Here is a 277,444-nt window from a genome sequence, read left to right on the forward strand (position 1 = left end):
AAAGAATGATGGAAGAATGTTTGGAAATAATAATTGGTCAATAGTTTAAAGGTTATTTAATTTGTTTATCTCAAATTCATTTGTTTTACAACACTGTAGGTCAGAAAATTATGAGGTTACAGTAAGACTTCTGACGGGGTGTAGCGTTGGATCGCCTCCACGTGGTGCACCCTGGGTAACGCCAAATGATCCATCCTCCCAATCCTAAGGTGTAACACCATCGTGCCAACGGGATGCATGGTACAGGGAGTAAAGTGTATCTGAAGCGATGCCCTAGAGAGATGGCGAACTCTAGGGGAATATAGCCTTGGTGCGGTAAGGGCGCACTGCCGTACTCGACATTTATTTCGACCCTACTCGTGGGAACAATCGTGGAACCAAAGAGAAACATTAAACAAGCGGAGAGGGACTCAGAAATGGGCGACCTCTCCGAAGAAACAAGAATGGAAGCTGCGGGAGCAGCAGACCATATAGAACACACGGACAAGGGAGCTGTGGAAACAGCAGACCATTCCGAGGAGAGAGGTATTGAAGCTGACCAGCTAGAGACAAGCCTCGAGAAACTAAGTCTCGGGACAAAAAAGCTATCTGGGGCTCAAAAACGGAGGCTTAAGAAAGCCGAAAAAATAGCTGCTGGGACGTGGGTTAAAGAGAACCCACATAAGACCAAAGGCCAAAAGGGGAAAAGTGACCAGACCACGGGAGTGAAAAGGACCCGGTCTGACAACTCGACCCCAACAAAAAACCCCAAGGCCAAAAGACCGAAGGGAATTACGAAACAAGCAGCTAACAACGCGACCAGGAGCGGTAATACGCAGACTGGCACAGTTGCTAGCGCTAAAGAGGTAAGGGGCAGTAAAACGCAGACTGGCACTTACGGCGAAGTGACAGACAAACTGAGGATGGCGGTGGTAGACAGACTTCATCCTGAGGTAAAACTGAACCAGGAACAAGCAGAACTGGTTCGAACAAAACTGGAAGAGGCAGTGGATAAGGCACCCGGCGGAAGTCAGAATCCACTGCAGTTCCTAAGAACTACATTCAGCGCGGGGATTCTGTGGATCCACTGCGCGAATGAGCCTACCAAATCTTGGCTGGAGGGGACGGTATGAGAGCTTCGGGATCTCTGGGAGTCGGAGGATTTGAAGTTGATCAAATCCAAGGACTTGAGAAGACCGATTGTGCTTGTGCACGTGCCTGAGACCGGCATAAGCGAAAAAGTGTTCAGGAGCCGCTTGGGCAAGCAGAATGCAGGGCTCAATACGACAGACTGGACACTGAAAAGCCAGAAGGTCGAGGGGCAAGGAGAAATCCTTGCGTACTCGATCGACAAGGTCTCCTTTAGGGCTTTGAAGCAGACCCAACTCAAGGCCTTTTATAGGATGGGAAGGGTAGCATTCAAGATCGTGCGGGAGACAGATGGAGATGACAAAGGTGAGAGTGATCCAAGCCAACCTTCAACACAGTAAGGCAGCTTCGGCAGAACTTGCTGTGGCGATGGAAAGGTTTGATGTTGCTCTCATCCAAGAACCCTGGGTAAACCAGGGTAAAATAAAAGGTCTCTCAGGAATAAGTGGAGAACTGATTTACAGTAGATCCGCTGAAGTACCAAGAACCTGCATAATAGCTAAAAGCAACATTAAGGTACTGCCGTTAACTAATTTCTGTTCTAGGGATCTAACAGCAGTAATACTAAAAGTTACAGAGGGAGGTAGGATGAAGGAGATAATACTCGGATCAGCCTATCTGCCCTATGATGATCCTAACCCACCACCACCAAGGGAATTGGAGGAGCTGATGAGAGACTGCAGAGGCAAAGGATCACAGATAATCATCGGTTGTGACTCCAACTCACATCACATCAGCTGGGGGAGCACCGGAAACAACGAAAGAGGTGAGCACTTACTACAATTTATTATGGAATATAATTTAGACATACTAAATGTAGGCAACAAACCTACCTTTGTGACTGCTAATAGGAAGGAGGTTATCGATATAACGATGGCGACTGCATTTGCAAGCAGCATCGTTAGGAACTGGCATGTGTCTGATGAGGCGAGTTTCTCAGACCACAGACACATATACTTTGAAATAACGGGCTATGAGCACGAAACAGAGACTTATCGAAACCCCAGGAAAACTGATTGGGAAGCGTATCAAGAAGACCTGACATATAGTTTTCGTGGGGCTATAAAGAGGATAAGGAACACAATAGAGCTAGATATGGCTACTGAACAATTTCAGGATATAGTCATAGAAGCATATAAAGATAACTGTCCCGTAACAGTGAGGAGCTCCAACAGGAAAGTGCCCTGGTGGAACAATGAACTTGCTAAAAGAAGGAGAGATGCGAGAAAAGAATTCAATTCTGCCAAGAGATCAGGCGAGTGGAGCGAATATCGCAAAGCTCTGACTGAATATAACAAGGCTCTACGGAAAGCCAAAAGAGAATCATGGAGGAAGCACTGCGAGGAGATAGAACAGACTGCAGTAGTGGCTAGACTCCAAAAGGTTCTCTCGAAAGAACCTAAGAGCAATATCGCCACGCTCCAAATGGAGTCAGGCGATTACACACAGACCAGTGAAGAGACGCTGAGGGAACTCTTCAATGTTCACTTCCCTGGGTCGGTCACCAGAATGATGACACCAGAAGTTCTACAGCAAGAAGGACCAGTTACCATGAAATATGGAAATAGGGGAAGCTGGAGAGCTGCAAAAGAGATGGTGACACCAGACAAAATAAAATGGGCAGTAAGTTCATTTAAACCATATAAATCACCGGGAACGGACGGGATTTATCCTGTACTTTTGCAAAAAGGTACAGAAGCAATGTACAAGCAAATGTGTACAATACTTCGTGCAAGTATTGCGCTGGGGTATGTACCAGTTGCTTGGAGGTCGACAAGGGTAGCATTCATACCTAAGCCTGGTAAGGGTGGACGTATGACTGCGAAGTCCCTTAGACCAATAAGTCTGATATCCTTTGTACTAAAGACATTGGAAAAACTGGTAGATAGACATATTAGGGATGGAATATTGGTTGAAAGACCAATAGAACAAGACCAATATGCATATAGGCCAGGTGTATCAACAGAAACAGCACTGCACCATCTAGTACGGAGGGTGGAGTATGTTCTGGAAAACAAAGAGGTGATGTTGGGAGCCTTTCTCGACATAGAGGGAGCCTTCAACAACACCTCATTCGATGCAATCACAAAGGCTATCCGGCTGAAAGGAGTGGATGAAATAAGCTGCAGGTGGATAGAATGCATGCTTAAAAGCCGCGTGGTATATTCGACACTGATGGGCGAGACCATGTCAGCACGGGTTGCCAGAGGATGCCCACAGGGAGGTGTATTATCTCCGTTAGTGTGGAATCTGGTTATGGACGGACTGATTGGAACGCTCAACAGGAAAAAATATAATGTCCTGGGCTATGCAGATGATTTTGTCATTCTGGCTCAGGGCAAGTTCAATACAACTGTCAGGGATAACATGCAACAGGCCCTGAATGTAGTATCAAAATGGACAAGTGAGGTAGGATTGTCCGTAAGCCCTCACAAATCCAAAATAGTAGCCTTCACCAGAAGGACAAAATTAGAGGGAATAGGACCTGTGAATCTCATGGGGATCTCCCTAAAGGTGGAGAGGGAGGTAAAATATCTCGGAGTCATAATAGACTCAAGGCTTACCTGGAATCAACACCTGGAACGAATAACCAAAAGAGCGATGGCCACTTTAATGGTGACCAGACGCACACATGGCAGAACATGGGGACTTAAACCGGACATGATGTATTGGATATACAACATGATGGTAAAGCCCACAATAACGTATGCAGCATTGGTCTGGTGGCCAAAGGTGCAACAGAGAAATGCTATAGAGAAGTTAGGCAAGATACAAAGGCTTGTCTGTCTCAGCATAACAGGAGCAATGAGAGGCACACCAACTGCAGCAATGGAAGCCTTACTAGACCTTCCTCCCTTACACATCACAGTGAAGGGCGAGGCAAGGATGGGGTTACATAGACTGCAGGGTAATCAAAGCAAAATTGCAGTGGGCAAAGGACACTGCAGCATCAATTATATATGCGGGGATCCAATATGGGAGATGATAACAGACCATTGTATCCCCAAATATAAAATGGAAATACCTTTTCAGGTGGAAATACACTCCAGAGAAGAGGTATGGGAAGATCCTGGCAGACATCTGAAGTATGAGGGCCACACCTGGTATACAGATGGGTCCAAGACAGAAGATGGTTCGGGATCAGGAGTATATAGTGAGGATAGGAACTATAACGGTTCCATCCCACTAGGAGAATATACCTCTGTATTTCAGGCGGAGGTATATGCAATCCTGCACTGTGCACGGATAAACAGATTGAGGACTTATACTAATAAGAGAATCAATATCTGTTCAGACAGCCAAGCGGCCTTGAGGGCTTTAAAGAACCCAAGGATAACCTCAAGGCTTGTATGGGAATGCCGCGAAGAACTTGACACCCTGGCGGAACATAATGAGGTAAAACTCATTTGGGTGCCTGGACATCAAGGGATCGCTGGTAATGAAAAAGCTGACGAACTTGCTAGACGAGGATCAGCAACAGGATACTTCGGTCCAGAACCGGCACTGGGAGTGCCCAAAAGCACAATCAGAGACCGATTAAGAGGCTGGATACGAAGACAGCACAAAGAATACTGGGAAGAAATTCCCACGCAAAAGCATGCGAAGAGATTTATACCTCAGACATGCGCAAAAAGAGCTGAAGAACTGTTCAAAATGAACAGGAATCAGCTCAAAATTATTACAGGATTCTTAACTGGACACTTTCCAGTAAAAGGACACCTACACACGATAGGACTATATAACGGAGATCTCAGCTGCAGACTATGCAATAGAGAGACCGAGACAGTCAGACATTTATTATGCGATTGCGAGGCGCTGGATCGTAAGAGACAAGCAATATATGGAGACTGCAAACCAAGTCCGACAGTGTATGGCACTAACCCAATGGACCTTTACAGGCTAGTAAAGGGCACTGCATTATTGGATTGGGTGTCATGAGAACAAATGGAAGGAAGCACAATAAGCTGAAAAGCTGCAGTGCCACCGGGGTGCATGCACGGACGGCTTCCGGAAAAAAAAAAAAAAAAAAAAAAAAAAAAAGACTTCTGACAGTTTATGGAAGAACATTTGTACTATTGACATAATTAAAAAAATGAGAAAAAGTAATTTTAAACAGTGTAAAATTATTTTGTAAAAACACGATTTTTTGCTTACTTATAAACAATTAGAATAACTTTTTAACCGTTACCCGTAGAAAAATTATTTTTTTTTATATTTGAAAAGACTGAATTTTTATACACATTTAGAAAGAAAAACAATTATCCTAGGACAATTAGGGACGAAGTTAGCCCCCCTTTTTTTTTAATTCACATGTTTTTGCAAAATAGTTTTGCAGTACTTAGAATTATTTTTTGTCATTTTTTAAAATTAAATTAATAGTATAAATCTTCTTCTTTCATAAACTATCCAAAGTATTAGTGTAACTTTTCTGACTTATAGCGTTGCAAAAAAAAATTAATTTGGGATAAACAAATTAAATACCTTTTAAACTATTTGACCAATTGCTCTGAAATTTAGGGTATGATTTAAGCACCAGAAGTCTCAACATTTCGTGTAATAAGAACGTTCTAATTTAATTTTTACATAAGTTATGAATATTTATAAAAACTCAAAATTTATGATTTATTTTGCAATTTTATAAGCAACAAATAAGGATAGACATATTCAGCGAACGCCATATTAAAGTCTTTTATATGATTTATGAGTTTCTTATTCTCAAATTTGTTTAGAATGCTTCACTTTTTAGTAATAGACGAAAAAAGCGAAAATTTACCGTTTTTTGATCTTCATTTGTTTATAACTATGTATATCATCAAAATCGGCTGCAGGAAACATATAGGTTATTATTATAGATGTCCATACCTCTCAAAAAATTTGGTTTCGGCCTGGAGGGGGTTGTGTGAACAACAGGATATTTTTTTCCTTATTTCTCTGAACTAGATCACCGCTGCGCTCGGCAGATTGTTTTTCTGCCGTACATATGTCATTCAAATACATACGGGGAATGTATAATTGGTTGCCTATCGGCTAATATTCCATAGCGTCTTATTACAAGAAAATGGTCAATCTGGGTACGGCTAGCCGAAGCGGGCCATCGCAGTCGGGTGTATGGCTGGCTAGGATCATTAATTTGAAAAGCCTCTTACGCACAGCGCACAGGGATCACTTAACCACTTAACGTATCGGATCGATCGATTCTTTTAAAAACAATGAATAAAATTTATTCTGTATTATCTCACAGATATTTTTTTTATTTCACAGAAACGAATATCATCAACTCTGATTAACTTATATATTTAAAAAATTAATAATGTGTCCATAAATGTGTGGGTCGGCACTGCCGACCCTGACAAGCCGCCACTGATGTGACTTCATTCTATGAGAAATATTTTTTCAATCACAATATCCTGCCGTGAAGTAACCAAACTATGAAGAAATAAGAGGCTAAATGATAAATTCCGCAGGAAACTAGGGCGAACGGCTTGAGTAGTGGAGGAGAAGGTAGGGAGGGGGCGCTGACTCATTTGTTCCTTTTGTTCTTATACTATTTTTCTAAGAAATCGTACAGACTGACAGGTAGTACTAGGTTTGTTCGTAGTACGATCCAATCGATCAGCAACCGTTGCCAACCATCAGACGCATGCGCAGTTAACAGTTAGCGCTGCGCAGTTAACAGTTCGAGTTCGTAGACTACGAACGCGCTTGCGTCTGACGGTTGGCAACGGTTGCTGATCGTTCTACGAACAAACCTACTGTTTTTTCTACCAAACGGCATTCATTAGCGACTCATTCTCATAACATAGGATTTCTATGTGAACAAAAGTATGCATTGTAACGTAATTTTATACGTCCACCATCACTTTTATGGTATTAAGCGATATTTGAATTTTTCAACATATGATTTATAGATTTTATTTAATTGTAATTATTTTTTCGTTTTGGCCCCTGCGAGGCCTAATTCGGAGCCGAGGCCCCTAGGCAACTGCCTACTTTGCCTAATGGTTAATCCGGCACTGATCCGAACCATTGCCCCAAGTTTGAAACACGACAAATTCAATAAACATAAAGATATACTTAGATTTGACAAAATTCGTGCTACATAATTTTTTAGTACCTCGGTAGCTCTAGTCTCAGAGATTTAAGTGGTGGATTCTTATAAGGTGTTATGATATATACTCTTATTAGCTTAAAAAAATTAAAAAGATAGAAAAATCGAAATAAGGATGTGACATAAAAAAATAATAAAAAAATAAAATATTGGGCGCCATTGGTTACCTAAAGGAACCAAAATTTTATACATAAAACAAAGAAAGATAAGTCAAAATAAAACAGAAAACATAGTCCAATAAAAAAATAAACATAATATACAAAATATTATAAAGTAACTTACCTTATTTGCTTTATACTCAAAATTCTATACTCAGTCAATTCTTTAATGTTCTTACGATTCAAGAGAGCAGGAAAGAAATAATAAATTTATATTTTGTAAATCAAACATTATTTATTAAAGAGCAAAAAAAATGAATCTCTGATCTCTCTGTGTTACAATTAGAGATCTAGATTATCAAAATAAAAGAAAATGAAACGAAAAGTTCTATAAACATAAAAATGATACCTTTACAATTATTGTCCTGGCTTCTTCTGGTTGTTGGTTGGTTTGCAAGTCCAAAACGCTATTTCACTACGCGAAGAACACTTCACATTGTTAATAGCTACAGCAACAGTACATTAGGTTATCCATAGTTCATTACAAAAGTTAGTATAGAAAAATTCAGCTTTGTATGCATTCTGCATTCTCGAAAAAACTATTTCGTTCAACTCGAACAAAATTATTAAAAGTTCATTAAACTGGATCAAAATTTACTTTTACTCCAACAAAATTATTAAAAGTTCATTAAACTGGATCAAAATTTACTATTACTCGAACAAAATTATTCAAAGTTCATTAAACTGGATCAAAATTTACTAGCCAGCTTAGTATTCAACTAGGGGGTTGAAACTAGTAACAAAAAAAAATAGAAAAATTATACATCATTCCTGGTTCTGACTGCACAAAAGAAATTTGTTGATACCAAAAGTGGTATGAAATTATATCGATGACTCGCTTAAAAACAGCGAGAAAATCGCCGGAGCTCACGATACACCATCATATACGCCGGGCTGGATCAACTAAGCCGGCTGGGAAACTACATCTTAAAAAAAACTGACTGGAACTCAGAACTAAACTTAACTCGATGGTTGCACTACAGGAACTTAACTGAACATCATGATGGCCCTGATTCTTTCTACCTTCTCAAACTTGGTTCCCACTTTCAGAAAAAAGAAAGTTACTTCCCAATTTAACAGTCATAACCTACTTTGACCAATAGGGATCATACCAAACATTTCCCTACCAATCTGACTGCTAGAAAATTATACTCAAGACCTCCCACTTAAAGCCATGATTTTTCTCCAACCAATTACAATCGCTGTCCTTTTAGTAACCATTTAAGGGTTTCCACGAAATTTACTGCGTTGCAATTTCTGTTGGGTTCCTAGAATTCTATAATTGAGACACTTAGCAATATCTCCTATTCTTATTTTATGGGACACATCCTGTTGCAAAGTAAATAAGTCCTCAGAAACATGTCTCCGAAACCATAAAAGTTCTTTTGTCACTCAACCTACAACAACACCGGTGGCCTATTCCAGGCACTTAAATTTCGAAGAACGGATAGATAAATAAAATTCGTAATATTGTGGGAACGCAGAAATGACAAAACTCACTTCATGCGAAAGATCCTTTAGGAACTGCGATTCTTCGATTCAATATATAGGGTGTAGCGAAAGTGTTACAAATGTAAACTAGATCGAAACTTCAAATAACTTTGGTATTCAGGATAGAGCAAAAAAAATAATACTAGGGGCATACTTAGTTATATTTAGACGGTGATTTCGAGACTGTTTCAAGTTTTGAAGCTACGAGTGTCTCTTCCTCCCTGGACCTCTTCTGTTGTCTATTTTCCCTTGGATGATTAGCTGTAGTATTCTGTATTTTATTGTTCCTCATAACGTGATCCAAGTTTTGAAACTCTCTCTGCTTTATAGTTATTTGTACCTCTTTCTCCTTACCTATCTGGCGTAGTACCTCCTCGTTGGTCACGTGCTCTCTCCAGAATATACGTAATATGGGTCAGTAAGTCCACATTTCGAAGGCCTCTACGTTTTTCATTCATGCTGCGGTCATTGTCCACGCCTCCATTCCATATAACAAAACCGGGAATACGTAACATTTCAGAAGTCGCATATTGAGAGGTAGGATGAGGCTGTTAGAGGTGAAAATTATATTGCGCATATTTTTAAAAAGTTTTGCATATTTGCGTGAATTTTGTGAATATATTATGCACATATTTGTTCTGGTTTCTGCTGCATATATTATTCCTGTCTCTAGTTATGACGTCTAATGCCATTGAGGGCATTAAAGTCAGTTATGTGTGTGTGTGCTATCGGATTTCTTGACTGTGGACTTAATCCATTAGCCGAACTAAAATCTGATGAGGTATCTCTTATACTCTAATTATATTTTTGAATATGAATGACCTATTTGATAATAATGATTTACCAATATAAGTACCTACTTATCTATTTTAATGCTAGCTTTTTTCCATTTTTTTTTATTTTTTATTTATTTTTTTATTTATTTATTTCTTTTTTTTACTAAGGATAATTAACTGGGATACATAAGTGCTCAGGGGTCTTTCAGAGCAAAATCAAACAAGAACAGACCACGGAAAGGAGGGTCAACAAAGTTAACTTATATACAGGGTGTCCCGAAAAGATTGGTCATAAATTATACCACAGATTCTGGGGTCAAAAATAGATCGATTGAACCTCACTTATGTACCTATATACAATAGTGCACACAAAAAAAGTTACACCCATTTGAAGTTACAAAATTAAAATCGATTTTTTTTTCATATATCGAAAACTCTAGAGATTTTTTATTGAAAATGGACATGTGGCATCCCTATGGCAGCAACATCTTAAAAAAAATTGAAGTGAAATTTGTGCACCCCATAAGAATTTTATGGGGGTTTTGTTCCCTTAAACCCCCCAAACTTTTGTGTACGTTCCAATTAAATTATTATTGTGGCACCATTAGTTAAACACGGTGTTTTTAAAACTTTTTTGCCTCCTAGTACTTTTTCGATAAGCCAGTGTTTATCGAGATATTTTGAATATTTGTCGAATCCACCACATATTTGTGTATGGTTAAGTACGATTATAGACCTGTTAATAATCTAAAAGTTTATTTATAATTTACATTTTTAGGTATATTTTGAAAAAGAAGCCGCATCTCGATAAAAGGTGACTTATCAAAAAAAGGCTATAAGAAGCAAAAAAGTTTTAAAAACACTGTTTTTAACTAATGGTACCACAATAATAGTTTAATTGGAACGTACACAAACATTTGGGGGGTTTAAAGGAACAAAATTCCCATAAAATTTTTATGTAAATATATTAAAAAAGAAGCAAAAAAAGAAGAAAATACTAAGAAGCAAAAAAGGTTTAAAAACGTTGTGTTTAACTAATGGTACCACAATAATGAATTAATTGGAACATACACAAAAGTTTGGGGGGTTTAAGGGAACAAAACCCCCATAACATTTTTATGTGGTGGACAAATTTCACTATAATTTTGTTTTAAGATGTTCCTGCTATAATAATGGTACATGTCCATTTTCAATAAAAAATCTCTAATAGTTTTCGATATATTGAAAAATATCGATTTTCATTTTGTAACTTCAAAGGGCTGTAACTTTTTTTATGAGCACATTTGTACTAAGGTAAGTTAGGTTCAATCGAACTAATTTTAACCCCAGAATGAGTGGTATAATTTATGACAAATCTTTTCGAGACACCCTGTATAATATCACAATTTTAGTTTTATATTATTGTGTTTAATTGGGATCTCATAGATACTTTTATCTTTTGTAGCAATCATTGTTTGTAAATTAAAAGGTCTTATGTGTTGTTTAATATGAATTTGATTTATAAAATGTTCTACTTCTTTTTCTTTTAGTTTGCTAAAGTTAGTTGTTAAAATTAAATAAAACAATAAACTAACAATAAATTTTATTGCGATGATTTCTCACAAGAAAAAATAATTTTTTATATACATATAAACATAAATATGAATATATTTTGAGAAAAAAATAAGGTAGTATAACTGAAACCTAATAATTTTCTAAGGATTTTAAAAAATATCTGCTTGACAAGGATACAATTAGGGTAACAACAAACTTAACTGTTTAAAATACTTCAAAAAAAGGAATGGTTTATTATATATATCGTATATACATAGTAGTTTAAAAGGTTTTTGAAGATCTGTCTAAGCAACCAACAATGTTTTACAATACTATATAAAATACAGGCAATACACAGTATCCAAAAAATACTTAATCAGTGAATTTTCTGTTGACGTTGCGTCCGAACAGAGCATTACGGATCTGGGGAATCAATTGTTGTGAGATGAGCTCAAGACGGGCTTCCAGAGTATTGTTGATTTTGATCTTGTTTCTCAAGGCCAACAGTTCGATTCCTCCGGTGGTTTCTTGAGAAAGGTGGCTCTCGTCGTCGATTTTTAGATTTACGTCTTTACCGGTTATGTCCTTGTACTTTTGGGAGACGTTAGGCATGATAGATTTTACCAATTCTCTGTCCTGAGGGCGTACTCTAATGGTGATGTCCTTTTCGAAGAGCTGCAAGAAAAGTTAGGGGTCAAAATTTATTTTTGTTGTACAGTATGCAGCAAGATAAACAGTACTTAAATGAATATCGAAATGTTTTTGATTATTTATATTATACCTATTTAGTATACATGATAATATATCCTTGCAAACATTATTCATGACAAAAAATCTTTCAATTCTAGTCTACAATTCAGGTACGCCATATGTACGCATCAGGTGGCGTTAGGGCTGGTGAATGGCCATCTTCCAAAATGATCGTGCAGTATTTAAAGAGACTTCCTGGCCGTGGAACAGGTTGCCCGGTCTTACTAAAATCATTGTTGATCTTAAGCTTGGACCGTTTTCGCGATCGTTTCCATATGACCGAAAATAGTACTCCACGATAAACAATTTGTATAAACAATTTTTCTGCAAAACTGAGAACAATCCTGAATCTCCTAACATTAACACGGTATTCACATACGTTATAATGACCCTCGGAAATCACTCAGTACGTTTCAGCGCATGACACATATAAATTTGAGGCTTACGCATTTCAGTATTATTCTTTTTGCCCCATACCGTAAAAAATTAAAAGTAGAATAAAGTGCTTGAAATATACATATTACTTTTAACTAATTAAAAAACAGGTAAATCTAAGAGTTTTCATCCTAAACTGAGGAAGAATCCCTGACATGAATCTTTTGTGTAATATGCTTTTAAGGAGTATCTAAAGATTGACTTTGGATAGGTCTAGGTAGATACATCTTCAACTAAAGCTCCTTCAATCTGCTACAGACTTTATATCCAACAAAAGTCGCACAAATGTGTAGAATAGTAGACATTTTGGTTTGGTAGGAACTGCCATATCCTTATTTTTGGTGTAAATTTATTTTTAGAAAAAATATGAGGCTCAGATAGAATATACATATTTGTCATATCTACATAAATAAGAATTTGTTTATCCTAATTGAGTTTATTCAAGTAAGAAGTCCCTATAATAATTTTAGGGAGTGAATACAGTAACAGGAATATCTATACAGTGAATGAATGTGCTAATAACCACCAAAATAACGCAACAGATGGAAAACATAAACATAATTTTGCGATAAAAACCTATAAATTGACATTATATTGATAGTTTCCCACCTTTAGATGTATCGGACGAGGTTAACAACTACCACTGTGACACGTAACAGTTTCAGTTGACGTACTCCTCCAATATGTCTAAAGGTGGGAAACTATCAATATAATCTAAGTTTCTAGGTTTCTATCGCTAAATTTCCCACCGCTACTAGTTTCATCTCGTTTCATTTCACAGCGTATTATGTTTTCCATCTTTTACGTTATTTTGTCGGTTATTAGCGTGCTCATCACTGTATAACTGTTTCAAAAAATATATCATGTCAGTATCATCTGCAGAAATGCATAATTATTAGTAATTTATAAAATATAAAATCAGAAAAATACCAAGGATAATACTTTAAAGGACATTAAAAACCCTCCTTTGAAGTAGCTACTCCAGTTTGAGATTAACAAATGTTTTTTTCATAAGATCTTTACCTTTTTCTTCAAGAATCTGCCTTTTACGTACCAATCTGTTGACCCTGTTCAGGAACATTCATAAACTTTGTTGTAGAGAAGAGAGAGGAGACTACATCCACCTCCTCCAATAAAAATTAATCAAACAGACCAACGAATCATGACAACTGCAATAAATGATAGAACTGGAAAATTTCACCATTATTTGTATGGATTGGAACCTAATTACAGAAAACTAGAGAATAGTATAATAATAGAAAAGGGGGTCATCTTGAGTGTTACAATTGCGAAGTCAACATGACGAAGGAGCCTTGACTAACAACAAAGGGAGGGAAGGTATTAAAAAGTCCAAGTTCTTTACAACCTAACTTAGTTTATGGATGTTCCGATCCAACACTAAGGGTAAGAACAGAACAAGTGGGTCGCGGTCGAAATCTATATAAAACAAACACATTCTAGTGAATGGAAGAGAACAGAGCAGGTAAGTCGCGGTGCGGTGGAGGTTTAGCGCGATGCCATCCAGGAGGTTTACATCGATGCTTTTGAAAATCAAATGAGTTTGTTGTACATGGATGTCTACTGTGTGGCCTACAAGGATGCCTCCCTGTGATTGGTCCGTTCGAAGCCAAGTTGTCATTAACTGCGCTATCTGAGTTGATACTTTTGATAATATAATCTCTTTTTTGTATTCAGTTTATTTTTGAATTTTTAAAGTAATTAAATTCAGTAAATTTGAAGGAGGATCTGATTATTTACAGCTGACATTTCATCACTATCATCACTTGACTGACACAAAATCGCAAAAGCACAGTCTTTTTGTCATTCAAATTTCATTAAACTACTTCACTTGATAGTGGTTCTAGCTCGACTGACAGCGCAGGTGACCTCCTTGCTATGTGCTGTCGACATCGACCGCGACTTAACTAGTGGCATCCACCGTGACCTACACCTACACCTCGACCCACTTGTTCTGTTCTTACCCTAATGAAAATAAATATGAGTTTAGCCTGAAACCTGAGACAATGCTACTCCCAGAAAACATTTATCAATCTCGCCTACACATCCAATACTAGTTACTATTCCATAAAAGCTAGTACCAAATAAATAGCAGCATTATTAACTGATCAATCATTCATTAAACACCAATAATTGAAGGTGTCAGTGCAAAAAGTGGCTAAGTCACATTTTTGTGTTTCTGAGCTAGTTACAATTTTTGACACTTAGCGACTTCTTGCGCTGAAATAATGATTGATTAAAATTTAAACATATGGGATTTTACCCAGCAGGATGCTATTTGTTACAAATCTGACTTCGCCAACTTATAGTACAAATAATTTTATATAGTTGTAGCTACTCAACTCAATTCTAGAAAATATGGACCTAACTACTTTTTGCACTGACCCCTTCAATTATGTCTGGTTCTTACAATAATCTACAAAATTAACCCCTTGGGGTACACCTATATTGGAACTGTGTTTCTCCAATCTGATCCAATGTAGACTGATTTTTAGATCTGATGTGAGTGCCTATATTCATTTCTGAGATACCTGGCTTTCACCCAGGAGGCTTGAGTTATATTCCCGGTATCAGAAATCCTTTTTATTTTTAAAATTGACATTTTATTTGAAAAATAACTGTATTTATAATACTTTTTTTATATTGTGTCCTATAAAGAATAAAAATGTGGTATTATAAAAAGTTATTTTTTATAAAAGTGTAATTATCTGCAATTTGGATCTAGTCGGAACACAAAAACGGAATGAACGTTTGATAGGAGAAGCTACTCAGTCGGATGTCAGCTATTATCGGATCGGGCTTCCCACTGCAGTCTAGGCATTATGCATTAATACCTTGAGTTTGTTTTCAGTCCGACGTCGCCTGATGTTGGATCAGGAGAAATATGGTTCCAATGTAGGTGCAGCCTTATACATTTTAAAAAGCTAACATACAAAATTAGGCCTAAAATAATATTGCCTTACCTGAAACAACCCCTGCAGAATGAGATTCTCAAGAATGCCTGTGTATTCTGTCTATAAATATTAGTACACATGCTTTTTAGTTCTATTGGCACCATGAAGCAAGCAAAATACATTAAAATTAAAGAAGTGAAATAAGCTTTGTGTACCTTTTTGCCTTTTTTGTGAATTTAATTAAATATTTTTTAAATTACTCAAAAACCCATATTACAACATCCTAATTATTAGATTATTGAAGTCATATTAGGTTAAATAAATTCATAATAGATTTGGTTGGATGTGACCGAGTTCTGCCAAAAATTCATTTTTGTTTTCAGTATTGGGTCAAAGTGAGCGTATGGATTAACAGATTACCATAACAGTAAAGGATCAAGCAGATAGGTAGGTAGGTAATTTATTCTTTGATTCGTTATATTCGTGTTTATAATTACAGTAAATATCTATCTTTCAGAAAAAATATTATTTGTAATTCGATTATTTTGTAGTAAACTTGTATGAAGTTACTTATATACAAGAACTATAAATTTTTTGAAGGCAAACACAATTAAAACCAGCAAAATAAAATGTAAGTGTTGTAACGCTAAATGTTTGGCAAGAATATACACTAGTATTGAAGAAGAGGATGTTATGACAGGAGAAAAGGAATCACAATCATCTAGTGATATTACTTTACTAATGCAAATTCTAAATAATAGCCTTAAACGAAAAACTGTGTAGGAAGCTTATTTATTATTAATCCATTAAAAAAGATACAGACTATTTCACTTCTTTTTTTTTTAATGTTCCAAGAGCTGAAAACAAGCAGGCTGCAAAAACTGTACAATGTAAACAGTAAAAATATACAAAAATTCCAAACTTTACAACCTATAAAATATTTTCAGCTCCCTTTAATGCAAAAAAATAAAATAACTATAACTCAAAATTTAAATTTTAGAAATAATTCCCACATTTATTGCTAGACATTCTACTACATCACTACCCAAACATTCAACATATACATCCTAAATTATCAAAATTGATAGCTCACCTGATAGAGCCCTTGGAGGATGAGACTTTCCAGGATTTGTGTATATTTGCCTGAATCTCTGGTTACCTCACCAAGACGTTTGCGAGCATCTTCCAAAACGGCACGTACATGGTCTTCCCTTACTTTCAATACCTTCAATCTTGCCTGGTTCAACATGTTTGATGATTGGCTAGAAACATATTACAATTGAATCAATAATTTTGAAAAGGGATCACCTCCATTCTTTTAAATTATACAGAAGAGGCAAAAAACTTCTTATCTTCAAGACTATTAGGAAAATAACCGTTAATATGTATTTTTTGCTAGAGATGACGCGTTTTCAAAATGGACAAGTATTCACAGATCATGTTGTAGAATGGGAAATTCTAGGAGATGACTCCTTTTCAAATTGAAGTGGTTTGCGGGGTATGATGTGCTTACAGTAATAATATTGAAAGTTGACCCATTTTTTTATGGAATAGACATGTCTATGTGTATTAAATACAAAGTCGACAAAAAGTGGAAATGTCAAAAAAATGGAGATGACCCCTTTTCATAATGACTGCTTCAATTATTATAAGACACATTTTATTTGATAGCTTTAACTTAACATTAACTATTGGATATAGAAAATTGAGTCAATACTCGCAATCTTAAAGTTTGTATATTTTTTTAATAGTTGTTACACAATCATGGGGCAACTGGTTTCGAGCCTTACAATTTCTGCCTCATCTTCAGGCCCAGTACATAAAGTCTTCACAATTACAAACTACAAGTACTCTGGGCTAATTAGCAAAATTCATGGAAAAGTTATTTACCAGCAATTTTATTGCTGGAATCGAATTATAACATCCTAAATATTAATAATATAGGTATGTAAAGTCCGCAGATAGTGTGCTACTTTTTTTATAAACAAAATGGCGCCGACAAATCGTATTTTTTTCAATTATTGCTCTATAACTCCGAAGATTTTAACTTTACAACAAAAACACCCAAATAAAAATTCACCGCAATTAAATTCTACATATGAGATATGTTTTTCACGATTTGCTCCGACGAAAATTTTCCTCGGAAAATGCGGGTTTTCCTAACAAAAACTCTAATTTTCAAATAAAGTTTTAGGTAAGTAATTATTAATCAATAATTAAATAACTTAGTGACATCAAAGCTTTCTTGGTATAGATTGTAATTCCAGAAGCGGGTGAAAATTAAACGAATATTTTAGCAACAATTAAATTGTTAATTAACAATTTACGATCGCAATCATAACCAAAATAATCATGATACATTGATCAAACTTATAAACATGAGATGATTATTTAATATTTTATCGACAAAATTTTTCTTTTTTTTTGCATAATCTTTAAATTAAAAAAAAAATAGTTATAATACGCTGGTCTAATTAGTAAAGTACAAAGAAAGGTTATTTACCAGCAATTTTATTGCTGCAATCGAATTATAAGATCCTATATATTAATATAGGTACTTATGCAAAGTCCGCAGATAGTGTGCTACTTTTTTTATAAACAAAATGGCGCAGACAAATCGTATTTTTTTCAATTATTGCTGTATAACTCCGAAGATTTTAACTTTACACCAAAAACACTCAAATAAAAATTCACGCCAATTTAATTCTACATAGAGGCATGTTTTTCCCGATTTGCTCCGACGAAAATTTTCCTCAGAAAATGTGGGTTTCCCAACAAAATCTCGAATTTTCAAATAAATTTTTTGGGCCAGTAATTATTTCTGAATAATTATATAGCTTGGTGAAATAAAAGCTTTCTTGGTATAGATTATAAATTCAGAAGCCGGTGAAAATGAAACGAATATTTTAGCAACAATTCAATTGTTAATTAACAATTTACAGTCGCAATAACAACCAAAATAATCATGAGACATTGATCAAACTTAGAAAGATTATAAAGGTGTGATGCCTATTTAATATTTCAAAACGGCAAACAGGTGTATGTTTTCAAAAAACTTTTGATAGTGTGTAAAAAATATATTTTATATCAGCTAAGTACTTTCAACACATAACGTGCCATCATCAGAGCTTCGTCCTCTTAAAATACCTTCATAGAAGAGCAATTGCTTAACAACACAACAAAAAACATGAATACTGGGCAAAAGCCACAGATATTGGGTATAATAACCCTTTACAGTGAATAGAATCACATCTAAATTCTTTTATTAATTTATAAAGACAACATGACTGAGTCAGACTATTTTGAGCCCACGTGAACAGCAGATCAGCTGAGGAAGACTGCTGATCTGCTGTTCACGTGGGCTCAAAATGGTCTGACTCAGCCATGTTGTCTTTATAAATTAATAAAAGAATTTAGATGTGATTCTATTCACTGTAAAGGGTTATTATACCCAATATCTGTGGCTTTTGCCCAGTATTCATGTTTTTTGTTGTGTTGTTAAGCAATTGCTCTTCTATGAAGGTATTTTAAGAGGACGAAGCTCTGATGATGGCACGTTATGTGTTGAAAGTACTTAGCTGATATAAAATATATTTTTTACACACTATCAAAAGTTTTTTGAAAACATACACCTGTTTGCCGTTTTGACCTATTTAGAAGTGTGTACAAGTCTTACAGTCTTTTCCAATTTATTTAATATTTTGTCGACAAAATATAAATGTTTAATTTTTTTGCATAATCTTTAAATGTTTAAAAAAAATTGTTATAAACAAATTAACATTTCTCAGAAATTGTTTATTATATTCTAATTTTAAAAAATACTTAAAATGCGTATTTCATAGGTCTTGAAAATGAATGCTTTAAAGAATTTTTCCAACCATTTGCAAAAAAGGTATGAAACAGCAAAGTAAATTTACGATTCTCCGTTGTTTATAATTTGTTTTAATTGTTTCAAAGCTTAAAAGTGAGTCTATGGTACAATCTAATTACGAACAAAGAATGTCAAAAATTAGTGCAATGGTTATATTTTAATCAAAGATTAACAATACTTTTTTTGTAATTTTTAGCTCAAAAGTAGACCTGATACAGAGTCGGAGCTAAAATGTTCACTCGAAGCGACTGACACGCAGCATACATTATTTATTAAAAGTGTACGATGCGCGGCCGGTCGTCGCTCCGAGTGAAAATTTTAGCTACAGTACTGTATTTGTCTACTTTCGCATGTGTAAATTACAAAAAAATATATTTATAATCTTTAATTAAAATATAACTATTAAACTGATAATCGATATTTTTTTGTAAATAATTAGCTTGTATTTTAAACTCACCTCTACGCTTTGAAAGAATTAAAAAAATTTATAAACACCGTAGTAATCGTATGTTTACTTTACTGTTTCATAACTTTTATGGGTGCAAAAAAGTTTTAAAGCATTTATTTTCAAAATATTTGAAATGCGCATTTTAGCTATTTTTTAAAATTATAATATAATCAAAACTTTCTGAGAAACGTTAATTTGTTTATAACTATTTTTTTTAACATTTAAAGATTATGCAAAAAAATAAAAAAATTTATATTTTGTCGACAAAATGTTAAATAGGCATCTCATCTTTATAAGATTTCAAAGTTTGATCAGTGTATCATAATTATTTTGGTTATTATTGCGACCGTAAATTATTAATTAACAATTGAATTGTTGCTAAAATATTCGTTTAATTTTCACCAGCTTCTGGAACTATAATCTAAACCAAGAAGGCTTTTTTGTCACCGAGTTATTTAATTATTGGTAGATAATTACTTATCTAAAACTTTATTTGAAAATTAAAGATTATGTTGGGAAAACCCGCATTTTCTGAGGAAAATTTTCGTCGGAGCCGAACGGGAAAAACACGTCTCTATGCAGAATGTAATGTAAAATGGCCTATTCTCCGATAATCAGATAGATAGATATTTATTCATTTAAATAGGTTACCCTAATATACAATCAATGTAGAGAATAGATATTACAAATAATTTACAAAATCCAATATAACTAAGCAACATCAAATGAAATTGAAACAAACTTTAAATAAATTTTACAACATATGATACCATACAATACCCACCCATAGAGCACCCAGTAGAGCGTTAAACTCATTAAAACCCCTGAATACTAATGAATTCATCGTCATTCTATAATTTGTTTTTGCTATGTAAATATTAAAAATAGAACGGGGGGTTAGACAAGGAGACCCAATGTCACCTAAACTTTTTAATACGGTCTTAGAACATGCTTTCAAGAGTTTGGATTGGATGACAAAGGGAATAAAAATAGATGGAGAATACCTAAACAACTTACGTTTCGCCGATGATATAGTCATAGTAGCTGAGGATCTAGGTATGGCAAGAGAGATGGTACAAGAACTCGTTGTAGCTACAGAAAATGTTGGTTTAAATATAAACATCTCAAAAACAAAAATAATGACAAATTTGGTACCCAACCAGAACATCAGTATTGGTGGGAAGGAAATAGAACTCGTAGATAGATATAAATAACTGGGACATGAAATTACGATTGGCAGGGATAACCAGACTCATGAGCTGAAGAGAAGAATCGGTCTTGGGTGGGCAGCATTTGGAAAACTGAGAGAAACTTTTAAAAGTGAGTTACCCACATGTCTAAAGAGAAAGGTATTCGATCAGTGCGTCCTCCCAGTCTTGACGTACGGATCAGAAACACTTACCTTAACTAAAGCCTCGGCTACCAAACTAAGAGTCACGCAGAGAAGAATGGAGCGGTCAATGATAGGAATAACTCTGCGAGACAAAATCAGAAACGAAGAAATCAGGAGAAGAACAAAGGTGACTGACGTCATCGAGAGGATAGCCAGGTTGAAGTGGAGATGGGCAGGACACGTAGCCAGAATGACAGATGGGCGATGGACGAAGAGGTTATTGGAATGGAGGCCAAGAGAAGACAAGAGAAGCGTCGGTCGACCGCCTACAAGATGGACTGACGACTTAAGAAAGGTATATAAAAACTGGATGAGGGCGGCGCAGGATAGATGGGGTTGGAAACGAGGGGAGGAGGCCTATGTTCAGCAGTGGACTTTTGAGGCTGGATGATGATGTAAATATTCCCCATATTTCTTGTAGAATAATCATGTACATTTTTATTGTACACTATAAACTGCTTAAAGTAATCTGGAGCTACATTATTAAGTATTTCATAAACCAAAATTATTGTATAATAATACAGTTTCTCTTCAATTGTGAACCAATTTAAAACCTGTAGCATATATGATACAGGTGTAAGTCGATTTGTTTTCAATATAATTCTCATGCCACGATTTTGTAGTTTCTGTAGTTGATTGAGTTTATTTAAATTAACCCGGCACCTGCCACGTGGGGTGCTACCAGCACCCCATAACACATTTTTATCAAATATTTGGTATTTCAAGTTTGGTAACCGAGCTGTGCGTCATAGTAGCTTTCTATAATATTATATAGCATATATGTGTTAGTGTCTGAAGTGGTTATTTAGTGTCATTCTGAACTTATAGCTCTAAAGTCGAATTGGGGTGTCATCATCTGGCACTTTCAGTTTTAAATTTTTTTTGTAATTTTGATACAGGTCAAATTTACATTTTTTATTGAAATAACTGATTTAAATTATTAATATAGAATCTATACTCACTCTATACTAGACTCATATCTTAATTTTTTTAGATATTTTATTTGACTTCATTTATTATGGCTTGGTAGTTGCTAATTTGCTTATAACACCTTTTTCATTTTATTTTTTAACTTTTATAACATATTAGTGGCTAATAAGTTAATAAAACTTGTTTATTTATATTCTTTTGTTACTCAACACATTATTTTGTTTTTTAAACAAGTAGATCACAGAAAATTTTTAAGGGGTGCTGTGAGCACCCCACGTGGCAGTTGGCGTCTTGCAAAGCCATGTGGCAGGTGCCGGGTTAAACATATACAATATAGTTGCGCAGTACTCAAAATGTGGCTGAATAATTGAATTAAAAACTGTAATTTTAGCTTGAGTCGATATATTTTGTGATATTCTGCTAAAAAAATATAGTTTTTTCGTTATTTTCCGGACAATATAATCAAAATGATGATCAAAATTCAAACAACTATCAATTTGAAACCCCAAATATTTAACACATCTTACAATACCAATCTTTTCATTTTTTACTTGTAGCAAAATGTTATCGGTATTTAATTGGCTATATTTGGACGGCGTTATGCATAACTCGACCAAGCGCAAAACATAGTTTTGAGATAAATGGCTTCAAAGTTTTTCGTTTATTGGTTGCTTAATGGTAAGTGGATTAATGTCGCTTGGTTTAATTTTGTTTTTCTTAGTAACCGTTAACGTGACAATAACAGGGATTTTTTCCAAGATAGTTTTAGCTATGTGTCACCAGAATCCACTGTTATCTCGATATTAAAGAAATGGCGCTTGGTCGAGTTATGCATAACGCCGTCCATTTGTGTTTTGTTGTAAAGATCATTGCTTGAGTTTTGGAAATATTTAGCCCAGACTAAGCTAAAAATCACAAAAAGACAAAAATATACAGTGATGAGCGTGCTTATAACCAGCAAAATAACGCAAAAGATGGAGAACATAATACATTGCAAAACAAAAAGAGATAAAACTAGTGGAGGTGGAAATTATCGTTATAAACGTAATAATTAACATTACATTATATGTCTTGATTTAAATTAAAATACATACAATAAAGCAAAACAACTGTAGAGTACTGAGCTTAGTAGTCTATAGAGTGTATACTGAGACATTTTGCCATTGGGAGTGGCAAAATGTCTCAGTATACACCCTCTATGTAGTTTGTAATTGTGACGACTTTACTGGGCCTGAAGATAATGCAGAAATTGTAAGCCTCGAAACCGGTTGACTCAATTTCTATATACAATAGTATAACGGACTCACATTGGCAACCCTTTCATCATTTAACATTAACTACTTAAAAGCAAAGACAGAAAGATCCATGGAAAGACAAATGCTGAACATGGAACAAACAGGAAAAGAAACAAATGGATCCATAACAAAACAAAAGTGAGAGTTGTCTCAACCCAAGTAGCAAAGCTTAAATGGAAATTCATCGGACATACCCTAAGGCAGAAGGATTGACAGATGGACTAAGCTGATTACACACTGGAAACTGTGGAACCTATGGACTGAAGGAAGAGGAGGCCTATGTCCAAGGATGGATGTTTAGGGCTAATTAGATAGATAGAGAGCTTTAACTATTCGAAGGCAGAAAATTTGTGTAAGTATAATGAAATCAATAAAGTTACATGACCTTGACCAATAAAATAACATATTTCATGTAAAATACTGTTTTACTGTTGAATTAGCCTTACGATATAAATAAACTAAGAAAACAATCAATTAACCACTAGAATAGGACTCATTAAATAATTGAAACAGATCACATGACAACTATGTATTAAAGAAAATAATTGTCTTGGGAAACTTACATTTTTTTCTGGAGTTCTACTTGCTTCTCTTTTTTCTCGTAGTACTCCATAATCTTGAGCCTCTGTTGTTGGACCAGACGGCCCTTTTCGATGTTGAATTCTTCTTCAGCCTTTGCATCAATTTCCTCGGCCTTTTCATTGGCTTCTTGCTCAATGAAAGCCATCATGTGCTTGATCTACATTTAAAAGAAAAAAGATATGGTTAGGCCCTTTCAGATTATAACATTCTCACCATCAACATAAAACTACTTCCATCAGTAAGCAACCTATATATTTCACTAATGAACAATTCGCGAAATGTTTCATACCTGCTTTTGTACATCTGCGTCGCTGAGAGCCATTTTGAGCCTTTTTCTTTCGACTTAGAGGAAATTAAAGGGATTTAAACAATGTTTTTCCCGACTACGCCCAGCAACTTTCTGAACAATTTGCTCAATAAAAATGGGTGCTCAAAACTGATCATATGATCTGTCAACATGGAAGTCTTATGACATCAATTGTCAGTGCTACAAACTTTAACATCATATCATCAATGGTTTTATACCTATAAAATAATAAACATAAATGAAATAATTGAGTAATTACATTAATAAATTCACAATTATCTAAATCGGGATCATAAAACAAACGTCTTAATAAAAATAATTATTCTATATAAAAAAATATAAACTGGTGAAGTTTTATAAGGTTGGTTAAACTTTTGCAAAAAAAAAATGATTTTTAAAAAGAAGAATTTGACATTTAAAGGTTATGTTGTGTTTAAACAACCGTACATTGTTTTGATAAAAATGGGTGCTAAAACCATGTAATTTTATTCAAAGTACTTAATTTCCACAAAATTAAAATGTGTGAGGCTGTAGCAGGGATCTTAAATGATATTCTGAAAGTTGAAGGTATCGAGGAAGCATTTAGTTGTTTTTTAGTACACAGGCTAAATAATGAGACTGAAAAGGTTACATATTGGCAACAAGAGCTAAATAATGCCTTTCGAAACGCAAGCTCAGAGCAGTTGGATGCAGCTGTAAGACAGTATTTAGGCATAGCCTATGGATGTTCTCAAAATCACTTAAAGTTGTTGATGGAACTCTTAGAAAGTTGTGTCAAAAGTGGAACACTACCTGCTAGAAAAGTTTGTGAATTGATTATTGCTAGTGAGCTTTTGCAACATAATAACTCCCATTTCTGGGTAGAATGTTTCAAACTGATCAAAATAATTATTGATTTGGTTGAGTATAAGGGAGTCCGAGAAATAATGAAAGTAAGTACATATAACCATAGATACAGTAGGAAAAACGAAAGAATACCCATGAACGAACATATAAAACACGCTGTATTTTCCTGTCACCGTGTCACACAAAAAATTGGCCAGCGCAAGTACATGTAATAATTATTGTTACATTTACTTGCACTGGACAATTTTCTTCGTGACACGGTGACAGGGAAATACAGCGTGTTTTATATGTTCGTTCATGGGTATTCTTTCATTTTTCCGACTGTAGATAATCTTTATACACAGTTATTACTTTTAATACTTAAGGAACATTTTCTCCAATAAAGCTAAATGTTTAAACTGCTTCCTTCACATTGTCCATCAATATTGTTCGTCAGCTATAACTTTTTCCATATATCACGATTCATTTTCAAACAAATTAAATCAAAACATAAAGTGAAACGAATGTCGATGTGTATATGCATTTTGTATACTGTACATTATATGTACTACACACATCGGCGTATGTCTCACTTTATATTTTGACTTAAGAGGATGGGTACATATTTTCGGCTGCAATGCTATTCAAATGGGGATTTTTTTTTTCAATCCTGAGAAAACTAATAAGTATTTTTGAAAAATTTAAACGCAGAATGAAAGATTACGTTATTGGCGAGGGCCGAAAGTCCCTGAGAACTTTTATAATGTTTATTTTTATAAGTTACAGGGGTGAAAAACTAAGAGAAAATTTAGTGTGATATTTAATTTAAAATATCTCATTCAAAATAAACTTTTTATTTATTCTAAGGGACTTTCGGCCCTTGGTAATAATATAGTCTTTCATTCTGCGTTTAAATTTTTAAAAAATATTTATTGGTTTTTTCAGGATTGGAAAAAACACAATGTCTGTGGTAATATTTCCAAATCTATCTTGTGTCATACAACGCACTCAGTCGAATAGAATATTGTCAGCATATTGTCAGACAGACAGTGAAAATCAGTGACAATTTTAAATATTTGACATGGCATCGGGAATATTTTGAGTTATTTATTAAATAATATTGATATATAGTGTATTTGATAAATAATTGATTTAAGATGTGAACTTAATAAAAAGTTATTTATTGTGTATTATTTGTGGAAGATCCAAGCAGAGAATACATCAGGATAATATATTCTGTGATCCAAGTATTTTCTTGTTAAAGATGTTCAAAATTGTAAGCGTTCCATAGTAACAATATAGTATTATTAAAAAATCACTTTTCCTCTTTTCTCGATTGAGTATTAGTTTTTGTTGTACATATAAATTATTACAATCACTGAGTACATACTCAGCATGCTCCTACATACATTGGGATTAAATGTTTTAATAAGTTCAGTGAGATGTCGGTGACACATAAGATGCATCTTGACACTATTAAATCGTTTGAATGGAATCTAAAAACGTTTCTAGTTAGACATGCCTTTTATAGTATTGAGGAATTTTTAAATTTTTAATGTGTTTCTTGTAATGTATTTTTCTTAATGTAAAGGACATCGCACACATCTTATGGAAAATATCTCTCTCGTTCCATCCCTCCTTGTGGAGTATTGGGCGCTTATGCGTTTCTTGGCCAAAAGTGTAAGATTGCTGTCTGGCCGGGACAGCGCATCTTCTTTTGTTTTTATTCTCTGGATAAATTGTGAACTAATTCCCTCCACTCTCTTCTATCTTTTGCTCTCTTTTTGACTTCACCCCATCTTAGTCCAATTTTTTTGTGTTCTCTCGTTGTTGTTCTTTTCCAGCTGTTGTCTGGTCTGCCCCTCTTTCTTTTCCCCTCTGGTTGGTATTCAAGTGCTTGTCTTGCTATGCTGCTTTGGTGTTTCCTTAAAGTGTGGCCGATCCATTTCCATTTTTTTTCCTTGACTGTAGTAGATACGTTAGTTTGCTTTGTTCTTTCCCATAGTTCTGTATTAGTTATTTTATTTGGCCAGTATATTTTCAGGATTTTTCTTAGAGATTTGTTTACAAATGTTTGTAGTTTTTTAGTTGTATTTTCGTCCTGTTTCCATGTTTCTGCTCCATAGAGCAGTATACTTTTAATGCAACTGTTAAATATTTTAATTTTTGTTGTTTCCGATATTTCGTTTGTTTGCCAAATTTTATTTAAAGCGTTGAATGCGTGTTGCGCCTTTGTTATTCTCGTCTGTATATCCTTTTTACACCCCCCGCTCCTTTCCATGACAGATCCCAGATATGTGAACTTGTCTACCTCTTCTACTTCTTTACCGTTTATCATTATTTTATTATTTGGATGGTTATTATTTTTTAGAAGTTTAGTTTTTTCTGTGTTTATTCGAAGTCCGATCGTGTCGGAGTACTGTGCCAATTTGTCAATTTTTGCTTGCATATGATTTCGGTGTTCAGTTATAAGGCAGATGTCATCTGCAAATTCGAGATCTTCTAGCTGTTTGAAAAGGTTCCACCTGATGCCTGTTCGATCGTCGATTACTTTCCTCATTACCCAATCTATCATAATAAGAAATAGGGTAGGGGATAGTACACAACCCTGTTTGACTCCACTTTCTATGGATATTTCTTCTGTTACTTCACCTGAATGTTCTAGTTTGGCTTTGTATCCTTCGTAGAAGAGTTTAATAAAGTTTATGATTTTTTGTGGTATCCCATATAATCTAAGGATTTTCCACATCTGTGCCCTATTTACACGGTCAAAGGCCTTTTCGAAGTCGATAAAACTCACATATATATCTTTATTCCATTCATTTGTTTGTTCCAAGATAATTCTAAGGGTGCAAATGTGATCAATAGTGGAATGGTTGGAACGGAAGCCTGCTTGGTTGTTTCTCAGTTTTTTATCTAGTTCCGGCTTCAATCTTTCCAAAATGATTTTGGTCAGCACTTTGGATGTAGCACTTAGTAGTGTTATTGCACGCCAATTGTTGCATTTGCTCAGGTCTCCTTTTTTGGGTATTTTTATAATCAATCCCTCTTTCCACTCCTTTGGCAATTCTTCGTCCGTCCATATTTTATTCAAAAGTGTATGCAGCATCTCTACTGACTGCTCGGTGTCTGCTTTTATTATGTCAATGGGTATATTGTCGATTCCTGCGGCTTTGCCATTTTTTAGTAGTTTTAGGGTGTTTCCAATTTCTTCCATTGTAATTTCTCCAATATTCACTTCTAGCTCTGGTGATTCTACTTCATCTTCTATGATTTGAGTTATTTCATGCTTAGCATATATCTCTTGGAAGTATTCCTTCCATCTTTGTATTATTTCTTTCTCATTTTTTATTCTATTTCCTTGTTTATCCTTTACTTCTCGTATATTTCGTTGTGCTTTTCCTGTTAAGTTTCGTATGACTGTATATTGTGTTCGTAAGTCGTTTTCTTTCGCTGCTTCTTCTGATATATTTAGCATCTCATTTATATAGTTTCTTTTATCTTTTCTGGCTTGTTTTTTTACTTCTGCGTTTTTTGCCTTGTATTTCCTTTCAAGTGCCCTCTCTTCTTCCGATCCTTCCTTTTGTAGAATTTCTTCTTTGATCTTTTTTCTTTCTTCTATCAGTAGTAGAGTGTCTTTGGTAATCCATTTTTTATTTTGTCTTCTTTTTAATCCGATTGTTTCTTTTGCTGTATTCATCATCACTTCTTTAAAATATTTCCATGTTTCTTCGACTGACTCTCCAGTTTGTTGTGATACTGTTCGGTTAATTGCCAGTTTCTCACTGAATTTATTTCTTATACATTCTTGTTTTAGGGCATCAACGTTGTACTTGTTCCTTCTGCTGATTTTTTGGTTTTTATCTCTGGCTAATTTCATTTTTAGTCTCGCTTTGATTAGCATGTGGTCTGATCCCACATCAGCACCTCTTAAGCTCCTGACATCTTGCAGCCAGCTTCTCCATTTATATTCAATTATTATGTGGTCTATTTGATTCTTGTATCTCCCTCCCGGTGATTTCCATGTTTCCTTATGTATCCGCTTATGTTTAAAGATGCTTCCGCCTATTAAAAGTTCATTTTGCTCACAAAATTCGATTAATCGATTTCCATTGTCGTTTCTCTCTCCGATTCCCTCCTTTCCCATCACATGTTCATGTCCTTTATTATCATTTCCTATTTTTGCATTAAAGTCTCCGATTACTATTTTTATATCTCTTCTATATTTATTATTAATCTTATTAAACGTTGTTTGTAGTTGCTCGTAAAATTCTTCCTTCTCATTTTCGTCGTTTTTATTTGTGGGAGCATATACATTTATTACTATTATGTTATAATATCTTGCCTTCAGTCTCGCCCAAATAATCCTTTCTGACACTGGTTCCCACTCTACTAGAGCCTTTCTCCCCTTTTGGGCTAGCAGTATTGCCACTCCCTTTTCGTGTTTGTCATTTACATCCGTATTCCCAGAATATATCATTAGCTGTTGGTCACCTACTCGGGTTGATCCACTACCATTCCATCTTGTTTCGCTTAGTCCGACAATGTCTAATTTGTACTTATCAATCTCTTGGCTTACCTGCTCCAATTTGCCGGTTTCGTGTAGGGTTCTTACATTCCATGCACCTATAAATATGTTCTCTCTTATGTCTATTTCATGTTTATCTTTCGTTTTTGCTCTATTTCTATTTTCGTCCTTGCTCAATTCCTTTTTCTGTGCCTTGTCTGTCGTGATTTGTGCTTTTGTTTGTGTATTTTCATCTTCTGTTAGTTTTTTGGATTTCCCTGGTCTTCTTCTAGCTGGTTGCTGTATTGATTCCATTTGTGTGTTTTTCCATCTATTATTAATTTATTATATTTTATTGTAACACTTTTACCCTTATTAATTTCTTCATTTGCGACTTGTCTTATTTTTTTCTGTGTTTGTAGTTCTTCTTTTGTTATGTCATTATTTATATATACTTTATTGCCTTTTATGTGTTTTAGTTTAGCTTTATTTTGCATGATCTTTTCTTTTTCAAACTTGTTCTGTAGTTTGACCAAACATGTTTTTTCTCCCAGTTTGATAACTTCTTCGATTTGAACATTGATATTCATTTCTTTTTCCATGAAGTTTCCTACAGTTTGTTTCAGTGCATTTCTATCGATTGTATCTATTGGCAAGCCTTGTATTACAACATTATTTACTTTCCTTTCCTTTTCTAGTCTTTGTACACGTATTTTCATATCGTTTAGTTCTTTTTTCATTTCTTCCTTCTCCTTGTGTTTAGTTTGGTTTTCTTGTTTAACTTTCTCCAATTCTGTTTTCAGGTCGTTTAGTTCCTCCCAGTACTTTCTCTGTTCATTCTTTATCTCTTTTACTTCCGTTGTTAAATTTTTTGTTTCTGTGGTTAAGTCATGCATCATTTTAATAATTTGATCGAGCTTATTATCTTCGTTACGGGTTTTGTTAAGCGATCTAGACACTTTTTTACTTTTTTGGAACAATTCTTCCTCTTCTTCTCTGTTCCTCTTTCTATGGTCTTCTGATGTGTCGTCGTCCGAATCCACTTTGTATCTATCCATTATTTTTACCGGTGTTAACAAATTCGAAGCCATTTTTTGTGGCGCAGCGTGCATGTATTACTCACTCCCGTTACTTAATAGTCCAATCGGTGTTTTGTCACTGTTCGGTTTGCGAAAAAGTGCCGAGCCCGCCTCAAAAGCGCGGAGGCTCTTCACCTTATCAAACCTAAATAGTTACTGTTATTTATAGTTCGTTAATTTGCATATGATATTTTTGTTCTTTCCCAATAAATATAAGAAATTGTACACATACAGATTATTTTCACTTACTTATATTCACTCCCGTTACTTAATAGTCCAATCGTTATTTTGTAACAGTTTGGTTTGCGAAAAAGTGGCGAGCCCGCCTCGATGGCTCAAAATCAAGTCACCTTATCAGAACTAATTAGTTTCTGGTTTTTATAGTTCTTTAATTTGCAAGCGATATTTTTGTTCTATTCAATAAATGTAAATATAAGAAATTGTACTTACAAATTATTCTGCTTGTTTTCTTGGCTCACTTTCTGCACAATTTCACTTTGTCACTTTATGGTTTCTTTGGCGCTTTAAAAGCTTTTTAATTATAGCCGTAATAATCACAAAACTTGATAAAAGTTACGAGCACTCATAAACACGTCTTACCAATTCAATTAGAGATGGGGAAATATACATAGTATGGAAAATATAATGTCACTCAAATTCAATAAAATTTATACGAATAGATTCGTTTTAAATTAACGGTCAAATCTTATCATTGCGCCAACTCTTAATTATGATTAATTACGGCGCAAATTGCAATTAAAGTTTATCGAAATCACATTTTTGGAGTCAGTAAAACTATCAGTTACAATCACTATTGCTCTGGGTGCTATTCAAAAGAGCTTAAACCCCGCTGGGCCTAAGCGGATTAGTGAAACTAATCCGCTGATTTATGGAGTACCGACAATTTGGGTATTATAAAATATTTTTTCTCTCTCTAACTTATGTAGGTATCCATTTGATTTCAGATTTATTTATATCAATTTCTGCTCTTATTATTGAAAATATGGAGTTGGCGCAATGATAAGATTTGACCGTTAATTTAAAACGAATCTATTCGTATAAATTTTATTGAATTTGAGTGACATTATATTTTCCATAAGATGTGTGCGATGTCCTTTTAATGTACTAAATTTTTAATGTGTTTACCTTTCTATAACATATAATACTTCTTTGACTAGTCAGATAAATTTATGTAATGTGTATACATTGTATAAAGGACATCGCACACATCTTATGGAAAATATAATGTCACTCAAATTCAATAAAATTTATACCAATAGACTCGTTTTAAATTAACGATCAAATCTTATCATTGCACCAACTCTCTATTTTCAAAAATAAGAGCAGAAATTGATATAAATAAATCTGAAATCAAATGGGTAGGTACATAAGTTAGAGAGAGAAAAAATATATTAAAATACCCAGATTTTCGGTACTCCATAAATCAGCGGATTAGTTTCACTAATCCGCTTAGGCCCAGCGGGATTTAACCTGTTATGAATAGCACTCAGAGCAATAATGATTGTAAACTAACATTTTATGGACTCCAAAAATGTGATTTCAATAAACTTTAATTGCAATTTGCGCCGTAATTAATCATAATTAAGAGTTGGCGCAATGATAAGAATTGATCGTTATATTAAAACGAATCTAATCGTATAAATTTTATTGAATTTGAGTGACATTATATTTTTCATAAGATGTGTGCGATGTCCTTTCTAGACGAATAAATTCTATCTATCATAGTTAGTGAAAAAATTATCACATTTATTAACTGAATTAATAATTTGAAATTATAAAAATAACAGTTATCCAAGAACATTCAAAAGCCGTCTCTTTAAATTAATTATGACATTTTCAAGTAGAATGACATTCTAGTAATGTTTACATATCTTAACCAGTGTGAATTTTACTACACGTAATTTGCTGTGTAAAGACAGAAAAAGTAGGGATACCCATAAAATATTTGCGAATTATGTACCGATGACCTTAATTTGTTTGAAAATGAATCGTGATGCATGAGAAAAATTATAGCAGACGAACAATACCGTCCATCATATCATTATCTGAGCTAGGTTGCTCCCTTCTTCTTCTGACTGGCCTATTTAGTACAGTTATCTTAGCAAGATCACTTTAATCCATCTGCATCTGCATAACATGGTCCACCTATCTTAGGCTTATCTGTTTTGATGGTTTTCGAGATATCTGCTTCACCAACAATTCTATAGAGTTTGAAATTATATCGCCTTCTCTACAGACGCTGTTCTTTAATTCCACCATATATCGTCCCTGCCATTTCCAACAATCGAATGTGAAAAGTGGTACTTTTCAGGAGAGCAAAATAACTCTTTTTTAGAAACTCCTAAATCAGTCCATTGACAAATGGGAACATTTTTATATTTTTTGTATGTAGTGTTTAATCCTTGTTAGATTGATAACAAATTTGAACTGCTTATCATTTTTCTCTTTCCAAAAAAATCACATTCGGTACTTTGCTTTTTGTATTAATCAAATATTTGTTTCGGTCCTATGTTTCAAAGTAGCGAATATATAATAGCGAATAACTGTATAATCAAATAATGAAAATCCGTGAAAATGAAATCATAAACTGCCTCACAAGAATTTCTTGGAAGCGATAATGAAACAAAATTCACACAAATTGTAAACACATGCATTTTGTTCTTCTCAGCAGTTTAGCATTTTCGACAGTTTGGAGATTATAATTGAATAACTGTTGAATAAATTACAACACAAACTAACGAATGTGACACATTCGACATTTAGCATTGTACAAATATACCTTTAGTTATATTTATACAAAACAAAAGTATTTAATACAACCATTTTTGTCAGTTTGCAGTCAACCTTATGGAAAAATGTTCATATTCGATAGTTTAACAGCATATTTCCTGTGCTCCTAATCAACCTACAATAACGAGAATTTGCCACAAGATGTATCACGTATAATGCGAGGACAAGGTATCAAATTTGAAAAACCTGATTTTTTACATTCGATAGTTGGAAATGGTAGGGATGATATGGTCTTCAATCATTTTCTTTAAAAAATTCGTAGTAACTTTTCATTTCAAGTTATCATTGCCCATGTTTCTGATCCATACATGAACACTGGCTGTATTATTTTTTATAAAGTTTTTACTTTGTTGCTCTTGATATAGGTACCTACATATCGCTCTTAGTTGAGGGCCTTAGCCAAAATAACAGTGGTCAGCCATGCATATTCTTTTTCTTATTTCTTTGGATGTGCTGTTTTCGCAGTTTACCAGTGACCCTAAGTAGCAGAATTCTTCCACTGTTTGCATAGTTTGCTGTTGATTTTGCTTGATTTTGTTGGTTCAATTATATCGCACCCTCAGTGCAAAACTGTTGTAAGTAAAAAATTTTATGAAAATGAAGTAATAATGGCATTCGCTTGTAAACATGCATATCTATCCCATGTAAAACTTTAGTAACTTTCAAATGCTCAACCGGCTAAATATCACAACTATCACACCAGCATTAGCACAGTGATAATAGCACGAAAATAATCAAAATTGTCTTTATCTCGAAACTTACTTATTTTGACTTATAAGAGTCTTGCACTGAGGGTGCGATATATTGCTTGTCTACTGTTCTATCCTTTCTTCTTTCATCTGATTTGGGGTTCTTTGAATTCACCCACTATCTTGTTTATTAGCAAAAATATTTTTTCAGGGATGTTGTGAAAAAGCAAAAACCCTCCCATGGTCCTTAAACTCAGGCCTGCAACCACAAACCCAAGCCCTGATGGAAGTAGCACAAAAAATAATGGACAGAGATGCCTGTCTACTGCCGGGATATTTGCTAGTAAATGAGCTACAGAAGGCTTTCCCAGACTGCCCCCATTGGAGACTGTCTGCCCTGTTTTCAGACTATGTAGAAAGTTTTAGAGCTTGTGCCCAAATGGTATCTATTATTGGACAGACTGAAATGCGGCCAGTTGTTGAACATAGCGGGTGTCCTGAGCATCTGGTGAATCCTTGGAAATTGGATCCACAAACCCTAAGATTTGCTGTAAAAGGTAAGTAATGGAGCAAAAATATTGGAACACTTTTTTCATAGTTTAAAATTTTATTTAAGTTTACATAACCATATTATTCATAATATTTAAAACTCCAAAATCAAAATTGTATGATAAATGAAATATTACAAAGGAACTAAACAACATAAATTCGTTGTGTAATTGTGTAAATATTTTTTCAGGAACTTTACCGTACTCCCCAGAACTACTAGAAAAGCAAACTGGCTTGCTGAGGTACGTTTTGGAACAGCCCTATAGCCGTGACATGGTTTGTGGCATGTTGGGTTTAAACAAACAACACAAACAGCATTGCCAAGCCATCGAAGAGCAATTGATTGAGCTAGTGGTATTGGCACTAGAAAAAACAGAGGTTGAAGGTGATGAACAAGCAACCCAAGATCTTTGGCTTCATTTATCCTCACAGCTTATTTACTTTGTGCTATTTCAATTTGCTAGTTTTCCTAGTTTGGTGATGTCCCTGCATTCTAGATTGCAAGGGAGGGATTTGAGAAGAGGTAAGAAATACAACATTCAAAAACAGTAATAATTTCAAATAAAAAAAGTAAAATGAGAGATATTAAAGCCATTTTGTCAAAATTTATCATATGAACGTTGTTGATTTGAATTTTTGTTGAATCCACAAATGTTTGATGTAATTTTGAATATTTAGTGTTTTGATTTACTTATCATTTTAAGGAAATCCGAGCATTATTTATAAGCTCTTGTGATCTGATTTTGCTAGACGATCAGCTCCTCTTTCTGCTAAATTGGTATTTTTTTACATTATTGCACAATTTCAGGCAGAGATCAGCTGATGTGGGTTCTGCTACAGTTCATTTCTGGTTCCATACAACGCAACCCATTGTCCAACTTCCTACCAGTTTTAAGACTATATGAATTGCTCTATCCCGAAGAAGACCAACCTCTAACAGTTCCAGACTACAACCAACCACAGTGCACCCGACAGATGGCCATGACCTGTATCTGGATTCATCTGACTAAAAAAGCTCAAACTGAACAGGCCAATATCACTTGGCCAGTGCCTGCGAAGTTGAGAGCTCACCATGATTTTTTGCAGCATTTGGTTCCTCCTAATAATGCTGCTCTTGCAATGGGAAATGACTACAGGATTGCTTTGTTATGCAATGCCTACTCAACCAATCAGGATTACTTTAGGTGAGTACAGAATTATTTACTGCAATTTTTAGTAATTTTTAGTAAAATAAAATTTGTAGTATCAGGAGGTAGGTAAAGGAAAAGTCAAACAATAAGGAATCCACGTAATTTTCCCCTTGTTGCCGTATTCTAAATTTGAAAAAATATATAGAAAATAATCAGATTTTTTGACATGCCTGACATGTCATTCTTATTAGAGCGAGCATTTCATTGGGTCCAATTAGTGACAAGTTTATATGACGTCATTATTATATTTGGAGAGATTGTAAATGGTAACTGACTTCTGTCATAATATTGGAGGTTAAATATAATGTCAAACAATAGACCATTCCAACATGCTGTCAAGATTATGTCAATATGGCGGCTAGGAGGGAAACATAAATGTTATTCTATCAGTTCTTAATGTGTTTTAGATCATTTTAGTGGCATTTATTTGTAATTTGGTTTTGTACGAGGATTAATTTAACATTTTTACTGGAATAATCGATGATATGATTCATTTCTGTTGTGTTTTGAAGTGTGGAATGTAAAGTAATCCTGATAAAGTTCAATTTTATCGGTTACTTTCAGTGCTTTATTTTAAGCATAAAACCAACTGAACTAAATAAGTTATGATCTGAGAGACATAAACAATGGTCAAATATAACAATAAAGCTATGAAATTTACTATAAAAATGCTAAATAACTAACTACTGCACCTACAAGCAACATCTGTATTGTCTGCCAACAACTTTCGAAAATATTCACTCATCTTTATTTATTCACTGCTTTAAACAAAATCAGTAACAAAATGTTCGCAAAATACAACTCAAAAACTATTAAAGGGGTAAAAAATTTAAAAAACACGTTTAGTTATGGCATGCTCCACTCTGATTGTCTCTGCAAATACACTTATTGGGAGGTGACATAAACGTCAAAGTCTTGAAATGGCCTATTGTTTTCAAATTATATTTTATTTATTTACTTTATTTTAACTACAGCTTATTTTTTAACCCTTTCCCTTCCCTATCCTTGATTGGTAGATTAGGTTCGTAATAGTTTTGTCACAGAATATATAACCACACAGAAGCGAATCTGACTGTCGTTTCCATTACTTTTGTTGGGACCGAAATATTTGACCTTGTGCACCAGTTACAGAATAGAACTTGATGTTCTAAGGAATAGACCATTCCAAATTAGGTAATATTTTTGACAAGTTGTTATTAATTAAATATCAAATATAAAATTTAACTATACAATATAAATAAAATATAAAATAAAACATATATAAATATAAAATTTAACTATAAACAACTGTCACGTCAGTCGCAAAAGTGAGGTTGCACCAGTTACGTTGACACATGAGCATGAAAATTATGTTACCGTTTTCGGCAGGAGTTTGCTTCTGTATGGTTATTTATTCTGTGGTTTTGTTGTATGGTAGGTTTAGTTTGGCATTAATTTTAAGAAATGTTGCTGGCTAAATGGACGCAGCCCCAAAGGCCATAAAGAACAAGAAAAAAAATAAACAAACAAAAATCTTACATAACCCTCTATATTACATCATGACTTTGACATTTATATTACAGATAATTATTAAGGTTTGTTCCAACCAGCGCAGCGGTCAAACCAGTCAGAAACTATCAGCGAATAGTCGATCAGCGCGAGTAGAGGGGATAGCACTGATGACTGTATTATGTTCTCGCACTGACCAACTGTTTGCTGACGATTTCTGACTAGTTTGACTGTTAGTTGGAACAGACCTTTTATTTCACACTCTTAAAGACAAAGAAAAACAGTGTAGCCGGTAGATATTTTGGTAAATATACATATTTTTTTATTCGGCAACAACGCTTTCTTGCTAAACCTATCGGTAGCAAAAAAACTAATAGATATACGAGGAAAAATGTGTTGAATTTGTTTGTCGTCAAGATTGTTATGGTGGGTTATGATGTCATTAAATCTATGTCGTGCATTCTTAATTGTTTGATTTTCAGTTTAGATCGGTATATTCCAAAAAAACAAAAAACTATCATCTATTCTTGATGAAGTATGTAGTTTTGTTATGTCTTTTGTATTATTTAATTTACCCTTACAAATTTTCTTAAATACAGACCAAAAGTTAGATGTATGTAGTAATTTTTCATTTCCAGTAAACCAATGGCTGCCCTTGTTGAAACAATCCAAGGAAGCGCTAAATCGTCTTCTCCACCAACAGCTCCCCTCAGCATGACAGTTTTAGACTCGCTCACTGTTCATTCGAAAATGAGCCTAATCCACAGCATAGTAACACACGTCATCAAGTCATCCCAGGCCAAATCTGGAATGCCGCTTTCCCCAGCTCTAGTAGAAACCTACAGTAGGCTTCTAGTCTACACAGAAATTGAATCTCTGGGAATCAAAGGGTTTCTGAACCAGCTATTACCGCAGGTGTATAAGTTTCATGCTTGGGGAACTTTGTATACTCTACTGGAGATGTTCAGCTACAGGATGCACCATATACATCCCCACTATAGAGTACAGTTGTTGAGTCATCTGCATTCTTTGGCTGCAGTACCGCAGGCTAATCAAACTCAACTTCATTTGTGCGTAGAATCTACAGCTTTGAGGCTAATAACAGGTGAGTTTATAAAAACGTTGTCTAACTGTATTCTGTCTATTCTATAAAACTGTCTTCAGTATTTGCTATCGCCTCTCCCTTCTATTTTGGCAGTCTTTTTCTCTTAAATTTCTTTCCGACATCATCTTGGTTCATCATATTTATCCATGTGCTTGCTGATTTGTCTCGTTTTCGTTTTTCTGTGAGGGTCCATTCTAACAGTTTTTTTGAGATTCTTCTTTCCTCTACTCGTCTTACGTGTCTCTACCGTACTAGCTGTTGTCTTTCCGTCGTCGTTTCTTATGTATTGTAGTCTAACTCTTCTTGCTGACCTCCTCCAAAAATTCTTCTCAGTGGCTAGTACTTTTTGGTTAATTGCCAGACTTCAGCTCCATAGGTTAGTACTGGTTTTAATATTGCGTTGTAAATTCGTTTTTTATTTTCTGCTCTTATATTTTTTTTATTGAAAGACTGATAAATTTTGTACACACTTTACAATGTATTTATTTCTTTGGCTAAGCGCCTTCAACAAAATTGTCATCATCGGAGCTAATGGTAAATAAAAGGTAAAAATACCACTACTTAAGGTTATGTGCATACTATGAAGATGCTCCTGCACATTAGTGATGTTGAAAAAGTAACTATTCGTTACAAAGTACTCGTTACTTACGAATACCGAAAGTAACGATTACTATACAGAGATGCAAATCGTTACTTTGATTACTCTGATTACTTCGTTACATCATACCAATCGTATTAGAGCGAGTAACGACTATTGTATCTACTTTGATTACTCTGATTACTTCGTTACTTCCTATCAATTGTATCAGAGCGAGTAACGACTATTGTATCTACTTTGATTACTTTGATTACTCTGATTACTTCGTACCAATCGTATCAGAGCGAGTAACGACTATTGTATCTACTTTGATTACTCTGATTACTTCGTACTTCGTGAAGGTCGTTATTATATCGGAATAACTAGCTAACAAACTAGCTACCTACTCAGAAATAAGGTTCTCTATATGATTACTGGTACTCAAATACAAAAGTAATCATAGTAATCAAATCATTTTTATTTCTTAAACAGATTGGTGAAGGTCGTTGTTATATCGGAATACGTATACAGACCTAACTACTGAGAAATACGATTCTCGATATGATTACCGGTACTCAAATACAAAAGTAATCATAGTAATCAAAGTAACGAATACTGTAAATGATTACTTTATACAAAATACCTACCTACTGAGAAAAACGATTTTCGATATGATTACCCGTACTCAAATACAAAAGTAATCATAGTAATCAAAGTAACGAATACTGTAAATGATTACTTTATACAAAAGTATCGATTTGTAACGAATACTCGAAAGTAACTATAATCAACATCACTATTGCACATAACCTCAAGTAGTGGTACTGTTTCCTTCTATTGCCTATTAGCTACGATGACGACAATTTTGTCGAAAGCGTTTAGCTCAGGAAACAAATACATTTTACACACTTTGACATACTATTTTTTTACTTTATTGGTTATATTTTTTGGCTACAGTACCGAATTCAGGGCTCCTATCACCTGTATTCACTTAACTATCCTTTCCTTAATATTTTCTTCTTTTCGTCCTGTATGATTTCGTTTGTTTTATTCCCGGACATACATATTAATTGCAGCTTGCAATGGTCTCCTGTTCCAGGTTCAGGTTCTCCCTTTCTTCCCTTTTACATTTATTTCCCAAGAAAATACTCGGCTGATCAATTATATTCATTGTTTCACCAGGTTTAGGTAGTAAAGACGTACAGCCAGAACTATCCCGATTTCTGACAGAACCCAAAGGCATAGTATCCGCAGAATCCGAGGAGCTAAACAGAGCCCTGATCTTAACTCTAGCAAGAGCAACCCACGTCACCGGCACAGACGGTACTTGGTGCCACGAATTGCTAGCCACGATCGCCCAAAGCACCCCACACGCGTGGGCCCCACAGACCTTGGAATGTTTCCCTAGGGCCATGGCCGAATTTTTCACCCAACACGTCGTTCCTAAAGAGAACAAACAACAGTTGAAGAAAGCTGTGGAGGAAGAGAACAGGAAATGGGCTTCTATGAACAACGAGAATGACATAATGGCGCATTTCGGAGTGCCGGGGGCTCCTCCGTTGTTCCTGTGTCTTTTGTGGAGGATGTTGCTCGATACCAATCATATCAGCCCCATCGCTTACAAGTAAGTCTACATTTTTATATAGTTTCATTTCATATTTCATATTTCACAAGTATTATTTTTCTTTTATACACTACGGTTATTTTTTGATTAGATATACGGACTTAAAATGGCAACACTGCTGATTTCCCACTCACTATAATTCAATAGGATATGCTTTATTTTATTATTATAATTTATAGATACGTAAACATGAACAGTCTAGGCAACAGCATAAAGCCATAGAGTATCAATTTTATCTGCAAAATAGATATGGTTATTTCGGTTACTTTTTGAATATTCTTGGACAATTGTTACTTGCTAATTGCTTAAATTATTCATTAATTAAATTAATTGCAAATGTATTCAGTGATTGCAAAAATTTATATACTATGCAATAAAACCTAATAATCGAGAAAAGAGAAAAATAATTGATAAAGTGATTTTAATAATATACTGTTATCTACTTATTGTAAATTGGTCATTTCAGAACTCTTGAGTATAAGCAGGAGGAGTAAACTAAAAAGACAGATTCACACCCAAGAAAGTCACTAGAAAAATCACCAAATACATCTTCTTTTTTGGTTGATCATACAATATTATATTGTACTAATACATCGCTAAAGAGTTCTTAAAACAACTTTTTTTATATAAAAGTAGATTAAAAATTAAAGGAATAACTCAGAAAACACAAAAAATCGCTGATATACTCCTTCTCAGAGGCATCTTTCAGTGCGTCACAGTTTTTCGATTTCTTTCTAACGCATTAAGTTGGAAGTGACAGAAAAAAGGTACGTCCGTGATTAACATCATTTATAACATTTATTCTAGTTGTTGATAGATGGCGCTATAATCGAACAAAAAATTATTTATGTATTATCTATGTGACTATAATCTGTACAATTTATAAAACTATACAAATCAAAGAACATACCTTTTTATAAATGAAATAAACACAATTGATTTGTTTTTATACCAAATTACGATTAGGTACGATTCTGACAACTGTGAGAATTTAACTAAAATGTCATGCTATGATTCTCTACATTCTTAAAATCATATATTACGTCATTAATGACACACTGAAAGACTGAGAAGAACTTTAAATTATAGTCGTATAGATGTGTAATAAGTAAATAATGGGTAAATAGGTACCTAAATCTTTTTTTCTTCCAATTATAGCGCCATCTATCAACAACTGGAATAAATGTTATAAATGTGTATGTATCACGAACGTACCTTTTTTTCTGTCACTTGTGTCACACTGAAAAAAGCCTCTGAGAAGCACCATATAATTTAATTAACCTATGAAATGCCAATAGTGTCAAAATCTCATAAATTCCATTAGTGTCAAAATTTCATAACAGTGGAGTAATCTTACCTGAGGAAGCATTACGGCGCGGTATATTTGAATTACTCTTCCTGGTTTAAAAATGAGATAATTGTATCTGAGATAATTTTGAACAAAAATGTTTATTAGCACTTTTTGTGTAGAATGGACCGTTCTCTTAGAAGCAACGAAATTATGATTACCGAAAATTGAAATATGCCTAAAAACACTGAATTTCAACTTTCACAATACAAACCATCTAAAACTGCTTCATTTTGTTGCACTAGTACGTTTTTCGAAATTACTAAACTTCAGCTACAAATTTCACCCAATGCAGCCTTCGTAGAGAAGCATTTCCCGTGACGTGAGATCGTTTGTAATGTGAAAGTTTAAATTCAGCATTTTGTAGGCATATTTCATATACAGAGTGGGCCACAGAAAAGATTTCACCTCGATATTTGGCCGTATTTATCAGATTTTAAGGAAATAATAAAACAGGTCAATTTTTGATCTAAGGGGACACATTTTTATGGTACACATATCTGTCATTTGTCAACCCCCTCCCTTCCACTTCCCCCATCCCTTATTTTTAAATAGGGAATAGGGGTCGTGTGCTAGCTTATTTAAAAGGTTATTCAATTCTCTATTTAGTAATACAAACATTGACATAATTATTTATACAGTATGTCCAAGAAAAATTATTTTGAATTAAATTAATTGACAAAGAAGAAGAATGTATGTAATTTATTTAACTCAATACATTCTACTGCTGGCAGAAAACAGACAAAAATGTTTATTTGATAAATAATCATTGTTTGTTGCTTAAATTCAATATTCAACCTACCAAGAGACAAATGGGTGGCAGCTTGAACATTGAAATTAAGCGAAAAGCAATGTCTATTTATCAAAAAACATTTTTTCTGTTTTGTTACAGCAGCAGAATGTATTTTGAATTAAATAAATTACATACATTCTTCTTTTTGTGTTAATTAATTTAATTAAAATATTTTTTTCTTGGCACCATATATAAAAAATTATCTTAATGTTGATATTACTGAATAGAGAATTGAATAACATTTTAAATGAGCTAGCACACGACCCCTATTCCCTATTTAAAAATAAGGGGTGGGGGAAGTGGAAGGGAAGGGGTTGACAAATGACAGATGTATGTACCGTAAAAATGTGTCTCCCTTAGATCAAAAATTGACCTGTTTTTTTATTTCCTTAAAATCTAATAAATACTGCCAAATTTCGAAGTGGACTCTTTTGTTTGGCCCACTCTGTATAATCGTATATTTAGATAACTCAGTATCGAAATTTCATGTTATATGTTTTAAAGATTAGGCTCTAACAATGAAAATTCCACAGCGATTGGTCAATACAAGTGATACATTTTATTGATCTCATGAGAATCGTAAAAGAAAGGAACATATCGCACAACGTTTATTTATTTAATAGCTTTATAGAAATTGACCGAATTTGCGACAAAATGCAAAAATTACATATGAAAACTACACTCTTCACCTTCAAAACGCATTGTGGTTTTTGTCGATAGGACCACAGCATAATAAACTAGACCAGCAAGGACACTCCCCGATGCCGCCTTTGAAGTTGAAAAGTACAGAGTCGCCATTTTTCGCGTAGTACATCTCAGTGGTGATGTGATGTGTTCGTTCATCAGTGTTGCCGATGTCACTATATGAAATTATATTAAGCCACTGCTAAAATGATCAGATTTTGCCAAAAATTATGTTAAAATTTTTGATCTTGGTAGTTTCTAAGGGTAATAAAAATACATTAAGAAAAAAGTTATTTTATTCAACTTGTTAATTCAAAAATACTTGTAACAAAATTATATGTAATATTATACTATAATAAAACTACATCTGGAACGCTTTCAAATAAAATTTCCTCATCCTTATCTTGTGAAAATGAAGACTTTATGTGATTAAAATAATTTAACATTTTTTGTCTGTTTGAAAGGAGCAACATTGTTTTACTCCTTCACTTTTGCTAACACTAATTTAATATTTGCTCACAGATCGCATTTAAACGTCGACAGACAACGATATCTAAGAAAACGTGATTTTTTTATTTCTGCATAGGGCTTTTCATCGATTGTCATTTGTTTCGAGCTTCTGTCATGTGTTACATAATATTAATATATCTACGTCATACGTCTTTGGTTTGTATCATTGGTATTAGGGAGTTTTTGTTGCTACGTAACGTACGCATCTCCGTATACGTAAAGCAACTAACGTGTCGTAGAGGATGAATGTTAAAATAGGTAGTTTTTGTAACTGCCTTAACGTAACGTAAAGCAAATCGTAAAGTCACTTTTAAATTTCGTTGACATTCAAAAAAATAAAACAATGTTCACACAATATACAATTAATATACAAATGTAAAAAAAGATAAATGAATAATGAAATTGTATGGTTTTAATTGCTTCTATTTAAATATAAAAATATTATTTTTCCTTAGGTTAAAATTTTTTTATTTTTGTTTATACCTACTTTTTAGTTGTAAATTATTGTATACCTACATCAGAATTCCAGTAGGTATAATGTAAATAGTGTGGTAATATTTATTTGAAAATTTTACTGAAACTAGGTAATTTGTTTATCTAGTTATTAATTGTGGTGATCACTGTATTTCTTAAATTAATACAAGATTTGTTTGTTTTGCTTTATTAATAGACAACTTAAAAACAATAAAATTTTAAATCTATTATGAAGTTCCAATTTCCAATTACAAACAGAATAATTTTACTCAAATAGACTAAACCAATAACCAATATAACCTTAAAATGTTTATAAACGGATAGTACGCTGATGAAATGTTCATTTGGTAGGTAATCGGGCAAGATTCTCGTGTGCATTCGGTGACTTTCGGCTCGATAGGGATGCGTATGAACCTAACGTACCAGCCCGTAACCTTAGGTAATACGTATCGCGATACGGGAGTTCAACCATTAATGCGCAAGCGTATATGTCAAAAAGATGCGTTACGTTTACGTATTTGTGTGCACAAAAACTCCCTATTACCAATAACGTACGACGTAGATATATTATTATTATGTGACACATGACAGAAGCTCGAAACAAATGACTGAATGAAAAGTCCTATTGCTGCAGTATCAGTTATTGCACTAACTTTATTACCCGCAAGAGATTCTTTTTGAATATTTTCTGGAATTTCTGCAAAAGATTAACAATACAATCGCCATTCATCGTCAATATTTTGTGTTATGTCCCAATTATTGACATAATTCCACAGGCATACGTATAAAATTATGTTAAAAAATATTTATTATCAGAATGTCATAAAAGTTAAGTAAATCTGATAATTATGTACAAATCGGCCACACTGTCGATTTTCTACACTGTCTGGTACTACGCGAAAAATGGCCGACGATCTGCGCAGTAACAGTGCGCGAACTTTTCCCGCCTTCTAGTGTGTCACTGCTGTTGTATTTTCTATGCTGTGATAGGACACTATGATCAAAGTGAAACTATGATCATGAAACAGATGGTCACGTTTATAAGCAGGCTTGTTGACGAGGGATGTTGCGGCCGCAGTGCGGGCGGTAATGAGATCGATTAAGCTGTCGTAGTCGTTGTCATCTCCATGCACCTCCATGGCACCTACTCAGTTGGAACGCAAAATCCTATGCTAAAACGTTACAGGGCCGTACCTTTCTATCAGAGTATCCATTCGTTGCTATGATCAAAAGAAATCGAATTTTTACCGACGAGTTGATACACATTTTATTAAAAAAATTGATTTCACGCGCGTACCTGACATTCAAAATCGCCTGTCGCTTCAAGCGTTGTTTATGAGAAACTTTTCATGCTAATAATTTTGTTCAAAATTATCTTATCACAAAATTCTCAGTAGTAATTGCACGAGAGCTCTAAATTGATCGATTTGTTTCCCGAGTGACACTTTGACAGTTTTAATTTCACGACCCGAAGGGGAGTGAAATTATATCAAAGTGTCACGAGGGCAAAAATTCGATAATAATTTTAGAGATCGAGTGCAATTTGCTGCGATTATTTTATGAATAAAACTGTTCAAAACCAAAATTTTATTGTAATTTATTTATGTAAGTACAAATTAGTACAATTAAACACACAGTTGTTATAAATATTTGACGGTTGAAAGTCATCACTTTGATAATTTTTAAAACATTAATTGTCGTTAATGTCACTGAATGTATTTTTTCGTAGCAACGAAGGGCATCTGACGTAATATACTTGACGACGGGATATTATCAAAAATTATCGGGTATAATATCACAAGAGAGTGAGAATAAATTGAAAATAATGCGACAGTTTTTCGAAAATTTGTTGTCTGGCAATAGACACGAGTGATTATTGCCCAATGACAACAAATTTGAGTAAAAATGAAGCATTATTTTCTTATTTATTCTTACTGTCGTGTGATATTCGTAAGATTATTTTTTAATACGTATATTATGGATATTTTTTTTAAATGTGACAGTTGTCAAAATTAGGAAACTGGTTGTCATTAAACAGAAACAATCTACTTGAAAAAATTCTATCGGTAATTTTCTACACTAGATAATTCTCAGTATAATTTTAATCTGATTGGACAGAATTAAACACGTGATCAAATATCTTACTATACGATTGGAAGTTAAAATCATCAAAAAAAAATCAGTTTAATTTTTATTTCTGTAGCTTTCTATTGGTCAGAATCTCCTATGAATGAAATAATCAGTAGTAATTGCACGAGAGCTCTAAAATTATCGATTTGTTTCCCGAGTGACACTTTGACAGTTTTAATTTCACGACCCGAAGGGGAGTGAAATTATGTAAAAGTGGCTCGAGGGCAACAAGTCGATAATAATTTTAGAGATCGAGGGTAATTCGCTGAGATTATTTCATGAATAAAGCTGTCTTTTTAAATCATTTTAACTAATATTTTATTAATATTTTCACCTGAATATTTGCTAAACCTGTTTCTTGGTGTTCTCTGTGACAAGTTGTAAAGCATTAATTGTCATTAATGTCACTGAATGTTCATTTTTGCGTAGTAACGAAGGGCATCTGACGTAATGCTTGACGACGGAATATTATCAAAAATTATCACTGTCGTTTTTATTTCTGTAGCTTTCTACAAAAAGTTGAATATGGTAACTAACAGATTGGGTGACTTTTCAGAATTCTGGAACGAATAGGAGCCAGGGCACTCTCAGCACATCTGCGAAAATTCTGCGACTGCCTTGTATTCGAATTCAGCAACTCTCCAGGAGGCCAGCATGTTAATAAATGTGTAGATACTGTGAACGACATGATTTGGAAATACAACATCGTCACCATCGACCGCTTAGTATTATGTCTAGCTTTGAGAACTCAAGAAGGAAGCGAAGCACAAGTCTGTTCCTTTATTATACAGTTGGTTTTACTGAAAGCTTCTGAATTTAGAACGAGGGTACAGGACTTCGTTAAGGACAATTCTCCGGACCATTGGAATCAGACTAATTGGCACGAGAAGCATTTGGAGTTTCAGAGGAAGTATCCGGAGAAATTTGCTCCTGAGGAACAGAGTGGAGGTTACCATCCTAATTTTGGAAATGTCTGCTTAAGGTATGTTTCCGACCTATGGTTTTATATACATCAAAAACCCTTCTACCATATAATGTTGTACAGTTTAATTTACTTCTTAACACATTTCTTCCATTCTTTGCGTTATCGTATCAACATCCTTGCGTTTGTTCATATCACTTATGTCCAATATATTTCCGATTACTTCATCCCATGTCTGCCTCGGTCTTCTTTTTTGTTTTTCAATCCTCTTTTTTGTTTTTTAATATTTTTGCTTCTCACAGTCTTCTCACTGGTATGGTATCTTTCATCTGCTGTAAATGATCCCGCCAACTCAGCTGTCTCTTATCTAGAAACTCCAGTGTGTATTTTCAGTACGTTCGAAACAATCAATATAATTTAAATTTATAGGTTTCTACCGCTAAATTTCCCACCTCTACAAGTTTCTTCTCTTTTTATCTAACAATTTAATGTTTCCATCTATTGCGTTATTTTGTCGGTTATTAGCGCGCTCATCATTGTATAGGGCTAATAGTTTTATTATGGCTATGGCTTTATAAAACTTTTTTTATTATTTTTAGGTTTCTCCCGGTGTTTGACATTGTTATACATAGGTTTTTAGAAATACCTCAAGTCACAAAGAGCCTGGAAATTCTATTGGAACACCTAGGCTGTTTGTACAAATTTCACGACAGGCCAGTTACTTATTTGTATAATACTCTTCATTATTACGAGTCCAAGCTAAGAGAGAGGCCACCGTTTAAGAAAAAGTAAGTAAATTACAAAATTTAACACAAATCGTTATCTAACAATTAAACACTGAAAACCTTTGTTTTCAATATTTCTACAAATAATATGATATAACTAGACCCAAACCCAGACATCCAAAGTGAAGTTATCCTCCTACACCAAATTGTTCTATATGGTCCACATATGTCCACAATTGCCCAAATAATATAAAAAGTATCAAAAACCTCCACTTTTCACCCTCCGTAACTCTGGAACCGTTGATTTTATAACAATTATGTATCGGACCTTTTTTGTTTTAAATTTTATGTAGAACATTTTTGTATAGAACATTGTTTACACTAAAGCATAGTTTTAGAAATATTGATGAAAAACGTAAAAAAACTACTAAGTTACCGACTTCTCCCCCATCTCCCCTCCCCCCCCCCCAAACCAGACGCTCAAAATGGTGTAACTTTTTACTGAACAATATGTGGACCATATAGAATAATTTGGTGTTGGAGGAAAACTTTTACTTTGGATGTCTGGGTTAGGACTTTTTTTGGACCAATTATGCTATACCACCTCCGTAACTTTGGAACCGTCCATTTTATAAGGATTATTCATAGGGCTTTTTTATTTCAAATTTAATGTAGAACATTTTTGTATCCTACTAAAAATGATTATGAGTTAATGTCATTCCGTACGCACTTCAACTTTTTTGGCCTTACGGTAAAGCCCACACCGACAGACACAAATGTCCGAAAACTTTGACAAAACCTTTGACAAACGAATAGCAGAACAGAAAAGAACTTTCAACAATAGAAAAACAGATTGTACGTACGCATTTCACCTTCTAAATCATATTTCATTCTTTAATGAACAGTTTCAAATTCTTAAGATAACTTTATTAGAATCCATGGAAATTAAATAACTATTTTAATTGGAAAATAAGCCACAATTTAACTTGAAAAAATAATTTTATAACGTTTCGACTTCCACATCGGACGTCGTTGACAAAATACAAAATGTTAATTAATTTTATTTTTAATTAGGTACCGAACTTTATTTACAAAGTATTAAGTATTATTATTATTAATATTTTGACAACGACGTCCAATGTGGAAGTCGAAACGTTAATACAATCATTTTTTTTTTGTAAAATTGTGGCTTATTTCCCAATTAAAATAGTTAATTACAAAAATGCCAGAAAGAAATAGCTTCAGAAGAACATTATGGAAATTAATAAATTAAAAATACAGATATAATTCTGAATGACCAACTTGAGACAAACAGCTCCTCCCCACTCCTCAGTCTATCCAGTTAAAGACTTTAAGGTGCAGACACACAGTAAAATACATCACTTAAGAAAGGCACTCTGCCGAAACAGATGTCATGACACCAAATTTATAATAAATTTTGTGGAAATATTGAAAGCAAAACTTTTTCAGTGTTTTATTGTTAGATAAATTAAACTTCCATCAAGTGACGGTCGAATCCATCAATCCACTATTTTATTTTATAGATTAGTTGCGGCTGTGTTGGGAAGTCTGAAGGAAACTTTATCTGAACCGTATCAGGCATTCTTAAAGACCAATTCCGAGGAAATATGGCTACCGGAACTCGATTACTACATCCAGATGATCAAGAGAGTGGTGGAAGTCATCAACGGTTCAAATTCTAACTCTTCAACTGACTGGAGGTTCAACGAATTCCCCAACGCTGGTGCCCACATCCTGTACACTACCTGCGTTGAACTGATGGCACTTTCTGCTGGACCTAAAGCTATCGCCAACGGATTGCTTGATGTGGTTGCTAAAGGTAAGGCTTAAGGTCGATTTTGCATTATTATATATGTATTGAAACATTTTTTATTGGATCGAACTAAAAATTAGGTTATTTTGTCCAGATCCCACTGAACCACAAACCATACATACTCATAGACGTTTCACGTAAATTGTCAAGGTCAAGACAGCAAATTAGTTACCATTCCAATCCAGAGATGTCGCTGTCAGTCAATTTTCTTGTCATATTTAACAACTGACAGTTGACAATTAAATTAATTTGTTATTTACTTTTTATTTTACAGTTTGTGGTTTAATTATTTTATTATAGTGGTGTTACGTTTTTAATTAGATTTAATCACAATATTAATCAATTGTATTAACCATCCGTTTTTATGAGTAGAATTTTTAGTTTACAATTGATCATCCCGTGTTGTGTTTTTCCACATTTAAAAAAAACAATATAATAGATCCTGAAACAGTTTATTCCAATAGACAAGTGTGTCATCAACATTTCTGGCCTATATATTTTTGGAAGTTTGTAAAAGATTATAAGGTAATATTTATCTAAACAATCATCCTACAAGATTCTTTCAAAAATTTTCATTCAACTCAATATTACACATCAGTGCTTTCACGTGACACATGGCAGTAGTGTTTAGCATTTTGAAAACCAATTGGAATATTTGAAGTTTTCAGTAAAATATTGAATAAAACATTGAATTGTCTTTCTGTTGTTTTAATTTCCTGCGAAATTTCATCAAAAATCCCGCAAGATTTATAAGTGGAAATTCCCACGTAACTAAAATTTGTCAATTTAGTTCCCATTCCAATCAAGAGATGGCGTTAATTCGATCCGAAAGATTAACATGGTCGTGAAACGTCTATAAGTATATATGGTCTGTGCACTGAACCATGATATTGCGGTCGAACGCGATGACAAGTAAGATATGTCATCAATACGACTAACTTCACGCGCTACTTTGATACGAGAATTATAAAAAAATATGCATTGAAATCCAGATCCCGTAATTTTTTGAGCGTTATAAAGTGAGTACAAAGACACACATATTTCTTTTTTTGTAATTACAGCTTTAATTTACCGATATACTCTGCCGATAAGGTAGAGTCGTGTTGAGAAAACCAGGCGTGCCCGTTGGCATGTACTACATGCCTACTGAACTACGTGTCACTGTTTGACACATGAAAGTGCACTGAGGTCGTCGTGGTCGTTTAATCAATCCAATTTGTCTGACAACATTATGTAAAATAGCTATATATTTTTTTCTATTTCTTCTAAAGTGTTCGTATTCGAAAATTGGAATATCTCGGACATATTACACGTGGAGAGAGATACAACTTGTCCCAATTCATTATGCAGGGAAAGATCCAAAGAAAAAGAAGCATAGGGAGACAGAATATCGTGGCTGCGCAACCTGAGAGAATGGTAAGGATGTACATCAAATGAACTTGTCAGATCAGCCGTCGTATGATAATAGCTATGATGGTTGCCGACCTCCGTCACGGAGATGGCACTTGAAGAAGAAGAAGATTCGTATTTGGTAGAATTGAACAAAACATGTTAAACAAGCTACAGTTGAATTTAAAATGGAGTTATACAATAAAGACGTACATACATGATATTATTAATATAATTTCAGTTTTTGTGGACTGTATGAGGTTTCTGGTTTAAGTGGAAATTTATAGAGGGAATTATGATAAACAGACAATATTATAAGTTTATAAAAATCTTACCAAGTCTGTAAGTATAGTCACTGGTCACTGTTCGCGTTTTGATTAAACACATGTGCCGGTACCACTCGCAGATTAAATAGTTCTTGTATGAGCTTTAAATCTTTTCAACGGATCCGCGATTACTTTATGGCGAATTACTGTCTTAGGTCTTAGACTATTGCACAGAGAATAAGAGCGTTTGTTCCACGGTAATGGTACCTAAAAGAAAGGCAAAAAAGAGTTATATTTTTTTATTATTATTATTTTTAACGTTTTTGCTGGTAAACATCTGTCGTTTTTGTCTCTATTACCTTGAATTATTACATTCTGTGCATGTTGTACTAAACTGTTGTCATTGTAGATACGGATACATGTAAGTAGGGAAAACTGTTTGTATCTGTTATTAATAAATAAATATTATGTGTGTTGCGCACGGGAACTAACACAAGAGCGATGTTTTCGCTTTGGCTTATAGCACCAGAGCAGTGGCGGCTCGTGGCCTTAGAGGTAGGGTCGGCAAGGTCTTTTTGTATCCTCATATAGGCATACCATCCAATTAAAAGGCATAAATCATCATAGGAGATTTTTTTGTTTCGTTTACTTGACATTCTCTTTTTCATGGTGTTTCGACAATATGTTTTGATTCTTTTGAGACAAGAGAAATACCGTTCATTTAAAGCAGAAGTTGGTGGTAATAAGAGAATTGATGATCAGTTTGTTGTAATGAATTGCAGTACTTACTGAAAGTTCTTTGGCGAAGGTAACTTTTAAATTTTGAATCGTCAAAGAGATCAAAAATTTGCAAATCTTCTAAACTCGAAAAACGAGTATATATCTGCATAATACATAGTAGGTATCCAAAATTTCAAAATATACTCGTTTTCGAGATATGTATCATGCCTGTGTCTTTTTTGGGGTGGTTCGGAAATATCAAGCGAACCCAAGACGTCACTGCGTATACAGGGTGAGGCAAATAAAGGGCCTATTAGAAATATCTCGAGAACGAAAGGCAACAGAATCATGAAAATTGGAATAAAGGGGTTTTGAAGGATGATCTATTAAATGAAAATATTTTCATCTCTTTGCAACTTCCGGTTATACCGGAAGTTGCTTATAACTTCGTTTTTTTAAATGGGACACCCTGTATATTTTTACATTTTTTATTCTCTTCGATGTCTTCTTTCTTAAAATATGAGGTTTTGTAATATTATACAGAGTATTTTAAAAGATAATTACGTTTTTTTATTAATTTCGTAGCAAAATTAACACCCTGTAGAATTGTAGTAGTTTGACATCTAAAACTCTACTTACGTTCAAATGATTTTTAATATACTCTACTATTGTTAAGAATCATTAGTATAGCTAAATTTTTAATTTTAGTATACAGGGTTGGTCGAAACTCGGAATGAGTATTTTCTGAGTTTTCTTAAATGGAACACCCTGTATTTTAGTATTGTAATGAAAATATATTTTATGGTACTTTTTTATTTCTTAAGCATTCCCTATACCTAACTGCTTTAATTTGTGCTTAATTGTTAATCGCACCAACAATCTTAACTACGTAGGTATTTTGATAGCTAAACCATTATTGGTAATTTTAAGGACCAGTCTGGATTAATATGTATTTATTTCTGAAAAATTATTTGGGATTGAGTATTTTCACGGCCAACCTAATAAAATTTTACGTATTTTTTGTTGCAATTAAAGTTTAGCTTGAATCACCAATAACTCACAAATTAAAGCAGTTGGGTATAGGGAATGCTTAAGAAATAAAAAAGTACTGTAAAATATCATGTCCCTAAAATACAAAAATACAGGGTGTTCCATTTAAGAAAACTCAGGAAATACTGATTCCGAGTTTCGACCAACCCTGTATACTAAAATTAAAAATTTAGCTATACTAATGATTCTTAACAATAGTAGAGTATATTAAAAATCATTTGGACGTAAGTAGAGTTTTAGATGTCAAACTACTACAATTCTACAGGGTGTGAATGTTGCTACGAAATTAATAAAAAAACGTAATTATCTTTTAAAATACCCTGTATAATATTACAAAACCTCATATTTTAAGAAAGAAGACATCGAAGAGAATCCAAAAATGTAAAAATATACAGGGTGTCCCATTTAAAAAAACGAAGTTATAAGCAACTTCCGGTATAACCGGAAGTTGCAAAGAGATGAAAATATTTTCATTTAATAGATCATCCATCCTTCAAAACCCCTTTATTCCAATTTTCATGATTCTATTGCCTTTAGTTCTCGAAATATTTCTAATAGGCCAGTTATCTGCCTCACCCTATATATTGAAATATACTATCATTACGAAAATCTTTGAGATTTTGCACCAGTTTTCTTATTCTATCTTTGAAATAAATAATGTTAGTTGACTGATTTTGAACAACAATGAATATCAAATCGGTTTGGGCAAACACTTTCTTAAAAATATTTAAAAGAGTGTTAAAAGAGTAATCATTTAAGAAAGTTTTCAAACCGATTACTTCACGGATCAAGATATCACATCACAACTTTCAAAAATAAATTAAAAAAACTTCCAAAGGCTGTTCACGAAAATCTGCTACAGTGGAGACTAACCGAGGTTTAAAATTTCATCGCGTCTGACAAACTGTTTGCATTTTTTTTCGAAACAAATTGTTCTAAAACAGTAGTCCGTTTGGGCGAGCTAAACTGGCAAGAAAAGACGATATTCTTAATTTTTTTACATGTATACTGCAAAACTAAATTCATTCTATTCCTATGACAGTGAGCAAATAAAGCTTGTGGTGCAATAGTTTTAACTTTTGCCTGGAGACCGTTCAATTCACCAGACATCACGGCAGCGCCGTCATAAATTTGCCTTACCAATTTATTTTTGATATCAAAAAATTTTAATCTGTTCTTTAAAACACCAAAAACATATTCTGCCTTATAGCTTTTACTCACGTCTGTAAAACCTTAAAACCTCTCATAAATATTACCACGTAACGCCTATCGGACAACAATTGATAATTATTGTAAATGACATGATAATCAGAAGTTTCATCTACTTCTAGCGAAAAGCAAATGGTTTTCTGAATCTCAGATCCAATAACGTTATTCAAAATGTAACTAATTAATTATATTAGTTCATTCTGTACTGTTTCAGACATGCCGCTAAATATTCTAGAACCAGAAAGTACATTCAAAAATCCAAATCGTATTTCTTAAACAATTTTATTAGTTATCTATAGTTGTATGATATAACGATTATACGATATTATATATCTATAAATAAATGATAATTCCTGACAACTTAAAAAATTACAATATCAATTAAACGACGTAAAACGGCGTGATTATTTTTTACAATTTGTGCCGATGCTCCCAAATGAAACCGGCAGATTTAAATATGCCGTACCTGCCGCTTAATGCCTACGGAGAAATATATGTTTGGTTGCTCATCGACTTGTATTTTTCGTTGAGTTTAACGTGTAAATCGTCAAGCTACGGAGGAGCTGGGGTCGGCTGGCCGAACAGTCAGATGAATGGCTTGGATCATTCAGTGTTTGAAAATTGAAAAGTTTCTTATTATTATTCGCAGGGATCACTTAACGCTCGGATTGGTCGAATCCTTTTAAAAACCATGAATAAAATTTAGTCTGTATTATCTGACAGTTTTTTTTATTTCACAGATACAAAAAATGACTTTAATTAAATTGAATATTAAAAAAATCTATAATATCTATAAATGTGTGGGTCGGCACTTCCGAAACTGACCGGCCGCCACTGCACCAGAGAGACCTATTGTCTGTCCCACCTTGACTTTACAGTACACGAACATACGGCAATACAATCCTTATGAGAGTTTTTAGCACGGCGATGCCGATTTTCGTCAAAATAATTTTTAATCGAACATTACCAAGGTCCTAAAAATGTAGGTCCCTAAAAATGTTAAATTAAAACTAACCCGTAACAAGTAAAACAATATTTTTCATTGTTTTTTGTGAGTGATAGTCATTTTCGAAAAGTAATCAGCAATTTTATAATCGAAATGCATAATAACTTTTTTGGTTGAGAATGTTCAACAAAAAGTGGATGCTGTTCTATGGTTGTTAATTTATGTATTGACAGTATAGACAGTTCTGAAGTAATGTCAAGAAAAATATAAAATAGATTGTCAGTCAAGTTTAAGTAAAGTATTATATTGTCCTACAGTTGAGAATAAATAAATTATAATTGTTGATGGCCAGTTAACCTAAATTAAATTATAACAAAGAATATTAAATAAGCTTAAAATTATTACTGATAAAATTGTATTGAGTAACTCATTGCTTATTTGGAAAATTTGGATCCTAATTGCAGTTTATTGTTATTGTTAATGACTGATTTCCAAGATGAAATGAATGTCATTTAAATGTGTTTACACCCTACGACAGTGGCAGTGAAAGTGAGGAAGACGGGGTTATAGAAAGAAGCTAAAATATATAGTTTAAATATATTTTTAATTATTTCTGTAGGTACCTACGTATTTTAGGTTAAACATATTTATGCGCTTAAATACATTATTATATAAATGTTTTATACAAAATTATTTTTATTTTATTTACATAAAGGTATTTTTCGAAAAAAAATGTTTTAGAACCCCTGATAGCCACAAAATGTCAATAATATTAATTCCTAAGTTATTAATAGCTATCCTATACAAAAAAAGTATATTTGCTTAAAACCTGTTTCTGATCAACTTTGGCATCACTGTTAGTCATAGAACCTGTACTGTAAAGTCAAGGTGGGACACACTATAGTATATTGTTTGTTCTCAAAAATGTCCAGCAAAATTGTCTGTTTGGGTAGGGGTGAGATTAAGTAGGAATGACTAGGTATTACTAGTCAGGAGTAGGATATTAGTAAGGTGTGGCTTAAGTAGTAGTTTAAAATTGATCATGAAGATTATTGAAATCATACAGCGAAAAATATGAGGTTATTTTTTGCATGTGAAAAATGAAACAGGAATGATGGGTCAATTAAACTCTCATTTGGTTCAAATAAAATTAATGTTTTTATACTACAATTTATTGTTAAATTTTGTAACTCTGCCTGAGTTAATACTTTCTTTTCTTCTTCTTCTTTTGGCATCATAACCCTGGATGGGTCTTTGCCTGTCTGGCGATATCCTTCCATTCAGATCTCTCTTGGGCTCTTCTCCTCCATTGTTTTATATTCATGGTTTTCAGGTCGTCTTCCAACCATCTCGTCCTGGGCCTTCCCTTTTTCCGCCTTCCACTGTAACATCTTCTTTGCCGTCTTCGTGTCTTCTTGTCGCTGAACAGGTCCCAGCCATGACAGTCTTTGACTTACAATAAAATCTGATCTTACAAATCTGATTTGATCTTACAATAAAATACCCTTCATTCAGTTCATTAACCTCGTCGTTTCTCTTGATTCTCGTGTGCCATCTTCCTGTTGCACCGGGCCATATACTTTTCTCAGTATCTTTCTCTCGAATGTCCTGAGTTGGGCTTCATCTTTTTTCGTCATTACCCAAGTTTCACAACCATAGGTTACAACGGGTCTAATCAAGGTTCTGTAGATAGTCATTTTGGTTCTTTTATCTAGTAATTTCAATGTCATCAATCTTTTATTAGCATAGTATGTACGATTTCCACTGGAAATGCGTGCATTAATTTCGCTAGTTACGGAATTCTTCTGATTGATTTCTGTGCCCAGATATGTGAAGGCATCCATACGTTCAATAGTATAGTTGTCTATTGCTATATTATTTTCATTCTCAGGTGTTCTTTTGATGGTCATGTACGTAGTTTTTGTCTCGTTTATTTTAAGCCCTCTTTTTTTGTGCTTCAGGATCAATTTCCTTCAACGTTTCCATTAGTAAAAAAAAGAATGTGTGTGTACTTTGTACGCACGTAAGAAGTTATACTTCTATTATATGATTATAAACGAAATTAATGTACTTTTTATTTATATTTTATTTAAATATTAAATTAATTTATACTTACTACTTCTCAAACATTTTTATTAAAACAGTGCCAAAAAACACATTAAAAATGCCACAAATGATTTCTGAACATTAATTGTCGGAAAAATTTTTAACTAAATACGTATTTTCTGAAAATAAAATTATATAATAAATATACTGTAGCGTGATTAGTGTAATTACTTCTAATTACAATAAAACTAGCGGTTCGTAATTTATATACGACTTTATTTATATAAGTTACAGACGAATTTATCTTATACACTTTAGCTTAAGACTAAACTCTAATAACAGCGCGCTCCGCTTAAATAGCCAATAGGTCCTGTTCTCGAAATGTCTACATATCCCTCGGCCTAATGAATATTCTGGAGATCTTCACTCACAGCGCCGTCGCTTCTGTGACGTCACGGCTACTGTTATTCCGACGGTTGGAATTCTCCCAAGCCGGGGACTGTTTATTGCGCCGATTCGAAACTCTTTCGTTACACTGCTCCCCTCTTAAGATCTGAGCGTCCCGATCAGCAACTCTAAATGAAGGCCCAGGATGGCGGAATCTACACGACTCTCCAGCTCTGCATACACCCTTCAAGAAGAAATAACAGTCTACTGTCTGTGAAGGGTACGACATCTTCGGGTTCATACAACACACAGTGATTTGTACACCAGTTCCTCTGAAGACCACTTCAAGCATGCTTCTCACAATCTTCCAATCCAGATTTTCTACTGCATGGCCTATTTTTGGTAAAGCCAAATTTTTGATGTCATAATTACACACGATTTTCTTCAAATTAGTTAGAGCACGCCATATGTTCTCGTAGCTTGGCGTGTCCGTATAAGACTTTCTGGTCACCATATACAGCAAAGATCGAGGACCATCTTCCAATCGCAGTACTCTTCCAATTTTAGGCTGCTGATTTCTTAACTCGTCCAGGCGGCCGAACTTTCTATTGAATACGGACGATATTCCTTTAGTCATCTCGAGGTCTTGGGCAACACAGTGGGCCAGAGAGACGTTTTCTGGAACACCAAACAGATCTTGCTGAACTTCTGTGGTCACGCCGAATCTAGCACTCTTTCTCGCTGCGTAATTTGACATAAATTGATTAAAACTTGGCTGTGTGACATCTTTCATCTCCTGTTGGAGGACTCGTGCTTCTTCTGTTTCATTTGAGCCAGCATATGGTGCAAGACGATTTATGTGAATAACTTTTGGTTTACCGTTTGGCAACTTCTTAATTCTATATATTACGTCATTTATTTTCTTCTTAACTTCATATGGACCTTCCCATTGTCTTTGCAGTTTAGGACATAAGCCTCGACGACGTTGCGGATTATAAAGCCAGACAAGATCACCTACTTCGAAGCTTTCATTCTTGCATCGAGAATCATATTGATCTTTCATTCTGTCACTGGCTATCTGGATGTGTTGTCGGGCAAGTTCATGAATGTTGTTCATTCGTAATTTCAGGCGGTCAACGTAGTCTTCGCCTGCAACATGTTCCTCGGAAGGTCCGCAGCCAAACTCTAGGTCGCAGGGCAACCGAACTTCACGACCCAACATCAGGCAGGTTGGTGTTTGACCTGTAGTTTCATTCACGGCCGAGCGGTAGGCCATCAGGAATAAATGAATGTGTTGGTCCCAATCTCGCTGATGTTCAGATACAACTTTGGACAAGTGTTTACCCATCGTTCGGTTCATCCTCTCGACCATTCCATCTGATTGAGGATGCAGGGGTGTTGTTCTGGTCTTATTGGCACCAATCAATTTACAAACGTTTTGGAAAAGAGCTGACTCAAAGTTTCGCCCTTGGTCGGAGTGGATCTCCAAGGGAACACCAAATCGGCTGAAGAATTCTTTAACAAGTACCTCTGCAACGGTAGCAGCTTCTTGATTCGGTAATGCATAGGCCTCGGTCCATTTCGTAAAATAGTCCATGGCTACCAGAATGTATTTATTTCCAGCATCGGTTTCTGGAAATGGACCTGCAATGTCGATAGCTACTCTTTCCATAGGACTTCCAACATTGTACTGTCTCATGGGTGCTCTCTTTTTACCAACCGGACCATTACCGGATGCACACGGTTCACATTTTCGGCACCATCTTCTTACATCATCTTTACAGTTCACCCAATAGAACCGTTCTCGAACCTTTTGCAGTCTTCGTAATACCAAAGTGTCCACCTGATGTACCGTCATGCAACTGACGCAATACTTCTGACACTTTACTTTTAGGTACAATTAACTGAAGCTTAGATTCTGTACCATCATCGTTCTCAAAGGTTCTGTACAGAAGATCATCTTTTAGTACCAGGCAATTCCATTGGCTCCAGTAGGCCTTGACTTCCGGACTACATGCACTAATGTTTTGCCAACTAGGTCTCTCACCTCGACGCATCCAATCCAATACTCTTTTTATACATGGATCGTCTTCTTGGGCTTCTTGTAACTGTTGTGGCTGCCATTGCTCATTAACGACGGTAGTTCGTCTCACAGGGCAAAGCTGTTCATCTAGTTTAAGCCGGTGATTACAACTTTCACTGCATGGCCGTATCGAGGAAGCATCTGTATTTGAACCAACTCTTCCAGCCCTCTTCATGCGTCTCTTCGGCATCGTGTCACGAATCACCCTCCGTACTATTTCCACCAAACGTTCATCTTTTCTCTTATCGCCTTTTTCCACGGTTATTACTCGATTGTTTCGTGAAGCTTGGCTAGCTGCTTCGTGTTCCAAGGCAATAGCAAGTGCTTCATCTAAAACTTTCGGTCTTGCTAGTCGTAAAGCTTTCTGTAGTTCACTATCTTTCAGCCCATTGACAAAGGTATCTACCGCAATTTCTTCTAAAACGCTGTCTGGCACCTCCGGATAAGCCAACCGCACCACACGAGCCACATCTGCTTCAAATTCTTGCAGATTCTCACTTGCTCGTTGACTTCTACTTCGCAGTTGTGCTTTGTATACTTGTTGTAGATGGGCATCTCCATAGCGTTTTTCTAGACGAGTGAACAAGGTCTGGTAACAATTTTCTTGACCCTTGGGAATTGACCTTAATATATCTGCAGCATCACCTCGTAAAGCAGCAGTCAAGGAAACAGCCTTTTCTTGTTCGGTCCAATGATTGGCGGTCGCAATAGCTTCAAACTGTCTAAGATATATGGACCAAGAGGACTTTCCATCAAATGGTGGTAATTTGAATCTCATATTATGCGACGTTTCGTCTCTCGGTAGTTCATCTTTCACTAAAGGATCTAACGTTGCTGCATTAACTGATGGTTGTACTTTTGTATCGGTTATCCTGCTCTCTAGCTGTTTGATCTTTTCTTCTACGGTCTCTACACTTTTCTGCATCTTATCGAATGTTCTAGAAACTTCTTCAAATTTCTCATTGTTCTGTTTACAAACTTCTTCTAGTTTTTCGTTGTTTTGCCTACAGACCTCTTTAATTATTTGAGAAGTCTCATTGAATCTTTTAGCAACATTTTCGAATTTCTCGTCGCTTTTTCTACTAACTTCTTCAAGTTTCTCGTCGCTTTTTCTAGAAGTTTCATCGATCTTTTGAGAAACACTTTCAAATTTCTCGTTGTTCTGTCTAGAAGTTTCATCGATCTTTTGAGAAACACTTTCAAATTTCTCGTTGCTTATCTTAGAAGTATCATCAATCGTTTCAGAAACAGTTTTTAATTTCGATAAGATTGCTTGTTCTGCTGACTGGAAGTGGAACGTCTCTGGATCATCTCCGTTCTTCGTTAGGACTTCCTCGAGTCGTGCTTGTAGAACTATCTTGAGCCCACTGCTGTCCAGATCCCGTTCCTCGAGCTGTTCACGGAGCTGTTTTACTGTAAGTTCTCGTAGCAACATCTTTGGTCGGCACACACGTACTTTCCAAAATGTCTTTTAAAAGTCTTTCCGAATACCGAACAATCAACGCACTTTAACTATTCCCGACGAATAAAGTCCAAAAGTCTTTTAAAGTCTTTCCGAATACCGAACAATTAACGCACTCCGGTTATTCCCGACGAATAAAGTTCAAAAGTCTTTTAAAGTCTCTCTGTAATTCACTTATTTATATCGCACTAAGTTAACCGAACACCGACACCAACTGTAGCGTGATTAGTGTAATTACTTCTAATTACAATAAAACTAGCGGTTCGTAATTTATATACGACTTTATTTATATAAGTTACAGACGAATTTATCTTATACACTTTAGCTTAAGACTAAACTCTAATAACAGCGCGCTCCGCTTAAATAGCCAATAGGTCCTGTTCTCGAAATGTCTACATATCCCTCGGCCTAATGAATATTCTGGAGATCTTCACTCACAGCGCCGTCGCTTCTGTGACGTCACGGCTACTGTTATTCCGACGGTTGGAATTCTCCCAAGCCGGGGACTGTTTATTGCGCCGATTCGAAACTCTTTCGTTACAATACTTACAATCATAAAATGTATAAAAAAAAATAAAAGTTTCTATTGGGATTCGAACCAACTTACCACGCGGCTGGTATTTGCGTTGTATTGGGATTCACCCGCATTAAAACTTCGCCACAGAGACAGCTTGTCATTATGTGCGAAGATCGTCTAACTAAACAGATTAACCTTTTGACATTTTTAACTTATGTAAATCAAATTATTTTGATTTTGAATTGAAATGATTTAGAATTGAAAAAATACAACAAAACATAGAGTAAGAAGACAATATATTAGGTGAATATTGATAGAAATTTTGATGGTAATCAAATTATGTAAATAAAAGTATTACATACTACTTATGTATTTTGGTAGGTTCAAGGTAGGTATCGGAGCCCGTATAACGACTAATAAATTTCGCAATCACTTGCGTCGTGCAAAGTGGCTATGTTCAAATATCATAACAAAATTTGATCAACTATTTATAAAACACTTCCAGTGAAAGATTCTTTAGCTTTGAATAAGCGAGATCTGCGGCACTCATACTAGGCACAGTTTGATGAGCTTTCACATTGGCATGCAACAATCATCTCTTCTATGTAAATAAGTCCAAAAATATAATATGAAAACTATTTAAAAAGGCAGTATAACCATTAACTAACTTTTTGTTTGTTGTTTCTCTTCCTACAAATTTTAATACGCAACAAGCATACATTATAACCAAACCATGCACAGTTCCACAGCTGTGCAACAGCTGCCATATTGGATAATTTTTGTCATGTCATTTGAACATCCAATCAGAACAAAGTTATAATGCGCATGCGCCCGGTCGCTAGGTTTTCCCATATAAAATTTCACCGTCATTACGCCCGTAAAGAAGTATAACTTCAAAAAATACTTTCGTTTACTCACGTTAAAAATACTAACACAATCTTTATGAAATCAGCAGAACTCCACATAAACACTTCTTTTTAATTGAACTAGAAGCCTCTGTAGCACGCGCAATGTTAAAATTATTACCTGGATTTGCCGAAAACCCAAAATGTGCCATTCTCAACCAAAATCTATCGAACAATTCAAATATCCCGTTAAATTTTTATCTACTGAAGGGTTAACAAGTTATAAGACTTTTTTACGGCATGCTAGACATGCCAACGATTAAATCCGTGTTTTACGATTTTCATGTCTGACATGCCAGGCGCCTGTAGGCCAAATCGTTAGTAAATTTATACAAGTAATAATGGTGTCATGTATATCATGCCAACGACCACAAAGTGTAAATATCTGTTACAACTTGTTTTATTTTCTAGGTTATGTAATGATTCCGTCCGCCGACATTCACCAATGGGTCAATGCAATCGGCCTTGTTATTTCGGCGCTTCCTATCAGCTACTGGAACGTCCTCCACGAGAGGCTAATATCAACATTGTCCGATTTAGACACTTGGCCTTTCGATTGCTCTCCCTTCGACCTATTTAACTTCAAGCATACCCACAGCGGCCTTCTTCACAATCAGTTCAGCTACATGCTAGCGCTTGCGCACTCCGTGTGGCACCACGCAGGTCCCGGCCAAATAGCAAGCATCCCTAGATGGGTAAGGGAAAGCCTACCGCCCGTAGTAAAGACTGAGGAGCAGTTCTTGTACGTTGGTCATCTAGTAGGTCCGTTTCTGCAGAGATTCCACATGGCTATAATGGAGTTAACCAACGCATTGTACGAATTGCTAGCTCAAGTTGACCAAGCACAGGCTGATATGAAATATATGGATCCTGTGTGTGATTTGTTGTACCATATCAAGTATATGTTCGTTGGGGATAGTTTGAAGAAGGAACTAGAGGCTGTGGTTAGAAAGTTGAGGCCGCAATTGCAGCTTCGACTGAGATTCATTGCACATCTGACGATTGAAGAAGTACATGCATCCTAATACAAACTTAAACGTTTAGATGTTCAGTAAAAACCTTCTGAAATGGTTAAAAACTTCAACATACAGAGTGAGTTTCATGTATGGAACACCTCAATTATCTCGGAAACGGCTTGCACGTTTTTTATAGGTTTTAGTGAGTACGGGATTTGTGGTGCAGCCGATCTTATGGTGGCATTTACATTGTTGTCAGATCTTCCATTATTCTGGAAATCTAATCAACTCGATTATTTCAAATGGAACACCCTCTTTTTTTTTGCGTTGAGAAGTCCTTAAAGCCGCAGTCTCTCTTATGCGATTGTCGCATGCGTTCGACGCAAGCAGCAGTCGCAAGCGATGTTCTGTGCACTCCTCAAATGTAAACTTTATACGAGCGGTCTGTCTTGTGCGTCCGATGCACAAGACAGACCGCTCGTATAAAGTTTACATTTGAGGAGTGCACAGAACATCGCTTGCGACTGCTGCTTGCGTCGAACGCATGCGACAATCGCATAAGAGAGACTGCGGCTTAAGAAATAACGATTATTTTTCATGTAATATTCCCTATACCTAAATACCATAATTTCGTTCTATTGCTACATTTATTTCAACAATTTTTTTAAGCAAATTATAAGAATAAATTTTTTCGGCCTTTGCAGTTATTGTTTTAGGTTTTTTTGATTCTGCGAAACAAAAAAGGCCTTTCGTAATTTTTCTGTAAAGTTGATCGTTTTCGAGTTACATATAAACAATTTAAAACTAAAAAGAATGAAAAATGCCGATTTTCAAGGCTCAAAATCACAAGTAAAAAATATTATCGTTGAAATTACAAAGAGCCTAAATTCAAGTTCAAACCTTCTTCTATCAGAGCCCGATAAGAATTTTTGGCGCATGTTTTATTCTAAAACATTGTTTTTTAATTATCGTAAATGAAGCGCTTATGGGAGGACAAGCAATCGGGCTGCATTAACAACAAATCAATGTTTTAAAATGAAATAAGCCCAAAATACTTATCGGAAACTGATAGAATAACGTTTGAACTTGAATTTAGGTACTTCATAGTTTCAGAAATAATATTTTTTACTTGTGTTTTTGAACCTTGAGACTCGTCGTTTTTCGATTTTTTCGGTTTTAAATTGTTTGTAACTCGAAAACGGTCATTTTTAGAGAAAAATTACAAAAAAAGTTTTTTATTCCGAATGACCCAAAAACCTAAAATAATATCTTCACGGCCAAAAAAAATTGATTTTTATAATTTGTTCAAAAAATTGTTGAAATAAATGTAGCAATAACCCAGAAATTATTGCGTTTAGATATAGGGAATACTGCATGAAAAATAATCAGTATTTCCTAAAGACGTCACAACGCAATAAATATACAGAGTGCTCCATTTCAAATAAGAAAGTTAATTAGATTTCTAGAAAAATGGAAGATCTGACAACAATGTAAATATTACCAAAACATCGGCCGTATCTCAAGACCCTTACTTAGTAAAACCTATAAAAATCGGGCAAGCCGTTTCCGAGGTAATTGAGGCGTTTCATACAGAGAACTCACTCTGTATATTTATAAATGGTTATTTGCTTCGGATCTCTTTAACAGGAATTTTAAAATATTTTTGTATATGATATAGACATGTATCTGAGTATGGGTACAAATTTTGTTCATCAAATCGATGATGATATTGTTTTATTCTCTTAATTTTGAGATGTAAGTCTTAAACATTTTATTGTGAAATTGAATCCTTCATTGATTAGTCATGTAGGTAGATTAGTATTATTTTGTAAATATATTTGTATGAATATACTTTTTATAGAAAATGTGTTTTATTTTTGATTAGCCCGTGCATTATTTTGAATGCGGAGTAGCATGGACGTAAATTACAACCTGGAATAAACATTACCCAAAATTAGTGAAATTGTGTGAAATCAATTAACGGAAAGTTACATGAAGATTTCAACTACGAACTTCTGGTCACATTGGCAAAAAACCTAGGGCTTATGAAGGCCAATTCTTTGTTTATAATATTCTAAAATAAAAAAATTCTTGAAAAAAACAAAAACACCTTGTTTTTATAGTATATTTTCTTAAAAATTAACAAAACTTAATATAATATATACAATTTTTCACTCTGTATCACTTGAATCGCTGGAACTTGGAAAATCTGGCTGACCTGAAAATAAGAATATGATTATCAATAATTCCTTTATAGAAAAATTATATAAAATAGCTATATATACACACTTCTTTTATCTTGCTCCTGTTTCAGTTGTTCCTTCTTGATATATTCATTTTGTGCCTCCACAACAGACTTACTATCAGTACAAGTAGCGTAAATGTCCAACAGTTCTTTATTGAGCTCTTCAAAAGAGTGTCCCCATGAAAATTTGTTCATATAAAATCTGGCTTCTTCTTTAAAACCTGTTATGTACATTGTAGCTGCTATTGCTTCTACACAACTCAGCTGACAAGGTCTTCCATAATTTATCGGATTTGTAGCAACTAAAAATATGAAATTAAATAAACGCTTTGAAAATAAATGTCAGCAAGGTTAGCATATTAATTTTAAACAGCCGAATTCAGACCAAGACTATAATCTATGGCTAATTTATTACTGAATGCAAAAATTTATTGCTGTAGACGTTTCCGAGAAACAATGGGTAGACTAACTTTACTGTAAACCTAGCAGTGCCATATATATATCTCGGCAAGGAAAAGTTATACAGAGTCCACCTCAGTAGCATATTTTATTAATAATTAATTGCTGTTGATTGGTACATTGGCAATTCCCCATAAACTACCCTATCATCCCCTATTATTGCTGAAGTAAAGCCAAGAAATGTTAATGCTAACCTTATGGTAAAGCTAGAATAGACCTAGCTGTATCTCGACCATGAAAAGGGCTACAGGCCCCATCTTGGGGGCATATTTTATTGCTAATTAATTGCTTGTGAGTGGTACATTAACCAATACCCAAATTAGCAATAAATTATAGCCTTGGTTTGAGTTCGACCTTATAAAATGGATATGCTAAATTTACTAACAAAACAATTATAAAATACCCAAGAATGGAAGAAGTCTTCCGTGTACAGGTTTTAAGGCAGCTATTGGTGTTTCATCTATGCGAGCCCATGAACAATCAACTACAGCTATTCCTTTAGTTTCAACAATTTCTCTATCAGAAGGACTGACACATTTTTCTCCAGTTGGTGTTAAAACAATGCCATGAAAGCGCTGCTTCTGTTTAAGACACTTCACCAAATTCATTCTAGCTAATTTTCGGCCAGAGCATTTTTTTGGATCGCATTGGTTGAAGTCCCACATTGCAACTGGAAAGTCTGGCACGCATTCTTCTTCAGAATCATCTAATAAAATAAATATTTAATAATATGCCATAAGAGATCAAAGTAATCAAAGGGGTGAAACAAGGTGACTTTATCTCCCTGACACTGTTTAACCTGATATTGTAAGCAATAATATGGAAAACAAACTTCGCAAACAAAAACAATATTGCTGATCAATTTCAAGTAATAGCATATGGAGATGATCTAGTCATCACAGCAAAGTGGAAGATGAGACTTATAACAACAATGGAAAGATAAGGAAGCAAAGAGAATAGGGCTAGAGATAACTCAGCACAAAACAAAATACATTATGATAGGGAAGGGCAACACAACAACTCAGAAATATCTAATAACATAGAACCATGAATTTGACGCAGTATCCACCTCTAGCTACTTGTGAGTAATAATAGGGAAAACTGGAAAAGAGAGAACAGAAGAAAGAATTCAGAAAGGCAAAAAAATATCTGGACCTCGAAGGTACACTGTCATTTCGAGCAACTGTGTTTAGTGTGTGTTTGCAACAAAGTTTAGAGCACTTAGGATCTTAATAAAAATCCGATATATCCCATATTTGGTTGAAAGACAATATGACCATATTTTAATGGTAATATATAACCAATTTGTATGATCCAACTAAAAAAATAAGTGGATTAAAGGAACTTATAAAAAACAACACCATGTCGACATAGTGTGGTTTACCTCCGAGGTCCAAATATATTATGTAATGAATAGAAATCTGCTGAAAAGCAAGACTCTAAATAAGAGAACAAAGTTGAACCTATATAAGACCTGTTGTTACGTATGGGATGGAAACAACTAGATACTATTAACGAGGAAGAGGAGTTCTGAAATTTGAAAGAAAAATAATGAGAACAGTACCGGTCACAATGTAACAAAAGAGGGAGAAAGAAGAACGAAAACAAATGCCGAAATTGACGAAGAATTAAAAGGAGAAAATATAAAATTTCTTCACTTACAATGGATAGGACATATACAGAGATTCCCACACTCAGATATGTTGAGAAGGATAACTAATTGGACAACACTATGGCCCAGGTACAGAAGATATAAGAACAATGAATGTTAAGAATAGAAAGATTAGTGAAAGGACAGGACGAAATGGAAAAGAGTCACAACAATAGCAAAGACACACGGCAAGCTATAAATGACATAGAGGAGTAATCCACATCACCCAAGAATAGTATTTTGAACGGAGTTAGCTATAATCTCTAGGGATACTGCTTAATGAAGGAATGAATGTTATAAATTGTATAAATCACAACACCTTCACTAGTTGTTTCATTTTCTTCACTACAGGATGAATGATTTAAATCTACTTTACTTAATTTGTCGGAAACCTCAGTCTCAGTCATCTTATTTATTATTTATTTCAAAAGAAAATTTAAATGTATATGTCAACATAATATAACCTACAATTTATAATTAATGTGGCTGAAACCTCTGCTGCCATCTTTCACAATTCACAACGTCATGATGATTTTAACAGAAGATCGTTTCTAACCTTAGTAAACCGGTGATTGTCAAAGTATCAGGTTAACAAAAACATACAAGATGAGGTAAATTATTAAATAAAAATATTTTAAACAAGTTAATTATTACTAATTATTTTTAGGCTTAGTGTTGATGGATTAGTAGTATATTTCCCCTACGACTATATATACCCAGAACAGTATGCATATATGTCAGAATTAAAAAAAGCTTTAGATGCAAAGGTAAATAATGAGTTAATGTTTTAATAATATGTTCCTTACTATATTAAAACGAAAATGAGAGACATCTTATATTTCAATTCGTTCAGAGAAGACCACCATTCTCTTACGTACGTTTTACCCACTTTAGGGCTCATCAGAGAGGCTCTATCACTCTATGCTCTGCTCTGAACGAAAAGAGAATTAAGCTGTCTTCCAATGCGCAATTAAAACAAATAATTCGATACGGATGCTGTAGCGTCATCTACTTATAAGTCGACGTCTTTAGGTCTTCAGAACTAAAGCTTCGAGCTTCTTATTATATTAGTTTATTTTTCTAGGGACATTGTTTACTTGAAATGCCCTCCGGCACAGGGAAAACTGTTACTCTGCTATCCCTCATTGTTGCATACATGATAGAAAATCCACATTCTGTTCGCAAACTGATATACTGCTCTAGAACTGTACCAGAAATAGAAAAAGTTATGGAAGAATTGAAGAAACTGGTGGAGTATTATGAAAAGATTGATGGAGAACACCCTCAAATAACTGGTTTAGTGTTGTCATCAAGAAAGAATATGTGTATACACCCAGAGGTATTTTACGTTTTCTTTAACACCTTCTCTGCATTTAGATATTTATAAGCTTACTTTGAGTGCGTTACTAGTTATATACAGTCCGTCTAATTTACTTACCATTGCACGTCATTATCTACCTTAGATATCTAAATTGACATTGTTGCCCAATTACAAAAAATTCTTGAATTCATTTTAAATCAACTAACATCACACAATTTTTGCGGAAGTGGATTATACAGCAAAACAAATTAATATTCAATGTAAATAAATAAAAACTTTAGAAATAGAAAACAAGAATTAAGTTATAATCTTACATTAAAGTACATAATAAAAACAGTAAATATAATGAAACAAATACTTATAGTAAAGAATATAAACAAATATGAAGTGTCATCACCGCAACTGTCAAATAAATGTTACCAATTTGTGCCAAAATATCACCTTCGTTCGGTAATAGTTACAGTGTATTCCGAACAAATGTGCTTCAATAAAACGCTTTATAATCCATTTATACAAATTAAATGAAACATAAAATATGTCTAGTGGGTGTAATGCCAGTGTACTCGACAAAGTGATTCTAAAAAAGAACACACTACCGCCTAAATATTTCGTGTTGGTATTATGTGACTTCATGGGCTATGACATGAATGATGTGCAACGGTAAGTAAATTAGATGGAGTATAATCGTCGGCTTACTGCCAAAACCAACCAACTCCATTTTAAAAGTTTTGGGAAATCTACCTTTTAAACTTTAATTTGAAATTGAAAATCGACTGAATTTAAAAAAATTATTTAATAACTGAAAAATATTTTTGTCATACTTTTCAATTATTAAATCATTATTTAAATTCAGACGATTTTTCATTTCAAATTAAAGTTTAAAGGTGGGTTTCTCAAAACTTTTAAAAATGGAGTTGGTTGGTTTTGGCAGTAAGCCGACGATATGTCCTGTAGTGAACCTTTGCAACAGTGCGTTACAACACAGTCGATGCAGCCAACCATTAGTGTAATATCAGGTCTAGTTGTCTCGTAACACAGCAAAGTTGTTAATTGGTAAATAAACATTCAATGCTTTTTATTATTTTTACAGGTTAGTACACAAAGGGAGGGTAAAATTGTTGATGGAAAATGCCACTCGCTGACAGCTAGTTATGTAAGAGATAAACACAATGATGACGATACTGTACCTGTTTGCAGTTTCTACGAGGAATTTAATATAGATGGAAAAGAATCTGTAATACCTTATGGGGTTTATAATTTAGACGATCTAAAACAGTATGGAAGAAAAAGGAACTGGTGTCCATATTTTCTTGCCAGATTTGCTGTGAGTTTTCACAAGAGTACATTTCTCCAATAAATTAAGGCACCACCTTAAAAGTGGGTCATTTTTAATGTCTCGAATTTCCTAAAGCTGTTGTCCGATTTAAGTGATTTTTTTAATGTTATTGCCTTATTCTTTAACAATATCCGCTGTAATAATATTATTGCTAGACAGATAAATTGTCATTGTATACTGGGTGTGCAGGGTTGGCATATAATTTCCCCATCTTATAAAACCCAGCGGGTTTTTTCGGGTTTTTTCAATTGATAAAACCCACTATTATTGGGTTTTTTGGGGTTTTTTCAAAAATAGCAAATTTTCAGTTGAATGAACGTCATATTTATTTCTGAATAAAAACAAAAACTAGCATAAATACCATGAAGTAAGTAGTAGGTGAATACAAAACGAGAGAAACTGAAACTAAACTAATAAAACACTTATTTTAAACATGGTATATAGACAAATAAAATAATAAACAAGTTTCTTGTTAAACAAAGCATCAGCAAAGCGTATTAGTTATCAGGAAAATCAGAATCTGTATTTTTGTCACATTCCCAATTCCCATTTGTTATTCGTTAGACTCGGTCGAGGACGAGGACTCGGTTCTTAAATGATTATATATTTTTACCAAGTTTGTAGCTCTATCGGCACCTAATCTGTTGCGAAGCTTAGTCCATATTAATCCATATGAAGAAAAAATCCGCTCAATAGATGCAGATGAAGCTGGACATGAGAACAAAGATAACATATAAATACAAAATTCATATGGTATTTTATTTGTTTTTTTATTTTTTATTGATATCAGCTTCCACCATTTCTTTGTTGAGAATTTTTTGACAAGTTCTTCTTTGAAAAGTGTTGCGGGGAACATATCTGTATCCTTAATCTTGAATGATAACATCACTGCCAAAAACTCATCAGAAAGATTCGATGCAACCCATTGTTCGACTGTTTCCTCTTCTTCCCCTGTAAGTCGTCTTCCCATGTATTTGTGATCCATAGAATTTGCAAAAAGGTGAAATGGTTGAATGGCAAAGTCATATCTCTTTTTTATTTCTTGTCTGTATGACTGTAACAAATCATAGTCGAGGGCATCTTTCCATATTTCTACTGCATCAGAAATGTTTACAGAATCGCTTTGGAATCTGTCTAGAGCTTTCACAATAACGGCAAGTTGCTTTTGCAAATACAGAGCCTCTCTATATATGGCGACATTATCTAATATTTTGGAGATATTTTTATCAAATTCTTGCTCCTTCTCTGTCCTAATTTCAACATATATGTGATAGTTGCTTATAAATTGCTGACATTGTCAAGTTGCTTTATCGTGTAAGCATATTTTGTTATTTTATTATTTTTGCAATAAAATTCATAATTTTTGTAAAACTTTTGATAGAGCAGAAACTATATATCAAATCTAAATAAAAAACTGAAAATCCCCAAAAAAACCCGAAAAACCCAAAAAAACCCGTCGGGTTGGGCTTTAAAAAACACCCGGGTTTTTTCCAACCCTGTGGGTGTGCCAATCAAACTGTGATTTTTTCTCAAAGTTCGAGTGACTGTGAAATATTCTAGCATTTATAAAATACTGAAAACCAACTATAGCCTGTTTTCTTAACATTCTGTTCTTTTATTAATTCGCTTATATTGGATAATACAAAAGTTAGGTACTTTAACAACTAGCCTTGTTTTTCGTCAATACAGGGTGTTTTAAATAAGTATGGCAAACTTTAAGGGGTAATTTTGCATGAAAAAATAATGACAGTTTGCTTTATAAACATATGTCCATGAATGCTTCGTTTCCGAGATAGGGGTTGTTGAAATTTTTATTACAAACTGATGATTTATTTATTGCTCTTAAACCGGTTAAGATATGCAGATGAAATTTGGTGGGTTTTAAGTGGTAGTTATTGCTCATTTTTTGATATACAATTAGGAATTTAATATTCACCATTGGCACTCATATGGGTAATATGACCCTTTTATATATGTGGGCCAATGGCGAACATAAAATTCTATATTGTATGTCAAAAAATGCACAATAATTACCTCTTAAAACCCACCAAATTTCATTTGCATATATCAACCAGTTTTAGAGCAATAAATAAATCATCTGTTTGAAGAAAAAATTCAACACCCCCTATCTCAGAAACGAAGCATTTGCGGACATACGTTTATAAAGCAAACTGTCATTATTTTTTCATGCAGAATTACCCCTTAAAGTTTGCCATACTTATTTAAAACACCCTGTATTGATGAAAAACAAGGCTAGTTGTTAAAGTACCTAACTTTTTTATTATCCAACATAAGCGAATGAATAAAAAAACAGAATGCTAAGAAAATATGAGGCTATAGTTGGGTTTTCAGTATTTTATAAATGGTAGAATATTCCACAGGGTCACACGAACTTTCAGAAAAAATCACAGTTTGATTGGTACACCCGGTATACAATAATAAGCTTTGTCAATAAAATTGTACAATTTTTCATGACAATAAAGCATATTTCTAATTCTACTTCTACAATGACAATTTACCTGTCTAGCAAAAATATTATCACAGCGATATTGTTAAAGAATAAGGCTATAACATGTTAAAAAAAATCACTTAAATCAGACAAAAGGTTTAGGAAATTTGAGAAATTAAAAATGACAAATTTTTAAGGTGGTGCGTTAATTTCTTGGAGAAGTGTATTGGTTATATCTATGATTTTTTTAAAACATGAATTATGATACAACGTTTTTGTAGATTACATATGCCAATATAGTAGTCTACAGTTATCATTATTTGCTGGATCCGAAAATAGCAGATGTGGTCTCCAAAGAACTGACAAAGGAAGCAGTAGTGATATTTGATGAAGCACACAACATTGATAATGTGTGCATAGATTCTATGAGTGTCAAGATTCAGAAAAGGACCATAGAAAAAGCCACAGCTAATATACAGTTACTAGAAAAAACCATAGCTGAGTAAGTATTTAATGACATTTTTTTTCTGTATGATGTGGATATACAGAATCCAGATGTGGATTTTTTCTGTAAGATACATTTCAGACTTTGTGAATAATAATTCATCATTCATTTTTCCTTATTAGAATGAGAGATGAGGACTCCAGAAAACTTCAAGAAGAATACCAAAGGCTAGTGCAAGGTTTAAGAGATGCAAATGTTGCTCGAGAAACTGATGTTATATTGTCAAATCCAGTATTACCAGACGAGATTCTTCAGGAGGCTGTACCGGGAAATATAAGAAATGCAGAGCATTTTATTAGCTTTTTAAAAAGATTTGTGGAGTATATCAAGACTCGTTTAAGGGTTCAACATGTAGTACAAGAATCACCTGTGGGATTCCTCAAAGACTTACAATCAAAAGTAAGTCATATACATAACACACTATTAAATATTTACAGTTCCTGCCATATAAATATCGACAAAACATTATTTTAGGTCTGCATTGAGAGAAAACCTTTAAAATTCTGTGCTGAACGTTTGGCGTCTTTATTGAGAACCTTAGAAATAGCTGATTTGACAGACTTCAGTCCTATAATATTAATAACACATGTAGCTACGTTAGTATCCACTTATACCAAAGGATTTACTGTAATTGTTGAGCCATTTGATGACAAAACTCCCACAGTATCAAATCCAATCTTATATGTGAGGTATTGTTTCTTAGAGGTAGTATTATATATGCATAAATTTATTTTTCTTGTGTTTTAGTTGTTTGGATTCTTCTATAGCCATTAAGCCTGTATTTGACAGGTTCCAAACTGTAGTTATAACATCTGGAACATTATCTCCTTTAGATATGTATCCTAAAATTTTGAACTTTCATCCTGTTATTATGTCATCATTTACCATGACGTTAGCTAGGCCTTGTCTGCTTCCAATGGTAAGTAAGAGTAATCCATTGGGTCTCTTACAAAAAATTCAATATTTCTAAGATTTTTATGTATATTGGGAAATAAACAAATATTTTTTAGATTGTTTCTAAAGGAAATGATCAAGTAGCGATTTCATCTAAGTTTGAAACAAGAGATGACAATGCTGTCATAAGGAATTATGGACAGCTTCTTGTAGAGGTAAGGAAATAACTATTTTTGTTTAGAAAATGCTCAATATTGTGTTTTAAGGTCGCAGCAAATGTTCCTGATGGTATCGTCTGTTTCTTTACTTCTTATCTGTATTTGGAATCGGTGGTGGCAAGTTGGTACGATCAAGGTGTAATTGATAACCTGCAGAGGTACAAATTATTGTTTATTGAAACGCAAGACTCAGCTGAGACGAGCTTTGCTTTGATGTACTACATTAAGGTAGGTATTATTTGTAAAAAGGTAACTTATATAATATTATGTCGTCAATTAAAACATTATGTCAAGATTAATAGGATGTTAATATTCTCTGTGTATTTTAGGCCTGTGAATCTGGTAGAGGAGCCGTTCTCTTATCAGTAGCTAGGGGCAAAGTCTCAGAAGGAGTCGATTTTGACCATCATTTGGGCAGGGCAGTGCTAATGTTTGGAATCCCGTATGTATATACACAATCTCGAATACTAAAAGCAAGATTGGATTATTTAAGAGATCAATTTCAGGTATTTATGTAAACATTGTGACAGTTTAAGTATATAATTTGTTGTGAATAACACATTGGTCAATAAGTCCCGGACCTAAGCATGAGATGGCGACTCAAATGAATTTTCTCTTTGACATTTAGGTAGTCCTAACATTTAAAAGGATACTGTCAAAATTTCATGTAATTAGGATTATTATGTATTGAGTTACAGTATTTGAGGTGGCGCTACTTCTGTGATTTTTATGAACAATGGATTCAAAGTAATTTCGTGTGTTGATTTGTCTTTATTATTTGATGGGAAAAATATAGTCCAAATTGAACAATGACTCTAAAAGTGTTACCGAGACTCTTGTACAGAAAGGGAAAAATCCTTACTGTATAATATAATATGTATCGAAAAAATGTATATAATTTTAAGTAATTTAGGTTGTTACAAAAGATATTGTTTCTACATACACAAACAAAACGAAGGTTGATTGACGAAGTTTGTTTGTGTAACCTCGCAGAGACTCACGTATAGTTTACTTCCAAAGTCCGAGTTAGAAGAAGAGATAAACAGCCCACAGAGGGATTAAATTGAGCATTATAGTATTGTCATTATTCATAGTAAGATTAAGATCGTTACTATGCTAGTGAGCCGTCCTGCGAGAAGGGTGTCCTGAAGGACTACCCCGCGAAACAACATCTTAGTTAGTAACCTTATGTTGATGGATGTTGTAAATCATAAATAAAGTTATAAGTTAGAGTCAGTGTTTCAACTCGACATACCAACCCTACAACGTATCATGGCAATCTACCAACTGAACATGGCGACCCTAGCCTTTTAAACCTGGACAGCTGAGACGACAGGACAGCTGAGAAAAAAAAATGGAAAACAACAGCTGGAAATTTGAATGGAAAATTGGGGTAAAGTATCCATCCCCCCTTTAGTTAGGTGGTTTATGGAACTTGCCCTGGATGGGAGCCTGCCCTAAATGGAGCTGCCTCACGATGAAGAAAAGACTGGGTTTTTTTCCCTTACTGTACACTCTGCTCACTCGATTAAAACCGTTAAACGATGGTTTGCTCAATTCAAACGCGGTCGTACCGACAACAACGATGCTGAGCGCTCCGGAAAGCAAAATGATGCAGATATTTCCGAAAACCTCAAAAAATGCTGAAAATTATTACGAAAAACCGCAAAGTAAAGTTGCAACAGATAGCTGACACTCTAAAGTTAACAAGGTAGCATTTTAGCTGTTATACATGAACATTTGGGTATGAAAAAGCTGTTTTCCATACCAAAGCTGTACCAGAGCAAAAACAACAACGAATTGATGAATCTCGGCGTTCTTTGGATATGTTTAATCGAAAGAGGTCAGAGTTTTTGCATCGGTATGTCACAATGGATGAAACATGGATCCATCACGTCACTCCGGAATCAAATCGGTAGTCATCTGAGTGGACAGCACCTGGAGAAAGCCATCCAAAGCGACCAAAGACGCAACAGACGGCCGGAAAGGTTATGGCCTCTGTATTTTGAAACCAGCAAGGAATTATTTTCATTGACTATTTGATACATGGAGAAACAATCAGCATCAACTACTATGTAGGCTTATAGGAGCATTTGAATACCGAAATCACAAAGAAAAGACTTCATTTGCTGAAGAAAAAATTGAAAAAAATTAAAAATGTCTCATAATAATTGCAATCCTTTTAATCATACATTTTTCATACTATACGATTGACTATACATATCTTAATTCCATTTTATTATTTTAACAATTTTCATTCACATTTAAATAAAACAACAACCACAAGCGCCAAATGAATGGAAAACAGTAACCTATCAGAAAAGAATACGCAGTCCCGATGATATCCAAAAGCACTCAAAACAAACCAAATTGGATGACTACTGGTTAGGAACAAACAAACAAACAAATATATTTGAAAATTTACCAAAAGAACAAGAAGAAGAGGAACACGAAGCTAAAAACGACCAAAAAGAACCAAAACCTCCACCAATTTATATAGACGGTGTAGCTGACATAAATCCATTAATATCACTAGTTAAAGAGCAGTATCTCATCAAAACGGTTGGACAAGAGAAAGTCAGAGTACAACCTAAAGTAGGTGAAGCCTACACTAAAATTATAAAAGCCTTGGAAGAAAAACAAACCCAGTTCTACACGTATAAGCCGAAAACTGATAAAACCTACAGAGTCGTGTTAAAAAATCTGCATCATTCCACTGACATGGAAAAAATCAAAACAATTTTAATGGCATTAGGACACGAAACTGTAAATATACACAACGTTCTCCAAAGTCGTACAAAAAAACCTTTGCCACTATTTTTTGTGGACTTGAAACCCAAGGACAACAATAAAACCATTTATGAAATAAAAGAGCTCATGAACTGCAGTGTTATAATTGAACCACCTCGCAAGAAACGGATAATACCCCAGTGCACGAGATGCCAACAATACGGTCACACAAAAAACTTCTGTCAGCGAAATCATAAGTGTGTGAAGTGCGCGGGTCCACATAATACAGCAGAGTGCCTCCGGAATACAAGAGACAACACAGTGAAGTGCGCGAATTGCTTAGAAAACCATCCCGCTAACTACAGGGGTTGTGTAGTGCACAAACAGTTACAACAACAACTTTACCCGAAGCTACGAGAAAAGACCAATGGAGAGAACCAATCAAACATCAGACCTGGAATATCATATGCTCAAGCAACAGTGGGACAACAGCAGCAACAAATACAGCAAGTAAGTAATACTCAAACTCAGATACCATTACAAATGATACCTCCACAGCAAAACGATATAACCGAGTTAAAAGGAATGATGAAGGACCTAATCACACAGATGGGGACCATGATGAACCTTCTCACAGCCCTAGTTAACCAATTATCGAAATGAAACAGTTACTAAAAATAGCTCAATGGAATTCAAACGGACTGAGCCAACATGCAGAAGAAATAAAGACGTTTCTCAAAGAAAACAAAATAGACATCATGTTAATAGCAGAGACGCATTTTACTAAAAAGTCTTATATGAAAATCGCAAAATATAATATCTACCAAACAAATCACCCAGATGGAGCAGCCCATGGTGGAACTGCAATTATAATTCGCAGCAATATAAACCACAACGAAGAAACAAACTATGCTAAAGATCACCTGCAAGCAACAACAGTTGCTCTAAATACTGGAAGCGGTATTCTAAAAGTTTCTGCAGTCTATTGTCCTCCAAAACATAACAATAAAAAACAAGAATACTCTAAATTCTTCGAAACGCTTGGAAACAGATTCATAGCAGGAGGAGACTATAATGCCAAACACAAAGCCTGGGGCTCCAGACTAATAACTACGAAAGGTAGAGAATTACTTCAAACTATAAATCACAGTAACTTAAATCACTTCGCCACAGGAGAACCTACATACTGGCCCAGTGATCCACAGAAAACACCAGATGCCATAGATTTTTTCGTAACAAAAGGCATTAATACTAAACAACTCAAAATACAGTCCAGCTTTGATCTGTCATCTGATCATTCACCAATACTCTTAACCATGTTTGAGGGAATAGTAGGGCGACCAAAAAAACCTATAGTATGCAATCATAAAACAAATTGGGACACCTTTCAGGAACGGGTGGATGCATGTATAGATCTTAAAATTCCTCTTAAAACAACCGAGGACATAGAAGTAGCATTAAAAAAACTAACAACTTCCATTCAAACTGCGGGTTGGGTTGCAACCCCGATACAAAAAGACAGTGATAAAATCGACGAAAACCCAATCATAATAAAAGACCAAATTGCTGAAAAGAGAAGACTACGCAAGAAATGGCAGCAAACAAGGACAGCAGCAAATAAGAAAAACCTCAATAAAGCAAGTAAGGACCTAAAAAAACTTCTGTTAACGATGAAAAATGACTCGGTTCAGGCATATCTTGAAAACCTAACGCCAACGGAAGCAACAGACTACTCACTCTGGAGAGCAACAAGAAAATTTAACAGGCCACAACAACATATTCCCCCTATAAAAGATCAACAGGGGAAATGGGCCAGAAACGACAAAGAAAAGGCCAATGCATTTGCACTTCACCTATCAAATGTGTTTAAACCAAATGAAGTAGAGAGTACACAAGAAGACATGGACGACATACAAAACTACCTGGAGTCACCTCTCCAAATGGAACAGCCCATAAGCAACTTTAAATACAAGGAAATAAGAGATGTAATTGTACACCAAATTAAACCAAAAAAAGCACCGGGCTATGACCTAATAACCGGCATTATAGTGCAAAAACTCACTAGAAAAGGAATCACAGCATTACTACAAATTTTTAACGCAATGCTAAGGCTGAGCTACTTTCCAAATCAGTGGAAAGTAGCAGAAATAATAATGCTTCCCAAACCAGGTAAAAACCCTAATGAAATATGCTCGTACAGACCCATCAGTCTCTTGCCAATCTTATCAAAAATATTTGAGAAACTTCTACTCAAGCGAATGCAGCCAATATTAACGGAAAAAAAGCTCATACCAGATCATCAGTTCGGCTTTAGAGCAAAACATGGCACAATAGAACAAGTCCACAGAGTCGTTAAACAAATTAGCAATGACTTAGAAAAGAAAAGGTATTGTTCAGCCGCATTCATAGATATTAGCCAAGCTTTTGATAAGGTGTGGCATCCTGGACTATTGTATAAAATAAAAAAAGGTTTACCTCACAACTTCTATCCATTATTAAAATCATACCTAACTAACAGATTTTTCTTAGTAAAACAGCAGTCTGAATATACTAACATCTACCACATAGAATCTGGAGTACCACAGGGTAGTACCTTGGGCCCAATATTATATTTATTATACACGGCAGACATTCCCACTACAGAACAAACAACAGTATCAACATTTGCTGATGATACAGCAATACTAGCCTCCCATCACAATCCTGCAGGAGCTACAAGAAACCTACAAACAAACTTGAACAAAATAGGAGTATGGTTAAAAAAGTGGAAAATAAAAGCGAATGAATCCAAATCAATTCACGTTACTTTCACGATGAAAAGAGATCAGTGTCCACCAGTGAAACTAAATAACAGCCAATTAGCACAAGCTGATAGTGTGAAATACTTAGGCATGCACCTAGACAAACGCCTCACATGGCGAACACATATATTCAACAAGCGAAAACAACTAGGACTTAGACTGCAGCAACTATACTGGATTATCGGCAGGAAATCAAAACTGACCATTCAAAACAAAATACTTGTATATAAATCAATTCTAAAACCAATCTGGACATATGGAATCCAGCTATGGGGCACAGCGTCAAATTCAAACTTAGAAATACTTCAAAGGTTCCAAAATAAGGTTTTAAGAATAATAGTCAATGCCCCTTGGTACGTGCCAAATACAGCAATAGAAAGAGACTTGGAAATCCCCACCATCAAAAGTGAAATAAAACGACATAGTGAAAAATATCGGGATAGAGCAAATACGCATGTGAACCCCCTCGCGAGTGATCTATTTAACACAGTAGGTGAGGTGCGCCGCTTAAAAAAATTTAAACCAACGGACCTGATAAGCAGGTTTAACTAAGTGTACTCAGAATAACAAACAAATAACGGTTTTAAATAAATAGGTTAATTATGTAAAGGAAATAATTCACTGGAAATAATTCACTGGAAATATTTCCTACATGTCCAATGTAAATATCCGACCATTTACTTATTGTCCTTCAATATTATACAGGGTGTCCCGAAAAGATTGGTCATAAATTATACCACACATTCTGGGGTCAAAAATAGTTCGATTGAACCTAACCTACCTTAGTACAAATGTGCTCATAAAAAAAGTTACAGCCCTTTGAAATTACAAAATGAAAATCGATTTTTTTCAATATATCGAAAACTATTAGAGATTTTTTATTTAAAATAGACATGTATCATTCTTATGGCAGTAACATCTTAAAACAAAATTATAGTGAAGTTTGTCCACCCCCTAAAAATTTTATGGGGGTTTTGTTCCCTTAAACCCCCCCATACTTTTGTATACGTTCCAATTAATTCATTATTGTAGTACCATTAGTTAAACACAACGTTTTTAAAACTTTTTTGCCACTTAGTATTTTTTAAAAAAGCCAGTTTTTATCGAGATGCTGCTTCTTTTTTAATATAATTACATAAAAATTTTATGGGGGCTTTGTTCCTTTAAACCCCCCAAATGTTTGTGTACGTTCCAATTACACTATTATTGTGGTACCATTAGTTAAACACAGTATTTTTAAAACTTTTTTGCCTCTTTGTCTTTTTTTGACAAATCACTTTTTATCGAGATATGGCTTCTTTTTCAAAATATACCTAAAAATGTAAATTATAAATACATTTTCAGATTATTAACAGGTCTCTATAATCGTACTAAACCATATACAAATATGTGGTGGATTCGACAAATATTCAAAATAGGTCGATAAACACTGGCTTATCAAAAAAGTAGAAAGAAACAAAAAAGTTTTAAAAACATTTTGTTTAACTAATGGTGTCACAAAAATAATTTAATTGGAACGTACACAAAAGTTTGGGGGGGTTTAAAGGAACAAAACCCTCTTAAAATTTTTATGGGGTGCACAAATTTCACTTTAATTTTTTTTTAAGATGTTGCTGTCATACGAATGCCACATGTCCATTTTCAATGAAAAATCTGAAGGGGTTTTCGATATATGAAAAAAAATCGATATTCATTTTGTAACTTCAAAGGGCTGTAACTTTTTTTGTGTGCACTATTATATATAGGTAAGTGAGGTTCAATCAACATATTTTTGACCCCAGAATCTGTGGTATAATTTATGACCATTCTTTTCGGGACACCCTGTATATGTGACAGATTGTAAATATACTGGGAGTTAATAAAAAAAAAAAAAAAAAAAATTTAAATAAAAATTTCCCTTTCTACATATACAACCACCAATACAATATTCACATAAAGTTTGCCAACATGGTAATTTCTCTGTATAATAGTATTCCAATTCAAAATTTAATTTTTTCTTCTCTCATCACCATCCGATTTATCTTTATGTTTATCATTATTACTAATCAGCTCACATTCTTCCTTTTTAATTAATTTGATCAGTTTAATTTTATAGTCAATTTGTAGTCAACAGTTAAATAAAAATAATTTTATATTTTAAACTTTGTAAAACACATTTGTCTTTTCTTTAAAAAAAATCAATAGATTTAAATGATGACATTTTCGGATATTAAACTCTTTAACATATCATTGTTTTGGATGACCTTTTGTTAAAACTTTTGAAAATCGACTGCCTTCTTCCTTTACTGTCAATGTCACTTCAAGTAGTTCCTTACAAACCTTTGACACTTGGTAGACATCGTTGGCTCAAGATGGTTAGTTAAGGTTCTCGTTTAGAGTTTCACCATGTTCCCAGAGGTTATCTATCAACATCGGCGTTTAGCCTTTTCAATATTACCGTTTGGTTCTGGAGCTATTTAGCAAGTATTTGAGTAAGTAATCATAACCACAATTCTTAACTTTATTTTAACCATCTTTTCAATTTTAATAGTGCGATTACTTATTCTATTTTAGATTCACCGATGATGGACTGATAGGTCTGAAAACGTTCTGAATGGACATATTTTATTCAATCCATTGGGATTTTTTAAGATTTTATTAAATATACCTATTACATAGAAGTGGTTTTACTTCATGGAGTTTATTAAACTATATGGTATATAGTTAGCCAACCCAAGGAACTACCTCTTTTTAGTAAAAAATTGTTGTTTCGCCATGACAGTGTACCGTGTCACAAGTCGATGAAAACGATGGTAAAAATGCATGAATTGAGCTTTGAATTAGGGATTCCAATGAACTGTCAGTGGTGGCCGGTGGATGGCTAAACTGACATGGCCATAGACATAGATAAGGGGGGTGGTCATCGCGTATCTAATGTTTACATTAAATATTGACAAATTTATAAAGAATATCCTGTTTGGTTTTGTTTTTTTGTTAATTGTGTAGCGAAATCTGTGAAATTGTGATAGCAAATTAAATATGAAGTGGTTTAATAATTGGATACGCCTATGGATGACAGTTTTGCCATCCAGCAGCCATATTATATCACGTGATTTGGAATGCCTAATTGCTTCCACACTCACCGTGTAGTCCAGATCTGGGCCCCAGTGATTATCATCTTTTTCCAATCTAAAAAAATGCTACGTGGCAAGAGATATCACTCGACACTAGAAGGCAAAGATAAATCGTTTTACAAAGGCGGTATCGAAAAATTAGAAAAGGGTTGGTGTCATTGTATCGCCGCTAAAGGAGTATATTTTGATGAATAAAAAATATTTTTTGGAAAAAAATGTTTTACTAGTTAGGCCCGGCACTTATTGACTCACCAGTTAGTATAACGCTTTTAAAGTTAATGCCGTTGTAATTTTTTAGATTAAAGAAAATGACTTCCTCACCTTTGATGCAATGAGACACGCAGCTCAATGTGTGGGAAGAGCTATACGAGGAAAAACTGACTATGGTATAATGATATTCGCAGATAAACGCTTCTCCAGATCCGACAAGAAATCCAAGCTTCCAAAATGGATCCAAGAGCATCTCAAAGACTCCTATTGTAACTTATCAACTGAAGAAGGCGTTCAAGTAAGATTTTTTTGCGTTTGTAGTGAGACTTTTGACTACTCTAAATATCTTTTCAGATCGCGAAGAGATGGTTGAGGCAAATGGCTCAGCCCTTTACAAGAGAAGATCAGTTGGGTGTCTCGTTGCTTACTTTGGAACAATTACGGGATCTTGAAGCAAAGAAACTTGCAGAACAGAATGCGCAAGAAGTTGCCATGCTCTAATAGTTAGGTCGAATATATTTTGTACATATAATTTTTTTACCAAAAAGAAAATAAATTGTTTAAAACAATTTATTGAGCTTTTTTTCTTTCAATGTCTCTTCTTGATTTACTTTCATTATTAAATTTTCAACAAGGAATTTGGGAGACCTAATATCGCTATGACCTTTTAAATACATTTGTCTCACAAACTGGAACATGAAGTAAAAACCACTTCTATGTAAAAGGTATATTTACTAAAAATTTTTAGAATCCCAATGGATTCAATAAAATGAGTTCATCAGAACGTTTTCAAACCTATCGGTCCATCATCAGTGAATTTGAATACTTGCAAAATAGCCCCAGAACCAAACAATGGTTGTGATTATAAATAAATCTACATTATGTTGAAATAAATTTAAAATGGCTAAACGCCGATGTTCAAGGATTAAACCTCATTTGTCTCACTTGCTACCATGTAAAATGCATATCTACATTCAATTTTTTCCTATACTGTATTTGTTTTGCTATGGAATAATAGGTAAATAGCAAAAAATAAATAATTAGGCAGATAAATAATTAGCAAAAAATAAATAATTTTTAAATATATTAGGTATAATTTTGTTTTGCCAAATATGGATTAAATTGTGAATTGTATTTTGCCTTAAAATTATTAACTTTAGTGCTATTATCTGCAGGTTCAACATCTTTCTTCTTTAATTTTGATAGTACTGCATTTGTCTTTTCTCTTTCTTCAGCTTCTCTCTTTAATCTTTTAATTCTCAAGATTTCAAGTTCTTTTTGTTTCTCAATTTTGTGTTCCGTATCATCTTCCGAAGATTCTGACGATGTTGAATACTTGCGTTTTTTATGCTTTTTGTGTTTTTTATGTTTATGTTTCTTCGTTTGTTTCGACACTGATATTTGTCTACAAATTGAATCTGATTCTTTCACGGTTCTACTAGTAGATGGAATATTATCATGTGTTGCTTTTTTGTCGCTTTCTAGATTGTACTTCTTAATCATATGCAAAGGATCTTCCCTAATTTTAGTTTTTAAGTTCACTTCATGCTTTACATCTGATCTATCAGGAGCAATGTTATACCAACTTTTCTTGCCTAAAGCTTCATTGGTATCTTGCCCTAAATATGTCAGATACCCTATCTGCTTTTCATACTTCTCTTTTTCTTCTTTCTTCTCTTTTTCATGTTCCTTATTTACATGTTTTATCTCAGCAGTGCCTTCTTCCAACTCTTCAAAAAAATTAATATGCTTGTTATCATTTGTGTCTTCTTTTATGTCAATATCAGGTTTGAATCCAGTTGTAGATCGACTTCTGTTCAATAACAGTTCCCTTCTAGCCTCTCTTTCCTAAAAAATTGGATTTAAAAATAAATCATACACAAACTTTAGTTATTCTATTCATTCAATACTCACAGCTAGCTTTACTCTATCTTGTCGAGCCTTTTCTTCTTCCAAAGCTTTTGCTTCATCTCTTCTTACTCTAGCGATATTTTCTTTAGTACGGACATGCCACCTAAAAGTATATTTTGTTGTTAAAAGAATCTAGTCATTATAGCAAAGATGAAGATGACACTTATAAGAGCAATTGAAAAATTAGATAAGGAAGCAAAGAGAATAGGTCTAGAGATCAACAAGCACAAAACAAAATCCATGATGATAGGGAAGGACAACACAACAACTCAGAAATATCTAATAACACAGAACCGTACATGTGAAACTGCATCCACCTTTAGCTACTTGGAAGTAAGGGGAAAACTGGAAAATAGAGAACAGAGGGAAGAATTCTGAAACACAAAAAACCTATGAAATGAATAGAAATCTGTTGAGAAGCAAGACTAAGACAAGTAAAAGAACAAAGCTGAACCTATATAAGACCTGTTGATACATTTATGGGCCTTCTGAAATTTGATATGAAAACTATAGTGAGCCCTAATGTAACAAGAGAGGGACAAAAGAATGAAAACACATGCTGTAATTGAAAAAGAATTAAAGGGAGAAAATATAGTCAGTATTAGTATATAGTAAGGATAACTAACTGAACACCACTATGGATGGCCCAAGTGTAGAGGAAAGCCCAGAGAAGATGGCTGGATGTGGAAGATGTAAGAACAATGACTGGTAAGCTCACTGCTAGAACAGGAAGAAATGAAAAGGGTCAGGACAGCAGCAAAGACAAATAGAAAGCTATGAATGACCTACCTACTGGAATAATCCACATCATTCAAGAATAGGATTTTTACGCTATGGCGTTAGTATAATCCCTAGAGATTGTAATGCTTAATGAATGAATGAATGTTAAAATAATTCATATAGTACATACCTCTTTTTAGGTAATATATTCATCGTAAATTATTTTATGTAATTTTAATGTTTACAAATATGATAATAATAATATAACCTATTTCGTCTTCTACTTTTTTGGACTATGCTTATGCTTCAACATTTTACAAGATTAATCGTCTTTAATATTTTTTTCTGCCGTCACTCAGGCAAACATTTAATTAATATTTAACTTCAATGCTATGTAATTTCTTTTTTAAAATGGGGTAAAACGTAATTTCTTTTTAGAAACTTTTGATATGCACTGTGCACTGACTGGCTATTCAGCCAGGATGAGAAACGTCACAAGTCACAAGCACGTGGGCATGTTTGTATCAAACTTCATTGCTTTCAATGTCAATATTATTTCATCAGAAATATTGGACAAGAAAAAATTAAGATTTTAACAAATATTATGTAAATTGTTTTTATGATATGCCAGGACGTCCTTCACCATTAGATAACGAACAGTGTAGGCAGTGTACGAGTTTTTCAGATTATGTGAAATCTGCCAAAAAGAAAACCGAAAATGGAGCTGTCAGTGTAAGTTTTACACTTGATTATACAAATTTTTAGTGCGTTTTGGATACGCGTTTTAAAAACCACTTATACTTTCATTATCCAACAATATTCTGAATGTATGTCGATATTATTTTGTGTTAAATCTTGATTTTTTAGGATAATGTTGAGAAACCAAGGAGGGAGGACTGTCCTTTGGATAAAGATGAGTTAGGCAATAAAACATGGGGCCTTCTTCATACAATGGCCGCGAAGTATCCTGACAAACCAACTGTCCAAGATGAAACATCAATGAAGGAATTTTTCACTCACTTTTCAAGGTTTTATCCTTGTGATCACTGTGCTAAAGATTTAAGGAATGAGTAAGTTTGTTAAATATGACAGCATCATTCCTCAACCTCTTGCGTCCACTGTTGGATATAGGTATCCTCCATATTCTTCCATTGTTCTCTAGCTTGTGCCTTCTGTATCTAATTTCCCACTGTAGGCGAGCAGCAGCAACCCCTAAAATTACTTTATACTGACCACAAAAATCAACTTTCAGGTGAATGATCAATTTTGGTCATTTTTTATGTTTTCGAGATCGCTGAATCCGAATGTGAAGACTATTTTTATTTAAAATTGGTGGAACATGTTCAAAAATCAAATTTTATGCAAAAATTCAAAAATCAAGTTTGAGCATTTTTCAACTTTACCTCACTGTAAATATTTCCTTTTGAAAATTTTACTGTGTCATCTTAGATGTATTTAGATAACAATGAGATTTGTCCAAAATGTTTAAAAAAATTAGAAGAGGAGTTGTTAATTTTTAAACAATTTGTCGTCATATTTCGTTAGTTTCATGTTTACTTAAAAAAGTTGAGTGACAAGCTTTTTAGTTTGTAATTTTAACGAACACAGCAATAAAACATAATTCATGGAGAAGTTTTCTGGAAAATTTTAAGTCAAAATATGCAATAGTAAAAAAGTTATGTGACTTTATAGACAAGCGGCACACCCCGAAAAACGCTTATTTCTTGAGATACTGACCACAGTGTGGTGAATGGCTAATTTTTGTCATACTTTATATTTTTGATGGTGCTGAAAACGAAAATTAGGTCCATTTTGAATTTTACGTTGGGAAAAATTGTCAAAATCGCAATTTTACCCTAAAAATAAAAAAAAATGAAATAACGTTTTTTTGCTTTTAACTCGTTACAATTCTGTTCTATTTTAATATTTTTTTCTATACAGACCAGCCAACTACAGGAATACAGGTATACAGCTAGCTAATACAGGTATACACTATACAGGTATACAGCCAGCTACAGGAAATTTTTTCCTTATGGATTTTTTTCTGATTTTTATAGTATATCGATGCCTCAGAAGCCAATCGGTGTAAGTCAATAAGTGTTTAAAATGAGATACTAAGATAGGAACCGTTCAAATATTACGTAACACAGGTGGGGGGGGGGGGATCTTCAAAAATCACGTTACATAATACTTGAATGCTCTCATATATCTTGCAATAGTTGAAGAAATATAAGTAGTTATTAAAAACAAATAAACTGTCTTTATTTATTGGTACTGTCTTTATTGACAATGGTACCTGTTTCAAACTTTCTGTCTTATTGTAATAAAAGTTATGAATTGTTTAAAGTAAAAGGAGCAGATTCCTGAATTGCAAAGTTTAATCACAAAAGTTGAGTAACAAAATTTAAAATTTAGCTTTTTAATAAAGTTTATGTTAATATAGAGTACAAAGAACAAAATGTTTTATAGAAAAAAAAATGATGCAACTTTTAATTTTAAGAAAAACGTTATTTCATTTTTTTTTATTTTTAGGGTAAAATTGCGATTTTGACAATTTTTCCCAATGTAAAATTCAAAATGGACCTAATTTTCGTTTTCAACACCATCAAAAATATAAAGTATGACCAAAATTAGCCATTCACCACACTGTGGTCAGTATCTCAAGAAATAAGCGTTTTTTGGGGTGTGCCGCTTGTCTATAAAGTCACATAACTTTTTTACTATTGCATATTTTGACTTAAAATTTTCCAGAAAACTTCTCCATGAATTATGTTTTATTGCTGTGTTCGTTAAAATTACAAACTAAAAAGCTTGTCACTCAACTTTTTAAAAAAACATGAAACCAACTTAATCTGATGACAAAATGTTTAAAAATTAACAACTTCTCTGTTAATTTGTTTAAACATCTCGGACAAACCTCATTGTTATCTAAATTCTTCAGAGATGACACAGTAAAATTTTCAATTTTCAATGGATTTTTCGCATTTTTGCATAAAATTTGATTTTTGATTATGTTCCACCAATTCTAGATAAAAAAAGAATGTGTGTGTACTTTGTACGCACGTAAGAAGTTATACTTCTATTATATGATTTAAACGAAATTAATATACTTTTTATTTATATTTTATTTAAATATTAAACTAATTTATACTTACTTTCTCAAACTTTTTTATTAAAACAGTGCCAAAAATTAAAATAATAAAAGAATAAAACACACACAAACACATTAAAAATGCCACAAATGATTTCTGAACATTAATTGTCGGAAATTTTTTTAACTAAATATGTATTTTCTGAAAATAAAATTATATAATAAATATACTTACAATCATAAAATGTATAAAAAAAAATAAAAAAATAAAAGTTTTTATTGGGATTCGAACCAGCTATCAGCGTGGTTGGTATATTGGGGTTCATTCGCCTTAAACGCTTCGCCACGGAGGCAATGTGTCATTATGTGTGAAGATCGACTAACTAAACGGATTAAGCTTTTGACATTTTTGAATTAAATTATTTTGATTTTGAATTGAAATGATTTAGAATTGAAAAAATACAACAAAACATAGAGTAAGAAAACAATATATTAGGTGAACATTGATAGAAATTTTGATGGTAATCAAATTATGTAAATAAAAGTATTACATACTATGTATTTTGGTAGGTTCAAATAGGTAGGTACCTATGATACATTTACAATTATTACGTACCTGTTGCTTTTAAAAACTATTTAAATGTCACTACAATTATAAACTTTTTTGTTTCTGTCCTCACAACAGTAAAACTAATATATTATACATTTGTTTACCTTCATATTGAACAATTATTTATTATTGACAGATCATTTCAACACCCAATCAGAGCCCGTATAACGACTAATACCATACTGTCGGTGTGCGCATGGCGCATATCAATATAAATTCACCCTCAATCTCAATCGCGCCTAAAGAAGTATAACTTCAATAAACTTCATATTTGGATTCAGCGACCTCGAAAACATAAAGAATGACAAAAATTTGCCATTCACCTATCATGGTCGCTTTTTCAATTTCTAAGCCTAAAGTTAGGGGTGTGCTGCTCACCTACTGTTTTTCTCAAGTCATCCGTCCATCTTTTTGGTGGTCTACCTCAGTATCTTTTATCTTCTCTAGGTCTCTATTCTATGAGTCTTTTGGTCCACCTATTATCATTTAAACATGCTACATGTCCACCCCATCTCCATTTGCCTTGTGCAATTTTTTCTATGACATCTGTCACTTTAGTCTTCTCTCTCACTATCCTATTTGGTACTACATCTCTTCTTGTCATTCCCAGCATTGCTCTTTCCATTTTTCTTTGGGTTATTCCCAATTTATTTGCAGAATGTTTGAGATCAAAGTTATGGTTTCGGAACCATATGCTATTACTGGCAGTATGCATTGCTTGTAAACTTTTTTCTTCAAGCAAATTGTCCTTTTAGAATATGTCGCCTTGCCAAAAATGCTGCCCATCCCAAGTCTATAGGATGCTGGATCTCACAAGTTTGATTGTTTTTTCCTATTCTAAGTTCATGCCCTAAATCATCATTAAAAGTGGCTCTACAATTTCGTTGTGGATTTTTGCCTGCTCACAAAGAAGTCATCACTCCTGTTGATTCGTGGCAACTCCTTATCCTTAGAATCTTTAGGTCTTCTTCCACATCATCAATCCATCTTCTTCGTGGTCATCCTCTACTTCTTGTGCTCATGCCCTAAATAGATATTGGAAGAAACCTGATGTATTTCGTGCCCACTTACTCTCATAACATCACTTGAAACTAAATTGGTTTAGATTTGACCAATTATTAGATATATGATATATCGCCGCCGCCTACGAAAATGCCCTTAAGAGTAGAACTTTCAATGAACGCCGCGAAAAATATTATTTTCGATTATATGATTGTATAAATTATAATCCCTAATAAAGTGTTAGCAAAGAAATTTATTTTTTGAGGAGTATCAGCAAAAAACATCATTTCTGTTGGTGGGTCCACGAAAATTATAATTACTAAAAAGTTCTCAGAAATAATTGTTTTCGTCGGCAGAAACAGAAACAGAAAGGGAAATAATTGTTTTCGTCGGCATCTATTATGAACTAAATCTTTTCTTTATAAATATTTTGGAAGTTATAATCTTCACGGCCACGCATATAAAAAAATTGTATCGCCAACACTTATCAAAGAGTTTTTATTTTCACTGGAAATGTATTAGGAATCACATTAATCATAGATACCAGCGATATAGCGTAAATAATTTCGATTTTTAAACTTTTAGCCTAAAAGCAGATCCCCCACAGACGAAATCCCAGGAAGCACTAAGTCAATGGTTATGTAAATTACATAATAAAGTCAATATAAAAATAGGCAAAGAAGAATTTGACTGCTCCAAAGTAAATGAAAGGTGGAGGGACGGTTGGTTGGATGGATCTTGTGATTGAGAATAAATTCGTAGATAAATGTAGTAGAAGCATAAACTTATACATATTTTGTGATAATATACATTTAAATAAAAGTTAAACAATATTGTTTTATGTAAAAATATTTTGGTTATAAATGACTTTGATGTATTGTTATGGTCTGTTCGCTCAGTTTGGAAATATTTTGCAGATTCATTGTTGGAAACATATAATATAAAAATGCCTACTTGTCAGTATTAATAGCTCAAATAAACTTATTATTCCTGACTTATTTTAATGAAAAAGAAGAATAATCATGAATAATAGGAGTGTATGTTCATTAAAACTTTTGCTAATTTGTAAATACTAATCTATAAATGACTATATAATTTCAAAAATAAACTTTTGTTTTAATTGATGCAGTTTTATTTTGTTAATAAACTGCAATTAAGCTTCACAAAAAAATTTTTTGGCACTTTTCATTATTTTTCATCACTGTAGACAGGTAGAGGGTGTCTTTCAAAAGATGCATTTTAATTTGGGAGACACTTTACTTCTTCCTGTAACAAATTTTTTGGGGCGAAGCTTTTATAGTGACATTTTAATTTTTCTCAATGGAAGAGCCAATTTACTCAACAAGGGGAGTCCATTATACAAATAATGTAAACATTTGATTTAATTATAAAACAAAACTATATATTTCTATTAACCTTTTATTTATATCATATTAGTGCGAAATATTAATTTAATAATTTTTATTAGAATACTGGATTATAATGGAAAAGTGGTTGATTCACCAAAATAATCAATTTTGCTGTCTTTCGTACTGCTTTTTGGGTTAAAAGCTCAAAACCTTTTTTTTAAGCTGTATTGGCTGTATGCATTTTAAAAATTGCAGAATAATAAAGAGTAGCCGAAAAAGTTGAGGATATATCCATCAAACTGAAGATTCCATAAATTTTCTTCCACATTAATACTGGACACAAATTTTGAATCTTGATGATTTGACGATTTTCAAAACAATGATTTTCAATATGTGCTCGCTTATAAGTTGTAGAAACCACATGTTCTTTTCTCTACGTAAAAAATACATTTCAAACACATACATAAAGTGTACACAATATATCTAAAAGAAGAAGCAGATGAGGCGTCGTGCACTGTTTTGTATACAAATGAGTTTTAGCTCAGGTAGGTACTGTTATAAATACAGCTATAACTTCGTTTCATTTTCGAATTTATTAATCAAATTTTAGGTCAGTATTTCCATGATAATAAAGAATGTTTTTACATAAAAAAATCGATTTTTTTTTAATTTAGAAAATAAATTTTAAAATAGGGATTTTCTTTTAAATCAATGTTCTTCTAAAATAAAAAAAGGCAAACATACCTATATTTAAATAGTTTTTAATATAAAAGTTTAATTTTTTTTATAAATATGAGTCTGTTCCAAATGGAAACAATTCAACAGAATCCATCAAGTTTTCTTCATCTTCAGATTGTTCTGGAGATTCAATCAGACTACTATGACTTTTCAATACTGTTTTTCTTGGTCTACCAACTTGTATACTAGTTTCACTTTCAGCAGTTTGAGAAACATCTTGAGCTTGTTCTGAACCTTCGAGATTATCGTTATTATCAGCATTGGCTATAGAGTCATTTTTTTCAAACCCTGAGGTACTAGGAGTACTATCTGATTGGAAATCATTATCAGTTGCATCTTGCTTCCCAAAAATTGATTTTCCTTTCATTTTATCCAGGTAACTAAAGTTCTCTTCTGTATTTTTCAGCTCCTCCTCTTTCTCTGAATTATCTACCATCCAACTATTGAACCTCTGTTGGATGATGGTTGAACCAAGCTCTTCATATTCAGATTTGGAAACTAAAATAAAACAGACAATAAGTACACTTCTCCAAGAAATTAACACACCACCCTAAAAATGGGTCATTTTTGATGTCTTGAATTTCCTAAACCTGCTGTCTGATTTCAGTGATTTTTTTAAATATGTTATAGCCTTATTCTTTAACAATATCGCTGTAATAATGTTGCTAGACAGGTAAATTGTCATTGTATACTGGGTGTACCCATCAAACTGTGATTTTTTCTCAAAGTTCGCAGGGCCCTGTGAAATATTCTAGCATTTATGATATATTGAAATTATAACCCAACTATAGCCTCATGTTTTCTTAACGTTCTGCATTTTGATTCATTCGCTTATATTGGATAATAAAACTTTAACAACTAGCCTTGTTTTTCGTCAATAACATGTGTTTTTGAATAAGTATGGCAAACTGTAGGGGTAATTCCGAGATAGGGGGTGTTGAAATTTTTCTTACAAACTGAAGATTTATTTACTGTTCTAAAATCGGATAAGATATGCAAATTAGTCCAGAAAGCCACTGCGCATCCGCTAGGAAAAATATTCCGATTCGGATTTTTTGCACAATCTTACTCAAAAAGGAACCCTTCTAACAAATTTGCATGTTGCCAGGTCCAAAAATGGGTCAAAATTTTTTTAAAGGTTTTTTTTTGTTTTTTTTTCTAAAATTATTTTGAACAAAGTTTTTTAAGGTTTTTTGGATCATTTAAAACAGAAAAGGTCTTTAGTGACGTTTCTCTACAGTTGATAGTTTTTGACATATTATAAGCGATTAAAAATTTAAAAATTGCAAAGTCGGCCATTTTTAACTTTCAGAAACTATGTGAAAAGCTGAAAATTTTGAGGTTGCCAAGGTAATAAGATATTCTTTGAACATCGATTGATGAAATCCTTAGGAGTTTTTTGCAATACAATATCGACAACGCCTTTGTTTTTTAATTGCCAATCAAGCAAGAGCTTGATTGGCAACCATTGCATGTATACCTCATCCAATTTACTTACCGTTGCACGTCATCCGCGCCATAGCCTGTGACACGATACCAACACGAAATATCTAGGCGGTAGGTGTGTTCCCCTTTAGAATCATTTTGATTCTAAACACACCCACCTCCTAAATACTTCGTGTTGGTATCGTGTCACAGGCTATGGCGCGGATGACGTGCAACGGTAAGTAAATTGGACGAGGTATATGTAACATGCGTAAATATTTGTGCGGAAAAATATTTCTCTACAATTTTTTTTCACCATCTTGCTTGAAAATATCCCCTCTTAACAAATTTGTATGTTGCCAGAATCAAAAAGTCAAAAATTTTTTGGTTTTTTGTTTTCCTAAAACTATTTTTTTTTTATCGGACAAATTTTTTTATGTTTTTTGGATCATTCCAAATAGAAAAGACCCTAAGTGACTTTTTTGTAAATGTGATAGTTTTTCGAGATATAAGCAATTGAAATTTTAAAAATTGCAAAATCGCTTATTTTTAACCCTCAAAAACTATGTGAAACACCAAAAATTTCAATGATACCAAGGTACGTAGATATTCTAAGAATATCGATTAATGAAATCCCGAATAGCTTTTTGCAATACAGTATCGAAAACCCCTTTGTTTTTTAATTGCTAATCAAGCGGGAGCGACACTATTTTCAACTGCTGCATGTGTATATGTAATCGGAGAACATTTTAGGTTTAAAAAAATTGTTTAAAATTTTTTTTGACGCCTTTTTAAACCTGGCATCATGCAAATTTGTTAATAGGAAACCTTGTTAATAGGAAATGCAACGGTTAAAAATAGTGTAGCGACCGCTTAAGTAGCAATTAAAAAACAAAGGGGTTTTCGATATTGTATTGCAAAAAGCTCTTCGGGACTTCATCAATCAATATTCTTAGAATATCTACGTACCTTGGTATCATTGAAATTTTCGGTGTTTTACATAGTTTTTGAGGGTTAAAAATGGCCGATTTTGCAATTTTTAAATTTTCAATCGCTTATATCTCGAAAACTACCACATTTACAGAAAAGTCACTTAAGATATTTTCTATTTGGAATGATACAAAAAACCTAAAAAACTACCTCTTAAAACCCACCAAATCTCATTTGCATATCTCAACCGTTTTAGAGCAATAAATAAAACGTCATGTTTGTAAGAAAAATTTCAACACCCCCCTATCTCAGAAACGAAGCATTTGCAGACATACGTTTATAAAGCAAACTGTCATTATTTTTTCATGCAGAATTACCCCTTAAAAACTGCCATGCTTACTTAAAAGCACCCTGTATTGATGAAAAACAAGGCTAGTTGTTAAAGTACCTAACTTTTTTTATTACCCAACATAAGTGAATGAATCAAAAAACAGAATGTTAAGAAAACATGAGGCTATAGTTGGGTTTTAATTTCAGTATTTTGTAAATGCTAGAATATTCCACGGTTTGATTAGTACACCCGGTATACAATGACAGTTTACCTGTCTAGCAACAATATTATTACAGCGATATTGTTAACCCGCCGTTACACGCGTCTTCAATTGTGACGTGGTTGCACGCGTATGAGCGTCGCCCTCACCTACATAAATTCGACTTATTTCGAGGAAGAATGAATGTCAACATGTATAAATATAAAATTGGTTGTACTCACATATTATAGAAAGTCTCGTAAACCATTTTTTTTTATTAATTTAACAAAACAAAAGTAAAAATAATATACATAAAAAGCAATTTTTCTTAATTTTCAATTTCAGCAAGCCACTGAAGAAATTAACGTTCTTTACGCGTTAATTTTACTAAAAATACAAATTAATATTAACAACTGTTCTGAAGCTATTTCTTTGTGGCATTTATGTAATTAACTATTAATATTTTGTATTTTGATAACGACGTCCGAGGTGGAATTCGAAACGTCAATAAAATCAATTTTTCAAGTTAAATTGTGGCTTATTTCCCAGTTAGAATAGGTAAATTTAAAAATGGGTTCTTAACCAGTGGCGCACCTAGAATTTTCCTCTGGGGAGAAGGGGGTTTGCTTGGGCACCGAAAGTTTTTTGTATTATTTGTGGAAGACAAGTTACATTTTCCTACTTTCTTTTATATATATTTCTATATGCTCTGGGTGGGATTTTAACCCCCAAACCCCCCTCGGTGTGCCACTGTTCCTAACCTAATCCAAACAATAATATTTTAATTAAACCTACCTAAATATTAAATAAAAACCTAAAAGTTTCTTTGAGATAATAGAAACGTGATTTCACTGTGATTGCACGTGCAGTGAGGAATTCCCTCACTTAAAGAGGGATGTCTCTTCTTTCAACTATCACACAGCACACTGACCGCCTGAAATATTCTATAACTTTTTCATACCCTCTCATGAACCATGCTAAAGGCATTCCTGGGTGCTTAAGGTTATCGTATTAGTTTACACAATTTCATTGGTTATAAACAAATATGGTGAGGGATTCCCTCATAGCGCGTGTAATGGCGGGTTAAAGAATAAGGCTATAACATGTCAAAAAAATTACTTAAATCGGACAACAGGTTTAGGAAATTTGAGACATTAAAAATTTTCTTGGAAAAGTGTATTATAAAAAGAGTTAATATTAGGTGTAGATTTACCTAGAAATGATTTAAAATTTGGGACTTTTAATAAAGCACTTCCCCCTTTCCAACTGTAAGAAATTGGATCATCAGGAAGGTGGACACATACATCCCATTCTTGAGGCAACTGTGACCTTAATTCTGCATACATTCTTTCTTTGAAACCTAAAAATATATTAAAAACAATTATTAATAGAACTGTTAGGGAAAGAAAACAGAACAAAACGTTGTAATTATTGATTTCTAAAAACCAGCTGAATTTTTCTGAGAGTATTAATTTTGGGACACCCCCTCAAAAAAAAAAAAAGATGCAAGTTGTTTACAACTCCTACCCTTGGTCTTTCACCTTAAACCCAACTCGTAGGCGGGGGGCAAAAAATTACTGTAGAAAAATGTTTTAAACAAGAGTGGCTGAGAGAGATAATTTTGAACAAAGATGATAAAAATTCAATATCTTTTATCAGAGTGTCTTATCAACAAAAATCAAAATGCGTTTTAAAGGTGAAGGCTTTCGTATGTAAATTTTGTATTTAGTTACAAATCGAGTCAGGTTCCATAAAGCTATTAAATACAGTAGACTCCCTCTATATAACGGGAACTGAAATGGCAGACTAATTACCTTGTTATGAGCCGATCTCGTTATATCAGATAAAGTTCTACCATTTTATCTTTGCCCATGGGTCACGATTCATTTTCAAAGAAATTAAGTAAAAACATAAAGTGAAACGTATGTCGATGTGTATATATATTGTGTATACTATATACTATATACTATACACAATGTATATACACACATACGTTTCACTTTATGTTTTTGACTTAATTTGTTTGAAAATGAATCATGACGCATGGGCAAAGTTAAAATAGAACAACATTAACAATAATATTGTGCATACATATGAATATGTAGTTCTCTAAGACATTTATTTCCTATAGTGAAGCCATTCTGAGCAATATAAGATGCTAAATATTGTTTGAACAGTGCTTTTGACAAAGAGTCAGTGGATAAACAGGACGAAGTTGACATGCAGTGGAGTATTTTACATCACTGCCCTCGATAAGCACATAGATTTTAGGCATTTCTGTATACAGGCAGCTGGAATATTTATTTAGAGCTATCACCATGCCAAAAACAGGTAAAAAAACATGTTCTTCGATCTCATATTCCCTCGTTATAACCAAATATGCCTTGTTACAGAGGTGTTAAAATTAACAGAAATTTCAAGTGACACCTAATGTACCTCATTATAAGCGAAACCTCATAATACATGTGTTCTTTATAGAGAGAGTATACTGTATCAGCTATTAACATGTTGGCTGCCATGAGACACAAATGTTGTGTGTCATGTTGTTTTAGATAACAGCTGTATGATTGGTAGGAGCGATTTTTTTTTAATATGATGGCAGTCAACATGTTAATAAGGTGTGGTACGACTTTTTGTGTCGAATGTTTCTGACAATGACTATCAAAATAGTGGCACTGGCAATATCCATAGAAATGTATGAAATTGTTAAAACTTAGAGTAAAATTTTACCTGAAAAATTACAATTTCCTCCTACAAGAACTATATTTTTGGCCAACTGTTCTTGTTGGTCTTTTGGACAGCTCATAATTGATTTCACCACAGCCTCTGCGATGCCCATACTTTTCATACCAATATCAGATGGATGGAACAATATTTCAGGCACTACAAATCGTTCATTGTTTAGCCTCAATATTTGGCAGTTTTCCTCTTTTTCCTTTTGATTTGTATCATTAGGATCTTGTATATAACCTCTTCTAATGTTGTTAAAGTCTGGCAAAACATAGTTTTTCACTATAGAGCTGTCTTTCTTGTTAGCAGCAAGTTTAAGCTCGTTTACTACGTTTTCTGCCACATAGCAGGTATCTTCCTTAACTTGATTGATGACGTAAGTTTCTTCCATCACATTATACTGTCTGTAAGATATAAGATCTTTTAAATGATTCGTCAACAGTTTTCCACCAACATTCAACCTCCTGATACCCTTTAAATACTTATTTCCATTAACATAGGGGATAACGTGAGTAAAGCTAAAACCAGTGTCTACAATAACACAAGCCGTTTTCTCTGGCAAGTTTTTTTCCTCGATATATTTAAGTACAGCTAAATCAGTAGGGTTTAAGCGAAACATAGAAGGTACTTCGTATTCTTCAAAAAATATTTCGTCCATACAGTCTTGAATAGATTTGAAATTGAACAGTGGTTGTGTCATGATCACTGGTTTATCATCCACTGGGCACACACTTTTACTTAGGATATAGTCCCAAACTGGTTTTTGTACGTCCCATTTGGTTATGTACCCTCTTTCACAGGGCATGAGAAAATATAGGCCTGAACAATCTCTGCACTCGTTTATTTGGTTACCTACAAAGAGCCTTTTTCTTTCAGACTTCGCTTTCATGATACAGTTAGGTACAATAGTGGGCCCTTCATCCTTGGACATTCCAATTTTAATATTATATGCTCCATTATCGATAATAACTGCAGAAATACTCTCTCTTTTAGGTGATTTAATATCATTACCAACACTGCTTCTTCGCCGCTTCATTTTAATTCTATCCATACTTTTGGGGTGAATTTTTGGTTCCATGGTAAGCACTTTATTTAATAAACTATACACCTATACTTAACATTTTTTTTCTTCAGTATCTTTAGTCTGTAAATAAACTCCGAAATAAACATTAAAAACAAACACCTCTACTCTAACCTCTAATAATTCATTCTTCTTCTTCTCTTCATTTGAATGGCCTTAGCTACTAGGGCTATCCGGCCAGGATCCGTGAATATAGACTTGAATATTCAAGAGCCGTACCTGAGGTACATCTGGGCTTAAGCTCATAGCTCCTGAATCTGAAATAATTAAGAGCTAAAAAAAAAACTTTGTAATTGTTTATAAGTTCCATAACTAAAGTTCTACTATTAATGGTCTAGTACTACCACGCAAAACCGCACTAAGCACAAAGCACATGCATTGCAAGCAAGCATAAAGTCTAAAGTTTTTAAGCAAGCTACACACGAGTCATTGTTGATGTTAAAAACTTTTGCACTGCGATTAATGTCTTTGAGTTTAAATTTTTAAACAACACATCAGTTAATGTCGGATCACGTTCTAGTTCCCTTCTAAGCAACTGGGACTCTCTTTGGAACCTATTACATTCCAATAAAACATGTTGTAAAGTTCCTACACTGCCACATAAACACTGGTTTGAATTCACTACCTTCAATCTAAATAAATGTACAGGAACACTACAATGTCCACTTCTCATACGACACATTTGTGTGATTATACCTCTCCCCAGGTTGGGAAATTTTGTAAACCATGCCTTTTTATATGGAACTGTAACTTGTGAGCAATAAGTAATTCCTTTTGCCTGTCCTATTTGTTGGAAACGATTTTCCCAACCAATCCATAGATTTTCTTTATATTTAATTTGAAAATCTTTAAAGGGGGCCTTTGGTTCTTCACTAATAGGCAGCTTTCTTCCAAGATTCGCAAGATGGTCAGCTCTATCATTCCCAATAATTCCAGTGTGACTTGGAATCCATGCAAATTTAATTTCTCTTTGTTGTTCATCAAATTCACATAGTTTTTGTTTTAGTTGGAGAGTTTGTGAGTCTATTGCCGCCTTTTGTAGCTTGGTCTTGTGATTTTTTCTAGAGCACTTTTAGAATCACTACAGATGAGGCACTTTGTAAAATTATTCTGTTGGATTAACTCTAATGCTTTTTTAATGGCAAATACTTCTGCTGAGCAAATTGAATTAGCGGATGGTAATCTTGCTGTTAACTGTGTTCTCTCGTTAAGGTATATCCCAATACCTACATTACCTTGTTTATCTTTGGATCCATCTGTGAAAATAAGTTTATATTCTGACCAGTTATTGAGGTACCATTCCATAAACTTGGTTTGGTTATTTGCCTCTTTGCCCATATTGACAGTTTCATAAGCCATAGGAGAAATCTGAATATTAAGTGGAAAGGAGTGACAAGGAAATAAGGAGCTATGTGCTACCTCATGAATTTCATGTAAAGTATTCTGGAAAGCAGCCAGTATTGGTGGGAAATATTTTCTTCTCCAAAAACTAAAGTAACCCAGAAAAACATTGTGAAATTGCTCAATTGAGGCATATATTGGGTTGTCATAGGCTACTACTTTTAAAATGAATTTAGATGCTAGCCATATTCTTCTAAGATCTAACGGTGTTTCTCCACACTCTGACAAAATTATATGAACTGGAGAAGACCTCATAAATCCCCCTACTACTCTAAGAGCTCTATACTGAACCTTATCCAATTTTGCAAGTAGAGAACGTGCACAACCTCCCAGGAAAATAGATCCATAGTCAAGATGTGATCTAATGTATGCCTTATATAGAGTGAGTAAAGTTGCAGGATGTGCTCCCCACCAAGTTCGACACAAACAACGAATAATATTGACTCCACTGGAAGCCCTCAATGCCATCTTTTCAATTTGACTTCTCCAAGAAAGGGAACTATCTAGAATAACTCCCAAATGAGAAACTTCTTGTTTCCAATCTAAACGTGTGCTATTCACTGATATTAGTGAATTCGGAATATTATTCCTATTTCTATCAAAAAAAATTGCTTGACTTTTGCTAGATGACAGACACATTCCCATATCATGAAGTTTATTAGAAATACTTTCTACTGCACCATTTAATTTTTCCACAACATCCACCCAGCTGTTACCGGAGCAATAGAGGGCAACATCGTCTGCATACTGAGTAATTAGAACATCCTCTGGCACACAAAATGAGATTATATTGATGACAATATTAAATAGTACTGGACTCAAAGGGGAACCCTGAGGAAGGCCCACATTGGTAGTTCTTGGTCCTAGCAGATTTAAGGAAATGGGATCACGAACAGACACCAAACGATTAGTCAATAAATGTTTAACCAATTCAATAAGGAACAATGGCAAATTGAGATCTCCCAAAGCGTCCAATAATTGGATGATTGACACTTTATCATATGCAGAAGAAATGTCTAACATAACAGCAGCTGCTGGTTTCCTTTTTGAGATATTCATTGAGATTTCATTGACCAGATGAATTAAGTTTTCAGACACCCCTCTACCTTTACGAAAGCCAGTCTGGAAAGGCGATAGGATCATAAAATGTTCTACATACCAATCTAACCTTATTTTTATCATGTTCTCTAAAAGTTTACTAACACACGATGATAAAACAATTGGTCTCCAGCCCGAAAGACAATTTATATTTTTATTGGGTTTGGGAATTAAACACACTGTTTGTGATTTCCATTGAGTGGGAATATGCATTCCCTCCTTTAAACATAAATTGAAAAATTTTAACAGGAACTTGATTGCTGACTCTGGAAGATGTTGCAACATAGAAAATGTTATACCATCCTGGCCCGGCACAGTATCCTTTCGTTCAACCAAAACCAATGAAAGTTCGTTTAAAGTGAAGAGTTCACACTCGATAGTATTAGATTTCACTGGGTGAGACGCAATGTCCTCAAATACAGGTGGAGTCAATGAACAAAGCATTTCCTCCCCTAACGATGAATTACTAGGAGTTCTAACTGAGGCTTTAGTGAAAGCCTTATGGAAACTTCTCACTTTTCTCCACATTACTGATATTGGAGTATCAGGTGAAATTGTGGAGCAAAACACAACAAATGATTTTTTCTTTTTGGATTTAAGTTCTTTTTTACAATGTGCCCTAATTTTTTTAAAATTAATGAAGTTTTCTAAAGAAGGTACTTGTTTGAACTTCTTGACTGCCTCCCTCTTTGATTTAATTAAAACTGAACACTCTTCATCCCACCAAGGTAATTGTGGTTTATGGAATCTAACACGCTTTTTCTTAGGGATGAACCTGTTTGCTGCGTCTAATATTAGGTTTTGAAAATCTGTGTAAGACTCATTAGGGATGTTGTTAATGTTAGACTCAATATATTGGTTGAATTGTTCCCAATTGGCTTTTTTCACATTAAAGATACTGCGATCTTGAAGAGAGTCATTTCCTTGGGGACTATTTCTATCCTGCCCGTAACACACTACAAAAGGAAAGTGATCACTTGCTCCTATCTCTGGAAAAACTTCCCAGAGGCAGTCCACAGCCAAACCTGGAGATGCTATAGCTACGTCAGGGACACTGTTTGAGTCAGGCGGTGAGATTCTTGTCGCCTCACCTGTATTGAGAAAACACAAGTTATCCTCCTCCAAAAGATCTGCAAGACGATTGCCGTTCGGATTGTTAGATGATGAACCCCATAAAGAATGTTGGCAATTCAAGTCACCTATGAAGAAAAACGGTTTATCACACATTTGAACCAATTCTCTAAAGATCTCCTTACGAAAACGAACATCTGGTGTCTTATACGATCCTATAATAAAAAATGTTTCAAATTTGATAATGATAGCCTGCCATTTTTCAGGCAAGTGAATATGTGAAATGTCTATCCTATCAGCTGCCAGAGACTGATGAATAAGTACAGCTATTCCACCCCATCCATCAATCCTATCATCCCTATAGCAGTAAAAATTGGGAATATGCAAGTGCTGTGAAAATTTCAGATGTGTTTCATTTAGAAGAATGATATTAACATCATATTCGTTAAGAAACACCATTAGATCTTGCTTATTGTTAAAGAAACCATTAATATTCCAATGCAAAATATTAAATATCATAACTATATATATAATTTGTTACTATTATTATTATTTTTTCTTTTTAATATAAAAAATAATATTATAAGGGGATGAGGGTTTAGGGTGTGAGAGTTAGGATATATTATAGGGGTTTTGCTCGTACTCGAACTTCAGCTGTAAATAATGGGAAGCACCTTGCACATCGGGGTTGAATAATAATAAGCACAAACTTTACTGTGAGCGGTATAATCACCGAAAGAAATAGAAACAAACTACATTATTAAAACTGTAATAGTTCAATGGCTTGGAGTACAATCATGCACTCTTGAAGCAGTCTCCGCCATGTTAGCTGTCAGCCGTCGGGAGAACCTACGTCACTCGGTCGGCAGGGTTGCCAAGTATAATTCTTGTTACATCCTCCCCCTTTGGATCAGACGTAGAGTATGGCTGATACAAAACGGAATAACTGGTTATTAGCGAGGGCTTGGAACAGACCTCGGCATCATACATGAGCATCTTGATAGCGCTTAGGAGGGCGCTTGGAACGTCTGGGTCTCTGTATGGAACAATCAATCTGCGTAGGCAACGAGGTACTACTGGAGTCGCTGGTTGTGGTTACAGGTACACCAGAACCTGTAGATTGCTGCGTTGTCTTAGGATGTCGTTTAGGGATAGCCCCTTTGCTTTTGGCTGCGACATCTTTCTGCAACGTGGTTGAAGGTCGACCTCTACTACGTAACTCATGTAGAGGAGTTACAGGCGAATCGGAATCATCTTCCACAAAAGGATGGAGAGCAGACACGTGGTATTTTCCGATCGATACATCTGGGTGCGTTAGAGTTGCTAACTCGTACGAGGTGGGAGAAAGTTGGTTAAGGATAAGGTATGGGCCATCGCGACGCGGCGCAAATTTAGAAGACAGTCCTGCATCACTTTTACTAAGGATGTGAGTCTTTACTAGAACTTTCTGTCCCTTGTTAAACACAACGGTTTCGCGAACATGTTTATCTGCATACAATTTCGAAGAGTCTTGGCGTAACTCATTATTTTCTCGCGCACTTAATAAAATGTCAGTATGCCTGCGCAAGTAAGGTGTTATCTCGGGAATAGCCGTTTCACTCGCGATAATAGCTCGTAAGTCTTTATGCACATCTGTGGGCGTACGTAGCTCACGCGCAAAGTTCAAATAGGCCGGGGAATAACCGGTAGCTAAATTTGGTACGGTATTCATAGAAAAACGTATACTGGGTAGCACTTCATCCCATTTAGTATGGTCCCTTTGAACTAAAATGGAAATCTGAATTTTAAGATCTCGATTTTTACGTTCCTCCGGATTTGAGGCAGGGTGATAAACAGGAATGAGTGATTGCTGAATACCTAGGCAGTATGTAAACTGCTGCATTATTTTACTAACGAATTGGGGTCCGTTGTCACTTATTATTCTACGAGGGGTGCCGTATCGTAAACAAATTTCACTTATTAGTACTTTTGTGCACTCCTCCGCAGTAGCTTGTTTTAACGGGAATATTTCTATCCATTTCGTGGAAGTATCTTCCACTGCAAAAATCCATCTGTTTCCCTTTTCAGTCACAGGTAGTGGACCCACTAAATCAATTGCAACGCATTCAAAGCGTTGTGCCAACACAGGAGTTTGAATTAGACCTGCTGGTTTTAGATTCAAAGGTTTATACCTTTGGCAGTCGATGCATTTCTTTATATGCTTTACAACATCTCGCCTAATGGTAGGCCAGTAATAACGAAGAGCAATTCTTTGGATTGTCTTTTCGACACCATAATGTCCTGCAATGGGCATGTCATGGCACTCTTTCAAAACCTCAGCTACTTTATTTTGAGGCACTACTAACTGAGCATCCTCACATTCAAGGTCCTGATTATACCGATACAAGACTCCTTGATTCATGACATATCCGCGATCAGTATATCGGTTAATGTCTACTAATTCAGGTTCTTCAGATTCAAGGCAATCAATAATTATTTTAAGCTGTGAATCAGTCAACTGTTCCTCTCTAAGTTTTTTATTGCTTATCGTTGGTACATCCATTGCGATAGTACAGAGGTCACAAATATCTTTCGTGTCTGGACCACAGATAGGCCTTGATAACATATCGGCGATTCGATTCGTCCGTCCAGGAACATATTCGATTCGTAAGTCGTAACTTTGCACTTCTAATGCCCATCTAGCAAGACGGCCAGTAGGAGATTTTAGTGACATCAACCATTTTAGCGGTTGATGATCTGTTTTGACAATAATAGGCGAACTTTCTATGTAACCCCGGAATTTATTAATTGCATATACTATAGCTAAAGCTTCTCGCTCTGTCGTACTATAGTTACGTTCAGCCGCTGTGAGTAAGCGACTTGCATACTCTATCGGCTTTTCATTTTCTTCCTCCCCCTGGAGGAGACATGCGCCAAGTGCATTACAAGTTTTCAAAAATGACAAAGCATATTTAGAATTGCGTGGAATAGGCATTTCAGCAATTGCTGATATCTTCCCTGGATCAGGAGCGATCCCATTGGGCGTAAGAAGGTGTCCTAAATACTTTACTGAAGAGCGCACAAAAGTACATTTTGCTCTATTTACACACAGTTTGAATACTTGTAATCTTTGAAACACACTAGCTAGATCATTGATATGATTTTCAAATGAGCTAGATAAAATAATAATATCATCTAAATATGCCAAAATAGTAATACTTGGTAATCCGCTACGAAAACGGTCAATAAGCCTTTGAAAAGTAGCAGGCACGTTTCGTAGACCAAAAGGCATACGATTAAATCTAAAAATACCAAAAGGGGTAATAAAAGAAGTTTTATCTCGATCTGATGAACGAACACTTATTTGATGGTAGCCACTTTTCAGATCTAGTGTTGTCATAAATAGTGTCTGTGTGGTGGCATGCAACAGATCGTCCATCCTCGGTAGAGGATATCTATCTGGTACAGTTATTTCGTTAAGGCGTCTGTAATCAACGCACATGCGAAAGGTACCGTCTTTTTTAGGAACGAGTACAGTTGGTGCAGCATAAGCTGAGTCGCTTTCATCAATGATTTCCATTTCCAATAAATGATGGATTTCATTTTTGAGTATCTCTGCTTTCTGAGGTGTTGTCCTATAAGGGGGCACAGCGATTGGAATATCACTGGTTAAATTAATACAATGCTCAGCAAATGGTGTAGGTTCATTATGTTCCATAAAAACGTCACCGTACTGATTTATCGAGCACTGTAAAGTACTACGCTCAGAAGTATTTAACTGTGAAGCTTCGTCCTGTCGTAAAGTAAGTTCAAGAAGATTAATTGAAGCATTGCAGGAGTTAGGTTCCCGTAATAGTTTATGTTGAATATCAGGAGAATCAGCAAATGAGAATTTCATTTGAGAGATATTAATAATAATATCAGCATTTTTTAAGAAGTCTATGCCAAGAAGAGTTTTAGCTGATGTGTGTTCAGGAAATGCCACAAAAGTAGTAGGTATGGATCTATCTAATAGGAGAACCAAACACTCAAAAATATGAGCTGTTACCGTGCGGCTTATACCGTCAGCAAGCACTAAACTCATTTCCTTGGAAATATAGTGTAGACCTTTGTTTAAAAAATGATTGTAAAGTCTAATTCCAGCTATAGTACATTTAGCTCCAGTATCAACATATGCGCAACCACTCAAACCTAAGACACTTATTGGTAAGAGGGGACGATTATTCAAATTGTCAGTTTCTGCTAAAAGAAGCTCTACAGAAGAAGCTGCTTCTGTGGTAATAGGATTTACAGAAATTTTACAGTTAGGACAATTTGTGCGAACATAACCAGGAGTATTGCAACCGTAACAAACTACACTGGAAGAACGTTGAGAAGGTACATTTGAAGTGCTAGGATTCGTATTTGGACGACTAGGAGATACAGAGGTGCTAACTGAATGATTAGAATTAGATTGTTTAAATTTTCTGCATTCCGGCTGAGTATGGCCAAAATTTTTACAAAATGTACACTTCGGTCTGGATTTTGGTTTGACAGAATCCTTTTCTTCATTCGATTGAGGTTTTTGTCGACGATCAGAGTCGGTAGCAACTAAACCTTCCTTTAAGGATGCTTCGATTTCTCGAGATTCCCTTAAAAGTTCCTTAAAGTCTCGAAATTTATTCCTTGGTAACCTTTTTCGTATTTTACGCGCCATTAAGCCATAAACCATATCCAACTGAACCTCTTCGGTTAGGGTATAAGGTAATTGTGCGAGCAAAGCTCGAATACGAGAAACAAACAGTTCGGTAGGTTCCTTAGAATTTTGTTCACGCGAGAATAATTCTCGAAATATTAAATGAGGAGGAAGTTTTCTCGAATAGGCATCTCTCAAGGCTTGTACAGCGTCTTCCCATGTGAGAATGGTATTTTTGACACCTTGCCACCATGTAGCAGCACTAGCATTAAGAAGCATGGATAAACCACGAAGAGCATTTTCATCACTTATTTGGGAACAGTCCTTAAAAGTGATCACATTGTCGAGAAAAGCTTCAACATCAGCGTTAACAGTACCATCAAAGCGAGCAGTACATTTAACGAAGTTTCCTCCTGACGTATGTGTAGGAGTTCTATTAATGTCTCTGATTTGTACCAGAATATCTTCAGATACTTGTTTGTTAGAATTAGCAAGTACCGAAAGTAATGAATCAAATTGATCTTGTGACATTGTTACCATAGCGGGAGCAGAACATTCTCCTGCTGTAGGATTTTTTGAATTACCTTTTGACATTGTACAAAGTATAGCAGATAACCAAATATTACTAAATGTAAGGCAATAAAATGTAAAGGCAATGTAAAGGCAATAAATGTAAAAATATAATGTAAAGGCAATAAAAGTGATTTTATTGTAAAAATTAGATAGTTATATGTATATGCAATAAAAGTTATTTTATTGAGAAATCGTAATATAATTACATGCAATAAAGTTATTTTATTGAAAAAGTATATAATTATATGCAATAAAGTTATTTTATTGAAAAGTTATATAATTATATGCAATAAAGTTATTTTATTGAAAAGTTATACAATTATATGCAATAAAGTTATTTTATTGAAAAAGGTATATAATTATATGCAATAAAGTTATTTTATTGAAAAAAGTTATATAATTATATTTTAATTTAAAATCCGAGCAAATTCGGTAAAATTTTAAATTTGGCAACAAAATGTTGAAAAAATTTGAAGAGCTACGAAACAGTGTTAGACATAGGCAACACCGCGCAGAACGACAAGTAAGCGAACATCAATTCGAATAATCGAAATACGAAATCGATTCCCCGTACTCAGATCGTGCATGCAAAATCGATATATACCGGTGAAACATGAAAATCGGCGCAAAATACATGCCACGCCACGATATGAAAAAGTAGGGTTATTGATTTTAAAATACTACTTACAGCGAAATTCTGGTATTAAAAAGCACTTTAACACTTACGAAACAATGTCTATAATTCCTAGCCACAAAGTTGGGACGCCAATATAAGGGGATGAGGGTTTAGGGTGTGAGAGTTAGGATATATTATAGGGGTTTTGCTCGTACTCGAACTTCAGCTGTAAATAATGGGAAGCACCTTGCACATCGGGGTTGAATAATAATAAGCACAAACTTTACTGTGAGCGGTATAATCACCGAAAGAAATAGAAACAAACTACATTATTAAAACTGTAATAGTTCAATGGCTTGGAGTACAATCATGCACTCTTGAAGCAGTCTCCGCCATGTTAGCTGTCAGCCGTCGGGAGAACCTACGTCACTCGGTCGGCAGGGTTGCCAAGTATAATTCTTGTTACAATATATTATATTATCTGTAAGAAATAAATGAAAATTCAGTCAACACTACTTTTACTAAAATTAGATGTATTATGTGACTCATCAAAACCTGCAAAATCCATATTATTATCAGAGGTTAAATCAACGTTTTTTGAAAATACACTATCCTGAGAATGTACACGATTGCTTGTTAATGAGAGTGCAAAACTTGGGACTTGTGATCCCGTATACTTTTGTGAATCATTTAATTTGTTTAAAATCGGTAATCTAGGTATATTTCTGCTTAGATCCTCATTTAATAAAGCTTTATGCGCCTCTTTGTCATAACTAATGTCTTTAAGAATTACTTTATTTTTCCTTTTAACTGGGACCACATGACTTTGACTCTGGAAATGGGGAGTGGAGGATGGGGATTTTTGAAGGGCTTGAGTAAATGCTCTGGGTGAGCTGGATAGTAAAGAAGGAAAATCCCTACTTCTCCTCTGAAACATTCTCGAATTCTCTGGTTTTTCCTTAATTGGGGGAAACAGCTTGGCAGCTTCAAAAAAGGTGAGATCTTGGAAGACCATTACTTCATTTATCTTTTTTTGCCTTTCGAATTCTTTGCAAATTTTATTTGTGGCAAGGTGATCAAGATCGCAGTATAGGCATTTTGGTACAGAAACTGTGCAGCTTTGTACTGTATGTTCATCGGAACATTTCGGGCATCTTGCTTTTCCCCTGCACTGTCTTTGTGAGTGCCCAAATCTTAGGCATTTGAAGCATTGCTGTACAGGAGGGATGTATGGATCTACTGTTACCAAGTTTGAATATATGATTATTTCTTTAGGGGGAGTTCTTACGTCAAAGAGTAGTTGTACAGTTCCTGTTGGAATGTATGTAACGGTCCCATTGCTATCTAAAACTCTTCTGTTAAGTCTTCTGGCCGATATAATTTTCACGTTTTTTTGTAATTTACTGTCGTTAACTATGTTTTCCATTGAAATATTTATACTTACATCTCTAATAATACCCCTTGATGTTAGCATTTTTTGAGGTATATAAGCAAGAAATCCTTTCTCAAGGATTTCTGTGCTATTTAGTACCATATTTGCCTGTTTGGAGGTGTTAAAAATTACTCCAATTCTATTCATGCCTTTTCTACTAATTTCTTTAATTCCAGTCGTACCCATTGTATGAAATACTTTCCCAATATCCATAGGATGGATATTTCCTGCTTTTCCCTTGTCACTCTCTATCATAATAAGGAATGGGCCGAAGTCAGTGTCCTTGTATTCAACTTTTCTTCTACTAATATTTTCAATCCTAGATGATAAGTTATTAACTTCTGTTAACATGATCTGATCGTTTTGGAATTTATTTTTTAAAGCACAGAGTTCTTTTTCTATTAAATTAATGTTATTTTTATGTCTCGGGGCTAGCATGTGTATGGAATTTAAAAAATTTTGCGAGTTCAATGAAAGCAAAGCATAGATCCCGCCCCCTTTGTCAGGGGGGCCGGGAGAGTTTGTGTCCATCTCCTAAGCCAGCCTCTACTCTACTATACTACTGCTACTATGATTATATAAAGGCAAAACTTACAGAAAAGTCCTTAGTATTTCTTATTCACTACTAACGTATTAACCCGTTTTAACTTTTAACTTAACTACTAAATTAATGTTCAAACACTAACTAACTATATCTACAGTATAATTACTTAATTTATAACAATTTTAACGCGATGATTTTCAAATCGAAAGTTCAAAAACCTAATTTCTCTAATAATTCAGTGATTTTTGAACTTTTGAAGTAGATAAGCAGTTAACTTCACATGATACATCAACTTCTGTCATAAGAACAAAAAGAAGTAGTTCAGTAGGTCTCTTTCCTTGTCTAGGAACAATCAAAAAAATAATATATTCAAAAGTAATATTCTGTTCTGTAACTACCCTCAAATATTGTTGCTACATCGTCTATTCGTAACCAGTTAAATTGTATTTTATCTAATAATTTACCCTTTATTTAAAAAATATACCCAAAGTTGAGGCTGAGTTGCGCCAAATATAGGCAACTTACTAAATACATTTTGCTGACTGCACTTCCCTCATCTTGACAATTTTTGACCAAAGAAATCAAACTAACCTCTCTGATTTTGAAAGATTCATTGCCGAAAACATACTCACTATTATTAACAGCTCAAATATACTATAGTTTCTAATCATCTTTCTAGTGGGGAATCGTGTTTATTACTTTATTTGGCCATTCACCGTAGTGATCGTTTCATTCTACTCTTTTGTTTTTTACCCAGTCCTTGATACTCCACCGCATATTTCTACTTCTACCTCTATTCCAGTGTCTTACCATCGATTTTTTAAGGGTTCTCCTGTTTCGGGCATTCTTTCTTGTCCTCTCTGTCATGTTTCTGCCGCGTAAGTCATTATATTGGTCTGATGACTGTTTTGTCTATCCTGGGTTTCATTTCTTTCGCGATATTTTTATTTCTCCATATTGTTTCATTCAGGCAACCCGACACTCTATTTGCTCTATTTTCTTGATCTTCCACTTATGTTTCGAGCATCAGTTGTTGTAATTTGACTCTTCAGCTCTAATTTACATGTTAGTGGTTTTGCTATTATACCCATGCATTTTGTCTTTTTTGGGGAAACTAACATGTTAAATTGTCTGGCGGTTATATTAAATTGTTGCAGCATACGTTGTAAAGCATCTTCACTTTGATATATTAGTATTGCGTCGTCTGCATATCAGATTATTTTAAGTTGTTGTTCTTTGTTCTTCTATTTCCTATCCTTTTTTAGTATTTCATCAACGATCAGATTGAATAATAGAGAACTCAGGGAATCTCTCTGTCTTATCCCATTGCCAGTTTCAATTGGGTCAGTTAGTTCTCCTTTTACTGTTTTGTAGATATTTTTGATTATTCCTAGAAGTATTTCTCTTGCGTACAATAAATGGATAACGGTCTTTAATTTGACTTCGTCAAATGTCTTCTTATGGTCCACGAAACATAAATATTCCGGTGGGTTGTATTCTAATGATTTCTTTTTAACTTGCCTCATTATAGCGTCGTTTCGGTATATATTGCAAGTACAGCGTCGGTTCCTGATCTTCCAGACCTAAAACCTTGTTGTTCCTCTGTAGTGTCATAATTTAATATAGCTTGTTTGTTGTCACTTTGGTTGTTAATTTTAGTGACGTGTTTCATAAATTATTTTCTCTGTAATTCTCCGGGTCCGATTTATCTCCCTTTTTGAAGAGGGGTATTAGGATGCTTGATCTCCATTCTTGTGGTATTCTGTTTGTTTTTTATTTTTTGGATTAGTACATCGATCAAACTGGCAGAACCTTTGAAAAACGAATAGAAGAACATAAAAGGGTTTTCAATAATAGAAAAACAGAATTTACGTACGCACTTTACCTTCTAGATCAGAGGTTCCCAAACTATTTTTTCTCGTAGATTACTTTAAAAATTTACTGGTTTCGGTGGACCCCTGCTGCTACATTTTTACCATATTCCCAAAACTCGTCCCAAATGTGAAGATCTAACGATGTAAATTGGCGTCGCGGGTGCGTTCCAACCCTAAATTCATCATCATTCATCATCACCCAGCTCTTTGCGTCCACTGCTGGACATGGGCCTCCCCCATTTTTGTCCATTGTGCTCTATTTTGAGCACTTTGCATCCAATTTCTTGACATTTTCTTGAGATCGTCAGTCCAACGAATAGGTGGTCTTCCTCTTCTTCTTTTGTCTAATCTCGGCCTCCACTCAACTAATCTCTTCGTCCACCTCTCATCACTGATTCGGGCGACGTGTCCAGCCCAGTTCTATTTCAGGGTGGCAATTCGGGAAATTACATCGGTAACTCCTGTTCGTCGTCTTCGAAAATAGTGCTAAATTCAAAGTGGTAACAATAAAGAAAAAATAGTAGGTATATTTTCTTACAATCTATTTATTAAAATGATAATGATAACAGACTTAAAAGAATTAAAATGAAACACTAATAGTTTTTTGATTTAAAACAAGTTTTTGATCAAATTTTAGTGTAGAAAGCGTTAAAATACTGTTTTTACATTTTCCTCCATTCCCAAAATATATGTTCTTCTATTTGGCGAATAATTTTCCCACAGATAGCCAAAACGCAGGACTTTAAGTGGTTAAAAGAATTTGTGTAGTTTTACAATACAAGAAAAGTTACATGAAATAATATCCGAGTCAAAATTATATAGTCCAGTCGGGTTAGCATTTGATCTAGCATGCCTAGCTACCCCAGCAAGATTCTATTCTGTTTTGATTGAAATTGTTAAAAATATGATTTCCATAATTTCTTTTATCATAATTTTTTTTGTGCCGTCGATATTTTCCGAGTTATGGGGCGAAAATAGTGACAGTTAGAGCATAATTATTGAATTATCTCGTTTATTATTAATTTTTACGACATTTTAAAGTTTTCTACACTAAAATTTGATCAAAAACTCGTTTTCAACCAAAATAACTTGTTATAATATATTTTAATGACATTTTTAAGTCCCTACTATTAAAATATTATTTTTTCCCATTGCTTTTTTACGATAAAAAAATGCAAATTTGTTTAAATAAATACCAAATCACTATTAAATTTTCGTGGACCCCCACTTACAACTTGTGAACCCCCATTTTTATTTCACGCCAACGTAGACCTCTGTTGAGTCTCTCGTGGACCCCTGGGGGTCCACCTGGACCACTTTGGGAATCACTGTTCTAGATCATAATCATTCTTTTAATGAACAGTATCAAACTCTCCGTATTCAAAATAAAGGTCTAAAGCTATCTTTATTAGAATCTATGGAATTTGATAAATTTAAAAAACTCAGATATACCTAATTCTGAATGACCAACTTGAGACAAACAGTTCTCCACTCCTCAAACTATTCAGTTAGACACTTTGACAGTTAGACAGTGTAGACGCATTGTAAAATCCCACCACTTGAGAAAGGCGCTCTGTCTAAATAGCTATTGGTACCGTGCAAGTTCGGAAAAGCGACACCTGGTTTCATTGCTCGGTAACTTTTTTCGCAGTTTTAATTATATTGGCCAATCATATTGGTCCTGGTTGCTGGATAATTGTCAAGGCCGTAGACCAAAAAAAATTATAAGAAGAAAAAGTAAGATTTAGGTTATGTTATTAAAAGGTAAACAATAGGGAACTTGCATAATTTTTTAAATATTAAAATAATATTAAAAAACATAAGGTAACATGATCTTAAAACGCTTGCATGCGAAAAAAACAAATATTTTTAACCCGTACGCTAATTACGGCGCTTTGAAAATGCTATTAAATTCAAATATCTTAGGAGGCTCTTGAACGTCCTTCTATTGGTCTGACGTCAGAGGCCACAGTCATCTACGTCTACGATTAGGTATTACGGGTGTATTACATTTTAATCGTATTTAAATGGATATTACCAGCTATTATTTGTATTCTTGCATAGTTCTACAATTAGTTTATTTACTTTAAAGTGAATTTTATAAATCTTTAGAAATTACTAATGTGTTTATAACGTATAAGTATTATTACTCACGAGGGGTTTTCAAAAGAAAGCGATTAAGTACAACACTTCATTTTAATCGTCTTTAATTGAAAATTCCTACGTATTATTTATGTTCTTCTTATATATTGTAAGTAGTTCCCCAATGAGCTTAGTTTCAAACTGAAATTGGTACCATTATATGTATTATAGTAAACGGTTTTCCCCGTGGGTTTCATCTACCTAACTCTAATCGAAGGATTTCGTATATCCTGGAAAAGATTACGGTGTAATTTGCATAATAATAAAGAAACTAAATTTTTATGAAGTTTATTATATTTGATTGTAATGTTTATTAGTACCTACTGGAGCCTTTCATTATTGTGTTCAAAGCCTTCTGAGAAAAGATTATGGTGATTAGCAGACGTACCGATAGCCAACAAAACCCTTCTTTACAAAGTTAATAATACGCATAAATAAGAAGAATCATTATTGTAATTTTACAAGTTAATATCTTTATCATCTCAGCTTATACTTACACCGCATCCCTCGGTAGACCGCAAGCTATAGTAGAAACATGACTGTAGACCGCATACTATAGTAGCACCCATACTTTTTAGTTACTCTTACTTTTATTACTAAGTTTTGTTTATTTTTAAGTTACTTGTTTCTTTTTTCAACACAAGAAACGACAAAAGTAATTTCATAAAAAAGAACTTTTTGATGCATCCAGGCACTATACAGTACTTATATTGCGCAGATTTGTTTTCCATTTTGATAAAGTATATTACACACTAAATACACTAAACTACACTAAATACAATAACATAAATACCGAGCAAACGTCACAGTTATTCGACACGCACAACTGGCAATGGCAAACTGCATTCAAAGCAAACGGGCGAAAACGATAAATGTGGCCTGTGACGTCAGACCCAAGCTCGCGCTTTTGAAGTTGTTTGAAACGGAAATTTTAGGCGCGGAACTTTGATCAGATGTTGTACGTACACTATTCATAGGGCTTTTCATTCATAGTCATTTGTTTCGAGCTTCTGTCATATTTTTTTTTAACATCCCATTTATTTACAATCTGTAATAATGATTACAATAAGTAAATTGTTTAACAATTAAAAGAGACTTGCAGAAGACTGTCCAGTGACAATAACCTATAAAATCATAATTTTAGTACTTAACAAAATTATTTGTGACTAATAAATAAAACCCTATAAATAAAACTCTATAATAAATAAAATATTTTTGAAAATTTAAAATCTTGTTCGTAGATCGCTTGGAGTGTGGCGCTTTAGCCTTCTGTTTGCCTGGGGCCTCATTAGGTTCTTCGCTAGCCTGTTGGGGTGGTTTTGTAGTCGGATGTCGTATTTTTGGGCGTAACTGGCAATTTCTTCTTTGACAGTCTTCATTTGGAGATCACGATTGATGTGTTCATTGGGCATGTACCACGGTGCATTTGTGATAATGCGCAAGGTTTTCGATTGGAATCTCTCCAGGATGTCGATATTGGATCTCGACGCAGATCCCCACAGTTGGATACCATAGCTCCATATTGGCTTAATCACTGCCTTGTATACTAAAATTTTATTGTACAAACTCAGTTGTGACCTTTTTCCTATCAGCCAGTACATTTTATTGAGTTTCAGACCCAACTGTTTTCTTTTCGTGAATATGTGTTTCTTCCACGTTAATCTGCGGTCCAAGTGCATACCTAGGTATTTTACGTCATCCTTTTGTTGTAGTACTTGATTATTTATTGAGACGGTTGGGCACGTATCTTTTCGATTAGTGAACGTTATATGTACTGACTTGCTTTCGTTTACTTTAATTCGCCATGTTTGTAACAAGATATTTATACTGTCGAGATTTGTCTGGAGCAGTTGCGAAGCGATGTACGGGTTTGAGTGAGCTGCAATGATTGCTGTGTCATCTGCATATGTGGCTGTGATGATGTTTTGGCTTGTAGGAAGATCTGCTGTGTAGAGTAGGTAGAGAACTGGTCCAAGGACACTACCCTGAGGTACTCCAGCGTTGATTGGATATAAGTTAGTGCACTGATCTTTAACTTTTACAGGAAATGGCGGTCGGAGAGATAGGACTTGAGGATTAGAAAGTAGTTGAGAGGAAGGACTTTTCTTATTTTGTATAGCAAGCCAGTGTGCCAGACTTTATCAAAAGCCTGCGAGACATCCAAAAAGGCTGCAGAGCAGTATTGCTTCTCTTCTAAGGCTTTGTTTATGGAATTGCAGACTCGATGAATTTGCTCGGTGGTAGCATGTTGTTGTCTAAATCCAAACTGGTGGTTGGGTATTAGCTGCTTTTCCACGAGGATTGGCTGTAATCTGTCTAGTAAGAGTTTTTCAAAAACCTTTGACATCACTGAAAGTAGACTGATAGGTCTATAGGACTTAACTTCTTCTACAGGCTTGCCTGGTTTGGGTATTAAGATGATTTGTGCCACTTTCCACAAAAGTGGATAGTAACCAGTTCTTAAGATTGCGTTAAAAATCTGTGTCAAATATTGCACGCCTTTCTTGGGAAGTTCTTTTAAAATTCTTGCAGTGATTAAGTCGAACCCTGGGGACTTTTTCGGATTCATATCTGTTTGGATTTTGTTGAAAACTTGTTTGGCTGTGAATTTCTCCAACGGTGCTTCTAGTTGGTATGGATATTCTAAATACAATTGAATATTATCTTCTGCATCAGAGTTGTTGTTTTGGGCATGTGGTTGGAACACAATGTTTCTGTCATATGTCATATAATCCGTATATATTAATATTATACACAGAGTATACAACATATGACAGAAGCTCGAAACAAATGACAATCGATGAAAAGCCCTATTGTTAAGACGTAATATTTTGAATATAACATTTTTAAACATAAATTAACAATTTTATGCAAAAAAACTTTTTAGTGCAAGTTCCCTATTGTATGTAGTAAATAAAATTAATTATTAAAATGCAGTACTGCAAGCAAAATACAATTATTTAAATATAAAAATGTATAAACATTTTCAATTTCTTTGCAACACGAAAATGCAGCATCTGCATAATACTCTGGTTAAATCGGAGAGTGCAGGAAGAGTCTATACCGGTTTCGGAGGTCTTTTCCCCCTCATCAGTAGTACCATATCCTCTTCTCTCCGATTTCTCCACGTATCATACTTTGCGCCCTTCCGAATTACAAAGAAAGAAATGTCAGGGATGAACTAGATTCTTTGCAATTCGGGAGGGCCCAAAGTATAATACGTGGAGGAATCGGAGAGAAGAGGATTTGGGACTACTGATGAGGGGGAAAAGATCTCCGAAACCGGTATAGACTCTTCCTGCACTCTCCGATTTAACCAGAGTATTATGCAGCTGCTGCATTTTCGTGTTGCAAAGAAATTGAAAATGTTTATACATTTTTAATTCATTTACTCTTTTGTAGGAGTATTAAGGAATCTTTCTTGTTGGAACTTACCACGCTGAGCAGATGAGTTGTGAATTATTTAAAATTCTGTCATCTTAATTTCCTCGGCATCCTGTTTGATTTATAAATTTTTAAAATCTCAGGAGGTGTACCTAAAGAAAGTATTCCATCTGTTGTCAATCTGGTGGTATGGAAGCGATATTTATTGTCGTTTTCTGTGCTAGTTCGATTGATAACTTACTTTGTTTTAATTAAATACACTTTTACATATTAATTGCGTATCATATCAATATATTGTGAGCAACATATAATTTTTCTTTTTCAATGACAGTACGTATGAAATATACGTCAATTTGAGAATTTCAATTGACAATATGAATTATTTAAAAAAGTTGCAAGATTTCTCCGCTATTCGCGCACGATCGTTTCTCGTATCCCCTCCAAATACTTGCACACCGCGAATAGTAACATTAATTTTTAATAAATTTTGTGGAAATATTGAAAACAAAAGATGTCAGTGTTTTATTGTTAGATATTTTATTTTGTTAACAAACGTCCTGTGAAGAGATATGGAAAGGAAAAAAAAGGACGCTTTTTGTTAAACCTTTTTTATAAGAAAAATACAACTAAAAAATATTCTTTAAAATACAACTAAAAAAAAATATAATTTTTGTTCGAGAAATTATTTTATAACAAAATATCGTGGATATACTGCAAAAATTGACCAAGTCAATATTTATCGATTTTTAGTTTATTAATCCAAGTGATTCGAAATAAATAATCGAATACCTGAAAAAGTGTCTAAGTCAAAATTATAAGGTTCGATGCCGCAACACACATAACATACAAATGTCTACAGTGTATAGTGATCCAGAGTTTCTTATGTTAAGGATTTTATGATAAATTTAAAAAGCAGGATCTTCTAAAATTATGTAAGACAAGAACAATTCCCTCTGAATTCCATGCTTGGTATCAGTCAATAGTCAATACCATCAAAGACTGGAAACAAAGATGTTGCTCCAGAGCCATCAGTATTGTCAGGTTCGGATTAGTTCTACTTGTCCGATTAGGATTCAGATTAATTCTAGTAGTGAACTTTTAGACTTTTGTTATCATTTTTCTAATAATAATAGTCTCCCGCAGTGGCGTGCGCTGACTTTTTCTAAAGGGGAAGCGATTTAAGAAGGATATAAAAATATTTGGGTCGAGCCACTTCCCACTTGATAACACTCTGATGCGATATAGGGGCTCTCTATCAGCTAAGTGCTTATGTGAGACGTCCTGGGTACAAGGAATCACACACTAAATCCTACCCCGATCAATGCGTGAGTAACTCTATTGCCGCTATTTCTAGTGACTAGTGACCTATCATTGATCTGTATTGCTTGCTCGGGTCTTAAGTCCTCGCTCCGGGCTTCGTTTCCTAAAGAAGAGATCTATTTAATTTTTTTTTAATTCCAATGCATTTTCCACAACTTTCAACAATATGACACTTATTTATACTTGAGCTCTATTCTCCTATCAACTTCTGATAATTGTTGAATGCAGTCTTTTTCAATGGACTTGTAAAGTCTGTCTTCGATTGTTGAATTTCTTGTAAAACTTTTAATGCATTTTAATACTGAAAAACTACGTTCAACTGATGCACTTGTGACTGGGATAGTTAGTAGTAATTCACACAACTTGGACACTTCACACAGGGACTGGTTTAAACCAGTAGTTATAAAGAAATACCCAGATTTCTGAGTATATCTTTATCACTAATGTCAGTTGTTTCATAAATAACACTTAATTTATAATGCAAATCTGGCATATCAAAATATTTTCATTATTTAATCGTAGTGAAATAAATTCCTCTGTGGGAATTATAATTAGAAATGTTAAGATTATATATAATTCTACAAATTTTAATTCGTTAAAATTTTGAAAGCGAAAATTCATTTGTTGTAGAACATTATCAAAAGGTCTCTCTGTTGCCGACATTATCAATCTTTATTCTTTTTCTTTCATGTTCAAACCCCATATTTTCAGTTTTATCCCAAATATTTTTAAACTGCTCTCGTTTTTTAATTATCGTATTAATAAAGTCATCAATTTGTCTTATACAAAATGCAATGTCAATTGGCTTCATCTGTAAAATGTCAAATACAAGATCAGTAAAAGGAAAAATCTCTGCAAAAAATTTAAATCGAAATATTCTTTAAGTGAATGTATGTACCTACGCACCCCTAGCAGCAGTAACAGTCAGAGCATCCCACTTTTGGAAGGCGGTCGAACTATCGCTTCCAGAGTACCAAAATTCGCGCGACTAGTGGGTGCGGTCATTGAACCCTGACCAATTTTTAAACGGGACAACTGCATGACAAGCGGCGATTTTGAGATGCGCTTCTGTCATGGGTGGACCGAATAGTTGAATTGTGTGCATAATGAGTTCCTTCCTATGCGATTAATTTTTAATATTTTTCAATGCATATTGCCTAATGTCTGTCCCACCTTGACTTTACAGTACACAAGCATACGGCAATACAATCCTTATGGGAGTTTTTAGCGCGATGATGCCGATTTTCTTCAAAAGAATTTTCGATCGGACATTACCAAGGTCCTAAAAATGTAAGTCCCTAAAAATGTTAAATTAAATCTAACCCGTTACAGTCAAGTAAAACAATATTTTCATTGTTTTTTTTTGTGAGTGATATAGTCATTTTCGAAAAGTAATCAGCAATTTTATAATCGATATGCGTAATAACTTTTTTTGGTTAAGAATGGTAGAATATTCAACATTAAAAGTGGATGTTGTTCTATGGTTGTTAATTTATGTATTGACAGTATAGACAGTTCTGAAGTAATGCCAAGAAAAATATAAAATAGATTGTCAGTCAAGTTTAAGTAAAGTTTTATATTGTTCTACCAGGTCCTACAGTTGAGAATAAATAAAGTATAATTGTTGATGGTCAGTTCACCTCAATTAAATTATAAAAAAAATAATAAATAAGCTTAAAATTATTACTGATAACATTGTATTGAGTAACTCATTGCTTATTTGGAAAATTTGGATCCTAATTGCAGTTTATTGTTATTCTTCATGACTGATTTCCAAGATGAAATTAATGTCATTTTAATGTGTTTACACTCTACGACAGTGGCAGTGAAAGTGAGGAAGACCGGATTATAGAAAGAAGCTAAAATATATAGTTTAAGTGTATTTTAATTATTTCTGTAGGTACCTACGTACTTATTAAGGTTTAACATATTTATGCGCTTAAATACATTATTATATAAATTTTTTATACAAAATTATTTTTATTCTGTTCACATAAAGGTATTTTTCGAAAAAAAAAAAAAAATGTTTTAGAACCCCTGACAGCCACAAAATGTCAATAATATTAATTCCTAAGTTATTAATAGTTATCCTATAGAAAAAAGTATGTTTGCTTAAAACCTGTTTCTGATAAAATTTGGCATCACTGTTGGTCATAAGAACCTGTACTGTAAAGTCAAGGTGGGACGCACAATAGGTAATAATATGTAGATTACTGGGATTAGGGAAAAATTTTTGATAATTAAATATTAGTTAATAATATATTTTGTTATATCAAAGTATAATAGGGAAGCGGTGCTTCCTCCGCTTCTATGGACCGCACGCCTCTGGTCTCCCGTTTTATACCGCTAACGCGGCTTTGGGATTATAGCCGGGTAGTCTGCTATATCTAGGGCCTACGGTGCTACCCTTCAACCGGCTATTATTACCCCTGGTTTTACCCAAATTACTCATTTTATTCAGGCCGAGTCGACCTGGAGACTATAGACATTTTAAAAATGTCTCGCTGTTCTTGCCGGCGCTGGGTCTCGAACCCAGGTCTACCAGCACGCGAGTCAGACATCCTACCGCTGAGCTACGCAGGCCCGATCATTTTCCAATTTATAAAATAAAGTAATTATTTTTATTTGAAACTTCATCCTTACACTGTAAATAAATAAAATAAATATTTTCTTTGTGTTTTATTATTGACCAATAATCATCTTTTTGTAGGTAATGGTATTGATCAATAATCAGTTCATAATTCAAAAAACAAAAAGGTTAATACGATTTTAGAATCACTAACTTCAACCATTTAATACCTCGAAAGAAAAAATATACATATATCCTTTTAAAACGATTTAAAAATAAATTCAAATAAAATTGCAGAATATTCAACATCAATTACCTCGAAAGCGTGATGTTTGACTTGGTCAGTTTTTGCAGTATGCTCACGATATATTTACATTAAATAATAATATCACTTTTCCCACTCTTTCGAGTGTATTATTAGCAATCTTTCTCCTTTATCAATCACTGGTTCGGTATACAACTTCTTAAAATTTTCGATTAAACTATCAACTTCACTAGAATACATATTAAAATCTACAGTCAGTTTAAGGCACTTCCTCCTACAACTCTCTGTAACTTCTTCGTAGAATTCGGAAAAGTATTTCAAAATATTATCACAGCCTATAAGATTGATTTCTTCTAGAACGGGTAGTTCCAGAATCCGTCGCAAGGTTACTGCAGTCAGGTCAATGTTATATGAAACGTCTAACTTCACGATTGACTTATTGGAACATAACCTAAAATATTTAGTTTATACATATATAAATGCACTGTGCAATATGAATTAGTTTTAGATAAAGCGGGTGGTAAATCGTCGAACACGCCATAGGAAACTCATTGGGAAATTCAAAACTGTTGAATTCCTGTTTCCCTAATTATTTTACGTCAAAAGCCATGAGATACTATTTGCAGAAAACTGACGTTTGCATCACGAGTGACACTTTGGCAGTTTTAATTCCCCGATCCGAAGGGGAGGGAAATTATGTCAAAGTGTCACGAGGGCAATACAAATTGGTAATTTTAAAATCTCGAGTGTAATTCTGTAAGATTATTTAATGAATAAAACTGTATTTTTAAATCTATCTCATCTAAATATTTGCTAAACCTGCTCATGGTGTTCACTTTGACAAGTTGTAAAACATTAATTATTGTGATTAATGTCACTGAAAGTTTATTTAATTTTAAATTTTCGTAACGACGGGAAATTATCAAAAATTATTATCAACATTAATATCACAAGTACTCTGGGGTAATTAGCAAAATACAAGGAAAAGTTATTTACCAGCAATTTTATTACTGGAATCGAATCTTATAGATTGTATATATTAATAATATAGGTATGCAAAGTCCGCAGATAGTGTGCTACTTTTTTTATAAACAAAATGGCGCCCGAAAATCGTGTGTTTTTAAATTTTTTCTCTATAACTCCAAAGATTTTAACTTTACACCAAAAATACCCAAATAAAATTCACCGTAATTAAATTCTGCAGAGGCGTATTTTTCCCGATTTACTTTGACGAAAATTTTCCCCGGAAAATGCGGGTTTTTCCAACAAAATCTTTAATTTTCAACTAAAATTGTAGATAAGTAATTGTTAATCAATAATTAAATAACTTGGTAATATAGAAGCTCTTTTCGTATAGATTATAATTACAGAAGCCGATGGAAATTGAACAAACAGTTTAGCAATAATTGAATTGTTAATTAAAAATTTACGGTCGCTATAATAACCACAATAATTATGATACATGAGAATAACTATGATTTTTGTATAAAAAGACACTGTACCTATCTAATGTACTTTACAGAATTGAAATTGGACTATTTAAGGGGCCTCAGGAATATTTTAAAATTGTAAACAATTTTTTGGCTTATAAACAAATAGAATATCTCGGGAAATATTAAATTAAATTAAATCATGAAAACGGTATTGGAAAAAAAAGTGGCAGGACGCTTCTTTTAAAAGCAAAAACGTTTAATTGTGATAAGTGGTTGCTGAGATACAACCGGTCAAAGTTGACCGGCATTTACGGCAAAGATGTAAACAATAGGATTATAATTTTTGAACCATCACCTTTTTATTTTTGTCCTCTTTCTCCACATCCATTTTCATATCTTTAAAATACTTAAAACATATATTATTATAATAAAAACTATCGATATTACGGGTGAAAATTGCCAAAAATACAAAATTCCAATCAAAAATTAGGTTGGAGAAACTGTAATCTCAAAGTTCAAAATCAGTATACGTTAAAAAAATGCATTTTCTCGGCTTCCCATGGAGCAATTTTCTTCATTCTTTTTTTGTTCCCAAGTAACTCGAGTAGAGCCATCAAACTAACGCATTAGTAAATGTCAAATTTTTTTTGTTATAATAGATTAATTTATTTATAAGAAAAGAAAACTACATATTTTTCCATTATACACTTTTTTTTAGATACATTTACTACAAGTGTACCTTTTAACGTTAAACACACAAATATTCTCATTTGAAATCTGTATAATTATTTAAACAATCTTTATTTAAATAAATTAATAATTTTTGTTATGATAAATAAATTAATTTATTATAACAAACCAAAAGTAACTTTAACATTTAATAATGCGTTAGTTAGATGGCTCTACTCGAGTTACTTGGGAACAAAAAAAGAATGAAGAAAATTGTTCCATGGGAAGCCGAGAAAACGCATTTTTTAACGTATACCGATTTTGAACTTTGAGATTACATTTTCTCCAACGTAATTTTTGATTGGAATTTTGCTATTTTTGGCGATTTTCACTCGTAATATTGATAGTTTTTATTATAATAATATATGTTTTGAGTATTTTAAATATATGAAAATTGGTGTGGAGAAAGAGGACAAAAATAAAAAGGTGACGGTTCGAAAATTATGATCCTATTGTTTAAATCTTTGCCGTAAATGCCGGTCAACTTTGACCGGTTGTATCTCAGGAACCACTCATCAGAATTAAACGTTTTTTCTTTTAAAAGAAGCGCCCTGCCGCTTTTTTCCAATGCCGTTTTCATGATTTAATTTAATTTAATATTTCCCGAGATATTCTATTTGTTTATAAGCCAAAAAATTGTTTATAATTTTAAAATATTCCTGAGGCCGCTTAAATAGTCCAATTTCCATTCTGTAAAGTACATTAGATAGTTACAGTGTCTTTTTATACAAAAATCATAGTTATTCTTACGTATCATAATTATTGTGGTTATTATATCGACCGTAAATTTTTAATTAACAATTAAATTGTTGCTAAACTGTTCATTCAATTTCCATCGGCTTCTGGAAATTATAATCTATACGAAAAGAGCTTTTATATTACCAAGTTATTTAATTATTGATAAACAATTACTTATCTAAAATTTTAGTTGAAAATTAAAGATTTTGTCGGAAAAACCCGCTCTTTCCGGGGAAAATTTTCGTCAAAGTAAATCGGGAAAAACATGTCTCTATGGAGAATTTAATTACGGTGAATTTTTATTCGGGTGTTTTTGGTGTAAAGTTAAAATCTTTGGAGTTTGGAGAAAAAATTGAAAAAACACGATGTTCAGACGCCATTTTGTTTATAAAAAAAGTAGCACACTATTTGCGGACTTTGCATACCTATATTATTAATATATACAATCTATAAGATTCGATTCCAGCAATAAAATTGCTGGTAAATAACTTTTCCCAAAAATGGCCTATTCTCCGATAATCTGCCAGACTAACGAGAGTGAGAATAAATTGACAATAATGCGACAATTTTTCGAAAACTTTTTGCCTATTAATAGACACAAGAGCACGCAGGGCTCGAGCGACTATTGCCGAATGGAAACAAGTTTGAGAAAAAAATTGGAGCATTATTTTCTTATTTATTCTTACTATCGTGTGATATTCGACAGATTATTTTTTAAATATCTTATCTAAAGTGACCTTCTCGAATTTCTTAAGCATTTATACCAAACATTGATGCCGCCACATTGTTGCGCATTCTGATCAATTTCCGTTTCGACTACAGTAACATTCTTCAACTTACCTAAGTATGTGGTACAGATCATTATCAGTGAGTTTACATCTGGACAAATTCAAAGAGTGTAGTGAATTGAATTTGTCGTCTTTATCGAAATCCTCATTGTAGTGTCCCAAAGTGGTATTTTTGAGAGTATTCCTCGACAAATTTAAATCGACTAAGTTATTTGCAACAGTCCAAGAAATTATATTCTCCAAGTCTCTACTACTTAACTGATTATTGCTTATATTCAAATATTTAACATTCTGGAGATTAAGTCTCATGTTCCTATTGTGCAAATCTTGAAAAATACCACTGCTAAAGGTCACGTTTGCTATATTCAAATGCTCCAGTTTTAGATGCCTCAGTATCTCCACCAATTGCTCACAACTTCTGTTCCTCAAGTAGTTGTTACTCAAATCTAGACGCTTCAATTTCTCTAATATTCTAGTTGAAGCGATAGAGAACATATTCACCAGTTCCGTCAGATGAGAACTACTCAAACCGGTGCATTTCAAGTTCAGCGACGTGAGATTGACCAAAGATGGAAGACTTGAGCATAGAACGACCATGCAGTGGATGTCGAGGAAGTTTCCTGATAAGTTTAGGTCTAGTAGCGTTGTTTGATGGTTCAATGCCTTGCATAGAGGTGATAGAGTATTGCTCATCAAGCCCAAATTTTGTAAGTTTAGATTTACAGAAAATTCTTCGAGTATTCTCACAAGCTTGTCGTCCACAGCTAAAACAATACGAAACATGAATTAAAATTGTATTTATACATTTATCCCCATAGCTTCGTTGTACTACATGGAGAAGATCATAGTACGAACAACTAGCTAGAATTTTATTAATAATAGTAATTTTATTAATAAACACATAATATTATCACATAGTGAACAAATTATCAATTTATGTTAGTTTAAAGATTAATTGAAACTCTGGCAACACTGCCTCGAGGAATTTTAAGTTGCGTACAGGTAAACCAGAATTGGAATAGACGTGAAGATACTGTATGCGCTGGCAAATTACAAATTGCGGCACAGAGCGCTCAGTTGATCGAAAACCACTTACAGTCCGTCTAATATACTTACCGTTGCACGTCATTATCTATGTCAGAGATCTAAGTTGACATAGTTGCCAAAGTATAAAAAAATTATTCATCCATTTTAAATCGAATAGATCACATAATTATTGCAAAAGTGGATTATTATACAACAAAACAAATTAGTATTCATTGTAAATAAATAAAAACATTAGAAATATACAACAAGAATTAAGTTATAATCTTACGTTAAAGTAAATAATAAAAACATTAAATATAATAAAACAAATACTTACAGTAAAGAATAAAAACAAATCTAAAGTGTCAATACCGCAACTATCAAATAAATGCTACCAATTTATGCCAAAATATCACCTTCGTTCGATTACAGTTACAGTGTGTTCCGAACAAATGTGCTTCATAAAAACGCTTTATAATCCATTTATACAAATTAAATGAAACACATTATTATTGTGTATTTCTTTAAATTAACATTAAAGTATGTAATAAAATATGTCTAGTGGCTGTAATTCCAGTGTACTCAGCAAAATGGTTCTAAAAAAGAACACACCTACCGCCTAAATATTTCGTGTTGGTATCATGTGACGTCACGGGTTATGACGCGGATGCCGTGCAACGGTAAGGTTATTAGACGGAGTATAGCTGTTTATGTGGATAGTTTCACACTGTGGTTTCACTATAGCAGCTATTCGCGACGTTGAGTAATTACAAATACTATGGACTGTAATACATACAACTACGGTGACAACCAGAGCAATCTAACCTCACATTTATAAAATTGCTTTATTATTGTTTTTGTATAAGTGTTTGAACTATTTTTATTTTAATTTAATTTAGTAAAATTAGCTTGTTTTTCAAAAATTTATAAAATTAAATTTGAATGTTTAAGTCAAATTTTACGTTGTCACAACGTAGTTGTGGCACAGTGGCACTAGTGGCAACGTGCTTCCAGATTTCTGTGGGAGTTGGATGTATTGAAGGTAGTGAGTTGGAAGTGAGTGTAAAGTAAAGAACAGTTAATACCTTCTTTCATGTGCGAACATGCGTCTCTATATTTACCAACCAGGGGCGTCTCGAAAAGTTTAACAATTTTTCCAACCACTGGTTCAGCTTGGGTTGTACCCAGTGGAAATAACAAACTTAAGGGGTCTTCATCTGACAGTAAGGCCCCAGTCGTCGTCTCAAGTTCTAACTCAGGTTTTGAACATTCTTTCCTGAAATATACATTAATTAGTAAAACACATCAGAAATAATCTAGATCTAGAAAATAAAAGGTATTTTCTTCTTCATTCCTGGACATAGGTCAGGCCCAAGTAAGTGTTACAAGTGCATACACAGAGTCAATTAACACTTTAGCTGCATTTACGAACAGTTCCATCCGAACGTTGTCTTTCTCATAACTAATACATCTACCTCTGTTTCACATCACACATCTGCCTTCAGGATCCATTCCAATTCACTGTGTTTTGACCTACGAAGCATGTCCGCCTACCCAGTCCTTCACCTAGCTATCCTACTAGCATAATCTGGATGTTTAAACATGTTACTGATGAACTTACAAATCATCCCTTGTAACGGCATCATTTAATCACTTGTAACGCCGACCTGAAAATGATCTGTATATTGTAGAGATCGAAACCGGTCGTCGAAGTAAATTAAATGATTGTGAGTACGTCTGTGTTTATTTACTTCATTTAAAATGAACTCACATAATATGCAACCCATTCAACAAATAAATAAATGTACAGAAATTTGTATATCTATATATTCTGCTGTGCTTAGCGAAAACGCCGTATCTGCAAAAATCTGAAAAAATTAGATTTATACATTTTTCTAACCCAAATGTGCATATCTATCTTATTTGCTTACTAAAAATGACGTAAGTTACGCCAAAATACATTAAACATAACGCATTTTATGCCGTATCTGCAAAAATGTTCATGGATACTTAGAATAAATGCGTCATCTGAAAAATACTTAGAAAAAACGCCGTATTTAAAGGTACCTTTCCGCATTTATCCTAAGGCAGTAGATGCGGCGTTCTGCCTAAGCATTTGACAAATTTTTACAGCATGTGTAAAATTTTTAATAAGGTTAGTTTGTTGCCATTTTTCAACGAGAACAGTTGTTTGATATAATTTTTTAAATATATCAAATAGAACAAAGTTAATACTGCAAAGGCTATTTCTTTATCAACAGAAAATCTAAACACATATGTTTGAGTTGTTGGTGATCAAGATATAATGTGTGGTTCTAAAAATAATGCGGTACTACTAAGTGAGACAAATACTTCCACTAAATGTGGAGTTTACTGAGGTATAGCGGAGTTTCCTATGTGTATGAATATTGTTGTTGATGCGACATTGTATTATTACGTTACATCAGGCATTTTAAACAGCGCAAATTTTATAAAGTTTGTTCGAAATACGAATTTTGGTACGAAGTATTTTGGTCGCCGTAGGTCGTAGAATTTGAAAATAAAAAATGTGGTATAAAAGTACATAGTTAAATCAATGTCTAATAATTATTAATTAAAAATAAACTTGATCGTAAATGTTAATCGTTTCTGGAATGTTTTTAATTTTAAAATGCAAGAAACGCCCTTTAGCGGCAAACTTATTAATTCCAAAATTATTTCCAGCACTTTTTTTGTCCATTTTCATGACACACTTTTATAAAAAATGTTTTTTATTCTCCTTTTTCATCGTTATATTGTATTTATTATACAGTAGACTCCGTCTATAACCAGAACTGAAATGGCAGACTAATTACCTCGTTATACGCGGATCTCCTTATATCAGACAATAATATTGTGCATACATACATAGTTGTCTAAAATATTAACTTTCTATAGTGATGCCATTCCGAGCAATATAAGATGCTAAATATTGTTTCCTCGACAATAAGGCTTCGCCATCATAAATTATAATTTTTTTTACAATATTCAGTATCGGCCAATAGATAAACAGTACAGGAAGAAGTTTATTATAGGTAGGCGGTGGATTTTTATTAAAGCAGTACCCTCGATAACCGCACAGATGTTGGGAATTTATGTATACAGGTACCTAGTTGGGGTATTTACTTATAGCCATTACAGCGCTAAAAATAGATAAAGAATAATAAAAATACATATTTTACGATTTCATTTTTCCTCGTTATATCCAAATATGCCTCGTTATAGAGGTGTTCAGTTCAATAGGAATTTCATGAGACATCTAGTGTATATCGTTATAAGTGAAACCTCGTAATAACCGTGTTCGTTATAGAGCGAGTCTACTGTATTACATATAAAATAAGAAAATGCTTAGCGCAAACACAGTACTGCATTCTTCCTAAGGAGGAAGAAGTTAATTTATGTAGTATACTTAGAAAGAACGCAGTAACATGAGGTTTTAGAGTAAATAATATTAGCCTAATACAATAAAAAAAGTCAAAATGTAAATTCGTACAGGTTAAAATAAATTTTATATCAAAGTTTAAGTGGGTACAAAAGATATTTTCAAGAAAGTATCCAAATCATACAAGGGGATCATTGTTTAAATAATTAAAAAGGGGTCATTTTTGCAAAAAAATACTTTTTTAACTGCTGAGGTAATTCACTTATTAATGAAGGTCTATGGGATTTTGTTCTGCAAAGTTGAAGGGTAAATATTTCACATAAAACTTACTAAATTAAATTTGACCCCCTATTTATTTAAATAATATTGTATATAAAACTTTAAAAACAAATTTGCAAAAAATTATTTTTAGCGTTTTAAATAAGCACTATAAAATATCTTATTTTACAGAATAAGTTGGGCTATGTTACCAGTATTAAGCAAAAAAAAATTGGTCAAAAAATATTTAACGTTTTTTGAGATATTGAATTTATTTATTAAATGTTACTATATTTTCAATTGCAAAAACGCGGTTGTTGCCAAAGAAATATTCACCTGTATTAAATCTTATTATTTTTGTTTTTATTTATATTTTCGATAAATGTATTGATAAATTCAAATTTCAATTAAACTTTCCCCTAAAATGGTATTTGAAAATTATTCAAATTTGTTTATAATTTGTTTTTTTAATAACGTCGCGAGGATTAAATATTTTGAAATGCCGTTTCGATAATTGCGTTCCTGGGAATTTTTCACTAATTAACGAATTTTTTTGGCTTTTTTTCCTTTTCTTTTTTTTTTCTTGGAGTTATATTACAACGGGCCCTTTTAGGGTTAAATTTTATTAAGAATGTCGAATCTCTGAGTTGTAGATTCTAGACCTAAAAATATTAAGATTTAACTAAAATCTCTTAAATAAAATGTGGCTACTTACTGAGTTACAGGGTGTTTTATTTAAAAATTTAAAAATTATTGTTACCAAGTACTTTAAAACTATTTGACGTATCCTTATCATACTTAACAGAAAGTGTGGATATTATACACCCTACTAAATTGTGATTAATAAACGTTTCTAGCTAGTGCCAGAGGCGTACGACAGGGTATAGTGAATAATTGACCCTTCCCAAATTCTACGCCACTGAGTGAATTACTATTTTAGCGAAATTTTTCGATTCTCCAATACTTTGTATGCAAATAACTTTATTGGTATCGATAAAGTCATCAGTTTGAGAGATATTGGAAGTATAAAATGAATGAATGAATGAATCAAAATAACTATGCCGTTTCATTTTGAACGTCCAATATATCGAAAACTAATGACATAATCGTTACCAGTAAAGAGTATATTATTTACATAGAAAGTATTGGAGAATCTAAAAATTTCGCTAAAATAGTAATTCCCGCAGTGGCGTAGAATTTGGGAAGGGTCAACCATTAACTATCCCCTGTCGTACGCCACTGGTAGTAGCTAGAAACTTTTATTTATCACAATTTAGTAGACTGTATAGTACCCACACTTTCTGCCAAGTATGATAAGGATACGTCAAATAGTTTGAAAGTACTTGGTAAAAATAATTTTTAAATTTTTAAATAAAACACCCTGTAACTCAGTAAGTAGCCACATTTTATTTAAGTGATTTTAGACCAATCTTAATATTTTTAGGTCTAGAATCTACAACTTAGAGATTCGACATTCTTAATGAAACTTAACCCTAAAAGAGCCCGTAGTAATATAACTCCAAGAGAAAAAAAAAAGAAAAGCAAAAAAGACAAAAAAAATCGTTAATTAGTGAAAAATTCCAAGGAATCCAATTATCGAAACGGCATTTCAAAATATTTAATCCCCGCGACGTTATTAAAAAAAAAACAAATTATAAACAAAGAATAATTTTCAAATGCCATTTTAGGGGGAAGTTTAATTGAAATTTGAATTTATCAATACATTTATCGAAAATATAAATAAAAACAAAAATAATAAGATTTAATACAGGTCAATATTTCTTTGGCAACAACCGCGTTTTTACAATTGAAAATAGAGTAACATTTAATAAACAAATTGAATATCTCAAAAAATATAAAATATTTTTGGACCAATTTTTTTTTAATTAATACGGATAATATAGCGCAACTTCTTCTATAAAATAAGATATTTTATAGTGCTTACTTAAAACTCTAAAAATATTTTTTTGCAAATTTGTTTTTAAAGACTTATGTATAATTATTTAAATAAATAGGGGGCCAAATTTAATTTAGTAAGTCTTATGTGAAATATTTACCCTTCAACTTTGCAGAAAACAATCCTATAGACCTTCATTATTAATTGAATGACCTCAGCAGTTAAAAAAGGATTTTTTTTTGCAAAAATGACCCCTTTTTAATTATTTAAACAATGATCCCCTTGTATGATTTGGATACTTTCTTGAAAATATCTTTTGTACCCACCTAAACTTTGATATAAAATTTGTTTCAACCTGTACGAATTTACATTTTGATTTACATGTAGTGTAATTTTATTTTACTAGACTATATATATTTTGCCAATCTTATGTATAAATATGAATTCTATGATATTTATTATGTATATAAAGTAGAAAACAAAAAAAATTCTAAATAGTTTTCAACAGCTAGACATTTAAACAAAAACCGATTTTACCCAAATGTGATCTCTCTGCAGATACGGCGTTTTTCCTAAGGACGGCAGTATTTTCTTACCTTGCGTATTTTAGAGCTGCCTGTTCGGCTAACCATCCAATAGTATTGGTCTGCACTTGTGCCAGTAACACAGGCACTCGAAAAACTTTGCCCTCTACTTTAACGTCAACAAAAACCATCAAATCTCCAGTAGAAATGGCATGAGCGACTGGAATATTCGGAGTTACATCTTGAACGACCGGAATTTGAGTATAAGAAAACTTATTCGGAGATGACATGGTAGAATCCGGTTCGATGGAGCTCTTGCTGCTCCCGAAAGTTGTGATTTTAGATTGTTTTATATTTTCCAGGCTACGGTGCCTTTGTAATGTCTGAAGTGGTCTGTGTTTAACACTGTTGGTAGTTTTACTGATACCGGAATCTATTAACGAAGTCTGGATTTTTCTTTTTGCACTATTTTTCTGGATGTTGCTGGGTGTGAATATTCTTCTTGTGGGACTGGGCGACGATGAGGTCGTGGCGATGACGTCACTGATTTGACGGTTCTCGTCGCTCAATCTTTTGTTGGCTATATCATTAAAACATAAATATTATTAAGAGGATTTTCACTCAACGGCTTAAGAGGCTACAGTAGCGATCAACAGGTAGCAACCAACGCTTTCCAAGATTGCGGCTGTAATTTTGAATATTTTGTCGAGATATTTGGCACACATATTCGTAATATAATAAAGAATGGCGGTACAGAGCCCAATTTCAGAAATATGTTAGTACGTGGAAATTACTCTATAACTAAATAAAATATTGAAAAAAGGAGCCTGTACCGCCATTAAGAAGAAAAAAAAAACTTTCTTCAAATAAACTTTTTTATCTCATGCATAGATTTTGTGTAATCTTGGAACTACTAAAATTTTTTATTTCTAACAAGAAATCGAACATATTATAACTAAATAACTAATTAGGCAACATAGAGAAATTATCACTGTCGTTTTGACAAACCTGCGTCAGATTTTCTCTAATCTGTTCTGTCATCTTTATCGATATCTGTTCAGTGCTGTAGTGTGTTAATTTTATTAATTCGTTTTTGTTGTTTCATAGGAAAGTAGTGTTTATTGATAGTTAATTTATTATATATTTGTTGTTGTTGTATACGCTATGAGCTCGTAGGTAGAGGGGATAATTAAAAATTCGCGAGCGCCAGTAGTAACAAGTCTGTAAGCTTTTACTGGAAATTTGACATAAATGTCAAAGTGATTAATTTAAAACATTGAAATTAATAACATTAATTGGAAATAATATTAGTTGGTCAAAGCTGTGGTGTATATTTTTAGCTTAAATATACTTACGTTTTAAATACTGAATTTAAGTTTTTTAATATTTCGTAATATGTAATTATAAGTTAATCTAAGCGCCATCTACACGATAATTGTGAAAGTATCCGAAGTAAGAAATTAATATTTCAATAATAGAATGTTAAAATGATCAGCAAAATCTTTAAAAAATCGATTACAATTTAATTACTTTTTTGCGTTGTAAATATTAAGCGATAACAATTAAATAATAAATTTAAAAATTACCAGTGAAAGTTGCATTAGTAATCCGCTAGGAGCGACACCAGCGAAGCTCAGAGCGTATAAGTTGTTGGCCTCTTTGAAAGAATAGATTGTTGTTAATTGTGAATTTTAGTTATATGTAGGTAGGTAAGTATATTTTACGTAAAAATATTTCGAATTCTAATGAGAGTATATTAAGTTTTAGGAGGATTTTTTATTCTAAAAATATTATCAATAGTTTAACAAAATGGAAAAAGTAAATCAAACAAAAAACAAAGTGAAACCTTCCAAGAAAAAGTCCATTAAAAACCGTGCCAAAATTATGCGAAAATCGAAATTTGTTTCGCTTCACAACAAAAAATGATTATTTATTATTGTTTTATTATTAGATATTTCATGCAAATACCTTTCTAAATACCTATCTTAACATAAAATTTTCACCCATTTTGGTTTATTTTTATAAATATCTATTTATTAATAATAAAATCCTTTTCTATTACTTCCATTTAGCGCGACTATGATACTGTCAAAATATTAATCTTAGATAATGTCAAAGATTACCACTGTTGCCAAAGTTTATAATACTATCTCCCTAAGTTATATTTTGTTGCTACCTGTTGATCGCTACTGTTTACTCTTAAAGACAAATATGGAAATATAGTCTCAGATAGATCACATAGATACTTAGTATATAGTTTCTATGAAAGATTTCAAAGTCAAGTTATTGCAAAGCTCAAATCACAGCTGATTTGTCTATTGCTGGTAATGATGATGGTGTAAGCAGTGGCGCACCTAGAATTTTGTTCTGAGGGGGGGGGGTTTGGCTTGGACACAGAAATTTTTTTGTATTGTTTGTAAAGGACAAGTTACATTTTCCTACTATTCTTTATAAATTTTCTATATGCCCTGGGAGGGGTTTTAACCCCCAAAACCACCCTGGGTGCGCCACTGGGTGTAAGTACCACAAAGAAGTGTCAGAAATATTTTAATACCTTGGAAATTGACTGAAACTAGTAGAAAGGACGAAAGGTGACTAACACAGGATAGTAATGCAATGACCATTGTGGATCAATTCTTATCTAAAACATTAGTTACTTACGTGTATTTCTTCTCGGTGAATCTGAGCTCCGCTTCCTAGTAGAGGACGTAACTACAGCTTCCGTTAAACTAGTCTTCCGTTTCTTGGTAGCCTTCCCAGGTTGAAGATCATCTTCCAACCAGTCATCAAAAGAGACATCTTTCTCTCTTAGTAAAGCTGGCTTATTCCTGACGTTTGATCTAATATCCCTTGTGTTGCTAGTAGATGACTTTTTCCCTAGATTTTTCATAATTTCTTGGTATTCATTTAGCAGATTTGGACCAGAAGATGGCCTCAAAGGGATGTTACCTACGAAAAGTAATTGTTAAGTAATGTCATAGCTAAATCAGTTTCTTATCTATTTTGAGTCGTTTGCAACTATTTTATCACTGTTAATGTTTAAAACAATGGACTGGATTGGATTTTAATACATTTAAGCGAGCTGGAATACGCCGATGGTATGGTTCTTCTCAGAGGCTTTTTTCAATGTGACGCAAGTGACAGAAAAAAGGCACGTCCGTGATACATACAGTTTATAACAGTTATTCCAGTTGTTGATAGATGGCGCTATAATCGAAAAAAAAGATTTAGGTTTACCGATTATTTACCTATTACATATCTGTACGACTATAATTTAAAGTTCTTCTCAGTCTTTCAGTGTGTCATTAATGATGTAATATATATGTTTTTAAGAATATAGAGAATCTTATCATAGCATGATATTTTAGTTAGAACTGACAGTTGTCAGAATCGTAATCGTAATTTGGTATAAAAACAAATCAATTGTGTTTATTTCATTTATAGAAAGGTATGTTCTTGGATTTGTATAGTTTTATAAATTGTACAGATTATAGTCGTATAGATAATACATAAATAATTTTTTGTTCGACTATAGCGCCATCTATCAACAAGTAGAATAAATGTTATAAATGATTTTAATCACGGACGTACCTATTTTTCTGTCACTTACAACTTAATGCGTTAGAAAGAAATCGAAAAACTGTGACGCACTGAAAGATGCCTATGAGAAGGAGAATATCTGCCAAGATGTGGCTGACCAATAGGCAACACTTTTTACTGAAGCGAATAAAATAGATTTGAAATAGGTCAATACAGAAGTGTAGAGATTAGCGAATAGTGTATTGTCTGGATGCGCAGGAGACTGAGATCTTGGAAGCCCTGAAGAAGACATTAGAGAAGGAATAAGACCGTCAATTAGAATAAAATATTTGGTTCACACGAATTGTCACTCCACACATAATTATTATTATTATTTTTGTTTTATACATATTTAGTTTAATTAACGTTTGTGTATATCTTAAGTATGCTACGTAACCTAATGCTGTCATGTAGACACCGCCCTAACATTTTTAAGATACGTATAAGGACCGCTATTTGGTTTTCATATGCTATTTTACACACAGTTTCATGTAACCGTCCACTCCTAGTGTAATTCGAAGAGATTCCACACTACATTCCAACCACAATATTCCATAGCCCAGCGCGCTGTAGAGAGAAAAGGAGCAAACATCACAAAGATAACGTAACATTTAATTTTACATACACACATTAATTAAATAATTGAAAAATTTTCATTTTAAATTATTTCGTCATAAAATATAAAACCAGCACCGTTAAATAAACATTTGACAGATGTAACAATAGTTAATTAATACATTTGTACAAGGATACTTGGGAGAAGGTTATCAGTCACAAAAGTGGAGAAGAAAACAAGGATCTTATTCATTATTTATACAAACTTTTAAAAGCACAATGCAGTTTGGCACTGTGATGAGGACTGTCAATGATATTTTGATACTATAAAACAAATGTTGGCTAGATCTAGTATCAGTCCATTATAATCCCACATTCGAATTAAGTAACAGTAGTCCAAGTAATGAAGCTTAAAATAGGACAAAACCTCGCAATTTTTACAGAATGGATCGATTTGCTTGAAAATTTGAGAATAAGTAGTGAATAGTCCAAGGATCAAAATCTATATCATGCCAAAAGGCGCTTTTACCATGGGGGTGGTTGCCACCCCATCTCGGGGGTGGAATTTTGTATTATATTTTAATCGTAAAAGTTGATAAAAACGTTCATTCTAAGCAGAAAACGTTCTATACATTTTTTTTGATAAAATTGATAGTTTTCGATTTATTCGCCATCGAAAGTGTTAGTTTTATATCGAAAAAATCAATGTTTTTAACAAGTTTTCTGCTAATAACTCCAAAAGATTTCGTGCTATCAAAACAACTTTACTGAAAAAAAAATGTACCTTTTGAAAAATTAAACAAAACCGTTTTTTTTAATTTTCTTTAAGACCAACAGTAATCGAGCTATACTTTATTATGTTGGCTCTTCTTCGTCAAATGCTAAATATTGTAGTTTCAAAGTCAAAGGACGGGAAAATTATTCATTTTTCGGGGATAACTTGTTCAAACTTAAAAATACTTAAAAGTACTTAAAAATATCTATCTCCAGAAATAAAAAAATAGTCTCTAGCTCACAAATTAAGTGACTTATAACGAAAAGAATGTCAGTCCCCATTTTTTTCAGCGAAAAAGTGATCGCAAGCAACCCCCTAATCACCACCCTAATTAAAATTAGTCGTTAACCTTATTTGGTCTTTTTATTTATGTATTATTAATAAATTCTAGAAGTTTGTCCGGCTTAGAATGATTAGTTTAAAAAAATGGAGTTAAAAGCGAATAACGAATTTTTGTAGGTTTGAAAAAAATGCCCTTTTCTTCAGAATAGCAAGATTAGCATCAGAGATAAGAAAAAATGTTTAACTATAAAATTATAGCTTATTTAATTTCCAAGAAACTGGTTTGAAAAAAATTTTTCTATGGAAAAAATTGAGTGAGCTATTGACAACTAAAACTTGTAATGACATGCAAAAACCACCTTTAACAACCCTTTCAAAGTCACCTCTTTTTGCGACTGAGGATTTTAAAAAGATTTAATATTAATACGCTTATAGATCTTACAAAAACCTACAAAATTATTTACCAAACTATCTAAGATAAAAAATAAAAAAGTTAAAAAAATCAATATATTTTTTTGAAAAAAAAGGAGAAATCCAATTGGAAGCATAATAATGTAAGTTAGCGGTGTTTTTAGTCATTGGGCTTATTCATTCTTATTTATTTATGTATTATTAATAGATTCTAGAAGTTTGACTGGCTTAGAATGATTAGTTTTTAAAAAACTGAAAGCGAATAACGAATTTTTGTAGTTTGGTAAAAAATGCAATTTTCTTCAGAATAGAAAGATTAGCATCAGGAATACGAAAAAATGTTTCAATATAAAATTGTAGGTTCTTAAATTTCCAAGAACTTGGTTTAAAAAAAATTTCTACGGCAAAAATTGAGTTTGACTTGACTTGAATCGTAAATGAGTATATATAGTATATCGAAAAACATTGATTTTTTCTATACAAAGCTAACACTTTCGATAGCGAATAAATCGACAACTATTAATTTTATCAAAAAAATGTATAGAACGTTTTTTGCTTAAAATGAACGTTTTTATCAACTTTTGCCGTCAAAATATAATAAAAAAAGAATGTGTGTGTACTTTGTACGCACGTAAGAAGTTATACTTCTATTATATGATTATAAACGAAATTAATATACTTTTTATTTATATTTTATTTAAATATTAAACTAATTTATACTTACTACTTCTCAAACATTTTTATCAAAACAGTGCCAAAAATTAAAATAATAAAAGAATAAAACACACACAAACACATTAAAAATGCCACAAATGATTTCTGAACATTAACTGTCGGAAATTTTTTTAACTAAATACGTATTTTCTGAAAATAAAATTATATAATAAATATACTTACAATCATAAATGTATAAAAAAAAATAAAAAATAAAAGTTTCTATTGGGATTCGAACCAACTTACCAGCGCGGCTGGTATTGGCGTTGTATTGGGGTTCACTCGCATTAAACGCTTCGCCACGGAGACAGTGTGTCATTATGTGCGAAGATCGACTAACTAAACTGATTATACTTTTGACATTTTTGATTATGTAAATCAAATTATTTTGATTTTGAATTGAAATGATTTAGAATTGAAAAAATACAACAAAACATAGAGTAAGAAAACAATATATTAGGTGAATATTGATAGAAATTTTGATGGTAATCAAATTATGTAAATAAAAGTATTACATACTATGTATTTTGGTAGGTTCAAATAGGTACCTAGGTACCTATGATACATTTACAATTACGTACCTGTTGCTTTAAAAACTATTTAAAAATCACTACAATTATAAACTTTTTTGTTTCTGTCCTCACAACAATAAAACTAATATATTATACATTTGTTTACCTTCATATTGAACAATTATTTATTATTGACAGATCATTTCAACACCCAATCAGAGCCCGTATAACGACTAATAAATTTCGCAATCACTTGCATCGTGCAAAGTGGCTATGTTCAAATATCATAACAAAATTTGATCAACTACTTTTAAAACACTTACCAGTGTAAGATTCTTTAGCTTTGAATAAGCGAGATCGTAGATCGTCCCGGTTGATTGTTGTTATCCACAGTTCTCTACGCCTTCGAGCTAATAGGTTTTTTATCAGTAATTTTGCGGCACTCATACTAGTCACAGTTTGATGGGCTTTCACATTGGCATGCAACAATCATCTCTTCTATGTTAATAAGTCCAAAAATATAATATGAAAACTATTTAAAAAGGCAGTATAACCATTAACTAACTTTTTGTTTGTTGTTTCTCTTCCTACAAATTTTAAAACGCAAAACCATACATAATCAAACCACAGTCCCATAGCTGTGCCACAGCTGCCATATTGGATAATTTTTGTCATGTCATTTGAACATCCAATCAGAACAAAGTTGTAATGCGACTGCGCCGGGATCAAAGGTTTTAATCCTATTAAAATTCACCCTCATATCGCGCGTAAAGAAGTATAACTTCAAAAATTTCCACCCCGAGATGGGGTGGCAACCACCCCCATGGTAAAAGCGCCTTTCGGCCTCATATAGATTTTGATCCTTGGACTATCCACTACTTATTCTCAAATTTTCAAGCAAATCGATCCATTTTGTAAAAATTGCGAGGTGAAAAGCTTCGGTTCCTGGTCTACAGTTGATAGTGCAAATTAAGTGATCGAATATGTTCTTTGGCAGACTTTTGAAAATATTAGTCAAAAACTATTCTATTTTGTTAGAAGAATACCTAATGATGCAGAAAAGGCATATTCGAGGCAAACAAGGGAGATACGGAACTTCTTGACAACACTGTGAACTCCCTCCTTGTGGAAATCCGGCGGAAGGACCACATGTGTATGGTAAACAAATAGAATATCAGAAGACTAAGTTTTCAATTTAATAGCACATAAAACAACACCAAAAAATGTTACTCTACATCCTACCAGATTGAAAACAATGGGAACCTTCTCTGGTTACACCTCCGAGGCTTCTACAATTTGCAAGCCATAACGGATGCCGAGACTAAGGAAGATGAGGGAATTTTACAATTTATAATTCACGTCCCATCTGCTCAGCCCAAAAGAAAATAAAAACATAGAAAATAAAAACATTAATAACACTTACTTGAGCTACTGTCGGAATCACGATCTGATTCGATCTCGGAGTCTTCAGATTTCTCGGAAACAACGACCTCTTCAGATTCACCGCTTACTGGTTCGTGTACAACTACGTTTTCGGACACGTTCTCTCCAACCTTTTTTAGAGCTTCTGTCATTTTGGCCACGACCGTATTGTACAGGACGTAGTCTTCGCCCTCGAAAGGATACCTCTGATGCCAGACTTTCAGAACGTTTAAAGGAGTGTCCCCATTGTCCGATTTGATAGTAACTGACGCTCCTCGGTCCAAAAGTAGTTGGACTATATTTAAATGACCGTTATTGGCAGCGTCAAAGATGGGTGTAATGCCTAAAAATGAAATTTTCATCGAAACTTGTTTACATCGAAACATTTTAAATACCCTGGAATAGTCTAGTCGCAACATAGGGGGTCTCGTGGACACTTTTAGGTCGCCATGATTTTATGGTGGTATTATACGTTTTTTGGGTCGCTAAATCCAATGGAAGTGGTTTGGAAACTCAGATGTGGTGCGTTTAATTGTTATTAACAAATTACGGTAAAATTGGGTGTTTTTCAGGAAATATCAGAAACCCTGTAAATAAATTGATATTGTTAAGGTCTTCTCTGGTCTATTTTTGGTCGCTGAATCGAATGCGACTAGTCGCGTTTACTCAAAATATGTTCTATTTTGTTAATAACAAAATAATTGTTTATTCGCCGAAAAGCTCGAAATGCGCTATCTACAGCAAGTTTGTAGTCTTTTTCATAGTATTTTTATACGCTAAATCGATTGTCACTAATGTTTGTTTTTAAACCAAGAGGAGTGGTTCAAATTTACCGCACTGAAATGGTTGTTTGTAATTGGTCCAACAGCAGGCAAGTTTACTCCACTGTTATAAAATTTTGACACTAATGACTTTTATCAAATTTTGACACTTTTGGCATTTCATAGGTTAATTAAGTTATATCGGCGATTTTTTGTGTTTTCACTAGTAATACCACTAGAGGTCAAATTATTTCCGCGATTTTTATAGTCGCGATTATTCAAAATGTGTTCTTATTTTATTATTAACAAAATAATTATTTATTCGCCGAAAAGCTCGAAATGCGTTATCTACAGCAAGTTTATAGTGATTTTCATAGTATTTTTATACGCTAAATGGATTGTCCCTAGTCGTGCTAGCTTAAACCACGTTACAACTTTGTTATTAATAAATTATTGCAAAAATAACGGTTTATAGTACGTTTACTCACGGTTTTTGCTCTAAATAAAAAAAAAAGAATGTGTGTGTACTTTGTACGCACGTAAGAAGTTATACTTCTATTATATGATTTAAACGAAATTAATATACTTTTTATTTATATTTTGTTTAAATATTAAACTAATTTATACTTACTACTTCTCAAACATTTTTATTAGAACAGTGCCAAAAATTAAAATAATAAAAGAATAAAACACACACAAACACATTAAACAAGCCACAAATGATGTCTGAACATTAATTGTCGAAAATTTTTTTAACTAAATACGTATTTTCTGAAAATACAATTATATAATAAATATACTTACAATCATAAAATGTATTAAAAAAAAACAAAAAAGAAAGTTTCTATTGGGACTCGAACCAGCGCTGATAAGAGCGGTTAGTATTGGAATTCATTCGCCTTCTCCGCTTAGCCACGGACACTATGTGTCATTATTTACGAAGATCGACTAACTAAACGGATTAAACTTGTGATATTTTGATATTTTGAAAATTGATCAAATTATTTTAATTTTGAATTGAAATGATTTAGAATTGAAAAATACAACAAAACATAGAGTAAAAAACAATATATTAGGTGAATATTGATAGAAATTTTGATGGTAATCAAATTATATAAATAAAAGTATTACATACTATGTATTTTGGCAGATCAAATAGGTAGGTTTATACCCATGATACATTAACAATTATTACGTACCTGTTGCTTTTAAAAACTATTTAAAAGTCACTACAATATTATAAACTTTTTTGTTTCTGTCCTCACAACAATAAAACTAATATATTATACATTTGTTTACCTTTACCTTTACCTCCAAACCACAGCTGCCATATCGGATAATTTTTGACATATCATTTGAACATCCAATCAGAACAAAGTTATAATGCGCATGCGCCGGGCTGATAGGTTTTAACATATAAAAAAATCACCCTCTATCGCCGGTAAAGAAGTATAACTTCAAAAAATAAAAAAAAACACTTGGAATGACATGCAATTTGGCATGTACGTAGCTAACATGTCAAGTGACTAACAAAACAAGTGATATTGTGCCGATGTGTGCTTTTATCCTGGGGGTAAGTTTCACCCTGTTTCGTAAGCGAAAAAAAAAAAAAGAAAGTGTGTGTACTTTGTACGCACGTAAGAAGTTATACTTCTATTATATAATTTCAAAGAAATAAATATACTTAACAGGTTATTTGTATTTAATTTAATTATTAAAGTAACTTTCTTACCCACCACTTTTAAAAAAAATTTATTAAAAAAAAAGGATATGAATCGTCCGGGATTTGAACCCGGGACCTCTCGATCTCCGGTCACACGCTCTACCAACTGAGCTATATTACCTTTGCTTTGACAGGTTACAAGATATCTCATACATACTGACAAATTTAATAAACCAAGTGAAGTATACAAAAATACTTTAAAAATATACTTACTATCATTATAAAATATCTTATTCCCGAGGAAGACAAATCCAAAGACACAAAAATTATAATAAATAATACATTTACTAAAAACACTAATATATCCTTTTAATGACTTATTTGCGCTGACAGTGCTGATACATACATACATATCTTGAAAGATTAGCAACGAACTACATACTGTCTGTGTGCGCATGCGCCCGGCATTATAAAATTTCACTCTCGATCGTAAAGAAGTATAACTTCAAAAAGAAACCTTTAAAATAAGTCCGGAATTGGATAAACTGATTAATTGTAAGGAAACTTGTTTTGTTTGACATGTTAGATACGTGTATGCCAAATTTCATATCAATCCAAGTGGTTTTTTAAAATTTAGAGCAAAAACCGTGAGTGAACGTACTATAAATCGTTATTTTTGCAATAATTTATTAATAACAAAGTCGTAACGTGGTTTAAGCTATCACGACTATGGTTTATTTTTTAACCAGGAGGAGTAAACTAAGAAGACAGATTCACACCCAAGAAAGTCACTAGAAAAATCATCAAATACATCTTCTTTTTTGGTTGATCATATCTGCCCTCAACGGTAATCCATAAATATTATATTATATTAATACGTCGATAAAGAGTTCTAAAAAAAACTGCTTTTTATATAAAAGCAGACTAAGAATCTAAAAATTAAAGGAATAACACAGAAAACACAAAAAATCGCCGATATAACTTAATTAACCTATGAAATGCCAAAAGTGTCAAAATTTGATAAAAGTCATTAGTGTCAAAATTTGTTGGACCAATTACAAACAACCATTTCAGTGCGGTAAATTTGAACCACTCCTCTTGGTTTAAAAACAAACATTAGTGACAATCGATTTAGCGTATAAAAATACTATGAAAAAGACTACAAACTTGCTGTAGATAGCGCATTTCGAGCTTTTCGGCGAATAAACAATTATTTTGTTATTAACAAAATAGAACATATTTTGAGTAAACGCGACTAGTCGCATTCGATTCAGCGACCAAAAATAGACCAGAGAAGACCTTAACAATATCAATTTATTTACAGGGCTTCTAATAATTCCTGAAAAACACCTAATTTTACCATAATTTGTTAATAACAATTAAACGCACCACAGTTGGGCTTCCAGACCACTTCCATTGGATTCAGCGACCCAAAAAACCTATAATACCACCATCAAATCGCGGCGAACTTAAAGTGTCCACGGGACCCCCTATGTTGCGACTAGACTATAAAGTTGTAACACTGGTCCTCAATTTTTAAACTCTGGTCAATAACTCACCTTCACATTTCACTCCTCCCCTGTCATTGATGGCAGCTCCTTTGTCCAATAGAAGTTTGACGATTTCGTAAAAACCGTGATTGCAAGCTTCGTGTATGGGTAGCCAACCAGTATTGTCTCTAACATTCACCGGATGTCCTTGCTCTAGAAGATGCTTGACGACGGGAATCTTTCCGTTGATGCAAGCGACGTGCAGTTGGGATTCCCCTTTAGCGTTTTTCTTTATGGCAAAATTTTTCGATCGTCTCTTGCCTACCACTACTACGGACGGGTTTATTGGTTTTTCTTCTTCTGTCGAATCGTCTGAATCTGTTAAAATATTAGATTGGAAGACTTGTCACTTCAAATAAAAACTAAATAAGGAAAACAAGATGCGCCCTAAGAAAATACACCAGGTTTACATGTTGTTTTGTAATATTTTTGGGAAAATATACATTTTGAAGTAGTACCTAGATAGGTACACTTCAAAGTAGTAGATATGTAGGCACTAAACTCTTTTTTCAAAGGTTTTGTTCCCTTTTTCGGCGATTTTTGACTTACTCGACGCTTTTGACACTTACGACGAGTTTATCATATAATTTATTGTTTTTTCAACGCTTTAAACACTTTTGTGCTTTTTCTGCGTCTTTTTTGTCATTTTATAAGATTTTTTGATATTTTCGATGCTTCTAAACCTTTCTCTGGTTACATTTTAATGCTTTCACGGCTTTTGTTTCTCCTCTGATGATTTTTAAACTCGTTTAAAATAAATTTTGGCGCCTTTAACGCTTTTTCAACGACATTGAACGCCGTTTTGACATTTATTCAAGCTTTCAGCTTGTCTCAAGCTTTGTAAAGGATTTATATTAGCATCCAAATATAAGAGTATTTAATCGATTTAATTTTTAAAAGTCTTAGGTAAATATTATTCACATGCGTTGTTTGGATTTCGTAAATGGGTGACATTGATTTTATGTAATCTAGGCCACACATATCGAAAACATCTAAGTCAGCAATTATGCTTGTATTAGTAATTCACGGTCACATTAAAGTATGGTCAATGATAACAAATAATAAGGATTTATTTACAGATATGCAGATATTATTTATTTACAGATTTATTTACAGATATTATTTACAGTATTAATGCTGTCTCTCAACTCTAATTTAAATCGTAAAATAAATATAATCCAAGTATATGCACCCACTGCAGACAAGGATGAAGACACCATAGAGGCCTTCTACGAACAAATTGGCAATGTCTTAAAGCTAACTAAAAGACATGACATAAATATTATAATGGGCGATTTGAACGCTAAAGTCGGTCAAGGAGAAGTGGAGAATTGTGTGGGGCGATATGGACTCGGGGAAAGAAATGCACGTGGCGATAGGCTTGTTGATTTCTGTATCAATGAGGAACTCATAATTTTAAATACATTGTTCAAACTTCCTAAACGTAGACTATATACATGGAAGTCACCAGCTGACAATAACAACAAAATAGTCAGAAATCAAATAGATTATATTATCGTCAACAGAAGATATAGAAATTCTATAATATCATCTAAAACTTATCCAGGAGCGGACATATCCTCCGATCACAACCCGGTTGTTTTGTCTATGAGAGTGAAACTAAAGAAGGTAAAGAGCCCTAGCTCCAATAAAATCATGGATAAAAGGCGGCTCAAACAAGACAAGACCTATGCGGAAACGAAATTTAAAATAAACGAGAACTTAAGGAAAGTCAAAGAAGATAGTGCGGAAACTCTGACTGTTGACCAAAAATGGGGAAAAATTCAACATGCCTTAGTATCAGTTGGAAAAGAAACAACACCTTGGATGACAGTAGAAATTCTTGAACTTATGGAAGAACGAAGAAAACATAAAACAAAAGACCCGAATAAATACAAAGAAATTCAGAGAAACATCAGAAATAAAATTCGAGAGGCAAAAGAGAAGTGGCTCTGCGACAGATGCAAAGAAATAGAACACCTGTGAATACCCTTAAAAATGATAAAGGGGATATTATTACTGACGTGAAGGAGAGATTGTGTCAATGGACCAATTACATCCAACAACTCTTTAATGATGAAAGAGGAGAACTGTCATTAGAAATCACAGAGGATACCGGACCACCAATATTAAGAGACGAAGTCATCTATGCCATTAAAAACACGAAAGAGGGTAAAGCTACTGGACCAGATGATGTGCCCATCGAATTATTAAAACTTATCGATGACGATTGTATTGATGTAATGGTTGAACTCTTTAATCTAATATATCAGACTGCCACAATCCCCAAACAATGGCTGCAATCGACCTTTGTAGCAATTCCCAAAAAGTCAAGTGCAATAACCTGCTCGGATCACAGAACAATATCTTTAATGAGTCACACACTTAAAACATTTTTGAAAATAATACACAGTAGAATTGTTAAAACTCTCGAATATGAAATCAGTGACACACAATTTGACTTAAAATGGTATGAGCACACGAGATGCTTTGTTCGGCTTGAATGTGCTGGCCCAGAGATGCATGGACATGAATCAGGATATGTACTTATGTTTTGTAGACTTTGAAAAGGCATTTGATAAAGTTCAACATAAAAAGCTTGTAGATATATTAAAAAGCAAAAATATTGACAGTCGTGACATGAAAATTATATCTAATATATATTGGAATCAAACTGCCAAGATAAGAGTTGACAACCAGGACACCCAAGATATCAAAATACAGAGAGGAGTCCGTCAGGGTTGCGTGCTGTCTCCACTACTTTTCAATGTCTACAGTGAAGCGGTATTTCAAGAAGCGCTCTCAAATTCAATAGAAGGTATATCTATCAATGGAGAAGTTTTGAACAACTTACGTTTTGCAGACGATACAGTAATAATAACAGATAACAACAATGATTTACAGAACGTAATGCAACGCCTTAATGAACGCTGTCATGAGTACGGACTGAAGATGAATTTAAAGAAAACTAAATGCATGATCATAACTAAATCGGCACACGTAAACATCCAATTAACTATTGAAGATACTGTGATTGAGAGTGTGGATAACTACAAATACTTAGGAACATGGATAACATCAAATGTAGACCAAACCAAAGAAATTAAGACACGTATTGAAATAGCACGTGCATCATTCATTAAACTTAAAACGTTTCTTTGTTGTCGGGATAGAAGGTTAGAACTACGCCTAAGGATGCTTCGATGTTACGTGTTCTCTACTCTTCTTTATGGCTTGGAAGCGTGGACGTTGAAACAAGTCCATTTGAATAAGTTGGCCGCCTTTGAATTTTGGTGTTACAGAAGAATCCTACGAATATCATGGATTCAAAGAATGTCGAACGTGGAAGTAACTAGAAGGATAGGAAATCAACCGGAAATAATACTAACTTTCAAAAGACGAAAACTTGAGTACTTGGGACATGTGATGAGAGGGCAAAAATACTCATTATTACAACTTATTATGCAAGGCAAAATCCGAGGAAAGCGAAATGTGGGAAGACGAAGAACATCCTGGCTTAAGAACTTACGGGAATGGTTCGAATGCAGTAGTGCAGAGATATTTAGAGCGGCAGTCAACAAGGTCCGCATTGCCATGATGATTTCCAACCTTCGATAGAAGATGGAACTTAAAGAAGAAGAAGATTTACAGATACGTAAAAGAATAGGAGAGATTATTCATTATTCAGAAACCGACGTGGTTAGAGTGGAGACATTATATATCCCGACACCAACTAGTTACTGTCGTACATGGTGACCTAAATAAATATATTTCGGTAATTAGTGTTTCAACTTAACCAACTCCATCATCTACTACCCCCGTACCACCATAGCTTCTTTTAAAATAACTTCAACGCTTTTATCGCTTTTCGGTCATTTTTTACCGCTTCCGGCGCTTTTTCCATATTTGTCGCGCTGTTCTGAAGATTTTTTGAACGTATATAGGAGCTTGTATATCTACTTACCTGTAATATCGTCCAAGTTGAGACAATTTTCTTTATCGTCAATTATGCTGGAGTTATGACTTTCGCACTCAGATGAAGAACTATCATCTTCCCTGTCAGGAACCTTCAAGGCATTCAGTTTTTGTTGGTATCTACAGACCTCAGAGGTTTTTCCAATACGCTGTAAATATTTGATACACCTAAAAATACATAGAGACTATATTATATAAAAACAATACCCGAACACTTAAATGATTCTTGAATATTAGAAAGGCCGCTATAGAATGATAAAATAGTAGTTTAAATAAGGTCAAGTAAAAAGATAAATAAAAATACAGCACAAACCTTGCAATCATTCTTCGTTCTTCTTTCAAATTATCTTTTTCTTGGCAATACTTTATCGCCTTGTCATAAACCCCTACAACATCATCCATAGACTCCTCTGCAGACTCTTTATTATCTGCTATCTTACTCATCGCGTCTAGCGCGTCTTTAATATTATCCCTAAACTCAAACTCTTTTTCGAAGTACTGCACAGCCTCTTTAAACATTTTGTTATCTTCGTAAGTTTGTGCCAAGGAATTGTAACAAGTCGCCAATTCTTTCCCACTCACGCCACTCCTTTCTGCGTAATTCAACATTAATTTGTAATATTCGATAGCTTTTGGATAGTTTTTAACTACGCATGCGCAGTCGCCCATAGATTCGTAGAGTTTTTTCAAGGCTCTGTTGTCGTTGGTCTCTACCACAAGTTTATCTTCGTCATAACACATAGTTGCAACTAAAACAGGTACATAAATTGTAATAATGTAGTAATATGTAATAATGTACTTATAATTTGTTGATTTCAAGAATGCATTTTGAGTGTTCTTTTGTCAAAATTTTTTAACATTGATTGATATAAACTGAGTTTCAAAACATATTGAGACTTTAAAGGAAGGTAAAGTCTTCCATATGACCTTGTGAAGGCAGTTAAAAGTCTCATACTGCAAAACAAATAGTTTGAAATGATATGTCTTTAGCACATTGACGATTCCACTTATGCTCCAAGGCAGCATCCGAGGTAGGGCGGCCAGCTACAGCCAGTTCTGAAAGGAGTTGTATGAGTGTCCATATAATTATTAATATTTTGACTGTGGGACCGTTTGTGCCTTACACTGGAGTGAAGTGTAAGGATATTTTCTTTCGATAGTAATAAATATAATTTTATTTTTCTTTTGCAGACATCCATATCAAGGGACATACTTAAGTGCAGACGCAGCAACTAACCATAATCTGCTCTGTGCTGGATTCAAACTAAAACTAAAAAGAATAAAAGCCCCCACAACGCAGAAGAAACCTAATACTCGACTCCTAAGAAATGCCGTAATAGCAGATGAGTTCGGAAATAAGATAAATCGTGAGATTAAAAAACAGTTAGAAAGATCTGAACAAGAAAATATCGGTCAAAATCTAGATATCATGAATTCCGCCATGGTCACCATAGCAAACGAAGTTTTGAAACCAGAAAAAGACCCAATAAAGAAAAAGGATTGGATGACCGATAAAATACTAGACCTTATTCAACAAAGAAGAAATTGGAAAAACAAAGACGAAATTCGGTATAGAGAGATATATCGACAAATAAGATATGAGGTTAAGCGAGCAAAAGAGGACTGGATGGAACAAAGATGTCGTGAAATGGAAGAACTACAAAGAAAACATGACGAATTTAATATACATAAAAAGCTTAAAGAAATTACCTACACTCAGAGAAAAAGAACTCCTCACTTTATGAGAAACTCCAAAGGTAACATAATTCTCGACTTGGATGAAAAAAAGGAAGAATGGACTAACTATATAAAAGAGCTCTTCCTGGATACGAGGCCACCACTTAACACCACAAAGTATACGAATACTGGTCCTAGTATTTTAAAAGCGGAAGTAGAGAAAGCCACCAAACAGAGCAAAAATGGGAAATCTTCAGGCCTTGACCAAATACCATCAGACTGGCTCAAACTTCTGGATGACGATAATGTCTCACAATTAACAAACATTTATAACCATATATACGAGACTGGAATGATGCCACAGATATGGTTGGAGTCTACATTTATTCCACTCCCAAAAAAACCTAATACATCATCATGTAAAGACTTTAGACTAATTAGTCTCATGAGCCACTCTCTCAAGCTACTTCTTAAGATAATTCTTAATAGAATCAAGCAGAAATGTGAAGAGACAATGGGAAACAAACAATTCGGTTTCAGAGAAGGATTGGGAACAAGGGAAGCTTTGTTCTCAATGTTAACATTACTTCAACGATCATGGGAAGTACAGAAACCAATTTACGTCTGCTTTATAGATTTTGAGAAGGCGTTTGATAGAGTTCAACATGATAGGTTGTTTGAATATCTAGAAATGATTGGAATAGATGATAAAGATCTGAGACTTTTACAACATCTATATTGGAATCAAGAAGCTTCTATTCTGGTAGACGGCAAAGAAACAGACAAAATTTGCATTCAAAGAGGTGTCAGACAGGGTTGTGTGTTATCCCCAACTTTGTTTAACGTATACTCAGAAATAATTTTTAATGAAGCCTTGGAAGGACAATGTGGAGTTCGAATCGGGGGAGAAACTATTAACAACATCAGATATGCAGACGACACCGCGATCATGGCTGAAAATATCGAAGATCTTCAATTCCTTATTGATCGAGTCACTAGAGAATGCTCCAATAACGGACTTAACATAAATGCAACAAAGACAAAGTTACTTGTGGTTAGTAAACAAGACGTCGGCCCTATGCAACTAATTGTCAGTGATGAATCAATAACAAAAGTTAACCATTTTAAATACCTAGGATGTTGGATAAACGAGACACTAAATCCGGATGAAGAAATTAAAACTCGTATAGAAATTGCAAGAGGAGCATTTATGAAACTTAGATCTATTCTGAGCAACTCTCAGCTGAATTTACAACTAAGAATCAAGTTCCTAAAATGATATGTGTATCCTGTATTACTATATGGATGTGAAACCTGGATCATGAAGGTTAACATGATGAACAAATTAGAAGCCTTTGAGATGTGGTCGTATCGTAGAATGCTCAGAATATCTTGGGTTCAACGCATTTCAAACAGAGAAGTCTTAAACAGAGTAGGTCAAGGCGAAGGTGACTTAATGAAGATGATAAAAAAGAGAAAACTTGAATATCTGGGGCATATAATGAGAGGTAGCAGATACAGGATGCTGCAGTTAATACTCAATGGAAAGATCGACGGAAAAAGAGGAATTGGTCGAAAGAAATATTCATGGCTCCGAAACCTTCGTCAATGGACTGGCTTATCAGCAGATCAATTGTTACATGCCGCACAAGATCGAGAACGATATCGGCAAATTGTTATGGAAGCTACCCACGCCTAAAAATTTGGGCACAGTACTTAAAGAATAAGAAGATATCAAGGGAGCTTTGTCTGTAACGGGGCGAAGATAGAATTTTTATTTTTAACCTATGTTTTACCGAGTCTGTTGTCCTGAAGGAACTACCTGTCACAAGTTATTAACTCAAAACTGTTAACTTCACTTAGCCGTGAGATCTTAGTATAAAAAATTACCCTAACATAACCCTACCTGCTCTCAAATACTTCTCTATCATTTTTCTATCTTCAATGTTTGGACTATTAAGTTTGTAGGCTTTGTACAGCGTTTTTTTGGCTGCATGGAAATCACCTAACTTTATCAGAGCTTCGGCTTTTGTATGCAACGCTGTACACATCAGATCTATGTTGTCCTTTAGTTTTTCTACAAAGGAAAAATAACACATGAACAGCTGATCCAATTTACAAAACAATAAAAAATTAGCTATAAAAATCTGTCATACATTTTTTGCTATAAATTGAATTCTCTCTATAGATTTTAAGAGGTATTTAAAGGTTAAATATTTTCACCCCTGGGGTAAAAGCACATTTCGACACTGTATAACTTTTTTCTTTGATATGTTTAATAAGTACATATTTCAAATTTCATGACAATCGAAGCGGTTTTTTAAAATACTGAGCAAAAACCGTGAAAGAATGGACTAATAGTGACATAAAAATAGTAATGGGAGGACTAGAGCCATGTGTATCAAGAAAAAATACAGGGTGTTAGTAAATAAGTATGAAAAATTTTAAGGGCTAATTCTACATGAAAAATTAATGCCGGTTTGCTCTATAAACATATGTCCGCAAATCCTTAGTTTCCGAGATACGGGGTGTTGAAATTTTTATTTCAAACTGCCAATTTATTTATTGCTCTAGGACCAGTTGAGCTATGAAAATGAAATTTGGTGAGTTTTAGGAGGTAGTTATTGCGCATTTTTTGACAAACAATTAAGAAGTTTGTATTCATCATTGGCTCGCATACGGGTAATAGTCTGAATTTTTTTAAAGAAAAAAATAGTACGCCACTGAGATATTTTAAATTAAAAATTATTTTTATATTCCACGTTTAATTTTTGATAAAAAAACTTTCTTGCCTTTTTTTCATATGATGCACCGTTTTTATGCAGAAAAATAAAACATCTTGGCGCGTATTTTTCATTTCCTAATACACCATCAAGAACTATCCAATATAATAATACTAAACTAGAACAATAACAGAAAATAATACTAATAAGATTTCAACTAGGTGCAAAGCTGCAAAAAATGTTTAAAATGATCTCCTTTACAGGTAACAGAAGAATTTTATATTCATCATTGGCGCGCGTACGGGTAATGGTCTGAATTTTTCGAAGAAAAAAATAGTACGCCACTGAAATATGTCAAACTAAAAATAATTTTTGAATTGCTGGTTAAATTTACGATAAAAAATCTTTCTTACCTTTTTTTCATACGAGGCTTTTTTTTATACAAAAAAATAAAACATCTTAACGCTTACAAAGTATTTGAGGTAGTTTCCATATGCATAGAAACTTAGTTGAAATACTTTGTAAACATTAAGATGTTTTATTTTTTTACATAAAAACAGCGCCGCATATGAAAAAAAGGCAAGAAAGAATTTTGTCGTAAATTGAACCAGCAATTCAAAAATGATTTTTAATTTGACATATCTCAGTGGCGTACTATTTTTCTCTTAAAAAAATTCAGACCATTACCCGTACTCGCGCCAATGATGAATATAAAATTCTACTATAACCTCTAAAGGAGATCATTTTTAACATTTGTTGTAGCTCTGCACCTAGTTATATTCTTATTAGTAATATTTTCTGTTATTGTTCTAGTTTAGTATTATTATATTGGATATTTATTGATAATGTATTAAAAAATGAAAAATATGCGTCAATATGTTTTATTTTTCTGCATAAAAACGGTGCATCATATGAAAAAAGGCAAGATAGGTTTTTTACCATAAATTAGACGTGGAATTTAAAAATAATTTTTAATTCAAAATATCTCAGTGGCGTACTATTTTTTTCTTTAAAAAAATTCAGACCATTACCCGTAGGCGCGCCAATGATGGATACAAAACTCTTAATCGTATGTCAAAAAATGCGTAATAACTCCTAAAACTCACCAAATTTCGTTTTCATAGCTCAACTGGTCTTAGAGCAATAAATGAATTGGCAGTTTGAAATAAAAATTTCAACACCCCGTATCTCGGAAACTAAGCATTTGAGGACATATGTTTATAAAGCAAACCGGCATTAATTTTTCATGTAGAATTAGCCCTTAAAATTTTTCATACTTATTTACTAACACCCTCTATATGCAGACTCCAAACATGATAAACAGATGATATATTGTAAGAAAGAGAGTGAACAAATAAAAAGCAAAAAATAAATACTCACTTGCTGCTTCTATAGCTAAATTATAATGGTGCATAGTTTTACTTGTCTCTTCTTTCTTGTCATATAACGCAGCTAATGACATATATCCCCTACTTAGCTGTTCATAGATATCATTAGCCTTACAGATGTTTATAGAAGTTGTGAATAACTCAATTGCCTTATTATAGTCCCCTAAACTATCTTTAACCAGACCCAGGTTTGAAAATAGTCTGGCTTGCATATCAGCCTTTTCCAATTTGTTTATAGCAGTCAAACTAAAAATATTATTAAAAATTGATTATAATAATCATAAATTTCAAAGTACAGTAGACTCTCTCTATAACGCATAAGGGTATTATATAAGAGGTTTTGCTTATAACGAGGTACCTACATTAGGTGTCCCATGAAATTCCTATTGAACTGTAACCCTTTATAACAAGGCATATTTAGTTATAATGAGGGAAAATGACATCGAAGAACATGTTTCTTTACCTGTTTTTGTCATGGTGATGGCTATAGGAAATACCCCAGCTGCCTGTATACAGAAATGCCCAAAATCTGTGTGATTATCGAAGCCAGTGATGTAATAAACTCCACTGCCTGTTTATCCACTGACTCTTTTTGAAAAGCGCCATTCGAACAATATTTAGCAACTTATATTGCTCTAAATGGAACACTCTTCACTATAGGAAGTTAATGTCTTAGAAAACTACATATTCATATAGCTGAAAGAGTCTACTGCATATAAATTTCATATAGCTGAAATTCATATTTTATACAGTTCATCTAATTTACTTACCGTTGCACGTCATTATCTACGTTAGAGATCTCAGTTGACATTTTGCCCAATTACAAAAAAATCCTGGATTCATTTTAAATCAAATACATCACACAATTTTTGCGGAAGTGGATTATACAGCAAAACAAATTAATATTCAATGTAAATAAATAAAAACTTTAGAAACAGAAAACAATAATTAAGTTATAATCTTACGTTAAAGTACATAATAAAAACAGTAAATATAATGGAACAAATACTTATAGTAAAGAATATAAACAAATATGAAGTGTCATCACCGAAACTGTCAAATAAATGTTACCAATTTATGCCAAAATATCACCTTCGTTCGATTATAGTTACAGTGTATTCCGAACAAATGTGCTTCATAAAAACGCTTTATAATCCATTTATACAAATTAAATTAAATATATTATTGTGTATTTCTTTAAGTTAACATTAATAGAAATTTTTAAATATTATTTCTACGCGTATATAATAAAATATGTCTAGTGGCTGTAATGCCAGTGTACTCGGCAAAGTGATTCTAAAAAAGAACACACCTACCGCCTAAATATTTCGTGTTGGTATCATGTGATGTCACGGGCTATGACGCAGATGACGTGCAACGGCAAGTAAATTAGATGGAGTACAGTTCAGTGATTATACAGATTGTTTTATTATAGGCGCGTTCCAAGTGACATGAAAACCGTCCTTCGTACTGCCCTCGTCATGCGGATTATAAAAAATGTGTTCTAAGCGAACATGAACGATGATTCGTATCATACACCATGTTGTTCCAACTGATCCATGTACCGTTTCGAAATCGGTAACTGAACGGTCCTTTTGATACATGCCTTCAAGCAGAAACTATTTGTACTGACTTGCACAGTTAGGATTTTTTTCATTTTTACTGGTCGCTGCTTTGAGATCAGCTGATGATTCAATAATAGAATAATCCACAATCCACGCTATTAGTACCTTGTGAATCTTGATTTTCCTTTAAATAATTATTAATTCTTTTTTTTCAAATTAATGTTAAAAATATGGATAATTTACCATTTTTCTTTTCATAGAAGACAGTGATTTTATGTCAGATATCGATTCTGAGGAAGATTTTGAAGTTGCAAGTGATGTTTAATGAACATGTTAGATCTAGCAAACTACTAGTGGTACTGTGGTACTCGTACTGAAAATGGCTCAGGCGCAACTTGAACTTGAAATGGTACGTTCCAAGAGGGTTATGTACCGGTAATCGGTTCGGGATCGAAAGAAAACCGTTCAAGGGCGATTCTGCGAATTAAAACAGTCCAATCAATTTCGTGACGGTTCAAGGGATCGTACAAATGTGTCTTCTTGGAACGAACCTTATATATTTAGGATAAAGACAAAGAATATTATATAATATATTACTAATAAACAATTAATAATAAACAAACCTTTCACAAACTTTCATACTTCTCATGAAATATTTGTATGCAGCGTTCAAATTTTGATCAGCATCTGCCTGAGTCTCTAAATACATAGTTAGATAAATATGGCCAATAGTAGCATATGCCCTCTGGATCTCTGCATTATTTTTTTCAGACACTGCTATATCTGTAATAGAAACAATGTTTCATACTCATAGTACTAAACAAAACAAACAGTTTCTGTGAAAAACATAGACTAAAAATGAATATAAAAATATGATATGGTTGAATGCTCGAATATATGAATTTTAGGGAAATAAAAGGCAGATATCGAAGCACAGAATTTATGAATTAACAATTTTGATTGGGAAATAAGCCACAATTAAATTGAAAAAAATTATTTTATTAACGTTTTGACATCCAAACCGGATGTCGTTGTCAAAATACATAATATTAATAAATTAAACAAAAATGTTGCTTAGTAAAAAATTCTTCTAATAATTTAATTTAATCTGACTCATTTATATCTTGCCTTAGTATACTTTCGCTCTTATAGCATCATCAAGAACATTTCGTCATCTAGGAAGATATCCTGGAATGTAGTAGACATTTGTTTTAATTAATGGCAAAAAATTAACATATAGGTAACCTTATAACACACACTGGACAACTTCCTATTGGGACCGTGCAAGTTTGGCAAAGCGACCTCTATTTCTACGCTCTGTACTTTTATTCGCACTTTCAATTATATTGGCCAATTATATTAGTCCTGGTTGCTGAATAATTGTCAAGGCCATAGTCCAAAAAAATTATAAGAAGAAAAAATAAGATGCAGGTTATGTTATGCAAACGTAAACAATTGTATGTAGTAAATAAAATTAGTTATTAAAATGCAGTACGGCAAGCAAAATACAATTAATTAAATTTACCTTTATATAATAATTGCATATCATATCAATATTGTGGAGCAATATATAATTTTTCTGCTTCAATGACAGAAGGTATGAAATATACGTCAATTTGACAATTTCAATTGACAATATGAATTATTTAAGATAGTTTCAATATTTCTCCGCGACTCGCGCATGGTCGTTTCTCGTTTCCTTTCCAAGTACTTGCACACCGCGAATATGACGAAATGCCCCTGACAATGCTCTAAGAACAAAAGTATACTTGGGTAAGATTTAATAAATTCAGTACTCGACATCTGCCTTTTATTTTCCTAAAATAGATATAAAAAAGACCAAATACATGATAATAACCAAGAAAACAAATATACAAATATTCAACTAGGAAAACAAGTATACAAACAAATATACATTTGGGAAATGCACCTATAGAAAGGGTTGATAAATACAAATACCTAGGAACTTGGATTTCAGACAATAATGATCAAACAACAGAAATAAGGGCTAAGATAAAAATAGCAAGAAATTCGTTTGTAAAAATGAAAACACTTCTCTGCAACAACAACCTTATTGAACTGAGAGTAAGAGCTTTGAGATGCTACATACTGCAAAAAGGACTTGAAGGCTGGACATTGGAGCAAGAACACATAAATAAGCTACAGTCATTTGAAATATCCTAAAGGAAGATGCTTAGCTTAGAATAGCAAGGACACAGAAGAAAACGAACACAGAAGTATTATGAGAAATGAATAGAATAGAATAGAAATAAGCTTTATTCTCAGGATTCACAAGTTACAAATATAAATTGTCAATAGAGAGAATAGTGTCAATTACAATTTATAAGGGTTGACGAAACACTCTACACTTAACATAAACGTAATATTAAAATATAATAATATTAACAGTGACATTTAGATTCAGATAAGAGCCCTCAGTCGCCTTGCAGGTCAGCTTGAAGGTATTCTTCCACTTTGTACGGTTCTAGGTGTATGAGCAACTGTAAATGGGCAAAGAATACAAAATAATTAACACAATAAAAATAAGAAAGTTACAATATCTGGGACACGTAATGAGAGACAGCGATATGAAATGCTAAGACTAATAATACAGGGAAAGATACGAGAAGGAATGAATATAGGAACAAGGAGAGTGTCATGGTTGAAGAATTGAAGGGACTGGTTTAAATACAGTTCTATAGAACTCTTTAGAGCAGTGGTAGATGGAGTAAAGATACCTAGTAATGAAGATATAAAATTTAGTAGTGTGATATAAAATTTTCATTAATACTTACTGAGATAAATCTTCTGATGTTCTAAAGCTTTTTTAAAATTATGAAGCCCCAGATATGCTTCCCCTATAGCTCGGTTAGCTTTGCCATATTCAATTTGATTGTGTTCTAATTTGTAGACTTCCGCTAAAGTTTTAAATTCTTCAATGGCCTGCTGAAATCGACCACTCTTCATATAAACATCTGAAAGATCTGCACAAGTCGAAACTAGGAGCCTATTGTTGCCTTCATTTTGGGCTTTTCTTTTGCGTTTTTGAAGTTCTAAAGAGCATAATATATAACTATCATCATAACAACGGAAAATTCAAACAAATATTAACGCAAAAAACATACATAAAACAGACAAAACCTAATGAAACAAATCAAAATTAAAAAATAATATTTTTTAAGTTAATTTTCTTAGATTATCTGTATATTTTACACTTACTTGTTTCTTCCATATTAAGCATAAAATTATTGATTCTACTTAATTTAGTATTTTGCTTTTATTCTTTATTCCTAATTTATTTATCATAATAATTATTTTGGCGGCATAAAAACTTATATTTTGAAATTTTGACAGCTTGAATAAAGGTTAAGCATTCTTCTTGCTTCTGCTTCATTCTCACACTTAATACTTCATTGCTATGTAGAAATAGCTAATAAATTAAATAAAGTAGTTAAAGCATGCCAATAAAGTTTTTTATTAATTTTAATGCAATTTGTGGCATGAAAATATATTAGTAGTGCAATTGAAGAGTCCGTAACGAAATCCTTATTTTGATAGATTTTATTCAGTTTTTATACCTTATGTATAGGCAACCACCATTACGATATTCAAAATACATTATTTTTTTATTTCCTTATTCATTATTTAAAATTTCTTCTATAATATTATTACTTTTTGTTAATGTACATGTCATAATCCATTGGCTGTATAAAGACATCAAAGCAATATTCTAGAAATATTTTGTAACAAATGTATCTTGAAACTAGTAGGAAATATGTAGCAATGTAAAGGTCTTTGGGTTATCATTTATCATAAGAGACAATTTAAAATTTCTTAGTGCGTTTCTAAAACGGATTATAACGATTTATTTAAATAAATCTCACGGTTCGGATTTATCTACAACTTCGCATCTATTTACAACTTTTCATTTTGGATTACGTTATTCTAAAAAAATTCGCCATCACCGCACGCCTCTTGAGCGCTTAAAGATTTTTCTCGGCTCTATCGAGATGGAACCGTTACTTGCAGTCGCTCCTTATGAACCCTTTCGTTACAGTACCTAGGTATTCAACATCAAATAAATTGTAAGCAGAAAATGGAATTAAAATTCGATACACGTGAAGGTTTAAAAATTGGTAAAAGTATCTTTGTATAGCAATAAACTTGAAAAATAATGTAAGACCAAGCGAGACAAAATATGCTAAATGTAATTTATTCCTGTTTAAAATTTTTGACTTCATGAAGTACCTACTAATTTATTTTTAATTGTAAATTATTAAGTAATAATCGGATAGAAATCAATAACAATGTATTATTATTTAGTTTCATATGCAACTTTCTGTCTAAAAATAATCGGATGGAAAATTTGGAGTTCAAAAGTTACATAAGTTTATATTTAGAATAAGTGAGAAAACATATTGACGTGATGATAGTAAAAAAGTTGGCAATTCATGCGTTCATAATAATATTTTGAATTTAAGGTTTCTTATCTGAAATTTTGTGATAATATAATACAGCAGGTATTACAAAATCATCTGTTACTGCAGATCAGATTATACAGTTTTAATTACAATTTCGTTTTAATTTTTTAGAATGAAAATGAGAGACAACAGACAAGTTATATTCCAATTCGTTCAGAGACTTTACTTTTTCGAATCTGGATCCGACTACAGTTTTTCTGCCCAGTATCCGGCTACGTCTACATACTCTCAGGTGCTCCACGTTCGATATTTCACCACACTCATAAAGTGCGTCGTTATCTGTCTTGATGCCCTATTTAATAAGGTTCTGTTTTACAGGGGCAACACCTGTACTTATGCGGTTGAGTGTCCACCAGGTTCTCCAGTCCAGGTTCATTCCATTAGGTCGTTCTGGATGTAGGGGAAACAGTTCGGGTTGTTCGACGTTGACATTTCTCACAAACTTTTTCCTTGATTTACGTCGGCTGGTTCCTGGCGGTTCGTCAAACCTGTATAATTGGTCTCTTTCAATCAATACGCGGCGAGGTGCCAAACGCATATACGGAATGTTATTCGTTGCGAAATTCATATACGGAATGTTAAATATTCGTAGACCGAAAAAAAAACACTTTTCATTAGAGTCAGCTAAAAGGAAATTGATTAAAATACTTGTTAATGTATTATTAAATAACAATAAAACAATAATTATTGTATTTGGAATGTTGTTTGTTGCGAAATTTATATGCGGAATGTTAAATATTCGTAGACTAAAAAAGACGACTTTTTATTAAGTCAGTTAAAGACGACTGATTTTAAAATATTTTGTTAATGTATATTAAAGAAAATAAAATAATTATTACCTATATGAAATGTTATTTATTGCGAAATTTATAAATGGAATGGTATGGTCAAGCGCGGCTCCTCCTTAGGGTCAATTGGTCAATGACCCCCCTAAAATAATCTCATAAAAATACCAATTTTATTAAAAATATCTTTTATCTAAAACTTCACTCTGAAATATAAAATTCTCTCTCAGCAGTCTGCATTGGCAAAACAAATATAATAGATATAATAACGTCGCGCCTCGCGCTATACACAAGCCCGTGGCTGGGCCGTATTTTAAATTGTCTATATACAGTTCTTATGGCTTATGGACAAATGCATGTAAAATAGAAAAGAGACGGCAGATAGCAATTTCGTGGGCGAGAGTGGGAGTGACCTTTCCGTCGTATACCTCTAGTAGAGTCGACGGCCTCACGTTTAGTTAGTTACCGTCTGCTGACCGCACTTCACGGCAGGTCTATATCGATCGCGGCGTATTTGCGTAATTTATTTTGTTTTGTTGGATTTTTTTGTGATTGTAACAAAAACAAGATGAGTGTTGTTGACGAAATAATTGCCTTAAAATCTGCTGGAACACTAAATTATGAACGGCGGCTTGAGAAAAAAGAAAGTGGTCGACCAAAACCAAACATGAATTTAAAACAAACAACAAAGGATAGGGGTAAGGACATTCAAAGATATTTTAAAGAATCAATGTACAATTTGTGTGATTGGATTTGTGGCTGCAGTGTGAGAAATGCATTTTTTTGCTATCCGTGTTTACTGTTTTCGAATGACGCTGTATGGGCGAAAAATGGAGTAACTGACATTAAGCATTTAAAAGTGAAAATTACAAAACATGCCTCTTCAACTACTCATATAAATTCATCAATGAGTTACGCAAGTTTAGGACGTGTTAACATAAGACAGCAACTTGATAGTGTATATCGTAAATCTGTGCATGACTTTAATGAATTGGTATCTAAAAATAGGTATATTTTAAACAAACTAATCGACTGTGTAAAATTTTGTGGAGTTTTCGAAATTGCATTGCGCGGTCATGACGAAAGTGACAGCTCCAATAATCGTGGAATTTTTCTGGGCCTTATCGATTTTGTTTCTGAACTGGATTTAATGTTTAAAGAACACATTGAAAAAAGTACAGTATTTAAAGGAACATCGAAAACAATTCAGAACGATATTTTAGAATCAATGTTAGCCATTGTGCATACTCATATCATGAAGGAGATTGGCCAGACAAATTTTGTGGCCATTCAAGTAGATGAGACCACAGACAGCTCCAATAAAACGCAGATGATTATCATATTGCGATATGTATTAACTGGTATTGTACATGAAAGATTTTGGAAATTTGTTAACCCCCTAGGTACTACAGCACAACATTTAACTAATGTAATATTGGAAGAACTTCAATTATTAAAAATTAATGAAGCACCTGAAAAATTGATTGCCCAAAGTTACGATGGTGCATCAGTCATGAGCGGTAAACTGGGAGGAGTACAAACAAAAATTAAAGAAATATACCCAAATGCACACTTCATTCACTGCTATGCCCATCAATTTAATCTTATCCTCCAAAAAGCGGCGAGTCAACACAAACCGATAAAAATATTTTTTGCAAATTTACACGGATTTTCGTCCTTTTTCGGCCGATCTCCAAAACGTACGATGGTTCTGGATAGAGTGGTTAAAGTAAGGCTACCTAAAGCTGCGCCTACTCGATGGGCTTTCAATACAAAATGTGTTGAAATTGTATACACTTATAAAGATGATTTAAAATCTTGCTTAGAGGAAATTATTGATGAGGAGCAAGATGGTAACAATATAAATCAAGCAACTGGTTTAAAAAGACATTTGGAAGATGAGCATTTTTTATTTTGGTTAAATTTTTTCCATAAAATAATGCCCCATGTTGATATATTGTTTAAACAATTGCAAATGCGAGACATTGATGTTATATCTGTCAAAAATTGTATCCTGTCTTTTAACAACAATATCCAAATAATTAGAAATACTATTTTGGAATCAGAAGTACCAAGCACATCAACAGCAAAAAAAAGAAAAACTACTGCAGAGGATCCAAAGCGACGAACTGCACTTGAAATTTGTGATATTATTATATCTGAAATAAATCACAGGTTTAGTTTCAATGATCATCTCATGATTTCACAGTTATTCTACATAGAGAAATTTGAAGCATACACTACCAACTTTCCGCAAAATATTTTAAAAATGGTGACGGCTAATTATCCCACAGTGAATATTTCCAAACTAAAATCGGAACTTGAAGTCTTATATTGTCGTGAGGATTTTCGCAATAGTGCTGGTGCAGTAGCCATACTTCAGCTTTTTATTAACATGAATTTGTCTGAAACATTTTCTGAAGCAGTGAAGTTATTAAATATTTTGTGCACACTCCCTATGACAACCGTGGAAAGTGAGAGATGTTTTTCTACTTTAAAAAGAGTAAAAACATTCCTGCGTAATACGATGGGACAACCTAGACTTAGTGCCTTGTCTATGCTGAGCATCGAGAAAACGCTTGTCAAGAGCATTCCAAATTTCAATGAGAAGGTCATAGACTATTTTGCAGAACTAAAGGATAGAAGAATTGACTTAAAATATAAAAATATTTAAAGTAAGTTTCGTTTTAATAAATTTACAATTTATTATACTATAAATATTCCTATCTATATATCAGTCAATAACCTGTTCATACCATTTTTCCTATATTTTTTAAAAGATTTACTCTAAAAAAAGACAAATTTAATTTTCGGAAAACTAGGGTAAATAGTATTGAGTTTTATCTAAGTCTGTATTTTTTATCTAAAATATAAATGCTAAAAGATCTTTTAAATACTTTAAAAAATCAACAGTTTGAAGTTTTCAAACCAAAATGACCCCCCTGAAGATTGACCCACGAGCCGCCGCTGGGTATGGTATATATTTGAGAGACTTTATTATTTCTTTATTTGACTATTTCGCTTTCGTAGAATTTTTAATGACTTGCACGTGTTGTGTAGTATGTTTCAATTCTGTTATTTCTGTTGAAGTTTAGGGCTGTGTGCTACCAGACGAAAATAGTCGTCTTTTTTGATCTACGAACATTTAACATTCCGTATATGAATTTCGCACCAAATAACATTCAATATGCTATATTTTTTTAATTTTTATTTAATAATACATCAACAAGTATTTTAAAATCAATCTCTTTTATAAGTTATAAGTCTCAAAAGTTATCTTTTTCCGTCTACGAATATTTAAAATTCCGTATATGAATTTCGCACCGAATAATATTCCGTATATGCGTTTGGCACCTCGCCGCGTATTGGTTGAACTATGACCGCGTGCTACAATGAACCAATAGAAAACTTCTAGGTGCCAAATACATATACGGAATGTTTAGATGCGCCCGGTACAGTAGGATTAGAGAGGCAGGTATAGGCTTCATACAACCGGTAGTTATTCTACATGTTTTAAACATGTTAGACCATAAACCCCTAACGTACGTCTCACCCTCATTAGAGATCATCGGAGGGGTGAATATGGTTACCTCAGAGGCAATAATCTGAGTCTAACCTCTGAGGTAACCATATATACCCTTCCGACGATCCCTAATGAGGGTGGAACGTACGTAAGGGGTTTATAGTCCTCTCAGAATGAATTGAAATATAATATGTCTCCCATTTTCATTTTATATTAGTTTACTCATGTCTGAGTATAGGGACCAAGAATTCGTTGGAATTTGTATGAATAGACAGGTAGTGAAGCAAATTTTAGGCTTCCCCTGGTCTTCTGTCATTCATCGTTCGTTTGGTTTGTAAGTAATAGAATTCACGAATAGGTACAGGCGCAGTGGCGTAACAAATTCCGTCGGGCCCCCCCCGCAGAATTGGAAATGGGGCCCCCCCTTTAAAAAATTACTCAGTGCGACATGTGTAACAAATACCTATATGTATGTGTTACAGCCCAGTAACTCAACGTAAAATATGGCGATACCGTGTAATTTTCAGTGTCACCACCGAATTGGTCAACTCTTTTCAACTCTCAAGACTTTTCGAGTTATTTATAAGAAAAAATGTTTATTGTTCAACAAAAAACGCGTTTTAAACGATTTTTCACAAATAGTTCAAAGAGTAAGTATTCGATCGAAAAGAATATTGTTAGCAAAAATGTATCTAGCTTATAAAAAAATGAAACAAAAATGAAGTCTATCGACTCAGTAAAAGAAAAGTTGTAGCTCTTGAAAAGCTTTTCGTAATCGTCAAATTCCAAATCGAATATTTCAACGTGAAATAGCCAAAAAATTAAATATTTTTCGGGGAAATTAATTAGAACTTTTTTAAAGTGTTTAAAAGAAGCTTTATTTTTTACAAAACTTCCTAGCATCAAAACTAAACCAGTTACGCTCAAAATACGGTTAATCCCATTTTTTGGTCAATTTTTTTTAAAATCTCCCCCTATTTAGCACCCCAAATGAAACTAATCATTATCGCCTTACAAATTACTTAACTTTTTTATATGACCTGTAAGTTTCACCGGATCAAAGTGCTTATTTTTAAAAGGGTTCTAGTTGAAAGGGCTTGAACAAGTCACTAATCATGAGTATATGCAAATTTTAAACAGCCATATTTTAACCAATTTTTGTCTTACAGAAAAACAAAATAAAGCAAAAATATTTATAAAAGCAAGACCTTCATTTCTTTACTCTTTGAGATTTTTCGTATCACTAATAATTTTTAAGTTATTTTGAAAAAAAAGGCATTTTTCCAAAATAAAAAAACTTACTATGAAACCAAATTTTTTCAAAAATAAGAACTTCGAACCGGCCAACCTTACAAATCATATAAACAATAAATATTTAAAGTAAATGGTAAAGCGCTAATGATAAATTTTATTTGGGGTGCGAAATAGGGCAGATTTTCACGATTTTTTTTTACCAAAAAAGGGGCCAACTTTATTTTGAGCGTAACTCGTCTAGTTTTGGTCCTATAAACTTTTATAAAAAATAAAAATAAAGCTTTTTTTTAAACATTTAAAAAAGTTTTAATGAGTTTTTCTCGAAAATTGCTTCATTTTTTGGTTATTTTAGGTTGAAGTATACGAATTGGAATTAGACGAATAAGAATAATTTTTCATGAGCTTCAACTGTGCTTTTACTGTGTCGATAGACTTCATGAATAAGTAGACAATTTTTTTGTATCTTATAAGCAACATTTTTCCTACAAATATTTTTTCGATATCTAATATTTAATTCGATAAATACTTATTTTTATAATTTAAAAAATAAACATTTTCACTCGCAAATGACTGGAAAAGTATTAACATAGATAAAGAAACTATATAGAACAAAAGTTGCTTATAATTAGTCAATTTATACATTTCCAGACTTATTTTAAACGTATGTTTTTCACCCCAAGAAGGGGTGTCACCCCCCGAAGTAAAAGGAACCAACGGCATAAATCCAACTTTGAAGTGGAGTGTAACTAGAACCTAAATGCAAATTGTCAAGCAAATACGTCCGTCGTGACGCTGATAATTTCACTCCAAAACTGTCATTTACTGATCTATTGGTGTATTCATGCATTGTTTATGACGACTTACATTTTTCATCTTTATTGGTATAGAATAAAATAGAACAAAAATTACTAAATGATTACATTAGTATTATTCTATGAGATGAATGATGAACAACTTTCTTCGTGCACTATCTACTATCAGCGAATATATCTACAATTTTATTAATTCCGATGGACAACTTCATTTTCAATACTCCACTGCTTAAAAAACGTATTTATGCAAATAATATATTTAACAACACATTTTTACACATATTAGACAACAATATGGGCCCCCCCGTAAGCTTCATGCCGCGGGGGCCTCTGTTACGCCTCTGGATAATTATATCGAAATACTAAACGTAGGAAAAGATTGAAGAGAAAACCCATTTATAGATTTAGAAATATTGTTCTCAAATTCGGCAAATTACAATTCTCAAATCTTTCAATAGTCACGTACAAAGCATTATAGTTTATTGTCGTCAGCCATAAAAGTTCGTGAGACCGGAAAGGATTAGTTTCTAGATATGAGATGATTCACTTGCCGAATAAGCCTATTTAGAAATTTACGTTTTTAAATTTAAACACACAAAGTAAAATCATATACCTATAACATATTTTTACATAATATTAGACGACAAGATGGGGCCCCCTTGTCGATTGGCCCCCCCCCGCAAGCTTCATGCTGCGGGGGCCTCTGTTACGCCCCTGTACAGGCGTTACCAGAATATGGTCCAAGAGAAGTTACCATATCCTTTCAGAACGTTGGTTACTATCATAGCTATCTTAATTTTACTCACTGCCACCCTAAATCAACCACGAAGTGCTTTTTCGTCCTGGACTACGTTTGCCTTCTATTTTCACTTGCATAATATTTTGTAGCAACATATATTTGAAACTTCTCATCACATGTCCAAAATACTCCACTTTTCTATTCTTGATGCCTTCTATAATCACAGTAGTCTTGCTGAGACGTTCTAGTATTGTGGAGTTTCGAATCTTCTTCACCCAAGATACTTTTAAAATTCTTCTATAGAACCACATTTCGAAAGCCTCAAGGCGATTTAGGTAAGTAGATCGATTTTATTCACAGTCCAAGACTCAGTACCATACAGTAAGACCGAGAACACGTACTTTGGAGAAGGAATTCTGTTTTATGTTTCATTCCGATATTTAGTTGTCAACAGGACACAAAACTCACTATTTATTTTCAATCGTAATTATCTCTTTCTTAAAAAAAGGCGACAGCAGGCGAAGTCTCAAGGAGGGGGCAATTGACCCCATTGACCCCCATTGGTTCCGTGCCTGCCATACTGAAGCCTAATAAATGTTTTAAACTTCAAAATTTTTGAATTTTATTTCACCTACTATTTTATTGCCAATGGGAACCAAGTCATGGGACCGGATGAAATACGTACAGAAATTTTAAAATTATAAGAAAATATCAAACGCTGTTTTTTAGAATATGTCATCAGGGCCGTGCCGTGCTATGATGCGGTGAGGCAGTCGCATCAGGCGGCGTCACAAGTGGGGCGGCATAATCAGTAAAATCAAAATACAAATTGAAGCATTCAGTAATTAAAAATATATATAGGATCAAGTGTCAACGGAAAGTATAAATACTATATAAGTACATACAACGCTTATCTTTTTCTATAAGTTCTTTGTTATTCCAACATTGAGGTATACGATTTATAAATTTATGTTTTTACAGCAATGTTTTGTCTAAGCGAAAAAATGAAAAGTTACAGACAATTACTGCAAACGCAATTGCAGAAAACTTGATATCAGTTGATAAAATATCTTGTGATATAAGTTGATTACGAAAAGTCTGTGGATGAGCTCTTAACAGTAGAAGATAAATTTAAAATAAATTTTTCATCTATATTTTAGACGAACTAAAAAATTTAGAACTCATTTCAATATTAATAGTCTATAATAATCTATATATAGTTTAACTATAATAGTCCTCACTAGCTGCTACTTTAGACTAGGTACACCCATCTGATTGACGAGTTTGCCAAAATTAAAGTCAGAAAGGTAAAATTGTAATTTTTGTAAATGTTGTTTAATGTTAATATTTTGAAATTAAAAATCACACTAAATTTTCTTTTTTTTTTCAACCCTGTAACTTATTAAAATAAACAGAAGTTTTCAGGTTCTTTTGGGCCTCGGTAATAACATAATCTTTCATTGTGCTTTTAAAATTTTCAAAAATACTTATTGGTTTTCTCAGGATTCGAAAAAATGAATGCATTTAAAAAGCATTGCAGGCGAAATTTTGCGCCTACCCCCTCAAGGGGCGGCATTTCGAAGACTTGCATCATGTTGAAAAGATGTACCGCACGGCCCTGTATGTCATGCGAAAAATTTATCCAAAAATCAAACCAAACATAGCTGCTCGGGGAGAGGCCAGATGGGAGAAGGTCTGTAGGATGGCCTAGAAAAAGGTGGAAAGATGCAGTGAGAGAAGATCTGGAGAAAATGGGAGTGAGACAATGGAAATAGTGGCAGTGGACCGACAAACATGGAAGGCAATAGTAAACGCGTCAAAGACATTCGAAGGTTTATAACGATATTGATGATGATGATGACTAAATATTTTTGATGTTAAATTTACAAAAAGGAACAGGCTTTTTTGCATTACAATCAAGATTATCGTTTTCAAGACCAGCAGTTATCATCACAAATACGCAATGTTTGGACAATACGCAACAAGCAACACGCAATACGCAACATAGTTATTCAAAGCAGAGTGAGCATAATATTTAAGCGAATAATTACAACATGATTCCCACAGCCTTAGCTCATTCCCCATATCTTCCACGATTTTTGAAAAAAAACTCACACTCTTTTGTCATGAGATGCAATATGTAGTTTTTTTATAAGTAGGTACATAAGTACGAGCAGATACTTGAATAATTCCGAAGTTTCAAAAATAGTATTTTTTACTTATGCTACTTATCCTGCGAGCAAAAACACCACCCTCAGATTTTTTAAAATTAAAGCGTGGCATGACTATTTTTTACAAGATCAAGGCCAAGTAAGTCACCCGACAGTTTTGAAAAACATAACCTGCTTAACAACTTTTTGGTTATACTTTTAGCACATTTTTTAAAATATTTTTTTGAAAACGATTTCTGGAGTGGAAATCGAAACGCCAAACAATAATTATAAAATATAATTTTCATTACAATCAGTGGTGGCTTAAATCCATATAAACATATTTAATTTATTTCTTACATTGTTGCCCCCTTCTTCGAAATCTCTCATAATATTTAATTTTAAGTTATCGCTTTTGAATAACAATGTTTAAAGTTTTAGTTTGACCTAATTAGATAAGAACAAAAATGATTTGAAGTGTTATTGTACATACATCAAATAACCTTTGAATAAGATGTCGCAGACAATTTTTGGCATATATTAATGGCATGTTTGCCTTACGAACAAATATTGTTTATATGTAGATTATTCAAGACGCTAGACTAACGTGAATTGGACACAAGATTAATGGCAACATTGACACCAGTAAAAATTTCCATTTTTGTTATGTAAATAAAATAGTCTATGACCTAAAAGTTTACAAACAATTCAGTAAATATAAACAAATTTTATGATAATCTTAATATATTAAAAATTCCACTTTTCGTCTACTATACCTGAACAATTTGATTTTTTCTGAAAATATGAATACATTAAAAACAATTGAGGCGCTCAGAGCAACAGTGGCCTAACCCACATCCTACAATTTTACCAAAACTCTTTAATTACATTAAAGTTATCCCTTATTTAAATATTTTCAGATGCAGAGTAGATCAAACAATAGTTGCTTGAGCCAATCTGCATCTGAAAATACATACTTAACTAATGCATAACTTTAATGTAGTAAAAGCGTTTTGGTAAAATTGTGTGATGTGGGTTAGGCCACTGTTGCTCTGAGCGCCTCAATTTACGAACATATCAAAAACTGTAAATATACATTGTAGCAATAAAATTTACCCTGTATTTAAGTAATTTTGTTAAAACAAAGCACGCATGTTTGTCAAAACAAAACAAACATGTTTGTTTTGTTGTTATTTTTTAAACCCTGTAGATTTAAGTAATTACTGTATATTATGTATTATAATTGAAAAAAGAAAAGAACAAGAAAAAAAAAAAAGAAAAAAAAAAGAGAAAAAAAGCAAAAAAAAGAGAAAAAAAGCAAAAAAAAAAGAGAAAAAAAAAGAGAAAAAAAAAAAAGAGAAAGAAGGACTTATCATAACAAAAATGGAAAACAGAGAAACAGAGGAGCACAGCAAGTTCAGCAAAGCAGAAGAAAGAAACAATGGACTCAGGTGACTTACAACCACCGTGAGCAACAAGAGAATTCGGTGACTGATGCAAAATTTTCGGGAATGTATGCAAACTAGATAGAGATTCACTTAAGGGTTGAAAACTAAGTCGTGTGTGATGATGCTAAAGAGGTAGACTTAGGGTGGTAATTCGAATCTCACTCTGTTTGAGGACCTGCATATTTAACACGAAAATAGATTGTTTACATGATGCAAACGGAACTTGGAATTATGGAATTAGGATAATTTTTTTTGGAAATTAATTATAACGCTGCAAATGGACGGATTTTTTGTCCCGCGCCAAGGAACCTACTTACACTAGGTTTTATTTACACTTTAATTTACTCTATTCTATAACACGTATACCTCTTGTACACAACTACAGGGTTGATAAACTAATAATTCGATTATGGTCATAGAAGAAATTAAGATGAAAAGGTGACCAATATGATTAATATTTAAACACACACATACAATGCTATAATAAGAAGAATATTAAATACTCTAATAATAAAATCTAATAACTTTACGTATTTCAAAATATTTATCGTTAGAAAACACGACTTTATTTTCATTACACATATAATATGATGTAATATAAAACGAGTAACAGAAAACATATTCTGCAAATTCCATTCAAGTTTGTTTGGATGAAATAAACTACAATTAAAAATATCTACATATAATTATAGACAGAGAGCTCGTAGTACAATTCTATAATATTAATAATAAAATAACTAATACAACGATTATAATAATAAGAGAATACAATAATAATTTTATTCTTAACTAACATATTGAAACATATCCCACTCAATACCTTTATAAACATTTATTTGAACGTTTTGATTTAAATTCTGATTCAGATTTAACCTTGATTTATTACCTAAGGTGTTGCAGTTGGAAAAGTATTACTTGTTCAAAGACTAGGGTTTTTACATCACACATTTTATTAACCTATCTTGGTAACCTAATGTATCATGATTATTGTAAACTTTGAACACTGACTACATTCGTTATTACTTATTTCGTCGGGCAGTACTTACTTGGCCGTCCGCAGCATGTCCAATATCAAACATTCATTATTCATATTCGATATTGAACAGTATATTTTTATCACCCCGTATATGACATGAACCAATTTGTTATTATATAATTATATGTACGGGTCTCTAATTTAGTTCACGAATTGTAAACTGTAAACAATAATTCGGGCAATTGCATTATTTAATTTGATGATCAAATATATTTCTTTGTTCTCAATATTTGTAAATATACTCAGCGCGTGGCTTGACACCAATACTAAGTGCCACCACTGAGAAAGAATACACATTTAGAATCATTCTCAAGAATCACTTCAAGCTGTCAAGATGTAAATTCAAATAGACTCTTCATCAGTCTTCAACTAAATGCGTACCAGTAACCAGTCAGTGTTCAAAAGTTCTCCCGGGGTAAAATTACCCTAGTGTCGGGTCTATAAATAAATTCCTTTATCGCTATTGGTGTTTCCATCTGAACAACGTTCTCCACTGAGCCCCAGAGGGATTATACATTATACATTTAGATTATTTCATTCATAGGAGATTCTGACCAATAGAAAGCTACAGAAATCTAAATTACACTGATAATTTTTGATAATTTCCCGTCGTCAAGTATATTACGTCAGATGCCCTTCGTTGCTACGAAAAAATACATTCAGTGACATTAATGACAATAATTTTTTAAAAATTATAAAAATTATTGACTTTCAACCATCAGATATGTATAACAACTGTGTGTTTAATTGTACTAATTTGTATTTACATAAATAAATTACAATAAAATTTTGGTTTTGAACAGTTTTATTCATGAAATAATCGCAACAAATTGCACTCGATCTCTAAAATTAATATAGAATTTTTGCCTTTGTGACACTTTGACATAATTTCACTCGCCTTCGGCTCGTGAATTAAAACTGTCAAAGTGTCACTCGGGAAAAATTCAATAATTTTAGAGCTCTTGTGCAATTACTACTGATAATCATTGTAATATGTTAGTTTGTTATGTATTTAGAGTTAGAAATACAGAAATAATTCCTCTGATTGAAAAAAAATTGTTTGTTTTTAAAATAATAAAATGTCTGGCTAATTGGCTCGGCCAAGGCCATCAAATTCACACAAAAAAAAAACAATTTGTAAGAAATATGAATGTGAGACATGTGTGTTTGTTGGTATGTATTATGTATTTTTCATATCACTGAATCAATGATATGAATACACATTAGAACCTCCATTCATATAAAGAAAGGATTTATGAACCTAACACGTATGTGTGTAAATATGGAGTCGGTCAAACAAGGTTATATCTGGAGATAAAGGCGGACACCGTAGACTAGGGTGACCAAATCACAAACTTGAAAAAAGTGGATATAGCTTGGGGGCTACACCATCCAGCTAAAGGGGGATCAAGTGGGGCCACCGAGACGTAATCATTGAAACCTACTCTTTTTAGCTAATTTGAGACCTATAAATCTTTAGTTTTAAGAGGGGTACAACCAGTGGCGACGCGTGACTTTTTATGAAGTGTTACCAAAACCAGATGCAAAAATCTTATTTAAAAAAAAATGAAGATATGGCTAAATGTATATATCGCACCCTCAGTGCAAAACTGATGTTATTCAAAAATTTTATGAAAATAAAGTAATCATAGCATTCGTTTGTAAACATGCATATCTATCCCGTGTAAAATTTTAGTAACTTTCAAATGCTCAACCGCCTAAATATCACAACTATCATACCGACATTAGCACAGCGATAATAGCAGGAAAATAAACAAAATCGTCTTTTGTTGAATGGGTTGCATATGAGAGTTCATTTTGAATGATGTAAAAAACAGACGTACTCTCAATCATTTATTGTAACTTCCGACGACCGGTTACGGAAACCGGTCGTCGGAAGTTACAATAAATGTGAGAGTACGTCTGTTTTTTTCTTCATTCAAAATTGTTTTTATCTCGAAACATACTTATTTTGACTTACAACAGTCTTGCACTAAGGGTGCGGTATAGCTTCAATAATATCATTTTGTATATCACTTGAAACTCTCGAAAAAATTTTTGATCTTTTTTGGCAATTAATATTAACAATTCCCTGTAATTGCCTCGATTGTTAGAGTCGTCGCCCTCAAAATGACCACGAAACGTTCTTGTTTGGCCAAAAAAACATACGGTATCTATTATAAGTGTGCTAAGGATATATAGTCCGTCCGCTATAACTTTTCCCATTTTCAATCAAATTAAGTCAAAACAGAAAGTGAAACGTACGCCGATGTGTGTATAGTCCAGAAAGCCACTGCGCATCCGCTAGGAAAAATATTCTAATTCGGATTTCTTGCGCAATCTTACTCGAAAAGGACTCCTTTTAACAAATTTGCATGTTGCCAGGACCAAAAGGTGGTCAAAAATTTTTTAACCGTTTTTTTTTTGTTTTTTTCCTAAAATTACTTTTTTGCATGGAAAAAAGTTTTTTTAGATTTTTTGGATCATTCCAAACAGAAAAGGTATTTAGTAACTTTTCTCTAAAAATGGTAGTTTTTGACATATAAGCGATTAAAAATTTAAAAATTGCGAAATCGGCCATTTTTAACCCTCAAAAACTATGTGAAAAACTAAAAATTTTAATGTTGCCGAGGTAGGCAGATACTCTTTAAACATCGATTGATGAAATCCCGAAGAGTTTTTTGCAATACAATATTCAAAACTCCTTTGTTTTTTAATTGTTAATCAAGCGTGCGAGACACTATTTTCCACCGACAGTATGGTGCAAATGAAAGGAATAAATTAGATATTTCGTAAACCGGCGACTTTAAGGAAAAATCCCGAAACAGGTCGATTTTTATTTTTAAGTTATGATATTGTGGCATATATGGTATACTAGTGACGTCATCCATCTGGACGTGATGACGTAATCGATGATTTTTTTAAACGAGAATAGGGGTAGTGTGCTAGCTCATTTGAAAGTTTCTTCAATTCTCTATTCAGTAATATAAACATTTACATACTTATTTATACAGGGTGTCCAAAAATTTTTTATTAAATTAAATTATTTTACAAAAAAAGAAGTAGAACGACACCCTGTATAAATAATTATGTAAATGTTTACATTACTGAATAGAAAATTGAAGAACCTTTCAAATGAGCTACCACACGACCCCTATTCTCATTTAAAAAAATCATCGATTACGTCATCACGCCCAAATGGATGACGTCACTAGTATACCATATATGCCACAATATCATAACTTAAAAATAAAAATCGACCTGTTTCTGGATTTTTCCTTAAAGTCGCCGGTTTACGAAATAACGAATTTATTCCTTTCATATGCACCATACTGTCGGTGGAAAATAGTGTCGCGCACGCTTGATTAGCAATTAAAAAACAAAGGAGTTTTGAATATTGTATTGCAAAAAACTCTTTGGGATTTCATCAATCGATGTTTAAAGAATATCTACCTATCTTGGCAACATTAAAATTTTCAGTTTTTCACATAGTTTTTGAGAGTTAAAAATGGCCGATTTCGCAATTTTTCAATTTTTAATCGCTTATACATATGTCAAAAACTATCATTTTTAGAGAAAAGTCACTAAATACCTTTTCTGTTTGGAATGATCCAAAAAACCAAAAAAAACTTTTTTCCATGCAAAAAAATAATTTTAGGAAAAAAACAAAAAAAAACGTTTAAAAAATTTTTGACCACCTTTTGGTCCTGGCAACATGCAAATTTGTTAAAAGGAGTCCCTTTTGAGTAAGATTGTGCAAAAAATTCGAATTAGAATATTTTTCCTAGCGGATGCGCAGTGGCTTTCTGGACTAGTAGTATATAGTATACAAAATGTATATACACATCGACGTTCGTTTCAATTTATGTTTTGACTTAATTTGATTGAAAATGAATCATACCGCATGGGAAAAGTTATAGCGGACTGACTATACCTATCTATTTTTTTAACAAACTCATTATGTTTAGCAATCTTTGCTTTAAAAGCTTGGTTAAGAGAACTTTCGATTCTTGTTTTGCCAAACTGAATTAAATTGGGTATACATCTTACATGCAGGTAACGGAGAATTTCATGTCTCCTTTTTAAAACTCTAACACTATTTAAATCGTGAACCTGGTCCACCCATTTTTCTGTAGAAACTAGAAGACATGGCCAACAATACAGTATATTTTTCTTGCAACCACATAACCAAGGATTTTCACTGTACCAACTAAATTTAAAAAAATATCGAACTACTTTTTTTGATTTCTTTTTGTTAAATTGTGTAAAATAGGTCTTTCATTTTCAATAATCTCATTTTTTTCTTTAAAATTATACAAGGAGAATTACTTTTAAAGTAGTTGATCGATTACGCTGCGACACTCATCCATGGTTACCTGCATGCACACTTTCTATAGGTACTGTAACCAATTTTAAATCTGGTAACAGGGCTACTGATATACACAGCGCGCTTACGCCGTCGCTTCTTCAAAAATTTCAGACACTAGCCGGTCTCGAGCACCAGCGCGGGTATAACCATTGTAACCACAAATGAGACTGGTATGTATAACAGAGTATAATAAAGTGCAACTGAGTCACATAAAATCTCCAATATTTTCGTATGTCTACGAGTAGTTGGCTATTTACTGAGTTAGGTACTATTACCACATAATATAATAATATATTTCTATTGGTAAAAATATTGGTAAATGGAATTATTCATCGTCATAAAATATTTATTTGCAAGATTTTTAACTGTTACCAATGGTAACAGTGGTTACATGGACGCTTCGCCAGTGGGTACAACAGAGATGTGGAGAATGTTTTTGCATAGGCACTTGAAGGCTCTGACTGTGGTATAAAGGTCAACGGGTAACCGATAAATAACATTCGTTACGCAGACTACCCTACGATAATCACAGATAACGAACATGATATGCAGTTGATGCTAAATAAAATAAATTACGCAGGAACAACATATGGCTTGAAGATAAATGCTGGAAAAACTAAATACATGGCAATATGAAAGGGCACACTTTTAAGAGTACAACTGTAAGTGGATAATACTCCAATCTTCTTCTTCTTCTTTTACTTCTTGGAGATCTTTCGATCTGTTTAATTCTGAAGCTGCCTCTGGTTAATTTCCTGGGAGGTAGATTGCCAACTATCCCTCCATCTTTTAGGTGGTCTTCCGGGGGGTTTTGAACCGGGCGGGTTATTTTTTAGGGCAATTTTTGGGAGTATATTCTCATCCATTCGTCTTATATGGTTGTACCACATCTTCTTGCGCTGCCTTCCACATCTCACAATATCTTGAATTTTGCATTGCTCTCTAATGTCTGTATTTCTTACTCTGTCTCTTCTTGTTTTCCCCACTATTGTTCTTAGGGTTTTCATTTCGGCAACTCTTAGCATCTGTTTCGTTTTGTCGGTGTCTTCGCGCACTTCTATGCCATATGTCATGATCGGTCGTATGCAAGTCTTGTAGATTCTAATTTTATTATCTGTGCGCATATAGGTACGGATTTGACCAGACTATCTCCCGCAGACATCCTGACAATGCAGATGCTTTGTTGATCTGACTCCTCAGGTCCATTACTGGGTCGTGAGTGCTTGATATATCTATGCAATACTCCAATCGAACAAGTGAAAACATTCAAATACTTGGGAATGATGGTGAATGACCCATGGAATCCCCAACAAGACATAAAATGCCGCACCGAACAGGCAAGACAAGCTTTTATTAAATTTAAACCGCTACTTTGTAACCGCAATCTTTCCATCAATCTTCATTACAGAATGGTTAAGTGCTAGTGCTGTGCATGTTCTGTATTGTTATACGGCATGGAAACATGGACGTTGAAACTATCTTCCATCAGTAAGTTGGAGGCCTTCGAAATGTGGACCTTGAGAAGAATGTTCCGCATACCATGGACCGATAGGATGAGAAACGAAGAAGGCTTAAGGAGAACAAATACTGAGAGAATCGCTCAACTTGATCAAGGTATGAAAAATGGGTTACGGATACCTGAAACATATATCTTGAGAGGAGAAAAATACGCAATCCCTCAACTAATTATCCGAGGAAAGATTGAGGGCAAGAGAGGAGTAGGTCTCAAACAAATATCGTAAAGTTATACTAAAATCACAATAAAAATGCACTAGAAATAAAAAAAAACCAAGACACTTTGAATGTTATACATTGTAAATCATGATACGGGAATCCTCCTCATAATATTCAACGTGTTTTGGGTTGTTTGTTCTAGTGCATCTTTATTGTGATGTTAGTATATAGTCCAAGTAATGAAGCTTAAAATAGGACAAAACGTCGCAATTTTTACAGAATGGATCGATTTGCTTAAAAATTTGAGGATAAGTAGTGGCTAGTCCAGTGATCAAAATCTATATGATGCCGAAAGGCGTTTTTACCATGGTGGTGGTTGCCACCCCATCTCGGGGGTGAAAATTTTTTATTATATTTTGACCGAAAAAGTTGGTAAAAACATTAATTTTAAAAAATGTTTTATACATTTTTTTGATAAAATTAATAGTTTTCGATTTATTCACTACCGAAAGTGTTAGTTTTATATCGAAAAAATCAATGTTGTTAATCAGTTTTCTGCTAATAACTACTCAAAGAGTTTTCGTTTTATCAAAACAACTTTACTTAACAAAAATGTACCTTGTGAAAAAATAAACAAAACGGTTTTTTTTTAATTTCCTTTAAGGCCAATAGTAATCGAGTTATACTTTATTATACGTTAGCTCTTCTTCGTCAAATGCTAAATATTGTAGTTTCAAACTCAAAAGACGGATAAACTATGCATTTTTCGAGGATAACTTGTTCAAACTAATTTAAAGTATTTAAAAATACTTTAAATACTAAAAATGCTTTACTATCTCCAGAAATACAAAAAAAAGTCTCTAGCTCAAAAATTAAGTGACATAATGAAAAGAATGTCAGTCCCTATTTTTTAGCGAAAAAGTGATCGAAAACAACCTCCTAACCACCACCCTAATTAAAATTAATCATTGACCTTATTTGATTTTCTTTATTTGTGTATTAATAATAGGTTCTAGAAGTTTGACCGGCTTAGAATGATTCGTTTTTAAAAGAATGGAGTTAAAAACGAATAACGAATTTTTGTAGTTTATTTAAAAATGCCATTAATTCCCAAGAACTTGGTTTGCAAAAATTTTTTCTGCGGCAAAAATTGAGTGAGTTATTGACAAGTAAAACTTGTAATAACATGCAAAAACCACCTTTACTAACCCTTTCAAAGTCACCTCTTTTTGCGACTGAGATTTTTAAAGGATTTAATATTAACAGTCTTATTATAGATCCTGTAATCTACAAAATTATTTTTTACCAAACTTCCTAACATAAAAAATAAAAAAGTTACGGTTAAAAACTCAATATATTAAAAAAATGGAGAAATCCAATTTGAAGCACAATAATGTAAGTTAGCGGTGTTTTTAGTCATTGGCCTTGTTCAGTCTTCTTTATTTATGTATTATTAATAGATTCTAGAAGTTTGACTGGCTTGAAATGATGAGTTTAAAAAAAATGGAGTTAAAAGCGAATAACGAATTTTTGTAATTTGGTAAAAAATGCCATTTTCTTCAGAATAGAAAGATTAGTATCGGAGATACGAAAAAATGTTTAAATATGATAATATAGGTTATTTAATTCCCAACAACTTGGTGTGAAAAAATTTTTTCTACGGCAAAAATTGGGTGAATCGTAAATGAGTACCTATATACATAGAAAACATTGAGTTTTTCGATATAAGACAATACTTTTGATAGCGAATAAATCGAAAACTATTAATTCTATCAAAAAAACGTATAGAATATTTTTTGCTTAGAATGAACGTTTTTATTAACTTTGCGGTCAAAATATAATAAAAAATTTCCACCCCGACATGGGGTGGCAACCATCCCCATGGTAAAAGCGCCTTTCGGCATCATATAGATTTTGATCCTTGGACTATCCAGTACTTATTCTCAAATTTTCAAGAAAATTGATTCATTCGTTCATTCATTCGATTTCATTCGAAAAGCTGACGTTCTTGGTTGATTCTTTTAAGGACATCCACATTTGTGACTTTCGCCGTCCGTGGTATCTTTAGGATACGGCGATAAAGCCACATTTCGAAGGCTTCTAATCTGTTTATATCCCTCGTTTTGAGTGTCCAGCCCCAGCCCTCTATGCCATATAGCAGCACCGACCACACGTAGCATTTAGTAAACCTTAGTCTCAGTGTAAGGTCGAACTCTGAGCAGGTCAGTACCTTCCTGAATTTTACGAAAGCTTGTCGAGCTTGCTCAATGCGACATTTTACTTCCCTGTCCGATGCCCAGTCTTCAAAAAGCCACGTTCCTAGGTATTTGAATTTGCTCACTCTCTCAATGGACTTGGTATTCAGTGTTATGGTGGAGTTTTCAAATGCATCCAAGTTTCTGGAGATGATCACGAATTTGGTCTTTTTGGTATTAATCTCTAATCCCATTCACTTACTGTATTCTCCGATTATAGTGACAAGTTGTTGAAGATCTGCTATGTTGTCGCAAATTAAGACAGCATCATCAGCATATCGTATGTTGTTGATCAATACTCCATTCACTTTGATTCCCATCTCTGCATCTTCTAAAGACTCTGGAAATATGGCTTCCGAATAAATGTTAAATAAAAGAGAGGAAAGCACACATCCCTGCCGAACACCCCCTCTTATATGTATGGATTTGGATATAGAATTGTCTATTTTCAATTGTGCTGCCTGATACCAGTACAAGTTTTCAATGCATCTTATGTCTTTTTGGTCTATATCAAGCTTCTTGAGGATCTGCATTAACTTGTGATGTTGGACACGATCAAACGCTTTCTCGTAGTCTAGAAAGCACAGGAATACGTCCTTCCTCTCATCGTAACAATTTTGGACCAACACCTGTGTTGCTACTATTGCTTCTCTTGTTCCCAAACCTTGCCTAAACCCAAACTGAGAATCACTGATGTCCCATTCACATTTTTTGTATAATCTTTGATGTAGTATTTTTAAGAATATTTTTAAAGTGTGACTCATCAGGTTAATGAGTCTGTGATCCTCACATCTTTTTGCATTGACTTTTTTGGGTAGGGGAATAAATGTAGAGAGCAACCACTGCTGAGGATAGCAACCAGTTTAATAAATAAAATTAAATATTTTATGTAGTGCTGAAATTTCCCTTTCATCTAGTAGTTTGAGTAGTTCTGAAGGGATTTCATCCGGTCCAGGTGCCTTATTGTTTTTTGAATATAATATTGCCTTTTCTATTTCCTCTTTAGTGATTGAAGGGCCAGTCAGCTGGTCGTCTGTATAAACTTCACTCATGGGTCTTTCGTCATGAAAGAGCTCCTGGATATAGTTTTCCCATATATGAATTTTCTCTTTTTCACCTAGCACTACCTGGTTATCCTGATTAACTATAATAGTTGGTCTTCGTTTTCTGTATATTCCAGCAGTCTCCTTAAGCTTTTTATGTAAATTCCGATCGTCGTGCTGTCGTTGTAAATGTTCTAGATCGATACATTGTTGCTTAAGCCATTCATTTTTTGCTATTCTTATCTTTGCTTTTATTTGCCTGTTAATGTTTTTATACATACTGCCATCTGGGTCATTCTTGTGTCGTCGTCGTTCATCCATTAGTAATAGTATTTCTTCTGTCATCCATTCTTGCTTCTTGTTCTTTGGTTTGTACCCCAAGTTGCTTTTCATGATGTCTGTTACAGCACTTGTAATCGTATTCCATGTTGGTGTTAGATCTTCGGTAATGTTTGTCGTCTGTTTTTTGCTTCGAATGGTCATAATTCTTACATTTGAAATTTGGTCCAACAAAACTAACAATAAGCTAATTCTTGGAAAGAGAAAACCTACGAACTCAAATCCAAAGACCAACTTAAGTGGAAACATACAAGTATGCCATAAACTCTGACGGCCATAAACGAAAACAATTCATTAATTATCGTTTTCTCTGCGCTAAACGAAGTGTACAAATATATCTTATATCAATTATCGAAAGCAAGTACAGATAATCTTCTCACTAAAATATATACGAGTTAGGTCAGCGTAGTACTGACCCATGATTTAAATTTTATATACACACGTGTGAAATCATAAACAAGAAGTATTAATTGCCTGATGAATTTTCGTTTTATTGTAAAACTTTTATTTAACAAACGAAAACAATTTGAACTATCTACATATAATAGACTAAGAGCCTTCTCCTTCTTATTTTGTATCCACTAATGGATGTTCGCGATCACGTTTGACCATTTTTGTCTATCCCTTGCAGTGTGTACTAGATCTCCTATATTTCTTAGTCCTATCCATTGTTTGACATTACGGAGCCATGGCATTTTATTCCTGCCCACTCCGCTTTTTGCTTCGCTCTGTCCTTTAATTAAGGTTTGCAGAAATTGGTATCTTTCGTTTCTAATTACTTGTCCAAGGTATGCCGGTTTTCTCTGTTAATTGTGCATAGCAGTTGTCGTTCTGTACCAATTTTTCTCAGGATTTCTTCAATTTTATTCTTGCGGCCCAGGGAACTTTAAGGCTTCGTCGATAAATCCACATCTCAAATGCCTCTAGCTTATTCATTATGTTTATTTTTAAAGTCCATCCCTCTATGCCATATAGGAGCACCGACCATATATAGCATTTCGTGAATCTTAGTCTTAGGTTTAGGTGAAAGTCAGAGTTCGTAAAGACGTTTCTGAATTTCATGAATGCACTTCTGGCCCTTTCTATCCGACATTTAATTTCCATATCCGACATCCAGTCTTCACATAGCCAGGTTCCCAGGTACTAAAACTTTCTTACGCGCTCTACATCTTGATTGTTATATGCTAGTCTTGCATTTTGACGTTGATATAATTGACGGTTGCTTATAAGGAACTTCGTCTTTTTCATGTTGGTGTTAAGTCCCATGATCTTGCTATGCCCTCCAATTTTATTAAGAAGGTTTTGGAGCTCTTCTATTTTGTCCGCTATTAAGACCGAGTCATTCGCATATATCGTATATATTATTGACCCAGGTACCATTTACTTTAATGTCGCTTTCACACTCCTCAAGAACTTCCTGGAAGATACTTTCTGAATATAAATTGAACAGTAGTGGGAAGAGCATCCCTGTTTTACACCTCTGAAAATTAAAAGAAAGATGAGAGCTAGGATAGGTGAAATTTGCTAATCATTTCAGGATTAAGCATAAGAGTCTTCAACTTAAATAGTAGAACCTAAAAGAAAACATATGAGCACTATGCCGTCCTTTTTTAGTGGCACATGCATCAACAGAGACGCATCAATCTTTCCACTTATGGACGGGATAAATAAATTAAAGGGTAGGTACCCTCCCTAACTCCCAGAATTCATCTTTTTTCATTTTATTAAGTTCTATGAGGTTAAAAACATAAGACAGCGCAATGTGGTGGTGGGTTAAAATTACATAGAACTTAAAAAAATTGAATTCTGGGAGTTAGGGGTGGTACCTACCCTTTAATTTATTTATCCCATCCATAAGTGGAAAGTTTGATGCGCCACTGTTGACGCATGTGCCAGTAAAAATGACGGCATAGTGTTCATACGCTTTCTTTTAAGTTCTACTATTTAAGTTATAGACTCTTACGGAGCCTAAAATGATTAGCAAATTTCACCCATCTCGGCTGTTGTTACGTTGTAGAATATACAGCAGATATATTAACTTAATAAAAGAAACTATGAACCAAGCTACAGCTACATACTACCTAATTAAAAATGAATACACAAACCCTGTACCATTAAACAGGGGAGTCAAACAAGGAGGCACTCTATCACCCAAACTGTTCACCTTAGTTTTAGAGGACCTTTTTAAGAACCTAAATTGGAAATATAAGGGAATGAACATTAATGGCCGCTACCTCAGTAATCTACGATTTGCGGATGACATAATCCTGATAGCCACTGACCTACAAGAACAACTGCAAACCATGCTTTCAGAACTACACACCGAATCTATTAAAATAGGACTGAAAATGAATTTAAACAAAACAAAAGTCATGCACTCCGAAGAAACCGTGACAATAATAAACGACAAAGTTATAGAAAAAGTTGAAGAATATATACTTAGGACAAAAAATAATACTAAATAGGGAAATTCAAACGGAAGAAATAAAAAGAAGAAAAAAGTTAGCATGGGCAGCATTCGGCAAACTAAACTATATACTCAAAAATCAGAAAATTCAACTACATCTTAGATCTAAAGTTTTTGATTATTCCTTATTCCTATTCCTGTTCCTATTCATTATTCCGGCATTAACATATGGGGCACAAACATGGACAATCACAGAAAAGAATATGAACATACTCAGAGTCACTCAACACGCGATGGAAAGAGCAATGCTTGGCATATCACTTAAGGACAGGAAAACAAACACATGGATAAGACAGAAAACCAGAGTCACCGATGTGGTACAAAAATCATTAAAATTGAAATGGGAATACGCTGGACATGTAGCTAGGAGCGATCTAAACAAATGTCACAGAACAATTCTAACCTGGAGACCATATCAACACAAAAGACCCAGAGGCAGACCTGCTATGAGCTGGACAGATGATCTAAAGCGGACTGCCGCTGCCGGGAAAAATTAGCTACAAGTAGCGTACAACAAAAAACAATAGAAAGGAAGACTTGACGAGGCTTATGTTCAGATGTGGACGTGAATGGCTAGACGAAGAAGAAGAAGAAGACCTCTCAGCACATGTCCCAAGTATTGTATTTTTCTTTCTTTGATTATTCTTAGTAATTCTTTTTGTTTGCTCATGCGCCGAAATACCTCATTGTTAGTAACTTTTGTACCCATGGGATTATTTTATAGTGGCTCTCTAAGAGAGCCATATTTTTTTATTGAAATAATAAAAAAGAATGTGTGTGTACTTTGTACGCACGTAAGAAGTTATACTTCTATTATAATATAATTTCAACGAAATAAATATACCTACTTAACAGTTACAATACAAAAAATTAACAATAATTACCAAAAAGGAACCAAACAATGCCAAATATTAAAAAAAAAAGAAAAAAATATGAATCGCCCGGGATTTGAACCCGCAATCTCGCGACTTTTTGATCTCTGGTCCAATGCTCTACCAACAAGGCCATCAAGCCTCATGCTAGTTACCTTTCAGATATACATAATTATACATCACGGTGACAGTGACAAGTGAAATATAAAAATAGATGTTTTATTATTTTACGCCCAAGGAAGACACATCCAAAGACACAAAATTATAATAAAAAACCTTTTAAACCACCTTTTTCAAATTGCGCAAGTTGTATTATTAATATTAATGTTAATAAATGAAATATAAATATTTTGACGTTTCACAATTTGACAATTCACTTTTAACTGCAGTGCCTTAAAAATTTTAAAGCACTAGTGCCTTAAAGTAGCATTTTTAACGCTCCTATGGAGTCCTAAAAATTGCATTTTTAACACGTTTGTAGAAAAATATATTTAAAAACACTAATATATTCTTTCCACACCTTTTCTGGACTGATACATACATAAATTAAAACATTTTGAAGTATAACTTCAAAAATATAATATGAAAACTATTTAAAAAGGCAGTATAACTATTAACTAACCTTTGTTGTTTCTCTTCCCACAAATTTTAAAACGCAACAACCATACATAACCAAACCGTCAACCGTCCAAACCACAGCTGCGCTACAGCTGCCATATTGGATAATTTTTGACATGTCATTTGAACATCCAATCAGAACAAAGTTATAATGCGCATGCGCCGGGATCGTAAGTTTTAACATATAAAAATTCACCCTCATATCGCGCGTAAAGAAGTATAACTTCAAAAAATTGGGCTTATTCACATGATCTCCTTAATCTGTTGTGTATAATAATATCAACAAATAATTCATTGTGCGAGAATTATAATTTATACAGTTTATTTGTTTTTGCCAAAAATAGCACCACGAAATAAAAATACTTTTTTCGAGTCGAAATTTTAATTTATGGTTTTTTTATTTACTCAATTTAAGTGTTTGGAATTTACACGTCTAATCTTTTTAGCGCGGTAAAAGTAAGAAGAAATGAGGCAATAAGTCTATCTTTTTTATGAAGCTTATACATTTCGAGTTAAAATAAAAAAATATGAAAAAAACATTTTTAAGAAACGCTTTTCTTTAGTTACGAGTGACTAAAATTAAAAATATTATAAAAAGGTCAACTAAAAAGCAAAAAATAAAAAAAAAGAAAAAATCTAACACATTCGTCAAAGAAAAGCGTGGCGCGTCTTCATCGAATAAACGGTTTTCGCCCCACGCTTTTCTTTAACGAATGTGTTAGATTTTTTCTTTTTTTTTATTTTTTGCTTTTTAGTTTACTTTTTTTATAATAATTTTATTTTAGTCACTCGTAACTAAAGAAAAGCGTTTCTTAAAAATGTTTTTTTCATATTTTTTTATTCTTTACTTTTTAGTCTTACACTTTTCAAACATTAAAATATATCGTCATGTTTATTAAAATATGTATAAAACATATGACGTACTAACATGAAAAGTAGTCGGAATCGGCAAAAAATTTGAAACTTTATTGTTTATTTATGAAGCATAACGTAAACAATTCACGTAAAAAGTGAAATTATGTATAGTTCATATAATTAGCTACAATCTGTAAAAGTTTCAAGTTTCTTCATTGTAAAAACAAGAGAATAAGAGCATTTTCCGTTAAAATCGTTTTTTTATTTAAACAATTATTAATGAACATACAAAGTTTTTTTATTGACTATTCGTGTATTGTTCCCGCGAATGCATATGTCTGCAAATTTTCAGTCATTTGCATTGAAGAAAAGGCACTCAAATTCACGTCTTAAGATTTGATCCAAACGATTGAGCTAAAGAAAAGCGTTTAATTAATACGCCAAAACGAATTCTAATGTCAATTGTAGCACAAAACGTCTCTACCGGTGGTTTTTCTAAGGGTCAGTTGTTCGAACGCTAATCAAAAATGATCATTATCAAATATTTAATTACTGTCACAACTGTCAATGTCAACTTTGATTGGGTTGCTGAAAACATAATTATTGATAACAATTATGAAATTAGTTAATCAATTATGTTAATAATTGTCATGTTAATTGATTAATAAATCTCATAATTGTAATCAATTATGTTTTCAGCAACCCAACCAAAGTTGACATTGACAGTTGGTGACAGTAATTAAATATTTGATAGTGATCATTGTTGATTAACTTTCGAACAACCGGCCCTTAGACTACGATAAAAACACGAATTTTTTGAATTCGAGTTTTGGTTAAAATTTTATTTCGTACACCGAGAGAACAATTTCTTTTCTCCTAAAACACCGATTTCTTTGAGCAATATTTCTTAAAAGTTAACATATCCTATTAACTTAAACAAACCGGTTCAAATATAAAGAAATGAGTTTTTTAAACACAACTCAATAATTTCTTACAGATAATTTCTTCAATACTAACAAATGCATTAATGGTTACATTTAATTTTCTTATCCTAAAGCTTTTATTTCTTAAATTAAAAACTACAAATATTTTGCAGTATAAGAAATATAATGTTAAGTTAATCCATATTTATATTTGTGAACAAGAAATTTTCTTGCAATCAAATAAATATTTTAAACCACAAAAAATAATTCTTCAGAAATACCCTCTGTAGTAACTGCGGTTATAAAATAAAAACTTTGTCATTAATGCCGAAATGTTACTTGCAAAGAGATTTTATTCCACAAACGATTTGCACAGATTAACTATTTATAATTTAGTCGTCAGTGTTTGTCAAGATGGCGTGATATGTTCATGTTCATATAGATGGATTTTTGATTTATTGGTGTTCTTTAAAAATTAACGGATATTTTGAAGGTACGTACATATACAGGTATTAAATAAAAGTAAATTGAGTAATTTAAGATGTAGTAATAATATTGTTGCGTATCCGAATGGTTAAAAAAGAAACACAATAGTGTCTTTATATGCTTTTTAGGTATAATGATGGACGACTCTGAAATAAAGGAGCTTATTATTCTAACTGGGAAATATGCCACAATTTAAAGCTGGGACAGAATGATATAATATATAGCTTCATGCAGAACAATATTAAGAAAGGAGTTATTACCCAACTGCGGGGCCTTCCAGAAATGGTAGAACTTCATACATGTAAGTACCTTTTTAAAAATGTGTATACTTATGTATCAACTATAATAGGTTTCTTGAATGTATCGTCTTCTATAAAAATATACAATACAACGCTATATCAAACATGGCGGGTGCAACGCTGAAGATGTTTTCTGTTAATTTATTTGAGATAAAGAAATCAGTTAGTCTAAAAAAACATATGTTTTTGGTTAAGAAATGTTATTGCCGAAAACCGTGAATTAGTTAATATGTATTAAATGACTTAGATGTAAACTAATAATACTTTCCCGTAATAAAATTTCTTAATGATTAGGTATGCTGTCTCTTTTAGATTATAAAAATTAAAAAAATTACATATTATTATGTCTGCTTCAATGTTTTACATTGGTTGTATTTTCCCTCTTGTTTTAGCTAAACAATGTTTATTGTGTGACTTATTATTATACAGATAAATAATTAATATTTCATTAACAAAAAGAAAAAAATAAACAAAGATGTGTAGGTTAAATAATGCCATGTTTGAACTAAATATGATTGATTATTATTAGTATTAATAGTTCTTATGTGGGGCCGTGTATTGTTTTTTTTTTGTATTTCCTAAATTTGTCACAATATATATCTATAGATATCTTTATAAAAAAATTTTTATTAAAGTAAGTTTACTCTTTCTACATAACGATTTTGTTTTAGTGAATTGCTGATATACAAAGTGCTATTAACAAAATACGGAAAATTTGAGGAAGTTGGATTTGCCTCTCCATCCTTTTATTGTTGTGTAGAAGTGGTTTTAAGAGTGGAGAAAATATTTGTATGTAATAATAACGTTTTATATCTTGTTTTATTAATAAATAATGATTTTACCTTAACACAATGATTTATTTCGCCGTATGTAATATCACTTTATTTTCAAGAAATATTAACTTAACTCTAAATATTATACGTTTATCTCTGCGAAATATATTTCTTAACATTAAATACATTAATTATTAATAGTAAAATAATAATATTCCATACTAAGAAATATTATTGCTCAGAAAGAATAGTTTTGTAATGTGTAGAAAATATATTTTTATGACTAATAAAATTAATTAACATCAAATGTAATTTCTTTCTGATAAATGGGTTTGAAGTTTGCCAGAAAGTGATATTTCAATCATGTTTAATATATATTTCTTTGGCTATAGTAGAATTTATTTGAAATATTTTAGAAAATTATATCTTACATACAATGATATATTTCTTAGGCAATATGCCAAGTCGATCTTCCTTAAATATTAATAAAGTTTCTTTATGTCAAGAATTTTTTCTCTCGGTGTATCGTATTGAAATTTGACACGAATAACCGCCGGATTTTTGTATAAACAAATATAATATAAATATAATATACGATTATTTAATAACGCTCATATTATGAGCGTTCAAAATTTGAAACGTTATTGTTTATTTATGAACCATAACGTAAACAATTAACGTAAAAAGTGAAATTATGTATATTTCATATCATTAGCTACAATCCGTAAAATTTTCAAGTTTTTACGTTGTAAAAAACAAGAGAATTTAATCATTTTTCATTAAAATCTTTTTTTTGAAGTTATACTTCTTTAGGCACGAGGGTGAATTTTTATTTTCCCGGGCGCATGCGCACACTGACAGTATGGTATTAGTCCCTCAAACGTTATACGGGATCTGATTGGGTGTTAAAATCATCTGTCAATAATTGTTCAATATGGAGATTAGGTATGGATAAACAAATGTGTATATTAGTTTCTATTGTTGTGATGGCAGAGAAAAAAGGAAGTTTATAATTGTAGTGACTTTTTAAATAGTTTTTAAAAGCGACAGGTACGTAATTTTTAAATATTTCAGTATCCTAATAAAAAATTACATGGGTATTTACCTACCTATTTGGAAAATTTAAAATAAATCTACCAAAATAGTATGTAATGCTTTGATTTACATAATTTGATTACCATCAAAATTTCTACCAATATTCACCTAATGACCTAATATATTGTTATTCCACAAAATATTCCTTTAATTCCACAAAAATCAAACTAATTTGATTAAATTCATATAAGTAATAAACAACTGTCAAAAAGTTTGTGGTGTAAACGTTCAGTTGGTGTATATTCCCACATTATGACAGATACGCGAAGGTGGCACAATGGGAAAGCACTTCGATTTTCGATCAGCCGGATCGACGGGAAGCGGGTTCGATCCCCAATGCAAGTTACTATTTTTTTTATTTTTTTTATACATTTTACCATTGTAAGTATATTATTATATAACTTTTTTTCAGAAAATATGTATTTAGTTAAAATTTTTGACAACAATTATTATTGTTCAGAAATCATTTCTTTGTGGCATTTTTCAATGTGTTTGTGTGTGTTTTATTCTTTTATTTTTTAAATTTTTGGTATTGTTTTAATAAAATTTTTTGGAAAGTAGTAAGTATTAAAATTAGTTTAATAGTTGAATTAAATATAAATAAACTGTTTAAAGTATATTGATTTCGTTGAAATCATATAATAGAAGTATAACTTCTTACGTGCGTACAAAGTACACACATTCTTTTTTTAATTTAAACAATTAATAAACATAAAAAAATTTTTATTGACTATTCGTGTATTGTTCCCGCGAATGCATATGTCTGCAAATTTTCATTCATTTGCATTAGAGAAAAGGCAGTCAAATTAACGTCTAAAAATTTGACGCAAACTATTGAACTAAAGAAAAGCGTTTAATAAAAAGTTAATAAAAAACTGAAACAAAATAATTAGGTGACAAACTCGGATTCGTATAAAGATGTTCCTATGAAATATTTTGGTATTATTACATTCGAGACACCCTAGAATAAGTTTCTTCTTCTTCCTTTATATGCCCAAATTTGCTTGTTCATTGCTGGATCATTGCCTCTATGGAAGATTGTCATTCCATCTCTTGCGCGACGGACTGATACTTCCTCTTCCATTTGATAATATGTCCCTTCTATTCTTATTTTAAGTGTCCAGTCATTTATATAATGACTGGACACACAATTCGTCCACAATGTCCATCTATCACTGATCTTTGTCCTCTAGTGTTTTCAAATGTGTATTTGTATTGTTCTTTGTTTTGGCCTCATTATATTTTTTATTTTATTTTAAGTACCTGGTCTATTTTTACTTGTCCAGATACTGTACTAAATTTTTTGGTTTCTCGTTAATTACCTTTCGTTAATAGTAACTAGTCGTGGTCTCAGTAAGTAAGAACACATTCAATTGTTAAGTCGTTTCTTATAGTAACAAGTGCCGCCACAAAAAAATCGCCGGTTCAGTTATACTAAAAAATAAATTAACCCTCTATCCTTCCTTTCTCTCCTTAGTAATAACTGAAGATATCAACACCTATCAGTTAAATAGGGTAAGAATTTGTTTTGTTATAATATTCCTACAGTCCGCTCAAAATTTGATTTGCGTAACCAGCATTCGCCTAATCGCTACCCCAAACTTATGGGGTGGCGATTAGGCGAATGCTGGTTTATTACGCAAACAAATTTAGAGCGGACTGTAGGGATATTATAACAAAAAAATTCTTACCTTATTTAACTGGTAGGTGTTGATGCCTTCAGTTATTACTAAGGTGAGAAAGGAAGGAGAGAGAGGGTTAATTTATTTTTTAGTATAACTGAACCGGCGATTTTTTTGTGGCGGCACTTGTTACTATACGAAACGACTTAACAATTGAATGTGTTCTTACTTACTGAGACTACGACTAATGGGGTGGCGATTAGGCGAATGCTGGTTTATTACGGAAACAAATTTAAAGCGGACTGTAGGGATTGTATAACAAAAAAATTCTTACCTTATTTAACTTGTAGGTGTTGATGTCTTCAGTTATTACTAAGGAGAGAAAGGAAGTAGAGAGGGTTGATTTTTTTTATAGTATAACTGAACCGGCGATTTTTTTGTGGCGGCACTTGTTACTATACGAAACGACTTAACAATTAAATGTGTTCTTACTTCTTTGTGAAGGAAAAATGCATTGTTAATTCGTATTTCATTTATGCTGCAGAGGTCCGTCAGAAGGTCTCTGTTTTAATTTCTGATATTTTCATTATATCGCTATTTGATTCCCGGAACTGTGTCATTGCCAACACGGGCATTAAAATCACCCATAATGATTATATCTTCCGACAGTGTATAAACTATTCCTTATATGAACCTACAGTGTATAAACGAATGTACACTAAATTGAAAAAAATAATGGAATAACCACATAAGCAGAATGGGTGAGATACGTTTGGTCAAAATAGCAAAAGATAAATCACCAATCGGTAGAAGAAGTATCGGCCGACCGCGCAAAAGATGGAGTGACAACCTTCCATAGAGGTATCAATCCGCCAATGAATAAGCAGAATTGCTTATAAAGAGGAAGATGAAGAAGTCCACAAGACAGAGACAGATGGATAGAGCTAGGGATGGCGGTTTTTGACAAAACACCGGTTTTCGGTTATACTGGTTTTTTTTGCTTACGGTTTAACCTGGCGGTTATAACCGGCAAAAAAACCGGTTTTTGGAAAAACCGCTTTTTGGTTTTTTAATCCAATGGGTTACAAAGTTACATCTACAATACACAATACACTTTAGTTTGCGATACTCCATTCGACTCGATATCAATATGATCAAAATTAGTACTATCGAAAGAACATGTATTATTTTAAACACGTTCGTATATTTGTAGAATAGGTACATTTTAACTCATTTAATACTTCCTGTACAGTTGAGTCCGCGAATCTTTACCCGTGCGTCATCATTTAAAGCATACGAAATAAGTCGGAAATCGATTTCACGCAACAACAACTGACAGAAAGTGGCTACTGTTCCGATTACGGGTTTTATTATAAAATTTGACGTTATCAAATATATAGAATGTCAAATGCAAGTTTTGCTTCAAAATTTTTGTGCAGAATTACAGCTACATTTGAAGTAGCTTAATAAATTCTTTTATTATTATTGATTATTAAATAAATAAACAATTTATAAAAAAATTCAATAAAATATTTTATTTTTGTTATTTTATTCACTTTGACGGAAATCTAAACACAATCATTTCTTTACTGTGTGAATGACGTTAGCTTTGTATGTTTTAATAGTCCTGTCGCCAGGGGGGGTACAACGGCCTTCTTAATTCAGATGGACTTACCCAAGTTTTTTTTATGTATTTTGACCCGTAGAACACGAATTTTTTGGGTAACAGTTGATCCGGATGTCGATAAGATTGTTATAAACAAAGAAGTTGAGGAATTACATAACAGCGATTTCTCGCAAAACAAAACATTTTTTTGTATTTTTTGGGTCATTCTAACCAAAAAATGTTCCTACAAGTTTTTTCGTAGGATGCATAGTTTTCGAGATAAACGCGGTTGAACTTTCAAAAAATGGAAAAATTGCAATTTTTGAACCCGAAGAACGTTTGAATAAAAAATAAAATAGCAATTCTGCTTACCGCCTTTAAAAGTTTAAGTCAAATTATATCTGTTTTGAATATTTGTATTGCTACAAATTTATTTTTTGATTGTTAAAAAAAGCTATAAACACATACTGTTTCCCGTGCCTAATACATGCGTTTTATTGCATGCTACTTAGAAATAGCCCCGCTTGCACTTTTACCTCCTCTACGTACTCGTTCGATTTTAAATGAGAAATCATTGAAACATCACTCAAGCACTAGGTGTTTATAGCTTTGTTTTAACAATAAAATAATACATTTTTGGCAATACAAATAATTAAAACCGATATAATTTGACTTGAACTTTCAAATGCGGTAAGCAGAATTGCTATTTTATTTTTTAATCAAAAGTTTTTCGGGTTCAAAAATTCCAATTTTTCGATTTTTTGAAAGTTCAACCTCGTTTATCTCGAAAACTATGCATCCTACGAAAAAATTTGTAGGAACATTTTTTGGTTAAAATGGCCCAAAAAATACAAAAAAATGTTTTGTTTTGCGAGAAATCGCTGTTATGTGATTCCTCAACTTCTTGGTTTATAACAATCTTATCGACATCCGGATCAACTGTTACCCAAAAAATTCGTGTTCTACAGGTCAAAATACATAAAAAAAACTTGGTAAGTCCATCTGAATACAGGAGGCCGTTGTACCCCCCCTGGCGACAGGACTATAAATATTAATTGCCAAAATATAATTATTTACCTTAAAATTTCAAAGCCCAATATAAAATTAGTTGTAAAAACAACTGTTTGTGTAATATAAAGAAACTCCAAAACGCAAAAATTCGACAAAAACCGCAAAAAATTCAACTGACTGACAGCCACAAAATTAATCAGAGCAGAAACGTCAAAAAAATTGTGTTTAAAATATGAAAACATACCGAATCGTCTTTTTTTTGTACCTATCTCTTTTCAATGCACTGAGTCTAGATGGTTCATAAAAATAACATGTGTTTTTACTTAATAACAAACGGCAGCTGGTTTGTTATGAGTTTCATGCGTGGAAGAGAATGATGTTAGATAAAAAGTATGTGTTTTATCTCTCCAGGTATTAATGACGCACGGGTAAAGACTCGCGGACTCAACTGTATGAGTGTATCGTTTTGAAAACGTAGCGAAATTCTTGGAGATTCGTATTCGTAATCAGTAATTCGATATTCATAGTTAGAGCATTATTTTTGGTTATCAGAAAAAGTCATTCATCCACTTTCAATGTCAAGAGTTAAGTGTGAAAAATAGATGATGTTTGCGTCTAATTCAACCAGATCACTTCTTATGTAAATATTATGAATAAAAATACCTTTTCAAGGAAATATTATAATAAAACTTAATAATTGTTTCTGGCTGATGTGAGATTGAGAATAATTACTTGAGAATAATAATTATGATTGAAATCCAAAATAATACCTAACCTAATCCTAATCACCGTAAAAACCTAATAACCGGTTATTACTTTAAAAAGAAAAAAACGGTTATAACCGGGACAAAAAAACAACCGGTAAAACCTGTTATTGCGAAGTAAAAAAACCAGTTTTAGGTTTAAACCGGTAGGTTTTTCCCATCCCTAGATAGAGCTGAGCTAAATTATTCATAGGTAAATTGAAAGAGTTTTATAGGTCTCAAATTAGATACAGAGAGCCTGTTTCAGTTATTGCGTCTCCATGTAGGCCCCATTTGAACCCCTTTAGCTGGTTGGTGTCTCTCCCAAGCTCTCTCTAGGTATATCCCGTTTTTTTCAAGTATATAATTTGATCACCTTGGTCTAAGTAGCAAACAAATCACAAGTATGATATGCCAATTAGGATGATAGCAGGATTATAGCGTTTCACGCTCTCCAGCCTAACTAGAGGAGAAGTATTTCATGTGGGAATCCTTGTACCTAGAACTCCTATATGACAAGCATTTTGCCGATTTGTAGCCTCTGCTCCTAATCAGCTTGCTATACGGGGTAGAGGATGGTTAGAGCATTGAGGCGAGGTGGAGTGGTTCTTGATCTACTGGATCAATTCTCCTTTCCCCAATGAATTATAACAACTACATGTCATTATCGGTGTAAGTATATGTCTGACATGCTGGTTTCGATTCTATTTCTTGCTTGCTTGAGCAAAAAGGAAAATCCATATTTAATTCAATTATTTATTTTATATAAATATTTACAATACTTTTCGTATAAAAAAATTAATACTTAAAGAAAACTATCTATGTACACTAAAAACCGGTTTTTATCATGTAAAATTTTTTAAAACTAATAATATATGTACAAACAATTAAAATTAACATAAAAAAGTGTGAACAATTATACAATACCTATCTAAAACTAAACTATGTATATAGACTGATATAGGTACTTAAGGAATATCTGAATGTAGGATCAGGACTTTGTAGCAAATCACAGAAAGTCAATGTTTAACACGTTGACTGCCATGATATGAAAAAAATCGGTCCTAACGGACCTTGAGGCTCACGTTTCTATTACTAATGAGACAACTATGGTATGTCACACTGCTGTTATCGAAAACAACATGAAACACCGTGATGAAACACAACATTTTTGTGTCTCAAGGCAGCCAACCTATTAAATAAACACATTTAAAGATATATCTATACTTATTATTTAAAATCATGTTCATATAAAAAATACGAACAGCAAAAATGTTGTCATGTAATTTTTTGAACTAATAAATGGTCCTTAAAAAACTGTATTTTTGTAACCTTGGTAACAAAGAAATAGAGGTAAAAGCAAACTTTTCGAGAAAATTTGGTGTCAGGAGTATGTTTCAATGACTAAATGTTATTAAGAGTACCTAACATCACAAATTATTCTAGTACTTATCAGTTGGTAACAAAGAAATAGAGGTAAAAGCAAACTTTTCGAGAAAATTTGGTGTCAGGAGTATGTTTCAATGACTAAATGTTATTAAGAGTACCTAACATCACAAATTATTCTAGTACTTATCAGAATAACATCGAAAGGCATCAGTCAATAAGCGAAGATGAACTAGGAGAAAGATACTGAATATCTAGAGGTTTAAACAAAGTTAGTACAACAGCAAACTCTCTTTATAAAGCATATCAATATAATAAATATTAGATAATAGTGGTCTACTTCGTAGATAAACTCAAATCATGTGTAAAATAAACTTCTTCGTACTCTAACGTGCGCAGTCGACACAGCTGAACCTTATTAAAGGCTTTCGTCTCGTCCCTAAACGTCTTTTAAACTTCTTTAGCTTACAATGTCCTGGACTCTCAAATACACAATCGCCTTAACCTCCCTTAAGGTCCTTTGAAGCTCATCATCTTTGTTGTTTTCCATTCTGGACTGGATTTCTGAGTAGAGATGGTTGTGATCGCTGATGGTGGTGATGAAAGGGTAGCCGAATTTGTCTTTATAGCGACTGTTTAGCTCCTGAAGCTTCCTCTTTTCTTCGATGTTAACAAATGATGGTTCTTTGTCGTATATCATGGGGGATGTGCATAGGGCGCTGTCTAAGATGTCGGGGTACAGTTGAAAAATCTTTTCTTTTTCTGAAACAAAACAGTATCATTAGACACTTTAAAAAACATAAAACAATTAAAAATGACATTGGATAATTTGACAAGATATCTTGAGGGCAAAGAAATATCAGTGAGTTTTTTCTTCAAAACAACCTACAGATTTATTATATTATCTACATATAATTTCACAATCTGGTCAGGAATTTGCTACAAGGTTTGTTGAACCCGTATCATGCCAAAAACATAATTATTTTATAACGATATCACAAATTTTACAGAAAAATAAAAAGTGGTAATAACGCTAAAAGAACCATATAATGGCGCCTGATAATCTTGTTTATATACTTTAATGGCAGTGAGAGATAGTGTTCTTATAATTTATAATATGGGGAAATACATAAACACATTGATTAAAGTCAAGAAGGACTTATTTATATGCCGTAAAAGCTATCAAAGTTTTATTTTTTTGCTCAAAAACCAGAACGCAAATAAAATGAGAAAAACCAAGTTATATACCACTAAAAAGAAATAAACTGATGAGGCACGAAAGATAATAGACAGGAGAATAAGCGGATTGAAAAGAATATATGTACTAATAAAAGTGAAAAACTACCATCGAAGTAAAAATTTCTGTTGTAAAATCCAAATGTTGATTATGATGTTACAATGATGTTACAATAGTTGCTCAAAATGAACGTTTTCGGACTTCTCAGTCCATCTTCAGTGAGCTTTACAGTACTTGCACTATAACCGCAAAACCAAACAGTGGTTGGGCTTAAATCCAGAGGTGTAACCAGGATGATCATAAGGGAGGGGTTACAACTACTTTATGGCCTCTGGGGAATATGGAATAGTAATAGTGTTAAACGTATGGAGCTCAAAGTACATCCAAATGGGGGGTTATAACCCCCAAAACCCCCTGGTTACGCCTATGCTTAAATTGAAGGCTACTTACTTAAAAGTATTAAATTAAATGACATAAATCCGATGAAAACGGATGTAACTATCCGCGAAGAGTATGTGTCGTTACTCATGAGTTGACAGGTTATGACAGACTAAGACATATATGTAATTGCTAGTTCGAGTAGGGACATATACTGTTCCCGGATAGTTTTCATCGACTTTGTCTTTTAATTTAATACCTTTAAGTATGTAGTCTTCAATTTAAACCCAACCACTGTTTGGTTTTGGTTTTGCGGTTATTGTCGCAAGGATATTGTGTACAGCTAATAACAGTAACTTAAAATAGAAAAAGAAAGTTCCACATTCATAAATCTGGACCTCGGAGGTAAACTACACTATGTCATTTCGAGTAACTGTGTTTAGCGTGTGTTTGCAACAAAGTTTAGAGCACTTAGGATGTTAATAAAAATCTGATATATCCCATAATTAGTTGAAAGACAATCTGACTATATTTTAATGATAATATATAACCCATTTGTATAATCCAACTAAAAAATAAGTCGATTAAAGAAATTTATTCAAAAAAACGCCATGTCGACTTAGTGTAGTTTACCTCCGAGGTCCAGAAATAGAAATGGCAATATACTGAAGAGAACAAGAATATGTGGAAATCAACAAATTTAAAAAAGGAGAAAAAAAAAGAAACTTAGGTATGTTGCTGTACAGGCGTTATATTCCATTGGAATGTTAAAAAACGGCTTAAAAGCTACTTATTAAAAAAAAACTTAAATCATGTCGTATATTTAGGATAAAAAACAAATAAATAAAATCTAAGAAACGAATGATGTAAGAACCAAAACAAATGCAAGAAATAGCTAAATTTAAATTACTGCAGAAAAACTAACAATGTCTTTTTTAAAATTATATACATATAATAAAACACTTTGGATCTAAAATAAAACAAACTACAGAAGGGATATTTTATAAAAATATGATCGATAGATAATTAAACCTTAAAAATTGGGATCCAAACTTAATACAAATAAGATAAAAAAGTAGTCTTAAAAAACATTCTTGCCAAATGCATGGATACGCTCAAAATGTCTGGTAAAATATTAAAAAGAAAAAAACTTAAATAATCAGCTTACCATGTGCTTTTAAGCCATCCAAGAAGTCACAAATCGCTTGAATCAAGGCATTGCTGTTGTTAAAAGGCCTGCATTTTAAAATTCCAATTGCAGCAGCGGGAAAGTGTTCAACCACATTTCCAAAAATCCTAACGAAACTCTCACTAAGTAAATTATTCACCTCGTCGATAGAAAAATGGTGCGTTACGAACATTTTGAACAACCGAAAACGTTTATCTTGTTTGTACTGTAATAACTGTCTGTAGCTGGACTAATAGATTGCGCTTCGCGCTGGTATATTTATTATCCGATTCCAACGACCTTTTTTCAGGCTTGAACTCGCTGATAGCTCCTTAACCTTTTTATTTTTGAATTAAAAACAATACACACCAGAACAGAGCCGGTTTAAATTACATTAAGTACTTTTGATAAGGTTACAATGAGATATGATAATCTAATTTTGGTAAAAAGTCGAGCAAAACATTGTTAACAGTAGCTTTGTGTTTGTTGTTCAACATTTGCATCCCAGCAACAATAATTAAGCAAGCTAAGAGTATTTTTTTTAAATATGCCAAAAATAAAACAATAACAACGATATACGAATATTTCTACATATTATTTCTTTTTCCTAAACGCTTTAAGCTTGTCACGCACGGAGAGCTATACTATAATAAATATTATATCTCATATATTACAGAACTATCGCTCACTATAGTAATGACTAGTAATGAGTGAGCCTGCATACATCACCATCATCATTGGCCCTACAACCCCTGGTGGGTCTAGTGCGAGCCTAGATATGAACTCTCTTACTTATTCGGAAGTATAAGTTCCAACCGTTAGATCTTAGCGTTTTGCTACTTGTTTAATGTTTGTCACCTTCATTTACTTTATTTCACTTATATTAACGGGTAACCCAATTCTTTTGCCGCACTTCCAATGCCTTGAACGATTAGATCAGGTCCTCTCCAGGTCCAGGACCTATTAATAATGATCCCTCTTGTTGTTATTGCAGATTCTCTAGTCTCTTTCTCTAGGGAAATGTTGAATAGAAGGCATGATAGGCTATCTCCCTGTCGAAGACCTATTTGTGTCTGGAAAGTTCTTGATACTCCATTCTGCACTCTAGTCTTACAATTGACTGTTGAGAGGGTTTCTTTCACCAATTTCACTAAGTGCGCCATGTTTTAAAAGCTCAGAAGAAATGCCATTTGCTCCGGTAGCTTTTTTTCTTTCAATTATTTTTATTACTTTGATGACTTCTTCCTCTGTTGGGATGTTATCTTTCTCTCTTTCGTCGTCCATGCCTTCGAGCTGGATCTCTGCTTTTTTATACCTCTTCGATAGCTGTCGGTTTCAGGCAACCCGATATTATAGGAATCGTTTCATTTAGATCCATGTCGACGTTCTTTGCGTGAGCAGAGTTTGCCCATACTGGTGCTCTAAACTCCGCGGCCGAAAAACATAATGCTAAGGCAGAAGTGCGGAGAGTGTGTGGTTGTGCTCCCCATTTTGTATTAGTTAGCTTGCGGATGATATTATTTCTGGCACTTACTTTCTTCTTGACATCTTGACAGTGGTATCGGTAAGACAGAGTTCTATCCAGACGGACGCCAAGGTATTTTGGCGTATCGTTGTGTTCCAGCATCTGACCACGCCATTCCACCTCCAGCGGCCTTCGGGCATGCTTGTTTCTAAGGTGGAAAGCACATACCTGGGTTTTTGTGGGATTGGGTTTCAGATGGTTTTTATCCTAGTATAGAGCTAAGTCTCCCAGTGCATCTGTCAGTTTCACTTCGACTTCATTGAAGGTTCTTCCCTGAGCTGCCACAGCTGTATTATCAGCGTAAATAAATTGCCTTGTTTGTTAGTGTGTTAGTGTATGGGTTGGTCGTTGGTGTATATGTTGTATAGAGTCGGCGCGCGGACACTTCCCTGTGGTAGCCCATTTTTTTCGTCCCTCCACCGACTGTTCTTGGACTGGAGCGTTACGTAGAAGCGTCTATTCTGGAGGAGACATTTCACTAACCTTGTTAATCGGAAATCCTTTGTAGTTTCTTCGAGTTTTGCGAGTAGCCGTTGATGGTTAACTGTGTCATAGGCGGCAGTTAGGTCTATGAACGCTACTCCTGTTATATTTCTTTCCGTTCAAAACCATCTTCAATATGTTGGGTGAGCTTAAGAATTTGACTGCAGCAGCACTTTCCGGGTCTGAATCCTGCTTGTTCTGGAATAATTTTAGTCTCCACATATTCAGCGATCCGGTTCAGTATCATTCTTTCAAATGCCTTGAAAAGGTGGCACAAAAGAGAGACAGGTCTAAACCTCTTTGTATCCGCCGGATCCTTCCCTGGTTTTAAGAGGGCTACCACTCTAGCTTTCCTCCAGACTTTGGGGATTTGTAATGTACGGATGCAGCAATTCATAATTTTTACAAGCCATTCTACGGTTTTTAGTCCAAAGTTCTTTATTTGTTCTGTTCGTATGTCGTCCAGGCCAGCCGCTTTATTATCTTTCATTTGGTGGATCGCGCATCTCATCTCCTCTAGACAAAAAGAGGTACCTAGAACATCTCTTTCTTCGTCGATATTCCGTTGAGCTCTCACCTTGTTCTTTCTTGATGTCGTCTTACCGTTCATTAGAAGACGATGGACTAACAAGTTATTAAGAAGTAAAAACGTATCAAGAAAGTATAAGATAAGAATATGTATATAAGACAGTGATAATATATATAGCATTATATAACAGTGAAACGTGGACGAGGAACAAATCCGAATTATGCTCCAAGTGTGGAAAAGAAAAGTGACCAGGAAAATATTTGGAGGAAAGCTATGGAATGGAATGTGGATAAAAAGACATACTGTAGAGCTAGAGAAGATGAATGGAAAACCGAATATCGTAGGAATCATAAAAAAACCTCAGGTCGCACAAAACTCTGAAGCCGACCCTGGTTTATTGTATACTTATTGAGCAGACGTTCAGGTAAAGTTGTGGGATGTAGACTTGGTGAATTAAAAATTTCTTGGACTTCCAGTAAAATGAATAACTGGACAAATGAGTACACGACATTATCTATTAAAAGTAATAAAATTGATGTTAAGAGTCTTGATTTTTACTGTTTCAAATCAATATCTCCTTTCACTTGCTTCTTATCATTGTTTGATAACAGCTTTTATGTCTCTTTATTATTATAACTTCTGGTTAGTACCAATAATCTTAAAATATCTGTAAAAACAACGCCATAAAATTTGGTAAATATTTAGTAAAGGATCAAACATCAATCATGATTTTAGTTCATGTTTCATTCGACGATAAATAGTTTTACATGAATCGTGATTTCTTTCAAAAACTAATTAAATGTTATAAGTTTTGTTTCCGAAATAATAAATATACTTTTTGAACAGTGACGTTGAGTTTTTGATAATCTAAGTATGATGCAAAAAATATTATGTGGACTGTGGCCAGAAAGATCAATGTCTGCTAAAAAAGGCTTAATGAGTTTATACGGTCTAGCACCATGGAAAATACTAAATTTTGATTAATTGGCTTTCCAATATGTAAACATCATTAATTATTATGTGAAATTCAATTATCACACCGTTATCAAATATAATTGGTTTTATAATACGTAAAAACCACTTTGATCTTCCTGTATCTTCCATAATAAAGATACCTATTACAGCTGTACTTTAAGAAACTCTCCATCCTATAGCGTTACAGCCCAAGTCGGGACCTGGCTTCATCCAGCATCAGCCTCCAAGTATCTCTGTCCCTGGATTCTCTCCTCCAGGTATCCACCCTCAATATCTCTTTAGTAATGGTTCTCACTTCGTCAATCCACCCCTTTCTTGCTCTTCCCACTGGCCAACGTCCCACCATAGTTCAGCTAAGCATTCTACTAGGTTCTCTGTCATTGTCCATTCTCATAAAATGACCTGCCCAGCGCAATCTTTGTATTTTTGCACAGTTAGCTATAGAGGTCCTTTGTATTTGTATGTTTGCTTATAGCAGGTATTGAACGAAACAATTAATAAACTCAAAAACAAGCAATAAACATTAAACTAAAAGGGGTAGTTCCCTGGGTTGGCTGTATACCTTATAGTTAAACAAACTGGAACATGAAGTAAAACCACTTCTATGTAAAAGGTATATTTACTAAAATTTTTAAAAATCCCAATGGATTGAATAAAATGTGTTCATCAGAACGTTTTCGAACCTATCGGTCCATCATCAGTGTACAATAAATATATTATACACGGCTCACTAAAATAATTAGTTACGCCCCTGTACTACTGATTACTTAAAATTCAAGTAGTATTTATGTAACCTTTCTGGAAACTCCAGGTTATTGTTGAGACTCGCATTTGAACCCCTCGCCGGGGCAGATCGTCAAAAGCTTCCTAACGAGAATCATCTCTAATCTATCGACGCTCCCGCTATTCGTAAAAAGGCCGCATTTTACCGGCTTTTTTTGCTATCGTTTTATACCGCTCAGATAATTCAATCTGCTCAGTATTATCGACGATGATTTATTTAGCGTATTAGTGAGTGCCTTACAAATGAACCAAATGGATTATGGAATTCAATCAGAGCTCTGATGTGACACGTCATCAAGGAATAAAACTGTAAGTACTCTACATGTATGTGAACATAACTTATTAGTCGTGATACTGTATGCATTTTGAACCATATACCTCTCGTAGCAAATATTCTTTGTGCCATTTATGCAGATAATACTTTAAATTACATATGAAAAATCGTTATCCACTCTTAACCAGCTTACCTATGGGAATATACTCTATAACCGTACAATAAGTATAGGTTACTATTGTTAAGGATACTTTACGTATTGCCTAAACATTTCTGTTCCATCGAGCCGTATCATATTAATTATTTATTAATTAAATCCTCAAGGTCCTTCGTATTTGCATATTTTGATAATCTCTATTCTGAGAATAACGGTTTTTCATTTATAGTGTCTTTCTGTTGCATTTGGAAATTTCCAAGCCACGCCGCCCCGGCACAAAAATAAAATATTCCTCTCTTTCTGCACTCAAATTCTCAGTATTTAACCCAGCACGTCTCTACAATAGCTGGTAGGTTGTTAAGCCCGGTCTACACGTGCAATTTCAGAAACTACTTGCTTTGTTCAAATAAAGGAGTCGTTTTGTTTGTATGAAAAAATATTTGCATATATTACATTATTTTATTTTCGTAAATATATTTTTCTGTTTATAGTATACAAAAAGTGTACTCATTTCTTGGCTGATAGTACGGGTGTTATAATTTTAACATTGTTTGTTCAACCTTTTGATTTAAATTAAATTTATAATTTTGAATCCGATTAAGCCTGGTTCACAGGTTACAAAAATTATTAAAAATAATTTTGTTTTCTTGCATAAATTGTAAGTTTTTGCTACATTTAGCTTCGCTTAAGCTCATTTTACACTTCTAGAAAACTATAGAAAATAAATAATTGTTTTTTCCTTCAATTTAATTAATTTAAATACTTGTTAAGGGTGTCTCACACTTGCTGAAAAATACCCATTTTGGAAAATTGCATATATTTTGAAATTTTATAGTTTTGCATTTCATATACTAATCTGCGCTCATACAGGGTGATACTATTAAGCCAATCTCACACTATTAAACGTGTAATATATAATATATTGTACATATTCTCTCATTTTCGCATCGATTTATAGGTTTAGACATTTGCAAATAATCTATCTAATCTCACATTCTCGCAACATGGCTGACCGATCAAAATATAACCGACAGAGGCTCACCGCAAAACTTGATATAACCAAGTTGGCTGATTCGGTTCCCACAACTCTTAATTCTCTAAACAAATATAAAATTCGTGAAATAATTTCACAACTCAAACATTCTTACGGACTTTTCCGCGATGCTCAAAATGTGCTGGAGACGATCCCCGAGGAACCTACCCCCTCTACTGATTCCTCTGTGGTTTTTGATAAATATTTGGATACAATTTCTCTATTGGAAGAAAGGTTAGAGGTCATTGAAAGTTCTAATGTGACTGCTACCCCCTCCCTCCAATTTGACCCTAATTCTTCTCTAACCTCACAGTCTATGGCTAGGCAACGAACAGTAAACCTCCCTCGTATTCAGTTAAAACCATTTAGTGGCTTAGTTACTGAATACAATTCATTCATTGAGACCTTTGATACAATAATAGGATCTGATACTACATTAAGTGATCTGGAAAAACTCATTTACCTCAAAAGTTTTCTAACTTCCGAGCCTTTGACGCTTCTCGAGCATATCCCACTCACAGGTGACAATTACAAAATAGCCCGGGATAACCTGACACAAAGGTACGCCAACTCTAAATCGCTTATCAAAACTCTCATCTCTCAAATTCTTGATGCGCCTCCTATTTCTGGAAACGCAAATCACTCACAATTAAGAAATTTTCATACGGTCATGTCAAATAATTTCAAGGCCCTATTGAACTTGAATAGGCCCCCTTCAGATCTCTTGCATTTACTTCTCATACATATCGCTACTCAGAAACTCGACGCACCTACCATTAGGGCTCTTGAGTTCCAATCCGGTGGTAGCCAAGCTACCCCTGATTTTGTCCATTTTCTAGGGGAAATCGAGACACGCGTTGTTCATCTTGAGAATATTCAATCTCAATCAAAACCAAAATCGACTACTACTTCCAGACACTCTTTACACCTAGCCTCAGACACTTCTACCAGTAACCTTTCGCCTCGCTTAGGTCCTAAGAAATGTTCCTATTGCAACGACTCTCACTCGATCTACTCTTGTCCTCAGTTCAAGCAGTTGAATTCTAAAGAACGTTTTAGTTTTGTCAAACAAAATAAATTTTGTATTAATTGTCTTGGGTCTCACATGCTCGATCAGTGTAAATCCAAATTCTCTTGCATAGTTTGTAAATCTCGTCATCACACGTTGCTCCATTTCGACAAAACGGGTCATAGTAACCCTTCCGCGGCTGTTGGCCAACACAACTCAAATAATCATAATAAAACCGCTATCTCAAATAACTCCCATACACAGGGTAATTCACAACAGGGGCCCTCACATGTTAGAGCTCCTGAAACGGAAGTTAATCTTCAAAATTCGACTCCACATTCAATGGCTCTATCTGCAGCCTCGCTTGATAATCATTTGGTGTTATTAAGCACACTCCAGGTCTATCTTGTCGCTCCTAGCGGCAAGAGGGTCTTCGCAAAGGCACTTTTAGACTCGGCCTCACAGGTTTCATTTATTAGTGCTGACCTCGTAAAGGAACTGTCACTCACCACTAGAGATGGAAAATTACGGATCAATGGAATTAACTCCACCTCATCCTCGTCTCAATCTATTGTAGATACAACAATTTTCGCTGTCGCTAACGACGTTCCTTTTGACATCTCGTGCTCTGTACTCCCAAAGATAACAAATCCGCTTCCTCAAATTTCTATTTCGGCGAGCAAACTAAACATACCCTCAGAGATACCATTAGGTGATCCGATGTTCCATGTAACATCCCCAATTGGTATCCTGCTCGGTGCAGACCTGTATAACGATATCATTCAACCTGAAATAATTCGTTTGGGAAAAGGTCTTCCCGTTCTTCAACGCACTCTACTCGGGTACACGATATCAGGGTCAGTTCCAGACTTTGCTCTTAAGTCGAAAAATACTAAAAAGGCTTTGGAATTTTATTCAAACTCTCTCGTTACTTGTTGTTCTCATAACACTCCTTCCGCCGTAAATGAGCCGGTAGTGTCCAACGAGGAACTATCCGATCATTTACAAAAATTCTGGGAGCTGGAAGAAGCCGCTCCTCAGAACACCGATCTCATTAATGATCACCCCGCTGAAATTAATTTTGTAAAACATGTTAATGTTCTCCCCAATGGACGATATGAGTCCACACTCAATCTCAAACTCCCTATCGAAGATATAGACATGGGAAATTCGTTTCTCTCGGCAAAAAGACGTTTTCTCAGTCTCGAGAAACGTTTTCAACTCAACCCTGATTTATTGGAAAAATATCAGGACATTATATCGGAATATCTCAATAACGGACAAATAATTCAAGTGCCGTTAAAAATGCTAAATGACTCAGGTAAACCTAATTACTTTCTCCCTCACTTTCCCGTTTTCAAATCCAACTCTACTACTTCCACTCGTATAGTTTTCGATCCAAACAATAAATCGTCTACGGGAATCTCCCTCAGTGACGTCATAGACAAAGGTTATGTCGTCCAACATGAACTTTTTGACATTCTCGCTAAGTTTCGTCAGTTTAAATTCGCACTAGTAGGCGACATCAAGGCTATGTTCCTACAAATCGCCATTTGTCCCACTGAAACATTTCTGTTAAATTTTCTCTTTAGGGACAATATTCAGCAGCCTTTACGGTGCTATCAATTTCAAAGATTACCCTTCGGGCTCCCAAGTAGCCCATTTATCGCTCAAAGAGTTATCAAGCACATCGCTGACAACAACAAACATACCCACGAACTTGCTACTAGTGTTCTGCAAGAATCTATCTATATGGATGACCTGATCAGCGGTGCTGACAGTCTTCATGAATTAAGTTGTCTTTTCGAACAATTAACTTCTTTGCTAGAAACCCATGGTTTCCTCCTCCACAAGTGGAACTGCAGTTCTTCAGAATTTCTGTCTCAACACAATTTAAATCCCGTCTCTGAAGTCAGTCTTAACTTCACGGGATCTGATAAAGTCTTAGGCATATTCTGGGATTCAGAACGCGACCACTTTTCGTTTAAAACTCCTATCTTCAAATTGGCTAATGTTGTTACTAAACGTACTATTCTCTCCTACATTGCTACTTTGTATGACCCGCTAGGATGGTTATCCCCTGTCCTTGTGAACGCTAAGCTCTTGATACAGGAAATATGGTCCCAGAAACTGGACTGGGATCAACCCATTGACTCACCCATCATTATGAAAAATTGGCAAAACCTCTTATCGACATTCAAAACTATAGAAGAGGTCAAGGTACCTCGATGCTTACTTTTACAAAAGAAAGTTGTTGATGTTCAATTAATTATTTTCACCGACGCATCGGAAAAAATATACAGCACTTGTGTGTATCTCAAAGCGACATACTCAGACTTTTCTGTATCGTCGCGGCTTATCGCTTCTAAAAACAAAATTTCTCCGCTAAAAAATAAACTCACCATCCCCAAATTGGAACTTTGTGGAATAGTGTTGGGAGTCACTCTGGCTCATAGACTTTTTCACATCTTCAAGAAAAATTTGAGTATATCTTCATCTCATCTCTTTGCTGACTCTACAATTGCCTTGTCTTGGATACTTTCTAAAAAACACATTTGGAACATTTTTGTACAAAACAGAATTCAAAAGGTCAATTCCTTGTTGGAAACTTTTCCTTGTGATTTCCATTTCGTCAGAAGTCACGAAAACATCGCTGACCCCGCTTCCAGAGGGATAAATGTCTTTGATAATCCCCAGACCACCGAAGACTGGTTATGCGGACCTAGCTTTATTAGAGACAATCCCATCGATTTTTCTCTTCATCAAATTCCTCATTTTCAGGATGATCTTCCTGAATTAAGGAAGTTAGTTGTCTCAAACATAGCAACAAATCACGAACTCAACGACACCTTTGAAAATCTATTCGCTAAATCTTCTTCTTTTCGTAAAATTCAAAGAATTGTCGCTTATCTTTTTAGATTCATCAGTAATATTAAAAAGAAAATAAATAACTCTCCACGAGATACGGATATATTGACGCCACCCGAAATGGAGATCGCTGATCACGCGATCATCAGGTATATCCAAAGTATCTACTTTAAAAAAGAGATTCTTGAATTGAAAAATGCTAAACTCGTGACCAATAAAGCCATTCGTAAACTCAACCCCTTCCTACAACATAATGATGGGCTGATTCGTGTGGGAGGACGTCTCCGACACGCCCCCATATCGTATAATCAAAAACACCCCATTCTACTTCCTTCTAAATGTCGAGTTGTAGAACTAATCTTGACTCAAGCTCATCATAAGTTATTACATTCAGGCGCGCAAACAGTACTTTCGTATGTCAAAATGAAGTACTGGCCAATTGACGGATTAAGACAGATTAAACGCTTAATTCGTAAGTGTGTAAACTGTTTCCGATTCATGACACCCAATTCTGTTCAACAGATGGCAGATATGCATCCCGATCGTGTACTCCCCACTAGACCCTTCCAAGTCGTCTCAGTGGACTATGGGGGGTTCTTCTTAATTAAGTCCTCACATTTGAGGAAGGCACCGCTTTACAAAGCATACGTAGCCTATTTCATTTGCATGAGCACTAAATGTGTTCATATCGAACTCGTCACAGGATTAAGCGCAGAAGCCTATATTCTTACTCTGAAAAGGTTTATTGCCAGAAGATCCACGCCCAGTATTATTTGGAGCGACAATGCCACAAATTTCCATGGGGCAAAAAATGAAATGCGCGAATTCTATGATTTTTTCTTAAATCAAAATAATTCGGAACAGATTAAGGAATTCTGTACTCAAAACTCCATAACTTTCAAGATGGGTGTTCCCCGCAACCCCCATCAATTCGGCCTCCATGAGGTAGGAATAAAGAGTGTGAAGTATCACCTCTATCGAATTATAGGAAATTCCCACTTCACCTTTGAAGTGTTTAACACAGTATTATGCCAAATCGAGGCTATTCTAAATTCGAGACCCATCACTAGGATGTCGTCTGACGCCAATGACTTCGCTTTCCTATCTCCAGCTCACTTCTTAGTTCAAAGAAGTTTAACCGCGCCCCCTGAACCAAGTGTTTCAGAGATACCTGAAAATAGGTTGAATCTTTTTCAGCGTATTAGTAAAATTCAACAGCAATTTTGGAAATTGTGGAAAAAAGACTATCTTTGCCTCCTGCAGCAAAGAAATAAATGGACCGACCCTACTGACCCTGTCAAGATCGGGGATTTGGTTCTGTTGAAGGAGGATGGTACTCCTCCACTCTTATGGCCAACTGCCAGGGTAATAGATGTATTGCCTGGTAAGGATGGTCTAGTTCGTACTGTCAAGATTCACACTACTCACGGTGATTTTCTTCGTGGTATTACGAAAATCGCTGTGATTCCCCTGGAAGATTAAAATCTATCCCTAGGGGGAAAACTTATCGTTTTCCTCCATTTTATCGTTGTTACCCCTTGTGTATATAAACTCTAATTTCTTCAAACATTTCTTATCGTTGTGCACATCTTTGCCAATCCCCTCTCTTCGAGGTGATATAGGCCATCTCTCTCGCCTGTCGCCCCCGGCAATATGTACAATAAATATATTATACACGGCTCACTAAAATAATTAGTTACGCCCCTGTACTACTGATTACTTAAAATTCAAGTAGTATTTATGTAACCTTTCTGGAAACTCCAGGTTATTGTTGAGACTCGCATTTGAACCCCTCGCCGGGGCAGATCGTCAAAAGCTTCCTAACGAGAATCATCTCTAATCTATCGACGCTCCCGCTATTCGTAAAAAGGCCGCATTTTACCGGCTTTTTTTGCTATCGTTTTATACCGCTCAGATAATTCAATCTGCTCAGTATTATCGACGATGATTTATTTAGCGTATTAGTGAGTGCCTTACAAATGAACCAAATGGATTATGGAATTCAATCAGAGCTCTGATGTGACACGTCATCAAGGAATAAAACTGTAAGTACTCTACATGTATGTGAACATAACTTATTAGTCGTGATACTGTATGCATTTTGAACCATATACCTCTCGTAGCAAATATTCTTTGTGCCATTTATGCAGATAATACTTTAAATTACATATGAAAAATCGTTATCCACTCTTAACCAGCTTACCTATGGGAATATACTCTATAACCGTACAATAAGTATAGGTTACTATTGTTAAGGATACTTTACGTATTGCCTAAACAATCAGTGTATTTGAAATACTTGCAAAATAGCCCCAGAACCAAACAATGGTTGTGATTATAAATCAATCTACATTGTGTTATAATAATATTGTAAAGGCTAAACGCCGATGTTCAAGGATATAACCTCTGGGAACATGGTGATGCTCTACCCGAGGACCCAATCAACCATCTTAGGCCAACGATGACTACCAAGTGAAGCACTTGTGATGACAATAGACGACGCTAGTCGACCAAGTGATGACTTGGTAGTCATCGTTGACCTAAGATGGTTGATTGGGTCCTCCGGTAGAGCATCACCATGTTCCCAGAGGTTATATCCTTGAACATCGGCGTTTAGCCTTTACAATATTATTATAACACAATGTAGATTGATTTATAATCACAACCATTGTTTGGTTCTGGGGCTATTTTGCAAGTATTTCAAATACACTGATGATGGACCGATAGGTTTGAAAACGTTCTGATGAACACATTTTATTCAATCCATTGGGATTTTTAAAAATTTTAGTAAATATACCTTTTACATAGAAGTGATTTTACTTCATGTTCCAGTTTGTTCAATAAACAGTAATTACCTGCTAATCAACTGTACCTCCGATAGCCTATTGTTGAGAGAAAATGGGAGTTCTCCATAAGCGCAATAGAATATACACAAATTTAAATTGGTTGCTCAACAAATAATTCAAAAAACAATAAAAGGGATAATAGACAGGTAACTAAATTTAGGTAACTTACATTAAAACATCAACGACGAAACCAACATTATTTCGCGTGTGTATACACCCGAGGTCTGAATGTGTCTGTTTTTCTTATATCACGGGGGAAGAAATTTCGGGTTTAAGTGGAACCCGCTTGACCGATCTCACATTCCTTAACCGCGATATCGATAAGAGGAACACATGGGTAGCGGAAAAGGGATGCTTTTCGATCTATTTTACACAACCAAATTAATTAATTTATGGGAATTCAAACAGTACTAATGATGCAATATTATCGTTATTACCTTATTCTCCATATACGATTGTCGCAAATGGGCCTCTATATCCTCCTTAATATCTTTCTTTCAGAAGTAATAAGGTTTATTGTTCTTTCTGTGATGATCCATGTTTTTACGCCATATTATGTTGCTATTGGTCGTATGATGGTTTTATATGTTTTTAACTTTATTTTCCTATGGATGACTTTGGATCCAAACATCTACATCAGACCGAAGTATGCTTTGTTAGCAAACATTATCCCTTTTCGTATTCTCTCCTCCTCGCTGCCGTCTTCAGTTATGTGAACACCCAGGTATGTGAGTTGTTTTACTACTTCAATATTAGCGTCGTCTATTGTCAAATTCTGCAGCTTCGTTGCTTATATTATGACTTAAGTTTTCTCTACGTTGATGGCTAACCCTATTTCTTTCGCATTTTCTTCAAGCTCCACATAAAGTTATGTGATGTCTCTTGCGGTTCTTACCATCAACTGTGATCAAGTTTACATCATCTGCGTACAATAGAATCTACTTAGACTTATTAGACAATACATTTTTTGGGTTTATGGACGTTTTTCTTATAACATATTCAGTACATATGTATATTGAACAGAGTCGGAGTCAGCCCATCTCCCCATTTTAGCCCTTTAGTTATCTGGAAGGGATTTGTCAATTGCTTTCGAATTCGTACTTGCGCTTCTGTGTGAGTCATGGTGCCTTGAACTAACTTTACCAATTTCATTGGTATACCAAATTCTTGCAGAATTACATATATTTTATCTCTATAGGGGAAAGGAGGGTAAGATGGAAGGGTAGGGCAAGATGGAAATTACCTATAAAACCCGAACTGCGCAATGAAGCGCCTGGATCCACATTCACACAGATGCAGACGAACCTCTTCCATTTACAAACGACGGCTGAATCAGTTCAGGTCAGCTAATGAGTGTACACGCTTCCTTCTTATTTTCGCAGTTAAATATTACACAATTATTGAATTTTTGTGATACGATTATTTAAACAAGGTGTATAATATTATTATTATGCATTTATTCAAAGTATCTATTAGGTACAGGTTATCTGAATTGATATTTAAATAAGAGAAATATTAAAGCATTTTTAAAATATTGATATTATTATTGGAAAGGGACATATGGGCAAGATGGAAAATTGCAACTTAGGGCAAGTTGGAAGATAATAGTTAGGCAAAAATAATACCAAGGAAATAGGAACCTGCGAGAATAAAAGAAAAGGTAAAGGAAAAGGGACAAAAATAGAAGAAGTTAAAAATATTGTACAACATTTAAAACAGTCTTCACAAAATGATGTGTTCTGTGTATGTGATGAACGTTATGTGGAACCGCCCACAGAGGACTGGGTACAATGTCCTGTATGTAATGGTTGGGCACATGAATTGTGTACCGACACAGAAGATGGCAGTTTTTTGTGTGTAAACTGTAAAATGTAGTGCTTTCCTCTACATTCCATCTTGCCCGAACAAGCTTTCCATCCTGCCCTCAGGGTAAGGGCAAGATGGAATTTTTGACATTATTTTTTAATTACTCATAAAAAAAATTCTACTTATTATTAATAATATTTAATGGCTGACTTTTGTAACTGTATAAGGTCTCTTTCAAGAATGATTAAAATGAAAGTTTTGTATTACGTTGTTTTATTTTTTTACACATTATAAAGTTAAGCCTTCCATCTTGCCCTCCCTTCCCCTATATGTTATCATAGGCTTGTCGAAAATCTACAAAGATTTGGTAGATATCTATGCCATATGCTCTCAGGCTTTAGCTAGTATTTGGTTTACGTTGATTAGCTGGTCAATGGTAGACCGTCCTGGTCTGAATCCGGCCTAGTATTCTCCCATGATTTGTTTTATGTAGTGACTTAATCTTCCGTTTATGATCCACGTAAACTCTTATAACTCACACAGAGTAAGGATATGCCTCCACAGTTTTTGTGGCTGAGTTTGTCTCCTTTCTTGTGGATTGGGCAGATAATTGCTTTTTTCCAGTCTTCTGGAACTTCCTCTGTGTTCCACATGTCTGTTATTAGTATATGAAATCTATTTATCAGTGTGTGTCCTCCAATTTTGATAATTTCAGCTAGATATGTTGTCAATGCCTGAGGCTCATTATTCTTCAGTGCTTTAATGGCATCCATTATTTCCTGTCTTGTGGGTGGATATGTTAATTCATTATTCTGAATCTGATCAGGTATGTATCCTATCGCCGTTGATATTTAAAATGTACTCAGAGAGAATATTTTTAATGAGGCTCTATACGGAGTAGACGAAGGCATCCTTCTAAATGGAGAAAGAGTTCACAATATTAGATATGCCGACGACACCATGGTGATAGCAGATAGTTTAAGAGGGACTTCAGAGGCGAATGGACGAAATCAACGAGTAAAGTCAACAGTACGGACTAATCATTAATACCTAAAAATCAAACAATTGATTATCAGCAAGGATAATATAAACGGGGCTCATCTATACATTAATGGAACGCAGATAGAGCTCGTAAAACAATATTGCTACCTGGGAACTATTATAAATGAACAGTGGAGCAACGTACAGGAAATAAAGTGCCGCATAGGAAAGGCAAGAACGGTTTTTAACAAAATGAGCGCCATCTTCAAAAGCCACAACATATCCCTAGATACAAAAATGAGACATTTGAGATGTTAGGTTTTCTCTATATTATTGTACGGAGCAGAGGCATGGACGCTTACAGCGGCTACTATTAAAAAACATGAAGCGTTTGAGATGTGGCTCTATGGAAGAATGCTGAGAATATTCTGGACAGTAAGGATCACGAACAAGGAAGTTCTAGAAAGAATGAAGAAGGAATCGAAGATTGTGTTTACCATCAAACGCATAAAACTGCAGTATCTGGTATGGGCTCCCATATAAAAATTTTCAGGGGGGGAGGCAGACGTGAAGATTTTGCACATTACATTTTGTACACTATGGATAACAATGTATTGGTAGGGTAGCCCAAGCGGGGATTTTTGCAGTTACTCGAGCGCGTCAGATTATCATATGGGGAGAAACCTGGTACCTTGCAGATGTACCTCTACCATATATTGGCTCTTAATTTCTAATAACGTGTCCTGCGTAAGCAGGGGAGTTTGTTAAGGGGGGCCCGAAAAATAAAATCTATCCTTAAAAAAACTCGAAATTGTCAGATTAAGATAAGGTAAGTTAAGTACATGCAAAAGAGTGTATATTTCAAAAATCTGACGATTTGAGCGGGGCGTAAGGAAATGGAGGAGTCACAAATTTTCACAAGAAAAAAGCGAATATTTCGCGAAATGAATGACAGATCGTAAAACTAACAAATATGTGCTCAATATTTTTTAAAAATCTATCGAATGATATCAAACACGACTTTCCACGGAGAGGGGTGGGGGTAAATTTAATATTTTAAATACGAAACCCGCGATATTTCGTGAAATGAACATCAAATCGAAAAACTGTAAATTACACTTATTCAATATTTTTGAAAAATCTATCGAATGGCATCAAACACGACCCCCCACGGAAGTGGGATGGGGGGTTACTTTAAAATCTTAAATAGGAGCCCCATTTTTTATTCCAGATTTGGATTCCTTATGTAAAAATAAGTAACTTTTATTCGAAACATTTTTTCGAATTATGGATAGATGGCGTTATAATCGGAAAAAACGATTGTTGGAAATGGAAAATTTAATTAAAAAATGGCAAGCGCCCACTAAAATGGAAAACTTTACTTAACTTTTTTTGGTTTTAGGACCTACTCTTCACAACCCAATAGGTCCCCATAACGCTCGAGTGACTGCACATTTAGCATACTTTGCTCCCCTACCATATAGTTTAAAGCACCCGAAAAGCTTCCCAATAGCTGCCCATGGGTATGGGCGCCTATGGATCTGGGACACGTTATTAGAAATCATCACCGTTACTCCCTGTTGCAGTCCATATTGCAAGGTAAAGTCAAAGGTAAGCGAGGACCGAGGACCCGGTAGAAGGAGAATATCATGGCTGAGGAATTTGAGAACATGGTTTAAGTAAACTTCAACGGAACTGTTTCGAGCCGCAGCGAAGCTAGGTTATGATTGCCAATATGATTTCCAACATCCGAAATGAATAGGAACCAGAAGAAGAAGAAGGTTCTGATCTTCTGTTATCTTGAAATCAGGTACTGCTTGGGCTGTGTTTGTTTGTACTTACTCTGTTAGCAGACCCTCGAAATAGTTATTTTCCTAACTAGTGCGGAAAGTGATACTTTCCCGCACGCGACTGCCGTTGACCAGAACGACGCGACAGCGGAGTTCGGGCAAGCAGTCGAGTGCGAGAAAGACAATTTCCACATGAGTTATGAACAATATTTTTTCTACGGCCGTATGTTTGGAAAAAGTCACAACAAATAGTTAAGTATATCAATTTTTATTTACTAGTAAATACAACAAAATATTTAGTGGAAAAAGAAGAACGTCTATTTATTGATTTGTAATATTAAAGATAAATGAGCAATTCGCAGCATTCTGCAAATTTATAACGGATGCAAGCTGATCCTTGAATTGGCACTGTGTATTCTCCCTAGACCTGTGCTCCTGTGATCACTCGACGTAGATGTAGATGGTTCTAAAGAATCGATACTTAAAATTTTGTTACACACATCTCTTTTTTGCTTTTCAGAGTCTTCTAGGTAACCTTCGGCTACAGAAGTTGTTTTCCAACCTCCTAGACGTTTTATATTTGTAATCGTTTCTCCAGAATCGGCTAGGAAGGTTGCTGATGAGCGTCTGTAGCTGTGTCCTGTGTAACGTTCAGGATTGGGTAGATGCAAAAAGGCTGCAATTTCGGAGGGGATTTTTCCAAATGTAATTCCTACACATTGCACTGTACATTCTCCTTTCTGGTATTTTATAAACAAACGCCGATGAGTTGTGGTTGAAGGTCGTAAACTGACGTATTCTCTGTTTAGCTTCAAAAACATTCCATTGTTTATTTCTTCTGAGGCAACAAATGATCTCGCAGAGTTGTTTTTCGAGTCAGTAATTTTGACGGTTATTAGATTCCTTTGTCTTTAATATCGTCGAGAGTGATTTTCGTAAGTTCAGCTCTACGACGACAAGCCCCAGATAAACCAAAAATGGTAACTACTTTTATCATAAGATATATCTCGTTTGGTGCGTCTAACGTAAATTTGGCTATATCTTCTTTACTAAAATTTTTTGCTTTTTTGTTCGAAAACCAATATTTTGTTTTTTCAAAAAAGTTGTTAGTTTATAAAACTTACTTATATCGTTGATTGAAATATTAATATGCCCCTCAATACCTCAATCAACGCTTATATCAATATTGTGCTTTATTTTCATTAAACTTTTAATCATGGAATAGCGTGACCAAAGTGTGTTTGATTTAAGCACTTTGCTCAATTCTAAAAAGTATGCCAAAAATACTTCCTCTTTATAGCTCCTTACTTTCATGGATTCGCACCAGTTCACAAAATGGACAAATTGTTTTTGATAACTCTCTTTGGATTTGGCAGGCAACAAATTTAAATTTGCTTCCGCGGCGGCTATCAACACAGCTTCCGGGATCTCTTCGTCCGTTGAATCCATGTAATTTTTTAAAAATTGCAGCGAAAACACACAAATGCATACGTTGTTTGACAAGGTTGTCAAAATCAAACTTTCAATAAAATTGGTTACTATGACGACAATAATGATTTCAATGACGACGATATTCAAAACCATTGTGATTGTCCACTGATTTGACTTATGAATATTATGTCAAAATAATTCTATTTCAAAGAATTTTCGCGTTAATTTCATTAAAACATGAACACAATAAGATAAATTTGAAATAAATTAGTAAATAATATCTAAATATTAGTTTATTGCATATATTATAATATATTATAATGCCATATTACAAGGTATTCTACTTTCTCACATTAGTGCGGGAAAGTGCAACTTTCGGAAACAAAATGCGTGCGGGAAAGTGGCTGTTTAGGCACGGCCGTAGAAAATAGTCTTTCCATTCTACTTTTATTGCTGGGTCTCACTAATAATTTGTCCCTTACTATTTCAAACAAGATTAGTGCATGGTTTATATCTATACCCCTTTCTGAGTTGTTTCAGACAATTGTTGTTTCAGAAACTTTAGGTAAATATTTAGTAAGGATCAACACAATCATGACTTTGGTTCATGTTTCGTTCGACGATAAATAGTTTTAAATGCAACGTGTTGGTAAGTTTTGTTTCAAAAATAAGATAATTTTTGAACAGATTTCAGTGTGATGCAAATAATGTGGACTGTGGCCAGAAAGATCAATGTTTGTTAAAGAATGGCTTAATGAGTGTTGGTTTATACGGTCCAACACCATGGAAAACACTAACTATTGATTAATTGGCTTTTCAATATGTAAACATCATTAATTATTATGTGAAATTCAATTATCACAACGTTATCAAATATAATTAGTTTTTTAATATGTAAAAATCACTCTGGTTTTCCTGTATCTTCAATGATAAAGATGATATAGCTATTAAATAAGGAACAATTTAATAAGAGGGTTTTAGTAGAGGAAAGAAACATTTGTGAAAACCAGTAAAACTTAACATGTAGGTAATCTATATTTGTAAGTGAAAGAAAGAGCAGACATAAATGAACAAATAAATTCTTACTTGTACAATATTCAGCAAATTATTTTTCTTGTTGTTACTATCTCTATATGCCTGTTCTTTCTTATGGCTACCCTTGGTTTTAGATTTCTCGGTTCCAAAGATTCTGACCATCATTTTATAGGCCATTCATCAGAGTCGTTTCTGTGGCGACTTACTCCCTGGTGCAAGAAAATATTGGTCGCCCCTAAGATAAAAAGTCTTTTGGTAAATTCATCATATGACACATTCTATGATTTCTTTACCATATAAATTTTATTATAGCTTTAAATAAAAAAGTCAACAAAATGTACTAACTAAATAACATTATATACTTATAAATAATACTTATATAACAAAAATATACATAAACATCAAACAAAACTCGATTAAAAAAAGGATATAGGTGTTAAATACTTAAATAAATGAAACAGCATATTTACTACTGTTCAAATTTTCTGGCCATTATGTTCGTCAAATATTTAACCAAATATTCTAAAAGAGGTGATACACACGCGAGTAAGTACGCGTACTTTAAGTTCGCCGAGTAAGTACGCCGTCGATCCAACAAATTTGAAATCTTACTCGTAACCCGTACGTGTATCACTGCCACGAGCCACGAGCCTCGAGCCATCATGTTATTGCGTTTAAAGTTACACTTATATTTTCACTAATTAAGCAAATTGCCTAGAAATACTTCAATCGTTTATTGTTGAAAGGAGACAAGTTACATTTTATAAGTTTTGAGAAAACCGTAAAACACTCTTTTAAGCTATACTAAATTATTTTGATTATTTGTTTTTGAGTAAACCTAATTATTTGTAGGCTGTCTTATCCTCCTGATGAAAATATTACCATCTTATCTATGATATTTTGTTTGTTTATGCCTACCTTGTATTAAATTAAAATAGATCAAAAACAAGTGCTTTGACAGCTTACCACACTTATAAAAAATCAAATTATTTTTCTATTTAACAAAACCTGATCAAAAAAATAATCAAACTCTACTAAAAAACATAAGATTTCAGCAAAATTAGGTACAAAGAAAATAAAAAATTTAACCACGAGGACAGTTTCTAAATTTTTTGCTACCGACGGCGACCGCGATCCTTAAAACCGCGTACTTTAAGTCTGCCGTGTATCACCGACGGCGAGCCGAGTAAGTCCGCGATCTTTAAACCCGCGTACTTAAAGATTGCGTGTGTATCACGCGCTTAAAAGCCATCATACATTTCATTTGCGCTATGTTAGAAAAATCAGCGGTCAAGTCATACTTATTTATATATGACATCAAATGATGTATTTATGGATATTAAAGTTCAATACTAGGCCAGGGTAATAAGAAAAAAATATACCCTGTTCGTGACACTTCAACAGCCAGGGTACTGAAGCGTTTTTTCGACAGGTAATACATATAAGAACAAATTGTAACTATTTCCTGCGTAGGATCTGGCGGCTATTTTTATTTATAAACAATTGATTGTCAAAAAACGGCCTTTTTCCCTTTTTTTTTCAAATTAATGGAAAACAGTAAGACCATAGTAAGACTTATGGTTTTCTTGGTACAGACATCTTCAAGTCGAGAGAATGGAAGAAGCTTTAAAATGGCGTACTACAAAGTTTAATACACTCATTTAGTGTTAATATAATTGCGAAAAAAGGTCGAAATTTCAAAAAAATTAGTTTTGCAATAACTATTGTAAAAATAAGTATAGAGCTTTGAAATTTTGGTCAAATGAGGGTTCTTTGGTGCTTAATATGTGACAAAAGTTCCAAAGCGATCCATTCAATTGTTTAAATTTTATTTAAATTGTTTATCCCAGAGAGCTTTTTTTTGCAATAACATAAGTCAGAAAAAATAATGTTAGAACCATTCTACAGGTGTAAAATGAAAGTACATGAGCTCAACTTTCAAATTGGTTTAAAAAAAAGTGAATAAAAAACGCATTTAGTAGTAATAAATAATTATGCAAAAGTATCGTAAAATTTTCTTTTTTTGAATCCTTTAACTTTTTGGATAACTATTTTCAAAAAACTCTATTTTTTACCGTTTTTTAGATACATAACTACCAAGTAATGTTATTTATATGGTAATTGATGAAAAATTGTAATAAATATATATAATTTATTATATAAAAAAATAAAAAGTTTATAAGGAAAAATTGAACATACTTTTGCATAATTATTTATTAAGTACTAATAAATGCATTTTTTTATTCACTTTTTTTAAACCAATTTGAAAGTTTAGCTTATGTTCTTTCATTTGACACCTCAAAACCTCGTAAGTCAGTTTTATGTAACTTTAGAGGAGAGACGAAAAACATTTTGGCTTCTTTATGTAAAATTCAATTTATTCGTTTTGTGTGTGTAGGGTTTTTTGTAGGTAACGATTCCATTACTATTAAGTAAAATTCAGTAATATTGTTTTTTTGTCAAAGAGCGACTTACGAGGTTTTGTTACTTAAAATCTTCAACTATCATTAAACTTACAAGGTTTTGTCTCATAAAATGCAACTTACGAGGTTTTGTAACTTAAAATCTTACTTATGAGGTTTTTGTAGATGTCGCTAGTACCATTAAATTTAAATACTGACTTACAAGCTTTTGTAGTTTAAAAGATATGTAAAAGAATAAACTAACAAAGTATAAAAGTAATTATTGTAGTCACACTCAATACCTAATACGGTGGTCGCCGTGAGTCACTAATGTCCTTATAAGGCCAACAGCTTGGGACAGAGTCTAGACGGGCAAACTGGTGGTGCCGTGATGATATAAAACCAGCGGAAGGCGATAGATATTGGAATTGGTATCCTAAGTTTGTGGCGAAAGGTATTATAATTTGGTGTGTGATTACTGTTGACCATTGTGAACGAGTTTAAGTATTAAAATAAATATATTTTCGTAAATACTTGTTTAAATATTTTAATAGACTACATTATGGACCAAAAATCGACTTACGAGGTTTTGCAGTTTAACCGTCGACATAACATTTAAGTGTAACTTAACTAGGCTAGAAATGTGGGAATAGTACATTTTGTAGTTTTAATTAAGTCCCTAAGTTATAAAGATAAAAATGTTTATTTCGCTTTACATAAAAAGTGGAATCAAGAAGAAAACAATGATAACAAAAAATCAGACAGTACTTCACAAAAAATATTGTTATAAAAGAATTGTTTTCTTCGATTTTTTTTATCTGTTAATATGTAATCTATGCGGTTATTAAAAATATCATTGTAATAAAAATACAGGTATAAAAATATTTATACTTTTATTAAACTCTTGAAGTTGAAAGTTATAATGTGTGATTAAAAATTATAAACTAAGATCAAAAGTATTTATTAAAAATAATCTAAAAGAATATTTGAAAAATATTTACATATGATTCTTTTCTAATCATTATTAACAAAGAATAAAATGACATTTGCGGTCAAAATATTCTTCTTTGTGAATTTCCTTCTCTTATCTGAGGTTGTATATCATTATGGCGATTCTAACTTTATTTACAGTATTCTAAATAATTGACTTGAACTCGTATTAAACCATTCATGTCATAATATGGCGATAATCAGGACAATCTTCTTCCTAACTGCAGCAGCGCTGAAAAGCTGCACATGTTGTGTTGAACCAGGTGCCAAGGTTCTTTAACCAGGATGTTCCTCGTCCTGGACCTCGCTTTCCAAATATTTTCCTTGCAGGATGGCTTGTAGGAGGGCATATTAGGATTCATTTAGCATAATGTCTTCGAAATATTGTAACTTTTCAGATTTCATGCTGGTCAGTACCTATCGGTTCTTCTTCATTCTTCCGAGGATCTCGTCATTTGTCAGTCAACAAAATCTTAAGTATTCTGTGATACAGCCACATCTCAAATGCTTCCAATCTTCTACCTACACATATTTTCATTCAAAGTCCACAATTTAACATAATTCAAACATAAAAAAGGTCAGAGAAGACCTTGTATCGCAGCATTCTTACTTTTATACGAAGAGAGAGGTTGTGAAAATAATAAAATAATGAAAATAATAGAAAATGAGAGATGAAAATAATAAAATACTAGTTCACGAAAAGGATGTCCAAAAGAGATGGAGAAAGTACTTTGATAGCTTATTAAATGAAGAATTTGACAGACAGCCTGTGGAGTCAACGGAGACAGTAGCAGCAATGGTCACCAAAATAACAAACGAGGAAGTGGCTCAATCGCTTCAAAAAATAAAGAAAGGAAAAGCGGTAGGACCAGATGATATTCCTGGGGAAGTATGGAGAGCATTGGGAGAGACAGGAACAATGTGGCTAGCAGGTTTATTTAATAGAATTATGGAAGTTGGACAAATGCCAGACGAATGGAAAAGCAATATACTACTACCTGTCTACAAAAACAAGGGATATATACAACAATGTACAAACTACAGGGCTATAAAAATGCTTAGCCACACCATGAAAATATGGGAAAGAGTAATTGATAGATGGATACGTGAAGAGACCGAAATATCCGAGAATCAATTTGGCTTTATGCAGGGCAGATCAACAACAGATGCAATTTTCATTATAAGGCAGTTGATGGAAAAATACAGGAGTAAAGAAACAAACGGTCATATGGTATTCATTGATCTTGAGAAAGCATATGATAGAGTTCCTCGAGAGCTTCTGTTGTGGGCACTCAATAAGAAAGAAGTCCCTGGTGAATATGTAAATATTGTGAGGGATATGTATGAGGGAGTAACGACTAGTGTTACGACAGGTGTGGAAGAGACTGATAAATTTCATGTGAAAGTAGGATTGCACCAAGGCTCGGTGCTTAGTCCGTATTTATTCTCATTAATTTTGGACAAGATAACAGCGAAACTACAGTGTAACATTCCATGGTGCTTAATGTATGCTGATGATGTAGTGTTAGTAAGAAATAGTGAAAGAGACTTAGAACAAAAACTGGAATAGTGGAGACAACCTCTCGAGGAAAAAGGTTTAAAACTTAGTAGGACAAAGCCAGAGTATTTGGAATGCTCATTTAAATATGGAGTTACTACAAATAAAATAGTATCTTTGGATGGTGAACTGATTGTAAAAAGCAATAGTTTTAAGTACCTGGGATCGGTATTACAGAGTAATGGAGAAATAGATGGAGATGCATGCAGTAGAATTAGGGCTGGATGGATGAAGTGAAAGGAAGCGAGTGGTGTGCTGTGTGACAGGAAAATTCCAATGAAGTTGAAGGAAAAATTCTATAAACAGCCCTAAGGCCGGCTATGATGTACGGAACTGAATGTTGGGCAGTGAAAAAGAAAGAGGAACAACGGATGCATGTGGCGGAAAGATGGATGAGTGGAGTGACAAAAAAGGATAAAATAAAAAATGAGTATATTAGGGGAAGTCTAGGTGTGGCACCAATTGATGCCAAAATGAGAGAGCATAGGTTGAGATGGTTTGATCATGTTCAACGTCGAGACGTTAATCACCCAATACGAAGAATAGCTGAAGTGCAGATTCCTGGAAGGAGTAGGAGAGGAAGACCAAAGAAGACCTGGGGAGATAGGCAGGACATGTTGGTAAAGGGGATTAATATTGATATGACCAAAGATAGAATTGTGTGGAGAAATGCAATTAGGGAAGCCGACGCCGCATAGGGATAAGGCAAAGAGAATGATGATGAGAGAGGTTGTGGCTGATGAAGATTATTCGTTTGAAGGTGGATCCAGCTTTTCCGACGCGTGCTCTTATCTCCTGGTTGCTGGTCCATTCTTTGCTTATTATGGTGTTATGGTAGTTGTAGTACGTCGCTCATTCTACTGGAAGTTGGTTGACGTAGAGTTGACCTTCTGTTATCTATTTCTTGCTAATTATCATGAGCTTTTTCTTCTTTACGTTTATATTGCGTCGATATAGTTGACTATAATATGTGATTTTGTTAATAAGGACTTGTAGGTCTTCTAGGTTGTCCGCAAATACTATGGTGTCATCTGCATACCTGATATTGTTTATAGCCGGTACCCGTTTAGTAGAATGCCTTTTTCAGTTTTGTGCAAAGCTTCGGTAAATATTCTTTCAGAGAACATATTATTGAAAATTAGAAAAGACAAATACAGCATTGCCTCACTCCACACACGATTTTAACAAATTCCCTCTAACTCTAAGATTCCAATAAAGATTTCTAATTATTTTCAGATCTTGGTGGTTAATTTATGCTTCTTTTAGTATTTGCTGGCGTCTATCATTTTGTCTTGCTGTACTCGATCAAACGCTTTCTCTTAATCAACCAGACATGCGTAGGTACGTCGCAATTGATATCTCTGCATCTCTGGAATAAAACTTGTACTCAAAACAAATAGGCGCCAAATAGAGGTCACCGTGTCCTTTTCAATTCTGATGGACAAACTCAACGGTTTCTTATGGATTTTTGGCTTCTGATTACGAATTTCGAGGGTGGATTTCGATCCGAGTGGTCAAAAAATTGTTATAAACAATTTAATTGTTTATAAGGCTCTGGCTCATAAACTAAAAGAGGCACAAAAAAATGTTTCAAATCAAATTTGTTCCTTAATAAAAAACGAAGAAAAAATCGTTTACTAAACTCAAATCCAATAATTAGAACTCAAGGTAGGTATTGGAATATTAGTGCACAATGCAAATTGGAAATTGCAAAATAAGTATTTTTCGAAGCTTTATCGATCGTAACTCGGCTTTTACGCATACATGAGCCTTAGAAAATCTCATTTTAAAGCTTAATTAATAGGTTTCCATAAATTACTTTGTCTTCATTTGTTTTAAAGTTATACCCGTTTGAAGTTATAATTTTCTTTAAAAAAATTGGACATTAATTTGTTTATAAGGGTTTCAAGCAAATTTGAGCCATAAACATTTATACTTTAATTACCAATAATAATAGAAGAACTCAAAAGGAACAATTTGAGCTTATGAAAATGTTCATTGGTTTATTTTTGGCCAAGATATCGATATTTTAATGGCGCGCTATGAGGAGCAAGATCGGCTCATGCTCACAGTGTAAAGATTCACGTGCTAACTTCTCCATGCAAATTATAATTTCTATGTATATATACGTTATCTTCATTTTTCATTTTTGAAGATTCTAATAAAATTTTATATAATTCTTATATTAAATCATTATACTGTACCTCGTATAACCTTTCATTCTATTTACTTTGTCTTCTATTTTTTGTACTAAATGAGAAAAAAACATTAAAAACTAATATTTCAGAAATATAACTAAAAAGTCAGCTGATGTTATTTATTAAGAATAGGCAAGGCCTCTTGAGCAAAATAATGTAACACGAGAGCAGTCGATCGGTGTCTTTACAGCGATATTACTTGACTGTGAGCTGATCTTGCACCTCATAGCGCGCCATTAAAATATCGATATCTTGGCCAAAAATAAACTTACGAACATTTTCATAAGCTCAAATTGTTCCTTTTGAGTTCTTCTATCATTATTGTTAATTAAATCATAAATATTTATGGCTCAAATTAGCTTTAAATCCTTATAAACAAATTAATGTACAATTTTTTTAAGAAAATTATAAATTCAAACTGGTATAACTTTAAAACAAATGAAGAAAAAATAATTTAACAAACTATGTTTGGAAACCTATTAATTAAGCTTTAAAATGAGAGCTTCTAATGCTCATTATCGTACGTAGAAGCCGAGTTACGATCGATAAAGCTTCGAAAAATACTTATTTTGCAATTTGAAATTTGCATTGTGCACTAATTTTACAATATCTTGAGTTCTAATTATTGGATTTGAGTTTAGTAAACGTTTTTTCTTAGTTTTTTTTATTAAGGAACAACTTTTATTTGAAACATTTTTTGTATCTCTTTTAGTTTATGAGCCAGAGCCTTATAAACAATTAAATTGTTTATAACAATTTTTTGACCACTAGGATTGAAATCCACCCTCGAAATTCGTAATCAGCAGCTAAAAATCCATAAGAAACCGTTGAGTTTGTCCATCAGGATTAAAAAGGACACGGTGACCCCTCTGGCGCCAAGACTAAAAGCCTCTCTCGTACCAACAATATTTATGGACCCGATCTGTTGGGGGAAATTTGACTTTCACACAGTTTGTTAATTCACTTGGGTTTGGAAATGGATTTTCTTTAGGAACAGTTTTAGGAGATGACTCATGAGGCATATCGTATGGTATTCTTCACATTTTTTGGCACCTGGCTTTTTTGGAAGTCCAATAACTCTTCCGTGGAATTCCGTCATTCTTTTGGTACTTTTCCAGAGTTTACATGTATGTTGTTCAGTATCTTTGTGATATCGCTATTGATTCGTTGTCCATTAGTTTGAGTACCTAGTTCTGCTTGTATCCTTTAGCTAGTTTCTAGTTTCTTTAGGTATTCTTTCACTGTTTGTCCAAGACGATATATTTCTCATTTATTTTGAATTTTTCCAAAAATTTATTGGAATTTTCTTTAGCTAAGATATAAATAAAGTTGTTTGTTGTTTTGACCTAATTTAGTTCGTCTATTTATAGTTTATTTAGATATTTCTAGTATAAATAAGAAAACAAACACAAATAAGCCGCCTACTCATCAGCTTCTATATTTTTTCCAATACTATGTTTATTGCTGATAGTTTCTTAATGCGTTATTTGGTACCAAAGTAAAGTATTATTCATATTAGATAATAAGTTATAATTTTAGAATATCTGCAACATGAAACAAAATAAAAACGTTTCTGTTGTAGTAAATACCTCTGGTTAAAAACAAGATTTCCCGTAAGTCACATGGTAAAGCACGTGGTGATCTTGTTAGACACATGCGGTTGAACTTTTAAACGATTTTAAGTTTTTCACCTTTTCTTTTACTTCTATCACGTGATGTTCTTCTTCCTCTTAAGATTCGATCTTCTATCGACGGTTGGATACCAACATGACTATTGCTATTTTACTTATAGCAGCTTAAAATAGTTGGTTAGCGTTCAGACTAAACCACTCTCATGAGACTAAATAATTGCCATTTCATAACCAGGAGGTTCGTCGTCTTCTTACATCTCTTTTATTGAAGTGAAAACTTCTTTAGGGACGTTGTGCACTTTTTGGATAGGGGAAAAAGCATTGAATTCGCGACCGTCATCGCGACCGTCATCGCGACCGTCATTGCGACCGTCATCGCTTATGCTATATATTATGTGTATGTAGGTATATATAAATTGTGTAGAGGTATTTAAATTTAAAATAAATGTAAAACATATTTTAAGATGGGGAAAAAGGATTTATTTCGCGACCGTCATCGCGACCGTCATCTCTTCGGCTAAATAAATTTTGTTCGTATATACATTATGTGTATGTATATATAAATTGTATAGAAGTATTTAAATTTAAAATAAATGTAAAACTTATTTTTGGATAAAGAAAAAGGATTTATTTGGCGACCGTCATTTCTTCGGGGAAATAAATTTTGTACGAATGCATATTATGTGCATGTATATATAAATTGTATAGAAGTATTTAAATTTAAAATAAGTGTAAAACCTATTTTAAGATGGGAAAAAAAGGATTTATTTGGCGACCGTCATCGCGACCGTCATTTCTTCGGCGAAATAAATTTTGTACGTATGTGTATTATGTATATGTATATATAAATTGTATAGAAGCATTTAAATTTAAAATAAATGTAAAACCTATTTTAGGATGGGGAAAAACGATTTTTTTGGCGACCGTCATCGCGACCATCATCTATTCGGTGAAATAAATTTTGTACGTATATTTATTATGTGTATGTATATATAAATTGTGTCCCTCAGAAATACCCCTAACATAGCTCGTTTGATCGCCCTCTGTGTCGTTCTCAATCTATTGGCTGATACCTCTGTAAGTGTCATCTTCTCCATTCTATAGGTCATAATTGGTAGAATTCTACTGTCGAATACCCTTTTCTTTAGATTTATTGCTATCTTTTTGTTCTTCAACACATCACTGAGTCTTGCTACTGCTGCCCAAGTCATTCGGATGCTTCTAGTTATTTCTGCCGTTTGATTCTCTTTGCCTAGTTTGATCGTGTGACCTAGGTATATATACCTTTCGACACTTTCGATGTCACTTCCATCTAAGTCGATTGTGATATATTGATTTGTCATCACTCTTGTTTTATTTGTTTTTGTCCTGTCTAACTTCTCTCTCCGTTCTTATTTTGCTTGTTGTTAGACCTTCTGATACATTTATTTGCATAGTTGCATTGTCGTATATGTATTTGAGGAGTCTTCTATATCTAGAATCAATCCTTGCGTTATTCATTCCTTCTAATACGGCCCAGAGTTCTATGGAATCGAATGCCTTATTGTAATCCACAAATGCCAAATGAAGAGGTTCATTGTATTCGTTGCACTTTTCGATAAGTGTCGTTATTGTCTGTAGGTGTTCTATGCTACTATGTCAACAGGCTGGTAATTATCAAATTTATTTGATAGACTGTTAGTAATTATTTTGATAAGCATTTTGTACGGATGTGGCAACAGGCTTATTGGTTTGAAATTTTTGCGTTTGTGGTACCAACATTAGGTGTATTTATATATAAATAGTATAGGATGCACGCAACGCGTGTATAATATAGGTATAGAACTTCTTTTTGCATTGAGAAAAAGCATTGGATTCGCAACCGTCATTGCTACGGCGAGATATTAGTAATTTATATACTATAGGTTGAATTTCGTATGTATAAGTTCGAACGAAGTTATAATGGTTGGAGGAGGGATAGAGTGTGTACCCGAAGGAGCTTGCGAAGCAAGCGCATAAGGGGCCACACGGTCCCTACTCCAATCATACTCCAATCATTATAAGTGATTAGTGTTTAAAGTATTTTTGAAGTGAAAACTTCTGTAGCGATTTTGTGCACTTTCTGGATGGAGAAAAAGCATTGAATTCATGACCGTCATCGCTTCGCCGAAATAAATTCTGTACGTTTATGTATTATGTGTATGTATATATAAATAGTATAGGATGCACCCAATGGGTATATAGTATATAATGTAGGTATATCACTTCTCTTTGGATGGGGAAAAAGCATTGAACTCTCAATCGTGATTGACACGGCAGATATTAGTAATTTATATATTATAGGTTGAATTGCGTATAAGTTCGACCGAAGTTTTAATGGTTGGAGGAGGGATAGAGTGTGTACCCAAAGGGGCTTGCTTCGTAAGAAATTTTCACTTCTGTCGGCACTCCCACGAGTGCCCTAATCTTTTTTTTTATTTTGCCCTCTATAATCAAACGCAGCAGACTATCACGAGGACCTCTTACTATATGACCGAAATTTTTAAACTTCCGCCCCTTAATTGTTTGTATAATTTCTTCTATCTTCCTGTGACATAATTATGTCACCCGACTGTTTCCAGCTCCCGGCCTAACAGACGCCGAAGATGTTTACCAAGTAACCTTTTTTATACAATGATTTATGAGGGACCCTAATTTAAAGAAAGATCTCGATCGAGTTGTTTACATACCTTTTTCTAATAATTGTTCTTTTGTTATTGTACTAGTAAATTCGATTTTACGTGCTTTAAGTTATTATGTAAATACTCGTTTATTCTGGATAATTCTTTTGTATTCGAGATGATTAAGCATTGCATAAATAAGAGGGATTTTGAAATTAGCAGTTAGTGATGAATTTGCAACCGTCGGTGTACTTTGATATGTAACGGGTACGTTATATTTTTTTGTAATTAGATAAATGAGTAGATTTGATGTAATAAATAAATTAGATATCTTAGTTTGTAAAATAAAGGATATAAATTCAGTGTTTTTCATTTGTTTAGAAGTTATTAAAAATACATAAATAAAGTCAACTAAAATTAAACATTAGTGCCTAAAAGATCATAAAAAAGTCAAGTCAGTTTTGTAACATTCCCATGATGTACGTAACATTCTTTGATAACACCAACGCTCAAAAGCTTCCAATTATATGGCATCCGTTACACGGATCTCCTTGTTTCAATAATTCCTTTTTGTACGTTTTTGTAATTTTTTTGACAGGCTATCTTCCATGGTTACTTTTTAGGTATGACAGGTTAAGCAGGTTATCTTTAGTGCAGTTTTTAATTAGTTTAATCAGCTTGTCGGGTATTGCAATCATTCTGAAGGCTTAATGCAGTTGTTTTCTCATAAGTGAATCATAGTTACTTTATTTGGATATGGATTTGGATATCAATATTTACAGTGATAGGTATAGTTTCAAGTGGTGTGGTCTGAAAAAAAAATTGACACTTCGAGGAAAATTAGCATTAATAGGTAATTAATTGGGAATTTTTATGCTATTCATTAATTTGTAGGAGTTTGGACAATGGGCGAATCTGTTCTGAAGTAGATTGGAGAGGTGACATTCTGATTTTTTCAGAAAAAGTTGTATAATTACTAATAATATTTGACTTTCACTCCCCCTCAAATAGTTCGGAAATATTAATAAAAACATTAAAATATTTAAAAATTACTAAAAACATCGTTTTTTTTCTCATTCTTTGCTTATAACTTTAAAACGGTTCATCTTGGAGGAAAGTCGTTATGGAATAAAGTAGCGAAAATTGAATTATCTATAAGATACGCCTAGTTAAAAACGTTTTAGTTTATTATACTAGTCGCAAAATAGCAATAAATAAAAAGGGGAAGTGGAAGCAACCCTTTTCTTATTAAATGTATTTCAAAGACTTAGATTGAACATAGGACCTTCCTAATTCGTCTAGATTTTATATTACAATAAAACAGTTCACCAAATTTCATTAGAATTGATTTAATAGATATCGCATAATAATTTTGTCTTATAATTTCGCATAATAATTTTGCAATCTACGATATTTTTAAGTTTAAATTCTTTAAAATCTTGCACAACAAAAACTAACCATACAGAAGTTTGCCAATTTTTTTACATACAAAAGAGCACTCCACCTATCCAACGTATTTTTTAGAATTGAAATCGGAATTTTTACAATTAAAATTGTTTGTTTCCTTATTTAAAAATCATGAAAAACGCTGGGAAACGTCAAATTTTAAATTAAAATGTGCGCTTTTTAGACATAAATTTAAATGTACAGGGTGACTCACACAAGTCTTTATTTTTAATGAAATACCCTTTATACTTTTATATTTTTAGAAACTATTTTAACCTTATCTCAAAATGGTGTATGTATTATGTTGGGTCTATTATGAATACCAAATAAAAGGTAAAATTTTAAAAGTATGTATAATGTTCGTCAAGATATTAACTTTAACATTAATAATTTATTACACATTAAATAATAATATTTTTTAAAAATTTGCCAAATACTGAGGGTCAATTTTCTAAACTAAGTAATAATATATTGGTTTCTATTTAATTTCTTGGCGAAAATTATACATCATTTTAAAATTTGACCTCGTATTATTCATAATGGTCCCTATAGTCCATTCTTTCACAGTTTTTGCTCTAAATTTTAAAGAACCGCTTGGATTGACATGAAATTTGGCATGCGTATAGCTTACATGTCAAAGAAAAAAGTGATATTGTGCCGATGTGTGCTTTTGCCCTGGGGTGACTTTCACCCCCTCTTTGGGGTGAAAAAATATATGTCCAAAATAAGTCCGGAAATGGGTAAACTAACTAATTTTAAGTAACTTTTGTTCTATAGAGCTTTTTCGCCAAGTCAACACTTTTCGAGTTATTTGCGAGTGAATATGTTCATTTTTCAACAAAATAACCACATTTTTAGACGCTTTTTCGCAAATAACTCAAAAAGTAAGTATTTAAACCCATTATAACTTTTTTAAAGTGTTCAAAAAAAGCTTTATTTCTGTTTTTACAAAAAGTTTCTAGCATTAAATTTAAGCAAGTTACGCTCAAAATAAAGTTGGTCCCTTTTGTTTTTGCAAAAAAAATCGGGAAGACCAACCCCTAATTAGCAACTTAAATGAAATTAATCGTTACCGCTCCACAAATTATTTTACTTATGTTGTGTTTATATGATCTGTAAGTTTCATCGATTCAAAGTGCTTATTTTTGAAAAAATTTGGTTTCAAAATAAAATTCTAAAAACTTAAATTTTGAAAAATATGCTTTATTTCAAAATAACTTAAAAGTTGTTAGAGATACCAAAAATCTCGAAAAACAAAAATAGTCAGATTTGCTTTTCTGAATATCATGTATTTTTTTGTTTTTCTGTTAGACAAAAATTGATTAAGATTTGGTGTTTCAAATTTGCATACATTTGTGATCAGTGACTCGTTCAACCCCTTTTAACTACAGCCCTTTCAATAGTAAGGACTTTGAACCGATGAAACTTACAGATTATATAAACAATATATACACGAGTCAAGAAACTTGTTGTGAAGTCGTAACGATTAAGTTCATTTAAGATACTAATTAGGGGGTGATTTTCTCGATTTTTTTACCAAAACCAAAAGGGACTAACTTTATTTTGAGCGTAACTTATTTAATTTTGATGCTAGAAATTTTTTTTATAAAACAAAAATGAAGCTTTTTTAAACACTTTAAATAAGTTGAAATGAGTTTTCCCCGAAATGTGCTTCATTTTTGGATATTTCACGTTAAAGTATTCCGTTTGGAATTTGACGAATATGAACCTATTTTTCATTAGCTATAACTCTGCTTCTACTAGGTGTAGAGACGTGATGTATACACCATTTTTTTAAATTTTTTACAGGCTATATTTTTACTAAAAATGTTTTTTCGACAAAATACTTACTATTTGAGTTATTTGCGAAAAACCGTTTAAAAGCGTGGTTATTTTGTTGAAAAAATGAACATATTCACTGCCAAATAACTCAAAAAGTATTGACTTAGTGAAAAAACTCTATAGAACAAAAGTTACTTAAAATTAGCCAGTTTATCCATTTCCTGACTTTCTTTGGACGAATATTTTTTCACCCCCAAGAGGGGGTGAAAACCACTCCCAGGGCAAAAGCACATATCGGCACAAAATCACTTTTTTTTCTTTGACTTGTTAGTTATGTGTATGCCAAATTTCATGTCAATCCAAGCGGTTCTTTAAAATTTAGAGGTTTTGCAATATTTTACCGTTAAAGAACGGACTACTACATAATATACATTTTTGAGATGAGGTTGATAGGTAATATCTAAAGAATGTAGAGGGTATTTCATTAAAAATAAAGATGATGGACTATGCTAGACTTGCGTGAATCACCCTGTAGATTGAAACTTATGATTAAAAAGTGCAAATTTAAATTTAAAAGTTGACGTGTCCCAGCGTTTTTTATAATTTTCTAAAATAAGGATACAAACAATTTAATTTCAAAAGTGGTTTGAACACTGTATAATTTCAAAATTTCACCCTGTTAGATTCATAATAGACCCTACATCATATATGATTTGTTGAGATCGGGTCGATAAGCAGCTTTTAAGAATATAAATACATACGGGTGTTCACGCAAGCCTAGCATATCCATAAGCTTTATTTTTAATGGAACAACCTGTATAATGTTATATTCCACTAAAAATTAAGTTTATGAATAATGCCAAGCATGCGTGAATCACACTGTACCTACATTTAAATTCATGTTTAAAAAGCGCATGTTTATATGTAAGTATAGATATTATACAGAGTTTCAAAATTTTGGAATAAATATATTTTTTCGAGAATAGGCCAATTTGAAAAAAATCCCGAATTTTTTTTTTAAATATGATTTTTTGAATATTTATATCATACTACTTACTACTAACGTCATCCATCTGGACGTGATGACATAATCGATAATTTTCTTAAATGAGAATAGGGTCCGTGTGCTATCTCATATGAAAGATTATTCAATTCTCTATTCAGTAATATAAACATTAGAATAATTATTTATACAGGGTGTCAAACAATATTTTTTTTCTTAAAATAATTGACCAAAAAAGAAGAATATATTTAATCTATTTAATTTAAAAAACATTTTACTGTTGTCAGAAAACAGAAAAATATACTTATTTCAAAAATAAACATTGCTTTTCGCTTAACTTAAATGTTTAAACTGCGAAGAGGCAGGTGGATGGCAGCTTGAACATTGAATTATGGCGAAAAGTAATGTTTATTGGTCAAATAACCACTTTTTTCTCTTTTCTGATAACAGTAAAATGTATTTTTAATTAAACAAATTACATACATTCTTTTTTTTTACAATTAATTTAATTTAAAACAAATTATTTTGGACACCCTGTATAAATGATTAGGTTGAATTGTTACTGAATAGAGAATTGCATACCCTTCCAAATGAGCTAGCACTCGACCCATAATTTTGCTTAATTCATTGAATTGTATTTTTATTTGGTCATAGTCAGGCTTGTGCCTGCTGTTTTATATTATTGGTCATATTTTTCGAGTTTTAATTTAGTTGTACGTAGCAAGCGTACTAATAACCATTTGGTAAAGGAGTCTCATGTGAGTTGTAGGCTATGTATAAATAAGAGGTATATAATTTTGTACATACATATAACAGGACTGTTGTTATATTGTATATCATGTTTAACGGTAACTTTTGTCATGTTAGAGTCACATTATTGCATTGTTTAACTCAGAGATTGTCAAAAATCTAGTAGTTATCTTTAATAAATGTTTATTTATTTTGCATGTCATTTCTTCTTATTCTTTTATATTTACATTTACTTATATATTTAATATATTTAATATTTGACAACAGTGTAAGATACCTGGGAGAGTGATCGAAGATCATTTTCTTGGCGCCCATGATTTGTTAGTTTTATTTAATTTGTTCTTCTTTAGCAATTATTCTGCTTTATTAATTTTCAAAACATTATACTTATTTTAGTATTTAACTTCTCTAGTCACCATCATTATCTACTTTGAGCTACTGTTCTTCAACAGGCATGCAAATGAGCCGTATCCATCCTTGAGTGTCAAGTTGTCGTTCTCTTGCATATCTAGCTTGCCTTACTCCTTTCATCTAATATAAGTTAATTTTCTTTTTCTACTTCTGTTGGAGTTTATCACTCTCTTTACATTCACTCCAACAGAAGTTCATCTATCTTGTTTTTTTAAATTATTTATAATAATTTTATAGTAGCGAAATTTTTTAAATAATTCTATTACATAAGTGGTTTTCACCCTATATAGATTTCACTAGCAGAGCTGTATCTTTATCACTAGCAGACTATTACACCTATCCAAATTTTTGGCGAGCACTAACAATTATCACATTGACAATGCCGTTTTTAAATTTTTGGGTTTTAAATCAGAAAAAAGTTCAAATATAAAACAAAATTGATTTACAATTTTGTTGCAAATGGAACAGTGACGGTAATAAATACGCTTAGATAGATAAACGGGAAAATTCAGAATGGAAATACTAGCAGAAGTCTTGGTGTACAATAGTAACAATTGGTGAACAAAATCGGACCGACAGAAAGTTTAAATTGCAGATTTTGTCAGGCTGATGAGGAGAGGGGGAATACGTTCTGTGTAACTACCCAGGGTTGAATAGGTCAAGACTCAATTCATTTACGTATTATCAACTTTGGAGTAATGGACTTTATTAAAAAGGCTGGGCTGAGGAACAACTTATACCTAGGAATGAGCCCCAATAGACCTCTTAAGTCGAGTTCAAGGCTGATTATGATTAAGCGTTCATTCATATTGAATCTGATCTAACCTAGGGTAGTCGACTCCGCATAGGGTAATGGCAAAGAGAATGATCAACAGATGGTTTGTGCCCATTTCTTGTCCCCCAGTGTAGCGGTATTCTGTCATCTAATATGTATTAGATACAATGTAATTAACTCTTTTAATAATTAGATAGATGTAATTATTAAAAGAGTTATAATAAATATTTTCTAACTCTAACCCTCTCTGAATGCAAATAACAATCTGTAAATTTTTGCACACGCCACATACGTGGTAGGCATGTTCCCAGATATTGTCAAAAATCCTACGTGGCAAGTGCAAAAATTGGATCATGACCTATCATATTTGTGATACGTATTATTACATTATAATCTATATTTTTGCCACTTTATTACTTATTTTTTATTTACTCGGACTTAGCTTAATCAAATATATCATGTTTCAACAATGATAACACTTTCAATTGGCTTAAGGTTAGCGAACTCTGTGTAATAAAGCATGAGATAACAATAATCCCTTGGTTATACAAGAACTATAAATAATTCGAGGACGTCTGGCGACAATTTGCAACATGCATATGAGTTATTTTCGTCGAATTTGGATTAGTTCAAACGATATTGGTTTAATGGACAACACGAATATGTTCAATGACAGGACTTGAAATTGATAAGCAGTTCAGTCATTTCTTGAACCTATCGGATCGCGGCAGTTTAAGAAGAATTAATAAGTTATAATTCGTTTTCCCCTAGAAACCATATTAATTTGACCTAGTTAAATTTAGGTATATCGAGATAGGTGTTGTATAGGCATTGGCACTTCAGCCATATTTGTGTATGTAGCCACAATTATGTACTTGTCAACAGTGACATCAAAGGTTAGAAGAATATAGGTTAGGTTGCCAGAATCAACGTGGCGTTCATGTAATGTGTATTCAATAAAGTTTATTATTAAAATTATACTCATAAGTCTTCCTTCAGTCTTAACTACAACATGGCGCTTGCTTAATTCGTAAACATCTACATGTCTTTCCAGCAAGACCTAGACATGACTATTCCACGAGAAATTCTACCTTTGACATCTATTTACCGATCCCGTCCAGTGAGCAACTTTACAACCATCTCCCTCTACAACTTAAATCTGCAACATCTTTCCCCAAGTTCCGTAAAATGACTAAAACCTATTTATCTGAAAGACCATATTATTCAATAGCAGAGTTTCTTAACCAATAACTAAGAAAGTATAGTATTCTTATTTATAAGTAGAATCATAATCTATATTTGAGTGTCATATGCAGCAGCTTAACTTAACTTATTAAATTTCTTAAGGTAGATTATGCAATTTGCAAATTTTTTTTAAATTTTGCAATATATTGTTACTGTTTTTTGTTTCAGTTCATTATATTTTATTTATATTGACTATTTATATCATTTTAGTAAATTGTATTTGTTATTTGTTGTTGTTACTATTTATGATTCTTGTAAGCTTTGTCTATAAAATTGTTAAATTTTTCATGACAATAAAGCATATTTCTATTCTATTCTATTCTATTCTATTCTATTCTATTCTATTCTAATAATTGCGCAAATGAAATGGAACTGGTTAGGACACGTGGCACAGAAAAACATCGAAACGTGGACGAGAAACATTGTACTAAGAAGCACAAAACAGAGAAAAATGTAGAGCTCATGGGAAGGACTTTGTCCAGGAGTGGATGCAAACAGGCTGAAGAAGAAGAAGGTATCGAGCTATGATAACTCATGATGTCGATATAGTAATAGTACCAGTATATTTAAGACCCGGAGAAAAGTGGAAGGAAGATTGTTTGAATTTAGAAAGGGTTGTTACTGACATTATGGAGCAGAGATGTGAAGAGTCTATTGTAATGATTGGATATGTAAATGGAAGAATAGGGAAAGAGTCTTGTCTGGATATACGGTTATAATGGGGAGAGTACTTTGGTGTATTGGAACTAGTACGAACCTCTTCTTTTTCTTCTTGTAGTGCCTGTCGATTTCGGATGTTGGCGACCATCATGGCAATCTTACCTTGCACACTGCTGCTCTGAAAACACACGTGGAACCACATACGTAGATTTTTCAGCCAGGACGTCCTTCGCCTTCCTGGTCCTCGCTTTCCTTCTACTTTTCCCCGTAAGATATTAGCTGCAGCAGTCAATATCTCTCGCTGTTTCTCATGATGTGACCGAGGTATTCGATATTGGCTGTTTTTATTGTAATTAACAGCTCTTTTTTTATATTCTTAATAAAACACCCTGATTAGTAACGTGGTCGGTATACGATATCTTCAGGATTCGTCGATAAACCACATTTAGAAAACCTCAATTTTCTTGCTGGTGGTGTCTGTTATAGTCCACGACTCATCTCCGTACAACAGTATAAGAAAGATCTTCTAAGGACAAAATATCAATGTTTATGGAAGGAGGATTATAGGACTTTGTGAAAAAAATGATATGGTATTTTTGAATGGTAGAACTTTAGGAGATCATGAGGGAAAATTTACTTTTGTAGGTACTTCTGATTTGGCTTGCATTTCAAAGTAATTGGTGGAGAGATTGGAGGATTTCTCAGTAGGTTGCGAATACTTTTCAGATAATGGTAGGGGAGCCCAAGCGGGGATTTTTGCAGTTACTCGAGCGCGCCAGATTATCATATGGGGAGAAACCTGGTATCCTGTAGATGTACCTCTACCATATTATATTGGCTCTTAACACAGGGGAGTTCGTTAAGGGGGGCCCGAAAAAAAAAATCTACCCTTAAAAAAACTCGAAATTGTCAGATTAAGATAAGGTAAGTTAAGTACATGCAAAAGAGTATATATTTAAAAAATCTGACGATTTGAGCCAGGCATAAGGAAATGGGCGAGTCCCAAAGTTTCACAAGAAAAAAGCGAATATTTCGCGAAATGAATGACAGATCGAAAAACTAAAAAATATGTGCTCAATATTTTTTAAAAATCTATCGAATGATACCAAACACGAGTTCCCACGGAGGGGGGTGGGGGTAAATTTAATATTTTAAATACGAATCCCACGATATTTCGCGAAATGAACATCAGATCGAAAAACTGTAAAATACACTTATTCAATATTTTTAAAAAATCTATCGAATGGCACCAAACACGACCTCCCACCGAGGTGGGGTGGGGGGTTACTCTAAAATCTTAAATGGGAACCCTCATTTTTTATTGCAGATTTGGATTCCTTACGTAAAAATAAGTAACATTTATTCGAAATATTTTTTCGAATTATGGATAGATGACTTTATAATCGGAAAAAACCATTGTTGGAAATGGAAAATTAAATTAAAAAATGGCAAGCGCCCACTAAGATGGAAAATTTTACTTAACTTTTTTTGGTTTTAGGACCTACTTTTCACAACCCAATAGGTCCCCAAAGCGCTCGAGTGACTGCACATTTAGCATACTTTGCTCCCCTACCATAATCAGCCAATAATACTTGAGCTTAAGATAATGAGTGATCTGGGGAAGGTGCATAATGATGACATTTTACCGATATTACTTAAACCTAAGTGGACACATTAAAATGAACGAAATTTTAAAAATAATATAAAGGAATGTATTCAGGGGCTAGACGTGAACATTATGAGGCGAGAAAGTTTTGTTGACGAACTGCAAAGAATCAAAAAGGAGATTGGTAAAGTAGGCAAACAGACAGTTAAGAGTGGGGATTGTAGAAAAGATAGACAAGTATGGTTTGATCGAGAATGTGGGGATTTGAGAAAGCAGGTAATGAGTTTCCTAAAAATATTTAGGAAAACGCGCGGGTGGAGATTATGTGAGTGATATATTTGCAGAGAAAGAGAGAGTATATAAACAGACTTGTGAAAGCAAAAAGAGAGAGTATTACATGGGAGTGGCAGAGGATCTAAGTAGAGCAGGTGACACTAAATAGTTTTGGTCTTTGGTGGGAGTTTTTAAAATTAAAATTAGTTCGAGCCACTTATTTGGGTTTTACATGAGATGATACAATGAAGAGTATCAGAAAATATAGAAGTAAAAGAGTCGTTATTGTACATGCTAGATCCAAAGCTATAGATACAATCAGTTTTCTGTAAATGCAATAATCTTCTCTCAGATCTTTAGCATTCTTATCATGGTTGCTAGGTTTTCCTTGGGTGTCTTCTTTTCCTCTTTTCTGTTGGTATTATGTGTCTTTTCTGGCATATATCGTTAATGACGATGTGATTTCTAATTACAATAGAACGACCTATGAGGTATTGAGTAATGAGTGCAAAAGTGAACTTTGAAATCAATTTTTAACAGCGGTGATCCGTTAAACTTAACAAATTTTAAACCGATATCATTAATTTCGTTTCTACCATAAATATTTGAATCGCTAGTCAAGGTTATACTTGTGGACTATGTTTTTTGTTTCAATTAATCGTATCAACTACTTAAAACTTATTGAAAAAACTGACACAAACCATCAACAGTCTATAGAAGATTCCTCTTAAGGCGGTGGTCTCCAATACACGTTGTACGCAGCCTACAGCGTCTATAGGGCTTTTCGTCGATTGTCATTTGTTTCACGCTTGTGTCATATGTTCTATAATCTGTGTATAATACGAAATAAATGACTGTGAATGAAAAGCCCTATTGGAGACCACAGCCTTACGTGACATATACGTGGTGGAGGTTGACAACCATCAAGGCTACTCTTATCTTAGATTCAGCTGCCTGAAAGGTTTGATAGGTGAATATTTTTTCACTTTACTTTTCTACACTTCTCCTTTCTTTGATTTTTCTTTGCATAAGTAATTGAACCGCTGCCCATCTTATATTAAGTGAAGAAAGAGTTCTGAACTGAGTATGGGCTTTTCAGTACTTCATGGAAGAAGGACTAGTTCACCAAATAAGTACCTAAGGATCAATTGAAGGATTATTTGTTTCTTTAGTATCATATTTTTCTATAAGCTGCCTTATTATAATGAAAATTGCATCTATTGTTGATCTACCTTGCATAAAGCCAAACTGATTTTCGTTGTTTCGGTTTCTTCACGTATACATCTATCAAAGACTATCGCTCATATTTTCATGCATCTCCTTTGTTTTTTTAAACATATACTAATATAGGTACTGTTTCTACTCATCTGAGTAAAAATTTTTTGTTATTTGCATTTAGGTGGGAAAACTACTGTATGTGTGCCACGGCGGGTGTAATTTCCTCACCAAAATAATCTTTTACCTGCGTTTAGAAGGGTATGTCATAATCCCACAGGTATTTTCCTCACCAAGACCGAAATGGTTATTTCAGTTATTTCAGGTAGATTTTATTAAAAGGCATTCAATTGAATTATTTATCTACTATTAAATTACAATACTAGGTACCTATAACAATTAATTAATTAATTATATTATATTATTTTTAGTCCCAATTGGAATTTTGACAAAAATGGCATATTTAATAGAAAGTGATCGCGGTAAACCTTACACGGTAGTGGTATTTGAAAATTAAATTTTTTATAAAGTGAAAGTTTTAAAAAGTGAAGAAGTGTTCTGGAGGATAAAACAACTTGTAGTGCGAAATTTTTACTATTGGTGCAACTTTTACAATATCTAGAAGTAGCCTACAACATAATCATGAACCAGATTGTAAGAAGTTAGATCGAAAAATTATTTCTAACTATTGTAAACGTAAAGCCAAAGAGAATATTATTGAAAAACCAGCAAAAATTATATGCCAAGCGCTTGCAGCTAATTTGTCTGAAACAATTACAACGATTGTTGTCAGTTACATAAGAAAAAATATATAATTATCGACGAAAAATGATGCTGGTCGACTTACTTTCAATATTGATGAGGTTCAAGAATTTGTGAAGAGGTGTGCTCAAAAAATAACCAAGACCAAGAGTGAAAATTTTTTCTTTATAAACTGTGTCAAAAGTAGGATAATTGTATTTATAGGTCTGGATCCCGCGTATGAAAAAAAAAGTTGATTAATAGCAAGCTGAAAATTTGTTAATAGCTTAAGGGTGTCTAGTTGAACAAACTTTGATATATGGGAACATTGGAACAGGGGACGTTTTAACTGTGGAACAGGTTAAAAATTTGGAACGGTCAGACCACGAAAACGGCACATGTATTTTGTCCGAGAGAACAGACTTAAACTCTCCGAACAGAGATTAAACTCTCATGCAAAAATCAGACTGCTATTTATCACCAAATGGGCGTTTTAATGAGTGGAACATGTAAAATATGTCAAATGACAGGAATTATGACAGGTGATAAATAGCAGTCTGATTTTTGCATGAGAGTGTAATCTCTGTTCGGAAAGTTTAAGTCTGTTCTGTCGGACAAAATAAATGTGCCGTTTTCGTGTTCTGACCGTTCCAAATTTTTAACCTGTTCCACACTTAAAACGTCCCCTGTTCCAGTGTTCCCATATATCAAAGTTTGTTCAACTAGACACCCTTAAGCTATTAACAAATTTTCAGCTTGCTATTAATCAACTTTTCTTTCATACGCGGGATCCAGACCTATTACTTGTGAAACAAATATAAGACTTTTAGCCACAATGAATTTTATTATATGGATGGCACATTTTCTTACTGTACCACATATTATTTGCAATTATTCACTATTCATGGGCTAATTAATGGGCATTATATTTCATTATTATACTGTTTACTGCCAAACAAAAAAACAGAAATTTACAATATTTTTTATTTGTTAAAATCAGAAATTTTTAAAGCTCTCAAAATTGAGTTTAATCCTAGTAAAATTTTTGAAGATTTTGAAAAGGCTATACACAATGCAATCATTGAAATGTGTCCGAACACTGAAATACATGTTGTAAATTTCACCTGCACCAAGCATAGAAATGTTTTGGTTTCCTGAATCAGAATATAAAAATTATTCTGTAGGAGGCAAGTGGCTCAAACATACTTTTGGCCTTACACGTATAAAACCAGAAGACGTAATAGCAGCTTGTTTTGTGTTTAATTTAATGTCATGCAAACCAAAAAATGAAATTTAAGATAGATATGTCGATTATTTAGTTGAAACTTATATGGACGAAACTGCCATACTCTTCCCATATTTGTGGACAGAGGCAAATTCTTGTGTTATTCGTATTACGAATGCTTGCGAATCTTTTATTCGCATTTTAATTTATCTTTTTTTAATACTCATCCATCCATATATTATATTTTCTTTGAAAAAATTAAAGAATTTCAGGTAGATACGTATGTTAAAATTTAAAGTTTGCATATTGCGCAACATATCAAAGATAAACAAGCTAAACTGAAATTGAAAAATGTAGAAAATTTATTAATAAGATATCAGTCTAATCAAATGACTAGAATAGATTTTGTAAAGTGTCTCTCTTATTATATAGTAAATATTAAATAATAATTTATACGTCTTGCATAATATTATCTATATTATAAACTATTATTATAATGTAAGGAAATTAATGTCTTGTATTCGGATTTCGGATGCTTTCATAATATACATTCCTAAATTAAATCTATATTTTTATTTTATTACCTGAGTGAGTTGGTGAGGAAAATACCTACCGGATTAATAGGAACCCTTAAATTTGGTGAGGAAAATACCTGTCGGATTATATGTTTTTACTGGTTGGTGAGGAATTTACCTCCGCCCGTGTGCCATTCCAATGAAATCAACCAGGACTACCTCGACAATCTCTTGGTATAAAAGTCAGAATGCTGCGATGCTACGTCTTCTGTCCTTTTTCATGGTGTTGAATCGTGGACCTTGAACACAGATATGTGCAGAAAATTGAAAGCATTTGGGATGTGGTTATTTCGGAGAATACTTTAAATCCCATGGTCTGACCAAGCCAGAAATAGGTGGTCCTCAGAAGAATGAAGAAGAACCGAGAGGTACTCATCACCATAAAATCTCGAAAGTTAGAATACTTCGGACACATTATGTGAAATAAACCCAGATACGAGGGGTATAGAATCAAAACTCGCTTTCTCCAAAATTTTCGTTTGTTACAAATCGCTAAAAACTTATATATTATCGCTAAAAACTTATTATACAAACAAGCCATTACAGTTATCACACGGATTTAAGTTTCATATTATAGAATTTTACCATAGAAATTGATATAACATAATGAGTAAAATCCAACTGTCGTCAATAATTAAATAATTGGCATTTTTGTTTGGAGAAAGCGAATTTTGAAGCAAACTTTTGGATTTTGGAGAAAGCATGTTTTGAAACAAACTCGTTAGGAGAAAGCAAGTTTTGAAACAACTCCTTTTTTAGAGATGGAATTTTACAACTTTTTTTTGCCGATTTTAATAGAATAAACGTAATTAGCTTGATAGTGCAAGCTAATTAAACGTAATTAGCTTGATGGTACAACAGATCTTATCGGTTCCAACGACGGTATAGTTCTTGGAAGACCATGCCTTTAATCTTCTTTTAATCTTTTTTCTTCTTAGGTTTTGCCTATTCATTTTGCATCGGTGTTCTTTTCCTTGCCTTTTTACCAGGTCCTACAGGAGTCACTTGAACATCCATTACAAATAGAAGAAAAATATTCCTGGACTATAAACTATTTAAAAAAAAAACTATACAAATACAAAGTATTAAAAATTGATAGCTGATAAAATAGTAAACAAACACTGACATTGCATCAGACAAATAGAGTGATTAAATCTGTGTGAGTGTCCTCAACTCACTTTCTTCTTCTTTAAGTGCCATCTCCAACGAAGGTTGGCAACCATCATGGCTATTCTGATCTTAGACGCTGCTGGTCTGAATAGTTCGATTTATGTGCATCTGTACCATTCCCTCAAGTTACGCAACCATGAGATTCTTCTCCATCTTACACTTCTCTTGCCCTGGATTTTCCCCTGTATAATTAATTGAAGTAAGAAGTATGTTGTATCTCGCATTACGCATAACATGCCCCAGGTATTGCAGCTTTCGTGTCTTGGTTTCCAATATTTCCATTCTTTTGTTGAGTATTCTCATGACTTCGCTGTTTGTTACATGCTCGGTCCATGATATCTTCAGGATTCTTCTATACACCCACAGTTCAAATGCTTCCAACTTTTTAGGAGTCGACGCATTAAGTGTCCTTGCTTCTATCCCGTAAATCAGAGTCGAGAAAATATAACACCTTGCCAGCCTAACTCTCAAGACTAATTTCAGTACTCTTGCACAAAGTACCTTTCTCATTTTATTGCAGTTTGTTCGTGCTTTCTCTATTATATTAGAACTTTGATTTCTTTGGAGTAATCGTTTGTGTGATTAATTATTGTGCCAAGATAGTCGTAGTTTTCAACTTGTTCTAAAGTTTTACCGCTCACTTTACACGCCTCCTATTGGTCGTTTGGAGAAAGACGGGTTTCACGCAAAACTGCCACAGTAGAAAGACGGATTTGATTCAAAAGCCTTCTTTTAACATTGAATTTATTTTGGATAAAGATAATTTTTAATCAAACTAGTTCTGGATTCTTGTACGGTTCAACAAACAGATTCAGAAAATGTAATCAACTCAATTTCGGCCATGGATGGAGAAAGCAAGTTTTGATTCTATACCCTTCATATGCCTTCCTACAAGCCATCCTACAAGGAAGATATTTGGAAATAGAGGTCCAGAAAGAAGAGATAATAAAAATTTAAATAAATAAAAAATAAAATAAATGACAATGAATTTATTTGTATTACTCGTTTATTGATTATATAAAATTGTATCTACAAAAAAAAAGAAATATTAAATTTATGTATTCATATTGTTGTGTTGTTTTCGCTTTTAGGTAATTATTTTGTATTTGATAACCACATTGATCTTTGGATTATTAAAAAACAAAAAAATCTTCAAATATTATTTTTTTTTAATTAAAAGTATTATAAAATCCATTAAGTATCAACAATAAACAAAAGTAGTTGATATTTGACTAAAGACAAGAAGAACTTTACCCGCTGGTAAAATCAAAGTAGGTATAATAATTATTATAAAGTTATATAGGAAATAGATAATATACATGTTATATCTACTAATTAATTAGTTTACAAGTTTACTCTAAACGATAGGTCCAGTGGTTTGAATCTCTTTAACCTACATTGTTCCTGGGAATTGTCTAGGAGGTTAAGTACAAACTGGCTTCCATGATCTTCCAGGTTGGCAATGAATGCAGTTCTACATGTTTTCTTGACTTTCTGTACCATATCTATTTTAAGGTCACGATGAATAATTCTGTTGTTGATGTACCACGGTACATTGGTGATAGTTCCGAAGATTTTTGATTGGAAGCGTTGAATGATTTCGATGTTGGAGTGCCTGGCTGTTATAGGAGTATGGAGCAGCCAATTTGTTATTCAGGGATAACCTTGATGACCAACCCATTAATAAATACATATTGCTGAATTGGAGACCTAGTTGGTCCAAATATGTTTCCTCCATGTGAGACTTGAAACGAATACCAAGATATTTTACCTCGTTGACTGAAGGTAATTAATGATTATTTAAAGTTACAGAGCGACAGATTCATCTTCGTGTTGTAAATGTAATATGAATAGATTTTTCTTCGTTGATTTTCCATTCCAAAAAAATCTTGTATTCTGTTAGATACGCTTGAAGGAGATGCGAGGCATAAATAGGATCAGTATTTGAGCCTATAATTTCAGCATCGTCGGCAAATGCTACTAGCATCATTCCTTCTGTAGGGGATATCTCCTATAGTGGTTCCTGAAGAGTTGTAGATATATCTGCGGTAAACAAAGATACAAGGTAGGTCCCTGCACGTTATCCTGCGGTACGCCAGCTTTGATAGAATAGAGTTTTGAAGTTGAATCTTGATATTTAATAAAGTAACACCTATTGTTGGATTGGATTGTTGAGTGATGAGATCTAAATCCAAACTGGTGGTCTGAAATTAGATTTATATGTATCCCTCAAAACTTTCTCCAAAACAAAACTGACTAATATAAATGACAATCGATTGAAATGTCTTGGTATGGTATGGTACATCGGACGAGGGCCCACTTGTGAGCCCTTCAGACACTTAAACCTCCTATGGCGGGTCCATTGTATCACCCTTATCATTTGGACTAGGTCGATAAGAACCTGGTCGTCGGAGTTTCTGGGGCCCATGCTGCACCGGGATCCCGTGTCTGTCAGAATCAGCAGGGGCTGCAAATTTGACATCTTCCTGCCGCCCCGAACGTCTAATCGTTCCTTAGGGCCAGACAGAAAGCCACAAGTCTCTTCAAGGGCAACTCCCTCGCCTGACTCGGCTACATAAAGGCCGAACCCAAGGATCTGTGATTTCCAGAGGACATGTGAGAAAGTTTCCTCCTTCTCGTCACATAAGTAATGTGATAAAATTTAGTGTGATTTTTAATTTCCAATATCTCATTCAAAAGAAACTTTTTATTTATTCTAAGGGACTTTCGGCCCTCGCTAATAATAAAGTCTTTCATTCTGCGTTTAAATTTTTCAAAAATATTTATTGGTTTTTTAAGGATTCGAAAAAAATGAATACCATGTCCCTGGTCCTGGTGATACTTTTCAAATCGAACATACGCTAATTTTGTCATACAACGCACTCAGTCTAACAGAATGTGGTGACAAGATAGTGACAAACAAGGCTATCTACTAAATATTTGACACGACTTCAGGAATATTTTGAGTTGTCAATTAAATAATATTGATAGTGTATTTGATAAATAATTGACTGAAGACGTGCAATTATTAAAAAGTTATTTTAGTATGATACAATTGATCCAAAAGATGGCATAACCCAGACATCCAAAGTGAAAGTTATCCTCCAACACCAAATTGTTCTATATGGTCCACATAATGTTCAGTAAAAACTTACACCATTTTGAGCGTCCGGTTTGGGGGGGAGATGGGGAAGAAGTCGGTAAATTAGTAGTTTTTTTTTTATGTTTTTCGTCAATATTTCTAAAACTATGCTTTAGCGTAAACAATGTTCTATACAAAAATGTTCTACATACAATTTAAAACAAAAAAGGTCTGATACATAATTGTTATAAAATCAACGGTTCCAGAGTTACGGAGGGTGAAGAGTGGAGGTTTTCGATACTTTTTATATTTTTTGGACAATTGATGATGATTTTGGGTGGTGAGGTTGACGTTTCTTCAAGGGCTTATCACTAACATACCATCGACCACTGAAATAGCAAATTTTATTTACAAATCACAATCCCGTTAAAGAAAATTTCTTACATCAGTAATAATATTATAAATTGCCAAAAAAATATAAAAGTATCGAAAACCTCCACTTTTCACCCTCAGTAACTCTGGAACCGTTGATTTTATATTAATTATGTATAGAACTTTTTTGGTTTAAATGTTATGTAGAACATAGAACATTGTTTACGATAAAGCATAGTTTTAGAAATATTGACGAAAAAAGTAAAAAAACTACTAATTTACCGATTTCTCCCCCATCTCCCCCACCAAACCGAACGCTTAAAATGGTGTAACTTTTTACTGAAAAATATGTGGACCATATAAAACAATTTGGTGGTGGAGGAAAACTTTTACTTTTGATGTTTGGGTTAAGCCTTTTTTTCGACCAATTATACTATACTACCTCCGTAACTTTGGAACCGTTCATTTTAGAGGTTTATGCATAGAACCTTTTTATTTCAAATTTAATGTAGAACATTTCTGTATGGAAGGTTGTTCTTGCTAAACCGCATAGTTTTAGAAATTTTGACGAAAAACATAAAAAACTACGAATTTACCGATTTCTCCCCCCTCTCCTCCCCAAACCGGACGCTCAAAGTGGTGTGACTTTTTTCTGAACATTATGTGGACCATATAGAACAATTTGGTGTTGGAGGATAACTTTCACTTTGGATGTCTGGGTTTGGGTCTAGTTATACCATACTATTTATTGTTTATTATTTATGAAAGATCCAAGCACAGAATACACCATATACTCTGTGATCCAAGTATTTTGTTGTTGATGATGTTCAAAATTTATCTAAGCGGTCCATAGTAACAATATATTATTAAAAATATCACTTTATCACTTTTATTCTTTTCTCGATTATTAGTTTTTATTGAATAGTATATAAATAATTATTCTTGTATTCACTGAATACATATTTAGTGAACAAATAATCATATTAATTAACTGAATTAATAATTTAAGCGGTTATACAGGTAACGGTTATCCAAGAACATTCAAAAGCCCTCTCTAAGTTAATGATGACAATGTCATTGCCAACTAATGTTTACATCTCCATATCAGTGAGAATTTTACTTACAGTGCCGTAATTTGCCGTGTAAAGAAAGAAAAAGTAAGGATAGCCGTAAAATATTTGCGCCTAGGCTCTTAAGAAAAAAAATGAAATATTAAATTTATGTGTTCGTATTGTTTTGCTGTTTTCGATTTTTGGTAATTATTTTGCACATGATAACACAGTGATCGTTGGATTTCGTAAAAAACCAAAAAAAGAATTTCGTATATTATTGATTCAGGTATTATCAAAACCATAATATGTTCCCACGAAAATAACACATGCAATCGAAATGTCTCTGCAGAAATTGATCGGTTCTGTTGCACAATTTATTCGCTGGCGCCGAACGAATTAGAGTTATCGAAAAAAGTTAATGTTATTTTAATTTTATTTTGACTAATATTATTGCAATTATAAACATTGCATTTAATAAAATTCTGCCGAATCATTGATAGGAAATTTTTTGGGAAAGTTTGAAATACCGTGAAAGATAAAATCTTTAAGTTTTTCACCGTATTGTATATCAGGATGGGTGGTGGAACCAAAAAATTACAGTGTGGAGACCATGAGCAGACAAACGAAGCAGAGTAGACCACCTACACAATGATTAAACAATGTCAAAAGTATCACTGGGAATTGGTTGCAGGAAACTCAAGGTTAACAGGACTGGAAGATTGGAACAAGGATACCAGGAACGAAAGAAAACTAGAACAAACAAAAAACTAAGAGTAAATGATAGATTGGAACATAAGATAACGAACATGGCAATGGATAAGGATACAAGTACACAGTGGCGGCTGGTGACTCAAAAATTTGGTAGTTCTGCAGTATTTTTTGGTTTTTTTTTAATTCAATATCTTTTAATCGTTGTATTTTACAACGAGGCTTTTAGTTTGATATTTTACACCATATATTTATTCATTATACAGGGTGTCCCGAAAAGAATGGTCATAAATTATACCACACATTCTGGGGTCAAAAATAGTTCGATTGAACGGTTCAATCGAACTATTTTTGACCCCAGAATGTGTGGTTCAATTTGAACCTAACTTACCTTAGTACAAATGTGCTCATAAAAAAAGTTACAGCCCTTTAAAGTTACAAAATGAAAATCGATTTTTTTCAATATATCGAAAACTATTAGAGATTTTTTATTGAAAATGAACATGTATTATTCTTGTGGCAGGAACATCTTAAAACAAAATTATAGTGAAATTTGTCCACCCCATAAAATCTGTATGGGGGTTTTGTTCCCTTAAACCCTCCCAAACTTTTGTGTACGTTTCAATTAATTCATTATTGTGATACCATTAGTTAAACACAAAGTTTTAAAACTTTTTTGCCTCTTAGTATTTTTTCGATAATCCAGTTTTTATCGAGATGCGGCTTCTTTTTTAATATATTTACATAAAAAATTTATGGGGGTTTTGTTCCTTTAAAGCCCCCAAACGTTTGTGTACGTTCCAATTAAACTATTATTGTGGTACCATTAGTTATACACAGTGTTTTTAAAACTTTTTTGCCTCTTAGTCTTTTTTTGACAAGTCACCTTTTATCGAGATGTGGCTTCTTTTTCAAAATATACCTAAAAATGCAAATTATAAATAAATTTTCAGATTATTAACAGGTATCTATAATCGTACTTAACCATATACAAATATGTGGTGGACCATATACAAATATTCAAAATATGTCGATAAACATTAGTTTATCGAAAAAGTACTAAGAGGCAAAAAAGTTTTAAAAACATTGTGTTTAACTAATAGTGCCACAATAATAATTTAATTGGAACGTACACAAAAGTTTGGGGGGGTTTAAAGGAACAAAACCCCCATAAAATTTTTATGGGGTGCACAAATTTCACTTTAATTTTTTTATAAGATGTTGCTGCCATAAGAATGCCACATGTCCATTTTCAATAAAAAATCTCTAAGAGTTTTCGATATAGAAAAAAAATCGATTTTCATTTTGTAACTTCAAAGGGCTGTAACTTTTTTTGTGTGCACTATTGTATATAGGTAAGTCAGGTTCAATCAACTTATTTTTGACCCCAGAATCTGTGGTATAATTTATGACCAATCTTTTCGGGACACCCTGTATATCTATTAAAAAATAATAAAGAACTTACCGATTTTCTTCTTTTCAAATTGAAGATAAATCCAATTATATCAAAAATAGCAATGGTACATTATGGCACACTAGTAATTGTTTTATAGTTTATGTTTTTAGTAGAATTTTATCGATAAATACGCGAAACTAAGGAATGCAAACGAAAAAACACTACAAACAAAATCGCCACAACAATAATTGCATTATAGGGTCTTACGAACTAACTACACACAGAGCCAAATATATTATTTTTTTTTATAAATAAGCTCGATTCGTCGATTTTTTTTTAAAGCAAACTTGTCTATAACTTTTTTATTAAAGTTTAGTATTTCTTTTATAAGTGTTTTTTCTACTGACAACATGGTTAATGCTACAAGTCGGTCTTCAGTCATGGAATTTCTCAAGAATGTTTTAATCCGTTTTAAACTCGAAAAGCACCTTTCAGCTTCTGCCGTACTCATGGGCACTGTAATTAGAATTTGAAGCAGTTTTACAGTTTCTTGAAAAGGCTCTGTTAAATTATTTTCAATTAAAAATTTTAAAAAAGGTATTGCCCCATTAATGTCTCTACAGTCTCTTCTAAAATAAATAACAGATAATTCAGTCTTCAAGCGCTCCCTATCTAAATTTGGATATGACGCGCAAGTCAGGCTTAAATTATCATCTGGGAAATTAGCACAATAATTATCAAATTGCTCAGGATAAAGCAATGAAGTTGCAAGTAGGTGATTTTTAAAAGCAAATCTATCATTTGCACAATTTATGATTATATCACAAACTTCGATAGATGCTCTCCGATGATCTACTGGACTGTTATCCTTCCGTAACCTTTTAGTTGGTAATGGTTCAACGCATAAACTAGAACCTTGGTCAATGGTATCATCTATTGAATTTCTAACTGAATTCATGTATCTTTCGAAATCTGTCACCTTTTTATTGATTTCCAAAGGATCCGTTTTAGTCTTTTGAAGGGCATTATACAAAACGTCTACTTGTGGCATTATGCGATGGAAAAATGTTAACCAAAAAACAAAATTTTGATCCACTAGTATTCTTCGAATGGAAGACGCTGAACTACAGACAGCTGCCTTATCAAACGATTCTTCTATTTCTTCCATACATTCGATAAAAGAAGATCGATGTTCAAACACAACATTAACAGTTCGAATATTGAAGTTCCAGCGAGTTGGAGCGCCATGAGGAATTTTCTTTTGGACGATTTTATCTAAAACTGCCACTCGTTGTGGCGAATTTTTAAAAAAGGTAGGGATTTCATTTAAATTTCCAAAAAAAAGTCTAACTTGAGAGTTTTCGGAACAAGCCTTAGACATTATTAAATTTAATTGATGCGCGTAACAGTGTACAAAATGAGCAAATGGATATTTTTCTTTGATTCTGGCTTGAACTCCTGCGTGCTGTCCACACATGACCGCTGCCCCATCATAACTCTGAGCAATTAGTTTATTATTTGAGTTTTCCAGGATAGGATCCAAAACACTGAAAATGTTTTTGCTTAAAGTATCTGCATTTAATTTTGAAGGTACCAAATATGTCCAAAATCGTTCTACCGGTGCTCCATTTCGACAATATCTAAATACTACAACCATTTGTGATTTTGCTGAAATGTCTGTAGTCTCGTCGGCCATGACAGCTAGATATGGAGATTCCCGAATTTCCTCCAAAATTTTATCCTGGCATAATTCCAACATGCAGTCCAAAATATCATTTTGAATTTCTTTAGAAATGCCCTTAAAAACCGTCGATTCTTCCAAGTGTTGTGCTAAAGTTCTATCCAATTCAGCAGTAAAATTTATGAGGCCGCGAAAAATTCCGGGATTGTCGGATTTTTGTGTCTCGTCGTATCCCCGAAGCGCCAATTCGAAAACACTACAACATTTTATGCAGTCTATAATTTTTGAGAGAACATACCTATTTTTTGTTACAGCTTCATTGAATTTTTGAATATTTATCCAGTATGCAGAATCTAACTGTTCTTTAATATTCACGGAGCCTAATAAAGCATATTCCATTTGATTGTGCAAATGATGCTTAGAAGTTTCGTGCTTTTTTATTTTATCACTTAAATGTACTAAGTCTGTTACACCAACTTGCGTCCATTACTTATCACCTCCAAAGAGTACACAAGGAAAACAGAAAAGAGCGTTTTTTCTGTTGCAGCCACATATCCAACTATTTCTCGTATAAATATCGCAATTAAATTGTCGTTTGTAATTTTTCCCTCGGCTTGATCCTTCTTTTTCGATTTTAATATCCGGCAAAGGACGTCCTTTGCATTTTAATTCTAGTTTTTCGTCATAAGAATATTTAAAGAATCTCTTAACATTAATCAAATTATAAATAACATCCATCCTGAACAGCACTTTTATTCTCATATACTTAATATAAATACCGAATTACGTGCAGGACAACTTATTTTAACAGTCGTCGCGTCGCGATCACCGATTATTTAAAATTATAATAAACGTAGGTTTGTACACACTAGTTCGAACTGCGACAAATGCAGCTCAAATATTGCTTTCAGTCGTCGCCTGAAAAGTGTAGGCGAGGGTTGAGCGGGTGTTATCGGGGATATCTTTAACAGTTCACAGCTCGGAGTAGCACCGGTCCGGTCAAATAAGTGGGACTTGCTATCGCCATGAGATGCGACGGACGACAGATTAAAATAAAGGCGGCCATGCACGAAAACCATCTAAATGAATTTAGATTTTATAAGTAGTGATATTTTTTATTTAATTTTCAAAGTAATTTTGTTTGGATTATTTTGGTAGTTCTGCAGCTCCGCAGCACTTATATACCAACCGCCACTGCAAGTACAATAAATCATAAACCACAGGAAAGAGAAGGACAAAAAAGAAAAGAGGAAGAAAGAAACAAGGAGAACAGAAGAGAAATGTGGAAGCTGGGAACCTGGAATATTAGAAGTATACAAAGCAAAGAAAAAGAACTGGAGATGGAGTTTGAAGAAACAGGACTAGATATACTAACAATAACTGAAACTAAGAAAAAAGGACAAGGAATGGTAAAAACAGAAAATGATCATGTCTTAATACATAGTGGAATAAAAGAAAACAAGAGAGCAGCGGCAGGGGTGGGATGCATAGTGCACACCAGATTAACAGACCAAATAAGTAATTGGAAAGCCTGGTCAGAGAGAATACTATCGGTTGAAATGAAAGATAAAGGCAAGAATCTAAAAACAATAATAGTTGTATATGGACCAAACGAAGACGACTCGGCTTATAATAAGGATAAATTCTGGGAAGAATTAGCATTGGTCACGGAACTCAGTGGCGGCTCGTGACCTCAGTATGCGGGTAGACTACACATATACTTCGGATAGGCGACAAAAATATCCTACAATTTGTACTACATTTTGAGCCGTCTTGCAATACTAAATGTAATCTATGAGCGCAACAATGTTTAAAAATTGCTTTTGGAGCATCTACTTTAATTTTTGATTGTAATCCGTTTAAAGAGCCAGCCATTACACTTGCACCATCGTAAAATTGAGCAATTAATTTATTTTTGTAATCATATGACTCAAGCACGTTTGAAATTAAACCATATAGAGCGTCTGCAGATCTATTCTCGCTAACATCAAAAAACCCATAAAATCTTTCTGTTACCTGACCAACTTTGTTAACAAAACGGATTGTTATACAGGGTGTAACAAAATTACAGGTCATAAATTAAATCACATATTCTGGGACCAAAAATAGTTCGAATGAACCTAACTTACCTTAGTACAAATATGCACACAAAAAAAAGTTATAGCCCTTTGAAGTTACAAAATGAAAATCGATTTTTTCGAATATATCAAAAACTATTGGAAATTTGTGCTCTCCATAAAAATTTTATGGGGGTTTTGTTCCCTTAAACCCCCTCAAACTTTTCTGTGCGTTCCAATTAAATTATTATTGTGGTACCATTATTTAAATTCAATATGTTTAAAACTTTTTTGGCTCTTAGTATTTTTTCGATAAGGCAGTTTTTATCGAGTTGCGGCTTCTTTTTTAATATGTTTACATAAAAATTTTATGGGGGTTTTGTTCCTTTAAACCCCCCAAATGTTTGTGTACGCTCCAATTAAACTATTACTGCGATACCATTAGTTAAACAAAATGTTTTTAAAACTTTTTTGCCTCTTTGTATTTTTTCGAGAAGGCAACTTTTATCGAGATATGACTTCTTTTTTAATACGGTTCAAAATATACCTAAAAATGTAAATCATACATAAATTTTCATATTATTACAAAGTCTCCATAATCGTACTTGACCATATACAAATATGTGGTGGATTTGACAAATATTCAAAATATCTCGATAAAAGCTGAATTTTCGAAAAAGTACTAAGAGCCAAAAAAGTTTTAAAAATATTTTGTTTAAGTAATGGTACTACAATAATAATTTAATTGGAACGTACACAAAAGTTTGGGGGGCTTAAAGGAACTAAACCCCCTCATAAAATTTTTATAGGGTGGCCAAATTTCACTATAATTTTTTCTTAAGATGCTACTGTCATAAGAATGCCATATGTCCATTTTCAATAAAAAATCTTTAATAGTTTTCGATATATTGGAAAAAATCGATTTTCATTTTGTAACTTCAAAGGGTTGTAACTTTTTTTATATACACATTTGTACTAAGGTAAGTTAGGTTCAATCAAACTATTTTTGGTCCCAAAATATGTGATTAAATTTATGACCTGTATTTTCGTTACACCCTGTAGTACACTGTGATTTTTCGGTTATATCAGTAGTATCGTCCGCTAGTATAGAAAAAAATTGACTTTCATTAATTTCTGTTGAAATTTCATTTTTTTACGTAATCGGCAAGACAATCTATTAAATCATTTTGTATTGTTTTTGACAAACCCGTGAACACCCCTTCTATTTTTTAACATGATCCTGGATTTCCTGATCGCGTTTAACTACTAAATTTAAAATTTCTTTAAAATTACCCATGTTTGAAGAATTATGGCTCTCATCACGACCGCGAAATGCAAGTTTTTGTTTTGCTAACAGAATTGTAACATCAATTTCTTCAACTTCTTCAATCTTTTTCAACTTCTTCATTATATATCTTAGCTATTATTATATATATTAGATAGAGAAATATGTCCAGCTAAAGCACTGTCAATAGTTTGTTTATTTTTTTCTAACCGTTTTAAACCTAAGCAATTGTTTAAATGTTCTTTCGAAGATTCATGTTTTTTTACACTAGCTGATAAATTTTTCAAATCTGAATATCCCTGACTCACCCAAACATTTTGCTTCAAATTTGAGAGCAACAGACAAGGCCAACAGAAAAGTGAATTTTTAAAATAATTTCCGCTTAGCCATTTATGATTTTCATACCATATTGTTTTAAACGATCTCGAAAATGGTCGATTGTCTTTTGTCTTATCTGTGGATAAAACTGTTAAATTTGGTAGAGGCCGGCCCATTGAAATAATTTCTGATCTTTCTTGATTTTGGCGCCTTGAAAAAGGCGTCTCGACCAAACTACATATTACATCGTTTAAAATATTCATATTCGATGACTAAAGTTTTTCGACCAATAAAACTAACACACCTACGTTTCAACAACGTCAAATATTACTTACTTTATTTATGTATCAAATAATAATTTACTCTTCGAATAAATTGATACGTTAACAATTAACCTCGATTTAAATTTTTAATTATCTATATAATCTAATAACACAATTCGTCAGTTTAACTTTAAATTATCCAAATTGTATTGAAACACAACAAAAATATAATGGACGACTGACAAATAACTATTCACAGATTTATTTGTCGTTAGTGAATTATTACTAAATTAATATAAAATTAAAATGCCCTTCAATAGACCGATCTCAAATTTACCTGTTTATTATTCAGTTTTCATAAACAAATTTAAATTGTCCTACCTAGTTTTATTCAATACTTAACCTACTAATAACAGCCAAAATCAAAAAACAATTATTTAAAACATTTCACAAGACACAAGAGAAGCAACTGATAAAATTTTGTAGGTCCGGCTATAAGACTCTGTGCCTATCCGCGCTTTCAAAATCGTAGAATACGGTCGCTAAGCAGGCCTTTAGTTCTCGTAAACAGAGAGAGATCGCACGTCAATTCGGTGCTGGCGTCGTTCTATTTCAGGCTACGTTTTCAAGTGCCTGACCAAGGAAGAATATAGAATCTTATACAGTTCTACTGATACTACGAGGAGCGTAAAATAATTATATCTACGGAGAAATTTTTTTGGATATTTTTAAAAATAATTTGGATAATTTTTGCTATTTTATTGTAGGTATTGTGTCAAAATTTATAAATTACAATTTTGAAATAAGTAATTTATATTAATCATTTATATTATTAAAATATAAAGGAAAAGATTCCTCTCATTGGCTGTATACCATAATAAAAACTTACTAATGAAGTAAAAACCTCACATGTAGGTAGGTGGTATATAATTTATTAAAAAATTTTTTTCTAAAAATGATCCAAGATGGATAAAATCACAAACGTTTTCGGACCAATCAGTCCATCATCAGGTGGTAGAAACTTCAGATCCAAAGTAGTTGGAACTAGCTACATATTTAGGTCAAAAGACCTTAATGTAATAATAATTATGCCATTTAGGCTACAAAAATGTCGACAATAAGTCGATGTCACAAGAAATTAAATTGCAACGGTATTACAAAGTGGTCTTCATCTTGGCCTCAAACTGACCTCTATATTATTCATTTATTCACTGACATTTATATTATTGTACTACATTTGAAGAGGGTAGGCGGCGCCTACCTTGCCTACCCCGACGGGCCGCCCCTGCACGGAACAAGCAAAAGGAGATATATATTTAGCAGGAGACTTTAATAGCAGAGTAGGAGCAAGTAACCAGGAATATAAAGAGGTATTAGGAAAATATGGAGAAACAGCACGAAACAACAAACACAATTTAGTAATAACTAATACATTTTTTGAACACAAAAACATACACAAGTACACAAGAGAAGTTAAAAGTAGAGAAGAAAAATCGATAATTGATTACATGCTAGTAGAAAAAAATAACAAGAAAATCGTAATGGACACAAAAGTTAGAAGGGGTCCAGAAATAGGAAGTGACCACTACTTATTAATAATGAAAATAAAACAAAGTATGTCAGATAATAACAACAATCACAAAATACAAGAAAAGAAGCAAGAATATGAAACTATTAGGTCATATAAGTTGAAAAATACAGAGTATACTGAGAAGTACCAGATGATAATAAATCAAAAACTAGAAAATACTGAAGAAAATAGAGAGGGTCAAAACGTTGAACAATTATGGAACTACTTCAAAGAGAGACTACTATATACAGCGACAGAAGTATGTGGAACAAGTAAAAAGAGCAATAAAAGAAAGCAAACTGCATGGTGGAATGAAGAAATAAAAAATACAAGTTAAAAGAAAGAAACATGCTTGGAAAATATACTTACAAAACAAAACACCAGAAAACTATAAAGAATATAAAAAACACAGGAGACTAGTAAAAGAACTGGTTACAGAGGCAAAGAAGGACAAATGGACAGAATTTGGAGAAAATATGGAAACAAACAGTAAAGAGAATCAAAAACTGTTCTATGGAGTATTAAAATCAACGAGAAAAGAAAGAATTCAAGAAATAGATAACATAAAAAATAAAACCGTCGAAATTCTTACAGAAGAAAATGAAATAATGAACAGATGGAGAGAATATTTCCAAGAGATGCTACAAACTCACTGCTATCATGAAGAAAACAATGTAGCGAACCAAAGAATAGAAGTAGACAATGTAGACCCTATAACCATAAATGAACTGCAAGAAGCTATTGCAGAAATGAAAAACGGAAAAGCACCAGGCTATGACAGAATGTGAAATGATAAAAAAAAGGGACAAAATGCCACAGAGCTATTATTAAAAATATTTAATGCAGTTTGGAAAGAAGAACAGATACCGATGGGCTGGCAGAAGGCACAGATAGTGCCGATTTATAAAAAGGGTGATAGAACAGATTGCAACAATTACAGAGGAATAACACTGTTAAGCACTGCCATGAAAATATACGAAAAAAATACTGAACAAAAGAATAATCGGAAAAATTGACAGCACACTCGAAGAATCACAAAGCGGCTTCAGAAAAGGCAGAAGCACCCAGGATCATATATTTACAATCAAGCAAATAATAGAAAAATATCAGCAACAAGAGAAAAAAATGTATATGGCTTACATAGATCTTGAAAATGCTTTTGACACGGTACCAAGGCAAAAATTATGGGAAATATTAGAGAAGAGAGGTATGAGTAACAAAATGATAAGGATAATTAAGAACATTTACAACAACAATGTGAATTATATCATCAGCCAAAACAGAACATCAAAACCATTTACTACGAACGAGGGACTGAGACAAGGAGGAGGATTAAGTCCAACACTGTTTTTACATGGATGAGATAATTAAAGAATGTAAAGTAAAAGTGAAAAAAAATGCATGTGGGTTATAGAAATTTAAGAAGAGTAGACATTTCAGAAGGAGCATTTGCCGATGACGTCGTCATATTGGCCGAAAATGAGAAACAACTACAAAGAAATATAGAAATATGGAATGAAACACTAAATAAATATGGAATGACAATTAATAAAAATAAAACAAAAGTTATGGTAATGGGGAAAAAGGAAGAAGAAGAAAAGATAAACATAAAAATAGAAGAAGTAAATATAGGACAAGCGCGAACATTCCAATACTTAGGAGTCGAATTAGAAGACAACGGAAGACAGGAAACCGAAATTAATAATAGAATTAAAAAAACAATGAACCTATACCATGCAATGAGCTATAAATTCATAAATAAAAAAGAAATAACACGAAAAACAAAAATTAATGTGTTCAAGTCAATATGTAGACCTGTATTAACCTTTGGTTGAGAGTCATGGGTACTAACAGAACGACAAAAGAGTAAAATACAGGCAGTAGAAATGAAATACCTTAGACGAGTTCGAGGAGTTACCAAAAGAGATAGACTACGGAACACTCAAATAAGAGAAGATTTGGAAATCGAGTCAACGTTAGAATTTATAGAGAGAAGACAACTCAGTTGGTGGGGTCATCTTCAGAGAATGGATCAGACAAAACCGGTGAAAGAAATTTGGCAGGCAAAAACGCAAAGAAGAAAGAAGAAAGGTAGACCACGACAAACCTGGGATAGAACACTAGGCAACATAATCGAGAAAAGGGGAACAACGTGGATAGAAGCAAGGACGCTGGCTAGAAATAAGAAGGAATGGGTCAAATTTGTACATAATATAAATGTATAGCAGTTATTAGTTAAATTTAAGATTAAGTTGTTTTTGTATTGTATTATAATGCAACATAATGTAATGTATTGTCGCCTTACACCACTATGTGGTAAAAAGGTTTTTTTTTGAAAATATATTATTTTATTTTGACTAATATTTTTGCAATTATAAACATTGCATTTAATAAAATTCTGCCGAATCATTGATAGGAAATTTTTTGGGAAAGTTTGAAATACCATTAAAGATAAAATCTTTAAGTTTTTCACCGTATTGTATATCAGGATGGGTGGTGGAACCAAAAAATTACAGTGTGGAGACCATAAGCAGACAAACGAAGCAGAGTAGACCACCTACACAATGAACAAACAACGTCAAAAGAATCACTGGAAATTGGCTGCAGGAAACTCAAGGTTGACAGGACTGGAAGATTGGAGGAGGTCTATGTTCACCTTTGGACGTGGATGGTACTTCTTTAAGTACTAGTTAACGGACTATTACTTTGGGACTCCATCAATCATTTCGGTTACTATCCATATATTCCTGATGGTATGTTTGAGAATTATATAAACATAAATATAAATGTTTCTCAAACAGTAAATTTTAGAAAATAAGCGCTATACTGAAGCCATACTGGCCCCGTACAGCCCCTTCTCTAGGTGCCGTATCCGCTTCGAAGGTTGGCAAGCATCAGAGCCGGATTTAAGGCAGTGGGGGCCCCTGGGCAGAATTGGCGGGGGGCCCTACCTCCTACCATTAAAAAAGTTGTTGTTATAACTATGTTACACAGCCAACTACAGGGTTTTCCCTTTCAGAACTATCTATTTTCAAATATGTAATAAAAGATACAAGAGCTGTATCTTGTTACAGTAAAATATTAAAAAACATAGGTACTAAAATGTATAGTTGAAGTCTGGGTACTTTTCGAGATTTTTTAATTGAAAATTCCTTGATTATGTCGGTCATAGTTGCTTTTAGACATTTTAAATGCTCTTGGCCCATCATAGACAGATGTCGATTTTTAATTACCTAACTTAAATTTTAAGAATGATCTCCCTCCAATGCAATTAGTTAGCATCAGAACTAAATATATAATCGAAGTGTCACCACAATGTTTTGGGAATGCATCATTCACATTCTTTTCTTTTAGCAGTCGATACATTTGAAGGTTTTTACTTTATATTTGATGAGCCGATTTCCAAAATAAATGGAAAATTTTTACAAATTGTACCAGTTCAACACCTTTTCATCTAAATTCTAAATAATTGCGTGCAAGTACTTGGAAGGGGAAACGAGAAACGACCCTGCGCGAGTCGCGGAGAAATATTGCAACTATCTTAAATAATTCATATTGTCAATTGAAATTGTCAAATTGACGTATATTTCATACCTTCTGTCAATGAAGCAGAAAAATTATATATTGCTCCACAATATTGATATGATATACAATTATATAAAGGTAAATTTAATTAATTTTATTTTGCTTGCAGTACTGCATTTTAATAACTAATTTTATTTACTACATACAATTGTTGACGTTTTCATAACATAACCTGAATCTTATTTTTTCTTCTTATTATTTTTTTGGACTATGGCCTTGACAATTATCCAGTAACCAGGACTAATATAATTGGCCAATTTAATTAAAAGTGCGAATAAAAGTGCAGAGCGTAGAAATAGGGGTCGCTTTGCCGAACTTGCACGGTCCCATGCTTCAATTTCATTGGGAGTTAAATTTTCCAAATAATGTAAAAATCTAAAATTCAAATCCAAAAACTTCTGACTTAAAGAGGAAATGAAGTGATCTATAACAGCGATAAAATTCTTGCGTCCTAAATTTCTCTTATGTTGTCATTTTAGTCTCTGAAATATTCCTTAAAAGAATATAAATTCTTTAAGTGATCAAGTGCCGCCACTCCAGAATTAAGGGCAGTATTTGAATATTGGAGAATTCGACTTGTGCTGTTTGGTCCTTTCTAAGATTTCATTCCAAGATATTGCAAATATTCCTGTTTCCAGTAAACACATTCGATTATATAGTCGGTTCGCTAAACTCAGACACAATTGGCTAGCGATTTTAGTAAGTAATTTTGCCAATTTGGTAAAATTGTAAAAAAAAATAATTACTAAATAGGTAGTTAATAATTGCTAAATACTTGGTAATTTTGCCAATTTTGACAAAATTGGCCAAAAACAAAAAAATTACATACTAAAATCACTAGCCAGTTGTGTCTGAGTTTAGCGAACCGACTATACAAATCATTTGTGTCGCTACGACTTTCACATTTTTGCCCATCGTCTTCTGAAATTTTGGATAATGCTCCTTTAATCTGATTATAACCTTTAACTAGTGCTTTTGCGGCGTCACTCTTAGATGAGCATCTAGTAGTATTTACTCTTTTACGAACCATAATATTTCTGCTACGGTCGGCGTTGCTCTAGCTTAAAGACCCAGCTTTTAAACATTTGATCAACAAGTTGTATCTATATGTAGAGGAAGTGAAAAATACATATAGTTCATATAGTCCTTCCAAGAAATCAAAAAATGCTATAGCAGCAGGACAACATTCAGCTGCAGCTTTGCAACTAAATTTAGAGAGTGGGCAGCACATGGAATCCACAACCAGAAGGCCAAATTATTATGTTATCTAATTTTTGCCTGAACACCATTTTATTTTTCACTCATAACTGACACGTTGTCCTAGGACTATCTCCTGCAGTTTTTCAAATCATACCATCTTCTTGCAAGAATGTCATTAGAGAATTAAATAGGTATTATCTTCTACTGTATGACCGTGATTTGGCAAAAATATGAGAAACTTTCAACATGAGTGAAACCTTCCATGTAAACGAAATATCACAGTTAATTTATTGACAAAAATTATTCTATATGAATAATGTGCTGATTTTATTAAGTTCAGAGCTTTGTGGAGGCCCTGGGCAGCTGCCCAGCCTGCCCCCCTTAAATCCGGCCCTGGCAATCATCATAACGATTTTAACTTTTGAGACCCCGGCTCTAAATAATTCGTTGTTATTTCATCCAAACCATCCCATACGGTTCCTCAGCTATGAGTTACGTCTCCTTCCTATGTATCTTTTTCCCTGTATTTTTCATTGCATAATGACCTGGAGTACCTATTAGATATTTATCTCCTTTCGTCACATGTCCCATACATCTCAGCTTTCTTCTCTTAATTGTTAGAAGTACTTCTCTTTCCTTATACATACGTCTCATTATCTTTATGTTAGTTATTATATCTACCTATGAGATCTTCAGCACTGTTCGGTACATCCACATCTCGAATGCCTCCAGTCTCCTCACGTCAAGTTTCTTCAGTGTCCACGCTTCCATCCCTAATATAATACGGATAGCACATAGCACCTCAGCAGTCGTATTTTTAACTCAAGGTTAAGTCTCGACAGCAGATAAGCCTCTTCATTCTTGAAAATGTAGTTCTGACCTGTTCGATTCTGATTCGTATTTCTTGAGAGCTGTCATTGTTTTCATTTATGGTTGCACCTAGCCTAGGTGTTTAAATTCTCTTACTTTTTACTCACAGACTAACCAGTAGCAAATAGACCAGATGCCATAATCATAATAAAAATTAGTGCGTCGAGAGTAGTACGCCCATGGCTTCATTGACCATTTTCCTCCATCCCTTCTTGTCTATTGTCTTCATCCTGCAGAAATTGATCGGTTTTGTTGCACAATTTATTCGCTGGCGCCGAATGAATTAGAGTTATCGAAAAAAGTTAATGTTACTTTAATTTTATTTTGACTAATAATATTGCAAATATAAACATGGCATTTAATAAAATTCTGTCGAATCATTGATAGGAAATTTTTAAGGAAAGTTTGAAACACCGTGAAAAATACTTTCTTAATATCAGGACGTGCAGTGGACTCAAAAAAATTACCATCCGACACGATAGGCAAACGACGTCAAAAGAATCGTTGGGAATTTGCTGCAGAAATCAATGTCGATAGAACTGAAAGGAATTAGGTAAGGCCTATGTTCAACATTGGATGCAGAAGTCTGGATGGTGATGATGATGATTGGATATCAGTCAAGTCTAGGAGACGATCCAACATATTACCGGGGGAATTTAGCGTAGCTGATTTAAAAAAAATTAAGAAACGCTTTTCTTTAGTTACGAGTGACTAAAATTAAAAATAATTAAAAAAAAATCAACTAAAAAGCAAAAAATAAAAAAAATTGAAAAAATCTAACATATTCGTCAAAGAAAAGCGTGGCGCGTCTTCATCCAATAAATGGTTTTCGCACCACGCTTTTCTTTAACGAATGTGTTAGATTTTTTCAATTTTTTTAATTTTTTGCTTTTTAGTTGATTCTTTTTATAATATTCTTAATTTTAGTCGCTCGTAACTAAAGAAAAGCGTTTCTTAAATTTTTTTTTCATATTTTTTTAATTTTTACTTTTTAGTCTTACACTTTTCAAACATTAAAATATATCGTCATGTTTATTAAAATATGTATAAAACATAATATGATGTACCTACTAACATAAAAAGTAGTCGGAATCGGCAAACAATTTGAAACTTTATTGTTTATTTATGAAGCATAACGTAAGCAATTAACGTAAAAAGTGAAATTATGTATAATTCATATCATTAGCTACAATCCGTAAAAGTTTCAAGTTTTTACATAGTAAAAAACAAGAGAATTTAAGCACTTTCCATTAAAATCTTTTTTTTATTTAAACAATTAATAGACATAAAAAATTGTTTTTATTGACTATTCGTGTATTGTTCCCGCGAATGCATATGTCTGCCAATTTTCATTCATTTGCGTTGGGGAAAAGGCAGTCAAATTAACGTCTAAAAATTTGATGCAAACTATTAAACTAAATAAAAGCGTTTAATAATAAAAACGACATAACTTTGTAGAAAAGATCTGATCATGAAGAAGTATGGGTTTGTTTTTAAACCAGGAGGAGTAAATTAAAAAGACAGATTCACACCCAAGAAAGTCACTAGAAAAATCACCAAATACATCTTCTTTTTTGGTTGATTATATCAGCCTTCGATGGTATTCCTTAAATATTATATTATACTAATACAGTGTGCTACAGTGTAATATAATCCAAAGATCTTGTCATGACATTATAGGAATAAAAAGAGGAAGAAGGTAGTTTTACATACTAGAAAGTTTTAACAGAAATGTTTCAGTCAAAAACTATAGTACAATAAAACCTCGATATAACGGACTAATTGGGGGGACGAGATGTCCGTTAAAGCCGAAAGTCCGTTGTATAAAAATATGTAGTTTTAAAATCAATCAATTTTTTTTTTGAAATTATGTAGGTACTGTATTTAAGTTAAAAAAGGAATAAAGTTTTGTTCTCTACTTTTTTGCTTTTCTACTTCATCTAAAAGCTTTCTGCAATATACTCATTTGGTTGACAAAATTATTCACTGATTCATGGGTTGAATAAGCGATGTATTTTTTGACAAAACATACAATTAAAGTTGCCATCATCTGAATTTAGAATACTTTCAGGGGGATTAGCAGGAGCTTTGTCTAAAATCAATAAACATTTCACCTCTTTAAGCGGTATTACCAGTTTATTCTCTTAAAATTTTCTCACTGCAGGTATAAATTTTTTAAAAACCAATTTTTGAAAATATCTCTGGTGAACCATCCCCTATTAGAGCTATAATATGAAACGAGCAGATGATGCCTTTTGATGATTATATTTTTGACAACACTATGGTTTGTTTTTAAACCAAGAGGACTAAACTAAAAAGACAGATTCACAACCAAGAAAGTCACTAGAAAAATCACCAAATACATCTTCTTTTTTGGTTGATCATATCGGCCCTCGACGGTAATCCATACATATTATAATATACTAATACTTCGCTAAAGAGTTTTAAAAACAACTGCTTATTATAAAAAAGTAGACTAGAAATCTAAAAATTAAAGGAATGACACAGAAAACTCAAAAAATCGCCGATATAACTAAGTTAACCTATGAAATGCCAGTAGTGTCAAAATTTCATAACAGTGGAGTAAATTTGCCTGAGGTTGGACCAATTACAAACAAGCATTACGGCGCGGTAAATTTGAATTACTTGGTTTAAAAACAGATCATAGCTAACACACTGGGACTCCATATTAACCATTTTGCTTATTATTAATATGAATCTGAAAATATGTGTGTGCCATTTCCGCGACGGAGGTCGGCAATCATAATAGCTATTCAGACTTTAGAGACGGCTGCTCTGAAGAGTCCATTTGTTGTACAACAGTACCATTCTCTCAGTTTGCGTAGCCGTGATATTCCACGTCTCCCTGTGATTCTTTTTCCTTGAATATTTCCCTGCATAATGAGTTGGAGCAAGTTGTATCTCTCTCCAGGTGTAATAATATGTCCGATATACTCCAATTTTAGTGTTTTGATTGCATTCAAGATTTCCTAGGCCTTTGTGAAACCCAAATTATGTATCGTTAATATTTCTGTCTAGTTGATGATATATTCGGTTATGGATGACTTTTAGTAGTAACTTTGACACACGCAACATCAAGCTAATGCTGCAGTAAACGCCACATTCTCTTGCGTTTTTTTGGGAGACAATGAAACAAATAAAGGTCAATGTTAACCAATCTTTGGGTAATACGTCTGAGCTATAAACTTGATTCAAGAGTGTCACTAAAACATTAATGTGCTACTGATCTATAATTTTTAGTATTTCGATAGGAAGCATGCTAGATCCAGAGTTTTTCACCTTCTTCATTGTTTTTAATGTGTAGGTATAATATTTCTTCTTTTGAGATGTCTGCATCCATTTCTTCCGAAGTAAATTCTATGTGTTCCAGGCCACCTCTTTCATCATCTAACAGTTTATCGATGTATTCTGACCAACCTTTTACTGTAATACAAACTAACTAGTATTTAGCAAATAATAGAGGAGATTTCATACTAGTTAATAAACCAATCAGTCGGTCAGACGGCTCAGTTGGCTGAGGCGCAGTCGATCGACAAGTTTAATGTAAAGGCCAACGTCGTAGTATAAAATTCAATAGGATCTACGACTTGGTCTGGAATATACTGGTGTCTGATCGGCCTATGGAGGAGCGGTACGGCAATGGATAAGGGCTTGCGGCTTGGTGATACTCCTCCATAGATCCCTACCGAAGGGCGTTGACGCCTAATAACGGTGTATATATATAATAAACCAATCAGACAAACAACTCTTATTGATGTGGTAATAGCAACCTAACCCTAACCTAACAGCAATAATTTGGGTCTTAAATACAACGGGAAGATCGCCAAAGACAGAGGCCTTGACATACAAATGAGTACACAATGGAAAAGGACCTCTATTCAGACGGTATATATTATCATTCTTTTACTGATATAATTCCGAAGAACCTTTTATAAGACTTCCAACTACATGGAACAATTTATATGTTTTCTGGATGTATCAGGTCTAGTTTCCTGTTCTGGTTTTAGCACTCAGCCATATACAATCGAACCCGTTATTGGAATAGCCTTCGTGCCAAGAATATCTAACCTGGAATATTCTAATAACCGATTATTGCATGGTGGCTAGTAGAAATAAGTGTACCGAATATACATAGCTCCACTCTTCCTGTGCAGACAGAAAACACTTATAACGAAATACAATAAAATCATGAACAACCCTTAAATGACCATCCTCCAGAATGTATCCCGGTTGGCAATAAACCCACTGCGATCCCGAGACCCACCCTGGCGTCTTGCTAAACAGCTTTGTTGAATTGTATAAGTTAATATTTACTCTAGTCTGTTGTAAGCTAATCAAAATAATTAAATAATTAACAAGATTTAATGCGTAATATTATTTTTAATTATTTCACAATTGTACACTTCGTAAACAAGATGCTATTATGACTTAAAATGCTCAATATCCTTTCTAGATGCAAGCAAACTTGATTTCTTCTTACACTTCAACGGTCCTCTATGTTGCCCAAGGATCAGTTTAGTCTGGGCAGATTATCGGAGAATAGGCCATTTTTGGGAAAAGTTATTTACCAGCAATTTTATTATAGGTAATAAATATATGTAATATAGGTATGCAAAGTCCGCAGATAGTGTGCTACTTTTTTATAAAAAGTACTTACTGCAATAGCTATAATAGTCCTGTCGCCAGGGGGGGTACAACGGCCTCCTTTATTCAGATGGACTTACCCAAGTTTTTTTCATGTATTTTGACCCGTAGAATACGAATTTTTTGGGTAACAGTTGATCCGGATGTCGATAAGATTGTTATAGACAAAGAACTTGAGGAATTAAATAACAGCGATTTCTCGCAAAACAAAACATTTTTTTGTATTTTTTGGGTCATTCTAAGCAAAAAATGTTCTGGAAAGTTTTTTCGTAGGATGCATAGTTTTCGAGATAAGCGCGGTTGAACTTCCAAAAAATCGAAAAACTGCAATTTTTGAACCAGAATAACTTTTGATTAAAAAATAAAATAGCAATTCTGCTTACCGCATTTGAAAGTTCAAGTCAAATTATATCGGTTTTAATTATTTGCATTGCTAAAAATTAATTTGTTTATTCTTAAACAAAGCTATAAACAGTAATAAACATCTAGTGCATGAGTGATGTTTTCAATGATTTCTCATTTAAAATCGAACAAGTAGTTAGAGTAGGTACAAGTGCAAGCGAGGCAATATCTACGTAGGATGTATTAAAACGCATGTATTAGGTACGGGAAACACTATGTGTTTACAGCTTTGTTTACCAATAAAAAAAATAAATTTTTAGCAATGCAAATAATCAAAACCGATATAATTTGACTTGAACTTTCAAATACTGTAAGCAGAATTGCTATTTTATTTTTAAATCAAAAGTTATTCGGGTTCAAAAATTGCAATTTTTCGATTTTTTAAAATTTTAACAGCGGTTATCTCGAAAACTATGCATCCTACGAAAAAACTTGTAGGAACATTTTTTGCTTATAGAATGACCCAAAAAATACAAAAAAATGATTTGTTTTGCGAGAAATCGCTGTTATGTAATTCCTCAAGTTCTTTGTTTATAACAATCTTATCGACATCCGGATCAACTGTTACCCAAAAAATTCGTGTTCTACGGGTCAAAATACATAAAAAAAACTTGGGTAAGTCCATCTGAATAAAGGAGGCCGTTGTACCCCCCTGGCGACAGGACTATAAGGCATAACAAACAACCTGAATGTTTATTACCAGAATTGTAGGGGTTTGAATACAAAAACACATGATTTTTATAGGGGTTCACAAACCTTGGAATTCGATATTATTATTGCAGTAGAGACATGGATTCAACATGGGGTTAGGGATGGTGAAATTGTTGATACAAGTATGTAGAATTTAATACGGGCAAATAGGGATTTAGAATTCACTGGAAAAACTATAGAGGATGGGGAGTTCTTGTGGCAGTAAAAAAGGAGTATAAAATTGTACAAATTTTCAAACATTGTACAAAATTTGAGGCAATAGCCATTCATATTAAGTTAGCAGGTAATAAAAACATAAAATTTTTGCTTTATATGTACCCCCAAACAGCTCTGATAATATATATGAACAACTAGTAAATTTCCTTCAAGATAACATTGTTGATATTGAAAAGACGTATATATTTGTGATTTTAATATACCAGAAATTAAAGGTTGCGTGAGTGAGATCAATGTTTCTAATACTAAATTAAATATTTTGAAATCATTTTTAGATTTTAATTCATTTAAGCTTTTTAATAACATTACAAATTTTCAAGGTAAAACACTTGACTTGATAATATGCTCTGAAAATCATTTATCAAAATATGTAGTAACACAAGACTTTTTTTTAGCGCCATTTGTAAAAGAAGATCATTATCACCCTACTCTTAATTTTAATATAGTCTACAATAAAAGTAATAAGCAAAAATTTGAAGTAAATTTGTCCAATGAATATAATTATAAAAAAGCAAATTTTGAACTGTTGGTTAATAATGTCCGAAATACAAGTTGGGACGCAGTAAAAAATTAAACAATTGTAGACTTAGCTTTAGAAACTTTTTATGAAATATGGAATAAAATTTTACAGAATTGTGTACCAAGATTTAAAACATTTAATAATTCCAAATTATTTCCTAGTTGGTATACAAAAGAAATAAAAGATTTAATTAAAAATGAAAACAAATTCAGAAAATTACAGAACATCTCAAATTACTATTTAGAAAAATACAAGGAAAGCAGACGTGCATTAAAATACTTAATAAAAATAGAAGAGAATAAATATTTAAAAGAAGTGCAACAAAATGTCGTGGAGGGTAATATAAATTATTTTTGGAACTATATTAAAATCAAAAAATCCAATTGTACTCATGCTGGAAATTTTGTTTACTTAGGTCAGAATGTTAATGGTGAAAATACAGCCGAAGTATTTGCTAAGTTTTTTGCATCTACATACACCTCAGATAAAGCGACTTATAATTTAGATTGTGGTAATAGTTCTTACTTACATAATGATTTTTTCGCAATTGAATCAATAGATTACAATGATTTCAAAGAAGCTGTAAAAAAATTAAAGCCAAAGAAATCGGCGGGTACTGACGGTATTCCACCTTATATATTAAAAGGTTGTAGTGAGTGGTTGATTGAACCGATGGTACATATTTTTAATAGCATAATTAATTCTAAAGTCTTTCCTACAATTTCGAAAACTGCAGTTACTACACCAATACATAAATCTGGAACATTACAAAACATTGAAAACTACAGACCTATAGCAATAATGTGTGCTCCCGCCAAACTTTTTGAACAGATTATACATAACAAGTTATATTCATATATAGAAAAGTACATAATGTCTCAACAGCACGGTTTTGTGCTAAACAAGTCAGTAAAATACAAATTTATTTGTTTTTGCAGACCAGGTTGCTGACACATTAAGCACTAAATTGCAACTTGATACGGTATATACGAATTTTAGAAAAGCTTTTGACCGCGTTAATCATGATGTGTTACTAAAAAAGTTAAGTACATATGGCTTGTCTAATAATTTTATTGAACTCATCAAAAGTTATCTGGAAAACAGACGTTTTGTAGTTCGACACAAAGGTAATGTATCAGGAAAGTTTTACGCCAATTCGGGAGTTCCTCAGGGTTCAAATTTAGGACCTCTTCTCTTTATTATATTCATTAACGACCTTCCTTCTATTTGTAAATATACTGAGTGTCTTTTATTTGCAGATGATTTAAAAATGTACAAAATTATTCACTCTGTACGTGATTGTATCAGTTACAGAGAGACATTAATAGTATTTACGAATGGAGTATTATAGTTAATAAGTTAGAGTTTAATATTAATAAATGTAAAGTGATGACGATAACTCGGTTACAGAAACCAGTTATTTTTGATTATGAGATGGGAGGTGAGAGATTGGCTAGGGTTACTGAAGTAAAAGACTTGGGAGTAACACACAATCAAGTTTTTTCGTTTGGGAAACATATAACTCAGTCGATCTCAGCGGCAAACAAATTGTTTGGATTTATTAGAAGACAGACAATGGCATTTACAAACATTAATACAATAAAATTTCTCTGTCTTACTTTAGTGCGACCTAAATTGTAATTTGCAAGCGTAATATGCATAGGCGTAACCAGGATGATCCTAAGGGGGGTTACAACTACTGGAAAGGGGGGGGGTTACAACTACTGGAAGTCTCTGAGGGGTATGGTGTTAAGCGTATAGAGCTCAAAGTCCATCCCAATGGGAGGGGGGGTTATAACCCCCAAAACCCCCCTGGTTACGCCTGTGGTAATATGGTTTTGTGAGTATATGTCAACACTTAAAGAATTAGAACAGGTACAAAATAAAGTTCTTCGGCATTTGTATTTTAAAAAACACAAAAATGGCCTGATTATAATTCTGTTAGGTCAGCCCATTTAAGAAACGAGTTTAAAATATTGTCTCTAGGACAAAGAAGGGACTTAATGGTAATTATATTTATATACATACAATATAATTAACAATAAGATTAACAGCCCATATATTTTTTCACTCATTCCATTCAATATTGCTCCTCGTCGGACACGATCTTCATTAATGTTCAATATACCTCACAATCTTGTTGCAACAAGATCTCCTCTTACCAATGCACTTAAGTTATTAAACAATTTAAACAGTTTAATCGATTTATGTAGATTGGTCCTTGTATCGGACAAAGTTTTATAAATTGATACTAAGTCAAAATTTAAACACCGCTGTGTAAAAAAATATTCAAGCCGCTACAATGCTGGAAATGATAATGAGATAATTTGTATAATTTTTATATAACTCAGAAAGTCATATATTTAACAATTAGTCCTGTCGCCAGGGGGGGTACAACGGCCTCGTTAATTCAGATGGACTTACCCAAATTTTTTTTATGTATTTTGACCCGTAGAACACGAATTTTTTGGGTAACAGTTGATCCGGATGTCGATAAGATTGTTATAGACCAAGAACTTGAGGAATCAAATAACAGCGATTTTTGGCAAAACAAAACAATATTTTGTATTTTTTGGGTCATTTTAAGCAAAAAATATTTCTACAAGTTTTTTAGTAGGATGCACAGTTTTCGAGATAAACGCGGTTGAACTTTCAAAAAATCGAAAAACTGCAATTTTTAAACCCGAATAACTTTTGATTAAAAAATAAAATAGCAATTCTGCTTAGCGCCTTTGAAAGTTCAAGTCAAATTATGTCGGTTTTGATTATTTGCATTGCTAAAAATTTATTGTGTTATTGCTAAACAAAGCTACAAACAACTAGTGCGTGAGTGATGTTTCTATGATTTCTCATTTAAAATCGAACGAGTAGGTAGAATAGGTACTAGTGCAATCAAGACTATTTCTACGTTACATGCGTTAAAACGCATGTAAAAGCACGGGAAACCCTACGTGTTTATAGCTTTGTTAAACGATAAAAAAATAAATTTTTACCAATGCAAATAATCAAAACCGATATAATTTGACTTAAACTTTCAAATGCGGTAAGCAGACTTGCTATTTTATTTTTTAATCAAAAGTTATTCGGGTTCAAAAATTGCAATTTTTCGATTTTTTTAAAGTTCAACCGCGTTTATCTCGAAAACTGTGCATCCTACGAAAAAACTTGTAGAAATATTTTTTACTTAAAATGGCCCAAAAAATACAAAATATTGTTTTGTTTTGCCAAAAATCGCTGTTATTTGATTCCTCAAGTTCTTGGTCTATAACAATCTTATCGACATCCGGATCAACTGTTACCCAAAAAATTCGTGTTCTACGGGTCAAAATACATAAAAAAAACTTGAGTAAGTCCATCTGAATTAACGAGGCCGTTGTACCCCCCCTGGCGACAGGACTAAATATAGAATTGTGTTATTTAACAATATAGAAAAATCGTGTTTTTTTAATTTTTGCTATATAACTCCAAAGATTTTAACTTTACACCAAAAACACTCAAATAAAAATTCACCGTAATTAAATTCTGCATAGATAGGTACGTGTTTTTCCCGATTTATTTCAACGAAAATTTTCTCCGGAAAATTCGGGTTTTTCCAACAAAATCTTTAATTTTCAACTAAAATTTTAGATAAGTAATTGTTTATCAATAATTAAATAACTTGGTAATATAAAATCTCTTTTCGTATAGATTATAATTCAAGAAGCCGATGAAAATTTAATAAACAGTTTAGCAACAATTGAATTGTTAATTAAAAATTTACGGTCGCTATAATAAACACAATAATAAGTTTGACATTGAATAATGCGTTAGTTAGGTGACTCTACTCGAGTTACTTAAGGCTACGGCTCCACGGGCGGGAAATTGACGCTAGCAGTAGCAGTAAAATGAACTTAAGGTTCCGCGGAACGGAATGGGAATAGCCGAACTGAATCGACTACGCACAAGTCCTGTAGTCGGTACAGTTCGGCTATCCCTATTCCGTTCCGCGGAACCTTAAGTTCATTTTACTGCTACTGCTAGCGTCAATTTCCCGCCCGTGGAGCCGTAGCCTAAGAACAAAAAAAGAATGAAGAAAATTGCTCCATGGGAAGCCGAGAAAATGCATTTTTTTAACATATACCGATTTTGAACTTGGAGATTACATTTTCTCCAACCTAATTTAATTTTGTTCTTTTTGGCAATTTTCACTCGTAATACCGATAGTTTTTATTATAATAATATATGTTATGTTTTATGAGTACTTTGAAGATTTGAAAATTAGTGTGGAGAAAGAGGACAAAAATAAAAAGGTGATGGTTCAAAAATTATGATTCTATTGTTTAGGTATATCTTTGCCGTAAATGCCGGTAAATTTTGACCGGTTGTATCTTAGGAACCACTCATCACAATTAAACGTTTTTTCTATTAAAAGAAGCGTCCTGCTGCTTTTTTTCCAATACCGTTTGATGATTTAATTTAATTTAATATTTCCCGAGATATTCTATTTGTTTATAAGCCAAAAAATTGTTTATAATTTTAAAATATTCCTGAGGCCGCTTAAATAGTCCAATTTCAATTCTGTAAAGTGCATTAGATAGGTAGGTACAGTGTCTTTTTATACAAAAATCATAGTTATTCGTATGTATCACAATTATTTTGGTTATTATAGCGACCGTAAATTTTTAATTAACAATTCAATTGTTGCTAAACTGTTCATTTAATTTCCATCGGCTTCGGGAATTATAATCTATACGAAAAGAGATTTTTTATTAGCAAGTTATTTAATTATTGATAAACAATTACTTATCTAAAATTTTAGTTGAAAATTAAAGATTTTGTTGGAAAAACCCGCATTTTCCGGGGAAAATTTTCGTCGAAGTAAATCGGAAAAAACACGTCTCTATGTAGAATTTAATTACGGTTAATTTTTATTTGAGTGTTTTTGGTGTAAAGTTAAAATCTTTGGAGTTATAGAGCAAAAATTGAAAAA

The 277,444-nt window shown here is 33.4% G+C and overlaps 9 protein-coding genes across 11 annotated transcripts; 3 read left to right on the forward strand and 6 right to left on the reverse strand.

Annotated features, from left to right (window-relative positions):
- Positions 1-11,232: 11,232 nt before the first annotated feature.
- On the reverse strand, positions 11,233-24,335 carry LOC126884793 (V-type proton ATPase subunit E). Of its 2 annotated transcripts, XM_050651027.1 has the most exons (5): positions 24,101-24,335; positions 23,793-23,968; positions 16,386-16,554; positions 15,362-15,412; positions 11,233-11,870 (listed from the first exon to the last, which is right to left on the reverse strand). In XM_050651027.1, the coding sequence occupies exons 1-5, from the start codon at positions 24,131-24,133 to the stop codon at positions 11,568-11,570; spliced, it is 732 nt and encodes a 243-aa protein (XP_050506984.1). In that variant the 5' UTR covers positions 24,134-24,335; the 3' UTR covers positions 11,233-11,567. The 2 variants fall into 2 exon arrangements, with proteins under 2 accessions (XP_050506984.1, XP_050506985.1); XM_050651028.1 differs by lacking the exon at positions 15,362-15,412 and having other exon boundaries at positions 24,101-24,334.
- Positions 24,336-24,525: 190 nt separating this feature from the next.
- On the forward strand, positions 24,526-65,783 carry LOC126884784 (mediator of RNA polymerase II transcription subunit 23). Its single transcript, XM_050651010.1, has 10 exons — positions 24,526-25,050; positions 34,241-34,586; positions 34,769-35,101; positions 35,387-35,762; positions 37,895-38,361; positions 40,121-40,562; positions 47,058-47,483; positions 48,023-48,211; positions 49,693-49,988; positions 63,374-65,783. Exons 1-10 carry the CDS (start codon positions 24,637-24,639, stop codon positions 63,985-63,987), a joined length of 3,903 nt encoding a protein of 1,300 aa, XP_050506967.1. The 5' UTR covers positions 24,526-24,636; the 3' UTR covers positions 63,988-65,783.
- Positions 65,784-66,029: 246 nt separating this feature from the next.
- LOC126884794 (18S rRNA aminocarboxypropyltransferase) lies at positions 66,030-68,813 on the reverse strand. Of its 2 annotated transcripts, none has more exons than XM_050651030.1 (4): positions 68,742-68,813; positions 67,026-67,328; positions 66,208-66,465; positions 66,030-66,136 (listed from the first exon to the last, which is right to left on the reverse strand). In XM_050651030.1, the coding sequence occupies exons 1-4, from the start codon at positions 68,776-68,778 to the stop codon at positions 66,090-66,092; spliced, it is 645 nt and encodes a 214-aa protein (XP_050506987.1). In that variant the 5' UTR covers positions 68,779-68,813; the 3' UTR covers positions 66,030-66,089. The 2 variants fall into 2 exon arrangements, with proteins under 2 accessions (XP_050506987.1, XP_050506986.1); XM_050651029.1 differs by lacking the exon at positions 68,742-68,813 and adding an exon at positions 68,593-68,737.
- LOC126884785 (general transcription and DNA repair factor IIH helicase subunit XPD) lies at positions 68,764-84,419 on the forward strand. Its single transcript, XM_050651011.1, has 13 exons — positions 68,764-68,884; positions 68,941-69,040; positions 69,358-69,612; positions 70,685-70,918; positions 73,661-73,881; positions 74,007-74,283; positions 74,359-74,573; positions 74,632-74,803; positions 74,895-74,993; positions 75,045-75,224; positions 75,326-75,502; positions 83,939-84,148; positions 84,205-84,419. The coding sequence occupies exons 1-13, from the start codon at positions 68,880-68,882 to the stop codon at positions 84,349-84,351; spliced, it is 2,292 nt and encodes a 763-aa protein (XP_050506968.1). The 5' UTR covers positions 68,764-68,879; the 3' UTR covers positions 84,352-84,419.
- Positions 84,420-84,921: 502 nt separating this feature from the next.
- Positions 84,922-86,950, reverse strand: LOC126884792 (leukocyte receptor cluster member 1 homolog). The gene is made up of 3 exons (XM_050651026.1): positions 86,672-86,950; positions 85,765-85,864; positions 84,922-85,698 (listed from the first exon to the last, which is right to left on the reverse strand). Exons 1-3 carry the CDS (start codon positions 86,692-86,694, stop codon positions 84,937-84,939), a joined length of 885 nt encoding a protein of 294 aa, XP_050506983.1. The 5' UTR covers positions 86,695-86,950; the 3' UTR covers positions 84,922-84,936.
- Positions 86,951-87,000: 50 nt separating this feature from the next.
- LOC126884799 (FAD-linked sulfhydryl oxidase ALR) lies at positions 87,001-92,017 on the forward strand. The gene is made up of 3 exons (XM_050651038.1): positions 87,001-87,213; positions 87,349-87,551; positions 91,770-92,017. Exons 1-3 carry the CDS (start codon positions 87,106-87,108, stop codon positions 91,930-91,932), a joined length of 474 nt encoding a protein of 157 aa, XP_050506995.1. The 5' UTR covers positions 87,001-87,105; the 3' UTR covers positions 91,933-92,017.
- A 1,257-nt stretch (positions 92,018-93,274) lies between these two features.
- Positions 93,275-100,095, reverse strand: LOC126884786 (actin-related protein 6). The gene is made up of 3 exons (XM_050651012.1): positions 98,887-100,095; positions 97,370-97,516; positions 93,275-93,769 (listed from the first exon to the last, which is right to left on the reverse strand). Exons 1-3 carry the CDS (start codon positions 99,962-99,964, stop codon positions 93,318-93,320), a joined length of 1,677 nt encoding a protein of 558 aa, XP_050506969.1. The 5' UTR covers positions 99,965-100,095; the 3' UTR covers positions 93,275-93,317.
- A 19,253-nt stretch (positions 100,096-119,348) lies between these two features.
- On the reverse strand, positions 119,349-160,895 carry LOC126884783 (tonsoku-like protein). Its single transcript, XM_050651009.1, has 14 exons — positions 160,475-160,895; positions 160,051-160,308; positions 157,879-158,038; positions 155,683-155,936; positions 153,486-153,656; positions 150,216-150,651; positions 149,892-150,070; positions 145,937-146,245; positions 141,955-142,296; positions 136,365-136,652; positions 133,776-134,283; positions 128,710-128,900; positions 126,651-127,362; positions 119,349-123,361 (listed from the first exon to the last, which is right to left on the reverse strand). Exons 1-14 carry the CDS (start codon positions 160,494-160,496, stop codon positions 123,034-123,036), a joined length of 4,158 nt encoding a protein of 1,385 aa, XP_050506966.1. The 5' UTR covers positions 160,497-160,895; the 3' UTR covers positions 119,349-123,033.
- Positions 160,896-197,275: 36,380 nt separating this feature from the next.
- Positions 197,276-201,072, reverse strand: LOC126884798 (2-oxo-4-hydroxy-4-carboxy-5-ureidoimidazoline decarboxylase-like). The gene is made up of 2 exons (XM_050651037.1): positions 200,703-201,072; positions 197,276-198,681 (listed from the first exon to the last, which is right to left on the reverse strand). The coding sequence occupies exons 1-2, from the start codon at positions 200,893-200,895 to the stop codon at positions 198,380-198,382; spliced, it is 495 nt and encodes a 164-aa protein (XP_050506994.1). The 5' UTR covers positions 200,896-201,072; the 3' UTR covers positions 197,276-198,379.
- Between the last annotated feature and the right edge of the window lie 76,372 nt (positions 201,073-277,444).

Source organism: Diabrotica virgifera, chromosome 5, assembly GCF_917563875.1.
Source record: "Diabrotica virgifera virgifera chromosome 5, PGI_DIABVI_V3a".
Taxonomy (NCBI): domain Eukaryota; kingdom Metazoa; phylum Arthropoda; class Insecta; order Coleoptera; family Chrysomelidae; genus Diabrotica; species Diabrotica virgifera.

Coding starts and splice junctions, on each gene's coding strand:
- LOC126884794 (XM_050651029.1), bottom strand. CDS start 68,680: ATGACTGAGACTGAGGTTTCCGACAAATTAAGTAAAGTAGATTTAAAT. Junction 67,329..68,592: donor AAATGAAACAACTAGTGAAG/GTGTTGTGATTT, acceptor TTATTTTATTAG/ATGATTCTGAAGAAGAATGC. Junction 66,466..67,025: donor AAGACTTCTTCCATTCTTGG/GTATTTTATAAT, acceptor TCATATTTTTAG/TTGCTACAAATCCGATAAAT.
- LOC126884793 (XM_050651027.1), bottom strand. CDS start 24,133: ATGGCTCTCAGCGACGCAGATGTACAAAAGCAG. Junction 15,413..16,385: donor TCCTCCAAGGGCTCTATCAG/GTGAGCTATCAA, acceptor TAATATTTATAG/ACAGAATACACAGGCATTCT. Junction 11,871..15,361: donor TTCTGCAGGGGTTGTTTCAG/GTAAGGCAATAT, acceptor CTTTTCTTGCAG/CTCTTCGAAAAGGACATCAC.
- LOC126884783 (XM_050651009.1), bottom strand. CDS start 160,496: ATGCTTAATATGGAAGAAACAA. Junction 150,071..150,215: donor GAACGAAGAATGATTGCAAG/GTTTGTGCTGTA, acceptor ATGTATTTTTAG/GTGTATCAAATATTTACAGC. Junction 128,901..133,775: donor GCAGCTCTAAAATACGCAAG/GTAAGAAAATAC, acceptor TGTATATTTCAG/GAAAGAATGTTCAAAACCTG.
- LOC126884798 (XM_050651037.1), bottom strand. CDS start 200,895: ATGTTCGTAACGCACCATTTTTCTATCGACGAGGTGAATAATTTACTT. Junction 198,682..200,702: donor GGATGGCTTAAAAGCACATG/GTAAGCTGATTA, acceptor GTTTTGTTTCAG/AAAAAGAAAAGATTTTTCAA.
- LOC126884792 (XM_050651026.1), bottom strand. CDS start 86,694: ATGAATATATTACCTAAAAAGAG. Junction 85,865..86,671: donor AATATATTACCTAAAAAGAG/GTATGTACTATA, acceptor ATATACTTTTAG/GTGGCATGTCCGTACTAAAG. Junction 85,699..85,764: donor AAGATAGAGTAAAGCTAGCT/GTGAGTATTGAA, acceptor CCAATTTTTTAG/GAAAGAGAGGCTAGAAGGGA.
- LOC126884799 (XM_050651038.1), top strand. CDS start 87,106: ATGCCAGGACGTCCTTCACCATTAGATAACGAACAGTGTAGGCAGTGT. Junction 87,214..87,348: donor CCGAAAATGGAGCTGTCAGT/GTAAGTTTTACA, acceptor TTGATTTTTTAG/GATAATGTTGAGAAACCAAG. Junction 87,552..91,769: donor GCTAAAGATTTAAGGAATGA/GTAAGTTTGTTA, acceptor TTAAACTTTTAG/CCTAAAAGCAGATCCCCCAC.
- LOC126884786 (XM_050651012.1), bottom strand. CDS start 99,964: ATGGAACCAAAAATTCACCCCAAAAGTATGGATAGAATTAAAATGAAG. Junction 97,517..98,886: donor AGGAAATTGTAATTTTTCAG/GTAAAATTTTAC, acceptor ATATATTTTTAG/GTTTCAAAGAAAGAATGTAT. Junction 93,770..97,369: donor AAATTTTAAATCATTTCTAG/GTAAATCTACAC, acceptor GTTTTATTTTAG/TTTCCAAATCTGAATATGAA.
- LOC126884785 (XM_050651011.1), top strand. Junction 74,574..74,631: donor AATCCAATCTTATATGTGAG/GTATTGTTTCTT, acceptor CTTGTGTTTTAG/TTGTTTGGATTCTTCTATAG. Junction 75,503..83,938: donor ATTTAAGAGATCAATTTCAG/GTATTTATGTAA, acceptor GTAATTTTTTAG/ATTAAAGAAAATGACTTCCT.
- LOC126884784 (XM_050651010.1), top strand. CDS start 24,637: ATGTGTGAGGCTGTAGCAGGGATCTTAAATGATATTCTGAAAGTTGAA. Junction 35,102..35,386: donor AGGGAGGGATTTGAGAAGAG/GTAAGAAATACA, acceptor GCACAATTTCAG/GCAGAGATCAGCTGATGTGG. Junction 47,484..48,022: donor TTTGGAAATGTCTGCTTAAG/GTATGTTTCCGA, acceptor TATTATTTTTAG/GTTTCTCCCGGTGTTTGACA.